The sequence below is a fragment of the Sinohyriopsis cumingii genome, chromosome 18 (assembly GCF_028554795.1).
Source record: "Sinohyriopsis cumingii isolate HCF-2022 chromosome 18, ASM2855479v2, whole genome shotgun sequence".
NCBI classification, from domain to species: domain Eukaryota; kingdom Metazoa; phylum Mollusca; class Bivalvia; order Unionida; family Unionidae; genus Sinohyriopsis; species Sinohyriopsis cumingii.
In genome coordinates this window covers 84,769,159-85,013,719 of record NC_142978.1, presented here as the reverse complement: position 1 = coordinate 85,013,719, position 244,561 = coordinate 84,769,159, and the positions used below count along the sequence as shown (strand labels likewise).

General features: G+C 36.9%; 4 protein-coding genes and 1 long non-coding RNA gene across 6 annotated transcripts; 3 read left to right on the top strand and 2 right to left on the bottom strand.

Moving 5' to 3' along the window:
• Positions 1 to 20,610: 20,610 nt before the first annotated feature.
• Positions 20,611 to 50,987, bottom strand: LOC149777200 (thioredoxin-related transmembrane protein 2-like). Of its 2 annotated transcripts, none has more exons than XM_089941904.1 (8): positions 50,912 to 50,987; positions 46,103 to 46,163; positions 44,057 to 44,170; positions 42,533 to 42,609; positions 38,614 to 38,720; positions 32,137 to 32,202; positions 30,734 to 30,863; positions 20,611 to 25,423 (listed from the first exon to the last, which is right to left on the bottom strand). In XM_089941904.1, exons 2-8 carry the CDS (start codon positions 46,119 to 46,121, stop codon positions 25,322 to 25,324), a joined length of 615 nt encoding a protein of 204 aa, XP_089798030.1. In that variant the 5' UTR covers positions 46,122 to 46,163; positions 50,912 to 50,987; the 3' UTR covers positions 20,611 to 25,321. The 2 variants fall into 2 exon arrangements, with proteins under 2 accessions (XP_089798030.1, XP_089798029.1); XM_089941903.1 differs by lacking the exon at positions 50,912 to 50,987 and adding an exon at positions 49,611 to 49,836.
• LOC149777199 (uncharacterized) lies at positions 50,386 to 88,340 on the top strand. Its single transcript, XR_016416164.1, has 3 exons — positions 50,386 to 50,588; positions 85,920 to 86,001; positions 87,967 to 88,340. It is a non-coding gene; the product is annotated as an uncharacterized LOC149777199 (long non-coding RNA).
• On the bottom strand, positions 85,998 to 107,803 carry LOC149777198 (alpha-(1,3)-fucosyltransferase fut-5-like). The gene is made up of 3 exons (XM_089941902.1): positions 107,105 to 107,803; positions 97,537 to 98,268; positions 85,998 to 87,627 (listed from the first exon to the last, which is right to left on the bottom strand). Exons 1-3 carry the CDS (start codon positions 107,540 to 107,542, stop codon positions 87,571 to 87,573), a joined length of 1,227 nt encoding a protein of 408 aa, XP_089798028.1. The 5' UTR covers positions 107,543 to 107,803; the 3' UTR covers positions 85,998 to 87,570.
• A 30,336-nt stretch (positions 107,804 to 138,139) lies between these two features.
• Positions 138,140 to 148,459, top strand: LOC149777197 (uncharacterized). Its single transcript, XM_089942814.1, has 2 exons — positions 138,140 to 138,368; positions 146,113 to 148,459. The coding sequence occupies exon 2, from the start codon at positions 146,905 to 146,907 to the stop codon at positions 148,300 to 148,302; it is 1,398 nt and encodes a 465-aa protein (XP_089798940.1). The 5' UTR covers positions 138,140 to 138,368; positions 146,113 to 146,904; the 3' UTR covers positions 148,303 to 148,459.
• Positions 148,460 to 197,617: 49,158 nt separating this feature from the next.
• Positions 197,618 to 233,362, top strand: LOC149777196 (phosphoenolpyruvate phosphomutase). The gene is made up of 9 exons (XM_089941898.1): positions 197,618 to 197,856; positions 198,518 to 198,579; positions 202,412 to 202,508; positions 204,924 to 205,136; positions 210,381 to 210,481; positions 211,006 to 211,123; positions 215,569 to 215,648; positions 220,696 to 220,872; positions 228,432 to 233,362. The coding sequence occupies exons 1-9, from the start codon at positions 197,772 to 197,774 to the stop codon at positions 228,513 to 228,515; spliced, it is 1,017 nt and encodes a 338-aa protein (XP_089798024.1). The 5' UTR covers positions 197,618 to 197,771; the 3' UTR covers positions 228,516 to 233,362.
• Positions 233,363 to 244,561: the final 11,199 nt, after the last annotated feature.

Sequence of the window (244,561 nt, the reverse complement as noted above, 5' to 3'; positions counted from 1 at the left end):
AGACGCTGCTGATCCAGGTATTCCTACTTTCCTGACGCCACAGCAAGGACAAAGCAGAAAGAGACGACAAAGACACCCCTCCAGAGGACTTGACGCACTTAGAGCTAGAAAGCCCAGAAAAAGAAGAACGGTCGGAGAATTAGACGTATTTGATTATTAAATCACATAGAGAAAAAATGATAAACCGAGAATCTTGCAAATGTTCCTAGTCAAAACTGGATCTGTTTGCAATGCCACCCACCATGATGACGATGCAAGAATCCCAAGTGGTATAATTTCATCCCGTCTCCTCTTTGACGACCTCAGCTTCCATCGAATTTGAAATCAAAGGACAGTCCGAAGATTACATCGATCTGAATAGCAGTTACTTGTACCTGAAAGTCAAAGTGATCAAAACGGACGGCACCGCTCCGGGAGCCGATGCTAGAGTAGTTCCCGTCAACAATTTCATGCATTCCTTGTTCAGCGAAGTGGATCTGAACTTGAATAACAAACTAGTCAACAGCAGCATGGATACTTACTCTTACCGAGCGTACCTCGAAAATCTCTTGACCTACCGAAAAGTGGCCAAGAACACTCATCTGGAGTGTTGCTTGATATGGAAACCTGACACAGCAGGCTTGGACAAGTTTAACAACCCAGTCCTGACAGCAGATGACTATCGTCATAATGTGGGTTTTAACGACCGTCGAAAGAAAATCATGCAAGGACGTAGTTTAGAACTGATGGGTCGTTTGCATTTGGACATGTGGTTGCAAGAAAAGTATTTGCTGAACGGAGGGGATATACCCCTGAGACTGAATCTCAGCAGTACCCTTTTATATTTGATAGTTCATGCCAACGAGTACAAAACCATCATACAAGAAGCCAGACTCTACATGCGACGCGTGGAAGTGTTACCTAAAGTGGGAAACGGTATTAGCCATACTTTGAGCAGAACGACCTCCAAGTATCCGGTACGACGTGTGGAAGTGAAAACCTTCACCGTTGCCGCTGGATACAAAATTGAAGATCGTCTGTTCCAACGTTTACTCGTTGGTATCGTCAGCAACGAAGCCCCTCAACGGAGCGGTCACTGCAAATTCTTTCTTGTTTAAGCACTACAGAATCTCCATGATCGAAATCCGTTGAGACTGCAAAACCTTGTGTACCAGATGGTTCGAAACAAAGTTTGCCGAGAAAAATCACTTGAGATCGTACTTATTCTTGTAGGAAGCCAAGGGACTGTTAGGGACCAACACTAGCCACTGCATTTCACACGACGATTATGCAGGAGACTACACTTTGTGGGCCTTCGATTTCACCCCAGGCCAAGGAAGCGACGAGGGACATTTCCAATCTATAAAATCTGGCCAACTGCGTGTGGAACTTCAGTTAGCAGAAGCTCTATCCAACACGGTGAAAGTCATCTTGTATGCCGAATTCGACAACACTCATGAAGTCAACAGTTTGAGAGAAGTCATTCTTGACTATTAGAAGTTATGGAAGACTCCTATCCCGCTTGAATGGTGAATGGGATTATGCCTCTTGCATTTAGCTAGAAAACGTAGTGTACATCAAGGGTCAAATGGCCTCTATCAGTTGAAGTCTGACTTGACTTCACAACTTTGTCAATCTTGTCAAAAATGTGATATTTGATATTGCATAGATTGTTATATTATGTGTTGGTTAATGGTTGGTTGAATAAAAATGTTATATTCTTTAAAAAGTGTTAGTGTTTTTTTGTAATTGTTATAACTACACATGCTCTTTGATTTCTCTCTCTATCCCTCACCATGAGATAATCTATACCGTTCCTACCCAAAATATATCGTATGGATGTTTTCTATCACATCTGCACTTGAGCCATATAAACGGAGCGGTCTCCAGTCTAGCCAAGTCCTCAGCGAACAGAGTAGCGAGCAACACAGCAATAATGGAGCTAGCGACGGAAATTATACCAGCTCAGGAGTTGAATGCACAAAGGGGCCTTGGCCTCTTAGTAGCCTCCGGATGGAGCTTAAGAGCACAGGAGAAATGCACAACCTTGCTCTTAATATGGGAAAATAACGACAAAGATAGGAAGAAAAGGCCCAGGAGTCGAAAGAGGAGATACCAGCAGAAACAGGCGGAGCTTACGCAAACCATTATCTTGCAGTTCTAGCTCATCGACCTACAAAGAAAACAACCTTCAGCAGTCGACCTCCCCAAATATTCCAAAAGGGGGCCAGGACAAAGGGACAGGCTGCCCCAGAAAAACCGGACCACGTTCTGAGAAAACATCAGTATCAACAGACTACACAGGAGACGTTCGCAAGTAGCTATTCTCCTGTGAGTCAAATGACATCACAAAGGCAGGTAGTTACCCGTGTGGACGCTTCGACGTTGGTGGCAGATTTGGAAATGTCCTCCTCTAGTGAAGAAGATGTAGAGGAAGAGGAAATAGAAGAGGGAGAGGAAACTGACTGAGAACAGAAACATTACTGGGAAATGGGGCTAGGACCAGCGATGGACGATGTTGAAAAGACGGGACATTAGATCAACACAGTAAAATATCTAGCTTATAGGTCCCTGGACTTTTATAAACCCCGTCCTCCCCAATGGTACTATGAAGTCAGGATCCTCTCTCAATTCTACGATCAATCCTACAAGAAATATCGACTCTACCAGCTAATGGGAGCAGCCAGCTACTTGTCTTCGGTACACGGCTATCATTGTCCTGAAATAAACAGACAAGATAAACGGAGTAAATGTAAAGAGGCAGAAGACAACCGTGGCACTTTTACTTAACCTGCCAAAAAGCCTTTCTGAGGGTTACCAATATTGCCTCTTTTTATAGGAACCATATTGGCTTGGTATCCCAGTTCGATAAAACCGCTAAACTGACTTGATCTTTTCATCCACTGCTTCAAAATTGAAACTTCATTTAACGTGATATCGGCCAAACCTTTTTTATGTCGCTTAGACATATTAGTAATTAGAAAATTGTAGGTCACTTACAACTTACACTATGTACTAGAATTATTAGATTTGTTAGGACGTAGGAAACATTTTAGTTTGATATGGTCTAATTGCACAGGTGGCTTATTGACATTTTTATTGTCCATTAAAATAATTGATTAAGTACGGACTGGCGTTTCAGGGCTCTGTGCGTCTACGCCTGCTGCCGGGTACCTTTCCTCTCTTGCCTCTCCAGGACCTTCTGTACCGTGACAGAGATGTGGAACCATTTCCACCAGTCAAATCCAGGTGTCCCGATGTGACGTCATAGTGGCGACTAATCGCAACTGGCGTCACATAATGCTTTAGTAAACACCTGGACCAGTCGATAGCAGACCAAAATTCATCTATTTTAACATGAGTGTGTGTTGGGTCCATTCCCACTCATGAACGCCCTGTCGGAAAGCCTGCTGCCAGTCGGGGACGTAATCCCAGACGTTAAGAGAGATTGCCAAAACTCTTAACAAAACAGCCCTTTTCAGGGCTACCCGAACAATCTAGAAAAGACATATTAATCAATTGCCAAAATATTAGTCTGTTTTGATGTGTTGGTAGGTTAACAAAATAGAAGTGTGACTATAAGCACTTCGTTTCTCTGACTTTGTGAAATAGTGTGTGTGTGTGTATGTGTATTTGTGTGCTCGCGTACGTGTGTGAGTGTGTGCATTTTGTTTGTGTGCGCGCGTACGTTTGTATGTGTTTGTGTGTTCGTTTCTTTCCCTTAACAAAAAGCTTATCCCTTAACAAAAATGTGTTTCTTTTTGTGTGTATGTGTGAGCGCATACGCTTCTGTGTGTATGTGTTTGTTTTTGTGTTAATGTGCGCGTACGTGTGTGTTTTTTTATCTTAACTAAAAAACCTAGTCCCTGCACAAGCGTTTGTATGCATGCGATCGTTTGTGTTTGTATTTTGTTTGTTTGTGTGTATCTTGTGTTTGTATGCGTTCGCGTACGTTTGTTTGTGTGTTTGTTTATGTGTTGCTGTGCGCGCGTACTTTTGTGTGTGTGTGTGAATGTGCACTCGTACGTTTGTGTGTATGTGTGTTTGTTCTTCCCTTAAAAAAGACCCTTGTCCCTATACTATGTGGATAGTATATAATAGGTGTTTTCTTGTATGAAATAGTAGATATTGGGGTTAATTTCTTTCCTTTTTTTTTGGATAGTAGATATTGGGGTTATTTTCTTTCCTTCTGTGTGGATAGTAGATAATGGGTTGTTTTTTCCCTTCTGTGTGGATAGTAGATACTGCATTTTTTTTTCTTTTTCTTCTTTGCTTCTGTGTTGATAGTAGATATTGGTGTGGATAGTATATAATGGGTTATTTTCTTCCTTCTATGTGGATAGTAGTTATTGGGGTTATTTTCTTCCCTTCTGTGTAGATAGTAGATATTGGTTTTTTTCTTCCCTTTGGTGTGGATAGTAGATAAAATATGTGAAGTTATTGTAAGGGATGTTTTCCCTCACTTGTTTGTTTGTGTATTTGTTTGTTTATGTCTATCCAGTGACATGTCCTGCCCCGCCAGGCGATGTTTGTGTTTGTTGGTGAGTCCCGTGCGGAAGTTCGTTCCCGCCCCGCCAAGCGTTCTATCCAGTTCTATGTCCCGCCCCGCCAAGCATTGTTTTATTCGTATAGTTTCACTACTGAACTAGCTGATCTTACCCGCTTGGCCGGGCGGGACATAACGTTATTTTTCCCCCACTATCGCTGTTTGGCCCAACTGAGGTTAGCCAGTTGCCATATTGTTGCAACATTGTTGGCAATGTCCAGTAAAGTGACGTCACCCCACCTGTTCCATTTCCCTTATCGTTATACCACCGTGAAAGGCTATAACACTTGGCGGGGCGGGACATATCACTTTATATAATGCCTGGCGGACATTGTTGCCTATGTCCAGTGCCGTGACGCCACCCTACCTGTTCCGTTCCTATTGTCCTTATACAAACCCACTATGTTTGTCCCTATACAGACCCAATATTTCCATGTTCAATTCCCCTTGTCGCTAAATAGCCCTAAGGACTTTGTCCACGTTAAATTCCTATTGTCGCTAAACAACCCCCAAGGATTTTGTCCATGTTAAATTTCCCTCGTCGCTAAACAGCCCCAGGGGATATTGTCCATGTTAAATTCCCATTGAGGCTAAATAGCCCCAGCAATATTATTTATGTTAAATTTCCCTTGAGGCTAAACAGTCCCAGCGATATTCCCCATGTTAAATTCTCCTTGTCCGTCTATAGTCCCACCCATTTTAAATTTTCCCATGTTAAATTTCCATTGTCCCTTGGGTACACACCGTCCCCCTCCCTAGTTTAACATAGAAGTCCCATTGTCCATAGGGTGCCATACTTCACTACTTAGAAGGTAAATAAGAAAAAGGCAAGCAAGAAAAAGGCAAAATGAAAACAAAGTTGGTACAGTGTCTTACGAGGTAAGACCGTAAATGAAAACACTTACAGTTGAATTTTGTGGATAACTGGGAAGAAAGTTCACATAACTTTAAACGAGCCAAAGTTGAATGAGTAAAGAAGGAACTAGACCATGGAGCAGTAACTGTAATACCATTACGTATTATGTGAGAGAAATGAAAAGATTTAAAACAATGCAATCTAATACTTTACATTTTCATTTGGCCAAAACTTAAAATTGCTTCACGGTGTCTTCGTAGCCTACGTCGATGTCTCCCGAAGGCAAAATAGCACACATTGTCAGATGTCATAGCCAGTAAGAAGTACAATAACTTACTCCAACCATGGTAGTGTCATACAATGCCGGTGTCCCTATTGGACAGCAGCTGTCGTCGTCCCGAAAGCGGTGAGCCTTATTGCTGATCAACAATGCTGAAGTTTGGACTTCGTCCAATCCAATACCAAAGGTACTTTAAAAGAACGTTCAAGTCTACTATCGTTTCCTGGTAATAAATACCAACGTATCAACTGAGGCAAAACAGTTTTTGCTCTGTTTACATACTGCACTTGAATTTGTTCTAACAGTGATATGCAGAATGTTTTTAAGAAGCTGACTAATATGGCAATTGTTCCACCATCAAATACAGACATCGAAGACATTTCCAAGCTATTTATCCTACTTACGCTTAGCCATTTTACATATCAATACCTGGTACAGTCAACTTTTACCTGATAAAACTGTCAACACTGTACAAATGAATATAAAATCATTCTAGCTTTTCCCTGTAACAAAACCAACACGTCAAATGAAACAAGAAAGATTATCAACACAATTTACCAAGCAATATTAAGTTGTGACTTTGCTGTTGCTTACAGCCTGCTTTTGAACAGATATTTTACAATATGTCTGCCATCAATAGTATGCATTGAAGAAGTTTTCAAGCTCATCGTTATACTGTCTCATGTCAAATTCGCAATCCACAATGTGGTAGAGAGTGCACGTTTACCTGATAAAATGGTCACAGAATAAACATTGTATGAGATGAGTGTAACGGTAAACAGTATGTTCTACCAGAAAATTCATTGGATGAAAGAGACAACGCTACAGAGGTATGAGAAAAATACAAAACAGTATACAGCGTACTGACATGGTTAGAGGAAATTTAGAAACGGTTAGAGGAAATCTAGAAACGGTTAGAGGAAATTTTGAAATGGTTAGAAGAAATTTTGAAATGGTTAGAGGAAATTGAAATGGTTAGAGGACATTTTGAAATGGTTAAGAGGAAATTTTGAAATGGATAGAGGAAATTTTGAAACGGTTAATGGAAATTTTGAAATGGTTAGAGGAAATTTTGAAAAGGTTAGAGGAAATTTTGAAATGGTTAATGGAAATTTTGAAATGGTTAGAGGAAATTTTGAAAAGGTTAGGGGAAAATTTGTTAGAGGAAATTTTGAAATGTATTAGAGGAAATTTTGAAACGGTTAGAGGAAATTTTGAAATGGCTAGAGGAAAGTATGGCAACAGTTTCTGCTGGTGTAGGAGATTCAGTAGCTGGATTATTTTTTAACTAAAACAGCTCCTGGTATAATTCTTCTATTAACAATTGCATGATTTAACACAGCACTAGTGTTGCTCATCATCCAGTTGGGATTGGTGCTGCTTATATCATTGAAAACAATCCGCAAATCTGCGTCTTATATGAACATTGTAGTACACGTTTTTGAGTTGTAACATTGAAGCTTTAATAAACTCAGCCAATTGGATGCAAGGCAGGCTAATTTACAAATGTAGACACTGCTCAACTTAAGTCATCCGTAATCGTTATAATTGGGGATTGATGACGGAGAATTCATCAAAATATGTACAATACATGCTCTGAATAGATATAGCAAGATCATCTTGATGGACCTGTAATGTAAAACAGAAAACGCACGAAAGATGCTGAGTCATATCATATTTTTACTTATCCTTTGACATGGTTAGGTAATATTGATCCAGCGCTTGTGCAGACATGTCAGCTGTTCAATTATTCATCTACTGACAGTACACAATACTGTGATTAACGTCTGATTAAGATCACTGAATAATCCTAAAGTCTATAATGCGAACATATCCATGTTAAAGTCCAATCAGTTGAGCAGCTGAGTTAAATTAGCTCAAAATTTCACCTGTTTTGGACGAACATATTCGATGTCAGTTTTGTAAGAATTTATATTTTTGGATGCAATGATTTATAATATATCCTTGAGATAAAAACGGTTCAAGCAAGCAAATTCAGGGATTTGATTTTCCACTCGTATAGTTGAAAGAAGGGGATAGGAGATAAGGTGATATGGTTTGGGTACATTTGCAAGGAAAGATACTTACTGATGACTTAGTACAGTGACAATCGAAATTAGGATTGGCTTCTAAAGCTGTATTCAACATTTTCCTGAAATAAAACATGCTTAAGAGAGTTAATTTACTGCAACAGACCGTGTGTCCAATATTCATAACTCCAATAAGTGATGACACAGAAATTTGATATCAAATTTCGCAGATGTTATGCCAGTATAAAGCTGCATATAAAATGTGCGTGCAATTCAATGATAAGAAACTTATGGTGGAGAAACAAACGTTGCTGGGTCCAACAAGTATGGTACATACTTCTGCTAAATAATAATCTGAACTCTAAATGTCAATTTTAGTCACGGTGTCATTAGAATAATGTGGCATACCTAATTTGGTTGATATAAGGGAATTATTGTGTAGAAACGAAAGTGGGCAAATCAGTGGCCCATAGCTCACTAAAAGACCATGTAACAAGCTGAAAAGCGAACTCAGCAACACTGGCGATGAAACTCTCCTTAACGAGGAAATAAAGATTGATTGATTGATAATCAGGGATGTAACTTGCACACTCAACCGAGGTCTTGTCAGTCAGGCAGATCAAGTCATGAATCTTATTTAAATGATATGGACATGCACCTAACATACACACATACATACGTACATACATACATACATACATACATATATACATACATACATATATACGTACATACATATATACATACATACATACATACGTACATACATATATACATACATACATATATACGTACATACATATATACATACATACATACATACGTACATACATATATACATACATACATACGTACATACATATATACATACATACATACGTACATACGTACACACATATATACGTACATACATACATACATACATACATACGTACACACATATATACGTACATACATACATACGTACATACATACATACGTACATACATACATACGTACACACATATATACGTACATACATACATACATACGTACACACATATATACGTACATACATACATACGTACATACATACGTACATACATACATACGTACATATATACGTACATACATATATACATACATACATACATACATACGTACATATATACGTACATACATATATACATACATATATACATACATACATACATACATACATACATACGTACATACGTACATATATACGTACATACATATATACATACATACATACATACATACGTACATACATACGTACATACATACATACGTACATATATACGTACATACATACATACATACATATATACGTACATACATATATACATACATACATACATACGTACATACATACATACATACATGCATACATACATACGTACATATATATATACGTACATACATATATACATACATACATACATACATGTATACATACATACATACATACATACATACATACGTACATACATACATACATGCATGCATACATACATACATACATACATACATACATACATACGTACATACATACATACATACATACATACATACATACGTACATACATACATACATACATACATACATGCATACATACATACATACATACATACATACATACGTACATACATATATACATACATATATACATACATACATACATACATACATATATACGTACATACATATATACGTACATACATATATACATACATACATACATACATACATACGTACATACATACATACATACATACATACATACATACATACATACATATATACGTACATACATATATACGTACATACATATATACATACATACATACATACATACATACGTACATACATACATACATACATACATACATACATACATACATATATACATCACACACACGCAAACATACATACATACACACATACATACCTGCCTACATACATACATACATACATATACCTACCTACCTACCTACCTACATACATACATACATACATACATACATACATACATACATACATACATACATGCATGCATGCATACATAACTAGTATATTGTTGCACTATCGTGATATATGGCACTAAGCTGGCTTTGGGAATCTAACAATACAATGCAGTTTTGAAAGTGTTGTGTTACATTTGAAAGAAATACAAAACAAACACAAATAAATAATACAATAATTTGACAATGATTGAGTAGTATCATCCAGATTTGGATGGCAAACACAAGATGATGAGTTTAAACAACCCATGATGATGCTTTTAAACAACACATGATGATGCTTTTAAACAACACATGATGCGTCTCAACACAAGATTATGAATTTAAACATGACACGATGATATGTTTAAACAACACATGATGATGAGTTCAAACAACACATGGTGATGTGTTTAAACAACCCATGATGATGCCTTTAAACAACCCATGATGATGCTTTTAAACATCACATGATGATGAGTTTAAACAACCCATGATGATGCTTTTAAACAACACATGATGATGAGTTTAAACAACACATGGTGATGAGTTTAAACAACACATGGTGATGAGTTTAAACAACCCATGATGATGCTTTTAAACCACCCATGATGATGCTTTTAAACAACACATGATGATGAGTATAAACAACACACGATGATGTGTTTAAACAACCCATGATGATGCCTTTAAACAACACAGGATGATGCTTTTAAAAAACCCATGATGATGCTTTTAAACAACACATGGTGATGAGTTTAAACAACACATTGTGATATGTTTAAACAACCCATGATGATGCTTTTAAACAACACATGATGATAAGTTCAAACAACACATGATGATGTGTTTAAACAACACATGATGATAAGTTCAAACAACACATGGTGATGTGTTTAAACAACACATGGTGATGTGTTTAAACAACACATGGTGATGTGTTTAAACAACCCATGATGATGCCTTTAAACAACCCATGATGATGCTTTTAAACAACACATGATGATGAGTTTAAACAACCCATGATGATGCTTTTAAACAACACATGATGATGAGTTTAAACAACACATGGTGATGAGTTTAAACAACACATGGTGATGTGTTTAAACAAGCCATGATGATGCTTTTAAACCACCCATGATGATGCTTTTAAACAACACATGATGATGAGTTTAAACAACACACGATGATGTGTTTAAACAACCCATGATGATGCCTTTAAACAACACAGGATGATGCTTTTAAAAAACCCATGATGATGCTTTTAAACAACACATGGTGATGAGTTTAAACAACACATGGTGATGTGTTTAAACAACCCATGATGATGCTTTTAAACAACACATGATGATAAGTTCAAACAACACATGATGATGTGTTTAAACAATACATGATGATGAGTTTAAACAACACATGATGATAAGTTCAAACAACACATGGTGATGTGTTTAAACAACACATGATGATGCCTTTAAACAACCCATGATGATGCTTTTAAACAACCCATGATGATGCTTTTAAACAACACATGATGATGAGTTTAAACAACACATGGTGATGTGTTTAAACAAGCCATGATTATGCTTTTAAACAACACATGATGATAAGTTCAAACAACACACGATGATGTGTATAAACAACACATGATGATGAGTTTAAACAACACATGGTGATGTGTTTAAACAACCCGTGATGATGCCTTTAAACAACCCATGATGATGCTTTTAAACAACCCATGATGATGCTTTTAACCTCCCACAGGGGGCACTGAGCATCTCTTGTCCATCCGCCTCACCACTGCTTCAGGTCCTGTCAACATCATCAGTGTCTACGCCCCAACCCTCACGTCATCAGAAGACGTGAAGGATCAGTTCTATGGGCAGCTGGACGAACAGATCAAAGGATGCCCCAAACATGAACCACTATTCCTCCTCGGCTACTTTAATGCCAGAGTAGGTGCGGACCACGAGTCATGGTCTACCAGCCTTGGATATCATGGCACTGGAAAGACCAACGAAAACGGCCAGAGACTGCTGGAGCTATGCACCTACCATGGCCTGTGCATCACAAACACCTTCTTCAAGTGTAAGCCACAACACAAAGTGTCATGGAAACACCCCAGATCTCATCACTGGCACCAACTCGACTTGGTCATCACCAGGCGCTCTGCCCTTAACAGCGTCCTCTCCACCAGAACCTACCACAGTGCAGACTGTGACTCCGAACATGCCCTTGTGAGCAGCAGAGTGCGACTACAGCCACACACACTATACCGCTCAAAACCAAAAGGACGTCCTCGCATAAACACTGCGCAGATGTCAGTCCCTGCCAAGGTGGAGGAATATGTGTCTGCCCTGAACAAGGCTCTCCAGGACCTGCCTGAGTACGACGCTACAGTCAAGTGGAACGCCATGAAGGGTGCCATCTACAGTACAGCTATGTCAACGTTTGGCAAGAAGGAACGACCCAGCCAGGACTGGTTCAATGCACACCTATCAAGGATGGAACCACAAATCGAGGAGAAACGAAAAGCCTTCATAGCTTACAAAAAATGCCCTAATGAACGGACGCTTGCTGCTCTCAGAAGTGCCCGAAGTAACACCCAACGCATTGCTAGACAGTGTGCGAACGAGTACTGGCAACAACTGTGTGAAGGGGTCCAGTGCAGTGCCGAGTCCGGACACATCCAAGGTATGTATAGTGACATCAAGAAGGCTCTAGGCCCTACAGTGAAAGGGGTCGCTCCCCTGAAATCCCTGACGGGAGAGAAGATCACAGACCGTGGGCAACAGATGGCCAGATGGGTGGAGCACTACTCAGAACTATACTCCCGAGAAACGTCAGTCACTGATGCAGCCCTCAGCAGCATAAAGAATCTGCCCACCATGGAAGAGCTCGACAAAGTGCCAACCTAAGAGGAGCTCAGCAAAGCAATCGACTGGCTTTCAAACGACAAAGCACCAGGTAGTGACAGCATCCCGCCCGAAGCTATCAAATGTGGAAAACCAGCATTGATTAAACCACTGCACGAGCTACTTTGCCGCTGCTGGGAGGAAGGAGTAGTCCCCCAAGACATGCGTGATGCCACAATTGTGACCCTTTACAAAAACAAGGGCGACCGCAGTGACTGTAATAATTACAGAGGGAGCTCGCTCTTGAGTAGTGTTGGTAAAGTGTACGCCCGCATCATACTCAACAGGCTGCAGTTGCTGGCAGACCGTGTGTACCCGGAATCACAGTGCGGCTTCAGAGCAGGCAGGTCGACAACAGACATGATCTTCTCCCTACGACAACTCCAAGAGAAGAGCAGAGAGCAAGGTCAACCACTCTACATGATGTTCATCGACCTCACCAAGGCCTTCGACTTGGTCAGCAGGAAGGGCCTTTTTGAACTTCTGAGTAAGATCGGTTGCCCCCCAAAACTCCTCAGCATGATAATCTCTTTCCATGCAGATATGAAGGGAACAGTCCTGTATGATGGATCCTCCTCAACCTCCTTCCCAATTAACAGTGGTGTGAAGCAGGGCTGCGTGCTGACACCAACACTTTTTGGGATCTTCTTCTCCCTGCTCCTGTCCTACGCCTTCGACACGTCCACGGATGGCATATATCTACACACCAGGTCCGATGCGGAGGCTGTTCAACCTGGCACGACTGCGCTCAAAGACAAAAGTGAGAGCTGTTCTCATCAGGGAGATACTTTTTGCAGATGACGCAGCTCTTGTGGCCCACACCGAGGAAGCCCTCCAGAGACTGGGAGACCGTTTTGCTGTTGCCTGCACGCAGTTTGGTCTCACCATCAGCTTGGAAAAAACAAATGTCAGCGTGCAAGATACCACCATTGCCCCTTCAATCAAAATCAATGGTGTCACCCTGGAAGCAGTCAACAACTTTACCTACCTAGGGTCAACCATCAGTAACACTCTCTCGATTGATATGGAGCTGGACAGAAGGCTTGGAAAGGCAAATACCATCATGGCTCAATTAACGAAGAGGGTGTGGGAAAACAACGCGCTGACAGAGCACACCAAGGTCCGAGTCTACCAGGCCTGCGTTCTCAGCACCCTTCTATATGGAAGTGAGACCTGGAGTACCTACATGAGGCAAGAACGCCGGCTCAACTCCTTCCATATACGGTGCCTAAAACGCATCCTGAAAATCAGCTGGCAAGACCGTGTTCCACACAGCGAGATCCTGCAGCGTGCAAGTACCCCCAGCATGTACTCCCTGCTAATTAAACGCCGCCTTCGATGGCTGGGTCACGTCCGACGCATGGAGGATGGAAGGCTGCCAAAGGACATCTTATATGGACAGCTGGCCACTGGCATGAGAAGAGTCGGACGCCCCTCACTCCGTTTCAAAGATGTGTGCAAGAGGGACATGAAGGCATGCAACATTTCACCCGATGGCTGGGAAGAGCTGGCCGAGGACCGAGGCACCTGGAGACTGATGGTAAACAATGGCATATCAGTCGCTGATGCGAGGAGAGGCCAGTTGGCGGCAGAGAAACGTAAGAGAAAGAAGAACGCAGCAGCAACCACAGTAACGCAGACTTCCCAGTATGTCTGCACCAACTGCAGTAGGGACTGTCACTCACGTATAGGCCTGCACAGCCACAGCAGACGATGCCAACAGAGACAGACAACACCCCAAGGGCGCTATTCGCATGGTCTTTCGAGACCGAGTCGCCAATGATGATGATGATGATGATGCTTTTAAACAACACATGATGATGAGTTTAAACAACACATGGTGATGTGTTTAAACAACACATGGTGATGTGTTTAAACAAGCCATGATGATGCTTTTAAACAACACATGATGATAAGTTCAAACAACACACGATGACGTGTTTAAACAATACATGATGATGAGTTTAAACAACACATGATGATGTCTTTAAACAAAACATGATGCTTTTAAACAACCCACGATGATGATTTTAAACTACACATGAGGATGAGTTTAAACACCACAAGATGATGAATAGAAACAAAATAGAATAATGAGTTTATACAACAAATAAATTAGTTTAAATAAGTTTAAATTCTTAGTCAATTATACAAAGCTTGGTTAGCATGAATTAAAACTGAAACAAATGCTATTTTTTCACTTTATATATATATATATATATATATATATATATATATATATATATATATATATATATATATATATATATATATATATATATCCAATTATATGATTGCCAATTACTAAATTTGGCCGAAATCTAATAAATTCAAGGGAGATAATATTCAGAAATCAAAATGAATAGTCCTACAACCTGTGGCTATAACTCTTGTTAAAAATGTGGTATAGTGCTCATAATCACATTCTGCCAAGGTCATATATATATATATATATATATATATATATATATATATATATATATATATATATATATATATATATATAAAGTGGCATACAAAATTTGGTAGAAATCCAATAATAAAAGACTTGGTGCTACAATATCGTGCGTGTAAACGTACCATATAGGTGCAGTTCATGATGGGATTGAAAGGTGTGTAAGTGCATTCACATGCATAAAAACACATACACACACACACTAACTTGGTGGAAAAGACAATAAAGGTCAATCGATTCCTCGGCTGACAGTTTTATTAAAGCTTGCAAAAATAACTAAGTATAACCATGAATACTATTTTCCTAATACTTTCAATGCTTTACAGACTGAAGAAGTTAATAAAACTTGTATTGGCTTTGCTGGAACTTGCTGAAAATGAAAATAAGTATAAAGGAAAGGTCTTGGTATACATATAATAAACTGGGTGTTAATCACACATTTTGTTGGTATACATATAATAAACTGGGTGTTAGTCACACATTTTGGGTATTTTCATCTAGGAAATTTACTAAATAAACATTTTGCTGGAACTTGCTAAAAAGGAAAATATGTATAAAGTTGAAGGTTTTGGCAGACATAGATTATACTAGATGTTAGTTCCATGTTTTGAGTAGTTACATGTAGGTTATTTACTAAGAAACCATTTTACTTTATAAAAATTTATTATGGTGGTAGGGATTGGTGGGTAATTTACAGCTGCATGAATAAAATATAAATTGCCAGAAAATAATCAGGATATATATATATATATATATATATATATATATATATATATATATATATATATATATATATATATATATATATATATATAAAACCTTTAAGTCAGGTCCAACCATGGGTTGGTGGTTCTTTCCATGGTTTTCCCGGGTTCTTCCTCCACCATTAATACTGGCCGCCATGTATAGCCTATTGTGTGCTGAAAAATGGCGTTAAACCATACAACAACAACAAGGTCCAACCACACTCTGCACCATAGTCGCTAAATCAGCTACTCCACTATCTGGCAATCCAAATTTGGATATTATCCCTATGCCGATCAACTCTGAGGTCACTTCTATAAGTTAAGAGCAACAGATTAGTTCCAAACATGTGGCCCCATTACTTTGTTAATTTTCATGGACTGCTGAAGTCAATCTAAAACATCTCTTAGAAGTAGTTTTAAACTAAGCACAATTCTCTCTCCAAAAGGTGTCTTAATAGGTTTTTTTTGCAAAGTGTAAAATTGCCAATGCTTATTGGATCACTTCTAAAGCTTCATTTTCAGAGGTGAATAGTTTTGCGTGTGGTAAAACTCTTCAATATCGGAGGTAAGTAAACCTGGTTTGTAGTTCGCAATCACATAGTGCCTAAATAGAATTGATCAGTTTTCAAAATAAACTGGGATTTGTGAAGTTTGGTCCAATTGTAAACAACACAGACATTGATCAGACATAGCATAATGTTATGGAAGATCAGGGTCTATGTTGTTTGTAAATTTATTATTCCTAACAACATGCAATGACTCAGATCTGCTGGCACAAGATGCAATGGCAGATATGGATCCATGCAGTTTGCAGTTGTATCCAACTTATAAGCAAGTACAAACGGTATGCTGTATAATTACATATTTGGTATTAAAAGCAATATTTATTTACTTTATCATTTATCTTAAAGGGGCCATGGGTGGTCACATGATCAAAAGACCTTGCCAGCTCACCTCTGTCCACATAGGTTGATGGTTCTTACTGGGGTTTTCCTCCACCAATTATATTGGCCACCACTGATAGCCATCCTGCTCTGAGAAATGTCATTAAACCCAAAACAACATCAGTTATCTTACAATACATACATCATCATGTGATAACTAGATGCAGAAAAAAGAGGTATAGACTTTCAGGCAATTATAATTTTTGGTAAAATTAATGTGCTGAATTCATATGAAGACAAAGAAACTTATAAAACCAACTGTCAGTATTTTCTAGGTTACTTGAATCCATGTACAAGTGATAAATTCTGCTGGTCAAGTGATTTTTCAAAAGTCACTTGTCCTGGACAAGTGGTCACAAGAAATTATTTGCTCAGTCCTATGTTTGTGCAAACTAGAAAGCCTATTGCCAAGATGCTTTCTGGGAAGTCATTTAATAGTCTTGACTTTTTAGTAAAAGTATCCATATATTTTAGAGTGGATCCATATAATTTGTACAAAATTGTGAAGACTTCATTCAAACTTTGCTCAGTCTCTGTTCAGTGATCTTTTAACGATATTTAAGGCTTTTCTGTATTTTCAGTAATGGTTGTCCTAACGGATGGTAGATTGCCATTATTAGAAAAACAATTGAAAGGTCCTCATGTCAGAATTCTGTCAAATTTGTCCAAATTCTTTTCAGTAGCATTGGAAAAGTAGTTTGAAGATTTATATATTTTTTGTAACAATGGCCATATCTGATGGTGTATCTGCATTTAAAAATTTTTTTAAAAAGTCTTTCATACCATGATGCAGTTAAATTTGGTAAAACTGTCTTTAGTAGTTATTTGAGAATTTGATTGAAGGTTTTAGGTTTCATTCCTTGGGTTAAACCCTGTTACATTGCAATCATAACCTCAAGTTCATTGAATGAACAATGTGGTATCATAACTTCATATTGGTTAATGAACAGCACATTTATATATGGTCATATCAGTTCTGTATGATTTCATATATTCACATCTCTTATGTGAATAGAACAGTCATAATTTCATATATTCACATCTCTTATGTGAACAGAACAGAGTCATAATTTCATGTAAACTGGGTGGACTCATATTTTCATATTCATTAGGTGTTCACAGTTTCATATGTCAAAGTGAGCATAGCAATTCATATTATAATAATATTATAATCCATATTTGTTAATGAACACATTTATATGCATTGTTGAATCTGCAGTGTGTGGAAAACTTTGTACTACATCATTTGGAACTAAGTACATCATTCAAATAGCAGAATTAAGTGCATGTCAAACCATCTTTTGAAAGGATGTTTAATCTAGGCTGTGTATCTGATTAACATTTTACTGTGTAGCTATGTGGTGTCAGAACCAGTCATGTCAGATAATCAGTTTATCATTGTGGCAGACAGTGCATGACAGATGGGGACATGACCATACCATAAGCTTGCTTCAATTTTTGACATGAACATTTGGACAGCCCTATTTAAGGTCAGATTGGCATCAATTCATTCAGGTCCAATTAGACATCATAGTCTTTGATTTGACTTTCCATTTAGGAGTAGCAAGATGGCTGCCATTGTGGTCATACTTAATTGTCAGATTGCCACCATTTTAATTTAGTACCAACTGGACATCATGGAAGTCTTCTGGTGAAAACACCATGCAAATATGACTTCTGTTCAGGAGGAGAAGCAATGACAAGATTTGCAAGATGGCTGCTGCTGTAGCCATACTGGATGTCAGATTGGCATCATTTTCACTTAGGACCAACTAGATATTGTGTCACGTTTTTTTAGTGAAAACCCGTGTTCATACAATCTTCCAGTCTGGTGGAGTAGCAATAATAAGATTTTCTAGATGGCCACTGTAATAGCCGTATAGGACATTCAATAAGAAACATTTTCATGTAGGACCTACAAAGCATCATAAGAAGACTTCAGTGAAAACCACATGCCTTCTATTCAGGATGAGAAACAATAACAAAATTTCCAAGATGGCTGCCAGAGGCCATAGTGGACCTCAGATCAGCACCATTTTCCTGTAGAACCCAAAAGACATCATTATAAGTCTAGTAGTAGAACTCCCATTTTATATGACCATTCATTCAGGAGTTGAAGTGATCTGAAAGATTTTCAAGATGGCCAATGTGGCTGCCATATCAGATGTTCAAGCAGAATCATTTTCATTTAGGACCAACCAGATATCGTAAGAAGTCCTTCTGTGAAAACCCTACTTGATTATGACTTTTGCTTCAAGAGAATTAGCAATAACAAGATTTTTAGGATAGCTGCCAAGGTGCCCATACTGATCATTTGATTGGCACCATTTTCATTTAGGGTCCCCAAGTGGCCGAGTGGTCTAAAGCGCACTCTGATACGGATTACTGCCATCTCACCTCTGTCTACGTGGGTTCGAGTCTCAGATTTGGCTAATGTGGGTATGTGAGAAAGCTTGCCAGTAGCTTGTCATGGGTCGGTGGTTCTTTCCCGGGTTCTTCCTCCATCATTAATACTGGCCACCATGTATAGCATATTGTGTGCTGAAAAATGGCGTTAAACTCAACAATAACAACAACAACCATTTTCGTTTAGGCCCAATTAGACATCACAAGCAGTCATTTAGACAAACTGCCTTGTTTATATGACCATCCATTCATGAGGAATAGTGATAGCAAGATTTTTAAGATGGCTGCTGTGGCGATGTCTGGGCAGCACTTTCCATTTAGAATGATCTAAAACTTAGGCTGAATGTGTGTTAAGTTGCAAGGCAATCCTACAAGTAGATTATAAAGAAAAGCAATAACAAAACTGTGCAGAAATGTTTCCTTTTATCAAGATCATTGCATGCCACCATCTTAAACAGAATAAATCAAATATAAGGTTTAAACCTCCTAGTTGTATTGGTACAGGCAAATAAGCTCAGAGAATGGGCCTGTTTTCTCCAAAGATATAATGCTTAAAGACCATCCACTATATAGGCATCATACTTAGAGACCATCTACTATATAGGTATGATACTTAGAGGCCATTTACTACATACTTATGATACATAGAGACCATCTACTATATAGGTATGATACATAGAGACCATCTACTACATAGGTATGATACTTAGAGGCCAACTACTATATAGGTATGATACTAAAAGACCATCACCTTTGTAGGTATGATACTTAGAGACCATCTACTATATGGGTATGATACTTAGAAACCATCTACTATAAAGTTATGGTACTAACAGATCATCTACTGTATAGGTATGATACTAACAGACCATCTACTATACAGGTATGATACTTAGAGACCATCTTCTAATATATAGATATGATACTTAGAGACCATCTACTATATAGATATGATACTTAGAGACCATCTACTATAAAGTTATGATACTAACAGATCATCTACTGTATAGGTATGATATTTAGAGACCATCTACTATATAGATATGATACTAACAGACCATCTACTATATAGGTATGATATTTAGAGACCATCTACATATATAGGTATGATACTAACAGATCATCTACTGTATAGGTATGATACTAACAGATCATCTACTGTATAGGTATGATACTAACAGATCATCTACTATATAGGTTTTGATACTTAGAGACCATCTACTATATAGGTATGATACTAACAGACCATCTACTACATACTTAAAAACCATCTACTTTGTTGAAATTGGGCATGCTTGAAGAATCAGTAAAGGATATCCTCAAGCTCCGATTCTGACTATTTCCTTACCAATATTACAAATTTCTAGACTGAGCTCTAGTATTTTGACCACAGAAAAAGACTTATATGCATACATGTTGAACCATTTTTCAAAAACAAAAAAAAGACAAAAATGAGATTCAAACTTTCTTTATTAAAAAATTATGTAAGTAAAAACACTTCTACCATTCATTCCACATGTAATCTGATACGATGTACAAAATGTATGAATCACTGTCTCCAACATTATATTGTGTTTTCAAAAGTAACATGAAAAGGTTTCACATAAACTCTTACACACACTGTTACATTAATACGATTTTCCTGTCTAGCCAAGAAAGTTACCAACCATCGCCATAAATATAATACAAAATTTCTGTTTATTTTAAGAATAAGAATCCATAGTACAATTCTTGATTAAATACTCTATTCCAACATTTGCTCTGTAGAACACAATAATCCAATACATATTTCTGTGTAAACACACCATATAACTACTGTGTTACTTATGAAATATACACAATTTTATATACATAATACATGTATACATAACATATGTAATAACAACTCATGATATCACAAATGATGTCATACATCGTGCAAAGGAAAAGTATGGTGACCAAAGCATGTGAACGTATTTCAAAGACATGTCACTACATTATTCTACTGTGAATGAAATGAAATCAGTATTCTTCATCCAGCAATCGATAGAATCTTAAAATCTGTAATCATATCAAATTAAATTTATGAAACTTTTGCTCACCAAACATTGAAATTGGTAAACTAATTCACAAATTTCATTTTCAAATGAGCACACGTGCATGAATCCTTAAAAACACACAAAAAGTTAACTGTTCATAAAACATAAAACACTTTAATGATGTACTTAAACTATTTCAACACCTAAAGGTCAAGGACACCAGTTAAAACCCACTAAAAATTGCAGGTATTTTTTTTATCATGTATAAGGTTACCTCCGCCATTAAGTGATCATTATGGCATAACCTGATGTTACAAACAGGAATTATTCTGCCAGCAATGGAATGGTTGGCGTTTGTCTGAATTATCCCAAACTGAAACTACTAAACGACAGGACTTGAAAGGAGAATTAACTCAGTCCTGTCATTTCTCCCAAGCCGTGGTCATGAACAGATAGGTTCCTAATTGATCAATTATGTCTCTGTTTTGATGGTCAGAATTTGTCTTACCTCTACATTCAGGAACAGCCACCTGGTTTCAGACACCAATCTTTAAGAGGGCCTACTGTATGTACTCTCTTATAAGTGGAGTCCAACTGCAAACTGCACAGACTCTTATCTGCCATTGCATAATGTGGGTCTGTCTAGTTTGATAGGAGTAAGCAATAGAACAAACAAAATCGGTCCTTATCTACATGTGCATTATGCTATGACAGATCAGGATCAGTGATGTTTGCAGTTTGATTCAACTTACAATAGAGTACATACAGTACTTGTAAATCCTTGGAACAGAACAAGCTCATAGACACTTGCATTCACAAGGCAACGGCTTCTACCATTCCATCCTAAGGCAGCACAGTCCTGGAAATCTACACACTGTCTCTACTTAGTATATTATATTATTTTCTATCAATAGTAATTATTAAACACTGGTTATAAATGAAAGTAGCATACACTGAACAATATCTCTGATTATAGCTGCTATCCTGGGTCAATCATTGCTATGCAAATGAAAGGGAACTAGAGCCAGGTGAAAAAATTAAGTGAAAAGAAAACTAGACAAGATGATTCTGTTAACATACTTAACTAAATAAAAAATAATAAAAACAAAGCGAAGTAAAATCAATCATAAATAATGTACCTTAATGAATTTAGTTGTATGTTAGCCAAACATCCTTTCTTACATCATACACATTATGACATCACAAACCAAATGATGTGAATACCTGATGAACAATCAAAATGTATCTGTTTGATGTAAATGACTAAAATGTATCAATTTGATGTAAACAATCAAAATTGTATCCATCTGATGTTAACAATCAAAATGTATCCATCTGATGTAAACTATCTGCTAGGAGAAGCATTTTAATGTATTTTCCACTGATCTGAAAATTTTATAAGCAGATACATTTTGAGCTGGCTAAGACTAGACAGTTGTAATAGACTAAGATTATAAAGCACCACTTTATTAATTCTGAGATAAGTTACACACTGCCATGCATCTCATGTCGATAATAACTGAGCTATTTATAGCATACAACCGTAAAAGGTTATAAATTATTAACAGCTTGAGGAATACATAGTTTTGTATAATTTCAAATCCAACATAAACTGAATACAGCCAGTATCTTGCACAGATCACTGAGAAGGGTATTGATGCAACAGTTTAAAAGGGGGAGTGACAGAAGACCAAACAGAATGGTATTGTTGTAACAGATTCAAGGGGGGGGGGACCAGACCAAACAGAAGGATATTGCTGCATCATATTCAAATGGTGGGAGAAAAAATGAGCAAGTGCCCTTTACACACAAATAACTACTGAATAACATCTGATTAGAAGACTTGTCACTTTCTGTCATCTAACTTACTTTCTTTCAACACTTGTTTACAACAATCTGGAGTCGCCATATCATCCAAGTACACTGCTGATACAAAGGACCAAACTGAATATACCCAATCATCAAGAACTTCCAATTTTTATACCACACCACTTATGATGGCATCATTTGGTGCAGCAATCTCAGTGTATATAATAATTCTGCTACATTTTGTTTCCATGGGTAACACTAAACAAACTATTCAATGTAGAAATTTTGAAGTTTCAAAAGGCAACTCAGTCCAACTTACTTGACATTTATATCCAGTTTGGCTTAAATATCTTGAACAGGAATGTTTGTGAACAATCAGACAAATGAATTGCTATATCACCCTGGATTACAAACTATGGATATAAAAAAACTAGATGAAGTCCTCTACATTTCAAGTATTGAAACTTTAGAGTTATCAAAAGCAAAAGGCACATCCACACCATCCAGAGCACAAGTTTAATATATGTACTAAGTAGGGATGGATGGGTACCAGGCCTGGCCAGGTTTTGTACTAAATGGAAATACCTGGCCCAATAGGGTGTTAAGATAAAAATTGTCACTGAATCTGGCCCCTCCCCTGGGCAGACAAAATAGTAAAGACATAAAAATAAAACAATTTAAAAAAAAAATTAAAATGGTGGTGAGAGAGAGGGATGAGGAATCCAAACATAATGGGATTGGAGAAAAGCGACCCTGTACAAATCTACCTGGAGCAGGTACCTGGGAAAATTTCCTTACCTGTTCATCCATAGTACTAAGATTCATAGTTCTATTTTTAATGGTTACTGCTGAATAAACGTGGAAATGATTGATGGATGGATCTACATATAAATGAAAAGAAAATGATAAAAATAAAGAAACTTAAGAATTCTTAATAGCAAAAGGCACATCTAAGTGAACTAAATTTCATAGAGATATCTTAATAGGTTTTGGAGTCTGGTCCTAACAACAAAAGCACCAATAAAGGTTGGTTGGTCAAACAAATGGATAAAAATATTAAAAATATCGAATCTGAATAAACAGAAATAGCAAAAGTCAAAAATAATGAATCTGAAGAAACAGAAATAGCAAAAGACAATCTTCACCACTAGTATTATATGTGTACAAAATTTCAAATTGTAGTTTTGCCCCAAAAATCAAAGTTGATAATGGATAGTTGGCTGGTTGGTTTTTAAATGGTACTTTTAACATTACTGGCCATGTTATGCTGAGGAAATGGGAGCAAAATGTCTTTCTCAAGGACACAAAGGGGCAACAAACCAGGCCAGGTTGGAAGGGTATCAAACTCACATCCCTTGGAGCTATTGTGACTCCCTTGATAACAAATGGATGGACAGAAAAACAGACAAAAACATTAAAAGTATTGAAAATGAAGAATTGTAAATAGCAAATCTGCAACACTATTATAATAACACAAGATATATTGAACAGTTTTGGAATAATGCTCTGATCTAAAAAATGTGAATGATGGCAGGATAAACTCACAAATGATGACTGTTGGTTGGTTGGATCATTTATAATGGCATATTTAACACATTATTGTCCACATCATGTAGAAATGGGAGCTAAGCATTTTCCCCAATACACATTGAGGCAGCATACCCAGGTGGATATCAAACCTGCAATCCTTGTATTGCATGTCTGATGCTCTACCAATGGAGCAAAGTGCCTTTTGCTTTAGAAATTATTTTGACCTCTGACATTCTGAACTCAAATAAATAGTCTTTGTAAAGAATTAGTCAGAATTATTACATTTTGATTTTTGAATTATTAGATGCCTGCAAAGATTGAAAAACACTGATAAATATCTACAGTTTACTTTATCACTGAGACAAGCTGGAAAAACAGGCTTGCTTGTTGTGGCCAAGATCTTCTTGGAGTTTAATATCTGAATCCATACAAAGAACCATATATGCAAATGGGCAAAACAGAAATCATGTGCAGTAAGTTCATTTTAATATTTTTTTAAACATAAGAAACTGGAGATGAGGGAACAACAGATAAATTAATATCTGAAGTAAACTGAACTAAACTACATCTTTTCTGAATCTCATACAAATCATTTTCTTTGAATGACATGTCTGAATGGTAAAAATGAAAGGAAAAAAAAATGACCAAACAAACATGCAGAACCAAAATCACCCAGTGAAAATATTGCACATATTGTTCAGAACCAGAACTCCGAATGAGAAAACTTCAGCTGTTTTGATCTATGGTCCAGTGATATGCATCATATACTTTGGGCTTTCTTGTGAAGAAACACTTAAAAACCAGGGTCACTCTTGCTTCTCAGTCTTGGTCTGGTCCTTCTTCCCTTTTAATTGCTGCTTACACTGGGCATACAAGTTATTCAGGTCAAATTCTTGGATGATGCCCTCCTGAAATTTAGGTGATTAAAGCTCACATACCAAGAAGAAAAAAATGCATACAAATGCAAGCCATGCAATATCTATACAGTTCTATGCTAGTTCTTAAAATCATATCAGCTTATGCTTTGTGAAAATCTTCTTGTTTATGTGCAATAACAATAGCAATATTTTACAGAACAACTGTTTATTGACAAGTCACTAAAAATAGTACACATAGTACATAAGAATAACAAATAGGGTCTCATTTGGACTGGACTTGGCCTTTTTTAAACGTAGCTTTAACAATTTTTCAGTCATATCGCTACGATGTCTGCAGTGTGGCAGTTTATAGTGATGTCTAGCACTGGGGCATCATGTCGCAGACATGTAGCACGATGTCCCACCCAGTCACATTATCCTGATACCAGGCTGACCAGTCCTAACACTAACCTCTTAATGCAATTGTTTCTTTTCCTTCTCAATGACAGCGTTTTTCCTTTCAAGCTGGTGCTTGGCGATAGGCAGTGCGCATATTCTGACAGAGGGCTACATCTGTTCTATCATGCAAGAAATCTTTCTTCTTATAGTAATTAACTGCACTTTTTCCAGATGCTTTCTGAGCTTCAATTTTTCAGTATGCAGCATCTTTTGTAGGTGCTGTTCCAAACTCTTTTGTAGGCGCTGTTCCAAACACAAAATGCCAGTCCTCTAACATTCAGTTTTATTATAAACTAAATAATTCCCGTCAACCTTTTGCTCCAGCCATTCCCATTTCCATACGTTTTTTAAACCTTTATCCAAACTTTTTATGTCATGATCTCTCTCAACAACTCCGGATGCCATGTTTTGCAAGCATGCTTCCTCTTTCCATTGCTATCAATTTCCATTACACGAAGGTTGATTGGATGAATTGAAACATTTGACCAATCAGAATATTCTTTATGAGAGTTGTGTGCTAACTAATATATGGAATGAATAATTTACATGGGTCATTGAGGAATGGGAGTGGACAGACCATTTTAAAAAAGACGGATCAGAGATGATACAAAAAAAAGACAATATAAAGAAAAATCTGATTCAAGTCAGAAGAAAAGCAGAATTCCACTTTAAAATTGAGAAGAATCATGTCTGCATAAAAATGTGATTGGGTAAGTATTTTTGAACCATGTGGCAGCTAATAGTGATGTCTAGTGCTAGGGAATCATACCACAGACATGTAGCATGATGTCCCACACAGTCCCATTATCCTGACACCAGGTTGACAAGTCATAAAAATAACTTCTTAATGCTGAGCGCCTAGTGAGGCAGCTGTCCATACCACTTTTGGGTATGACTTGACCCTCAACCTCCTGTATCCGATGTGGACACTCTAACTACTAGGCCACCGGAGCGGTCGACATTCCTTACTATGGTTAAATAAAACTTGGGCAAATCCAGCAAAAACGCTAAACCACACCCAGGAGGTTGTTGGAACCTCAGCTGGGTCTGGTGGTCATCTGAGCCACAGTAACTGGACCAACCAGATTCAATTCTTGTCTCTGTGACACAAGATATCAGAGATAAAAATTGCAGAAGGCTGACAGTTCATGCCAGTCAAAAGCTTATATTGTATCAAAAATCAATATTATAATTGCAAGTTTAAGTGTCAATATTATAATTGCAAGTTCAAATGTCACTGTTAGAACTGCAAGTTAAATTATTATATTATAAAGTCTTCACTGCAAATTTATATATGCTCTTTTGACTACTGTTTCCACTGAGAAAAAGTAGTCACATGAAGTTGTATGGTGTATCGAAATCGTGACCCTCAGAGTTTGAATTTGTGGCAGGTAGTCTTATAAGCCTAAAGAGTCAGACTTCAATTGGGATTCCCCTATGATGGATTCTGTTAGTCTAAAGCAGACATGAATCAAATCCTCAAGATTTGCTTCTCCACTTCTGTTTAACAGAAAATATCTTGGACCAGCCATTCTTTATTTGTCTTGTCTTGATTCAGTTGTCTCAGATTTGATGTATTCAATTAATTTTTATGTAATGGCTTTGAAGATGTCATAACACTGAAAGGCACATTTTTAGCAACATCACAATATTCAACATGACGTAAAGTTTCTAATTAAAGTTAATCAATTAAATGACTGAATAAAGATTGTATACATTATTCACTGAAACTCTTGAGAAAAATAATAAAAGGGGGAGGAAATTGGCTAGGATGTGCATTGGGTAGGGTGGCACCAAGAAAAGGAAATTCCAATTTTATAGGTACTATATTCATCTTGTTCAAAGAACCATGCATATGGCTCTTCACAACCCTTCAACCAAGATTTCCTGGTCTCCCAAACTGACTCCATTATTCTCATTTATTATTTGTTGGGATACTGAAGTATGTGGTTATTTTTCTTGTGGCACTCCAATTATATCTACCTATTGTTATGCATATTTAATTTGTATCCCTTAGTTTTTTTCTCCATGATTATATATTATATTTAATTGTATTTTGTCCAACATCAATTTCATTGTATATCTGACCTGTAACTTTTCTTTTGTAAACAAATAACAGTTAATTTTTCTCTGACTGGAACATTTTTGGATTATAGTACTGTGATACATCAAAAGACTGTTATCACATCATCACACTACAAGACACTAGCACATTAGCATATTTGAGACTACAGGCATATCAACACATTCAATATTTGAATTTAATTGGAATACCACTGGAATTCAGTTGGAAACATTATACACTGGATTTGTGATACAACTTTTAGGACTATTGGACATTTAATTTTAAATACAGTAAGTTCTTTTTAAATGTTCACTATTCTAGGAAAGAAATTATGTTGAATTTTACAAACCTCAGTTTCTGTTGCTCATTGCATTTACCATATATATTGGGACACCATAAAATAAATTTTTTTCCTGTCCCAGAACATATGGTGGAATCTTTTTCACCTAGGTCATATGTCCAAAGACTTAAGAAACTAAATAAATTTGTATTGAATTGTGCCCTCCTCCCACTGCATGCTGTGATAAAATAGATAAACAAAACATTTATCTGATAATAAAAAGAAAGAAATTAACCTTGTATTGTTATCATTTATTCCTTTTTTTTTCATCATAAGCAAGAAAGAATAAAATATATCGATGAACTCCATATATGTAGCGTGGGCATCCATTTTGTAGTGTGTATCACTTATGTTCTATAACACATGACATGCTATTGATACGAACACTGTGAAACAAATCGTGCTCAAAGGTTTGAATATGTTATCCAACTGAAAACTGGGTCCAACAAAATTGTAAATGAGAGGGAAATAATCAACCAATATCCTGAAGACAACTGTCATTCATGCGTGACATGGTATTAGGTGCAAAATAACCAAGACTGAATTATATCCAGGTCAACTATATGACAGTATCTCACAACAAAAATCATTATTCATTTGAGTGCAAGTGACAATCTTTTCGCTAGCATGAGTTACAAAAGTATCATTAAAGCAAGTTATTGCTGTATATACTATTTACCTGCAGACATAAATGCCCATTTGTATCAATTATAACTACTGATGCCAAGCACATAGAAGCCCGGGTGGAGAATAAACACAACTAATTCTTTGAACTTACTAGCAGGACATCAAAGACAAATTTCATTTTTATTACAAAGCAAGCCAACCTCAAAACCCAATTTTGAATACTCTGAAGCTATTTTTTAAAAATGGATATCAATACAAACAGTTATTTTATTACATTCTTTTAAATTTGCTGATTTTTTAAAAAATTTTCGAAACATACAAAGATGGCCAAGATATGGAAGCTAACTTTAGTTCATTTTCACCAGTATTCATGGGACTTTTGAAAATAAATTGAAACAATGGAGAAAATTTTAAAACGACATAATAAAGTGCTTCATGCACGAATAATGATGATCCAGCGTCACCCAAAAGACTTTAAGAAAACACAATCATTTGAAGAATTCGTGAAGTCCAAAAGAGAAGCAGATGATTTCAGAAATGAGAGGAAAAATCAACCGATATCTTGAAGACAACTGTCATTCACACGACATGGTGTTAGGTGCAAAATAACCAAGACTGAATTATACCCAGGTCAATGATGTGACAGCATCTCGCAAATAAAAATGATTATTTTAAAACGTATTCACTAGAGTGCAAGTGACAATCTTTTCGTTAGCATGGGTTACAAAAAGTATCATTAAAGCAAATTATTGCTGTGTGTACTATTTACCTGCAGACACCAAGCACATAGAAGCCCGGGTAGTGAATAAACACAAATGACAGCAAGTTGAACTTACAAACTGGACATCAAAGACAAACTTTAGATATCTTAAAGCCGGTTTTGGTGTTTTTGTTTCTTTTTTAACAAATATCATTTCTAAGTTATTTTATTGCAAAACAAGCTGACCTGAGATGCTGACTTTGTAATCTTATAAGTGCAATATTTTTGTACTAAAAAAATTTATATATACAAAGACGGGTGAGATATGGAAGCAAACATTGGTTCCTTTTTACAGTATTCACAGTAATTTCGAAAATAAACTGAAACAATGGAACAATTTTTAAAGTCACACAATATTGTGCTTTGTGCATAGACATTGATGACCCAGCGTTGCCCAGAAGAATGGGAGAAAATAAAATCATTTGATGAATTCGTGAAGGCCAGAAGAGAAGATGATTTCGCCAACAATATGATCATTAACATGGATAAAATTCTAGTGTATTTTGATCTCATTCCTGGATGGACTGATGATAAGATGGGGGTCAAAGGTGAGAAAGTTAGCACGAGTAGTGCAGATTTGAAGAAGAAAAAACAGACTTTAATCCCTGCAGTTTCTGATTCAGGTGATGTGTTGGCTCTAACGATAATTTTTCATGGTATGAGAAAGCAAAAAATTAGTCATGCACTGAAAGAATGGATTGTACGTGTGCCGGAGAAGGGATGTGTTCATGAAATGATGCTGCAGTTGATTAAAGAGTTTTATCTCAGTATAGTTTCATATTTTTTAAAATAAGATTTCAGTTGGAGTGCATTTTCCAACATGTAATTTTTGAATGATTTTGAAAGGTGTCCCTCAACTTACAACACATATAAAAAAATTGTGTCTCAGAACATACAGTGCACAAAAATATTACTTTCAAAATTAGTTTATGGTGTCCCAATAAATGCAGTGTCCCAACAAATACGGTAAATACGGCAGTTTAAGACCAAACAGTTGTAAAACTATATACACCCTAAATAGAAGGCAACTGCACAGACTGCAAAGTAACAACAGAATTTCAAATAAGTACTAAACCATATACAGTATTATGATATTCCATGAAAACTCACTTTGGTGAACTTGAATCTGACAACAGTCCCTTTGGCAGATATAAAAGGTCTTCTTTCTTTCTCTTTTCCATTTTGAAACAAAATTAATGTTGGAAGTTGCTTGGAGAGAGAGCCAGAGTTAATATTAAATCTGAAATGAAACAGACACAAAATGTATTACATCTGGTCCAAACGAAATTGGTAGAAACTAGCAAAGGAATCAAGCAGGTACTGATTTTTACAACAATATGGAATTCATCTACTATTCATATTTGCAAGTGTGTCTATGTGTGTGATTTGGATTTTTAAAGTAGCTTTAACAAATTTTCAGTCATATCGCTATGATGTCTGCAGTGTGGCAGTTTAAAGTGATGTCTAGCACTGGGGTATCATGTCGCAAACATGTAGCATGTGTCCCACCCAGTCACATTATCCTCACACCAGGCCAATCAGTCCTAACACTAACCTCTTAATGCTGAGTGCCAAGTGAGGCAGCTGTTAGTACCATTTTTATAAGTCTTTGGCATGACTCGGCCGGGAATTGAACCCATGACCTCCCACATCCAAGGTGGACACTCTAACCACTAAGCCACTGGAGCGGTTCCATTTGCAAGTGTAAAATGATAATATTATGCAATTCAGAAACATACAACTTTATATTCTGACATCTTTTCAGGAAATGCTTTCTGAATATAGAATGCTAAAGAAAAATGGTACTATTGGGGGAAAGGGAGCTTAAAATGAGCTCTAAAAATTATCTGTAAATTATAAAGAAAAGTCTTTATCTTCTGTTATGCATCTGACCTACATGACTAAATGGAAAATCTGAATTGTTTGCAAAAAAATTATTAAATTGACAAAATTGCAGTTCACATTTTAGTAAATCACACCAAACTTCTCTATTCTTTCTGAGTTGGAATATTTTCTACATAGAATGATCTATTTCCATGATAAACAAAATACCATTATTGGTGGCGCTCTACATTTTCGTATTTTGCATAGTGTTAGAATTTTAAAGAAAAAGAATTTCCTTGGCTTTCCTCACTGGTTATGCTGGCTATTTAAAAAAGACCTTGTATATCTTAGGTATAATTCAAAGAACCTTCAATTCCCTTTATTTTGATGTATGATTGATGGGTGTAATATGGGTTATAGAATATACAGCTTGGCCTTGCTATGATACTGAACAAACCACACAGCATCAGACCGGTTGCTATGATACTGAATAAACTTCATAACATCTGACTGGATGCTATGATACAGAATAAACCACATAACATTATACTGGTTGCTATGATAATGAATAAACCACATAACAGACTGGTTGCTATAGTACTACTTAGCCACATAACATCAGATTAGTTGCTATAATACTGAATAAGCCATAAAGTATTTGATTGGTTTTTATGTTAACAAGTACTTACTTTTCTCCCACTTTTGAATATTTGCTGACATCTAATTTTCCAAATCTGAGATTGTCTAACTGATATCTGCAAAGAAATTAAAAAACTATTGGAATATAAGAAATCAAAATATTTTAAGCAAGTAATTTACAAAACTGAAAAAGCACACTTTTAATAATTCAGAGTGGAAAGCCTAATGTTTTCAACAATTACTCCCCAAGTTTCTCCAATTACATACTGTCCATGCATAATACATAACTGTACAAGCAACAGGGTTGAACAAATTTACCTGAACATCAAGGATGTACATAATGAAGTGTTAGCAATATGTCACAATGACCTACTTCTGACATGCTCGTGTAGTACTTATAATGCATGCACATACCAAGTATTATGTGTAGCAGCAACAGTATTTGTGTAACTTGCCTTAATCATAAAAAGTATACAAGATCGCTGGAGAATGGAAAAGAGGTGACAGTGATCTGCATTTGGTAAGGGGTGTAGTACTCATTATGGTCCATGCAAAGTCTTTTTTATGACTGTAAAGGCAATGGTTTCCCAGAATGTGACAAATATAAAATGTACATGATGGCTGTAGCATGAAAAGGAAGTCACAATGACCTTTTGTTATAATTATCTTTGCTCCTCTGGATGCATGTACATATAAAGCAATGGTGTCCAAGAAAATGATCTAAACATAAAGTGTACATGATTACTGGACCATAAACATTAGGTCACAGTGACTTACTTATGGTACTGTGGTGTAATACTCATTGGGATGTATAAAATACAAGGTTTTGTGACTGTACAAACAATAGTATATGAGAAAATGACCTAAACAGAAAGTGTACATGATTTCTGGACCATAAACATCAGGTCACAGTGACTTACTTATGGTATTGTGGTGTAGTACTTATTAGGATGAATACACATATAAGGTGTCTGAGAAACTGACATAAATATGAAGTGCATATTGTTAATGGAGATGTAGAATTACAACACCAGGGGTATTGCATAAGCTTTCCCGCATTTAGTGCAAACTCAGAATGAATCAATATCAGATTCAAAGCTGCACATACTCAGCTGTAACTTGTTGACTCGTTCTCTTTCACTATCCCCACCCCTTTTGGTGTCCTGAAGGTTAGAAATATGTTTAATGACCAAACCATCCCACATTATACCAAAGTTTTTGATGTATAAATTGCCATACTTGTATCCCACATGACCAGTGATAAATAGCTTAAATTAAATCTGCTTTCCCATAATATGCTAGTAGATCAGTGACAACAATCAAGTATAGACAGATATATTTACCCCTGTATAACATACCAAACTGTGTTTGTGATTTTTGTATTTTTAATGTAGCTTGAACATTCCAAGTCATATCGTTACAATGTCGGCAGTATGACAGTTTATAGTGATGTCTAGCACTGAGGCATCATGCTGGAGACAAGTAACATCATGTCCCACCCAGTCACATTATCCTGACCCCAGGCCGACCAGTCCTAACACTAACTTCTTAATGCTGAGCACCAAAAGGAGACAGCTGCTAGTATCATTTTTATAAGTCTTTGGTATGACTCAACCAAGATTCAAACCAATCACCTCCTGCATCTGAGGTGGATGCTCCAACCACCAGAGTGGTCAGACCAAACTGTAAAAAAAATGTTAAATCTAAATCTGCCATCCCATAATGTGCTGGAACATCTGTGTCTACACTGACAAATAAACTACTGTGTTTAAACACAGACCTAAATCTGCCATCCCATAATGTGCTGGAACATCTGTGTCTACACTGACAAATAAACTACTATGTTTAAACACAGACCTAAATCTGACATCCAATAATGTGCTGTAACATTTGGTTCTACAATGACAAATATACTAATATGTTTAAATACAGATCTAACATCCCATAATGTGCTGGAACATCTGGGTCTACACTGACAAATAAACTACTACGTTTAAACACCGACCTAAATCTGACATCCAATAATGTGCTGTAACATTTGGGTCTACAATGACAAATATACTAATATGTTTAAATACAGATCTAACATCCCATAATGTGCTGGAACATCTGGGTCTACACTGACAAATAAACTACTATGTTTAAACACAGGGCTAAATCTGACATCCCATAATGTGCTTGCAAATAAGGGTCAACAAAAACAACAATAATTCTTTATCTAAAGAGATCTCAGTTTGAATACAGATATATCCAGTCTGCTACTTTCTAACAGTATATGTATGAGACTGCTCCATTCAGTCTATTGTTGCTGTTGTTGTAGGGTTTAATGTCATTTTTCAGCACACGATAGGTTATACATGGCAGCCAGTATAAATGGTGGCAGAAGAACCCGGGAAAAAAAACAGGAAGAACCGCCAACCCACAAGAAGCTACTGGCAAGCTTTCTCACATACCCACATTGGCTGAACCCAAGACTTGAACCCATGCAGACAGAGGTGAGATGGCAGTGATCCAACATCACTGCTGCTTGAGTGCTTAGATCCAGTATTGCCTTCACTAACCGATGTTATTAACACTTCTCTCTCATCCGAGGAATTCCCATCATTTTTCAAAACTGCCATAGTAAAGCCTCTGCTGAAGAAACCAACACTCGACCATAACGATTTAAAGAACTACTACCCAGTTTCTAATCTCCCATTCATATAAAAAATCTTTGAAACGTTTGTTCTATCCCAGCTTGTATCTCATCTGAATTCAAACAGTCTTTTCAGCAATGTACAATCTGCATATCGCCCTTGCCACAGTATTGAAACTAATCTTCTAAAAGTAGTAAATGACATTCTCTCTGCTTTGGATAGTGGAAAGATTACAGTCCTCACCCTCCTTGATTTGTCTGCAGCATTTGACACAACAGACCTTGTTATATTACTTCACTATCTCCAGTATGTATTTGGCATTCACGATACAGCCTTAATGTGGTTCAAGTCCAATTTGGTCAACAGGACAAAAATTGTGTCTGCAAATGGAAAACACTCCAACCCAGTTAATCTATGTTGTGGTGTTCCACAGAGGTCTGTTCTTGGACCTGTTCTCTTCATTCTATACACTCTGCCGCTCTCAAGTGTCATAGATCATCATCCAGTGTCTCACCAATTGTGCGCTGATGACACCCAAATATACAAATCTAGCCACCCAACTGAAGTTGATGCTACCATCCAAGGTGTAGAGAGGTGCATTTCTGATGTGAAATCATGGATGACATGTAACAAGCTGCAGATGAATGATGATAAAACTGAGGCCATTCTGATCACAACATAAAGACTTTCTCATTTACATCCCTTACCTCAAACAATAAATTTCATCAACACCAACACATTAAATTCAGTCAGTACTAAACTTAGGTGTTATTCTGGACAGTACTCACACTGCACCAACATGTCATGAACATATGCAAGGCTGCATATCTTCAGCCTCTTCTGACAATCGTATACTCATTATTCCCACTATGAAAACAAAGTCATATGGACAACGTTCTTTTGCATACCAGGGCCAGCAACGTGGAATGAATTGCCCACTGAACTTAGACACAAAGACACAGTGATCCCATTCAAGAGTGCTCTTAAAACTCACTTATTTCGACTGCAAGAACAAACTTAAAGACCTAATAATGTTTCCCACCTTAAATATTTTCAGCATGTTTTTTATGTTTTTTAATTTCATGGTGTTTGTTTTTTGTAATCATATCATTATATATGTTTTGTATGTTATAAATGTTGTCTAATGTTGTAAAGCACTTAGAACTTCTATTAGGCACTATACAAAGTCCTCATTATTATTATTATCCATAATGGTGAGCACTTTGGACCACTCGGCCACCCCACGCTCAGTCTATGTGTATTAATTCACTATCACCTATCACTTGTAAAAAAGTTACTTATATTTCTTATATTGGAGTGTAGTACAGCTTCTACAGTAACTAAAGTAGTATCTACAGCTGTTACAGTAGCATCATCTAGGGAATACATTTGATTATTTCCACTGAGCTACACTAAACATTTCTCATGATGATATTTGTGTCCTGTCACACAGAAGAGATAAGAACCAGTTGAAAATATCAAATTTATCACATTTTAGCTTAGATAACGTAATACCGATTGACTCTATTGAAAGCTTGAAACCTTGAAATGACAGGCATGTTAGAGTCACCACTGTTGGCTTCTTGCAGTCAACAGTCTGTGAGTTCTGTTAAAACAACCCTAGCAAAAACTTGATTTTTCTTTGTGAAAGAGAATGTTTTTAAGTAATCATACACTTTTGTTTAGCAATCAGTTTATCAAAGATATCAGATAATTTCTCCCAAATGATTTCTGAATTACTGCAAAGTTAAACTGCTGAAGTAAATAAGAATTTGATTTCTTAATCTGGTGTGATGTTTTGTGTAATTTAAGACAAAAGTTTGTCTTTCTTTAAATAAATAAGGATGTAAAGGTTTCTGTGAATGTTTGTTTCAAATACGCTAACTGTACATCACTGTACTTCATTTATAGCTTGTTACTTTTAAAAAAGATGTCAGTTCTTTCAAAATGCGATAATTGTTTATCAAATCTGCATTGAATCATCAACAATAATGCTAATAATTTTTATCTTCATCGCACTGTTTAAACTGTTGTTCAATTTTAAGCAAACAATAGACCCTAATGCATGCTCTATCAGCTCCTTGCCATCATTTAATTTTGTTTGGCAAAGTTCACTATTTACACATGAAACAGAATGAGGTCACACTGTGCTATATGTATTTACAGATAATCTGAGGAAATTTTGCTATTTTAATCTACATTACATTATGGGGTAAAGTATTCACCTATGGGTTTCAATTAATTCATTTTGATTCATCTTAATATAAGTTCCTCATTTTGAAAATCATAGTGCCCATTTTTGGCATTTTTATTGCTGGTAACAAAATTTGTTCCATCAGGAACATCTTGTATGGATAAAAAGATACTCCGTAACATTTTATCCAGTTAACTGACTCGTCTTGATACAGGATGTTACATAAGATTTTATCCAGTTAACTGATTCATCTAGATACTGCATGTTACATAAGATTTTATCCAGTTAACTGACTCATCTTGATATTGCATGTTACATAAGATTTTATCCAGTTAACTGACTCGTCTAGATACTGTACATAACAAAACATTTTATCCAGTTTATTGACTTGTCTAGATACTGCATGTAACAAAATATTTTATCCAGATTACTGACCTGTCTTGACGCTGCATGTTACATAAGATTTTATCCAGTTTACTGACTTGTCCTGACACTGCATGTTACATAAGATTTTATCCAGATTACTGACTTGTCTTGACAATGCGCATTACATAATATGATGGAACTTTGTGGACCCAAGCCAGTGTGGTATTATAGGGGTTCACTGTGTTTATATTTCAAAAATATTTTATTGATGTCATCATTCAATTTTACAATATTTTAAAATCAATAAAATAAAATAAAAACCACAATCACTGCCTTTTGTCAAAATGTTGATGAAATCACTGTAATCTGGAGTACACATGTATCTTAAAAACTTGCATCTGAAATAGGTTTTTAGTATTGCCCATCATGGGATTTAAGCCAGTGACTACTATCAATTGTCTAAGTTTCTGTCCAAATCAAGCTAAGAAATTGCTTTGAAATATGATCAGATTATATGAATATGGGTGGTGGGGTGGAATACATGTATTAGATTTCTGGAATGCTGTTATTAAAAAAAAAAAATCTCACCTGACTGGGCCAGTGTTGTTATTAAAGAATCATAAATTGAGCCATCCCTTGTTTATAATCAGATTATCTTACCATGCATTTATCTACACCAACGAATAAAATAGAGTGAGGCAGTTTGTTAGAGAGCATTTTCCTAAATAGGCAATTAGTACCTGCTGAGTTTTGTATAGGACCGGGCCAATCCTTCTTCATGTTTATAAAAATCATAGCACTGCAGCATAGGCCAGAAAGGCACAAAGGGAAGTGTATCAGAGTAATATTGGTACTGTGGCCCTGCAGTGCCTTATTCGGATGGGGTAACGCATCATACTCTGGCCTGCTTGCACATTATATTGTAGCTTATCAGGGTCAATGATGTTTGCAGTGGGCATTACATGTTGACAAATAAAGTGATCTGGGTAGCAGCTGTGCATCATTACATCTAAACACAATAATGCACACAACCTCATGCACATGGACAGACAGCACTACGGTCCACATATTATCTTCAGCAGCATGGGAGGAAAGATAGGCACAAATACAATATGTCCCTTACCGAAACTTACCAGTGCAAGGCATCAAGAAGACATGTTATCAAAATCTGTTTTTACAAAAAATCATCTACTGAGTTGTCAAAGAACCAACCCAATATCAAGCTCCTCTGTAACTGCTATATTAATCTGATGAAATTCTGTCAACCATACTTTTGAGATTGGAGGATTTTTAGTGTCTTGCCAGCAAAGTGTTGAACATGTGAAACTTACTCAGCTGATATCTCTGAGAAACTTGGTGCCAGGGCAACACAAGCTGGGGACCAGGCAGCATAAAAAGCTATTAGCCATGTGATTCTTTTATCCCTCTCCAGCTCTTCCTGAAATATTGTGGCAATATTCATTATATTTTTAACTATCAAATAATCATTAAAGCAGATTAGCTTGTCATCGCTTACATCATTTTGAAAAAAAATTCGCAAATATTTTGGGGAGATTGGGGACAATTTTTAGTGTCTTACTACAACAACTGTTCCACAGACTGCATCAAGATGCACTCAAAACATGCCCCATACAAGCAATGCATAATGTTTCAACAATATACCTGGTCCAGTGCTCCATACTTTCTCAATCAAGACCAAACAAATTGCCTCATCTACCTATCCCTTAAGGGTTAAAAGTGTCAACAACCCATTTGGCATCTTTTCTTTAGTCATAGTTTTGCATTTCAAACACAAGTAGTTGCTTCTGTATCAAGCCATTCACTAACAACTTAATCCCACATTGAAATGTTTCACATTTCCTAAACTCCTTTTCTAACTGTGGATATAGTACAATTTCCTAACATATGAAATACATTGGAATTATTGGCTGGAATACAATCATTGTTTTTTCTCATTTACAGCAAATTTAAAGAAATGATGAAAATAAATATCCTCATTTTCATCAATACGAACAAGCATTATCAGCTACATGCATGTTCCACTGTAAACATTATAGTTTTTCCCCTATATTGGCGAAACGACCCAAGTTTAGCAATTCATGATGTACGATATCCAAGTGAAAAGGTACCCTTTAACTGACAGAATACTGGCAATTCAGACACAAGGCCATTATTTACGACGAGACGAGCTTGGGCTCCAAAAAAATGATACTTCGATCATAGTCTCTTAAAAGATCACCACAACTGAACAGGTGTCAGTTGTGTGGCATGATCTAAGAGAGTTGAAATAAGTTCCTCCAGTTAACTACATATAAGACTGTACCTGGCAATGAACATGTATCAAATTCTCAGCTCAATCAAAGGACTGTCCACTGGGAAAACAAAAGCAAGTTCTACCTTTATAAGTTACGAATTTAAGTTCACAATTATCTAATTCATGGTTGAATGAAAAGATTGCAAAATGGGAAAACAAAGCAGATGCCATCTTTACAAGCTAGGGATATAAGATATCTAAAATATTTTTTATGCGGCACGTAAAACAATCATTGACTTATAAGAAAGTATGAATGGTACTCAATAAATTCATTTACAGCCAAAATCCAAAATCATACCTGCCAGTGTTAAAGAGGTTTTGAGACGAAATGTGTTCTTGAGGTTACATGGGATGTCAGTTCACATGACCCAAATAAGTAATGTCATACAATTGATAATAATTTATTAACTCATAAGTACTGAAAAAATGATTAGAAATTCAAATCTGAATAAAAGGAAACAAAATATATGTTTTCTCTGAGGCAATTAATAGTTTTAAACAAAGAGTCTGTAGAAGAGACCAATGCTCTACTGACTGAAAAGAAATTCCAGGTATTCACGATAAAACCATTTCATTATTTTTAATTGCAGAGCTTTGAAACCATATGCTATATGGAGCAAATCACAAGATTTTCAAATCAGCTAGCATGGGACCATTACTGAAAAGTTAACACCAATAACTATTCCAGAATATATAGGAACTAAGATAAGATCATTTATTCTTTATAACTAACAAGAGCAACTAACTGATCATTGCTGTAAAATATGTCAATATTCAAAAAGTCTTATACATAGTGTAGTTTTACTAGATACTTATAAACTAAATCCATGTAACCCTATCAAAATATGTTGCATCTCAGGGACTTATGGGGGTCAAAACAGCTGTTTGCTGCATCAGAAACCTGGGCCCTCAGTCAAAAGAAAGTTTTAAAACTTCCATCTATTTATGACTATCAATTCTGGAAAAGATTTTTGAGATGGCCACCATGGCATGGTAGTCTGACTAATAAACAGCAAGACTTATAAACAGCAAGACTTATAAACAGCAAGACAGCTTAAAGTCTTTTAGTGAAAACCTCATATCAATATGACAATCTTTTCAGGTTGAGTAGCAAAAATATTTTATCATACTGGATGGTAAAGCAGCACCATTTACAGTTCATACCAACTAGCCATTGGGATAAAAATGTGTGTGTGTGTGTGTGTGTGTAGTGTTCCAGAGCAATTCTTGAAGTAATTTATTAATAGATTAAAAAAACTTATTGGACAACAGATGGACAGTCAGAATATAGACAACAGACCATAATATATAAACGTTTCTGGTCTATGAACAGTACAACAAAATCAAGAGTCCCTCGATGTAACTTAAGTGCTACAGGCAAAAAAGGATTCCCAAGATAAGACCATTTTGCTCCTTTTAACTGCTGTGTGTTGAAACCATCTTTGATATTCTTCAGCAATAACAATATTTTCAAATTAGCTGACGTGGATGTCAGATTGATATCAGTTTCATTTAGGGGTCACACAACATCACTGAGGACCAACAATACATCACAAAAAGACCTCTGATGGAAATCCCATGATAATACGACTTTCCATTTTGGAGCAGTACTAATAACAGGATTTTTTTTATGGCTGCCATGGTGGCCATATTGGATATCAGATTGGCACCATTTCCACTTAGGACCAACTAGACATTATAAGAAGTCTTCTTCTGAAAGCACAGTATCAATATGAAAGCACAGTACCAATATGAAAGCAGAGTATCAATATGACCAGCCATCCAAGCTATGTAGCTATAACGAGATCTTCAAGATGGCCAATGTAGTAGTCATACTGAAGTCAGATTGGAACCATTTTCATTTACAATCAAGTAGACATCATAAAGAAGTTGTTTATTCAGCAGTGATAATAAGATTTTCAAGATAGCCACAATAGTTGTTATGTTGGGTATCTGAGCAGTACCATTTTCATTTAGGACAAATCAGACATTATAAGAAGTAATTTAGTAAAAGTCCCCACCACCCCCATATTGTTGCAATCATCCATTTAGGATGCATAGCAATAACATGATATTCACAATGGCTACTTGGGTGGCCATATTAGACATCAGATCAGTACCATTTTCATTGAGGACCAACCAGACATTGTACAAGGTCTCTTTGTAAAAAAAACTCCATGTTGATATGACCTTCTCTTGAGGAAGAGTAGTGAAAACAAGGTTTTCAAGATGGATGTTGTGGTGGCCATATTGGCTGACCTAGTGTCACCATTTTCATTTAGGACTAACCAGATTTTGGGATCCATATGTGTGTAAAGTCTCATGGCAATTCTGCAAGTAGCATAACAGTAGCGATAACAAACTTGTGCTAACAGACTGAGATGACAGACACTCCCATAATCTCTTCTGGTCTGTGACCAACAGAGCTAAATATTATGACTGAAATTTTAAAAAGAAGAAAAAAGTCATAAGCACGTCATAATCAGTATGAAATATGATATGTTTCTTGTTCTTTTTATTTCCATTGGCAGAGACCTTTAAAAACGAAATGGAATAAACAAGGTGTATTTAATAATAATAATAATAATAATAATAATAATAAAATGAATTAGGCTCCTTTTATCATTCTATGTCTGATTTTCTTAATTTCTTTCTTTAATTTCAAAAATTTTCTTTGTCAAACAATAATTTTATTAAAAATTACCATCGTATCTATATATGAAGCACACAGGAACATCATTATTAAACCCAGATCTGTCATTACATCATGATCAGGAGAATGGGGTGTATTCTGCTTATTCTTCTGATCATTGCAAGAAAACAGTGGCCTCGATCTGCCAGCACATCATGTAATGCAGATCTGGGTTTACATCATTCACAGTTGGGTGTCAATTATTCACAGATAAGTAGGGTGTGCATGTATTGCTATTTCTCACCTCTAAATGTGGTCCACGGAAATAGGTAACATATTCTGGACCTCTATACACCGGCTCAGGAATAAACACTAGATGAACTGAAATAAGAAGATTTCAAAGATTTATTTTGGACTGTATTTCACTTCAAACCAATCCAAAAGGCTAAATAATTTTGTAGCGTTACCCTAGTCTTGAAGATACTTGTTTTTAAGATACAAGTTTTCTTGTAGATAAACGCTCTTCAATTCTGACAAATGTTAGGCTGTTCAAGTACCGGGAAACTGAGTGCATAAGTTCCTTTGTACTGCACATAAAACATTTCTTGAACAAAAACCAAATTTATATTAATTGACCATTAATACAGACAAAATCACTGTCAAAATTTTGTCTACATCATTAATAAATACTATGTATGAATGTTTGGCATGGAACTGATAAAAAATGTTTCATTTCTTAGAATTAAAATTGGCACTCAAGTCATAAGTATTGGCACATATCAATAAAAACAATTAGACTACTGTTCTACTTATGACAGCTATTGGCTAGGATAAGGGAAATAACTTTAAAAAAGTAATTACAGTATCTCAAAAGCAGCATACTGACAAACACCTACACTGGGAGTCTGACTCAGGTTGTTGTTGTTGTTGTTGTAGGGTTTAACACCATTTTTCAGCACACAATAGGCTATACATGGCGGCCAGTATTAATGGTGGAGGAAGAACCCAGGAAAACCCCGGAAAGAACCACCGACTCACGAGAAGCTACTGGCAAGCTTTCTCACATACCCACATTGGCTGAATCCGAGACTCGAACCCATGCAGACAGAGGTAAGGTGGCAGTGATCCGTAACGGACAGCGCTTTAGACCACTTGGCCACTTGGGGCCCCCTGACTCAGGTGAACATGTTCTTATATTTGAGTTCTAATGTAAATCATATGGGATACTAAACATCTGAGAGAAAAAAACAGCTTACATTCTTGACAAAAAAATTATCTCTTCATCAAAACTGAAAAAATTTGTATTCCTTGTCTGGAGGGTTGCATTATTCTGTGTAAACATCACTTTTTCAGGCATTTTTGTGGTGTGTGTCGCCTAAATGTTCGGGTGTCTGGTAATAATACTGAAATCTGATCTTTCTTTTAAAGTTTAAAGACAGACTTGTTACGCTAATTCCTACTAAGAAACTAATTCATGCAACCCCTGCTCACAAAGATTTCACAAAATAGATATACTCATACAGATACTGGCTCTAACAGATCACAGCACAATCAATTTCATTTTTTTAAAAATGCACATGCATATTAGAACCAGTCAGATTGCATCTTTCCTAGGTAAATATATGTGAAAACATTTATATATACTCATTCAGCTTCTTGAATGTTTTAGCAGAGAAAGAGATAATAAAAATATTTACCTGCCAACCCATACCAGTGACTTGATCAATTCATGATATTTATATAACCTAATAAGACACTAATATTTCAGGTAATTTCAAGAATCGGTAATTAATGAAGTAAAGTAAATATACAGGTAAATATCACTTACGTAGACATAAAACACCATACACCATTCCATACACAGCATTTAGCTTGAAGAACAATACCAAGTTCAACACTTTGCTAAACATGCATGCTGTACTGATGTATTCTTTTAATCCAACTGAAATATAAAAAAAAATCATGAAATATATTACTGTATCTCGAGATAAAGTTCATAGGGAAGAGTTGTAATTTTAAATCCTGACTTCTTATGGATTAAAATTCAAAATAAAATGCCAAGGCAAGGTATGTGTACAAAACTTAAAACTTCAAAGCTCACGTTAAAGAAATTTGTGTACATATAGATGTGATTTAGCTAGCTGCCGGACAAATTTTAATTCATTGAAATATCAACAAAAATCATACCAAAGGAGCTATCATCTTTACATTTGTTCATATCTTTAAGCATATTAATAATTTGTATCTAGTAACTTCAATTCTTTGTCAGCTTAGGTGTACACAAAACTGACATTCAATCATCATACACATACCTCGCATTCTCGTTACTATTACAACATAAACTGATGGACAAACCAGATATGTTATTGTTTCCAAGCAGCAGTCTAGATTTGGGTAATTTTCTGTTCAATTTTATTAGTGAATACAAGAGCAGGGAAACTTATTCAATGGCAAATTCATTTGACCAAGAAAGAAGTACCATATATACTAAGTTATAAGTCACTTCCATACAAACTGCACAGACTCAAAGTTGCCATCACACATGTGAGCAAATCTGGGTCTATGCAGGAGTTATCAGGAGAACAAACAACACAGCCCTCATATGCCAGTGTGATGGCAGGTTGTCTGTAGTCAGCCTATGCTTGTGTATGTATAGTAGATACCAGTGTCCAATTGACATCCTGACCAATTTCATACCTGTCCCTTTTTCACTTCATAACTATCTTTATATTCTGATGTCTAAATCTCTGTAATGTAATGGGCAGATTTGTGTAGCCTGAGTTTGTTATGGGCCGAGAATCTAGTTACAAATAATTATCAATTTTATTACAAATAATTTATTATATGATTTTAATTTACTTATCATAATCTGCCTAAATTAATTGTGCAGCTAAATCCTGGGCCAAGTCTTTTACTAGCTCTGTGTCATGTTACCCAATTTGTACAACCTGGTCATAGTCTGCAATCTTGGGCCCAGTCCTTTACTAGCTCTGTGTCATGTTACCCAATTTGTACAACCCTGGTCACAGCCTGCATTCTTGGGCCCAGTCCTTTACAAGCTCTGTGTCAGGTTACCCAATTTGTACAACCCTGGTCACAGACTGCAATCTTGGGCCCAGTCCTTTACTAGCTCTGTGTCAGGTTACCCAATTTGTACAACCCTGGTCACAGCCTGCAATCTTGGGCCCAGTCCTTTACTAGCTCTGTGTCATGTTACCCAATTTGTACAACCCTGGTCACAGCCTGCATTCTTGGGCCCAGTCCTTTACTAGCTCTGTGTCAGGCTATCCAATCTGTACAACCCTGGTCACAGCCTGCATTCTGTTTGCATATGATATATGTAATAACCCAGTTGATCCTGACTGTTCAATCTACAGGTCACTGCAGGTCACTGAATTATCATTCCAGCAGCAATTTGTGAATAAATGGTTTTGATGAAAAGTATGCACCTAAATCATAACTGACCTGCATATAAATATTCTAAATTGTCACATGGGGAAAACATTAGACTAAAAAAATGTTGTAAATAATTACACATAGAGCAGCACTGTAAGACTGCCTAAATTCTGTATAACTTTTTTTCCACTTAAGTATTAAATGTCAAAAATATGATATACATGGACACCAATCAACCCTATACATTTTTTGTTATGATTACAGATCTAATATCCATAAACAAAGACGATAATTACTGCAATCGACTCTCATGAATCTCTGAATAAACTATCTACCTACAAAATACAATGTGAAAGATGTCTACTTTTAAGGTTAAGATATACCAACTGATTCAGAAACATTTGATTTATAAACGAATATATATGGTATTTCTATTCTTAAGCTGATTTTTAAGTCTTATCTCCAGCTAAATTTATACCTTGCTTGCGGTTTTTCATCACTATGACACATCCCAGGAATGTTAACCATTCTAATTCTCTCTGAAAAAAGATCAAAATTCTGATAAAATTTTATACATACACGAGTTTGTGTGTGTGTGTGTGTGTCTGTGTGTGTTCTGACTGAAAATCAAAGACCTGAAGGTACTGTAATATTAATTGCATTTGAAAGTGGCAAGTTGTTTTTTCTTGTTATTGTTGGAAAATGGTGTCAAACTCACAATATCAAGCTGAATCTGAATAAACAGTGTGTGTATGTGTTTGTGTGTGTGTGTGTGTGTGTGTGTGTGTGTGTATCAACTCAACTAACCTAAAGCACCCTAAGCTTACGTCCATGTTAAAGTGGCAACATGGTTCAGTTTTGTTTTTTTCTTTTCTAATAATCATCCATAAAAAAATCAATATTTAAATTTTGGTTCCTATAAACAAAAACAAAACAGCTTATTGTAATGGTACTCACGACCACTCCTGTACAAGTCAGATCTAACTGTAAACTACACTGACCCAGATCTGCCACTGTATAATGCACGAACAGATTGGGATCTATGCACTTTATTAGGTGTAATCATTACAACAAAGCAGCACAGACCCTGATTTGCAAGCATAATTATACAACAGCAGATCATGGTTTTTTTCTTCACTTGGACTTATATACTAATCTTTATGGTCTAATTTGTAATTTAGATGCTGTAAAACTGCAGCTACTTGATGCAATTACGCAAAATATATTTATGAGAATCCTTTATTTCAATGATATGAAAATTAGGTCTTTCTCTTGGTTGCCAACAGGAGTGTGGTGAATATAACAGAAACAAATGAACCAAATATTTTCATATACAACTCCGAGAAAAAACATAAATAGTTTTTAATACTATTCTTAGCAAAAAAAAAATTAAGTTAATGAGTCTCCAAGTTTCACAAAAGACAAAAGAAAATAACAAGATTTTTGTATATTTGGTGTGGAGACATTTAACAGATCAAGATGAGAATCTAACAATTTTTTAAAACTCTGTCTCATATCTGTCACCAAAAATTACACACAAAGCCAAAACATTTACGTCATCATCTCTTCCATCTCCACCAACTTCCTCTGCATATTTTTTCTCCTTTTTTTAAGTTTTTGGTTTATCTTTGAAGATTTTAAGTAATGTTATTTCAAATGGGAATTACTATTTCATAGTTAAATGTCTGAGGGCAGGCTGGTAACAATGTCATGAATTCACTGATCATGTGATCTCTTTTTGTCTCTGATGTCATGATCTCTACCACCATCCCAGCATATAAATTTCCATAATTGAAACAAATATCCAGACATTCAGATCAGAATTTTGTGCAAATGTTCGAATAAGAGAGATTGTGGTATAAAGACAAAAAGAAAAATGAAAAAGCACATGATCATTATTCTAATAATACCAGAATTCAATTCTTGGCCATCACACTATAAGGAAACTATTTTTCAGTAAACAGAATGTTAAGTATAGACATTATACATGTAAATTTATATTTTTTTTACTGTTACAACAACGCTAAGACAAATATGAACCACAACAATGAAACTGTCAATGATTTCTTTCAATCCCAAGAATGATCACTTATAATGCTGTGTAGTTTTAGAACTGTCAATATATTCAATCCCAAGATTGATCACTTATAATGCTGTGTAGTTTTCTCAGCTGTCAATGATTTCTTTCAATCCCAAGATCGATCACTTATAATGCTATGTAGTTTTCTCAGCAGGTAGAACAGCATCTCCATTCCCACAAAAGTAACTAACACGAGTAAACAACATGGCAAAAAGAAGAATGACTCTTGGTACATGTACAGATTTTAATGTTTTCAACACACAAGCCTTAAGAACTGATACTCAGACATCACCAGTCAAATTGAACTTTCACCTACTGTTGTCTTTATACTCTTTTGCTGGCATTAGTGTCCTTTTCATCACAAAATCATGAAAATTAAATGAGATTTTGCCAACTTCTTGTTACAAGGCAACATTGCTTTGCACTCTTTTAAAATGTCTCTACTGATAATGTAGAGTAATGCACTTAACTAGCAGTCATTGTTATTATTATTATTATGGTACATCAATGATTTGATAATATTGTCCAAATCAAACTTACGGAAAAGCTTTGATTACAATCATGATTTATATTGGCATCATCACCAATTTAATTTAAACATGGTTGAAACAAAATAGGGCATCATTTATTTGCCAATCAATCAATCAAAGGTGCTTACATGCACTCAACAGAACATTGTTTCTTGCAAGCATGCTAGAGTAGCCTTCAAATGGGCAGTCCTTTTCATCAGATAATGACACAAATAAGGACTGTTAATTAGCCACACAGACTTCGTGCATGTTTACTCAAGTCTAGCCTTCTGTTATTCTGCAAATTGGCCAAGGCTAACCAGAATATGAAAGGGGGGGGGGGTGTACTGTGGTAAAATGAGGAGTGCCACGGGGAAGCTTTACTGGAAGAAACTGTGCAAACTTTAAGAATGTCACATGTATCTGACCCAGAAGCTCATATCCCTGACAGCCCTATCTTATATCAATATGTCAAGACCCTTATTGTGCAAGATATTTTTTGCAATGAATGTTATGTAAACAAGGTTAATTATATGACAATGCTTACAGCATTGTAAACCATAATCATCTTGATGACTACATTCAGCCAAGTGTGACAGGTTTCTCCTTTTGCTAGGAGATATATCTATATGGAAGATAAAATAAAACATTGAAAAATCATTTATATTTTTCATTTGTTTCCAAATTATTTCCAGAAACGGTGAACTTTTTTACAATATGATGAAACATTTCCTTAATAACACCGATATAAAATACTGGCAGATGGTACAATGGTCCATTTAAAACAAAAAGTAAATATAGTGAGATTAGGAATTTAAGGAACCTGCAAGAATAGAAACAGTGTGTGTTTGGGGATTTTTAATGTAGCTTTAACAATTTGAGTCACATCACTGTGATGTTTACAGTGTGGCAGTTTATAGTGATGTCTAGCATTGGGGAATCATCATGCTGCAGACATGTGGCTTCATGTCCCACCCAGTCACATTATCCCAACACTAGGACAACCAGTCCCATCATTAACCTCATAACCTGAGCACCAAGCGAAGCCGATGATATGTACCATTTTCATTTTTAGAAGTTTTTGGCATGACTCGGACAGGGTTCGACGCTCTTAAAACTTAGGCCACCGGAGTGGTCGAAAGCAGGGTGTACGTGATTTCAAGTGCAGTGTATATAAATTTTAAGTTTAAAAAATTTATGACAAAACACCTGAAAACAATTTTACAAACATGTCAGCACGTTTCACACAGAGACATAGCCTTACATGTAAGACCTTGACGCTGATATTTATGTTTTGGTCATCACTAAAACAAAATCAACATGTGCTACGTCTTAAATTGTAGGACTAACAGACAAAAACATGCTTCACACACGAGGGATGGACAAGGGAATTATACCAGTTCGAGTTTGCAGTTATCAAACAGGTAGTCACAAATGGGACTGCATGTTTTCACTAAAAAGTAAATTGCAGCAAGTGATATGTCCGTTATGAAGTGAAGAACAAAGAACGGCTTTAACGTCTTGTATAAATTTTTCAAACGTTCCAGCATTGTGTGGTCTGAAGTGAAGGACAAAATGGGCAGTAAGTAGAGTAACCGTTTCAACTGGTGGATAAAAAAGTGCATTGACACCGGTTGTCAAAAGCAGATGGACTGGCTCCCTAATTTTTAACTTCTCTCTTTGTGCAAAAGCTACGAAAGAGGTGGGAACCAGGCTGTGATAACAGTCTAAACTAATTTATGAACCAATAAATAGCAACTTAAAGTGAGTTACGGAATTTGCATCTGAATCTGAATGTATACTTTGCAAGGCACAATTGCACCGAAGAGAGAGCCACAAAAAGTAAGTAGATATTCAAGAGCTGTATTGATGCTCTCCACTGTTTGCGCGCGCACAACAGTCTTTAAGATGATTCCAGTCCACAATTATTTTCACTAAGAAAGAATTTCTAAATTGTTCTGTTCTACATTGCTCAACTAAAAACTCTACTGTTATTTGTTACTTGTTTTACTACAATGTTTATAGTTTCCAATTAAGGAAAAGATTTGTCTTTAAATTGGCGTTTTTGTCTTAATGGTTTAAAAATATATTTGGTGACAGAGCCGGTACTAACCCGTCTACTACTTTACAGAGGTATATGTAAGACGGATCCTACTACGCCGTTCTTTGGAGTGTTGGTCAGTTATCATTTTGGTGACGCATCCTGCTTCGCTTGTTTTGTAGTCACCAGATACAAATTGTGCTGCCTTGCGTTTGGACTTTCTCGATTCTATCTACATCCTTGGTATAGTATGGATATCATACCACACAACCATACTGTACCATGGATCCGACTAGTGCTAGATAGGCAGGCAGTATTTCTACATGTCTGGAACGTGAGGTTTCTTTTTAGAAATGCCAGTGTAGTGTTTGTGTTGGTATTCGTTTCTTTTCTTTAAACTCTCATTCTATATAGAAAATAGTGTGTCCATAACGATTAAAAAAATAATTTCTAAATAGTATCAAGGTGGTTCAAAAAAAAGGTTCAGCATTTTTTTTTTAGTTACACTTGGAGCAAAAACTGTTACTACATAGTCTGAATGCTACTCCCCGTTTGTTTGTTTCCCCCTAAAGATTTCAAAAAAGGAAATATTCAATGCGATTTTTAATAAAATGCACAGAACTTTGTCAATTCATTCGCTGATTTATAATTTCTAACCTGACGGTGACCAGATTGGCCCAAACACTAGCAGCCTTGCGCCTTTCTTGCTTAACGGACTTTCCATACCAACACGGCGCAATTGTGCACTATGGGAGAGTTGATTTCCTCAGACAATAGCGTGACGTAGTTCATCCTATTCGGTAACTGCCCAATAATTCCGTAAATTACCATAATGTTGAGAGTTTAGAATTATATCCCTTTGCACATACGGGCATAGAATTTACACCGCATGTTAAATCCATGTGAATGGCAAATTCATTATTTTCCTTTGCTTGATTCGACACTGTAAATATCGGAAGCCGACTACATAGTATTTTCCTTATATGTATAGGTGTATTCGTACTTCAGCCCTTCGCTGAAAATGGACTTGTCCAGGAACTGGAAATAACAGGGGAACAGGGTTGTCTTTTACACTGAAAACTTATGATAGGAATGAAACGACCATATGAAAACGGTGTTAGGGTCCCACCTGGGCATAATCAAATTATAATTCAATAAATTAATTATGTGCATCAGTAGTGAAGGGGGATATTATAGCGTCAATGGGACTTATCATTAAAAATACCCTTGGGAACATATAGCGTCAAGGGAAATTTAACATGGAGAAAAATCGTGGGAACATATAGCGTCAAGGGAAATTAACATGGAGAAAAATCGTGGGAACATATAGCGTCAAGGGGATTTGAACATGGGAATAGGGGACTGTATAGCGTCAAAGGAATTTAAACAGGGTGGGACTGTATAGCGTCAAGGGAAATGGAACATGGGATTTTTTTTTAAAAAAAATAAAAAAAATAAGAAAGGGGTAGGCAATTCAAAGGCTATCTCTTTTCGAGAAATATGGCTGGCCCTGAAAAGGGCCTTTGGGTTTATGTTAATGTATTCATTAACATAAAGGGCACCGTATTGGTCTTCTTCTTGTCCTTAGGCTGCGTCTCACTGTTGGCCCGTAAACCAGCACTCTTTTCAGGCATCCTTGTCTTTCAACGTAGATCCTACGTATCCACAGGCTGGTGTTTGTCCTGTGGACAACGGTCCACTTGGATCGGACATACATAAGCAAGTCTGTCCGAAACATCATGGAAGACACAAGGGTGGATGACTCAACTGTGGTCCACATCTCGAAGCGACGAGAACAGGTGAATCAATGCACTGAACTGCGCTTATTTATAGGTACAGGTAGGATTGAAACGGATTGAGTTCATTCACCAATCCGAACACGCGTTACAAAATTCAGTCAGCCCGCATCCAATCCGAAGAGAGCAGTCTGTGACGTCACGTAGTCTATATAGATTCGCTAGCGCTTGTGTGCAGTCAATCTATGCGACAGTGATTCAACATGACGGAAACTCAGAAAACGATCCAATGGGGTGCACCAGCAGGGGAGACCGCCCAAGGGAACCCGGACTTACTTTCAGAAGAGGTGAATTGGGATTTTGTGGATTTTCTCTCCTCGCAAGAATTTGTTCCGGAACCTTCGTTACCTTCTTCATTACCGCAAGTGGAGAATTTTAGACAGAGACAGAAAGAAGAATTGGAGAAATTTATACAACGACAAAAGGAAGCGGAACAGGCTTTTCTCCTACAGCAACAGCAACAAGAAGAAGAGGTAAGAAAAAAACAACAGGAACAACAGCAAGAAGAAGTAGCAGCAAAGAAACAAGAGGGTGAAAATCAAACGGTCACGGTACTGTTGGACATTTTAGCGGAGTTAAGAAGTCTGAAACAAATGTATCAGACTTCTTTATCACGACCGAAGAGAATACGACCTTCCCGAGCTAAACACGTCAACCCTGTGACTAAGCCTACCGTACCACCCTTAGTGATTTCAACCCAATCATCATCAACATTACGCAGTTCAGAAGTAGGCCTTGGCCGTGGCAAAGGCATAAGGCAGTTAAAGTTGATTGCTTAAACTCATCCCTACACCATAAAGAGAAAAAAAGGCCCTTTTCAGGGCCACCCATATTTCTCGAAAAGAAATACAATTTCAATTTGCCAATAACTCAAAAAAAAAAAAACCCACCCATTTTACCTTTATAGTACGTGTCTGTGTATGAGTGCGTGAGTGTACGTTCTTATTTTAAAATCAAAACTAAAAGACTCTTACCTTATATCATTCATTTATTCTTTTATCCATTTTTGTACAATCCAATTCACAATTCACAACACAACACTTTAATAAAAAAGTTCATTGACTTCTTCTTTCTCCTTGTTTAGTCTCTCTGTTTTTTGAATTTCTTCACCGTCTTTTCCTCATTTTCTTCCCTTCTTCTTTTCTTCTTCTCCTGTTTCTTTGCCTCTTGTAAATAGAATTGTCTTTTTTCTTCCTCTTCTTCTGAAGAATTCCTCTCTTCATCCGAAGAATCCCTCTCTTCTTCTGAAGAATCCCTCTTTTCTTCTGACTCCTCTTGTTTCTTTTTTGGGCAATCTGGAGACCAATGTCCTTTTTCTTTACAATAATAACAGGTATCTTGACTTTTGTCTTTTTTAGTCCCTGTTTTTGTTCTTTTTTGACGGTCTGGACACTCTGAAGACCAATGCCCTTTCTTCTGACAGATATAGCAAGTATCTTGACTTTTATCTCTAAAGGAAGGAGAGTAGTCCGTCGGCTGGTCTGAAGAGAATTTTCTAATGACCCCTCGCAAAGCTCTGACGAAACGTTCCATCTGGTTAGTCTCTTCCATCGTTGTGCTCGGCTTGATAGTGAAATGAATAGTGAAAGGACAAGACACACACCCTTTTATATACGCTGGTATGCTATGACTATAAAGTACTTCATGGTGTTTGAACTTGAGTCATTTGACTTTTTGCTTTCAAGATGAAACGATCTAATTCATTCGAGAAGAAAGAAGAAGAAAGAAGTAAGAGGCAGAAACGTGATCTATCGCCTCGTACCAGGGCTGAAATCTTGGCACAAATTCATGCCAGTGATTTTGAAGAGGACATGAGTGAACCAGAATCAGAACCCTCTAAAACAATTTCACCACCCTTAGTTAATCCTGAAAAGTACTATTCCATTCGAGAGACGGAAAAGCGCTCCTCTAGAAAATTTAGAACTACGGCTTACAAATACACGGTGAAGTTTAAAGATTTCAAGGCTGAAGTGCCGTTAGAGAAAGCAGAAGTGTTTATCACTGGGGTGTGGGATTCTTTGCTCACTGCACTCAAGCAACAATGTCAACCCAAAGAAGACGATCGCTTGAGACTTTCCATACAACACGACGGTTTGAAATCCCCTGTTTGGATCGAGTTTAGCACCCCTGCAGAATTGACCGCTTCCAAAGTCATGGACAAGATTCAACACGTGCAACAATCTAATGACCAGTTTGACATCACCGATGGAAAAGCCACATTGGACATGACCCACGTCTCTCCTCCTCAAGGGACCGGACGCAAAAAGATGTTATTGGTGAACGAACTTCGCAGCATTAAGCGTAGCCTTGTCCAAATTCACAACCCTCATGACCAGATGTGTTTAGCCCGTGCCATCGTGGTGGGACGAACCTATGCCAACAAGAACGACACGGTAGAATGGAAAAGAACCTGGAAAACTATTCAACAATCCGACCGAGCCAAACAACGAAACGAAGCAGAACTTCTGTTACAACAAGCCGGACTGTCCAAAGACACACCCTGTGGCATTCCTGAGATGCAAAAATTGCAAGATGCCCTAGCTCCACGTTACACCTTGAAAGTGCACCCTCAAGAAGTGCGCGGGTCTTTCTTGTTTCCAGGGCAAGACTTTAAGGACGGAAAATACATTCATGTTTATTATCACGATGACCATTTCGATACCATTACCACTATCACCGGATTCCTGGGATACGGTTATTACTGTGAGAAATGTGACCATGGTTATAATAATCGAGAACAACACAAGCATTGTGGATCGAAATGCTCAGGATGTTTGGCCTCTTCACCCTGTCTAAGCGAAGAACCAGTGCCTTGTTCAACTTGTCTGCGCACGTTTGTTAGCCCTACCTGTTACCAACAACATCTGAAGACGCAAGGTTCACAGAAGAAATGCGCTTGTCAACTTCTGAGATTGTGCCCTACGTGTGAACAAGTCATACGTACCAATAATACCAAGGCACACGTATGTTCAGGAAAGAAAAAATGTCACATTTGTCACCACATCGTGGACTTGGAACACCAATGTTACGTGCAAAAATACCAACCCCCACCAGAGAAAGAGGACGGTCACAAGAAGAAAGGCAATTTCATCTTTTTCGATTTCGAATGCATGCAAGAAACCGGCATTCACATTCCTAATTTCTGCGTGGCTCATCGAGCGTGCGAGAAGTGCATTCAAGAACCTATCTTCAGTCATTGCCCTCACTGCAGCAAGATTCCTGGAGGACGTGAAAAAATCTTTCGGGGACCGAACACGCTAGCCGATTTTGCCCAATGGGTCTTAGACCCCGTCGACAAGACGTGGAGCCAAGAGGACATCGAACGTTACGGAGATTGTCATCGTCATGCCACGGTGATGGCTCACAATTTCTCCGGATACGATGGACAGTTTCTTTTGAGGTACTATACGGAACAAGGCACCGAGCGTCCTAAAGTGACTTTGAACGGAGCCAAAATCATTTTCATGCAAGTGGGACAAGTGCAGTTTAAAGATTCGATGAGCTATTTGGCCATGCCTTTGAGTCGAATGCCTAAAACGTTTGGAATGACAGAAATGGCTAAAGGTTATTTTCCACACTTTTTCAATACGGAAGCCAATCAACATGCCGTTCTACCCCATTTACCCGAGGCTCACTATTACGACCCCGACAACATGCGTACCGAACAACGAGAAGCTTTCTACGCTTGGTACCAGGCTCACGCCTCGGACCCTTTCGACTTTCAGGAAGAAATGCTAAAGTATTGTCGTTCCGACGTGGACATTTTACGGCGTTGCTGTGGAAAATTTCGAGAACTGTTCATGGAACACGGAGGGGTCGATCCTTTGAAAGAAGCTTGCACCATTGCCAAAGCGTGTTCCTTAGTGTATCGACAACGATTCATGCCTGAAAACACCGTAGCTGTCATCAGTCCTCAAACGACCCACTATGTCAAACGTCAATACTCGGTCAAAGCCCTACGTTGGTTACATTACTTGTGCGACAAGGAAGACAAGTGGATTCAGCATGCCCGCAACGGAGGGGGCGAAAAGACCATCGGAACGTATTCGGTCGATGGCTGGGACTTAGAAAACCCCAAGATCGTGTACGAGTTTAACGGTTGCTTATTTCACGGATGTCCCGTTTGTTACCCTGACCGTGGCACTAAAAATCAGTTTTTGCAACGAACCATGGAAGACTTGTACCAGGACACTTGTCAGCGGCGCCTAAAGTTAGAACAGGAAGGATACCAAGTGGTGGAAATGTGGGAACACGAGTATGATCACCGTATGAAAACCGATCCCGAGTTTAAACGCCTCGTGGAAAGTTACCAGTTCATGGATCCGCTGAACCCGAGGGATAGTTTGTACGGAGGAAGGACCAATGCCACCTGTTTGCTGTACCAAGCCGACGAAGAGAAAGGAGAAGAAATCAAATACTTGGACGTGTGTTCGCTGTATCCCTACGTGTGCAAATATTGTCGCTTTCCTACAGGGTACCCGCAATTGTTGACGGAACACATCGACCTGGTCAACATTCGACAATACGAAGGCTTGATCAAGTGTAAAGTTTGCCTCCCACGAACCTATACCATCCCGTCTTACCTCACCATTGTCAAGGCAAACTGATGTTTCCATTGTGCCGTACTTGTGCCGAAACGTGCAACCAAGACCAACCTTGTCAGCATACCCAGGAAGAACGTGCCTTGACGGGAACCTGGGTCAGCGTAGAATTGTTCAAAGCTCTGGACATGGGATACCAACTGTTAGAAGTGTACGAAATTTGCCACTTTCCCAAGACACAACAGTACCACAAGGGTGACCCTACTCAGAAAGGCATTTTCGCCGACTACGTGGATGCCTTTTTGAAACTGAAGCAAGAAGCCAGCGGCTATCCTTCCTGGTGTCACACTCCCGAAGACCAAATAAAATTCAAAGAGAAATACTGCGAACAAGAAGGCATCACTTTAGACCACATCGAGAAAAACGAAGGCAGGCGATCGTTTGCCAAAGTGATGTTAAATTGCTTGTGGGGCAAAATGGCACAACGACCGTGTTTACCCAAGACGGAATATTTGACAGAACCTTCCCGCTACTTCCAGATGATTCACGACAAAACCAAATACATGAAACACGTGGACGTCGTTCGAGAGAATTTGATCTTGGTCAATTACGAAGAAGATCTGGACTTTGTACAAGACGACCCTTTTGGAAATGTCATCATTGCGGCTTACGTGACAGCCCATGCTCGCTTAAAATTGTACGAAGCTTTAGAACTGTTAGGGGAACGCGTCCTGTACTTTGACACGGACAGTTGCATTTACATCCATCACCCGATTCAACATCACCCTAACATCGAAGGAGACCGTTTAGGAGCCTGGACAGACGAACATCCTGACGACAAGATTCTAAGTTTCGTCAGTGGCGGTCCCAAAAATTACGGCTACGAATACCGGGACAAACAAGGAGAAGTGCACACGACGTGCAAAGTGAAAGGACTGACTCTGAATTATCGTACCAGTCGAGTGGTCAACTTTGGGGTATTGAAAGAAGCCTTGCAATCGGGAGAGGATGGAAACTTTAAAGTGACCACTCACCAACCGAACAAGATTGTACGTTTACCCACTCACCACATCGTCAGTCGACCCTTGGAAAAAGTCTATCAAATTGTATACCAGAAGCGAGTTCGACTTCCCAATCATTTCACCTTACCGTACGGTCACGTCGGTATTGGTCTGTATATAAAAAAGGAACCCTAGGCAAGATCGATAGTTCATTGTGACTACCAAGACCGAGCGAACAAGATGAATACTTTCAGAGAAACACAGAACAAGTTGTTTAGAAGGGCACAATTCAAGTGTGAGGCTTCGGAAGTGGAATGCGATTGTGAGCCTTGCGATGGGTACGATGCTGTACCTTGTGACCTGAGCGATGCCGTAAAGCATCATGGGAACTTTAGTGCCCCTACCCCTATCATGGAAAGTGATGCTGTGCGTGTCAAACCTGTGGGATGCGAAAGTGATGCCGCTCGTCCTCTTGGACATTTTACTGGGTTTCGTTTTAAAGGGGAATGTTCACCTTCACGTCTACCCCCCTACGGATGTCATCCAGCCCTGAGCAAACTCCTACCCATGTCACTCAACCCTCATCGAAACGAACCTGTGAAAGACGAATATTCGTTCCCTGTGCGTTTGTCGGAATACTGCGACTTTGAAAATCGTCTTCAATCGTTCAAAGGAAAATGGCCTAAGTATCTGGGAGGACCGACCCCCGAAGAATTAGCCAGAGCCGGATTTTTCTACTTGGGTGAAGGAGATAAAGTCAAGTGCTTCAGTTGCGGTGTGTCACTTCACCACTGGGAACCGCAAGATTCGGCCTACGTAGAACATGCTCGATGGTCACCGAATTGTCATTACTTACCCTTAGTGGGACCGAGACATTGAAGTAACTTCTTACCATAATAATCTGTTCATGGATACTTTACAAGAGAACATTTGTGCTTTGCCTGTGGAGTTGAGAGAACGCTTTTATCGAGAACTGGTCAAAATACAAGTGAAACCGGTGTTTGAACCACTGGTACCTGAAAGCTATACAAGGATTGATTCAATTGAAAGTGTTCCATCGAACAGACATTGATCAACGATCCTCTAGTTTTAAAAAGGATTGGTTTGGTATGGACGATTGTAGTTACATCATTGTAAACGTACTGCATCGAATTCCAGAGGAAGAGTTAACGAATTACCAACATCTTGAACACAATGTCAACTTAGTGAAAGAGGAAACTTCTGAACGAATTGTAATGTGTAGATTAGTGACTCAACGATTTAAATTCGACACTGAAGTGAAACCATGTTTGTGCAAAGAGTACATTTCTTGTGTCAGACCAAAGAGGATTTAGTATGACCTATTCATGGATACTTTACAAGAGAACATTCGTGCTTTGCCTGTGGAGTTGAGAGAACGCATTTACCGAGAGCTGGTCAAAATACAAGTGAAACGTAAGGAACAATTGCATCCGTTACGTCACCAGATCTTTAACCACTGGTACCTGAAGGGTATAAGAGAACTGATTCGTCAGAAATTGTTTCAGTGGTCAGACCTTGTTCAATACTTCCAGGCCCCCGATGATTCACGTGTTGATCATTTTGGTTACTTCGAGATTCACCTAGAGCAACCCATTGAGGAAGACGAGGTAAAGGATTACCAACATTTGTTACGTGGAATCTACTTAGCGGAAGAGGAAACTTCTAATCGAACTCTGACGTTTCGGTTACAGTATGCAAGATTTACATTCCCCACTGGAAAACGAACATCACTGGCTAGAAAGTACGTGTATTCTTTTCGAAACAAAGAGACTATAAAAACAGGCAGCTATGCCACGACTTATGTCGTATGTAATCCAACAGATTCCGTGGAAGGAACTCAATGACCATATTCAAACCGTGGATCATTACCATCGATTATTACAAGAACTTTATCCATTCAATTTGGGACGACAAGTGGTGTGTGTCTTAGTGACTTGTTTTCTGGGATTTCGTTTACCAGCCGATTCTTTGTGGACTCTTTACGATCAGTACTTACCACCTCCATGGCCTTAAATGGTCACGAAAAACTCCTTTTGCTCAAAGCCTTGCGGTTTCATCTGGATACTTCTCGACCTCAACAGGAAAAAAAGATTCGTCAACTTTTAGCTACCCAAGACGTGTATGACGATGTGTGTGTAGCTTGTGACTTACACCCTCATTGGACAGATGTTCGTGACTGGAAAAAGGGGGGTTTTGAGGCTTGGACCCAAGAAGTGGCCCAGTATGCACAAGAGTTGTTCAAGGAAAAAAGTTACTTTTCAACCTGTGTTAGTGACGGTGCCAGAAGAACCTGTCACCGAGAACAACCACTCGCTTCAGGACAGGACTGTCATGGACATTCCTGAAAGGTCATTCCGGGAGGACACTTGTGTGACAATACCTCATGTAGAGACTGTAAGAACATTACACACTGTCCCTAGGACATCTTGGTTACCCAAAACATGTTGTACAGACACTTGTTTATATTCCACTTTGATCGCTTTGCTGTGTTTTATATTCCTGTACATCACTATTTGGGTTGTATGTATTTTTGTCTTTCGTGTTCATATTTGAAACATTCAATAAACGTGTTCTGAAAAAAGTATATAAACTCTTGTCTTGTTTGTTTTTCGTGTCACAAGTGACATTTCTCACACCATGGCTACCTCTACTGTCTCTGCTCCCTCTTCCTCTACTGTTAAAGTCATCGACGAACACTTAGATCGTGCCAGTTGGGAGGCTTTGTATCTTCGCCATCCCTTTAACATGCTCATTGCTGGACCTAGCGGTTCAGGCAAAACCGAATTCGTCAAACGTTTGATCGAACATAAACATCATTTGATCGATCGACCACCTCAACGGATCGTGTGGTGTTACAAAGAGTGGCAATCGGCGTACAGCCTCTTGCGAGAAAGTCAAGGCGATTCCATCGTGTTTGTGGAAGGCATTCCTAAAGAAGACGACGGCATCGTCTCTGACTCCCGTCAAACCCATTTGGTCATTTTCGACGACATGTTAGGAGAAGACGAAGAAGAAATTAAATTGTGGTTCACGCGCAAAGGGCATCACCGTAATGCCAGTGTCGTTTACATCACCCAAAATTTGTTTCAACAAAGTAAAGCCCATCGCACCATCAGTCTCAATGCGCATTACGTGGTCTTGTTTAAAAGCCCTCGAGATAAATCGCAAGTGCAAGTCTTAGCCAAACAGTTAGGAACGCCTTGGCTGACTCAGGCGTACGACGATGCCACTCAAACGCCACACGCCTATTTACTCGTCGATTTGAAACCTACGACCCCCGAGGATTTGCGATTTCGTACCCACTTGTTTCACCACTGGTGCCAAGACGGAGGGCCTGTCCTGTACACGTCTCCGTCCTCGACTTCATTTCACTCCCCATAAAAAAATCTATAAAAACCTCAGACCCTTTTTCGTCTGTCTCACACAGTGTGAACATGACGTCCCTTCAGTCGCATCTTCCCCGTCAAATTGATTCGTGCCTTGTATGGCATCAGTCGAGAAAAAAATCCACAAACACGAGCTCGTGTCTTAGAAGCTAGTCTCAAAGAAGTCTTACGATGGTTCACGGTGACAGCACGTCAATTACTCCAAGGAATCATTCAGATTCCTCATCAAACCAAACGCTTTTTCGATCGAAACAAAGTCGCTTTGGTCCAACTGGCCGATCCCCGCATCGACACTCAAACCAAAAAACAAATCATTTTGAAACCTGGAGGGAGCGGTACTCTAGGAGGGGTCATCATTCGCTCACTCTTAAGATGGGATCCTAATGCCCCCAAAGTTATCCCCAAGACAAAAGTCCAACGAAGCCCCAAGAAGAAAAAGAAAAAGACCAGGTCCCCAAGAAGAATAACTTCTCCAGTGGCAGGACCCTCCTCTTACCAGACACCACCACCCCGGAAAAAGAAAAGAAGCCCCCAGAAAAAGAAACAGAGAAAAAGTCCTCAGAAAAAGAAAAGTCCACAGAAGAAGAAGAAAACTAGTCGCAAGAGAGGCACTTCGGCCAGGACGCAACCTTACACTCGCAAACCACGACCTGCCACAGCGGTGACTGCGTCTCCGGCAGCCTCACGTTTGTCCACTTCTCCGTTGATGTCACCAGGAACTGAAGAGTACTTGGAGACGTTGATCACACCAAGAACTTCTCCGTTGATGACCCCCAAAAGAACTTCCCCAGTGGCAGGACCTTCCAATTTAGCGGCAGTGGCTGCTGCTCACAAAGTACCTTCTCCCAAAATCAAAGTCCATGAAAGATCGGGCATGTTACAAAGTTTACTGGATTTGTCCAAGCAAGAACTGGCTCGATTTAGTCCGTTGCGTACCCCTGCACGACGTGTCATGCCTGTCCTCAAACTGATAAAACGTAAAGACAATCAGTGGCGACGCGTTCCAGTATAAAAAAGGCCTGTGACCGAGTAGGGTATCAGTGTTTTTTGGTGCTCCTGAAGACTCAAAGATGTCACCCTCCAGAAAACCCCAAGGAAAGAAAAGGAAAGGACTGCCACCACGTTTAGCCAAACATGGGGACATGTTATCTGTCCTGTCCAAAGCTTCTCCACCCCTACGAAAAAAACTCATTCAAACGGCCTCCAAAGAGGTCATCGATACCGTGTGCGAATGCTGTTTGAACGTTTTGAAAGGCACGATCCCTTTGTCCAAACACCAGAAACAATGCTTAGGCAAACATCGTCACGTTCTTCGGAAAATGGTTCAAAAGAAAATTCCCATTCGTCAAAAAAAGAAGATGTTGGTCCAACGTGGAGGCATTTTACCTCTCTTGTTAGGCCCCATACTGAAAGGAGTCTTGGGAACCATGTTGGGAGGACTGGTGGGAGCAAGATAAAAAGGCCCTCGGAAGTCCCAAGATCTCAGAATTCACCCCTGACAACCCCATGGAAGGACGAAAACTAGCTTTAGTGCCTTACAAACGATGGATGGAATACCATCGGTGGCAAGAACAACGCACCCTGCATTTACCTCCCAATCCCAATTTGAGCGAGATGTCCCAGTTACAACACGAATTGCAATCCTTGATGGATCGCCAAGATTTGTCCGAAACAGAAAAATCGCAAAAGTACGGTCAACTCTTGCAAAGACTGCAACTCTTTCACCAGAAAGCTTTAGACGAAACAGCTTTACCCACTCTAAAAGACTTTAAGACCTTGATGAAAAGTCCAGCACCATCATCATTACCACCACCACCACCACTTCCATCCCCAAGGGTCACCAGAGATGCTACCCCACAAAGACCTGAGGAAGAAGAGATGCACGAAGTGTTTCAAACACCGTCAGCAGCTCCCATTTCGAGTAAGATTGCAGCATCCTTGTTGACCCCGTCCCCCACACCCCAACGAGAAGAAATGAAAGCTTGGGTTAAAAAGATGATGTCCACGCCTCCTTCGACAGAAGTGAAAAAGAAAGAAGGGAAACCAGAAGCGAAAAAAGAAAAGAAAACCAAAGCCATTCCATTGCCACCTCCACCACCACCACCACCACTACCTTCGACTTCTACTCCCGTAGCCCATCGGACACGTAAATCCGTTTCCAAACCACCCTTTCGACCCACCCAAAGTAGCATCACCGAAGAGTGGGTGACTTATTAACACACCAACACAAAAAATGGAAAAAGTCTTAGCCAGCATTTACTACGATCCCTCGCATCCTGCAGGTTACGCAGGAGTTCAAAAATTGTATCGTGCTGCCAAAACGCGACTGAAAAGTCTCCGTTTACCTCAAGTGCAACGATGGTTACAAGAACAAGCTACCTACACTTTACACAAACCCATTCGACGCAAGTTTGCCAGAAGTCGCACCCGAGTGGAAGGCATCGATCATCAATGGCAAGCCGATTTAGCCGATGTCTCTCATTTGGCCAGCTACAATCGTGGTTACAAATATTTGTTTTGTGTCATCGACGTCTTTTCCAAATTTGCCTGGGTCGTGCCCTTGACTTCCAAATCGAGCAGCGAGTTAGTGCGAGCCCTGCAACGGGTGTTGAAACAAAGCGGTCGTCACCCTCTTCGATGGCAAACGGACAAAGGCACCGAATTTCTGAACCAAGCTTTCCAAAAAGAATTAAAGAAACGTGACATTCATTTTTTTACCACCGAGAATCCCGAAACCAAAGCCAGCATCGTGGAACGTTTTCAACGCACTTTGAAAGAACGCATGTGGAAATATTTTACGCATCACCACACTCTGAAGTACATCGACATCTTACCGCACCTGGTGCAAGCGTACAACCAATCTTACCATCGAAGCATCGGACGTGCCCCGCAAGACGTGACCCCCGAGAACGAAGTGTTGGTGTTTGAGCGCCTGTTTGGTACGTCCCCGACGAGGGCTGTCCCCAAGAAAAGTGGAGAGTTGACCGTAGGAGATTGGGTGCGCATTGGCAAAACCAAACGCACTTTCGACAAAGGTTACTTACCTAACTGGACGACCGAATTGTTTCGCGTCACTGGACGAGTGCATGGCCGTCATCCTGCCGTCTATAAATTAGAAGACATGAACGGAGAAGTGCTCAAAGGAACGTTTTATTTGCCCGAGTTACAACGTGTCACCAAAAAAGAAGACGACGTGTACGACATCGAAAGCATTCTCGAACGCAGAACCCGTAAAGTGGGCAAACGACGTGTCAAAGAAGTCAAAGTACGTTGGAAAGGATATCCACCCAGTTTCGATTCTTGGATCGACGCTTCGCAAGTCATCGACTATAAAAAGAAGAAGTGACCATCATGCCCTTTCACACATCAGACGCAGCTACGTCGACCACTCCTTCTTCCCCTAGTTCTTCTGTGCAAGATTTACAAAAACAACCCTTGTGGGTGTGGTGCGGAGAACGTGTGCCTAAAACGCAAATCGTCTTTTTCTGCCAAATCTTCGTGGTGTATTGTGTCATCGGGGCAGCCATTGCCAATTTGAGTTTGCAACAAGGAGACAAACAATTGTGGACCATTTTATTGAGCAGTTGCATCGGTTACCTGCTTCCCAATCCCTCCCTGAAATTCTCCTCGAACGGGAACGTTGTGTCCAGTGCCAGTGCCAGTCACCACTCCAACAACAACCACAACCAGAACCCCATTTTGGGCGGAGACACACCTCTGACATCCACTAATATTCCCTCGGACAGCCACAGAACTCTGGAATTATGAGTCACCAAAACCAATTTTACTTAACCTTACCCAGTGACAGTTCCATGGAGGTGTTTCCCAACAACACGTTGTGCTGTTACACGGCCAAATTACCTCAAGCCATCCTCTTAGATCACGAAGCCCATTGGGAAGTGGCTTTAGTGGAAATGATTCACCCAACCCAAGTCCACAATGTCATTCCCAATCAAAATTATTTTAAGGTAGAAGTTCATGACAAACAATTGCAAGATGAGTTGGATAAGATTGGCACATATAGCAATAGAACCTATGATGACAAAACTAAAACGTGGACCTACAACTTGTCCATTCTCCCAGGCTATTATTTCAGTGGTCATCATTTGGTCAGCGCCATAGCCTCCAAGTTTAATGGCGTGTTCCATAAAGCTTTGGGGAATGTCCAAAAAAGTGTCACCCTGGAATACCACAAAATAGCTCGTCGCTTTCTGATGAAATTTTCTGAGGGGTCCAAAAAATTCATGTCTTTCTTATTTTGTCCTGAATTGTTTGACATATTGGGCGGTGACACGGAGATGAGGAAGATAGGAGAACAAAAAAAACCCCCCGAATTACCAGTCATTTATGACAACGACTCTTTTGCCAAGTATTTTCGTTTCCCGGTAGAACTGAACCAAGGACTGAATTTGATCTTTGTGTATTCCGATGTGGTGGAATACAACGTGGTGGGACACACCTCCGTGCCGTTACTGCGTGTCATTCCTTTCAAAGTGGATTCTGCCACAAACGCTGACGAGGAAGGTGGAAACACTTATCACGTCCACCGCGAATTTGTCCATCCTCACTATTTACCCGTCAGCAAGTCGTATTTGGACACGGTCAACATTACTATAAAAGGAGATTTGGGACAAAATATTCCATTCACCAAAGGAAAAGTCACGGTGAAACTCCATTTTCGAAAACGGTTCTCTCACGATTCGTAAGTCATGTATTCAGTGTACCGAGGGGTGGCACGACAGCGAGGACACGGTTTAGGAGATATGTTAAAATCAGCCTTTCGTTCGGTGGCCCCTGTGTTGAAACCGATGGTGACACGCGGATTGCACGCCTTGAAAGATGCGGCACTGACGCAAGGCAAAGAATTTCTCCAAAATGTCATCATCGACAAACAAAACCCTAAAGAAGCCTTCATGAGGGCAGGCAAAAATGTCTTGCTGCAAACGGGTAAAGACATTTTAGGCCGACGAGACACACCTATAAATGCCCTGCACGCTACCGAATCAGGCATTCAGCAAGGACAAGGCAGAAAGAGACGACGCAGAAAACACCCTTTCACCAGACTTCAAGCTAGAAAGTCCAAGAAAAGAAGAACCGTTCGAGACTTAGACGTTTTCGATTATTGAGGAAGAACGAAAAAAATGATGCACCGAGAGTCTTGTGCTTGTTCCAAGACGGAACTGGATATGTTTGCCATGCCCCCCACCATGATGACGATGCAAGAATCCCAGTGGGTGGAATTTCACCCGGTCTCCTCATTGACCGATTCCGCTCCCATCGAGTTTGAAATCAAAGGACAGCCCGAAGATTACATCGATCTGAATAGCAGTTACCTATACTTAAAAGTGAAAGTGTTCGAACCACCCAACGCTGACCTAGCCGATGATGATGTAGTAGCTCCCGTCAATAATTTCATGCATTCCTTGTTCAGTGAAGTGGACTTGTACTTGAATAACAAACTGGTCAGCAGCAGCATGGATACTTACCCTTATCGAGCCTACCTGGAAAATCTCTTGACGTACGGAAAAGAAGCCAAGAACACTCATCTGGATGCTTGCGTGGTATGGAAACCTGACCAAGCGACTAGGTTCAACAGCATTACAGTTGCTGGGGATGCTCAAAACACAACGGGATTTGTAGAACGACGAAAGAAAATTCATCTAAGTCGTAGTTTAGAACTGATGGATCGCTTGCATTTGGACATGTGGTTACAAGAAAAGTATTTGCTGAACGGGGTGGATATCCGCTTGAGACTGAATCGTAGCAGTGCCGCTTTCCATTTGATGGCTGCAGAAAATTCCCCTTGCAAAACCAAAATCGAAGAAGCCAGACTCTACGTGCGTCGCGTAGAAGTGTTACCTAAAGTAGGTAACGACATCAGTCAGACATTGAGCAGAACGACCGCCAAGTATCCCATACGACGCGTGGAAGTGAAAACCTTCACCATTCCTGCTGGACAGCGATCCATGATCGAAGATCATCTGTTCCAAGGACAGTTACCCAAACGTTTGATTGTTGGTATCGTCAAGAATTCAGCCTTCAACGGAGCCTACCACGAAAATCCTTTCAACTTTCATCATTACAATGTGTCGAAGATTGAAGTCAGTCGCGATGGCAAGACCTTGTGTACCCGACCCTTTGAGCCTAACTTTGGAGCCGCGAAGAATTATTTGAGATCGTACTTGTCCCTGTACGAAGCTACCGGACAGTTAGGAACCAACACCAGTCATGGTATTTCGTACGACGATTATGCAGGAGGCTACGCTTTGTGGGCTTTCGAATTCACTCCAGACCAAGGCAGCGACGAGGGACATTTCCACCCTATAAAATCTGGCCAAATTCGTGTGGAAATTCAGTTTACAGAAGCTTTACGCGCAGAAAACACAGTGAACGTTATCCTGTATGCAGAATTCGACAATACGATAGAAATCAATAGTTTGAGAGAAGTCATTCTAGATTACTAGAAGTCATGGAAGACTGTTATCCCTCTTTACCTAGTGGAGAAACTTTGGACATGGAATGTGAGGAGACCGTGGAAAAAGAAGAAGTGATCATGATGAAGTCGAGATGGCCAGAACAAGAAGCCCATTTAGTCTCCTGTTTTGCCAAACACTTGGTCGACAAAATGACGGAATTGATCAAGAAAAATTGCTATGGATGTCAAAACGATCATCCCAGTCAAATTCAACACGATAAATGCCTGATGTTGAGTCAAGAAGAAAAATTGGACGAGTATCTGGACGAAACTTGGAGTCTCATCTCGAACAAAGACGTGTTGCACCAGTGGTATAAAGACTTGCGTGAACATTCTTGTCCACCATTAACCACTCAAGAGATCCATCGTATCGAAGCTCTCCTGAATCAGAGTGAGGAAACAGAACGAATAACCGTTTATTCGTCAGACATTTTCAAGCAAAAAGTCAGGATCGAATTGACAACGTATTATTACCTGTGAAGAAGAAAAAAAACACACACAAATCAATGGATACCTGGGAACTTTACTACCTTTTGAACCACAGTTCGTATACGGCTTCTTGGAATCCTGTCGTCTGTGCTAAAGATGAACTCCCTCATCGCAAACCTAAAGACCATCAAGCTTACGTGATCAACACGGACGACAGTCATCTCCCAGGAACCCACTGGGTAGCCGTTTACTTTCCTCAAGAAGGATGTGTGGAATATTTCGATTCGTACGGATTGCCCCCTTTGGAAGACGATATCATCGACTTTATGAGAAGAAATGCTCAAACCACCCGATTCAATAATGTGAAATTACAAGGCACAGATTCCTTGGTGTGTGGACAGTACTGTGTGTATTTTCTGCATCATCGCAGCCTGGGCTATTCCTTAGAACATTTAGTGACTCATTTTGATCCTCGTTCTTCTTCTAGAAACGATGTGAAAGTAGATCGATGGTTTTGTGACCATTATGCTTATCTTTTGTCTCAAGCTAGGAAACGTAGTGTCCATCAATGGCCTAATGATTTCCAACAGTGGAAATCACAATTTCATTCACAACGTTGTCAGCCCTGTTCAAAGTAGATTGTAGATTGAGAAAAAAATGTTTGTGATTTGAAAAAAAATGTTTGATGTTATAGTGTTGGATTATTGTTAAAAATGTTAGAGTTGTTGTTTAGTGTTAAGTGATTTTTGAATAAAAAAATGTTGTGTTTGGAAAAAAATGCCTTTGTGGTTTGTTTAGCTAGAAGAATGTTGGATTGATGCTCTTTCATTTCTTACTATCCCTCTCATGACACTCACTGAACGTTGCGACTCGAAAACCGTGTGGGGGATGTTTTCCTTCACGTCCGCGCTTTGACTTTAAGAACCGGGGTTGTTCCCAGTCTAAACATCCATTGTCGACTCATCCTCCTAAGAAGATGTGTTCCAAACTAGCTAAGCTCAACGAAGCCTACGTGAATTTGCATAGGGTCAGACACAGTTTGATACCGAAGCCAGAAGAAATAGAGAATGTGAGAATGTTAAAAATCACTGAAGACCTGATAGAAGAGCTCTTCAGAGAAGAAATGAACAGGGAAAAAGAAGAATGGACAGAGAAGTACAGACTTCAGAGACAGCAGCAACAGCAGCAGCAGCAACCTGAAGCTGACAGAGGCTTTGTCGATTGCCGTATCGACACCAAAGAGTTCTTCTTCTCTTTCCGAAGAAGCAGACCTATCGCCAGAAAGTCTATCCTCAGAGGACATCGCATTCTTAGAAACTAAAAAAGAATGCCATAGCAAACAAAAAAACAGCCCTTTTCAGGGCTACCCAATACTCTAGAAAAGAAATAACCATCAATTTGCCAATGTGTGTAGATAGAGTAGTGTGAAAATAAACACTAACTCTTTTTTAAAAAAATGTGAGGGTATGTGTTTGTGTATAGGATTGTGTGTTTGTGTGTTTGTAAGTGATAAAGTAGGTTGGTGTGGATAGTAGATTAAAATGATGTTTGTTTTTTTTGGCTGTTAGAGGTGTATATTTGGAGTTAGATTGGATTGCTTTGCGTATGTGGATAGTCTATTGAAGTGATTTATAAAAAAATTTACAATAGTGATGGGTAGCATAAAAAAGTGAGTGAGTGTTTCTTTTAGGTCCGCGCGTTGCTGTTTTTTTGGGTCACGATCTAGGTAAGATCAATTTTATGTTATTAGGGGATGTTTTCCTTCACGTCCGCGCTTTCAGTATAAATTGAAACTCGTTCGGCAGTCCAGCTACCCTTGTTGATTGATCAACACCAAAAATGAACACGAGACTGGAGAAACTGTTGGAACTTCATGTGCATCTGGAATATGCCAGGCGCATATTAAATGAACTGGCCGCGGAAGCCATTGTCGAGGAGGGAAGGATAAGAGAGGAGGAAAGAAGAAACAAAGAAGAGGAGGAGAGAAGATATAAAGAAGAAGAGGAAAGAAGATACAAAGAGGAGGAGAGAAGATACAAAGAAGAGGAGGAGGAGGAAAAGGAGAGAAGAAAAAATTTCAGAATCCCAGAGAGCGAAAATTGGGATTCTGAAGCGACATATCCTGCCTCTGCTCTCTCCCCCCAAAAGGTAAAAAGTAACTGGGGGATAAGATGTGTATGTGGCGCCAGGCCTGGAAGGTGCCACCATTAACCAGGTGTCCATGAAGTTCCAAACAAAACAGCCCTTTTCAGGGCTACCCAATACTCTAGAAAAGAAATAACGATCGATTTGCCAATGTGTGTAGGTAGAGTAGTGTGAATATAAACACTAACTCTTTTTAAAAGATGTGAGGATATGTGTTTGTGTGTTTGCGTGTTTGTAAGAGCTCAGGTATGTTTGTGTGAATAGTAGATTATGGGTTTCTTAGCGTATGTGGAGAGTATAGTTTGGGTTATATTATATGAAATGAAAAAGTAGGGGGATGTTTTCCTTCACGTCCGCGCGTTGTTGGGTCATGATCTAGGTAAGATCCATTTTATGTTTTTAGGGGGATGTTTTCCTTCACGTACGCGCTTTAAGTATAAGAACCCACAGTATTCGTCGTTCAAACCATTCTTCATAGAAGATGGCTTCAAACCACCTGGATAAATTTCAATCATTGCAAGACGTCCTTGACAATTTGAGAATGATAGAACAAATGCTCGTACGACTAGTTGAAGATCACTATTCTTATGGTCCGCATAGAGTAAAAATGGAAATTAATAATTTAAGAAAAGCAAAGGATATGATAAGTGGTGTGATGAAGGAAATAAAGGAGGAGAAGGAGGATGAAGAGGAAAGGACAAGGATGAGAGCATGGAATGAAAAAATTGAAAAAGAAGAAGAAAATGAGAAGAGGAAGAAAGAAGAAGAGGAGGAAGAGAAGAAAGAAGAGGAGGAGAAAAAAAAGAAGAAAAAGAGTGTAGGTGAGAAAATAAGAAGTTGGTGGAGGAAAAGAAGAAATTAGAAGCAGAAGAAGAAAACCCAAAGGCCCTTTTCAGGGCCAGCCATATTTCTCGAAAAGAGATAGCCTTTGAATTGCCTACCCCTTTCTTATTTTTTTTATTTTTTTTTAAAAAAAATCCCATGTTCCATTTCCCTTGACGCTATACAGTCCCCTATTCCCATGTTCAAATCCCCTTGACGCTATATGTTCCCACGATTTTTCTCCATGTTAATTTCCCTTGACGCTATATGTTCCCACGATTTTTCTCCATGTTAAATTTCCCTTGACGCTATATGTTCCCAAGGGTATTTTTAATGATAAGTCCCATTGACGCTATAATATCCCCCTTCACTACTTGCATCTTTTATCTCATTTGTTCTTTGCATTTTATGAATCGGTGGGGTGGGGGGTACAACCAAACTTGGAGGTATATTCAGACAATAGTATTCGCACCCCCTCGGGTTTGTTTGTACCCACTGCCGCTTTTTATCACAAAAGGCACCAAGGATATAAAAAAATATGCACAAAACTAACTAATTTCATACATCAATTTATAACTCCTAACCTGACTGACGCCAGGGAGTCCTAAATACTCTGTCAACATATTGGCGTTTCCAATCAAACGGGTCGACATATTTGTATGGACGAGTCGCTTTTCAAGGATCATATGTGATGTAATTCAGATAATCTCAGTTATTCCGTAAATTTTGGAGTTACATATCTTTAAACACGTATATACAGGAGTTACAACTTTTAATTTGTTCAATTGGTTTTTGAAACATTAAAAAAAAATATTGCAAATGTTGGGCGCAGACGACACTGCTTTTACTTAAATAGATTATTCTAGAAACCAGAAAAGGACAGTGAGCTGCCGATCTGCTTGTTTACACGGAGAGCGTAAAGCTAACCTGGAAATGAGACCATGTAACTTATCAAATGATTCTCACGTAATCAAATGCAAGTAAATCAAGAGAAAAAAAATCAGACGATCATGACTGAACAGAAGATAGTGAAAAGAAATCTTGCTTTTATTTTGGATGATACATCGACACAAACTGGTAGTATTATTAGGAGTCGATGTTTATATCTACCTATTTTTTTTATATATATATATATGTGAGCAATATATGCAAACAGGCCTCTGGACAAATTATAATGTTTTATAAATACTTACGCGAAATTCTCACTTTTGAAGGTAGAACGTCAATATATTATGTATTAATTATGGCGGTTTTCATTTTTTGACAGTTTGTATGGCATTTTTGTAATAAAATAAATACGGATACATTACAAGCACTCCACTTGTAGGTATCACGAATCTGTTTAAAAAGAAAGTAAATGCCTACTTTTTCGCTTACGCAGATTGTGTTAGATGACTCTTGAAACACAAAACTGTACGGGTGTCCATAAGAAAGGGGCCTTCAATTTGATGCCAATAGATTCAAGGAGAGAGGCAAGCTCCCACAGTCGGATTCCAGTGGTTTACTATATCTGGGATTTGTTTAAATATTATTGCAAGAATGCATATGGTTTAGGTTCAGCGCATATCAACGATTTGGTAAATATCAAACTGTTAAAATACTCTTTTTGATTAATAATAATAATAATAATAAATATGCCATGTACAGAGAATCCACACAACGAAGTATTTTACAAACTTAGTTCAGCAACAGCAGACAAGTGAAATTTCTCTAGTAGAGGAAGGCAGAACTGCCAGCAATTATAATAATGAATTCAAAAGTTAATTCTGCTTATCAGTTTGAATCCCTTTATCTTGTTTGTTTGACGATCGATTTTAATTGTTTTGGAGAGTTTGTTTGCTTTGTTGCCGCTGATCGAATCCGTCTAGCCTGTCTTTTATTGAAGGTATGAAAACTGTTACGTACTTTTTATCTAATAAAATAGTTCAAATTCTGGGTAATCTTCGACGCATGGTGTCGCATCAACCAGTCAAAAGCTAACAGTGTTTGACCGGCTGGGTATACAAGATGGTGATTCTAGAACATTATTTTCATTCCAGGGTTCGCTGAAAAAGAAGAAATATAAAAATGGAACTTGAAGCTAGATATGGTTTAGCAAAAATACTAAAGGGGTTTCCCGAAGAAGACTAACGCTTGGGATTCATGACTATTAATGAGTTCATGGTTGTCATTACACAGTTGTGTTTGCCTATATGCCCTATGGTATGAATCGCGGTTGATCCCAGATGAACTGTGGATTTTTCCCCCAATTTTCATTAACGGATTCGCATTTGCCCAGATAAGGCAGGGGATGCCCGGGCAAACATTGGGTAACTAGGATATGACAGGGGATCGCGGCAGGGCTGCAGACAGGGTAAGACAAAAAGTCAGGTGCCTCACAAATTCATACTGACTTACTGGAAAAATTTTCCTAGGGCCTACAAATACTGTCCACAGCTTTGGAATGCGATATCTCCAGGATAAACTACTTTCGGATTAGGTGTGTGTGTGTGTGTGCGCGCGCGAAGATAAGCTTACAGTAATTAGACTAAATATGCTCCAGACTGCAAAAGGATCAACTGAACCGGAGTTTCACGAACCCTGCATAAGAGCTGGGTGATTACTCCGAAGATTCAGCACATTTCAGCCCGTTTTCACAACTAGTTGAATTCTCGGTTGCTTGAGCCGATTTGCTGAACGATACAGAAGAGCCCCGGTAGAAGTATTTAAGTTTCTACGTTTGAACTTGATCATTTTAATCCCAGAATAACTAGATACGAACGTAAATAAAGACAGCCATTGACGCGTGTTATATTTAACCTTTTTAAACACTTTTGTAACGGTTTAAAAAAATATACTGATTTAGTGTAGGCAGCCGATGTATTCCCGTGGCTTATAAAGGCAATACAGTTGGCCTGATTTTATAGGGTGGAAATGCCCTCGTCGCTGCCTTTGTCTGGAGTGTATTAAAATTCTTACAAAGCAAAGCCTCCCTGCATACATGTAGCACGAAATATTTCTGGGCAAAGTTAGGTTTAAAAGGCTTGGTACGTAACATCTGGCCGTCATGGGTGACGTCTAATTTGGACATGTTGAAATGTTGTACTCGTCAGCATCGGTCATCAAATGGAACACGGTATTACTTTGATTCAGTCTCAGACGTACATCCACACCATTCAACAGCAACCAGACGTCCAAGTGCAAATGACCCACCATATTTAATTCTTAGTTTGTGGTCGTTAAATCCCGTGAGAATCTCCATGTTTTCTTAACTCTGTAGTTGAAGGCTCTAAGATGCCTGGCTTTCGCGGGAGCGATGCATGCAAATGTGCATTCTTAGCTTTTCGAAAATGTAATTTCAGGTTGACCTCTTTAGAGTACAGAATATTTGATCCAATATCTCCATTTACACTAATATTCCCACTGTTAAAGCACGATTTACGCACTGAAAGCAAACGAGGATGTATACATTCTTGATGAACATTATACTTTTTTTTTTCCTTCATCGTAAGAATTTATGGCAAAGTAAAATCCTCGGGAAGAACAAACTCTATGACCTCATTATAGTTCAATAAGGTAAAATCTTCATTTACGATGTCCACATGTTTGATGAGTTTTCCTTTATCTTCATTGACCTGGAAGTATTGACGTGGATCAACCAAGTATTTGGCCTTTGAATATATGGAACGTTGAACCATTTTCTGCCACAAACTATTCAGCATGACTTTAGAAAACGATCGTCTTCTGTCATTCTGTTCGACATGTTCCAACTCGCAGCCTTCAGTGCATTGGTACCGTTGTTTGAAACGTGTTTTTTTTTTTTTTTTTTTTTTTTTTTCATCATCTTCTATAGTGTGACACCAGGAAGGATAGCTGCTGGCTTCTGGTTTCCGTTTTATAATTCATTGAAGTAGCCAGAAAAACTCGATGGAGCCGATTCGTCGTCCTGATGGTATTGTTATGTGTTAGAAAAGTGTTAAGTTCATACACATTTAATAGTCGACGTCCACCATCTTGAACATGAAACAGTTCGACACTCTCGCACATCAAATTCCTATCAAAGCAAGTTCTTCGACATCATGATATGGTTGCTGTTAATTACGTGTTTTAGGTCACATACGACACCAAGAAAATACCAGTTTTTCGTGGCAATTATGAGATAATACTGTTATATATATATATATATATATATATATATATATATATATATATATATATATATATATATATTTGATTGAATTTATATTTGATTGAATTTAATTGTTTGTAAGTTTCAAAATCTTTTTTTTAATTTCATTACAAGTTAAGTAATGTAATTTTGTTTGCCGGAATTTGATACTTTCCAGAAATTAGTTTGACCTAATTGTTTTGTCGTAAACACCGAACTTTGTATTCAAAAGCTGACCTAGTTCCTGACCTTGATCGAGAATCAAGTAAACAACTTCTTTTTTTAATTTTTATTGTGGGATACATAGCGTGAGATCGAGGCTGTACTGGAATACGTGACCTTAGACATGTAAATAGCTTCTATCCTGTTCTAGAAAGTGAGCGTGACCCTCATACGGGTATCTATTTTACGTCTTTACTGTATAACCTCTGTCGATAGAGAAATTAGTCAGTTGGAATTTTTACCTTGAACACTGGAAAGTGTTTCGTTGTGACCAGATGAGTCTAAATTTTATTTTTTGCTCCTTTTTCCTGGAAATATTTGAGTGCTCATACAGAATTCTTGGACAAAGACATTGATTGAAATTTTATTCGGAAATTAGAACACCGGAATATTACTGTATGTGGAAAAACAAAGAACTGTAGACACAACAGCACAATACTAGGTATAGCATACATCATCTCCTTCCATTTCGGATTTTTCGTCGGGACTCGAACTCAAATTCATTAGAACATTTCATTACTAGAACTTCTAAAATTTGCTTTGTGGATTATTCTTCGATCATTTTTTCGTAATTTCTTTTTTTTACATTTTTTTCCCCAGGGAAATAAATAAATTGTTAAATTTTACAAAGCTTTTTGTTTTCACTTTTTCTTTGTTACTGTTTATTAGAGCCTAAACACGCAACATAAGAAATTGGGTTGCTCGTCCTCGGGATATTTGAATTTTGGCTAAAATATTTCAGAAAGCTTTGTTTTTTTAAATTCAAATTCCCCATGTTTTTTAAATCTTTTAAAAATCCCAAGTATTCTTTTACAATTTTGAAATCTTTAGTGAAATCGGCAAGCTTTTTCTAAAATGTCATCAAAAGTGGAAGTCTTTCTTTCAAGGCCTACCCAGGACCAATCAGACCTTTTGAAAAAGATAAATTGATTCAACTTGCCAGAAAATATGATCTTTAGAGGCAAAAACTACCCAAACGAAACAAAAAATAAAAATAGATTGGTCCCGTATTTGGTAGAAAAAATCTTTTGGATCAAAGTGCTTTGGTTTCGGTCAGTAAGTCTGTATCAGACTCTGACATAAAGTGAAGGAATTAGAATTAAAATACAAGATGGAATTGGAGTTAAGGAAGCTTGAACTTTAGAAAGAAGAAAAAGAGAAGGAAAGACAAATGCAGTTGCAAGAAAAACAAATGCAGTTACAATTTGAGAAAGAGAGGAGAGAGACAGGAAAGAGAGAAAGGAAAACATATGCAGATGCAGATAGATAAGGAAGAAAGAGAGAAAGAAAGACAAATGCAATTGCAAAAAGAACAAATGCAAAAGGAAGAAAGAGAGGGAATGTCAATTTAGAATAAAAGAAATGGAGCTGGCAAGTGAAAGTACATTCCCACTTCAAATATAAATTTAAGTTTTGATCTTGCAAAGAATATTAGGTTCGTGCCCCCTTTCAGAGAAAGAGAAGTAGTCAAATATTTTACTCGTTTTGAAAAAGTTGCTGAAAATTTGAAATGGCCAAGGGAGCATTGGACTCAGTTATTACAATGTGTACTTATTGGTAAAGCTAGTGATATTTACCATTCACTGTCAGTTCAACAAAGTGGTGAATATGACACGGTTAAGGAATGCATCTTAAAGGATTATGAGTTTGTCCCTGAAGCTTATCGGCAAACATTCAGAATCTATAAAAATGAAGCTGTACAAACTCATGTCGAATTCACAAGAGAAAAAGAGCAGTTATTTGATATATGGTGCTTAGGGGGCGCTCACCAGTTATTATGTACTTTTGAGAGAGCTACGTATGTAAGGTGAAGTTGTTCGCATTTAAAACATGCACAGTGGAGAGAATGTTGGCATACTTCTGTGCTACATTAATGTAATGTGGATGATATTTCGTTGAATATTGTGCTTTTGGAAATTGTACATGATTCAAGCACACTGCTAACTAAAATGACTGCTCCCTTGCGCTAAAAATCAGCCTGAATTAGTCTAAAGTACACTATCCATAACAGCTATTAAAACAGGGAAAATTAATTTTGCCAGACTAGACAATACCAGCTTCTGAAAGTGCAATGAATGAATTACCAAATATATAAAATGTAAAAAAAGTTATCGGCTCTTTTTATACAGTTTACCTCTGAAGTTCAGGAAGTGAAAATGACCAAGTAGAGCTAGCACGTTTTTTGAAAGGTGTACATCTGGAGTAAGGCCAAGCTGTATACTCTATAACCCATATTACACTCATCAATCATACATGAAAATAAAGACAACTAAAGGTTCTTTGAATTATACCTAAGATATACAAGGTCTTTTTTAAATAGCCAGCATAACCATTGAGGAAATCCGGGGAAATTCTTTTTCTTTAAAATTCTAACTATGCAAAATATGAAACTGTAGAGCGCCACCTTAGCCAAGAAAGTTGAACGAGATTATGAAAGTCTCAAACAACTTGTATTACTTGAAGAGTTCAAGAACTGTGTCCATAGTGATATTAAGACTTATCTTGACGAGAATAATATTGTAACATTGGAAAATGCTGCTCGTGCTGCTGATGAGTATTCTTTAACTCATTAAGTACCTTTTGTAAATAAGACTTCTAATCAACAGTCTTCTGGCAGAAAAGTATTTCAGCCTAATACAAGCCCTTCTAAATCTCAAACTGGCACAACTTTTAAAAAACAAACTTCAGATAAGCTTGATCAAAGATTATTGTCTCTTCCTGCGTGTACCTATTGTAAGAAGAAAGTACACGTTATTTCTGATTGCTGCAAATTGAAAATAAAGGCGTCAGAATTAAGACAGACTTATTCCAAATGGTCTTACTTCAAAGAGGTCAAGGTCACGGTCATGTGTTGAAAGCAATACATTTGTTGGGTCAAATAAACCCCAGTCTCATTTTATTATGGAGAATTATGAACTATTCATATCGATGGGTTCTATATCACTCTTGGGTGATTCGGCCAATCCTATCGCTATTAAAATTTTAAGGGACACATGAGCTTCTCAGAGACTTTTATTGTCAGGTACTTTGACGTTTTCTGAGATGTCTTCTTCTAATGAGAGTGTTCTTATTCAGAAAGTAGAGTGCGGTTTTGTAAATGTTCCTCTCCATTGTGTAAATTTGTCATCAGACTTAGTCTCAAAACCAGTGACAGTCGGAAAAGGTGTCTGTTTTACCCTTTGAGGGCATTTATTTATTACTAGGCAACGACCTCGCTGGAGACAAGGTTGTGGTTAATCCACTTGTAACTGACAAGCTTTGTTTGGATCAGAAAAAAGTCGATCAAATTGAAAAAGAATTCCCTGATTTATTCCCAGTTTGTGCAGTTACCAGAGCTATGGCAAAGAAAGCTCTTGAGAATGATGTTGATAAGGAAAGTATTCCATTAGCTAAGACATGTACTGCTCAGACTTTTGATGAGGTCACTTTCACTCCTTGTTTGGACCAAGCAAAAGGTATTGATCACAGTGATGCTCTTTTAACTACAAATTCTCTTTATTCTAATCAGGGTGACAAACGACAATCACTTGTCGTCGAACAGGAAAAAGATCCCGAGATCTCCTGTTTGTTTCAAATGGCCATTAGTGAAACCGAAGCCACTGAAGTTCCTGTCTGTTATTTCATTTAAAAAATGGAATTCTTATGAGAAAATGGAGACTTCCCGTGGTACCTGCTGAGGACAAGTGTTAGTAAACTATCAAATTGTAGTTCCAAAACCTTACAGATAGGAAATACTTAGTCTGGCCCATGAAACTCCTTTGGCTGGTCATTTAGGGGTTAATAAGACTGATCACAAGATCTTGACTTTCTTTTATTGGACAAAAATCAAAAATGATGTTGATAAATGCTATAGATCTTGTCATACTTGTTAAATGGTAAGAAAACCCAATCAGCAAATACACAAGGCTCATCTGCAACCTATTCCTGCATTTGACGAACCATTTAGTAGAATTATGGTAGACTGTGTTGGTCCCTTACCTAAGACCCAGTCAGTTAGCCATTACCTGTTGACCATTATGTGTGCGTCAACAAGGTTTCCAGAGGCAATTCCTTTGAGGAATATTAAAGCTAAAACAATAGTAAATGCTTTGATAAAGTTTTTAATATGTACCTAATTTGGCCTTCCCAAATCTGTCCAATCTGATCAAGACTCAGATTTCATATCTGCAATTTTCCAGCAAGTTATGTAAGGATTAGGCATCCAACAATTCAGATCTTCTGCCTATCACCCTGAGAGCCAAATGGGCATTAGAAAGATTTCATCAGACTTTGAAAAAGATAATTCGATCTTATTGTTTTGATACGGGTAAAGACTGGGATAAGGCATTCATTTACTGTTGTTTACTGTTAGGGAATCAGTTTAAGAATCTCTTGGCTTCAGTTCCTTTGAACTGGTTTTTGGGCACACTGTGCGTGGACCATCGAAGTTTTTGAAAGAGAAACTTCTTTCTAATGAAGATACTGAAATTAATCTTCTTGATTATGTTTCCAATTTTAAGTATAAGTTGTGAAAGGCTTGTGAGATTCCAAGGGAAAACATACACCCTACTCAATGAAAAATGAAGTCAGGATATGATAAGAACTCAAAGGAAATGAGTTTTCAGCCTGGTGATAGCTCTCTTGCCCATACCACAAAATCCTCTTCAGGCCAAGTATTATGGTCCCTACACAGTTGACAGGAAAGTAAATGATTTAAATTACATCATAAATACTACTGGGAGGCGAAAATAAAACAACTTTTCCACATAAGTATGCTAAAAAAAGTATATTGAAAGAGATAGCCAGGTTAAACATGCAATTAATTTAGTTGTACCTGTCCCACTCAGTGAAGTTTAAAGTGAAGGGATATCATCGGATTCTACTGATATTGAATTGACAAATCTTCAGAATTAAGAAAATATGAATGATCTTGACAAGAAACGTTCACATTTGCAAGAGCAAGAATGAAATGAACTTAAATAGTTATTAATTGAACATGAGCACTTATTTCCAGATGTTCCTGCAAGAACAAACAAAATTGTACATGACGTTGAAATTGTAAATTCCAAACCTGTGAAACAACACCCGTACAGGATGAACCCTCTCAAACAGAAATACTTGAAAAAAGAAATTCACTATTTGCTGGAGAATGATTTCATAGAACCCAATAAAAGTGACTGGAGTTCACCATGCATACTTGTTCCAAAACCAGATAAAACTTTCCGTATGTGTACCGATCATAGGAAGGCGAATAGTGTAACAAAGACAGATTCATCTCCATTACCAAGAATCGATGGCTGTATTGATAAGATGGTAAATGGCATGTATATCACCAAATTTGACCTTCTGAAAGGATTTTGGCAAATTCCACTAGCGGAAGGAGCAAAGAAAATTTCGACATTCGTGACTCCAGATGGACTTTACCAATATAAAGTGATGCTGTTTGGGATGAAAGGGTCACCGAGTACTTTTTAACGTCTCATGAATATGATCACTCTGGTTTAGTTTTGATGCTGACATCGATGATGTCATCATCTACAATGACACCCGGAAAGAATATTTAGCAACTATTTGGAAATTCTTTGACAATATTACAAATGCATGTTTGACAATTAATTTATCCAAAAGTGATTTCTGCCGTTCTAATGTAACTTTTCTAGGACGTATCTTGGGACATGGACAAGTTAAACCTATAGATGCTAAGGTCAAGGCTATCTCTGAATTCCCTGTGTCTGTTAATAAAAAGCAACTGATGCGATTTTTAGGTATGGCCGGATACAGTCGAAAATTTTGTTCCAATTTATCTATAATTACTGAACCCCTGACAAATTTATTGAGCAAGAAAAACAAGTTCCTTTGGACAGAACAAATGTCAGAAGGTTTTTGATAAGTTAAAAGCCATACTTAAAAGCGCACCAGTTCTTACAGCTCAAAATTTCAGTAAATCATTTAAACTGTCTGTTGATGCCAGTGATGTTGGGGTTGGAACAATATTGTTTCAAGAGGACGAAAATGGTATTGATCATCCAGTGTGCTATTTTTTCTAAGAAATTAAACAAGCACCAAAGAAATTATTGAAGAGAATCAAGTAAGCAACAACTTAAAAAAAATTTATTGCGGGATACATAGCGTGTGATCGAGGCTGTACTGAAATACGTGATCTTAGACATGTCAATAGCTTCTATCCTGTTCTAGAAAGTGATCACTTGACCCTCATACAGGTCTCTGTTTTGCGTCTTACTTGAATGTATAACCTTTGTCTATAGAGAAATTAGTCAGTTGGGCTTTTTACCTTAGACGCTCGAAAGTGTTTCGTTGTGACTAGATGAGTCTAAATTTTATTTTTTGGAATTATTGGTTCTTTTTCCTGGAAAAATTTGAATACTCATACAGAATTCTTGGACAAAGACATTCCTTGAAATTTTATTCGGAAATTCCAACACCGGAATAGTATTGTCTGTGGAACAACAAAGAAGTGTAGACACAACAGCACAATAATATCTATAGCATACGTCATCGCCTTCCATTCATTATAACATTTCATTACTAGATCTTCTAAAATTTAATTCGTGGATTATTCTTGGATCATATTTGGATTTGAGTCTTAAAAACCGTAAGTTATTTGTTTCCATTTTTACATTGTTTTTCCATGGAAATAAATTATTTGTTAAATTTTACAAAAACTTGTTATCACTTTTTCTTTGTTACTGTTTATTAGAGCAGAGACACGTAACATAATGATAGGGTTGGAACAACTTTGTCGGTGTGGAAGAAGTTGAAATTCGAAATTTGAAATGTTCATATCAGATCGATAATATTTCAACATCTGTTCTTGAAAATCAAAAGTATTTCGTGAGCGGGATTGGTACCAGGCGTAAATGTCTTCTCGCTATTATGTTCGCACACCGTCTGGATTGTAGTGATGAGTTGCACTAAAATGCTGAGATAAGACATGCTAAAAAAGTGGAAAATAGTTTTCAGTCATATCTGTCATTTCAAGCGTCCTAGACATTCTTTTCATAAATATAGTCAAAAGGAGTCGTTTAATTGTACGTTTCCCACTTTTATTTCAACGATTTTGGTTCATGGTGGCTTGTACACATTCGGTTCCTTGTTCTGAATAATATTCAATATTTATCCAGAGAAACTGTGAGAACTGTGGAGTATTAATGACAGTTCTCGTTACCATATCATCCGCCTTGCTCCAGGTGTCATCAGTGTCGTCTGCAACACACCTAGTGAAAGCAGAAAGAAAGTGAGAGCCACGAAATATCTTCCGAAGGCCCCTCCCGAATCACTCTGCATAACACAATGGTCCCGTTTCTTTTTCTTGCTCTGGTCATACAATAATTCTTCTGGGTCGTTACTGAATGTAATATCTATGATCCAACATGACGAATTGATCACAAATACAACACGGTTTTATTCCTGGAAGTGGTACTAATATGCTGCATACTTGCGTAAGTGATACAGTTACAGTAATTCGTAAGCACTTTTCATTTGTTAGCATTGTTTTATGCGATGTCCCTCGTAAGAAGCTGGGTTGAAGAATGTTCGTCTGCTCTGCAAGCAGAGCATCGAATCAGTTCTTGTCCTTCAGGAACACAACGTCTTGACGCTAAATAGCTGCCTCACTCTCGACATCAAATATTTGCTCTAATTTCTTAAATCCTTGATCATAGTTGACACAATAGTAATTTTATCCGAGAATTCCTATCGTAATATTAACTGCATCGAAATGATTTTGTTGATGATAGATGCGAATGTATCCGTCTGGAAAATTCGATCCTTGATGTCTCTACATTTCAGGAACTCCACACACAGTCTATTTCTAATTTCTGCATGTTCCAAAAGGATTTATGATTCTCTCCGAGATAAGTGTGCATCGGTTTTCCATGCTTGTGGTCGCGCCACACAGATGATGGAAGCTACCCACACCTGATCTTGGTGATTATTAATATGCACTATACTCATTTTGATAGTAGAGAGCTGTTCCATCATTAAAACTTTAAGTCTTCCGCCGCTTTAAGTTAATGCAGAATGGTTATGTACATATGAAGCGTGGCTTTTCCATCAATCATGTCAAATTCATCGTTTGATTGCTGTACATGTTTAATTTTGTCCAAGGCAGTGGTGTCACTCGTGTTGGTGTCACCCAGTGCGGTAGCTCATGGTGTCACCCCCATGGTCCTCCTTCCGTAACAGACCATACAGAATCCTTAGTAATGTCATTTTGGTGTCACCCCCTCTGATAGTGTCACCCGGTGCAGTCCGCATCCCCAGCATCCCCTTAGCGACGCCACTGCTGTGCCTGCTAGTCATGTATTTAACTATGATCGGTTATCCACTTATGAAATCCGACTAGACCGAGCAGTGTGTGCTCTGTAAAATTTGCAATATTTCATTTTGGTGTCACCCCTCTGAGATGGTGTCACCCGGGGTGCGGTCCGCACCCCACCCACCCCCCACCCACCCCCCCAGCGACGCCACTGGTCTAAGGTTTCAGAAGAGATTGATTCCGTAGGTGTACTAAATTCAATCCAAACAGGAGATTTGTGAGAGATCCACAGTCGTAAATGAGCTTTAAATTTTCTGGGGTGAAGTTCTGCAAACACTTCTTAGAGACTGTTGGGTGGCACAGAATTTTGTCGTAGCTTGGCTTCTGATTTCTCCTTGGTAAGGTGCGATCATTTTATGATGATTCGTATTTATTTAACTATCCAGCTACATAATGTCCACAACATCGAAGAAAATGACAGAGCCAAACAAATGTTAAGATAGCTGTTAGCATTGTCAACGAAAAGGACATTGGTTTTTAGAGTTTTCCCGAAAAACGAAAACGAACTCGTTGCCATTAATATTTAATTGAAGAAAATATGTATGTCTTTTGCGTTGTGCACTCAAATTCATTATGTTCAATTACAGTAACAACAGTCTGACAAATGTTTCAAATTTATAAGATCAAAACTACCACGATGCCAAAAATTTAAAATATGAGCCAGCCCCCATCCCACTCATTGTTTTCTTTTTTAAGGAAAAAATTCTTCTTCGCTACAGATTCAGACAGAGCTCAGCATGAAATAAGACGGCACTCAGAAACCTGATTCAGACTAACAACGCTAACCGGCTAAATCATTATCACAGTATCAACAACAGTTAAGAATGCTGAAGGAGGATAAATGGTCTTGTCAGGCAGCAGATGACTCTTTTTTTCTTGAAGAACTGCATCATAAAGGGTACGTCGAAGTTGAATGGAGTCAGGACTGGCTGTAAAATGCATACCCAATGGCCCTGTTACATGCAGAATTAAAAGCTCATTCCATTTGTTTTGTTGATTGACACTTTTTTCAGAGTGCATTGTTTGTATACCTTTAGATCATAAGTTGAAATAAGGCCAATGTGCAATTCTAAGTTTCTCCCTGACGTTTTCCTTACCTAACTGCATCGCCTAATAGTAATCAGACAGGAAGCGAGTTTAGCCTATGGGGCCTCGTAAATGGTCAGTCTAACGGGAGATCTGTTGAAAGTCTCATATCCAACCTCAAAATATTTTCAGGATTTGCTCAGTAGATACGCTTCCATATACCTTGTAAGTAATATACGTAATGACCAAATAAGACCACATCTTCAGTTTCATGTTTAATATAAAATGCCAACATTATTTGTCAAAGGATGCGGTTATGGAGTTATACCATCCTACATTGCATAAGAATGAAAAAGGATGTTCGCATCATGTTAATTCTCAGCATGTTGCATTACTTTCGGGGTTTGTCGCTCTATATTTGTTGGCAATATCGGACAGACGCTTCAGGAGATTGCTAAATATATCAGGTTTCTCTCTCTCTCTCTCTCTCTCTCTCTCTCAACCGCAATATGTTCAACATTCTGTACACCCACTACTACTAATCACATGTTAAAATTATCATCAATGACAAGAATTCAACAGCTTCTATACTCTGAAGTTTTGTTCGATGTCTTCAGTTAGGACTTGCAATGAGCACAAATGAACGATGCTGTTTAGTGTTTGTTATTTATTTTCATTTTTTTTCGGAGGGGGGGTAGTTTTGTTTTATGGGGGGGGGGGTATTTATCAGGCTAATAAGACTTCTGGTGTGCTTCATTGAATTTGTTTTTAAAAAATGAAACGTGCCCCCGCTGCTTAGTCATTACACTACTTCGGATCGTCAGGTCGCAAGCTATGAGATACGACGAGAAACTTACTTTACTAATAATTAGACGTTTGATGATATGTTGAGCAACACAGACACCGTGACATGTAGCCAACGCGAAACGTGGACTGCAGCTTGGTGCTCTTCTGCCCAGTGGAAGAAGAAAAAAATAAACGGTGACATTTTGGTAGGACCTACTAGCTTAGCAAGCCAATCGCAAATCGGTGTAATAACTGCAAAAACTAAAAAGGAAAACTTTTGAACGGCGCTGATCGTGTACGCGCCTATTCTTACAGTGTCTTATTTGAAGTTGATGGCGGCACCGGAGGCAAAGATGGTGCGAACAATGCACATATTTGATCTTATATATATATATATATATATATATATATATATATATATATATATATATATATATATATATATATATATATATATATGCATTTGTTTTGTCAGTGAAATTCTTTTTTTATCAGTTTAAAAAGATGTGTCCATCAAAAGATTGGTAAGCTGTGTTTCTCTATCATTTCAGTCTCACTCAGATAGATGGCTTCTATCAAAGTGCAGCACGATGATCAAATTTTTAAAACTAGAACGAAATGTAGACAACTAAGGTCAGTTCAATTTAATTCATTATTTTTTACAAGTGTCTTACAGGAGATATCGGAAATATTAATAATAAAAAAGCAAAACATAAAGAAACAAGAAGAACAATATAATGAAATCCATACATCTACAATATACGACCATACAAAATGCTACTAAAACTCAAGGATAATTAACCGTAAGAACAAAACCAATGAACAGTAGTAGATTTAAAATTATTCTATGAGTAGATATGGTTATCACACATTATACAAAGCTGGATCTGCTATCAAAACATTTGCATGGGCATATCATACCAATAGGAGTTATTTTGTAATCAAAGTCTCTAAGAAGAGAATTTTAAGTGATTATTTATATGAATAAACTTGTTTTCCATTAAGTAATCAGAACGTATTCAAATATGCCCTACAGACATTCGAAAAATTTAACGTAGCGTCAGTGTGTAAGGAGTATCCGTTTTAAATTTATTGTATGGAGAGCTCTGTCGATGTTTCTTCTATTCTAGCCCTTCTCGTGAGATTCCCATTGTGATGACTTGTACTCTTTGCACACGTCCCTTGAATATATGGAGTTACCATTGAAGGTTTTTTATTATAATCCTGACGTGGCAGGAGGTTTGTAACATATATCGATGAGAGTCCGTGGGTTTTCAGTTCATGTCAGTTTCATTATTTAGTAAAACATCTGAACTGCTTGATGACTGGTGTGAATATGATGACAGAATGAAAAATTATTTGCGAATTAAAAAGATAAAAATACAATGTTTCAGTTTTAGAATGAATAGTGTTTACTGCTACAGCCATTTGCAGTCAATGAAATTAAAAATAGATACCTTTCAGTAATATAATAGGTTATGTCTCCTTAGCATTCGACCTTATCACAATGCCTTTTTTAGAGGAATGATTTCTGGGGTGGAGTCAGGTGATCAGCTAAATGTTGACAACGTGACAAAACTCTTCTTCACAACGAAGGATGTTCCAGTCCGGAATAACGGCCCAACACTGCCTACCCCTCCATGATTTCAGTAGCTTTTCTTATTTTTCTCCTCAGGCCATTATTCTCTCTATCGAGTATTCTGATGTTATCCCAATATCGTCTTTGCAATGTTCACCAACTGCTGTCAGGGATTCTCTTTTGGTGTACAAGTGTAAATTAACTCTTGTTCTAGGCGTCTAGTAGTTTCCCCAGTATAGTCATTCCACAAAAATTACAGTTTATAGATGACTAAGCACTTCTTATTCAAGGGAGTTTGGTCAATGGACACACACACACACACACACACACACACACGACATAACAACTTGAAGGCATAGCTAGCTTTAGACAGAGCCTTATCAATGTAAATGGACTTGTGTGCGGGTCTTGCCATTAATTTCTATATGATAAAACTATCTCATAATGATAAAACTATCTCATACTCTATGTGTCTTTGAAATCTTCGGAATTCGTTGTTAGTCAGCGAATATATCCCTTCACCTTTGTCTTGCTTCAAGTTCCACCTGCAGGTTTAGGTACCATCATTAGACAGGGCTGGACCCATGTTGGCTACCAGTCAATAGTAATGCACAATCGATTTTTCATATTCGGCCATCAAACAGGAAACGATCAACTACTCGACTGACATACCCAGAAATCTGTAAATAATAATAATAATAATAATAATAATAATAATAATAATCACACACAGATATATATATATATATATATATATATATATATATATATATATATATATATATATATATATATATATATATATATATATATATATATATATATATATTACAAATGGACAGACAATAAACCCGCCTAAAAGTGCTATCTTTGATACTGCAGATTCTAGCACATATAGAATTTAACTTAACGAAAAGCTCTGGTTTACATGATTGTTAATAAACATATTGAACGTAAGTTTCTCTCCTCTAGAGGCATCAAATAAGTGCTGTTATTATTATTATTATTATTATTATCAGGGCAGATGATGGATTATGGAGGGTCAGGGACCGCAAAGTGTTCGTTGCTAAGTAACTGACTAAAGGAAAAAGCTGATGCTAATTACTGGTGACGACAATAATAATGAAACCAACCCCGGTGACGCCAATTCACCAGCCAAGACCAACCGGTGCATCCGGCCCCGGAGTGATGACAGGTGCAAAAATTGACAACATAAGATAGAGACATACATTTTGTAGCCCAGTGACCAGCGAAAAATTATACATACTTAGTCTAAACAAAACAGAACGTAATTTATCTCATCACGTTAGCCTTCGTCGTGTTGACAGACATGACTGGTTTAAATGAAGAAAACTATACTGGCACCCAGACGTAAATAAACATATAAAATAAGCATCTGTTTATAGTTTTTATTACTTTTTTAAATAATTGGTGTTCTGTTGGACTTCTTTCCCTTACTTATAATTAATATATTTATGGAGTTCTGTTTGATATAAATATCATTATTGTTGTGATTATTGTTAATAACCAGACAATGAATTATCTGGAATATAATGCACGGCTACGATAAGTTAGCTGAGAAATAGACGGTACTATTGCTCCTCCTTTTGTAAGTCAATACCAGCTAGATGGTCATGTTATTATCAAAGTCAAACTAATAACGTGCGATATCCAAATTTTCGAAACAATAATTTTTTTGGATATATAACTGATGTAATGTCTTTTAAATTTAACGTTTTCTTCCACGCTTTTTGTGTTTTTATTTGCCCTTTTATGATTTTGCCTCTAACACAGATTCAGAGAGATCAGAAAGCGCTTAGGCCAGTTATCTTACAAACTAGGTTTTCACTATTCTTTGACCGCTCCGGTGGCCTAGTGGTTAGAGCGTCGGTCTCGGATACGGGAGGTCGTGGGTTCGATCCCCGGTTGAGTCATACCAAAGACTTACATAAATGGTACTAACAGCTGCATCGCTTGGCGCTCAGCATTAAGAGGTTAGTGTTGGGACTGGTCGGCCTGGTATCAGGATAATGTGACTGGGTGGGACATCATGCTACATGTCTGCGACATGATGCCCCAGTGCTAGACATCACTATAAACTGTTACACTGCAGACATCGTAGCGACATGACTGAAAAATTGTTAAAGCTACGTTAAATTTTTTTTTTTAAAATCCAGATTTACTATTCTTTGCAGTTTTTCTTAAGACATTTGTATTAATCAATCCCAGACACACCACGTCCCTTGCTGGATTCAATGTATATGAGAGGGCTGCTATACGCCATTTTAATTTCTATTTTATATGTCAATTGCCTGTTTGTTTGTGTCATCCTTCTTCTTTGCTTTAATATTTAATGTTACTAGGATCCTACAGAGATCTTACATTATTTACGCAACGTGAAAAACATGTTACAGCATCTTGTTAAAGTCAGTAGTATAACCATCAGCCATTTTTATTTTTTATTTTATAAAAACAATATAGACAACCTCTGGCGCACTGAACTTTTATTACTCGGTTTTAACCAGTTTTGTCTGCTTCATAGATGTTATCACAAAGTTTATTCATTCACCCACAACTTTACGAAAAACTCTGGCTCACTAAGAACCACAAGTTTATGAAAAAAGCCCTTACTCAAAGACATTTCCATAGAAAGTGTAGCTGCTAACTAATTAACCATTGACTTTTATCCATAACCTTTGGCCTAAGCAAGCGACCTCCGACCTTCACATTCAGGAGTTGTGGTAGCTCGGTTGGTGAAGTGTCGGAATTGTGACCTAAGGGTTACGGGTGCTATGTCCGATCAGGCCAGCACGCTGCCTTGTTACGTCCTTGGGAAAGGCACTTAGTTCCCATTTCATGATGTCACTAATACTGTGTTAAAAGTGCCGTTAAAACAGAATTTGAATTTTTTTAACTTAGCTTTAACAATTTTCAGTCATATCGCTACGATGTCTGCAGTATGGCAATTTATAGTGATATCTAGCACTGGGGCATTGTGCCGCAGACATGTAGCACGATGTCCCACCAAGTCACATTATCCTGCCACCAGACCGACCAGTCCTAACACTGATCTCATAATGCTGAGCGGCTAGCTTGACAGCTGCTAGTACCATTTGTATAAGTCTTTGGTATGAATCAGCCCGGGTTAGAACCCGCGAGTTCCCGCATCGGAGATGGACGCTCTAACCACGAGGCTAACGGAGCGCTGCCGTTAAAACAAAAATCAAAACAAAGCACACAAAACTTCACCTTAAAGCACTGATCCTCAAAATTCTACTAAAACCTAGACCAAAATTAAAAAATTAAAAATTAAAATTAAAAAATTAAATCCAAACCTGGACCATAAAACTCAAAATATTTATGATTAAAAAAAACATGGGCACCCGACTCTGGATTAGTTTTTGCTCCAAATTTGTATAAAAAATGCTTTGGCCAGTCTTCACCAATTTTTTTAGGAAAACCTGAGCCACTAACGCCTTAAAGTTTATTTAGTAACCTCGGTAACCAACCCCGAAAAACACTGTTATAACAAAAGACCAGCGTCACTGGCCGTGGTAAACTTAGATATTGTAACCAGAAAATCCCACTGTCCAGTTTGTTTCAAACAAGTTATAATAACAGGCCCACCTGCCAAGGGCTACCTGAACAACAAAAAGTACTGAATAGTATGCCAGCCTTAAAAAAAAAAATCATATGATGAATCTTTTAATAGTGGGAGCCGAAAGAAAATGTTGTCTAATTAAAATAGGTCCAGATTAATAGCCCTAAAAATCATTATACTGATCATTTCTAAAACATTAAAACTAAATGGATTCTGTTGATCCAACTTAATGTTGCTTTTCTCCTTGTGACGGACTGGATTTCTTAGCTTAGTCAATTCCGTACGATGTACATGTGATTTGAACAAACAGTGAACTGTTATTGAAACAACTCCACCTCTGTTCCGTCATTGTTTGCTTGGAATCATAATGTGCGAAAAATATTAATTCATTAAATTAAAATTTTCAAAAGACGCTATGGAATATCACAATTCGTTTTTAGTGCAGTAAGGAGAATGTGATTTATGTTGAAAATGTAGTCGAAATTACAGTGCAATTTTGCAGTGTACACCAGGTTTTGGAATCCATGACATGGGCCATGCAATTCTGATTTGCAGAACTTAGTTATAAAATACATTTTGAAGAAATTCAATACGCAAACATTTAAGTATATTTTATTGCCATTCTTATTACCAGCTAAAGAAGACATGTTTATGCTGCCCTGTCATTTTCACGCAATCTGTTGGAGGGACCCCAGCTAAGTGCATGACCTGTATGGCTTCTAGCACTAGCTTACATACAAAACATTGTATCAAAACATTTAAACTGGGAAAATTGCAATATAACTATTGTGCGACAGATAGCGGAAATAAGACTTCATTGTCTTCTTCGCTTATTGGTTCTGTGGTTTTGGTTTTCTACCAAAACATTCAGTTCCATTTTTTTTTCTTCATATTTAGTATTTTGACTGACTTGTAAAATGGTATGTATCTGATAGATATGCGATAACCCTTGACCTCGGTATACTTCTGATCCTTTTGTTATAGATCCTGGTCATAGTCTGAACCATTCTATTTGCGAAAAGTTACGAACATAAATAACTCTTTAAATTATCTGAATGGTATTTTAGATTCTGCGTCTCTGGTTGGTTGTGAACTTTGCGAATAACACGTTCATTCGTTTTGTTTTTTGTTTTTTTTTTTTTTTTTTTTTTTTGTTTGTTTGAAAGTTTCATTTGTGGCTCAGTGAACTCTTCCACGTCTATTTTCAAATGGACGAAACAGCTTGTTTAGTTCATCCACAAACAAATATAATAAACTAAAAGCTAAACCCCTCTACTACATGAACGTACATAGCTTATTTATAAAGTAGTTCCTAATACACGATGCTATCTTTAAACACACATGTCGTGCAATATGAAATCGTGCAGTATGGAAAAAATACTGCACAATTCTAACAATGTAAAATTAACGGAGAATAAAATGAGCATAGAATAATGGCCTTTCTCTTTCTTCGACTGTGTATTGACTACACTCGTTGCTGTTACAGCATCGTGGCAGCAAGTATGACGATCGTGCATATACATATATACTTGAATCAAATAGTCGACTTAATATAAAAATTGAAGATTTTCACCAAAGGGAACGTAAAAATGGCGTTCACCTTCTTAGCTAAATTTTGCCTGCAAATCGTCTGACAAAATGTGAAAGTACATCCGTTTTAAACATTGCTAGCTCTACTGCTCCATCCGAATGAGCTTATGGGATGGACCGTACATCCGTTAACACGACTGTGTTATCACTACTCCTCTTAAACTAACTGGAGGAATATCATGAAACTTTGCACACAGATTCGGCTAAAAGTATTTGGGTTAAGGTGAAAATGGTGCTGCTCGGGCACCTATATGGCTTCCACTGCGACCATCTTGAAACTCTTGTTTTGTCACTACTCATCCTAGTCACCTGGTCATATTGATATATGGTTTTCACTAAAAGGCTTATTATGATGTCGAGTTGATTCTAGAATGGTACCAGTCTAACATCAATGTGGCCACAATGGCGGCCGTCTTGAAAATAGTATCGCTACTTCTACTATCGATATGAAGTTTTCATCTAATGACTTATGTTTAGTTCGTCCCAAATAAAGATAGTGCTGATTTGACAACCAATGTGGTCATCATGGCAGCAGACTTGAAATTTAAAACAAAAATAATAACATCTATCTTTCACTTGCATTATATATTTATCACTCGTACAATTTTATCACTGTAGTTTCGTCCTCTTTATTGTAATTTTGCTGGTTAAAGAGCTTGTTATCTCGCACGTTGAATACAGTATAGAGGAACCGACTTTTATTTTGACCTGCTCAAGCATCCGTGTCACAAACATGCACCTAATTTACATTAGGCAGCAACGCCTAATAAAAATAGCATTTCTTTAACATTGCATTCGCTTTGAACGAGTTTTATTATTCCAAATTAGAATATTTTACGCTGACTGAGCACGGTTTGGCTTGAATTGTATAAGGTATGAAGGAATAAAGTACTCCTAGGCTTGAATATAATTGTACCAGGTAAATGATTTCGAAGACAAGTGGTGGTGTAGGCCTACGATTCATGCTTTTCACACTATAATTAGGAACATGACACCACCTTTCAGAAAGGGTAATGCTACCTTGTGGGAATAATCCGTGGCGTCATAATAACAAAGAAATGAAATTCAACTTAAACCATTAAGCAGATAAGTGTAAATACAATATGCTGACACAATGGACGTTAGATGTCAAATTGCGAAAAACGTTGTGTGTGTGTGCGTGTGTGTGTGTGTGTGTGTGTGTGTGTGTGATTTGGATTTTCACGTAGCTTTAAAAAAAAATCAGTATTATCGCTACGATATCTGCTACAACGTCTGCACTGTGGCAATTTATAGTGATGTCTAGCACTGGGGTATCATGCCGCAGACTAGTCTTACAACGTAAGACACATCACCCGATATTTTTCTTCTGGGGGTAGTCCTCCCTGTAAGACCTCGACGCTGATATTTATGTTGTGGGCGTTAAGGTCTTACAGCCTAACTAACGGCGCTGAGTAGCGTGTTTTGATGTCGACTAACATCGTTACGAAAGTCAACTTTTCAGGAATATTTCACACAATGACAATTAAAATAACGACGCTTTTCTACAAAGTAAAGTCATAACGTTTTAGTCAGACTTTATTTATTCTGATGTCTTTTCTCTAATAAAGTCAAATTCTCACAAAAGAAATGGACCTGTTTTACTTAAACTTACTTCGGCATACCTCGACTACCGTAGCATTGCAACAAATTCAAATATATGTCAACGCAACGTGAAAATGCGTCCATTTGCTGGTATCATATTTTCATTCCGCCAGGATAAAGACACCACAGTAAGTATATTAATTACACATAAATTAGTGAAAGAGTGTCGATATTGGCTGCCAAGTGTGTGAGATGTTCCTAAAACCTTGATTACTCATTCCGATGTCAACGACATCAAAACACGCTATACAAGGCCGTTACTTGGATAGTAAGACATAGCACTAAAACAAAAATAGCACGTGCTATGTCTTACATTGTAGGATTTCTTCTGGAGGGTGATGGGTCTTACGGCCTAAATAACGGCGCTGTGTAGCTTATTTTGATGTCGACTAACAGTATAACGAAAGTCAAATTTTCAGAAATATCCCACACAACTAGCAACCAATAGCGATGTTTTCCTACAAAGTAAAGTTATAATGTTTCTGTCAGACTTTACTTACCCTGATGTCTTTTCTCTAATGAATTCAAAAGCTCACAAAAGAAATGGACCTGTTTTCAAGTTTCGTTGGCCTACATTTTAGTTGGCTGGAAAGCGATGAAAACCGAGAATGCCGAAATCAGGTTAAGTTGAAATATTATTCTTTAACGAAACGAATAAAAATATATTATGAATTATGGAACTCTAAAGCAACGTTTCGTTTCGTTCAAGAAACATATCCGCCACATGAACTTACTTAAACATACCTCGACTACCGTCGCATTGCAACAAATTCAAACGTAAGTCAACCGAACATGAAAATGCGTCCATTTGCTTGTGTCATATTTTCATTCCGCCACGATAAAGACAGCACAGTAAGTATATTAATAACATATAAGTTAGTGGAAGAGTGCCAAATGTGTGAGATATTCCTGAAACTTTGACTGAAATATGTGAGATATTCCTGAAACTTTGACTTCTCGTTCCGATATCGGGACGCTATACAAGGCCGTTATTTGGATAGTAAGACATAGCACTAAAACAAAATGTGCTTTGTCCTACATTGTAGGACTAGCCGCAGACATGTAGGAAAAGAATGAAAATTACCAATTTGCATTTCACGTGGATTTAACAAGCGACGCAATTTCTATGTACATGTTTGCAAACGATATAACTCTAAACTCTCACATTATGGTAATTTACGAAATTATCCGGCAGTTACCGAACATAATGAATTATGTCATAATGTTGTCTGAGGAAATCATCTTGCCCATAGTGTACGCAACATGGCGCCGTGTTAGTATGGAAACTCCGTTAACGGGGCAAGGAAAACTTTTTGTGCACAAATTTTAATGTTGCATACACCACAGGTGCTCGACACGAGCTTGATGTTAAGAAAAAAATAATAACCTGAAGGAAAAAATCATGCAGAGTGACAAAAATACATCAGAGTACCCCCACGACCCGTTCTGATATAAGACCCTCTCTATCATACTATATAAGAGAGAAGGTACATAACTTCCAAATACTTGGTTCCACCCATGACCCTTGATTTACTTCTGCATACACCTGCCTAATATAAAAATTCATACAAAATAAAATACATAAGTGAGGTCAAAAAGGTCCATAGTTTTGGATAGGGATACTAAAACAACACATAAGAATATCATTCACTTGATCTGATAAGTTAATGGAAATTCATAGAATAAAAAGTTCATGCACCCCACCTCCAAATTTGTACATGCATTTTGCATGTCCGAAGGTCATTTTTGAGAACACGTGATGCTCACAGTGCAAACACTGGCCATTTCCCTGGGTGACAATTTTGAAAAACATTATGTACTTAATAGTTTGATGCTATTCGAAATAGTTGTCATCCAGTCAGTTTTTGAAATATTCTACCTGCCTAGTACCAACGTGTATATTGCTATAAGTAGCTGGTTCTGATTCCTAGCCGACTATTGGTATTTCACTGGCTACATACTGTGCAGTGACTACATGAGTTTTACATGCCTCACATCAGTGTCATGAACAACACACGACCAAATTCTCAAAAATGTCCATATCTTTAATTATTACACAATAATAACTATAAAAAGGTCACATCATATCCTTTAGGCAAGAAATTTGTCAGGAAACTGTCCCCTGCCACCTTAAGCATGAAAGGCGCCGATAATGTCAGTGTTAGGGCCACTCTGGTCACATTCAAGTTAGAAATTATAAATCAGTATATGAATTGACTAAATTTTGTGCACTTTTTCTCACATTAAAGAGTTCCGTTATTGAAATCGGTAAGGGGGGTGGGTACAAACAAACGGGGAGGTATAGTCAGACTATAGTACCATTTTTTATAAGTCTTTGGTATGACTCGGAGTTCGAACTCACGGCCTCTCGCATCCGAGGCGACTCTCTTACCACTTGGGTCACCGGAGCACTCTTAAAGGGTCATTCACAATAACTCTTCTAATTGCTTATGCCCTTGGACTCTGTGTTCGTACTGTATAGTTGACATCTATCTGATACTGGGGTTCAAACGTTTACACTCATTTTCGAATAATAATAATAATAATAATGTAACATGGGTTCGTGAGAAAGCTTGCCAGTAGCTTCTCGTGGGTCAGTGGTTCTTCCCGGAATTTTCCAGGGTTCTTCCTCCACCAGTTATACTGGCCGCCTTGTATAGCCTATCTTGTGCTGAAAATGGCGTTAAACCCTACAACAACAACAAGTGTACGTTTAGGACATTAAAATTAATTACCATTTCGATAAAAAAAAATTACGTTTGGGTTCTTAAAGTTTACGTTTGCATCATTAAAGTGTATGTCTGGGTCGTTCAAGTTTACGCCTGGGTCGTCCAAGTTTATGACGTAATAGGAAAAGTTGACTGTATTTGAAGGATTATGCCATGTTGTATATTTGACTGGTGCGCCTTTATGAGAGATTTTATAACATACTTTTCGGCTTTATCACGGTGCATATTTAATTTTGGTCAGATCTAGTTGTCATTTTTTCAAACTAGCTTTCTCTCTCACTGTATAGCCCGGATTCTCTGATGTATCGTCAAACCACATACATACATACATACATACATGTATTTTAGACCTTCCTTGTATCGAAGTAGAGTAGAAAGTTCAAATTTTACCTCATCAAAAAACCAGTAAAATAATGAAAACGCTAATTCCTAAGATAACGCTTTTCCTCATGTTGCATTATATTCATGTTGACATCCTACCTTCGGGGGCCCCGAGTGGCCGAGTGGTCTAAAGCGCTCACCTTTCCGGATCACTGCCATCTCACCTCTGTCTGCGTGGGTTCGAGTCCAAGGCTCGGCTAGCGTGGGTACGTGGGAAAGCCTACCAGTAGCTCCTCGTGGGTCGGTGGTTCTTCCCTGGGGTTTCCAGGGTTCTTCCTCCACCAGTTATACTGGCCGCCAAGTATAGCCTATCTTATGCTGAGAAATAGCGTTAAACCCTACAACAACAACAACAACATCCTACCTTCATAGCTAACCAAATATTTACGGATTTTCTTTGCAATATGGATCATTTTTAGATGCGTAAAATCAATATGTACGTGCTGGATATTTACTGCACTCTACTGTTTTTAGTCTGTTTGTAGGAAGAGGTGTGCCTATATGATCGGAATCATAAAGACGATTCCGCATAATAAGAGAGAGAGAGAGAGAGAGAGTTGTATTTTTATTCTTAGTTGATATTGGTGAATGGGGGATGACTAAATAAATATCAAGCATTTCATTTTCAAAATCATGAAAAGAAACATTGTTTGAAAAATTCTTACCGAAGCTGGGTGACATGTGTCGTTTTTCATCCACCCATCAAAGTCTGAGTACACCTGTGGAGGAATATGTTCTGAATGAAGGGTTTTGCATATTTTGCACATTGAACACTCAAACATATTGATGAAGTTGGCCTGCCAATCAAAATAGCTGTTAAATAAAGTTTCGTTCTTGCCGACTTGTATGATGTACCTTGCAGCAGCACCAAGGTCAGAGAAATCCAGCAGATTTATGAAGGAATTTGGCGGGACCAAACCATTCCAATGCATATCCCATGTCACGATTGGAATTTGATGAAACCTTTGCCGAAGCCAGAATTTTTCTGTCACATAATCTCTACAGTTAGAATTTTCAAATGATAAATAAAATTTGTAAGAATATTGAAGTTTGTCGCAAGAGTGGAAATCACCAGGACACTTCTTGCCGCAATTGCCATATATGTCAATGTCAATGTATTGACCTAAATCTTGTATTATTTTGTACCTTCTTGCGTCATCAGCGCAGTGACTAATCATAGCTACAGCTGTTTTTGTTTTGTTCCTGAACAAATTTGTAGCTCCGGAATTTGTAAGGAATTCGGTTTTTTCTGCTTCTGTCCTGTGCCGGAATTCAGCGTTGGGCAGGTATATATCAGATTCTCTTCGGTACATTGCGGTCCAGTTAAAAAGTCCATTGAAGGAGTCGAAATTTCCCCATAGATTGGACAGTGACTCTAAGTTGTAAACAACCCATACCTGCCAAATTTAAAAGAGTGAACATTAAAAAGAGCGAATGAATACTTGATCATTATGAACATATACATATTACAACCGAGTGGGACTAACCGAAGTCTTACTCTCTGCTGCGATGCCATCATGCCTGAAAAATTCAGACTGTTTACACCAGCTAAGAGTTTGCTCATATCCTATATATATATATATATATATATATATATATATATATATATATATATATATATATATATATATATATATCTTTGTTTTAAAATGTAGGTACAGTGAATACACCGCCCTGAAAATTTACGTCAGTTGCTTGAACGACCTATGGACTGTTCCGTCTGATTTCAGTCAAACTCGCGTCGTGAAATAAATAGTCCCGTATAGTTGACGTTTAGCAACAAATATCGATATTACATACATACTATCACGGAATTAATCACGGTGTTCGCTTGTTGTTGTATTATATACATCAATTTTCCATGCACATTTTCAGCCTTAGGTTACTGACAATATTTCTTTACCGCGAACAGCTTTGTGTTCATCTTCATTTTGTAAATTTTTGATCATCACTCAGTCTGCTCTACTCACAGTATTTGACACAGTTCTGTGTAATCCATTCAGCTCAACTCACTGTATTCAACTCAAATCTGTGTAGTGCATTTAGCCCTATCTACTGTATTCAACTCAAGTCTGTGTAATGCATTTAGCCCTACTCACTGTATTTGACACAGGTCTGTAATGCATTCAGCTCTACTCACTGTATTCGTCTCAAGTCATTGTAATGCATTCAGTCCTCATCACTGTATCAAACTCAAGTCTGTGTAATGCATTCAGCTCTACTCATTGTTTTTGACACAGGTCTGTGTAATGCAGTCACCCCTACTCACTGTCTTCAACTCAAGTCTGTGTAGTGCATTCAGCCCTACTCACTGTATTCAACCCAAGTATGTGTACTGCATTCAGACCTATTCACCGTATACAACCCAAGTCTGTGTACTGCATTCAACCCTACTCAATGTATTCAACTCAATCAAGTCTGTATAATGCATTCAGCTCAACTTGCTGTATTCAGCTCAAGTCTTTGTAATATATTCAGATATACTCAATGATTTCAACTCAAGTCTGTGTAATGCATTCAGCTATACTCGCTGTATTCAACTCGTCTGTGTAATGCGTTCAGCACTAGAGATTGTGTTCGACTCAAGTCTGTGTAATGCATTCAGATATACTCAGCGCATTCGATTCAATGCTGTGTACTGCATCCAGCCCTACTCACTGAATTTGACACGGGTCTGTGTAATTCAGCAAGCCCTACTCACTGTATTCAGCTCAAGTCTGCGTAATGCACCCAGCCCTACTCACTGTATTCAACTCAAGTCTATGTAACACAATCAGCCCTACTCACTATATTCAACCCAATTCTGTGTAATGCATTCGACCCTACCAACTTTATTCAACTAAAGTCTGTGTAATGCATTCGACCCTACCAACTGTATTCAACTAAAGTCTGTGTAATGCATTCGACCCTACCAACTGTATTCAACTAAAGTCTGTGTAATGCATTCGACCCTACCAACTGTATTCAACTAAAGTCTGTGTAATGCATTCAACCCTACCAACTGTATTCAACTAAAGTCTGTGAATGCATTCAGCCCTACTCATTGTATTCAATTCACGCCTATTTAATGCAGTCACCCTACTCAATATATTCGACTCAAGTATGTGTAATACATACAGCTCAACTCACTTTATTAAATTCAAGTCTGTATAATGCATTCAGCTCAACTTACTATATTCAACTCAAGTCTGTGTAATGCATTCTGCTCTACTCAATGTATTCAACTCATGTATGTGTAATTCATTCAGCTATACTCACTGTATTCAACTCATCTGTGTAATGCGTTCAGCACTACAGCTTGTATTCAACTCACGTTTATGTAATGCATTCAGCTATTGTTAGTGCATACGATTCAATGCTGTGTAATGCATCCAGCCCTACTCACTGTATTTGACACAGGTCTGTGTAATTCAGTCAGGTCTACTCACTGTATTCAACTCAAGGCAGTGTAATGTATTCAGGCCTTCTCACTGCATTCAACTCAAGTCTGTGTAATGCATTCAGCCCTACTGAATGTATTCAACTCAAGTCTGTGTAATGCAATCAGCCCTACTCACTGTATTCAACTCTAGTCTGTGTAATGCATTCCGGCCTTCTCACTGTATTCAACTCAAGGCTGTGTAATGTATTCAGGCTACTCACTGTATTCAACTCAAATCTTGTGTAGTGCATTCAGCTCTACTTAATGTATTCTAATAACGTCTGTGTAATGTATTTAGCTCTACTCACTGTATCCGACTCAAGTTTATCTAATGCATTCAACCCTACTCATTGTGTTCGACTCAAGTAGGGTTCAGTAAAACCTATTCTGATAGAGTCATTTATGATGGTATAAAAGGTCATATATTCTCTTGTTTTCGTTTTTTTTTAAGAAATTACATTGTTTGAAATCGGGCCTTTCTTTCTTATCCCACCTCGACTATGACTGTGACATATGCATGCGTACTCTTCAGATCTTTAAATTTAACATGGGAACTTTTCACTTGTTGTAATAAATCTAGAAAAAAATTGGGATTTTATGATATATTTTATCCTACCATCAGATTCACATTGGAGTTATCAGATAGGTCGAACATATTCCTGGATACCCGATTCATATTGCAAGATGGGAGCATAAACACTGGCTTGTATTGCAAATCAATCGACTCCCATTAATATCTCTTACCTATCAGCTATAAATCTAAACATTTAATAATAATTTTTTTTAAAAAACTTATGTGTGGTCCTTGTGTTCGCATAAAACGAATTTGCTCAAAGGATGAAATTCTCAACAGACTTGAGGAATTCAGAGGACAGGTAAAAGGAATGGGATATAGGAACAAGGTTAAAGATCCGGCAATAGATAGTGCAAAGACATTTGACCGAAACAGTCTTCTCATATAAAGATCTAAGACCTGCCAACAAGCATATCCTCTTCATATCAACATACCACTGCTCAGGTGGCCTAGTGGTAAAAGCGTCCGCCTCGGATGCGGAAGATCGTGGGTTCGATCCCCAGCCGAGTCATACCAAAGACTTACAAAAATGGTACTAACAGCTGCATCGCTTGGCGCTCAGCATTAAGAGGTCAGTGTTATGACTAGTTGGCCTGGTGTCAGGATAATGTGACTGGGTGGGACATCATGCTACATGTCTGCGGCATAATGCCCCAGTGCTAGACATCTCTATAAACTGTTACACTGCAGACATCGTAGCGATATGACTGAAAAATTGATAAAGCTACGTTAAAAACCAAATCACACACACACACACACTCACTCACTCACCACCGACATATCCCAAACACAGGGCAAATTGTCCAGAGACACCGCTAAATGAGGTTATTATATAACCACCTACGGTCGCTTGCCAACAACCAAACATCCGATGAAACAGTCAGTGACATACAGATGTAAAAACAGGCGTTGTCGAATCTGTAAGCAAATGCACGAGTCTACCACCTTCAGAAGTTCTTCACAAATAGTAACAATATCAACCCAATGTTGTGTCAGTTAAAATGTCATGCATGTCCTGATGTGCAGTTTCTTTGTCATTAAAAATGTCATATATGTCCTGACGTGCAGTTTCGGTGTCGGTAAAAATGTCATGTATGTCCTGTATTGCAGTTTCTGTGACAGAAAAAATGTCATGTATGTCCTGACGTGCTGTTTCGGTGTCAGTAAAAATGTCATGTATGTCCTGTTTTGCAGTTTCTGTAAAAATGTCATGTATATCCTGTATTGCAGTTTCTGTGACAGAAAAAAATGTCATGTATGTCCTGACGTGCAACTTCTGTGTCAGTAAAAATGTCATGTATGTCCTGTATTGCAGTTTTTGTGACAGTAAAAATATCATGTGTGTCATGACGTGCAATTTCTGTGTCAGTAAAAATGTCATGTATGTCCTGTATTGCAGTTTCTGTGACAGTAAAAATGCCATGTGTGTCATGACGTAAACTGCCATTCAGTTTATTGGCGAAATGGTAGACTGGAGAAAAGGAACGAACAATTATAAAGGCTACATCAGAAAGAGGTCCAACGCAAAACTCAAACTATTTCAACTCAGCTGGACACGCTGTCCAATACCTTGAATTACCGTGGAATAAAACCAGAAATGGACAGACAATGAACGTGGTCATCAAAGAAATATTGTTTTAAGCACACAAACAAACTCTTGTCCAAAAGTGTCATTATAATCCACGGTGAGTCCTTTCTTTCGCGTCCGTTTACTCAACCCCCTATAGTGTCAAATTAAACTGTTATTGATATTGATATTATTATTATTATTATTATTAATATTATTATTATTATTATTATTATTATTATTACTGCTACTACTACTACTACTACTACTACTATACCCGATCTTATCGCAGTGTTATGAATAACTTGGAAGCGCCAAGCAGTACAACGCGTTATAGATGGACAAGTCAGTTCCCATAACGGTGTTTGTTATAATTGCAACCTTCAAAATAAACAAATCGTTACGTGGATATATTTATCAGTCTGAACGATATATTGCTGGTAGCTTATATCCATTTCTTTTTTCTTACCCGTCATATGTGTGTGATTTAGAATTTTAACGTGGCTTTAAAAATTCTGTAGTCATATCGCTACGATGTCTGCAGTGTGGCAGTTTGTTATCGTGATGTCTAGCACTGGGGCATCATGCCGCAGACATGTAGCATAATGTCCCACCCAGTGACATTATCGTGACATCTGGCCGACCATTCCTAACATTAACCATAATGTCGATCACCAAGCGAAGCAGCTGCTAGTGCCATTGTTATAAGTCTTTGGTATGGCTCGGGCGAGGTTCGAACCCGCGACCGCTCGCATCCGAGGCGGACGCTCTAAACACTTAGGCCACCGGCGCAGTTTCTAGTCATGTGTGTGTGTGTGTGTGTGTGTGTGTATTTGGTGTAAAACCGAGGACATTAATGAGATTACACACCAACGTACCGAGGACACACCTCCTACCGAGGACGTCCTCGGTTGAAAAAATGGTAAAATCTTGCTTCTCCCAGCTATTTTAGCCTAGAATAACGTAAAATCATGATTTGTTGGAAGGTCCCCGTTTACACGCTTGGTACTTGTTCGCGATTTTGGAGTGTATCTTTCTTCCAAAGCTGGTGATACACACGCCCGAAACCATGTCCTCGATTACCCGGTGGAAAACTTGTAGAGAGATCTCCACTATCAAATTACACGTTGCAAAAACGTATTATCTCCCTTTCGATCCAAGCTTCAGATACCAACTACTAAACTAAACTATAAGAAGATAAGCTGATGCATATAACAGTCCTTGGTATTTTTATTAATATTTCATGCATGTGAGACAATAGTGTTGGAAACTCACGATACATTCATACCATACACGTCCAATCTACGACATGTACGAAAGAAATACATCAAAATGCTATTGGAAATACGCATGAATTCATTGTAGAGTTGGAATGAAATTGCTAATTATCTGTCCCATCTGTAAAGTTAAAACGTCCTGTTTGCGGTGAGCTTTTACACACGTAAAGATATTGAAAAGACATCCTTGATATGCAAAATGTACTTTATGATTACTAAATGAGCTATATCCGCCCATATTTCATCATTTGCCTATTTAGTATTCAAACAGGAAAGAACAGATGCGAATCAAGTGCAAAATCCCGTCAAGGTGAGATCGAATTATCACTAACCGAATTTGGAAGTTACATGCACAGAACTTCAGTAAATATATAGAAAGATAAATATATTATAAAGAGGTCAAACTTTTATCATCAAGATGATCAGTCCCAAAATGAAACATTTAATTACAGGAATATGTTTTTCATTATCACGCTCTCAAGACCTGCGACTAAACGTGCAAGCAATCATAAACTGTTGAATGCATTCAATGTTATTTTAAATGTATATATTTGCTTCAGTTGGTGATTGGATGACTTTGCTGAGCATATCATGAATTATCATTGTATCGATAGTTCTGTTGTAAACGAAGTCTTATTAAACCAATACACAACATGCAAAAACAAGGCATTAATCTATATTGCTTTCCGAAATTTAAAGAGGTTTTTAACAAAAGCCAAAACGCTCATAATGTTCTACTGGACCAACTTGTATTTATAACTTAACAGAACATTTATTTAGAGCTGCATTAGACTGTAATATTCTTACTCATTTAGTCTTTTTTAAAGTATGTTTAATACAGAAGGTGACGCGGAGAAAAACTGTTTAAAACTTCCAATCAGCGATACAAAACACCTTTACGTGGTACCTTGAATTAGCAAATGTATAAACTAAGTGATTTGGAAGGTGAACCAAGAGAGTGTTGTACCATTAAAGTAAATTCTTGTTCATTCATGGCTCCAAAACAATAAAACAGGATAAATTGTTTGTAAAAAGGTATTAGACAAGTATCCCCATCCACTAATCTATGCATACATCTACTCTCATAGAACTCTGTTCTTCGCTTCTGCAATTACTGAACTTTAAAGCTATTTAGTAGATTTCAATTCAGTTAACATAGAGAAGTTGTTGTTGTTGTTGTTATTGTTATTGATGTTTTAGTCTATCATTATTCTTTGTGTTGAGGTTGAGATAAAACACTATACAGATTGCAACAGAAATAATGTTGTATGCATTATCAATTTATTCAACCAAAGTAACTTGAAAAATAAAATGTCTCCGTGAATTACACAATATGGGTAACACAAACATTCGTTCTTATTTTCAACTTTACATCTGCACATGCCACAGAGAGAGAGAGAGAGAGAGAGAGAGAGAGAGAGAGAAGATTTGTACGCGTATTATGCAACGAAGATATTACTATATTTTGTCAAAAAGCGAATAGTCATTACCGATACGGCGAGTTTCCTGCCATAAATGCTCAAATCCAGCCAAATGGTATTGTTATAAGCCAGGGGTATTTGCTTGACCGAGCGGTGTCAAACCCTGGCACGATTCCACTAGAAGTCATAAGTTTACCCCAAATTTCAAAAGACTTTTCTACAACTTCGGTTATACATTAGAAAGCCCGACGTGTTCATTCTATACATAAATTTTTCGCTAATCAATGCAAGACCACATATCTCAAAATTTGCCAAATATCTATCAACCGCACTCCTCGTCAACTTTCCGTACCGTCAGCAGTTCACGCCGTAGAAACTATACAACTATCCTCTAACACAAGGAACTATTTTTCCTGCGCCACCTTAGGTCAGTCAATTCATGGTTTCAAGGCACATTTCGCCAGTACACCTGCGTCACATTTGCCACCATGGCGACATAAACAGCATCTGCCGAGTCCCTTCTTGTTTATTCCTTTGTGTAATTTAACGGTCTCCTACCGTAAATACTGCATTACAGTCACACATCCAATGTGTACCATTAGGTTTTAATAGGGACTATATTACTTCCAGGGACACCCATGTGGTCTTGACCTGAATTCACTAACACTTCACTCCGTGACATTTGCTCCTACTAAATGGCTAATTATTTCGGGCTAAGGAATATTTCCATTGCATCGAGTTCCAATAATCAAACAAGTAATCACACAAATCTGAGAATTCCTTAAAACGGGGCACTATAACCAAATGGACATACTCCAAATTTATTACGATATGATCTCCAAAGCGGTGAATTAGTCCGAAGCGTGTTAGGTTGTACCGAAGTCTAATTGCAGGACAATCAGTCAATCAATAAATTCATCAGTCAGTCAATAACAACAAGAGATATATTCAAAAATTAATGTAATTGCCCCAAAGACCAGCTGTAGACTAAACCCCTATAGAGGTTACAGTTACGTAATACTAGTATGTGATTTTGATTTGATCTTAGCGTAGCTTTAACAATCTTTCAGTCATATCGCTACGGTGTCTGCAGTGTGGCAGTTTATAGTGACGTCGATCATTGGGGCATTACGCCGCAGACATGTAGCATGATGTCCCACGCAGTCATATTATTTTTACACCAGGCCGACTAGTCATAACACTAACCTCCTAATGCTGAGTGCCTAGCGAGGCAGCTGTTAGTACCACTGTCATGTCTTTGTTTTGGCTCTGCCTTGGTTCGAACCCGCAACCTCCCTCATCCGAGGCGGACACTCTAACCACTAGGCCACCTGAGCCGTCGTACTGATTGTTAAGACTGGATTAGATGTGCAAATATATCATTGTTAGTCATAATGTACCAATGTCCACAGTCTCCGTGATTTTGTCAAATAGTGTGCGTCCTTAGTTTGTATGGATTATACAGAATACTTGTGTAAACGTGTGCGTCCTCGCTTCCATTGCTAAATTTCATATTCCTTAGAACTGATAATACAGTTCCCTCCTTGATACATCACCATTTGCTATTAATGTACTGTACTGCCTCAAACAGTATTTATTTTAGCTCTAACATCACCAGAACAAATGTCCTCGGTACGCGGTTCCATACGCAAGTCCTCGATATCCACCAAATACAAGAACGTGTGTGTGTGTGTGTGTGTGTGTGTGTGAATTGTTCTTTTCTATATTATTTTATATATGCCATGATTTATATGACTGGAATCATTAACACGCTGATACATATATGCACAGACAAATGGATGGATTGCTTTGTGCCTAGGTTGATAAGTCAGCAAATCTGTAATCAGGCAGGTGTGTCGTATATACTTGTTACGGCAATGCACAGTAAATACCACAGTGAGTTAATATCTTATAGTGTGTGTGTGTGTGTGTGAGAGAGAGAGAGAGAGAGAGAGAGAGAGTCATTAAGTCACCTGGTTTTTACGTCGATAGCTGGGGAATTTGAAGGTCCTGAAAGGGGCGTAAAGGTATCTATTGTAGATAATATCAGACAGGTGAAACAAGACGGCGTCGCTGGATGCTATTTCTTTTTTGTTGTCCGTCAGGGTACACTTCCATGGACAAGTCTTCATACAGTCAAGGGCTTCATGGTGCCAAACCATCGCTCCAAAAAATGGGGTCCAGTTTAGAATTTTAGGGGTCCCACTGAGCCGCTGTGTAGATTGCATAAAATAAGTTTTATATTCTTGATTAAAAGAATTTGAATGGGGTCCAATTATCGTGAACAAGGAAATGAATCTGAACACTGCTAGTGAAGCCAGCAGGCAAAGAACAATAACTTTGGAATTTCTTTTGCATTTCCGCTTTACAAGTGAGATTAGCAAGAAACAAATTTTAAATAAATTTGCCATTTTGTAAATAAAGCTATACTTTTGTCTGCCGAATGTCGAGTATCCTTCCAGTATAATATCCTGTGAATACGTTTGCCTTTCTTTAAATTGAACTGATCAATGAGAGTTGAATTGCACACCGGCTATCATCGTGTCTTCTTATTCCTAGGGAATAGATTTCACAGTCGGTTCATTCAATTACAGACTATGCGACTAATTATGCGTTCGTCAAAATAAAACATTTTAGTATGTTTTGTTTTGTCAATCATGTCCAATAGGTGAATAATAATGGATAACTAAGTGCAGGCTAACGCTAAACAGTCACGTGGTATTCAATTAAGATCCCTGCTTATTCACCGACCTGGGTTACCGTTGCTAAATTTCGTCACGTTTGAGTGGACACGTACATAAACTAGGCATATGGATGTTCCATACATATAGTTCATGTATATTCAACTACCAAGAAGTGTTTTTTTTTTTTCAGTCAAAGCACAGGGGGTGTGGGGGTGGGGTGGAGGGGAAAATGTCTTCCGTCAAAATGTGAATACGAGCATTGCAAATTAATTCAGATGATTCCCTTGTCAATTATAAGAAAGTGATTGTGAAGTATTTATAGTCCACAAGAGCGCACACGGTGAACTTCACAGTGGAGAGAGAGAGAGAGAGAGAGACAGAGACAGAGATTTTGCGGAAAATTCTTTTTTTTAAGAGTTTCCTCGAGGAGCGTCCGTGTGATCTTAAGGGTGCAAGAGACAGTTTTTGTGCACAATTTTAATGTTTCATACATCTGACAAATAAAAAAATTAAATACATGAACGAGGTCATAAAGGTCAGTATTCTTTGATACGTACAAATAAAGCAAAAGCTTAATATAGCGTTCACTTGACCTCGCAAGTCAGTGGAAAGTCGTAGAATAAAAAGTTGACGCACCCCACCCCCAAATTTATACATGCATTTTTCATGTAAGAAGGCCATTTTTGACAGCACGTGATCCTTAGAGTGCAAACACAAGCCCTTTCCCTAGGTAATAGTTTTGAAAAACGTTAAAAAAAAAATTGGGCCGGTAAAGCGTCAAAAAATGTTGGGTTTGTATAGGGACAATAGGAATAGAACAGGTGGGGTGACGTAATGGACAATGTCAATGGTCTGATTGATTCTGTCATCCTATCAGATTTACCACCGTTTTTCTCTCTCAACCTCTCAGTCTCTGTAGTGGATGTAGATGGTGTTGAATATGAGTTAATCATATCCTCTTCAAGATCAGTAGCACAAACTTCTATTAACACATTTGGAAAGTATTGTGTGACACGGATCGCTGTTGTCGCTTGGTGTCTGCTTTCTCCTTGAAAATGTGTCATCATTTCAGTTTGATTATAAACTTTAATTTGACAAGTTTTACACACTACTTGAACTCTTTACATTTCACAGTGTAGGTGTAAGCCTTCTTTTTCAATTTTCTGTAAGTTCGCTTAAGTTCGTTTTTGGGTCTCTCAAATGTGACAATACGTTTAGGGGGACGAACGAATTTCTTTGGGGCTGAATCGGGACTCTCATGGTTTTGTGACAAAAGTGGAGGACATTGATGCAGGCTCACTCATGTCGTCTTCTGTATCACTGACATAGATTTGAGCTAACAGTTCGACTCGCGTGTGGGATGTTGGATGATAGATGGTGTGATGAATATTATTTTTGTAATGTAAGGGATAGTACAATTTGTGAGATTTTATCTCCTTCTCTTACATTTTAAGCTAAAAGAGGACGTTTGGATAGTGAGTATGATATAATGGATGGAATAGTGGATTAATGGAGAGTATTTTATGGTGTAAGGGATAGTCTGTTTTGTGAAATTTCATCTTATTCATTTGCATTCAAAGCTTACACATGACATCTGGCTTGTGTGTGTATTTGTCATTGTTTATCCTTATAAAACCCCCTTTGTCTCAAACAAATTCATTTCACCGACCTACCTACCTACCTACAGTAACGCACATTCAGGTCAGCCACTTGCAACACTGTTTCCATTTTCCCCTAGTGTCCAGTATAGTGGCGTAATTGAAGCTAGAAATTTTGAGGCTATAAATATAGACTTGGTTTTTTCCATAGGACTTTCCATAGGTTGTAGCTAAAAATTGATAATAGGGTTTTAAACGGGATCTCCACACAAGGTGAGGCTATAAATATATACTGGGTTTTACCATAGGCATTTCCTACAAGTTGTGACGATAAATAGGCACTAGGGTTTTTCTACATAGTATTTCTGGATAGTGGAAGAGATAGTCTATTTTGTGAGATTTTATTTATTTCCTTCTCTTACATTTTAAGCTAACACTGGGCGTTTGGAAAGTGAGTATAATTTAATGGATGGTATAGTGAGTGTAATGAATAATATTTTGTGGCTTAAGGGATAGATATTTTCTGACATTTTATCTCCTTCTCTTACATTCTAAGCGAACACAAGGTATTTTGGATACTGAGTATGATATGTTGGACAGCATAGTGGTGTGATGGATAATATTTTTGTGGAGTAAGGGATACATTTGTTTGTGAGATTTACTCTTATTCGTTTCTATTCTGAGATGTAAAAAATAATTTTGGGATGGTGGGTTAAGGGGATGTTAAATGGTATAATTAATGTGATGGATATTATTTTTTGTGTGTTGTAATGGATAGTCTATTTTGTGAAATGTCATCTTCTTCGTTTACATTCGAAGCTAACACGTAACGTTTGGAGTGTGTGTGTGTTTGTGTTTGTGTGTGTGTATTGGTCTTCGTTTGTCCCTATAAAACTCCCTTTATCACTACGAAATTAATTTTACCTACATACATACCTACAGAAGCGCGCGTTCAGGTCAGCCACTTAGTTTCTAGCAAAAACTGACCATGAAATACAAAAACAGGGACATAGAAATGAGAACATAAAATTAGCATACTTAGCAACACTTTAGGGTCACTATAGAGACAAAAAAATAGACATACAAATCCAATGGATATAAAATGTAGCTAACTAACCAAATTTATAAATAACTCATCTATAAGTAACTACGAGATCTCATGCTCGGTTCGGCTAAATCTCGGAGCCTTTCGAACAGATCCATTCGTCTTACTTACTTACCGACACCGTAGCGCCACTATACAAACAAAAAAGGGACATAGAAAAGGAACATTATAGAGACACATTTAGGGACACTGTAGGGACATTAAAGCTATAGTTTTAATCCGCATACCTATAGCGTACCTAATCATATGTCCATAAATACACAAATATTCTAAAGCATAACGGACCACATAAACTAGTTCAGGTGACTATTCAGATCTTTGAAGAACTTACGTATAATTAGCTACGAGATCTCCGGTTCGGTCCAGCTGAAGCTCGGAGTATTTGTGTGTTTGTGTTTGTTTGTTTTTGTGTGTGTTTGTGTGCGCGAGTACGTTTGTGTGTATGTGTTTGTTGTTTTTCTTAACAAAATACACTTGCCCCTAAATACAAAAAATAGTATTTGTATGTATGTGTTTTGTATGCACACGTTCGTTTGTGTGTGTTTGTATTTTGTTTATGTATTTTTTGTGTGCACGCGTACGTTTATGTGTGTATGTACGTATCTGTTTGCTTTTTCCTTAAATACAAAAAATAGTGTTTGTGTGTGTGTGTCTGTTTTGTGTGTGTATGTATGCTCGTGTACGTTTGCGTGTTTGTTTTTTCCTTAACAAAAACACTTGTCCCTGAAAACAAAAAATAGTGTCTGTGTATGTATGTGTTTTTGTATGCATACGTTCGTTTGTGTGTATTTTGTTTGTGTGCACGCGTACGTTTGTATGTGTTTGTGTGTTTGTTTCTTTCCCTTAACAAAAACCATTGTCCCTGCTCAATGTGTTTGTTTTGTGTGAATGTGGAGTAGTGTGACTATAACCACTAACTCTTTTGTTGATGTGATTGTGTGTGTGTGTGTGTGTGTGTGTGTGATTTGGATTTTTAACCTAGCTTTATCAGTTTTTCAGTCATATCGCTACGATGTCTGCAGTGTGGCAGTTTAAAGTGATGTCTAGCACTGGGCCATCATGCCGAAGACGTGTAAGCATGATGTCCCACCCAGTCACATTATCCTGACACCAGGTCAACCAGTCCTAACACTAACCTCTTAATGCTGAGCGCCAAGCGAGGCAGCTGTTAGTATCATTTTTGTAAGTCTTTGGTATGACTCGGCGGGGATTGTGATTGTAGGTAATGGTGTGTTTTATAAATAATAAATTTCCTTTTTCACAATGTGTTGATAGTAAATAAACATGGATTTTGTTAGTATAAGCGTGTTGTTTTGTATACAGATTTATTTTAGATTAGCACTCTCATCACTGTGGATTGTTTGGTAGGCGATTCTCTGTCTACAAAGTTATATGTCCCGTCCCGCCAGGCGTTATATATTTTTTTTTCGCTGTCACTGTTTTGCCCACTTGCGGTCAGCCACTTGCAACAACGTCCATTACCGTGACGTAACCCCACCTATTCCATTCCTATTGTTCATATACAGTCCCAATCCATTGTCGCTATACACCCCTATGTTCAGTTCCCCTTGACGATAAACAGACCCAATATCTTTTGTCGCTATACAGGCCCAACCTTTTGTCTGTATAAATTTTGTCCATAAACGTTCCCAGTGGGTCTTGTCCATGTAATTCCCATTGTATGTAAAGTATTCCACACCTGTTCAATTTCCCCTTTTCCGTAGACAGTCCCAATCCATTGTCACAATACATTCCCTATGTTCAATTTCCCTTGTCCGTAGAGTATCCCACCCACGTTAAATTCCCTTTGTCCGTCTATAGTCCGACCCATGTTAAATTTCCCATTGTTGGAATATCGTCCCAGGGTGTTTTGTAATGGTAAATCCCATTGTTCGTATAGATCTTGTCTGTGAATCGTTCCATTTTTATATATTCTTTTTTGCAAAGGTAATTCCCATTGTCCATGAATCGCCGTAAAACGCTATACCGCTTGGCAGAGCGGGACATATAACTTGATACAGCGCCTGGCGGAGCGGGACATATAACTTTATATAACACATGGCGGACATTGTTGCCATTGTCCATGACGTAACCTCACCTGTTCCTTTCCTATCGTCCCTATACAAACCCAATATTTTTTGACGCTATACAGGCCCAAATGTTTTTTTTACGCTATTCAGTCCCAATATTCCCCGTGTTAAATTCCCCTTGACGCCAAAGTTGCCCACGACCTTTTTGACTGCGATTTCCACTGAGGTTAGACAGTTCCACAATTTCCGTTTCCCCTTGAGGCCAGACAATCCTAAAAGCCCATGTTCAATTCTCGTTTGAAGCTAGACAGTCCCACCATGTTAAATTTCCGTTTGAGGCTATATCGTCCCACACCTTTCTTCCTTATATAAATCCTTTGAGGCTATATCGCTTATATTGAGCCTCGAGGGGCCAAGTCCCCTGACGCTAAACAGTCCCAATTCCTTGAGCCGCTATTGTCCCATCCATGTTAAATTTCCCCATGTGAAATTCCCCTTGATGCTAAAGTGGCCCACGACTTTTTTGACTGGGATTTCCACTGAGGCGAAAGTGGCCCAATCCCTTGTCGCTATGTTCGATTCCCAATTCACTCCATGTTAAATTGCCCCCATGTTAAATTCCCCTTGCCACCAGGGTACAGCTTCCCTATTTTAACGAAGAAGACCCATTGAGGCTATAGTGGCCCAGTCCCTTATCGCTATGTTCAATTCCCCATTCACTCCATGTTAATCTTTCCCATGTTGAATTCCCCCTGAGGCTATAGTGTTCCACGACTTTTTTGACTGGGATTTCCATTGAGGCTAAATCGTCCCCATTCACTACTTTCCTAGCCGACTGCTGTTATATCACTGTCTACATATTGTGCAGTGTCTGCATGAGGTGCGCATACCTCGCATCAGTTTCATGAACAACACAAGCTGAAAAGAGCAAATTCACAAATATATCAATATTGTAATAAGCCAAATGGGTTTCTATACAGAGCGAGTTCAACCCTGGCGTGATTCCAGCTAGAAGTCACCTTTTTCGTCTGATTTTTCAAGGACATATCTACGACTGCTGCTGTAAACTGGAAATTCCAACGCGCACAGACTATACATTTTTTTTCTTCTAATTAATGCATGACCACAAATTTCTCAACTTCATAATTGTCTGCCAACAGCACAAATTCATGGTTTCTCCTTATTTCATTTCCGGAACGTATCGCCAGTATTTCACGCCGTGGAAACATACAACGCAGTCTCCAGATAAAGAGAACTTCTTTCCGTACGCTACCCTAGGTCAGTCAAATCATGATTCTAAGCCTCATTTTGCCTGTAACTTTACACAACGTTACCAACATGTAACAAGATGACGGAACAGTCCCTTCACAATTATTCAATTGTACGTACAATTTACCAGTTCCCAATCATAAATATTACACATAGAGTCACACAAGCAATCCACGTAATTAGATTTTAATAGCGACAGAGACACTTATGACCTGAACTCACAAAAACTAAACCATGCCATAATGAAATATCACCATCACGAACACTGAACTCTGTGACGTTTGCTCCAAGTAATTGGCTAATTATCCGGGCTAAGGACTATTTTCCCAGCACCGATTTTCCATAATAAAACATGTAATCACAAAAATGTAAGAAATTCTTAAAAGAGAAAGGTATATGCAAACAAATCCTTAAAAGAGAAAGGTATATACGAATGACGCATACCCCCAGTTTATTACAATATCATTATTTGTTATACAATAATACCTCAGAAAGTCAAATCATAGCCTTAAGTTAAGAAATTCGCCATTGACCAATTTTCAAAACTGTCCCCAGCCACGTAAACAAAGCAGCAGAAAGGAGCGAAATTCATCGAGTTTTTTTTTTTAAATTCAACAAACAATTTACTTCCCTAAAATACATTTGAAAATGTAACACAAAGTTACTTTCGGTATTGCGAATAAAATCCAAAATAATCCTTGAAATTCTAACACAAGTCCTAATGATTAAAGTTCTGAATAGACTGTAATTCTAAAAACAAAAAAAATAATGCTTGTTGTGTTAATGCGCATGTGATGACCTGAATACTAATGATGTACAACCATCTTTTGTTGAATCATAATGCTAATATCCAAGAATATATCCTTGTTTGAATTTCACTAAAAATCAAAGTCTCTATTTCCAAGAATATTATCTTAGATGAGCACTTTGTAGTTCCGGTGAATAAATTATTTAAACAAATATTTTTCAGCCCAAATGAAATACCGGACGCCACAATACAAGACTGATTTTTGCTTCAGATATTATTGCAGGAATAAATAATTTTTCCAGTAAACAAGATGTTACACTCCTTTTCCTGACCGAGGTCACAATTAGCATTTTCTAGAAACAAAAACGAAAAAAACTTATTACCTAATGAGAAATTTCATTCTAGAAGGTTCTAAATGTTTATTAGATAATATCGTAGTTATAATTAGAAGGTATGTTGCTAATATTGTAATAAAGAACGTAGTAGGCACAATGTCCTTGACTCAGACCAAGATAATATTCCAAATAGTTATCCTTCAGTCAGAAAAAGACAACGTTGTTTACAAAACTGACACTGAATTTGGACAAGGTCAGCTAGAAAAATACATGTATACATAACCCATATGTACCGTATATTTTAGGTTCTCAAATGTAAAACAGGACATCTATTACACATCATATTTCTATTGTACAAGGGCTGTAAAAAGCAAATTGTTTTGAAAGTTCGATTTTAGGTGAACAAGGATATTTTTCAAATGGAAATATTACAATAAGATTTCAGCAATGTTTTAGAATCCAAAGTTAGAGAAAACTATGTTATTGCTGGGAATTGAATGTTTTAGTTACTAGTAATATATATATATATATATATATATATATATATATATATATATATATATATATATATATATATATATATCGATGAAAACGTGAAACATTAGTGAGTGCAACAGTGGCTGATAGATGTATTTAGTCTATGAATAAATATTGTTACGAATACCGACGTGGTGAAGATTATTATAGCAACAGCTGATAAACAGCACGTGACAATTCGTCAAAAGTTTGAGAATGAGCTAAAAGAAGAGAACGTCAGTAAGAATTAGAAAAACAGAATTAACTTAAAGAAGTCAACGTTAGTAAGAATTAGAAGACACAAGGATGAAAATGGTTGGAGTGTGCTAATCACACATGATTTCAATTATGCATATCATAAGATAAACAAACAAGCGTTTACAAGTGTATTCTTGGTAGATAGAACTGGCGCAATTTACTCTTTTTAAATCAGATTTTATTGCAATTTTTATTTATAAAAAAAACTAATTTTTTAAATGATTAGCAAAATGACATCCTCAGCCAGTAAAATAAACCAACTTTTTCCGCAAATTTAAAACGCCAATATATTAGACTACAAATGATACCAAGCAATGATACTGTATTACATTACCAATGATGTTAGGCAATGCTGCTGTATTACATTGCCAATGATACCAGGCAATGCTCCTGTATTACATTACTAATGAGACCAGGCGATGTTGCTGTGTTATTTTACCAATGATACCAAACAATGCTACCGAATTACATTACCAATGATACAACACATTGCATCTTTATTACAATACTTATGATACCAAGCAATGCTGCTGCATTACAATACCAGTGATACCAAACAATGCTACTGTATTACATTACCAATGCTACAAGACAATGCTACGTTTATTACATTACCCCGATATCAGGCAATGATACTGTATCACATCACAATTGATACCAGGGATTGCTGCTGTTTTACATTACTAATTATACCAGGCAATACTACTTTATTACATTACCAATGATACCAGGCATGATTAATGAATTACATTAACAGTGATAGCTGGCAATGCTGCTGCATTTTGTTTTAGTTAACTAAAACAAATAATTAGTAATATTTTAATTTCATCTTTAAATTTATAAACAAATGAATACGTACTATTTTTATCCGCACTTGTTTTCCTCTACCTCGAATTCCTCCTTTATATACCTTTAAAATGTTGATATAGCTACTCTCATTTCTATAGCTGTAATAACAATAGCAACTTTGCTCTCATTTCCATAGCTGTAATAACAATAGCAAATTTGCTCTCATTTCTATAGCTGTAATAACAATACCAACTTTGCTCTCATTTCTATAGCTGTAATAACAATATCAAATTTGCTCTCATTTCTATAGCTGTAATAACAATAGCAACTGTTATACTTTCCTCTCTTACCTGGTGGTAACGTTTCTTGCTTTTTGAACAAATGTTATTAATATTTCATCTAAAAAAATCTAAATCTGTGAAATATCAAATTATTTGTGCCATTTTACTTTCATAAGTTTGATTCTTCAATATCTTAATCATCAAAACATGTATTAGCTTTTTTAGCCGTAGTTGCTGATTTGTTCCAAATGTATTCTCTAATATTCCCTAAGTTTAGTTTGTTGCTTCGTAGATTGTCGTAATAATGTAAGTTTGACATTTGATGATTTCCATTTATTTCCGTCTTTTGTTCAACTTACTGTGCTTACGAAAAAGCACCTCCACCTTTCTGCGTAGCTATTGACCCTGATAATAAAGTTATATTCGGGTTATTCTTTTCATATATTATTACTACTTTTACTTGTTCCACGACGCAATAAAATGGAATTGGATCATTTTGAATGGAAATTTCCATCAACTTGCAAACAATTCGCTTCTAAAACATTCTAAGTATTAAATAAAGCTACGCCTTAAACTCAACTCGAAGTAAACTTTTTTTAAAAAGATGACAAAAGTCAAGTAGACCAAAACTTTACCCTCATTCATGGACAGTGATCAAGAACACAATATAAATTAAATATAGATCACAGTTTGAATACCAATTTCTGCACCGAGTGCTAAGGTGATATCATTTAAACATATTGAATTAAAAATGAAGAGAAAAAAAACAGAACATCTAAAACTCTGATAAGCATCACAATGAGAATAATACGAAATATACAGGTTGCACATGGCATTGTGATAAAGATGTATCCTGGATATCTTGTAGTCAACGTCATTTGTTCCATTAACACTGGCTGTAACAACTGTTGTTATTACACGAGTGTCTGTTTACCACATAGTTAAATAAAGGAGATAGACAAAATAAGAATTATTAGTTATTTCTATCTTGACAACATCCTTTTGGTAATTTCAAAACCTGAAGGAAGAAAAATATGGAACATTGTAAGTCTGACAAAATATGATTCATCTGAAAAATGTAATGAGACGACCACAAAACAAGCAATAGCCACAACGATAATTAATTATATTCAAGATATAATGATAAGAGATTTTTTTTAAAAAAAGGACTTCAGTTCGAGTACATTTCTAACATTTTGAAAGTTAAAAATAACATACGACTTCAATTGGGAGACGAGTAAGAAATTTAATGAAATTTATAAAGCAATATAAAGAATTTTGTTGAAAAGTTATTAAAGTTATGTACTAATTCTGTTCAAATCAAAAACGGTGAACACAATATCAACCTTGCATTATTTTAAGACAAAATATTTTCCATGCTTTATTCAGAAAATTCTGTAAAACCATTTAACTCAAGAAAACATCATAAATGAAGGCACTACCAATTGCAATGAAAGCAATTGTAGGGGACGTTGAAGATAAATACCGATACCTCCGAAACGAGAGAGGGAGAGAGAGAGAGGGAGATGAACAGAGTTTTTATATTCACATGAAACTTGTATTCAACATTTAAACAGCGTTAGCACAGAGTTAGCTCGAAATGAATATATTTGAGAGAACCTTATAACATGATTCTGTGTGGTGTTACAAAGTGTGGAAAGTAAAATTTTCACCTATATTGGACTGAAATGACAAATTCAGACATTCTTTTATTTTGTTATCATAATTTATCAAACATTTGTGAAAAATAATACTTATTATAAGAAATGGCTTTTAGACGAAAATATAATAGTAATATATCCTGTGATAGATAAATGGCTGTACGAACTTATTGGTATTTACCATGGAACTTTGTGTATGTTATGTGATTAGCTAATTATGAGCATGCAAAGAAAAACTATCAGCCAACGTAGCCAGTTTAGAATTCAGTGTTAGGTACTACGGAATACATGCACCGGTGATATGCAAAAATATAATTCTGTCAGAAACAAGTGTTCATCAAATTATTACATTTATAATTTAATTTTAATCTAACAGTAAACAATGACGACCTGTGGTAAAGAGAGAAGACACAATGAAAATAATTTAAAAGAAAAAATAAAATTTTAAAAAGCTTGGAATAACTTTTAAATTATACTTTGGTACAGGAAGTTCCTTCAGGTCATATTGAATCCCTTAAGGTCATAGTGAATACCTTAAGGTCATGTTAAAATCGCTTTATCTTCTTTTGCACTAAATATGTCATTACATCATAGCAACTTCATGCAACCTTATTTTTTATAATATTGTATTGTGAGTGTGCACTGGTCCATGTTTTCCTTACCCTCAAGTAATTCTTGTTTAATCGAATATTAATTTATTTTTGTTAAGTTTGATTTATTTCCACAATTCATTGGTGCTTGTGTGAGCAACTGAGTTTTCAGGATTGAAATAAAAATGTCTTTAACACCTTTTCTCCATTCATTTATAGCTTTAAATCTCTTTTAAAATTATTGTTTCATTTTGAATGAGCTACATTGTAATTGAAAATATTTGAACAAGTGGTATTATATTTCTGACTTTTGTAACAAGGCCGTGATGTCTGTATCTGAAAATAATGCTTCCTTCCTCTCAATTCTGGATTTTGTCAAAGTATGGTCTAATATCATTGTCTCAAAATATCATGTGCTAAAAGCAACAAAAATTAATAAATAATGTATTACATCATAAAATACATTCTACCATGTTTTACAACAGCAGAAGAATTGCAAAGAATTTATAAATAACATGACCTTGAATTTATTAGCTCTCTTGAACAAAAGCAAAGATTATTTTATTAAAATATTGAAATATTATATAGGTATTCATTTCATATTCAATACAGATCAATATATAGATTCTTTTACAGCGGTCTTCCTATTACAGCTTGAAGACATTTTAACTTTCGTCAGATTTCTACCAAAACTCTGCTAGAAAAGAAAATGAATTTTCAAAATACACAGAATTTTTTTTAACGAAACTTACAATTTTGGAAACTTTATTATGCAAATCAATTATAGAGAAAGCAAAGTAAGAAATGTGAAGCATTTCAGTGGGTTAGAAGGACTTTAAACGGATGCAAACAATAATTGATGCAGTAATAATCGATTCTTTTATTGGGAGTGTATCATTACCTTAAGATGATTTGTTAAATATTAATATTCGTTTTATGTATTTATCTAATTTGCTTAATTCGACTTTACAAATTTGTACCTTAAGAAATAATCTCACCGTTTTTAAACTTTGACTCCTTTTGCTTTTCAATTTTATTTTGAAGATTCAGATTTTATTAAAATGTTTTCAGACGCCCATCTGCCCAGTCTCTTCTGACCATTTCAGGGACAACAAGAGTAATATTTACTGTGAAACTGGTTGTCCTCAGAGACAGGATTTGTTGCGTTCTTACGTAAAATTAGCCGCGATTGATTCACCTCCGCACATACGAAACCAAAGGCTTATATACCCTAAAGTAAGATAAGCTAGAGTGAATTGAACTATCCGTGTTTTTTTACGGTGCACAGGAACTTGGATTAACTAGTTATCTAATTAAATCTTCAACTCGTGCCCTTGGTACTAATACGATTTCATAATATCAAAGAACCGACGAGAGTGAACAGGGTTCTCAATTATTAGAAAAATATTTTTCGAACGCCAAAAGTGTAGCTCGAACATACGACTCCTGCGAGAATCTGATCTGAAAGTCAGACACATTACCACTAGGCCAATGACGCATTGATTGGATTAAGCCTTTGTCTCGCAGACCCGGATACTGTGGAATATATCATGCGTACTTCAGTGGCCTGACAGTTTCTCCATGATACGTCCACCTCTACTGGCCATGATAATTACAGGACCGTATGATGATGCTCTACAAACTCCTGTTACAGCAATGCTGATAGGAGCTGCGAGTGTTCTCTACCAAACTTCCTCTCTGATACACAAAATCCAGATGACTTAGACTCCACAGTAGGACCAGGAGGATATTTCTAAGACTTTTTATGAAGCGAATGTGCCATGTTCAGTGACGTAGACAAATTTGTTCTTTCTGTTTTACCCTTTTTCCATTAAAATACTCCTGGATGCTCTCATATTTTTGTGTCACAAGTTTGGCCTCTAACAACCAGGGTTTTCTACTCAGTTCTGTATATATTTGTTCCTTCATGAACTCAGTTATTGATTGTTCTGTCATGGTACCATAGAATTCGAATGAAATGAACTCTTTATTGTTTTGTGGGTTTGTTTTAAAAAACAGATCTTGCTATTCATTTTCATAACGGACGTTTTCCTTATAAATATATACTTAGATGCTTGTTTTAAATTTCCCTATTCATTTGCATTAATTGATGTTATATTTGTACATCATAACAGTTGCTTTTTTGAATCTCATCATTCTTTTGCATAAATGGACGTTATACTTGTACAAACTTACGTAGTTACTTTTTTTTAATCTCACTATTCTGATGAATAAATGGACATTATATTTGTGCATAATTACATTGTTGCCATTTTTTAATCTCACTATTCCTCTGCATAAACGAACGTTTTCCTTGGACATAATTACATAGTGTCTTTTCTATAATGCGATGCACGGCTATTTGTATCGTTTTTGAGATGATAGCAATATGGAAAGGCTAATTTTCCATATTTCTGTTATGACGATTGCAGCCGCAAGATATTCAATGTTTAACCGTAAGTTTGTTTACTATGTTATAAATGTATGGTCATGAACATAATTCGCTTCTAGTACAAAGTCACAAAAGTGGCTAGCATAAAAAACCTAGGATTTTTACGATTTAATTGTTCGAGAACCTTTTAGTGAATCAGATTATGTTGATTTGGTGCGTATTGTTACGATTCTATTTTCATAAACTAAGTAACAGATTGAATCAAAACCAACAAGTTTAATAAAACTTAACAAATAATTTAATATTAACGTTACAAATAAGAATGTGAGAGGAACTTAACAGTATTATGAAGTGAATCCAAACTAATCTTGAAAAATTATATTAAAGTCCAAAAGAATTAAAAGTTCCGTATTAATTTCAGAACTGGATATCTACTAGTCCGCCAAAACTCTTGACATTGTCAAAATAGCGTTATCCAGAACGTCTTTAAATAATTTACAAATTCTTTGAATCTTTTATAGTCCAATGAGCACTTTCTATTTCTACTGAATAATCCCAACAAATGTTTTCCTCTCAATTAAAATCTAAATGCAACATAAAATACGTCTACAGACTTGATGTTACAACAAGAACACAAGAAATAGCAATCAGAAAACTTCCCAGTCCGAGCTACTTATATATAGGCCAAAAAGCTAAAACACGCATTTTATCACTACTACTTATGTGACAAATCGCAAATTTCCAACATCGTAGAAGAACTGACTTGATTTAATCCATTCAATGGCAGTTAATTTAATTCTTCTAAAATAATACCTGGCTGACCTGTCCTTGGAAAAAAAAGGCCGAATCTTGTCAACATATTTACTAACAATTTTATTATTAGTAACTGTCAACATATATATAAACATCTATTAACAGATCCTATGAAATTTTAGATTTTACAATAAGACATATGCACGTACGAAATTTAAGTAAAGATAATCACTACAATTTACAGCCACAAATAAAAATTACAAAATTTAGACAAGAGCATTGTCAAGTCGTGAGAAAAATTTCCTGATGCTTCATGCTTCATGTATACACATATCTTCTTATAGTTAGTCCGTAGTTAAGAGCACCTGGGTTAATGTCAATACGTATTATGAAAGATTACGACTATAGACCCTATTCTGAACGCAACGAAACCGCATGTCTGTTGTTTAACCATTACGCAACGACCAATATGCGGTAAATTCAAACGAAATTCTACAACCTGGACGACGAGGTAGAGACTCCGCTGTTTGTTTTGCTATCAGTCAGTGATGTCACGTCCGGCTTGGAAACAATTTCGGGGTTGAGGAAACAGAAACCCGAGAGTGGCATGTAAGTTTTAAATTACCCAAGGCAGTTTTCAAAGAGACCAGACCGTTTCCAATCAAAACCGAAAGATTCCAATCTAGGGCGGAGTCTAAATAAGCAGCTGCTAATGTTCGGACTAAATCCATTTTTCAATCAACACATGTGTGAACATCACCAGGAGTGGATCGTAGAGATGTTGAGAAACATTAGACTGTACTCCGAGTTGTGCGCTCGTTAAAAGGCGGGAAGGAACCCCAGTGAAAATCTATGTTTGGATTTGCGAACAAAGGCTACTTGGGGTAACATATCTTCGCCCGAATATGTCGTACGTTTATAATTAGGTGGTGTAAGAATGATGCATTTTTCTGTACATCTAATGTATTAGAAATAGAATATTCCACGTGTAGCTGAATTATCAACACATCATAATGTAGAGTATTGCGAATTATTAACATGCAAGATTTTAACGTATGTAGATTTGTTAGACTGGAATCGAAGTGGATGGTTTAGTTTGCTACTATGTTGCATCGTAATGCATAGCTGAATTTATTAGAAAATTGTGTTAGAACTCATACTTGATTTATCAGTATTTGAATATATAGAATGTGAATTATGAAGAGTTATTCATTGTTGGACTTATCCACACATAACTAGGTATTTGTATATTTGTATGGGTCGTTTATAATTTGTAGGGTACGAAATTTATATGATTGCTATTGTTTTGATAGTTACTATATCGAGGAATTAACAATTAGGGATGTGCATGCACGTATTAGAACTCGCTGATAATATTATTATTATTGCACAATTATTATAGAACAAAGCGTGTATGGAATATTTAGATGTGAGTGTGTGAGTTGACCTGATAATTTATTCTGATGAAAGGTCTGTGAGAATGTGACAATTTCTCCTGAGATTAGAGCAAGGAGACAAGAATATACGTCCCTTCTAATTCCACAGGAAGCTTCCGGGTGGGTGTTAGTGTTGATATCCAAGGATCGGAGACGAGATAAGAGACGTGGAGAACACGTGGTAGGCGTTTATTGTGACATTAGGAGTTTGTGTGGAGACGCATTGTCGGAATGAGCACGTGATAGAGAGTACCGGAAGTGTCTGAAGGACGGATCCTGAAGTGCTGGGAGAGCACGTTGTCAAGGTTATCGAAAATACCAAAGAGGAACAAGAGGCGGAAAGGGATGGACAGATGAGTAACAGAGACAACACTGAAAGGAAACATTCTCACGTAAGACCTTTAATTTCGTATGAGGAAACAGTAACTGGCAGCTGAGAATAATTCATTGATTGTATTTGTTTGAAAGAAATTGCGATTGATCAGTTTGTCGATCAAGTTATTGAATACATTTAATATATTTTATTAAATGGTTATACCTTTCACCTTGAGTTATTTATACAACTAGACCGTCGGCATTGCTGACTGGGGGCTCGGAGCTATTTAAATTTGAATTGTCCACCTTCTCCGGTATTATAAATAATACCGTACGAGGCACGTGACAATCATATACCTGAGTTACAAAAAAGATAGATATACATAACAATTTATAGAGACTATATAATGAGAATACATGCACCACGTATTCTATTCCATTTTATTTAATTTAAATAAATTTGTATTTGGAAAATTGATAGCTTGTTGGCTTTACCTTGTCTTGCTACTCAAGTTTAACCCACCCACCACCCACCCCCGACATAATAGTCCATTCTACATCTATCTTGTTAGCTCCCCTGGTCAACAGGCCAAAGAAGATTATGACACAGTACTGTGTCCGCCATGTTGCGTGGTTTTGTCGTGCGTCCGTCCGTCAGTAATCGCTTATTACCACTCTTGAGTCCATATTTCTGCTCCAGTTTCAATCAGAGGTTTGGGTTCGAGTCTCGGATTCGGCCAATGTGGGTATGTGAGAAAGCTCGCCAGTAGCTTCTCGTGGGTCGGTGGTTCTTTCTGGGGTTTTCCAGGGTTCTTCCTCCACCATTAATTCTGGCTGCCATGTATAGCCTATCATGTGCTGAAAAATGTCGTTAAACCCAACAACAACAGCAACAACAATCAGAGGTTTAAAATAATGTTGTATGTCATCAATATTTCAGTCGACTTAGCTAACAAGCAAGATCCATGCATATTAATGAGAAGAGCCATGCATATTAATGAGAAGATCCATGCATATTAATGAGAAGAGCCATGCATATTAATAAGAAGATTCATGCATATTAATGAGTAGATCCATGCATATTAATGAGGGGCTCATGAACCTAATTGGCTAACGTTTTAGAACTCTGACAGACTTATTTTTTATCCGATTTTAATCAAGCTTGCACCATATACTTATTTCATTAATATCTCGGAGTTATATAATGAGCGAAATCGACGCATGCTACTTGTGTTCTATTGCATTGGATTAGCTGACTTTGCTACCAAGCTGGTAGTCCAATTATAATAGATTTCGCAATCCAAACTTTTATTATTTACGTTTTTATGCCAATATTTTTATTATTTTCAGGCGGAATGCGAAGTTCAATGGTTTATCGCCGTTTTATTTTCGTTTCGTATAGTGTAGATCGGCCTAAATTTTGTATGAAGCATGAAATAAACATTTAGTGCTCCTGTTTTGTTAATATCATCAAGCAACACCCAATCTAAATTATTGCATTATGCACGTGTGTTTTCTTTTTCAGGTTTTTAAAGTTTAATGGAAATGGATCAGCAAAAATGGAAAGTGTAGTTAGTACAATGGTAGCCTCGTTTTTAACGAAATCGTAGACTTCCCTATTTCACAGGAAACGCAAATACACACGTGCTTTCGGTTAAAAGGTTTTGAATGTTTCATTTTACAAACGTAAGTTTAAGTAAATATTCTGGTTCAGTATCGGTCACATCCGGATATATGACAATGTACTGGGTTTTCTCAGATTCTTAATACGATTTCACTCCTGACGAATATAGTTAAATTTAAAATCAGACAGTAAATGTTGATATAAGTGTGTAGTTCTATTTTATAAGACTACCACTCTGGAGTCTGTATTTCACATTTGATTTTGATCAAACTTGGGATATATATTTTTATAAATGTTTTACTCAAGAAAGAACAGACTTTGACCGTCATTTCCTACATGTTGGAAGTTGATACTTTCTTTTTCCGATCCCGTATCACCATCCTCTCAAACGAGGCTGGAACTACCTTTTCCTTGATGTTTCCCGGAAAACATGAACGACATGTAGCCTCAATTGGCATGTAAAAGGAATTACATTTCTGTAAGAAATCTGTATCATCAAGATCCAAGACTTTCTTCAATTCCATTGTAAATAAATTTCAAGATATTGTTATCATTCCGATGCCAAGTAAACATCTGAGCCTCCCTCGCCACTTTTCCATGGCCCCTGAGAGAAACTTTCAGAGACACGCGGCTATTTAAATTTTCTGTGATGCAACATTTTAATTCTTCGCAATAAGTGTAAATGACAGATATGGGTCTGCTGCTCCCCCCACCCACCCATGCGTCTAAGAATTCGTGTTACTAACATTGTTCATAGTAACATTGAGTGCGGTCTGTTTCAGGCACTTCATTCATAAACTGCCATGTTCGTATTAAAAGGGTAAACGTTGAGTAATTTATTTTCTTTTTCAGTAAAGTTATTAATATCATAGTAATTCAATCTCGATTGCTGGATGATGTCTTGTTGTCAGCATCAGAAAATTTGGAGCCTGATTCGAAGCTTTGCGCCTCTTGATGGTCCAAATGTTCTGATTCTGACAGTTGGAAGTGATCTACCATTCAAGATCGTGTTGCTGTGATAATATCATCAAGATCCCGGTTGAGATAGATTATGTTCGATATCCAAGCGCACTAATGATGTGATCTTGTAGCTGATTGACTTTGTTTTTTTTTCTCCTTTTTAATTCATATTTCTGTTACGATATTCATCCATCTTGCAATATAGGTTTATATCATCAAGCTCTTGGATCGATTCGATAATGAGAAAAACGCATCTTAACTAAATATTCTTGCATCCCATTTTCTGGGCTTGTCAACAATAAGGAGGCCGTATTTCTGATCTGATTTTGATCAAACTTTGAAAATATGCTTACCTTATGAAGATCTCAGACCAGTTAAATAATGAGCGAGATCCACGCTGCCTAATGGTATCTTGCTTCTGATTGGCTGAATGTATTACCCCTCTGGAAGCCATATTTCTCATTCTTTTTTGATCAAGTTTAAAGTGTCAACCTATATCACCATCATATGGTTCAATGGGCAGCTAGGTCAATGCATATTAATGAGATAATTTTGCATCTGACTGGCTGACCTTGTTACCAGTATAGAGGCTAGAATGTTATTTGATTTTGATCAAACTTGGTATATATCCTTATATCATCATGATCTCTCGGGGTTTGGATAATGAGTGCGATCCACACATATTAAGGAGGTGATCTTGCAATTGTTAAAACTCTGCAAGCCATATTCGTTATCTGATTTTGATTAAACTTGAATTATGTCTTTATATCATAATAAATATACATTCATCTTCAGAAATAATTTTTAAATAAGAAATATCAACATAATATAAAATTTGGAGATAATTTGCATAGCATTTATTCATGCACTGTTATATAGGCCTGCTTTGTGAAATGGTCAGCTGTTATGTATGTACGGTGAGCAATATAGTGTTTAAGTATGCTGCTAATATATTTCGTGTTTAAAGCTATGTGTCATTTTTTTAGCGCCTGACTGAGTATTTAGACTGAGTATTTAGAGAGATCGAAAGTAGAACTATTATAGAACTGAAACAAATGGAAGTCACATATTGCCCCCTTGTCATAAACAAAACTACATTACAATCTGGCTACCTTAATGTTTATCAGACGTTGGAAGTTTTCTAATTTAGCACACCTATTAGTACACATTATTATAGTGACGTTTGCTCATCAGAACATTGTTTTGCTGAAGTTAATTGTATAAAGCCAGTTGACATGGTGAGTACATAATGAACATTATAATAGACATAAAACTGAATGGCGGCTCACAAATCTAGAATTTTTGAACTGTTTAAATGTGAGGCGTACACATCGTTACAGACCTGAGGGTAAATTAACATGAGGCCGCAATTTATATCGCACTTAGAGAGGGGGTATGTAAAATTAACATGAGGCCGCAATTTATATCGCACTTAGAGAGGGGGTATGTAAAATTAACATGAGGCCGCAATTTGTATTGCACTTAGAGAGGGGGTATGTAAAATTAACATGAGGCCGCAATTTGTATCGCACTTAGAGAGGGGGTATGTAAAATTAACATGAGGCCGCAATTTATATCGCACTTGGAGAGGGGGTATGTAAAATTAACATGAGGCCGCAATTTATAACGCACTTGGAGAGGGGGTATGTAAAATTAACATCAGGCCGCCGTCTTTGTTGGTTTATATCGACAAAAAGGATTGTAATGTTAGCAGTGTCCGTAAATGGAATTTAACATCAGCCTCCGTGTTTGTGGGATGATGGGGACGAGGCGAAATCCTATGTTACAACGTCAATAGGTTTAACATTATGGGTCTGTTTAGTAGGAAATATAACATTGTAACATTATGGGGTCTTTTAGCCTCTGTTGTGAACTTAACACTGAAGCTATATTTGGTCACTCTAGCATAAGCAATGACGATCTAGACTCAAATGGAAACTTAACATGGAAAGGACACACTCTGTTTCTGACGGAAATTTAACATCGTGAAGCTCTCTGGTCTAACACACTCTGTTTCTGACGGAAATTTAATATCGTGAAGCTCTCTGGTCTAACAGGAAACGTAGATTTTAAACGTGCATCAGTTTAAAAATCGTTTTGACTTAAAAGCACCCAGCCGTGTACTTTCAATACTCCACATTTTCTAGTCAACACACCTTTATTCTATCCCATGTAATTTCCTTATAAACGAGTAAAGCCGCCATATGTCCTCCATAAAGTCCCTACGATCTGTATAGTAGCCCATGGGGGAGGGGTGTTAGAATTTTGGCTGTATAGTAGCCCATGGGGGAGGGGTGTTAGAATTTTGGCTGTATAGTAGCCCATGGGGGAGGGGTGTTAGAATTTTGGCTGTATATTAGCCCATGGGGGAGGGGTGTTAGAATTTTGGCTGTATTAGTTTAAGATTATCATTAGAACCCTGTACTTGTGTTACTGACAACAGCAACATAATTCAGATATAGTGAGTATTAAATCGGGTAAATTTTCTTTGATCATTTTGTTACAATTGTTAAATATTTGCCAGCCCTAGGGTTTGGGTTTTGGATAGGAGATTGTGAAAAATAGAATAGGAAGTGCCTTTCATGTTTTCGTTAATTTCCAATTTGGGTCTCAAGTGGCGTTCTACACTTGCACTGGCTTGTCTTAGAAGCAGTATCTTTAGAAACGATGCCAACATAAAATGGTGTTTTTGTACATTATTGCAAATTTCATTAGCACAGAAACGCGATATGATTTAACGTCCAGTTCTGTATAAACCTTGTAAACATGTTCATGTTTAGTATTTGTACATGAAAAATAAGTGACAGTTCTAATCCCGCTCTTTATTTATTTAGCTTTAGGTGAACCGGGCTTATATAAATAAAACTGAGTAAAACTTTGACAGTAGGTGGCGATTTTAGTGTCATCATCTAGAAAATGAAAATGAAAGGAATACAGTATTATAACTGAATCCATGCAATTCAGTAATGTGCCATTATAAGGATTCCAGTAGAGTGTGGACAACATTGTTTGTATTTTCTTCATGAACGGAATCTTGGATTCCTATTAGAATATTTACTGACGCAAACGAAGAACCCATTCTCCTAGAGAAATTCAAAAAGGAAAAAGAAAGACAGACGAAGAAAAAAATTGGCTGGTGATGTAATTTTGAAAATCGCATCGTGTCTATGCCTTAAGAGAATATCCCACAATTAACGTCAATATCGCTGCTTCTTCTCTTTTATGCATCTCTCTCTCTCTCTCTCTCTCTCTCTCAAATGTAGCAAACATAACTCTGATATCATCAGCTCCTGGTGAAATACTCATTTAGTGTACGATAAACAACGTTATTATCATTGGGAAAAGACCTTTCATAAACAGTTGGTCAGTACAAAAAAGATCGGTTTGGTGAATTTGTATCATTTGAAACAAAATGCCTAAATGAAGAAAACAGTTGTCTCTGTTAAAATGGCATCAAACGGTGGGTTTGGCAGGTTTGATTTATGCAAGTGAATTGGTAAGATCAAAATCTTTCTCGCCAAACAGCATAAGTTTCATTCATCCTAAGAAATGTAGGACGACCAATGTAACGTAAACCGAAGTCATTCAGTCATAGTCTTAGCAAATTCGTAAAATTTTAACAATCTATGAATGAAAATTTGCCTGGCTTAAAACTCGATACGTTTGAACTACCACTTGCTGTAAGTAGAGCAAGAATAGGGTTTTCGTGACACGTTTACTTTAGGGTGGCAAAAATTATACCCTCCCCCTTAGGCTATGGTACTTGTGAAAGGGATGTTTTAGAGGCGATAAAGATTCTACTTTGTCTATAAGGGGATCATTTGGTAGTAGGGGGATATGCTGACTAGTATATGCTAAACCAATGGACGTTTTGTATTTACACAAGATTACGTTTTTCGTTAGAAATCAGAGAGCCCCACTATGGTAAATTCCTATAAGATGCCAGAGTGGATTTCCACTTTTAAATCCGGTCAGTGTTCTGAGTGACATTTTTATGCTAGGGTGACATATTTGAAACCAAATATTATAGTATCAATGATCAATTCCGATTAGAGGCTAAGCAGACCATATAATATTGCAATGTTATTTCTATCCAAATAGACCCATAATTCTAAACGTAAGAACATTTTGTAACATAGGATTTCCCACATTCCTCAGAGTCCTTCAAAAATGGAGACCTAATGTTTAGTTCCCATTGTCCCTATAAATCCATCCACCATGTTAAAACAACGAATATTTTTAACATTACATTTCCTCTTGTCGCTATAAACGCAGTCTGATGTTAACTTCACATTGTTCCGCAAGTGTTATGTTAATTTCCACTTGTACACCGGATACAACAAACATGGCGGCCTTGTGTTAAATTCCCTTATGACCTATAATCCACATATCTTTTTTACATAGGATTGTCGTTTTAACCCAAAACAATGAGTTTTCTACTGATGATTTCCATCTGCATTATTCAACAGAGAGAAACCTTTAAATGCAAAATCCATTTAGTAAAGGACATTTTGCTGTTGTTGTTTGTTTTCAATTGTATTTTTTGTTTCATTTGGATGGTGTCTGGAGAGACATGTTTATATATATATATATATATATATATATATATATATATATATATATATATATATATAAAGTCATTTTTAAAGTATATAATCCAATGTAAACAAAATAAATATACAACATATTAGCGCTTTATTATATTAATTAGCATTTATAAAGTCAGACTTTAAAATAATTGCTCTATATACAAAATTACCCAGATTTGTGATAACATTACTGTTCCAAGAGTTGCCAAATTCTATGAAATTGCACATATGTCCTCCTCAGACGACGATCATTTTATTTAACACAAAACAGTCAGTAATATAGCTTTCAACCCTTGCATAGAAAATAGCTAACCTGGTAACAGTTGCTATTATATGCGGACGAATCAAATACAGCCACGTGTCATAATCTAACTGCTCTAACCTTTGCAATGATGCTGACGTTTGAGGGTTAGTGTCCAAGTTATAATTATGATTCCAGTCCTTACAGACCGTAAACGATGACGCTTTCGAATTAGCGCTACTTTTATCGATTTTACCTGTAAATTGTCGCTCGTATCTCCATAGTGATTGAGCATCTTAAAATCTCATTGGCTGGGGCTAAGCCATCACGTTAATATTATATCACACTGCAGCATCGACGACTTCGGTAAAACCATTTCTGTTTACAAATCATCAAGATCAAGGATTTATACCTTCTGGCAAGCAATATAACACGAACTTTTCTCGCATCACAGCATTGATACATAAACATGACATTAGCATCATAGGCAACATGTTATCAGCCTTGATCAGCTGGAACTGAAAGGTCTCTCTGAGCGTACGGTATGTATTTAGCAAAGCTAATTGTTATTTTTGTGTTAACATTATATACTGCTATCATACAACCATGACACTGAATTGGTCCAGCATACCTTCATGAACAAATTAACCTTTATAAACAAAAATTCTTTAGTTTAAACAAATGTCAATTCGTAACGTATATTCTTTGGTGGTAAAACATTAAATGTAGAGAACTATTTCGCATTTACTGAAACCAAAATGGGCACCTTATCCTGTGGATATGTTTAAATTTTCAATCTGACTACATCCTATCATCTTTTTCGTCATCATCTCTGACTGTTTCACTAAAATCAGAGGCGTAGCTGGGGGGGGGGGGGCAGGGGGGTACATATGTCCCCGGGCGCCAAGGTACAGGGGCACCAAAATGAGGCTTACAACGTTACATTATAATAAGTAAACAAGGGTAATATTCAAAAATGTGATTAAACGGGGAGGGGGCTGGGGCGCCAATTTTATAGTTCGTCCCCGGGCGCAAAATATCATAGCTACGCCTCTGACTAAAATATTACCGCAATCTGTTTGATTTTTTAAATGCTTCCTTTACTACCTTTATATAGAAAAATAAAAAACAGCATTTTCGTGTCTATTTGCCAACTGTCCTGACTTTACTGCTCAATCTCTTGGTTCAATATCCCATTTTTCACATAAACCTCATGTGATCTTCATTTATTCAATTGTTATAGAGACCTAGAAAAAGGTTGTTGTTTGGATTTTTTAAAGTGTATTTAGTGTTAAAATGTGTTATTGACATTGGCTGACTAATATTGAAAATTTTAACTTTGAGTTCAAAATCCATTTCATATTGCAGCTCGGATAGTAACCATAGAAACTAATCTAACACCACTGAACAAGCACACACCATTTAATTTGAAACCAGTTGCCTTATTCGGCCTTAACAGAAAAGTCAACACGATTTCTGTAATTGATAGAATCTGTGATTATTCTCTTGGGAGGAAGAACGTACTACGCATGACTTCAAATTTCTGGAGGCGGTTTCAAACAGAAATCTTACACGTGGGGAAACAAACTAAGAAAAAATAATGAGTTAAAAAGCATAAGATACCAATTAATGTAATTAACTTTAAGTGTTTATAACAAAATATTTAATAAATATGTTCTCGTGGTCCTATCAATCTGGGTTATATCTTAGAACAGGTAGTATTTAAAACTCCTTAGAGATAATGCCAATATTGATGGTGTAACTAGTCCCATAAATCTGACCCCAAACTTTTATATGTTGTTATTTAATATTATTATATCATCAACACGTGTTTCTTTGTTAAGTGATACAGTGTAACTTCTCTATGGACTCTAATAAGTTGTATACGATGGTACCTTTCTCATGGGTACTTCGCATTTTTATATCTGTTTTTGTGTTGGGTAAGTACATATTCACCACCAGCATGCTTTATTCTTACTGGTTTGTATCAAATCAATCATTCTACAGGTGACATTACCTTAATTTGTGATAGTTATTTTCACGTTTATTGTATCCCCTTTTTATGAGGTAAGACCGTATATACTAGTCATGGATTGATTTTTTTTCTTCAAATATACTGAGCTTCCACGTTTGCCATTGGATATTATCCATTCATTGATGTGTTCAAGTATATACTCTTGGATTATGTTTTTAATCAGTATAGTGGACCTATCTGAAGAACATCTATGACGAGTATGCCAAAGCGCTGGAATGAACAAAGCTTTGACCTATTACCCAAGTCGTGAGAAATTTAAACGAGGGTTGGCGGGGCAGGTTCTGTTCTTTGCGTGCGCAGGTGAAACTTTGTAACTCAAGTACAATATCAAACTCAAGCAAAGGAAGATGCATTCAGTTAAACCATCGAGTATAAAGCGTCCATTGACAATCTCTTAGAGCTTCCCAAAGCGGAGAAAATACGCAGACTCCTGATGGAAAAAGCCAACATAAAATTAAGAACTAGAAAATTTCACTAACACTAATTGAACACACATAAATTATGTATTGCAGGTGTATACAAAAATATAGAAAGAAATGATTTTATGACAGCTTTTAGTCGGGACTTTTAATTAGTCCGAGTCAGGTTTTAGTGTTTAAAGTGACTAATAAAATTAATAATATTATTAAAACTAATTATATTTATGACGGACGTAATATAAGATCAATAAAATAAAAACTTCATTATTTCCAGTGATTTTACAGACAAAGAATGAAGGAAAACAATTATAAAATTAAGAGAACAAATGAATTTACTTTGATGAAGTACACGCTTTTAAAAATTCAAAATCCCATTTCTTCACCATGATATCGTCATTTGCCCTTAAAACCAACAAAATAAAAAACAATAACAAAAAAAACACAAAAAAAACACAAACGAAAATCAACAATCTTTATAAGTGTAAAGAAGAAACGGAAACAATTAAAAGTAATTACAATATTTTGTTTTAATTCTAACTCTGTTAAAGAATAATCTCTAATAGATGGAAACATTTAAAACCGCTGTATTTACAAAACGCAGAGTTGCTCTACCAAATATAGCCAAGTTGCAACGAATAAATTGGTTTAAAAAACAATAATAGCCAAGTTACAGCAAATATATTGGTTACAAAAATATTAGATGTCAAGAAATAACAACAGCTTGATATTAAATAATTCTTTATCAAAGGTTATGAGCTTATTCTAACGACAATTAACAGGGGAGAAAATCAATGGTAATTTGAATATAATCAACGTCTGAAATCCGAGTTTTAAAAAACAACAACATTAAAACAATTTAATTTAATTATAACTAAAATTAAGAAGACAATGTTGCGAAGTCCGCCATGTTGCAGATCAAATCCAATACAATATGGCACACTTCTGGCCTGAATTTTTTAAATGATTTTTTTTGTGTGCATCAAACAGCATCCCATAGCTGCCGGTATAAATGATTATGAAATCTATTGCTATGCACATTTGCGACTCGTGATAGTCTTTACACAGAGAGATATTGTTAATCGTTCGCACTCCGGCAATTTGCAATGAGGAGCTAATAGACACACAAACAGGGGACATATCCATTCTGTTATACTACCACGAAGCACAATCAAAGGTACTGCCAAATCCACTTCGTCAGGTCATTTTTAAATTTATCATGTTTTCTCTCCACCTCGACACCATACCGTACAAGAAATGAGCTCAAGAATGGGTAATGCTGAATTTGGTTAGAATGTCCCAGTGATGACACTTCTCTGATCAAACGGATCTCATACATTAGGTAAGCTTGTTTTAGTCTAAATCTTAAAGCCACAAAAATATTTTGCAACATGCATGCAGTAAACAGGGACGAAATTCATCAAAAAACCTCGTTGATGATGATTCATCTACTGCAAACAAAATGACTTTTACTAGCTGGGAATTTATGTTTCTCTTGGTCATATCCGGTGTAGACGTATTTGTCTTGGCAGGAAACATTGGCTTGGTCATATCCGGTGTAGACGTATTTGTCTTGGCAGGAAACATTGGCTTGGTCATATCCGGTGTAGACGTATTTGTCTTGGCAGGAAACATTGGCTTTGTCATATCCGGTGTAGACATATTTGTCTTGGCAGGAAACATTGGCTTGGTAGCTAAACTTATGTCTGGCTTTTCCAACAGGCTCATTATGACATTTCATGGCGCTACTGCATATTTCTTTCACGCCGTACAAATATTTACATTTAATAGTTAGCGTGAAAAATCTTTCAGAGATTTGTTCCAAAGAAAAAGAACCGAACATTTTCAAACATTTATCTCCATCTATTTATGGTTAGCCTCCGTGTTTCGATTGTGTGGATTTTCATGATTCTTGCGTGGTTATGCTGAACAGACTGTTTGAAAGTTGACTGGATGCCCCATGTAACGAATATCGTTTCGAAAATCACTCGGAAGACCATGTAAAGAATATCGTTTTGAAAATTACTCGGAAGACCATGTAAAGAATATCGTTTCGAAAATTACTCGGAAGACCATGTAAAGAATATCGTTTCGAAAATTACTCGGAAGACCATGTAAAGAATATCGTTTTGAAAATTACTCGGAAGACCATGTAAAGAATATCGTTTCGAAAATTACTCGGAAGACTATGTAAAGAATATCGTTTCGAAAATTACTCGGAAGACCATGTAAAGAATATCGTTTTGAAAATTACTCGGAAGGCCATGTAAAGAATATCGTTTCGAAAATTACTCGGAAGACCATGTAAAGAATATCGTTTCGAAAATTACTCGGAAGACCATGTAAAGAATATCGTTTTGAAAATTACTCGGAAGACCATGTAAAGAATATCGTTTTGAAAATTACTCGGAAGACCATGTAAAGAATATCGTTTCGAAAATTACTCGGAAGACCATGTAAAGAATATCGTTTTGAAAATCACTTGGAAGACCATGTAAAGAATATCGTTTCGAAAATCACTCGGAAGACCATGTAAAGAATATCGTTTCGAAAATTACTCGGAAGACCATGTAAAGAATATCGTTTCGAAAATTACTCGGAAGACCATGTAAAGAATATCGTTTTGAAAATCACTTGGAAGACCATGTAAAGAATATCGTTTCGAAAATTACTCGGAAGACCATGTAAAGAATATCGTTTCGAAAATTACTCGGAAGACCATGTAAATAATATCGTTGAAAATTGTTTGGATGACCCGCAGTTTGTTTTGTTTTTTTCGGAATATTGCCGGTTTTATTTGCTTTCTTCTAAGTCAACTATAAAGTCGAGTTGTTTACTTTGTGCCATCTTTCCTTCAACAAAAATCAGCAGTTGAGTCATAAAGAAAAAAAGGCGGCATAGCAAATTCTGTACAACGGGTCAGGAAAAACTTGTGACATTTAAACTACCAGGAACACATTAGTATGTGACATTTAATCTTCCTGGAACACATTAGTGTGTGACATTTAAACTACCTGGAATACAGCAGTTCACTGAGACAAATTACTGAGTGCACATTCCGTTATATTTAAAATACAATTTCTTCAACAGATGATACCTAAATAGGTGTCATGACACTAATATGTTCTCAAAATATTTTACTTAATTTTTCAACATTTTTCGTTAAATCCATTACATTAATTAAAAGTTAAATACTCCTAGACTATCTTATTTATATCAGAGGCAATAACTCGAACACAACGTATCCAAATACACCTAGTCTATCAGATCCTAATTATGCTGGGACGGGGGGTGCTCGGCCAAATTGGGTATGTGAGAATACTGCCGTTATTTTCCCGTGGGTCGGTGGTACTTACCTGGCTTTTCCTGGGTTCTTCCTCCACCAATTACAATGGCCACCATATATAGCCTATCCTGCGCTGAGAAATGGCGTTAAACCCAAAACATGTCAGGGGCAACAATTCGGACACAAAGTATCCAAAAACAAGCATGGATTATGTAGCATATTCTGAAAATAGTTGTACTGAAAAAAGAGATACATTTTTTGTACAAGTGACCTTTCTGGACGGAATCACACATGTTTGCTTTCCCACATGAGGTTTAACTCACTTAAACTGAGTATTTATTGTTATTAACATTACTGTTCTTTTCCATTAAATGCAAGTAACATTATTTGCGGATTACCAAATCCCCAGGAAACGAGAGAGAAAATATGTTTTTGGAACTACAATAGGATGTAATAACAGCTAGATTCAATTACCATAGTGCTCCTAGAAAGAAGGATATGTTCTTACACACATACCATCGCTAATGTACACACCTGATCGATTCATGTGTTAAATCTCTGCTCGAAAACCATTTAGCCATTTCACGAGAAATCTGAATTATATGTTCACCGGATTTACCTGCGATCGTTTGGTTTCCATATCGACACTGAAAACGTGCACTCCATTGCCAACGATATTGTACATAAAATTTGATTGTATCCCTAATTACATTTTATTCCTCTGTGCACGCTGGTATAAATCGTTACCTTAATTGATGCCCTTTACATATCTTCATAAATCACTTCCCTAAAAACCTCTCAAATATGGGTAGAACACGCGAAACTGCACAGAAACACACTCACTTAATTTTAAATCACATTATTTTGTCTCGTGTTTAGGGAGTATTCCAGAAAACTGCGTGATAAATGTTAAGATTCTCACGTGATTACATGCTCCTAATTAGAGGCTTACATTATTACATTACTGATTTTCATATTTTCTCCTAGTAAACTAAGTATAGTATATCACAGCATATTTTAAGGAGACAGTCTGGCTCCTTATTTACTTTTGGCCGATTCTCATGTAGTCCTTTCCTTATATTTGCTGAATTTTCACGTAAAGTGCAGATATAATTAACAAAAGAGAAGCAAAGAAAACAACTCGAAAAGAGAATATCGAGCATAATCAGTGATATAAAATATTTCTTTTCTCAGCACTACAGGAAGCTGCCTTAAACGCGTTTGCGAATGCAGAGCTCAAGTTAGAAAGGATACCAGGCAACATGTTTATACAAATCAGGACCCCTCCCGTAACCATTTGAGCAGATTATTGAATCGTAGGTGGATGTAAGTAAGATAACAAGTGAGCGTACTGGCTTACTATAATATTTATAATAGTACGAACCCACTGCGTAACAAAATAAATACGTAGTGAAATTACGAGGACTCATTTTTACACTATTCTAAACCAGCAATATTCCCATATAAGCTATGAAAAATCGTATTAATTCATTTTATTTTTGATGATACATGTTACTTTCTATGACGATAAAATACATAACATCATGGATATGTAAGCATTATTTAACTTGGAATAATGTACCCAATACTATATTTTGTTATAATGGGACGTCACATTACAGTAATATCCATTATGACAAAAGAGGGCGCTATTATATCTACGACCTAATAGGATCACTGACCTGGGTCCCATATATTACAGATTCTTAGCTGGTAAATTTAACCACAAATTCTTGATTTCACCAACAAGCCTTGACTGACTTGCTGTATCTTGCTAGAGGAAACACAATCCTTATGAATTTCTCAACCGATCTCAGTCTTACTATACAGGAAAATTGGCTTCTGCATTCTTTCAAACTTGGTATATGTACGTATTCCTCGTAACAAGCTAATCATCGATCAGGGACTTTTCATTGATGATCTCTTATTAGATCGAACACTCATTCGATATACCTATATAAATGTACAATTATAATATCATTTTGAAAACACATTTCAGTGTCAGTGAATTAAATGATGTTCTATGTCTGTTCCTCCGCCAACCTGTATGTCCATTTGTCTCTAACAGTATCTCATCATAAATCATTGGAGGGAAATTCATCAATTTACTTCATGAGTTGTCGTATTGGTTCACCTTGGTAAGAGCGGTAAAAGATTTCCGTTTTCTCCCCATAGGATCCATGACAAGTCTAATAAAATTCGTAATCAATTTATATACATCTAAGTTTTTTATTCTTAAATGGGTTTTTTCCAAATAAATTTCTTGCTAAATATAACATTTAAAAGCCGGTAGAGTTATTACTTGGAAATGGGGAAGTGTTCATGTTCTTTTAAAAATAAAATACAAAAAAGGCTTCTTTATTTTCAGTTGTGCTAATAACTAATTTTCTACTTGACCGTCACTTTAAAAGATGGTAGCTGCACCAAATGAGAAAAAAAAACATGAACAGAAAATTCTTAGATCTAGTTACGCTGCAGTTACAAAAGAATGGTGAAGGTGAACAATCATTTCTTATTAAACTGTGCACATAAAATCACTAACATGAAGACACGAAATTGCAATATTCCTTGAACAGGCTCAACAGAAAGCAACATTGGCAGTGGTGGTAAAGATGCCAGTGAAACATGCTTCAAATATATGGAGAAAATACGATACATAACAATGTAAATAAATATATAACATAGACTAGAATTATGGCCCTTCATAGCTGTGAAGAAATGATAGAAGCAGTTTCATATGGGTTGTTCGGTAACCGTACTGCAGACAAGATTCCTTCATTAGCTGATAAGATGTCCCTTGATGCTTTCCGACCACTAGAGAATTATAACTAAATACTATTGATTATTGCGCCGCATTATTCGTTGATGACACGCCCAACCTTGTGTCAAACAATGGAACAATTTTGTACCAAACTACAAAGTAATTTTTTTGCAATCTGTTTCAACAACAATACCTTGTTGTTGTTTTTTTAAACTTCTTTGCGAGCGAAGTGAAGTCGGTACACTGTTCATCACCTAGTAATCAGTCTTTCCTTACACACCTGCAGGTAACAGTTTGTACTGAAATTTTAAATTACATACCTCTGGTTCGATGAATTCGTTACATTTTTATATCTGCCCAGTAAATTCAAAACTGATACTGGTTCGAGCTCTGTGTAAAAGCGGTTCGCCATTTCTAATTATTGTATGCCAATTTCATATAGAAATAATGCAAAATGTTTGATGTATTCTCCGTTTTAAATTATGAACTTTCTTTCTTATTATAGGATTCAATGATCATGGTTGGATATTTATCGATGTGTAAATTTTACCTAATCATTCACAAAATAAATAAAGTCCTAAGAATTATCAGATGTACTTGCTATTCTTGTGTCTGGTCATTCTAAAATGCTGAAGATATATTTGCTCGATGTGTATTTGTTTATGCCCCAGGAATATTAACTGGCAGATAAATGTATTGCAAGCCTTAAAGCGAAAACACTTAAAAGACCAATTAAGGTAGTCTGCACGTAATGTTATCATTTCATGTTTGCTTTTTTCCATTGTTAAGTTGTATTTGTTAACTAATTTCTCTCTTGTAAAATAATTACCTCAAAAAAAATCTTGTTTCTAAATCCAGGAAGTAAAAACAAAATCCATCGAGCTTTTCCAAAAAAACAATCTGGTTTTATATTTGCCAGTTCGATCTTATAAAGAGCGAAAACAATGTCTTCTGTGTTGAAACCCAGATTACCTACAATGGCTATTGTAAGTAAGTTAGCATGGTTGCCCATTTAAAGGTAAATATTTAATCTTTACACCGTACATTTGCAACTAAATTCGCTTAAAGAAAAGCCCGGATAACAAAGCTAGTTGTTTCACTGTGTTCTATTTCTAACTCTTCTTCCGATTGTTTTTTTCTAAATCGCTTGAAGATGGTGTCTCCTCAGAGACTATTTAAAGTCTTTGTTCTCGAACCTTCTGCTCCCACCGGGTAATTAAGGTTATCTGAGCCTGTTTAGAGGCTGTTATCTATGGTATTATCTAATGGTAACCAAAAACCATAACTTGAAGATATTGGTTTGCATTTTCATATTTTAATGTCGCCATTGTCGATTTACATTCTATCTACTTCTAATTTTGTTTCAATTTATCTCGGAAGTACAATTTATAAGTTCATTTTCTTCGGCTATCGTACATAAAAGATATGGTCTTTGAAAGAGTAATATAACCATTTTAATATAATTTTATTTCGCAATAACTAATTGATTCTCTAGCTAAGTTATTTTTAGAAATATATATCTGGCTTACAATCAAGTTTTATATCTGCCATTTCGATTCTCTAGCTTACTTTTTTTTAAAATATGTATTTATTTATTTTCTGTTTGGTTTGAAATGTCCAAATATTTGAAATTAAGCTCTTCCCTTTAATTGAAATGGTTAAAAATAGCGTTTAAAGAAGGTCAACATCCAACACACGTAGAATTTCCTCGTCTAAAAATAAATCATGACTACGAATACAACGGATACGCAACGCATCAAAATGGTTTTCAAAGGCGTAAATGTCTGTTATAATAAATTGCCATTTTCTGCTATCCCCGACGGAAAGAATATTTTAAAACATAACATAGTAGTCTCTTATTAGTACGGCAGCTATGATGCTCTGTTTTCATAGCAATAGATAAAATATTTGTTATAACATGTGATCGGTGAAGGCATCTCGAGATATTACCAAGTATAGGTTGAGATTTGACGTTTGTTATTCGTATCATTGTAAATTAAGAAGAGTAAATAGTACGAGATCCGTTAGAATTGTTCTTAATTTGCCAAGAATATTTCTTGGAAATTCTAACTAATCCATTTAAACAGGTTTGGAAATACAATATGTTAAGTGAATGTATGTCAACTTAGGTAATATTTTTTAATCTCTAAAATCAAAACATTAAATGAATTAATATTTGAAGTGAATTGTGTCAGCAATTGACTATGGACAGTTTACATTCATTCATCGTGTTAGTTTTGATCTTCAAATTTTTGTCTAGCATTTGCAAATTAAATTAGATGAAATTGCACAGATGTGATTGTAACTGTCCTGTCCATTTTCATGTCTGACTCTTAAAAACTGGAAATGCTAGCAAACTAGAGTTGCTAGCGAACTATATCTGTAAATGAGCTTGAGTTGTTAGCTAACTATATCTGTGAATCAGCTTGAGTTGTTAGTGAACTATATCTGTAAATGAGCTTGAGTTGTTAGTGAACTATATCTGTAAATGAGCTTGAGTTGTTAGCGAACTATATATGTAAATGGGCTTGAGTTGTTAGCGAACTATATCTGTAAATGAGTTTGAGTTGTTAGCGAACTATATCTGTGAATGAGCTTGAGTTGTTAGCGAACTATATCTGTAAATGGGCTTGAGTTGTTAGGGAACTATATCTGTAAATGGGCTTGAGTTGTTAGCGAACTATATCTGTAAATGGGCTTGAGTTGTTAGCGAACTATATCTGTGAATGAGCTTGAGTTGTTAGCGAACTATATCTGTAAATGAGCTTGAGTTGTTAGTGAACTATATATGTAAATGAGCTTGAGTTGTTAGTGAACTATATCTGTAAATGAGCTTGAGTTGTTAGTGAACTATATCTGTAAATGAGCTTGAGTTGTTAGTGAACTATATCTGTAAATGAGCTTGAGTTGTTAGTGAACTATATCTGTAAATGAGCTCTGTAAACGGGCTTGAGTTGTTAGCGAACTATATCTGTAAATGGGCTTGAGTTGTTAGCGAACTATATCTGTGAATGAGCTTGAGTTGTTAGCGAACTATATCTGCAAATGAGCTTGAGTTGTTAGTGAACTATATCTGTAAATGAGCTTGAGTTATTAGTGAACTATATCTGTAAATGAGCTTGAGTTGTTAGTGAACTATATATGTAAATGAGCTTGAGTTGTTAGTGAACTATATCTGTAAATGAGCTCTGTAAACGGGCTTGAGTTGTTAGCGAACTATATCTGTAAATGGTCTTGAGTTGTTAGCGAACTATATCTGTAAATGGGCTTGAGTTGTTAGCGAACTATATCTGTGAATGAGCTTGAGTTGTTAGCGAACTATATATCTAAATGAGCTGGAGTTGTTAGTGAACTATATCTGCAAATGAGCTTGAGTTGTTAGTGAACTATATCTGTAAATGAGCTTGAGTTGTTAGTGAACTATATCTGTAAATGGGCTTGAGTTGTTAGTGAACTATATCTGTAAATGGGCTTGAGTTGTTAGCGAACTATATCTGTAAATGGGCTTGAGTTGTTAGCGAACTATATCTGTAAATGAGCTTGAGTTGTTAGCGAACTATATCTGTGAATGAGCTTGAGTTGTTAGTGAACTATATCTGTAAATGGGCTTGAGTTGTTAGCGAACTATATATGTAAATGGGCTTGAGTTGTTAGCGAACTATATCTGTAAATGGGCTTGAGTTGTTAGCGAACTATATCTGTAAATGGGCTTGAGTTGTTAGCGAACTATATCTGTAAATGAGCTTGAGTTGTTAGCGAACTATATCTGTGAATGAGCTTGAGTTGTTAGTGAACTATATCTGTAAATGGGCTTGAGTTGTTAGCGAACTATATCTGTAAATGAGCTTGAGTTGTTAGTGAACTATATCTGTAAATGAGCTTGAGTTGTTAGCGAACTATATCTGTAAATGGGCTTGAGTTGTTAGCGAACTATATCTGTAAATGAGCTTGAGTTGTTAGCGAGCTATATCTGTGAATGAGCTTGAGTTGTTAGTGAACTATATCTGTAAATGGGATTGAGTTGTTAGCGAACTATATATGTAAATGGGCTTGAGTTGTTAGCGAACTATATCTGTAAATGGGCTTGAGTTGTTAGCGAACTATATCTGTAAATGGGCTTGAGTTGTTAGCGAACTATATCTGTAAATGAGCTTGAGTTGTTAGCGAACTATATCTGTGAATGAGCTTGAGTTGTTAGTGAACTATATCTGTAAATGGGCTTGAGTTGTTAGCGAACTATATCTGTAAATGAGCTTGAGTTGTTAGTGAACTATATCTGTAAATGAGCTTGAGTTGTTAGTGAACTATATCTGTAAATGGGCTTGAGTTGTTAGTGAACTATATCTGTAAATGGGCTTGAGTTGTTAGTGAACTATATCTGTAAATGGGCTTGAGCTTTTAGCGAACTATATCTGTAAATGAGCTTGAGTTGTTAGTGAACTATATCTGTAAATGGGCTTGAGTTGTTAGCGAACTATATATGTAAATGGGCTTGAGTTGTTAGCGAACTATATCTGTAAATGAGCTTGAGTTGTTAGTGAACTATATCTGTAAATGAGCTTGAGTTGTTAGCGAATAGGAGCTCAGAAGACATCATCAACTCCTGTTACATCACTCCTCAGCGTAGTCTACAATGCTACACGAAATGTAACGTAGGACATTGATCATGTTATACGATAGTGAAAGCAACAAAATGCAATTAAGCAGAGAGAGAAACTAACTGTATAAACTGTTGCATCAGCAAAATGAATAAGGAAGTCAACTGTCATAAATACGTCTCTTAATGAAACTAAATTAACCTCGAAAAGGTCTGAGCTTTGACATGCGTTTATCGTTGGAGATAATAAAAGAGTGCCCTTGCAGTATTCTCCAGAATAGCTTTATTGAACAGATTTCATATATATATATATATATATATATATATATATATATATATATATATATATATATATATATATATAACCTTTGTTTAATTAACGATGCACCATATTGCGGAATTTCAATGCTTCTAATCTTAATCGGAGAATTAAACTCCAAAAAACGAGCCGGTATAATAATTACAAGAAAAGACCCTTAGTCCTCTCATTTATTCATTAATTGACAATGATTACCTTTTGATTATAGAGCAAAATACTTTAAAGCTATTTTGATATACAAATCTTGTCATAACAAGCCGCTCCAACATATCAATGATCTAACTCAAGCTTTCATTTTCCATTCCCACAATATGCAGTCTTAGAAGGCATCTCAGTTTTCTGTCAATATATACGTTGGTCTAATGAGTGCAGCTCAAACAGTGAGCATTGACACATTTTTTAATAGTAATTTTAAAACAAAACCTGAAAATTACCAGCTTTGGTAGTACGAGAGGAAAAGGTGATGGACGCAATTGGCAACTTAATACTTGTTACGAATGGTGTTTCATCATACTAGCATAATTTGGACCTGCGGTCCCCTTTGTCAATTTATGTCGCTGTATTGTGCCATTATTTATGATGTGCAACAGGTTAAAAAGTATTAATTTATGCTTGCTAATTGTCTTCATAACCTGATTGATCAGCTAATTTTAATTTATGAAATGATACTTCTGCCCGGTTGAGTAATTTTACTTCAGCTGGTAAACTGAGAGTTTTGGATTTTGAATGTCTGAAAATTTATCAATATATTTATGAACTTTCACGGGGGTGAAATACACGTGAGAAATAGTCGTATTAATTTAAATTTCTCCATGGTCCAGAAGTATTGTCTAACACTCAATTCACATGCGGTTTTGTTATAAGGCTAACATTATACCATACTTGCAAATATAAAATAATAGGAATAGGAATTACTTTGTAACGTCCTATTTAATGACTTTTATATGAATAACGCACACATGGAAGAACTCTTTTGACGATGTAAATTGAAGACCAAATCATCATTGTCTAAAGAGAAAGAAAAATTATCAAACTCCTGTCATAAGTTCTAAATACTACTCGGTCTCTTTACTGTTGAGTGTTCTGAGCCATATTGTCTGTGCCTCTACACTAATTCAAATTTGCTGTATTAATGGATTCTGCTCTAAATATTCACCAACGTTTAAAATGTGAAACGCTTTCCATTATTGACCATGCCCTTAGGTTATTCTTTTAAGAAGGATAAAATTATGCAGTTTTTTGTGGTTCAAGATTACTGACAATGCTATTGTTGTTGTTCTTGTTAATTTCTTGCTACCCGTAATCGGACTATACCATACTTGTCCTTGAGAGAATCATGTGTTCGACCAGTTGCTTCTGGAAATGTATAATGCTTTCTTTCTCTTTTTTCCAGATTGATTGATCATCTTCGAATGTAACATTCCGAAGAGACGTCTCGAATAGTTATTAAACATGTTAAACATTCGTTCCAAAGGATAAAGCACGACACAATATACAACCTTTAATATGACGAAAAGAATATTTGTTTTTCCTTTCTTTAAAAGCAAATAACTTTGAGATGACAGCCGATTCTTGCATAAATACTGTGTTGAAGAAACGAAACATAGTATCAAATTTTTCCAGCCACCAATATATTTTAACGAAACGTGACTAAAAATCGTATACAAAATGTGCTTCAACACTGTTTAGTTTGGCGAACTGAGCACTGTAGTCATTACGAATGTATATAGAGAATTTAGTCCAAAACACTAAGGAAATTGTGGACTCGAGTTATCGAAAGCAATCAGAGATCATTCAGGAAAACATTTTGTTTGTAAAAAGAAATTAATATTTCGGAAAAAATATAATATCTGTCTTGTCTTTTGGACAACACGTACTAGTGTCACTTTTCCAGCTAAAGCGACATATGTTTATGAACCAGGAAAGTATTGGTTCTTGAGACTTAGTCTGAGAATGGACACAATGCAACACTTGCAATACAATATGCTCTCTGTGGATCAGAAGTGTGAGGAAAATTCGAATTGAAGATGGACATAATTTGTGTTCAAATTTACATAATTCTGGCATATGTGTGAAATAATTAGGTCAATGATAAATATATGCCAGCTGATTCTATGGATTCCTCAAATGAATGAAAATAATGACTTCTGGACAAGATTATCACTAGAAAACCCATACGGCGGACATGAATTGGAGTACTACCGTGCCACCAGGAGTTAACTCAACGCAATGTACACAAGATACGAACACAGCCGAAATCGCTTTATTGTGGAAGCCGCCGAAAAGTTTGATGATCTTTACAACAGTACTTTTGTCTTTGATTTTTTCTGTGGGTGGAATTGCCAGTTCTCTACTCATTTCTATCATTCAGAATTCACCAAATTTCAAAACGCCACCAAACAATCATCTGGTAAACATCTGCTTTAATAACCTGGCCCTATCTCTGTGCATGGTGCTTTCCATAGCCTCCATTTATGTCGAAGCGGAGGCTGACACTCTGGCTGGGCTTCAGAATTTTCTTTTGACTAATTGTTTCCTCCAATACTGGGGAACATTCGCGGCCATTGGATATTACCGCCAGAGAACGTTGCACAACCCGTCTATGTCGCTTAGTGCAAGGAGAAGTATTATTCTCAAGAGTATCATATGCAGTTGGATTATATCATTAATTACGAGCCTTATGATCAGTCTGTCCTTTATAGAGGAAAATGTTAATGCTTGCTTTACTCTCGTGCCATTTCGTAGAAGTTTCCAAATGTGTCTTGAACGAAAAGAAACCTCTCCAGAACGGCTGTGTGTTTCTCTTATATTGGTCACCGTGTTTATAGTTTACCTCAGCATTATTGTCAAGTCGTACTTCAGTGTTTTCAGGGTGATAAACTTTCCTGTAAATTTCGGGAAAAATCAAGTTGCTCCATTACCACGCTCTTTCAGCCTGCCTTCCGATTTAACAGATGACCATCTGTCCCCAAGATGTTCCTACTCCATCGACGAAAGCAAACAAGAGTATAACAAATTATACATATCCACACTGTCAGGGGAGACAACAATGGTGGTCCATTATCAGAAAAGTGAGCATATCCTTACTTTCGAAGATATCCTTGCCCTAGAAAACCCAATTTTAGCGAGCAACACGCGCAAACAAAATATTCAAAAACAGCCACTCCAACTGACTCGAAGTACAGCAAGTAACTCCTCTATAAAATCGAAATGCCCCGAATTCGCAGACATTTCACTTGGAGCAGACTTGCAACGATACCAAAATGTTCGAAACAATTTCGCTCTGCGGAACTATTCTTTACGACGTGATCGCATTAGCTTGAGTAGCGCAACCCGAAATAGCCTAGTAATGCTGATATTTTTCATGATCTGTTCTTTCCCAGTGTTCATCTGTACTATCCCAGGCTCCCTTGCTTACGTGACTCCTGACACTCGCGTATTTGTCCTCCTGTTCTGTAGGATCTTGTTCTATTTGAACGCACCGATATACTCTCTGTGGTATCTTATGTTTAACAAGAGAGTTAGGAAGTGTCTTCTTAAAGTTCTTGACCATTTATTATTAAAAATGAATTTGAGAGTATAACATACATAAATTCATACATACATACATACATACATCTCGCTGCAAATGAAATAAATGCATTGATTTACAAATTCATGTTAACAATTCATCTTGAAAACATTATTTTTGGCAACGGTTCTATTGTGGTTGTAAAATAAAATAATAACTTTGAAGTTTACTTTGGTTTGGCTTCTTGTTTTCCGTCAGGGCAGCACAAATATGATATTTGTTGCCGAGGAAATTGAAGAAACGTGCTTTACCCAACGACTCAACAGAGTAGTTGGCCTGATCTGATGAAATGTTAGAATTATAGCCCAATCGGTTGTATGTGCGTGTCTGGCACGCTAACCAAGGTGCTACCATGACTCCAGCCTCCATAACTCGTTTCTTATTCCATGCGCAATACCTATTCTACATCCCCGAGTTCGCAGATAGATAAAATGGATGTACAACGTCTTATTAAGTTACAGGATTAAAATGTGTGAGCTAATGGATTCCATGAACTGTCTAAATTACCAATTTATACTTTACTGTATTTAAGTTTATTTTTCATGGATGTTCTACAAGTTATTCGAAATGTAATTTGGTCCGTTGGATGAAAGCAACTGCTGTAAAACCGAAGATAAAAAATATCGCCTATTAAGAAAAATTACTTGACGCAACATTTCATAAACCCATATCATTTTGTTACTACTATACATGTGTAATGCGTGTGTTACATCAAGTCGTCAGAAAAGGCATTCGCATAGAATGCGAGGCGTCTGACATATTTCAGTAAAAATGCGCTGTCTGAAGATGTTTCAGCTATTTCTTTACACAATGCATGCAATAATTTAACATGACAATTAGAATCGTATGCTTATTCCTCATGACATTCCCAAACATTGTCAAATAATTGCATTGTTTTCTCGCATATGCTTACATAATAATATTTCGTTTTTATTAATTTCATAAAATTCACATGGAACAATCATATAATATCTTGCGTTGAAGTCCCAGTTTCATGATTATCTCCATATATTATATAAATGTGTTGAATATGAGACTGTTTTGCCACGTGATTCTTATTTTTATTTGCTTTGTCCTTCAAATTTTTCGTATTGTAGGTCTAAAGCTTTGTCCTTGAAAAAGCATTAATTAGAGTAATGACAGGTAAATAGCTAAATGAGAAATGATTCGTTAATTTATGAGTGTGCAAATTAAAAATGTTTTGGCAAAAGATAGCAAAGTGTTTACATTCTAGTTTAATTCATGATATTACTTTTGGATACCAACACTGCAAGGTATAATAGACTCATTAACTTTTATACTGTGCGATATTTATAGGTTACTGCATTTGTATAGGAAAATATGAACTAGTTTTATTCGTCTCTTCTGAGTAATATTGCACGACCATGAGAGTACAATATTAGTCCGAAAAAACGCGTTCATATTTTACCAATGCAAATGCAGAAACCTTTTTATTATATACTCATTTCGTTTCCTACCTAATAATATAAAGGAATACACTATATTAAACTAAGCCATTGAATTTATGCTGTATTTCAAAATAAATATACAACCGTAGATTCATCAATACACAATAATAAAATTAATGCGCGCATTGCACCGCCCAGCGACCTTTGAACTTCGTTTTAAAAATTATCTTGTTTTAGTCTACTTAAATTTGAAGCGCGCATTGAAACAACTTTTGCAGTTGGTCTGGAATGAATGGGTTTTGTTTTCTGTTGATCCAACTCGATTCTGCTTTTCTGCTTATGATAGACTGGATTTATTGGGTCAGTTTGGTGCAGTAAGGAAAACGTGAGTTCATTTGGAAATATAGTCGAAATGTAAAGGACGAGTTCGGTGTGCATCAGGTTTTCCATGACATGGGTGGGTGATGTCATTCGGATTTGTAAAACTAAGAAAGTAAATTTTGAGGAAATTCAAGATGCATAAATGTAAGTATGGTGGCGCTCTACAGTTTTATATTTTGCATAGGGTTGGAATTTTAAAGAAAAAGAATTTCCCCGGCGTTCCTCACTGGTTGTACTGGTTATTTACAAAAGACGTTGTATATCTTAGATATAGTTCAAAGAACCTTTAATTCCCTTTATTTTGGTGTATGATTGATGGGTATAATATGGGTTAAAGAGTATACAACGTTTCCTTACTCCAGATGTGCACCTTTCAAAAAAGTACTAGCTCCACTTGGTCATTTTCACTTCCTGAACTTCAGAGATAAATTGTAGAAAAAAGAGCCGATAACATTTTTTAATTCATTGCACTTGCAGAAGCTGGTATTGTCTAGTCTGGCAAAATTCGTTTTCCCTATTTTAATAGCTGCTACGGATAGCGTACTTAGGACTAATTCAGGCTGATTTTTTTTACACAAGGGAGCAGTCATTTTAGTTAGCAGTGTGCTTAGATCATGTACAGTTCCAAAAAGTACAATATCCAAAGAAATTTTAGTCACATGACATTAAAGTAGCATAGAGATATGCCAACATTCTCTCCAATGTGCATGTTTTAAATGCAAACAACTTCACGTTACATACCTCACTCCTCAAAAGTACATAATAACTGGTGAGCGCCCCCTATATGAATTACCATTCTTATTACCAGCTAGAGAAGACATAAGTTTATGCCCTGTCACTTGCATGCTCGCTATTGCAGGGACCCAGCTACGACCCGTATCATAGTGTATGCCTTTTATCGCTAGCCTAACTGTGTATCGAAATAGTTAAACGGGGAAAATTGCAAAGCTTTTGTGTGACGGTCCATTTAGACAGAGAAAATAATAATTTTTCGTCGTCTTGGCTTATTGGCCCTGAAGCTCTTAGTTTCCTACCTAAACCTTCAGTTGCATTTTTATCGAATTTAGAGTTTTGACTGACTAGTAAAATGGTACGTCTCTGATAGATATGCAATTGCACTTGGCCTCAATATCCTCGGGAGCACTGGTCATAGTCTGAACCATTCTATTTGCGAAAAGTAACGAATATTTCTCCTGAATAACTGTTTTAAATTATCAGAATGGTATTTTCAATTACTGCGTCTCTCACTTTTGTTGTTGACATTGGGAATATGACGTTCATCCATTTCCTTGTTAGAAAGTTTCATTGTTGACCCTGTTAACTCGTCCACGTCGTTAGCTTTATCAGCTCTACTCTCAAATGGATGAAGAAAAAAAACTTGTTTAGTTCATCCACAAATAAATCTAATAAACCGAATGTTACATCGTTTTTTAAAAGAGCGTACATTATTTTTTTTACCACGTAGATCCTAATGCACTATACTATTTTTAGACACACGTGTAGTGCAATATGAAAAAATATGGAAACATATTGCACGATTACATATAATAATTCACCCAATCGACCTGGCAGTGCGTTACACTAATACAGTTTTCAAGTCATTTGTTTGTGCGTGCTTGTGTATATGTCATTGTATTCCAAGGTTAATTTAAATATGTTGTATGGTTCATACTTCATAGATGAGTGTATACATGTTTACTTTTCCAATAAGAAATATATTTTGAGTAACCAAATGAAAATATTGTCGATAATTCAGAGGGGACTTTCAAAGCTCAATTTTTAAAAGAAAATATATTTTACATTGGGTTAAAACAAACTTGTATCCATCAAAAATTTACAAGAAACACATAGTACTGCTTGGATTGAAAAATACTGGAGATATTAACGTATTTTATTTATAAATCTTGTAATAGTGCTGCTGGTGTTGCTACTCTTTGGTGGTTTAGTTATGGAGCTTTTGAATTTTGGCTATTGATCTGTGATCAAATCCTTCTATACTCCATGACTGGCTATTGATCTGGATCAAATCCTTCTATACTCCATGACTGACTATTGATCTGGGTCAAATCCTTATATACTCCATGACTGACTATTGATCTGTGATCAAATCCTTCTATACTCCATGACTGGCTATTGATCTGGATTAAATCCTTCTATACTCCATGAGTGGTTATTGATCTGGATCAAATCCTTCTATACTCCATGACTTTACCCTAGCATTACAAACGAGTGTGTTTTTTACGCGCGCGAGCCCGTAATTATAACACGCTGACGCCAGCAAGCTAAGTTACCACGAGATGCCTCAATAAGACCAATACACTACTAAAATTACAGCTACTGCACTACTCTTATTATTCATCGCGGGTACACTACATTTAATATATTCTGCGGAGAATTACCTTCGTGAGAATATGTTATATTAGATCAAAACACTACTACATGAATATTATTATTGAAGGTGGCTATATTTCATATCCTTTTACGTGAGAATATATTATATTAGAGAATGACCGCTGTATATATGATAATGGCGAAAACTTCACCGATTGATGCGTTTAGTATTTTGGAATGATTTATGAGCGTACTTAATGCTGGAATCACAATGCCCAATCAATATCCTATTTATATCGTCATAGAAAAAAATTAAATCTCTGTTTCGCCTAAATGAGTCAGACAGACTTGTTAAGAGGTATGATGTCTAAAATACGTATCCGGTAGGTCTCAATAAATTGAGTTACGGATTGTCATGGAACAAAAAAGATGTAAACACGATGAAGCAAATAGCAATAAGCCAGAAAAGTCGTTGGATGATATTGTGCAAGAAAATTTCAAGTCGCTGACGCTGACAAAACTACCTAAGGAAGACACACAAACGAATAGACAAGACATTGACAGTAGCGAAGATGAACAAGGATAAATCAGTTAAAAAGTTGTTTCAGTATAATATACAAAAACACAAATGGCACCCATGCATATGCATAACATCGAATAATTTGCGCAGAAATGATACAAAACCAGGTGAAATAGAATCATTTCTATGAAGAAAAAAATTCTTGAGAGCAGAGACACATAACCCATTAAGTCAATACTCAGAGACGGCACGGTAATCTTATTGAATTTTAGTTCGATGACGAGTTGAAATTCTTGGATGTGAGCGTAAATTTGATCGTTTGTTTCGTGTTGTTGTATTGCACTATTGTGGTATTAAGTGTACAGTGATTGCACCAAATACCCTCTTGAAGGAAGTTTAATTTTTAGAAAAAGAGTGGCTTGATATCATGCTGCGGAGACTTCAGCATGAAAAAAGTACCCAATGAATTTTTACATCTGTTTGTAGCATCACTGGATACCATTTAGTGCACTACGATCTGATAAAGCGCCAGTCTGAGATAACAAATATCATTAATTGAGAGAAAATATAAACATCATTTGGTATTAAAGATTACAATCTGCATGTATCAGTGGCATTGGGAGGCAATGAATGCAAAGGCGTATGCCTTTGACAGAACAAGCAATTATGAATAATGTAAATGGCATTTCCTCGCGTTACGTATTGGCCTCGGTGTTTGACTATGCCTTAAATATCGTACTGGGCTAAGATTGCCTAATTAGCTGCATTACGCGCGACATCGTGGAATAAAAATGCCAAGCGGTATGAGAAAGCAGAGATACTTACCTTATTAGGACTCGCTGTCCGGTTCACGACCGGCTGTCCGGTTCGACAACAACTTCCCCCGATTTTAACAGCAACATCAATTGTGAATCAGCGCAAACAAACAAAGAATCCGCCTCAGATCGTGAAATCAAAATGCCGAGAGGTGTTATTAGGACTCACGGTCGAATTGCGTCAGACTCTTACGCAGCTTCGTGCAATGACAACGTGTGGGTGAGACGGTACTACAGTCCGGTTTCGAGGTCGACATTGTTCTTAATGTTGAATTTACCATGTCAAGTGATTTAACCAAAGACGGCTCCTCATTTTCTGCAACACGAAAAAGCTATGGTTTAATAGTGGTACATGTTTAATCTTGAACGATAAAGATAACGATGCCATCACTAATTAAAATGATATAAGTTACGCACAAATCCTTGAGAAGTTTGAAAAATACACCAGAGGAGGTTCAGCGTGGACATGTTCTATATGCATAGAAGTTCAGCTTCATATTTCCCCGAGCACCGCGCGATTGTGGATCGATTTGCTATTTTACAATAAATCGTGGCAGTAATTGTATATTCACTGAAACGACTTGCAAGTACTCTTGCACGAATGTTACACTTAGAGGCTATTCCTTCTGTAGTAGGACCACATACCAGTCTCTCGCTCGTTCACTAGCAGGTGCTAAATGGTGGCTCGATGGTTGCTCCGGAATATCGATTCAGTCCAAGATTGTAAATGAATCGAGAGACCATCCCGGGCTAGTAGCTCGACGTTGTTCGCCTTCAAACTTCCCTAGTGCACGTTGATTCCGGTCCAAATTGTTTCCGAGTGGGTCTAACCGAGTCTTCTTTAAGCTGGTTTTAACTCAGTCTTGCGGGTGGTTTCATTGCCTGATGAACTTCTTTGATGGTCCTCATGTCAAGTCATTCACGGGAAGTCTTCATTGGCGCTGGTAAGTACATCTGCCACAACGCTTGTTTGCCTTCCATACTCGAACGAACCAGTGGGTGACTTTTGAACGGCTGCTTCACCTTTCCAATAATAGGGACTGCAGTCCCTCTCGGACATAGTCTGCAAGTCAGTTATGCTTTCTTCATTCATGCGTTTTATATTATGGTTTTATATGCAGTCCGAATCAAGGTGGTTCGCTAGCGACCAGCAAGAGCAATCTTAATCTTTATACCTCATTTGATGGTCCTCACGTCAAGTCTTAATATTGATGGTCCTCACGTCAAGTCTTAATCTTTAGACCTCATTTGATGATCCGTCTGTTGATTCTTTCTCTGACATCTGTCGCTGTGATCGTGTTTAACTCTTGGATGAGATCCACACTATCACGTTGAGTCGCACGGATATGACTTGGTGCTTTGTACGCGAGATCATGTCGTTAACCTAATGAATCGACGCGATATATAAGTTCTGCTCCACTGTTGATAGCAAACCACACGGAGCTTGTGCGCCATTAACTTGAACTTCTCCGCGAAATCAAAGATCCGCGCAACGAGTCAAGACAAGTTGCAGTCGCGACAATCCGCACGGGAAGACCACACAGCGGAAACCACTGCTAAGATGACGATAACAGAAGATGAGCTTAGTCCGAATGTTCAGACCTCAGCGGATATCGTACACTTGCCAGAACAGATTATAGATACTCAAAAAAGAATTGCACATCTTGAACAACTACCATCCGAGTCGAGAAAAGCACCAAGCATATTTAAAGGGGTCTGCCTTAAAGAGACTGTCAAAGATGCTGTAGTATTTTTTGCTGTTTTCCCGTCAGCTGGAAAAGTTATGAATAGGAATAATACAAGTGTGTATTTCGTGAAACATTTGATCAGGAACCATCTGGCAAATACTGGAATAAATTTAAATTTGACCTTGAAAGCTATAAATATCACCCTGGTATACCAACAAAGCAAGGTGAGGGTATCAGTAAGGTGCAACGTTACCCCATTGTTGATTGTGAACAGGCCTCACCCACGAAAACAGGACTTGCAGGACGGCGAGGGCCGCCGACGTGCTACAACTGCAAGCTCCCGGGGAATTTTGCAAGGGACTGTCCCAAGGGCAGGCAGACCCAGGTGAATGCCTTCGCTAGGAAGGAGTGTTAGCCGGAGGCAAGCTGTAAACCAGCTAACCTCGCGTCCGCAACTGTCAATGGAGAAGGTGCCACCCTCCTGTACGACACTGGGTGTAGCGTTTCCGCCCTTGTCGACAAGAAGTATGTTAAGTCTGAGGACTACACAGGGAAGTTAATTCAGGTCCAGTACGTGAACAGCGCGCGTGACCCTTTGCCAATGGTTGTCGTTCACCTAGATTCACCGTACGTTAAGGGGAAAATTGAAGCTGCGTGCTCGGATGGACGATAACATGACGTCATACTTGGATGTTGTTATGTGTTGCCACAACCGAACTCCGAAACCTGCACACCGACATCGATGAGTGCTGTGGAAACCAGGACCAAGAGTCGACAGACGAAACCGACGCCGATGGAAGTTACGTCGACACCGGTCAGTAACGTACTTCCGGCCGAAATGAGGAAGCTTCAGCAGGAAGATGCAACTCTGGAGCAGTTGCATAAATACGTTACAGAAGGAATGGAGAAAGAAATTCCGAATGGCGCGGTGAAGTTCGTATACAAGAAGGAAATATTATATCGCCACGCCAGGAAAAGACACGACCACTTCAAGCAAGTCTGGAGGTTGTCGTGTCGCGTATAACAGTCGGAAACGGTCTGCTGCCGAGAAGAACTACTCCGCATCGGAGAGGAAATGCCTCGGAATTGTGGTCGGGATATCACGATTCGAGCGGTACTTATACTGGAGAAAGTTCATATTGGAGACCGACCACCGACCCCTCGCCTATCTCACGCAAGCGAAATTGTCGAATGAACGCTTGTTGCGATGGTCGCTGTTCTTACAACAGTACCAAATGCAGATCAGATACGTGTAAGGAACCGAAAACGTAGACGCCGATTTCATGAGCAGGAGTGCTCAAATGGCATAGATCGCTTTGTATATAACCACATGTTGTATGCATATTCGTGTCCGTACTCATTGTGTAGCGTCGTTAAGATTTTGTTTCTTTTCTTGCGTGTAGTAACGCACATTTGCATTTGGAGCAATTTTGGGGGAATAAAATTCCGATTTTATTCTCAAGCGTGGTGGTATCACGTTTGCTCATCCCCAGTTAGTAAGTCGTGTATAAACTAAGGTACTATTACAAGCTATGGTTTAATGTCTAAACATTTCCGCAGACTAGAGTTAATCTCTTACGGAAGGTCACCATGACCAGAGAGAAAACCTGGCATATTGAATCGGCACAGGCGTTGGATCGCGTAACTTCCCACCTATGTGTCACAGCTTAGTCCTAAGATCAGAGGAACCCGCGAGGGACCGGGGCGTGTTCTAAATTCGTTCCCACGTGGACAGACAGCGAGAAAAACTTTGTCCGCTAAGTTTGATTGGATCGGGTCAAAGAGATACCCAATCGGAAATGTGATAACAATTTTGATCCGAATTATAACTTTTAATTAGCAGGCGAAAAATTAGTCTAGATAGTTTAGATAAGTCTCGAGTATCTAAGAGTGGAGACGGAAGGGAGACTAGCAGAGTAGTCGAAGTCGACAAGTCTAGTCGTTGGAAAGAGTCGAGGAGGAGGAACATGAGGCGACGAGTAAAAAGTGGAGAAGGAGGAGTATAGAGAAATCGATGAGGAGAAGGAATTTGAAGAAAGTCGGGAGGAAGAAGGGAAGGAGTTGCAGGAATAGGAGAGAAGAACATACAGATGAGCGGAATACAAGGACACGTGGAAAACTATCTCACACTACTAACCAAGTGATGCAATAGGCTATCGCAGGGTTGAGCGAAAGGAGAGTACTTGGGACATTTTAATCATTTGACTATTGAATTGTCATTAAATTGTTATTCGTTGAATTTCACTTTTTTGTATATTCAATCATTTAACCGTCGGCATTGCTGACTGGGGGCTCGGAGCTTTACATCTATATATCACTAATTTAAATTCCAACCAAAATCAAGCCTGGGTGGAACTTCTATAATAATCTAAATAAAATACTGGGAACACCACCCCCACCACCCAACCATAACACACCTACCACAGTGGCGGCATAACAACCCGTCACGTCACAATGGGTCTTGAGGCGAATAATTTGTTTGTGTTCTCGCCGGACGGTGGCTGAACTTGGTTCATTGCAGAATTTCCCACAGGATATTGCTTCATTCAATGAAGCTCCACATCACATCATGATTAACATTAGCCAGTTATCTCGATCGCCCAATGATAATTCTGAACATAAACAAATTCCTTCGCGCAGTATACAACATTGCGCTAGACATTGTCACGATTTCCTCAGGATGATATAATGTTCGATTTCTCCCCGAATTCAGAACCGGGTGATTTGTTGTCAATTATTATGACAACGCCCGTTTATCTTCCATGCAATAATATCCGGTTTCACACCTGGACCAGAACAGACACATGCTAGACCTAAGTGGGGAGACCTTGGCAATAGTAAAATACATTAGAGTTCGACCTGATATTTAATAAATGACAGTCGCAGGTGGACTTATGATACCAGTTATTTTTGTCAACTCGTTTATGTGACTTATTACGGAAATGGTCTCTGTGGTGTTGGCATGGCTTTGTTTACATGACTCTCAAAGGTACCCTGAACTCGCACAATGCACCAATCGCTAAATAAATCGTTGATAGCATTAAAAATATTGCTGAAGGTCGGTTAAAAATCATGAGATTGCAAGGGGTATTATCGATTCCAGATCGATTACACCGAGATTCGGTCACGATATAAAACGGTTACCTTTACAGAAGCATTTACACTTAATCGACGGAAACAATACAAAACCGAATAGAATTACAAGTGCATGGTACACATCGGTATTTTCTTCAGTGTGAGACCGTTCTGGAAATCTATTGAAAACTTGTACATATTGTCGATTTCGCTACAAATTATAACGCCTGTACCAAGATTTGATTTGTCAACAGTATTATCATGGATTTTTTTCAGCAGCACACGATATCTCATCGTCGGAAAGGAAATCCATTCATGTTTGAACAACGTTGACATTTTTACGTCGATTCTCAGTCTCGCCAGATACAGCGACGATTAGTAATTTTGGTTCGTCTATGAAGTTTCATTAAAACGGAGTAAATCATGCTAATCAAGTATAACACGACAGACTGTTGTTAATCGTGCAAACCCTACCCCCATCCTTATAACTTTATGATTTAGCATGTTTTCAAATCCAAATTCAAACACTAGATTTACTCAGCGTCGACGACAAGTTCTTTAACCATTATTATCGCTTTCGTGCGCGTTTCCTCTCAGTTCAAATTTTGGGTCATGCAGAAATGGTGGGAAGACTATTTTCGGACCCTAACACAGTCATATTAAAGTTATAGCACGAGAGCTTTGATGAAATTTGGAGTGCTGCAGCCTGCTGGTGTTGTTGGCAATCTGCAGTCGACATGCATTTTCATGGACCTGTAGCTGAGGTATAGCTGTGACTCTCTCTGATAAGGTGAAATTGTTCGATGGTATAGTTAGTTGCTCCAATGATAACCTGTAATTATCGCTGTTGTTGTAGTTGAACGGCTTAATTTAAAAACATGTCATATCAGGAAGTTGAGGTTGATCTTAGTGACAACCAGCTTGCGAAAGTAAAAAAAAAAAAACGAAAATTATTTGATTGCAGCCTATCTCTAGCAAAGTTAACTGGAAATGTCTGCGTCTGATTGACTCAAACGCAACTTGGTCAGCTCTATGCGTCCAAACAAAAGAACACTTCAGTGACATTAAAGTTTTTGAAGCCTGAATTGACAAGAAATATTAGGATTTTGTTCCATATTTGGAGACACGGATTGCAGGGAGGTGAGTAGTTTTTCTGTATTTCTATTTCTGTAAATGTTAATATTTTCTTTGTAACATTATATTTTTCTCATCGTAGATTAAGTTTTAAATTCAGTTTAAGTCTGTTATGGATATTTCATCCATGTTGGATCACTTTAAATTGCCACTCTTGATTTATGTGCTATTGATCACTTCGGAGCGTGGAGAGGTTTCCTTTAAGCAAATAGCTGTTTAAAAAATGCAATTATCAATATTTTGTATGTTGTTTAAATGATAGGTGATCTTAAAATCTACGTCATGTGTTTGTGTAGTACAATAGTGGTAGCGGAGAAAATGTCTTTGCTTTTATATACTTAATCACTCTTTGTATATACACTCCCTTACGTTGTAAAAGTACTTGTATTATATTGAACACACTATATTTTATGGCAATAATGATTTTCATTTCATTCCAATCACAAATGAGAGTTTGGGGATTTTGTTTTAAGAAGTTATAAGAAATGTGACCGTTGTCCCTTATGATGACCTAGGTTACTTAGATTTATATGGTAATATAGATTGTTTGATATATATCAGTTTTTATGTACTCTGTACATTTCTCTCTGAAATGTACTTGATAGACTGTTCATATTCTCCATTGCAACTACTGTACGCTGTTCAGCTTTGAGTACACTTAATAGATTATCTGTCAGCTTGTTCTTCACTGGGCCGACCATGCTGCCCCATGTGCATGTATGTTTGTCTGATTTCTCTATTGTGCTGTACAACAATGAATACATTTACACCTGTAACTTGTACCCTTGCGTTTAGATTTATTTAGTTCCCTGTCTCTCTATACGGATAATTAATACATATAAGAGGTAACAAGTAATTCTTGCTGAATATACCGGCAAATGAATTGATATGTATATTCAAATATTAGTAATGCGCTGATGACGGTATTGTTATGTATACCTGTATTAAAGTATTCTATTTGTATTTGCTTGGTAGAAAACAAGAAGAGAAATAAAAGAATATCATGAACCTTCTGCACCATAAACTTAATTTTAAAACAAACACTGAACTTATCCTCCTGTTCTAGGAGTAGTAGGTACAAGCCATGAACAATTGCATCTCCACCTCTTTTGTATTTTGACTTGTACGGGTTTGCACCGCCACGTGTTGTTCTTGATTATGTATATGTTCATGGAAGTGGAGCTTCTATGTGGACATCTTGTTGTTGAAGCACTGCGTGAACTCGAGCGTACACCAACGCCACCGCTTGTTGAATTTACATCACTTAGAAACTATAGTTAAGATTATACAAATTGCCGTTTAACATTTACGAATGCGAAACCCGATTCAGCGCTGCTGATGATCTAACCAGGTTTGCTACTGAAGCAGATTTGACTGCAAGGTTGTTGTTGATGTCGACTCGGGCCAGCATGTGATTTCCAAAATGAAAATGGAAAATTGCAAATATACAACGTGGACATTCAAGATGTTTTTTTTTTCTTTTTTCTGGATGCTGTGATGCGCCATCTCGAAGAACTTGACGGAATTAACTGAAAACCAGATACTTAAAGACTCTGGTGTGTCTGTTATGTTTATCAAAGACTGTGTTGATACTGTCAGTACTATGTGTATGTAATTATCGCCCTGGCGCCCTCACCACTAGGCATAATACCTTCATTTGCAACATACATACACTAGCGACTGAGAAAAAAAAAAAACTGAAGGCATAATAAATGGTCGACTTGTTTTTTATTTATACTGAAGTGGACAATTTTTAAAAACCTAAACCACGCATCTTAACAGTGCACAAAACTGTATCAAATTTTCTGCCATATCCGGTTATTTTGGTATTTGGAGTGAATTGACAGCCTTTATAAATAATCAAACTGGTGAACGAGTAGTGATACGTAACGAACCGACGCTGGTGCACAAAAATATTTCATATATAATATATCATTGATGGCAAGAGATGAAATTCAGTTTGAAGCATTCCACGTCACTGCAGCCCGGTAGTTCACCGTTTTTATTTTGTGTGTGTGTTTTTGTTTTTTGTTTGTTTTGATTTGCTGTTGGTTTTTTTTTTGTTTTTTTGATATTTGTGTTTAAGATTTGTTATTTTATATATGTTAATTATATGAAACCATCAACATTTGCTTAACTAAGAAGAGATTAATCTCGAATGTCATTACAAAACAAACTTCTTCGCATAATTTTTACTTCAGGAAAACAGAACCATTTGAAACAAACAGCAATGGTGTAATCCGTGTCTTTTAGGTGAACACGGTGACAAACTTGCGGGACGCACAATCGCTGGAGATAAAATATTTCCCATGTATATATTTTCTATGATTGCATGGCAGTCTTACAAATGAAGAATGATAATTCGCTAGAAGTGAGTGTAGGTCTACCTGTTGTGTGATTATGCTAAACAGTGACAATCCTAAAAGAAGAATTATTATAGACCCTAAAAGTTAAAGACGCGAGCAAATAATTGAAGCGGAACATCAATTTCAATATGAAACCGCGGTACCCGCGAAATAGAAATGTGTTGTCGCCGATGCAATTTGTGGAATCGTCCCAGCAACCCACCTTGGTGTAATGGGAATCGAGTACGTGTTTGTTAGAAACTTCTCGCCTCCTCCACACCGGTCGAAAAACAGCTAGTAAACTGTACTCTGCAGCCCTCAGGATAAATCATTCGAGGCCGCACTGGCGGAAACAGAAAACCACCGGCGACTTTGTGCACAGATACAGAGCATGAGGGCTAGCGACCAAAACAGGCATCTGATTTACAGCCAGTAAAAATCAGGTGAACAGCTACCTGAAAACTCTGAGCAGTGTATTGGTCTTATCAAGGCACCTCGTGGTAACTTTGCTTGTTAGTGCCGGCGGATTATAATCGCGCGAAACTCGCCTGAGTAATACACTCGCGTGTTATGTTAGGGTAAAGTCACTGCGCATTGAAGGCTTTGACCCAGATCAATAATCTAATTCCCTAAAACGATACTTCTGTTTTAAACATTCACAGAGAGAGAGAGAGAGAGAGAGAGAGAGAGAGAGAGAGAGATATGAAAAAATATATATCTATACATTAGTAAATTTACATAGTTACAATAATAACAACGTTTTATTTAAAGCCCAAATCTATCCGTTTATCATATATTTCACCATTCTTCCAGTCTAACTTAAGTTTGGAGGGATGGAAATGATTTGTTATAAAGCTATTTGACATAAACTGTTCTTTGAAATAACCAAGATGTTAGGTTTAGAAGATGTTCAAATATTCAGTTAACAATTAAGAGGTACCACCATTTGAATCAGTCAAGAAAGTCGCTCGTAATTCCGTTCTCTTTCGGGGTTAATCCAAAAGTAGTGAATTAAAACATGCCACAAATTTCGTTAGTTACTAATCTAAAAGCATCAACATTCGCACTTGGCACAAATTCAGAGGCGTAGCTGGGGGGGGGGGGGGGGGGGCAGGGGGGTACATATGTCCCCGGGCGCCAAGGTACAGGGGCGCCAAAATGAGGCTTACAACGTTACATTATAATAAGTAAACAAGGGTAATATTCAAAAATGTGATTAAACGGGGAGGGGGCTGGGGCGCCAATTTTATAGTTCGTCCCCGGGCGCAAAATATCATAGCTACGCCTCTGCACAAATTGATTAGAGAGGGAATGAAGAGACCCAATCTCGTTTTTAAACGGATCTGAGAAGAAAAGAGTAGAGTGCATAAAATAAAAATAAGAGCAGAGTTGTGATCAGCTGGGGTGCTGGAGCTCTTGGAATTGCAAACTTTGGCTAAAGACAAGCCGACATAGTGTGGGTTTGACTTCTTATATTGACAACGGTGACGTCATCAAATCTTGGGTTCCAGCTTTTGACTGAATCGGTTGACTCACGGATGTTGCCGATCAACACTGGATTAATTCGTACACATGTGAAACAAATGTTTGGTTTGTCAGTTCGAGAAAGAAATTACATGGCTTATAATATAATGAAACGTAAATATTTTCTGTTTTTAATGGAATCCAACGGTGTTTAGGATCAATATCTTTCAAGATTCCGTATTATTCGGATGTTTTGGCATACACGATGTTTTGTGCGTAACGGCAGCATTTGGGGTTTTAAGTAGAATTTGAAACAAAATATTGTACATTTTTTAATTTTTTATGTCAGTATACTGGTCTAAAGCCAAATACTTCCAAAATAAATGTAGTCAAACGTTACTAATTTTATCTCACTGAGAACGAAAATGATGCTTAAAATTGGTGATTGGTTCTAGTTTTAGAGATATGGTACTGGGTCAGTATATACAACCCTTGCCTTTGGAATGGCTGATGATAAGTGAGTTATAAAGGAAAAGTAACTCAGTTTAAACCAGATATTACTAAAATACTTTGACTGGATCTATGAATAAATCTATAACTAGGTTTAGACAGTACTTGCTTTTATGGCAAAATATTGAATGATGCAATCTGAAACTGTTATTGCATCATACACGATATGAATTGCATCATGTTATTCCTAGAAGTCATGGATGATGCAATCATAACTAAGTTTACGTCATTATGCTGAAAAAAATTGCCCTAGCTCTAGAAATCACACAGTGTCGTGCTCTCTTATTTGCCAGTGTTTGATTTTGCAAAGGAACACATTTCTCTTTAGCCAAAGTGAGAATAGGTGCCTCGTACTTGTGTGAAACATGCAGATAACTTCTGCTATGTTTGTGGTGAAGTGACTTTTGCATCATAAATGCGCAGTATAACCGCTAAAGTGAAGAAACCCTATCGCCTTTATTTTGGCTGAGAAATTGGAGATCAGGACAATTGGTGGGCCCCAAATGTGCTGCAACACTTGTGCAACAAATCTTCAACAGTGGATGAACAGAAAAAGGAAATCTATGCCTTTTGCAGTGCCAATGATTTAAAGAGAGCCAACAGAACATATCAGCAATTGTTACTTCTGCATGGTGCCTCCAGTTGGGAAACGTGTCAAAGAAGAAAAAGTGGACTGTGCATTATCCAAACATTCCATCAGCTATATGCCTAGTATCCTACGGAGAAAGACTACCGGTTCCTGGTGTACAAGAATCATCCTCATTTGAGTCAGACGAGGAAGAGGATGAATCTTCTAGTCCTAAGCCATCACTGTCACACGAGACATATTGTCTCCCATACTCCTCCTCTGAACCATAACTCATAACACAAGGTGAACTAAATAACCTTGTCAGGGATTTGGAACTATCCAAGAGTAAGGAAGAAATGTTGGGCGCCAGACTACAGCAGTGGAATCTTCTGGCAGGTGATGTTAGGGTTTCCATGTTCCGTGACCGTCAAAAGGATCTTGTCTCATTCTTCCTCATGGAAGGTGATCTTGTGACCTGCAGCAATATATGTCGTGTGATTACAGCCCTCAACATCGTTCATGATCCAGATGAGTGGAGAATGTTCATCGATTCATCAAAGCCGAGTCTTAAATCTGTTTTGCTGCATAATGGCAATGTTGTGCCTTCAATAATTCCAGTTGGTCATGAAGTCCATTGAAGGAAACCTATAAAAACACGAAACAACTTTTGAGATGACTAAATTATGACTATATGTGGCGATTTGAAGGTTCTCGCTCTCTTGTTTTGTCTGCAGATTGGATACACAAAGTACTGCTGTTTTCTCTGCGAATGGGATAGTCGTGCGATAGAGAGACTGACCATTCCGACAGTTATTGGAGCCTGGGAGAAAAGATGTTCAGCATCCAACACTTGTTGAATCAAGGAAGATTTTGTTACCATCCTTGCACTTAAAGCAGGGTCTGATGAAGAACTTTGTCAAGGCATGGACAAAACACAAGCAGCTTTCAAGTACATCCGTGTAAACTTTCCAAGGTTAAGTGAAGCTAAAATAAAGGAAGTGTCTTTGTTGGTCTTCAGATTCGTGAACTTCTTCGAAATGATGCATTTGACCGCACACTGCATGACGAGGAAAAGACGGTATTTAAATCCTTCCAGTAAGTGGCAACAAATTTTGTCGGAAACAGCAAGGCAGACAACTACAGGGAGTTGGCGGAAAACCTCCTCAAGGCATACAAAAGTCTTGGTTGCAACATGTCACTCAAGATCCATTGTATGCATACTCATCTGGATTTTCTTCCACCGAACTGCGGAACAGTGAGCGACAAGCATGGCGAGCGATTTCACCGTGACATTACAACAATGGAGACACGTTATCAGGTCAAATGGGGCTTAACAATGCTTGTAGACTATTGCTGGACAGTGACAAGAGATGCTTCATTTAATGAATACAAGAGACAAGTCAAGAAGCGCCTAGTAAATACTGAATAAGGACTAAACTATGTACTTATATATATACATAATAACATTTTCTTTTCGTTTCATAATACATTTTATTTATATAACCATGTAGCTGTTATTTAAAGTGCTACATAAACAGGACAGATGAAATGTTATCATGTAAAGCAACCATAAACACAAGAAAAGACCTAGGTTTACAATTTACAATTAAAACTCTACTATCTAAAAATTTGCAAAGACGTAAAATCTAAAAACTTAAACATCTTGGAAACAACCAGTTGTTTTAATTGTCATATTTGAATTCAGCCCATCAAAATGCATAATCAATATCACATTGTATCTCTGAAGCAGACAACTACTAAATTTGTGTGGACCATTGTTATTTGTGGTGAGTATTGTAAGGCCCTTTTTGGTCCCTAAGGGTGCTACATATTTTTGCACATAGGAACTGATAGTGTTATGAAAGAAAAGATCAAAAACTTGGGGTTGGGGCGATGGAAGAGGGGCTATATCATCAACATAAAATCGAGAACAATTTGACAATGTTTAATGAATTGTGAAAATAAATAAATAATAAATAAGAGCTATAGTTACTGTGTACAACCAGATTATTTTAATTCTAATATAACAAACTGGAAGGGGGGGGGCTGTCAGGTGTGGTGGGAGGCAACTGTTACAATCTATTTTTGTTGGAATAAATATATTATTCTTGTTTACTCGATATTGTAAAACGTGCTATTTATAAAGATCCAAAATGTACTAACTTGACACTTTGCTGTTTCTTTTTGTCACTTTGGATTTTGGCGCCGACTGTACTCGTCAGTTGTCTGACCAACAATGACAGCGCTCCCCTATTTATAACCTTCCCCCAGACACCACATGACACAATTCAACCAATTGATGAATGCGCGGCAACCCATGCAACCAATCAGTGTCTTGTATGGTATGCCGTGCATTGCATTGTAAACAATACAGTTTTGCATGGTATACCATGTCAACATTACAAATACATAAATTACATAACAAGAAGTATTTCAATACTGTATGACTTATCTATGAAATGAATAAGAACATTTTATGAGATCAAGTTTATGTGAAATTAAACTTTATGATGTTAACTTAAGTCTTGAATAATTGAATCGATTCATGTAGACGCGGGTTCTGCACTTGATGCAGACGACCGATACTGTCACATCAAAACATGAATTACATACATCAGTACAACTGTACTGCAATGATGTTATCACTAAAACATACAAATTACCTTCTTACAGTACCCTACTATCATTAGAGAGAATAACTGCGAATGCGAAAGTATAGAATCTCTAAATACGAAACACTCATGCTAATCCAAAATGGCGGACATTGTGATACAAGGATATACATGGACTTTTCTAGTCATGATTTTGCAGGTATTTTACATAGATTACAAATAGTAATAGTATAAGAGCATACTATTTGTAGCAGATAAGCTAAACAGTACACTCTGAAAACTTTATGACAGACTTTCAAAGATGTTTTACCGAAAGAACGTCTACCTCGAAAATAGGTTACACATGTTAAGATCGGTTGCCAGGATTGGCTGCTAGTTTGACAGTCGATAGACATTAGAGATAAATATAATTGCTGTGCTTTATAAGTGAGCATTCTAATTCATATTTATATTCACCATATTTATGGAAACAAACTTAATATAAGCAAAGACTGAAAATATTATCCAAGTCATTGTGACTCTAGCCATGGTCATTACAGTATAATGCCGTTCAGGACATTGAACCTGCACTATATTAAATGATAGACATTCTATGCCACGAACAAGAGGACATTAAGAATTAAGAATTAATTAGATTCGCTTTATCTATGGGGAGCAGTTAATAAAGATAGTAGATTTTATTTCTTGAAGGCAGCCAAATTCCTTTAAACATCGCTGATAGATTAGTTCTCTTTTAATAAGGACATATTTTGAAATTGTATAGATCCATCTGTTGTTCCTAGTTATAAAACAGATCACTCAGTTAGCATTCTGTTCTTGTATCTTACATGGATGCCCTGGTTATTGGAAATTCAATGCAAAACTTTTAGCGCAAAATGAATATATTGATTTAGACAGGAAATTCATAGCTAATTCAGCTGAAGAGTCGATCCATTTCAGGTGAAGCTAACATGTACTTGGGTGTGGGGGCGAAATTCTTAAAAGGAACATTAAATTTGATGTGATGTGATTGGAAGTTTTAAAGTAGCTTGAACAATTTTTTCAGTCATATCGCTACGAGGTCCGCAATGTGGCAGTTTATAGCGATGTCAAGCACTGGGGCATAATGCCACAGAAATGTAGTCACATTATCCTGACATCAGGCCAACCAGTCATTACACTAACATCTTAATGCTGAACGCCAGCGAGGCCGCTGTTAGTACCATTTTATAAGTCCTTGGTATGACTTGATCGGGGATCGAAACCACGACCTCTCGCATCCGAAGCGGCACGCTCTAACCACTAGGCCACCGGAGCGGTAACATTAGATTTGAAACTATTTGCAATAACAAAAGAAGAAAAACAACTTTTTTTGTTAAAAATTTAAAAATTAAGATGAAATTCTAACGTGACATAAAAGGGTAAACTAAAATTACACAATTTCAATGGAAACAACGACAAAATCAACCTGAAATTATAAAAACTTTATCGAGGGAACAGTAGTAAAATTCAAAGATACTTCGTTTGAATTTTGAGAAGAAAAATAATATCCAAATATATTTGATCAAAAAAAAGAGAAATTATATAAACAAAACTATCACTTCACGATACAGTATTTCCAATTCACTTGCGAAATATTTCAGTATATTTACTAACAACTTAGATATTCTTTATATCTCTCCTAATATGATAGATGACAGATTAAAAACGTTGTATCCTCTATTATTTATGCTGGTAACAAAGCTTTTATGAAATCATTATCTAATTTTGAAATTACTATAACTTTTATATATATGACTTACTGCAGTGATGGAAAATGAAACTGATCCTCTTATCACTGACAAATTTTGAGAAAACTTTTGACTGTTAAATGTGATCTATTTGTACAATGCTCTGAAATCCTTTAATTTTGGATATTCTGGTTGTCAGTGGTTCAGAGTATTTTGCAACCAATCCAACAAGCAGTGTTTTCAGTAATGGTCATCTATGTTGTGTATTTTTGGTTATCTTGGTTTTTGCTTTTGTTGTTTTTTGTTTTCGTTTTGTTTTTTGTTTTTTATTGGCGGGGATCCATTTGTTCTTGTTTTGTTTTAAATTTAGAGAGAAGACGTCGTTAGAAAGACACTTCTGTTCCTTACTTATTTTGAATAGGCACTGAACTTCGTATCATGAATCCTATAGAGAATTATATATCTTCTTAAAAAATGAAATGGAACTTAAAGCGATAAGCAGATGAAGCTTGCCTTTTACTGGATGGTTCGCCACAGTCTTTTAAGTACACAATTTTTGCATACTTTCGATGATGTTACCTTTATTTCAGATTTTCTCTCTAATATCTCCCAATTCAATTTCGTTTGGATAGGAAATATTTATAGGTTACTGCATTTGTATGGAGATTTTTGGATGGAATACTGCACGACTTTGGGAGTGCAGGATATCCATCCGACAAAACGAGTTCATATTTTCCCATACAAATGCAGTAACCTTTTTATTATATGCTCATTTTCTTATTCTACCTAAGGCTTATTTATATAAAAAAATACACTACAAGAAATAACGTAAATGAATGTATGCCGTATTCCAAACAAAATACACAAGCGCAGATTCATCATTACACAACAACAACATTATTAATGCGCACATAACTCCGCCCAGATAAATTTGAACTTGTCGCGCGCTAGACATAACTTTCTAAAGAAAATGGCGTGTCTAGTTAAAATTGAAATTTGGAGTCATATTGTGTATGAATGCACATTGCAACAAGTTTTCCATTTGATCCGGAATAAATAGATTTTGGTATTTTTGTCGATTCTTCGAAGTTTCGTGATTATGGACTAGATTCATCTGTGTAAATTGTACATGAAATGCATCGGATTTAAGCAGCGCGGGAGAAGCGTATTTACATCTGCAAGTGTGTTTGTTCTGTCATTGACTATCTGAAATCATAATGTGGGAAAAATATGAAGTGTTTCAACTGCAATTATCAAAAAGACGCTATTGGATTTAATGTTTATTTCATTTTGAGTGCAGTAAGGAGGATGTAATTGCACCTGGAATATAGTCAAAATTACAGTAAAATTTCGAAATATGTAATCAAGCTTGAGAACGCATGAACTGGCTCATGTTAATCGGATTTGCAGAACTAAGAAAGTACATTTTGAGGAAATTCATAATGTAAAACTGTTAGTATATTTTTCCATTCTTATTACCAACTAAAGGAGACAGATTATCCCTTTATAACTTGCATGTTATTGTGTATGTACCAAGCAATTTGATGAAATCTGGCGTCTATCGCCAAAATCCGAAACATTCTATCAAAAAAGGTTAACGCGGAATGTATCAAAGCAGCTGGTGTGTGGCAGTCCACGAAACATCTGCTTTAGTTCATTCAGAAACAAATTTAATCAACCTAAACGTAAAGCGTTTGCTACACGAGAGTACATGATTTGTTTACAAAATAGTTCCTAATACACTATTGGGCACACGTGTCCTGCGCGTGAGTGCAATATGAAGGTGTGCAATGTCGTAAAATACTGAACGATTCTGACAATGTAAAGTTAACGGAGAAAAAAAATGAGCATATAATAAAGTAACATATTCTCAACAGAGGAAAAATTTGATTGCGTTCATTATATAATGAAATGTGCCGTATGATGTGTTCAAAATGCCAGAAATGGGAAACAACCATGAAATACAGAAAACAAACGGAACCAGGAAGGGGCCCCGAGTGGCCGAGTGGTCTAAAGCGCTCTCCGTTACGGATTACTGCCATCTCACCTCTGTCTGCGTGGGTTCGAGTCTCGGATTCGGCTAATGTGGGTATGTGAGAAAGCTTGCCAGTAGCTTCTCGAGTGTCGGTGGTTCTTTCCGGGGATTTCTCGGGTTCTTCCTCCACCATTAATACTGCCCGCCATGTATAGTCTATCTTGTGCTGAAAAATGGCGTTAAACCCTACAACAACAACAACAACGGAACCAGGAAAAAATAAGAGTTGCAATCACAAGATGGTGAGGTCTTAGAACCAGATACGAACACAATGATGTCTATTGAAACCAAATTAGATAAACTATCTGCAAATCGGGAAAACTGACTTCAACATTAGCTTCAGTAGACTCTAGTTAAAAAACATAAATCAATTCTCTTATAACAAGTAGTGTACACAAGTTCACGCTGACCCATGGGCTTAAAGTATGTACCAGAAAGCAGCAAAACTAACATGCTCAACAAATAATTTCATTCTCTATGCTATAAAAAGAAATTTAAAGACGAACCTACAGTGTTGTGAATTAAATCCCGAATAATCAAACGAGTTCTATCACGCGCCTAAAAGTATAGCGTGTTTTGAATCAATTCCAATCTTGAATGTGCTGATGTACTAACAGTCATTATGTTTCACAACAATATAATCCAGAATGCCTTTGAAAAAATTCACAATAATCCCAGAATAGTGTTAATCCAGTAATTGTGCTCTTTAGTAATTCCAATTATTGTTTTGAATAATTTTTCTAGAAATAAATCAGAACACAATAAAAAGTGACTCCACATAGACTAATATTAAAATAGTCATGAATAATTGTGTTTATCAGAACCTTATATTAAAACCTAAGGCACACAATAACTACAACCTACAATGGTGAATAATAGTTAAGAACACATAGACATGACAATATATAGTGAGGTGCGAGTCAACGCATTAAAGTGTTAAGCATAGGCCTACATATCTATTCTCCAGCATGTTTCCCCAGGATATATCCTGGTCAGCAATACTGCTCGTTCAGGGGAAGTTTCACTGTACTAATAAATATGTTGATATGTCTATAATTATATTGCAAATGTACAGGCATCTACAAGGTGTATGTATGTATGTATGTATGTATGTATGTATGTATGTATGTATGTATGTATGTATGTATGTGTGTGTATGAGGATGTATGTGTATATGGATGGATGTAAATCCATTTAGGGCAAAAATGTAAGAATATGAAAATACAATAATAAATAGTTCTGAAAATTAGTTCGCTGTACAAAAAAGTTCTTTATTGGTGAACAGTACGTCAGTGCATCTTTCCCCATTCAACGTTGCACACATTCTTTCTGATTATCTAAACATTCAATGTACTTTTGTGCAGACGTTTTGTTATGCTGTTCATACACTGGAAAACTGCGCACCAAACAACATGGCGGCTATACATCTTCTGCCCCTCAGTGAATCGTTGAGAACCAGATTAAGCTAAAAAAATCAACCGGAGCTAACTCTTGACTGTTTTAGAGGTCGAGGCAAAGTTTGAATACATTGCTCCTTCATGAAGTCTGTCACGGCGGCGGATTTATGCTTTCCCATGGAAAAGATAGATACACCAATACCGATATGCAGTTCGGTAGTGTTCCACGGCTATTGGCAACACTTTCGAGGCATAAAAATATCAAGTGACACTAGCAGATCTATGCACATGTAATAATAGCCTTTTCTATGGAAAATATTGCGTGTCAAACTCTCTTCAAAAGTCCGACAACGTCTGCTTGTAATCTCCAATCCAAGTTTAACTGTTTTCTTGTGGGTAGAATTTTAAAAAATAAATCCATATTTCATCTCGTTTAATTGTCTCTGGTCATGCGTTTAATATTTGACGAGTATCTGTTTAAAATAAAAACGCAACATATTTCCCCTTAAAAATAGAATCTTCCACTGTGTACCGAACATCATCACTCCCACTCCCATCCCATTTACAGCAGCCACATAGGCTCACCAAACAACGGCCTTCCAGATGGTCCGCTTCCATAGATTTGCAGCCATCTTCAGAAAGAAGAAATCACCTCAAAATTGTAGAATACAACAGATAATTATTACAGCCGTAAACTTATTCAAGTCCGTCTTAATATAAGTCAAAGAGTACCCTCAGATTCAACGGTATGTTCTTACAGTGATGAATTGTTCTCTTTCTCTGACATTTTAGCAATACTGCAATTTACCTATGCTACGTCACATGTGTATATCTGCAGGTGATCGGAGTGCTGTACGTGCAGCTGCAGATTACTTTTAGAACTGTAATTGCCTGTTGATTTACATTAAATGTATTGACAGATTCATGGAAACAGAATTATCGTTAAATATTCAGAACTCTTCAAACACTCCTTGCATGCATACAAATTTTCTTACTATCTATCTATCTATCTATCTATCTATCTATATATATATATATATATATATATATATATATATATATATATATATATATATATATATATACACACACCACACACATTAAAAATAGCATGGCATATTGGTATATCAAGCTGTGATCCACCCATGGCGCAAAAATACGAATATATAAAATTCTTTCGACTGCAGGCCTATAAATCAACGATGAATTTCTACTCATTCATTAATCATAAATGACATGAAAATAACGATAACAAGTATTAGTCACTGTTTTCTAAATGAAATTAAAATGGTACACAATTTCATTGGAATCCTTTCTTCTTTTTCATTCCCCTCACGTGCATAAGGGACGAAATAAGCATTAATCTGGAGTGAGAGAGAAACCCATATTGCGCTGGACGAAAACATTAAAACTGAACCTATATCAAGTAACCTACTGTAATCTAGTTCGTCGTAACGGTATGTTTACGCTTTCCTTGGGATCTATCTACAGTGTTCATAATATCAATGATACATAGTTGCAATAGCCAGTCGACACTAAGCTTATGTTAAATTTGTTGGTTACAAGGCACACATACTGTAGCGTATTTAATGATTTGTAGTTGTTGTTTCTTAAACCTATTATACTGTTCTAAAAATCGATTATTAAATATTAAATATAAAAATGTCCAAATGGTCACCCCGCTCCGCCCCACCCCCTTTCTGGATTATCGTAGCTAGATACGGACGAAAATCCATGATAATATATAAATTAAGTTTCAGATTAAAGATCTTGTTATTGTTACAAATCTTATCCAAAGCTTTTGAAAAATTGCAAATAAACATTTTCATATTTTTAAATACTACCGTATGTGAAGATCGTGGTTTTATGTCAAAGCGTTTCCACAGCAACCAATTTAGTCAGATTTACTGATTTTATATATAAAAAAAAGATCTTGATAGCAAGTCACAAATTGATGAAATTTACATTTAGTTTTCCAAAAGCATTTGATCCGTGTCTCACAAATAAATTCACATAAACTACAACCCTGTAACGTGACTCTTAACATTTTTATATTGTTTTTGTTGTTGGTAATATTGATAACTGGTTTTCCTCGTGTGACAGACATCAAAGGTAATATTGTTAACTGGTTTTCCTTGTATTACAGATATCAAAGATAATATTGTTAAATGGTTTCCTTGTGTGGCAGACATCAAAGGTAAAAATGTTAACTGGTTTCCTTGTATGACAGAGATCAAAGATAGTATTGTTAACTGGTTTTTCTTGTGTGACAGATATCACCTCTGTCCGCGTGATTTTGAGTCTCGGCTCAACCAATTTGAGTATGTAAGAAAGTTTTGTAGTAGCTTCCCGGTGGTTCTTTCTGGAGGTTTCCCCGGTTTTTCCTACACCAAATATACTGGCCTCCACGTATAGCAGCACCAACAAAAAAATGTTTTAAAAAATAATCGTGTGTTGTTATCATTTCTGTCAATTGGCCTTGGGCCTGTACAATTTAATAACAAATACAGATTCCTTGGCTAGCGCGACATATATATGATGAAGATGGTCTGTTTTAAACCTTTTTCTAAACATATCTTTGTAAAATTTGAAGTACTAAGGTTTCAAAATTAGGAACAATTAAATTGATTGAAATGTGTACGTTTATCAGTACTACCTTTGGCATGATGTTTTATTTTATTTATTTGATCTATGTGAATTTTTTAAAACCATTTTCAGTTGCACAGTGTTTCAACGGAAGTTTTGAAGTTAGTTGACATTACAAGTTTTGAAGTTAGTTGACATCACAAGTTTTCAGATTTTGTTGAGATTTACTAGTTTTGAAGTTAGTTGACATTACGGGTTTTCCGATTTTGTTGGCATTGCTAGTTTTCAATCTTTTACCAGACCGCAATCTTTTGATGTAGAAAGATATTTATTAAGTTTAAGAGAAGTTAAATAAAGAATACATACTAAATGAAAGACTGTGAAGTAATTTTGCATTGTGTCTCGACATTAAATTTACCTCCTTGTAATACAAATGAATTTAAGATATCTAACAACAAATATTTACTAAAATCAAAGATATAAGAATCTCATGGAAAACGCGAGATGTGGTCAAGATAGTTAGTTTGCACAATTAATGACAGATCATAGAAATTATCTTTCATTTTGTCAAACATTGCTCCAAGAAAAACATCGCACTGGTACGTCTTAATTTTAGCTTTGTGACAATTCCCTTCACTGAAGATCGTGTGTGACGTTTTTTAGTGATGGAATAAAATAAAGATGTAAAGTTATTTTATGTATGCTCACTTGCTGAATTGTTCTGGAAGTCATCGATTACATGGGTCAGGTTAAAGATTCCAGCTAGTTTAATTTCTCTTACAGTTGTTTGTTTTTCTTGGAAATTTTTAGTTTTGTCCTCTTATTTGCAACATATCGTATTTACAAATCTCGCTTTGCATCAAAGAATACTAGCTTCATTAATCATAAGAGTTATGTTTCATTGTGCAAAAGATTAAAATTAGATAGCTATGTTGAACAATAAAGAAAATGTCTTTGAAAAAACGTGGAGCCATCTTTCAAGTTTCCATAGCTTATTAATACATTGTATTGCACATGCTTTTGTATCTTGTTGATGTTCTGTGACAATCTTGCAATTTTGGTAATTGCGTAAAGTGTGCGAATGCAAGTATGTACGAATCGTTTTCTTTTCATTTGTTTTAACCATTTGATTACATTTATTAATGTAATGGATGTCAAATTAATATGACAATATTTCAAATAAAATAATAATAATTTCCCATACACCAGGTCAGGTGATGTTGTATGGAATTATAAGCGTTTGACAAAAAAGTTAAAGACCAATATAAAGGTGATGCATACGTATGGGTTTGCAATTTGGAAAGCAATAGATGGATGTGTATTCTAAGTCGTTAACAGAATATCTACATAAAGGGAAATTCCATAGACATGCGTAAAGAATAATTAAAAATTCCACGACAAGATGTGAATCCTCGCATTTCTCCTGAAATGAATTTCCTATGATTGACTGCATACAAGTTGCAATCAACTGAAAATATATTAAAAACGGTGATAACATTTACTGATCTATACAGTATCGAAACGGTTAGAGGATAATCACGGTAAATCATAATGATATCTTCCTTCCAAGCACATTAACAAAAATATACGACTTGCAAATTAAGGATCATTTGTACAAAACCTTTGATGTGAAATTGTCATTTCATTTACTGCGAATTCATTAATTGATTGATGTTGCTTCTATTCGATCTAGCTTAGGTTTAATGTGCATATCAATTGCTACATTATACCCATCTTCTTGCTATTTGAGACGAAAACTATATTTAGTAGCTACAAAACGCAAGACATGACACTGATCTTGTAAGGTCTTTGAAAATTGATAACGATGATGCCACAAATCCTGGCGGAAGAGTGTTAATAAATCGCACGAGTATTTGCAGCAGTGTTACAATTCTTACTGTTTCTTTGAGTTTATATTGTTTTACAAAAAAAATATTTATGAAGTAAAATATACATACTTTTGATCTGTTTTCCACGTGTTCTACTTCAACAGGGATCTAGTCTATTGATTTGTGATCAGTTCTGTGTATTATCTGGTTTCATCTTGATAAAAATACATCCACATTCATCTTTAACGTTATAGTAAACACTTCTGCTGCATATGATTTGTGTTTGAGTAACTGTATCTTTCCTTTAAAACATTCTGGAAAAAATACAACAAAAATCCATTGCATGTCATCTTCTCTTTTTGTTTGAGTAACTGTATCTTTCCTTTTTCCGCTCCAAAATATGTAGTTCACTGTAAAAAATATATTGGTTTGTATTCTTGTACTTCTCTTATCACTGCATGACAAAAATGTCTGATCATCCTTGTGACTATCAGAGACCCTTCTAAATGGAAACATTTTCCTTACTTGGATGTTAAATGTGTAGGTTGACTGTTTAGTTAACCATTCTTTCAACTCAGTATCTTATTTTATTTGTATCCCGTTTAATATGTTCCCACATGGATTTATATTTGTGAAGCAACGTGAATTTTGTCTTAGTAGTACGGATGTCTTAAACGATGTTCTTTTTGCCTGTCATTTAAACAAAATGAAATATCCAGAGAATGGATTATACATGACAAAGAAGGCATATCCATCCCGTCATCGCCTTCCATCTTGGATTCTTCATCAGGACTCGAACTTGAGTTCATTAGAACATTTTATTATTAGGACTTCTAAAATTTTATTCGTGGATTATTCTTTGATTATTTTTGGGTTTGATTCTTGAAACCGTAAGTTCATATTTTTTCATTTTTACAGTATTTTCCAGGGAAATAAATTATTATATTTTTCAAAGCTTGTTGTTTTCACTCTTTCTTGTCTTACAGTTTATTCGAGCCTAAACACGTAACATAAGAATTGGGTAGCTCGTCTGGAATTTTTAATTTGGTTAGAATATTTCAGAAAACTTTGTTTTTTGAAATTTTAATTCCCATAGCTTTTGCAAGTTTTAGTGAAATCGGCAAGCTTTTTCTAAAATGTCATCAAAAGTAAAAAATCTTCCTTTCAAATCCTACCCAAGAACAGTTAGATCTTTTCAAAAAAAGATAAATTGATTCAACTTGCCAGAAATAAAACATCTTTCTGAGGTAAAGGCTTTCTTAACGAAACAAGAAATAAGAAATATTTTGAGTCAGTATTTGGTAGAAAAAAATGTTTTGTATAAAAGTCCTTTGGTTTCGATCAGTAAATCTGTATCAGACTCTGACATAAAAGCGAAGGAATTAGAATTAAAATACAAAATGGAATTGGGGTTGGAGGAAGTTGGAACTTCAGAAAGAAGAAAGAGAAAAACAAATGCAGTTGCAATTGGAAAAAGAAAAAGAACAAATGAAATTGGAGAAAGAAAAAGAACAAATGTTATTACAAAAAGAACAAATAAAGTTACAATCTGAGAAAGAGGAGAGAGAGACAGGAAAGAGGGAAGAAGAAAAACAAATGCATTTACAAGCGGAAGAAAAAGAGAAAGAAAGACAAATGCAGTTACAAGAAAAACAAATGCAATTAGATAAGGAAGAAAGAGAGAAAGACAGATGAAAAGCACATTCATACATCAAATCCAAATTTAAGTTTTGATCTTGCAAACAATATTAGATTAGTGCCCCCTTTTAGAGCAAAAGAAGTCGACAAATATTTTACTCGTTTTGAAAATATTGCTACAAGTTTGAAATGGTCAAGGGAGCATTGGACTCAGTTATTAAAATGTGTACTCACTGATAAGGCTAGTGATATTTATAATTCACTGTCAGTTAACCAAAGTGGTAACTATGATGTGGTTAAAGATTGCATCCTAAGGGGTTGTGAGTTAGTCCCTGAAGCCTATCGGCCAAAATTCAGAAACTATAGAAAAGAAGCTGGACAGACTCATGTCGACTTTGCTAGAGAAAAAGAGCAGTTATTTGATAAATGGTGCTTAGTCAAGAAAGTTGAACGAGATTATAAAAGTCTCAGAAAACTTGTATTACTTGAAGATTTCAAAAACTGTGTCCGTAGTGACATTAAGTCTTATCTCGACGAGCATCAGATTGAAACCTTGGAAAATTCTGCTCGAGCTGCTGATGAGTATTCTTTAACTGATAAAGTTCCTTTTGTAAATAAGACTTCTACTCAACAGCTTTCTGGCAAAAGAGTATTTCAGCCTAATACAAGCCTTCTGAAACTCAAACTAGCACAACTTTTAAAAAATCAAGCTTCTGATAAGCTTGATTCAAGATCCTTGTCTCTTCCTATGTGTACCTATTGCAAGAAAAAAGGACACGTTTTTCGGATTGCTATAAATTGAAAAATAGGCATCAGAATCAAGACAGACATATTCCATTTTACAGTATTTTCCATGGAAATAAATTATTTTATTTTTCAAAGCTTGTTGCTTTCATTCTATCTTGTGTTACTGTTTATTCGAGCCGAAACACTTAACATAAGAATATGCATAATTAGTGTTTAGGACCGGCTCTTGCTCATGCGTCCTGCGACCTTAAGCATTTTATGTTTTGGTCCCCAAGCCAAAACAGGATGAATGCCCCTATGATAAAGTGTTTTAAGTATTATCAACAAGTCAGAAGAATGACAGTCTACAACGAGTAATCTTAAATCAGCAATATGCATAACTTCTTCAAGCCTTTGAAACATTATCTTTGCAAGCCAAGGTTCCGATACGCCAACCATGTGTACGCCTTGGCGGATCGAACAGACATTTCAGTCCTTTGTCCTAGCAAAATCTATTGGATTTTATTAGTTGCCTCATTTAGTATGTAATGCCAACTAACCAATAGTGTGTGACAGCGGTGCCTTGTACATCGGCCGGAAATGGTAGAGGCAATTAACTTAAAAAGGATACTTTGTAAGATTAACATCGAAAGTATGACTACGTACCAGATGGAAGTCATTATAGGTGTATTTGAGTGAAAGGTATTTCTACAAACACGGACCGGCAATGGAAAATTGCATTTTTATCAGTCCATTCAAGTTGTGTTCTCCCCTTGTAACCATCATGTAGAAACATTGTTCAGATTTGAACAACTTAATTTTGATTGGTTGCGGTGGCTTGCCGCCTCATCCAATGAAATCAGCATACCCGAAACACAGAAATATCTGCTCGATACGCCAAGGTGTACATGGCAACCTTGACTAGCAAAGATGTTGAAACGTATGAAAATGGGTTATAATTTATGCTAAATGGTTTACATTCCTATGTTTGATTTTAAACATCCAATTCTAAATAATGAGTTACATTGTGCTGTTTTAAAGCGAACTATTCCCTTTAAATTACATCAGTGCTTTTGTTAAACTGTCATATAATAACCGTGTGAAGTTTACTCTATCTGGTACTGTACATAATTTATTCCATCTTCATGCTACACTGTTTCAACCATTTCTTTCATGGCCGATGCGGCGTAACTTGATGTTACCGTCATTAAATGCAATCTGTAGATATACATCTTTTTGTAACCTTGGAGTATAAAGTTTGTATATAACGGTATCAACTAATTATATATATATATATATATATATATATATATATATGCAGGGCCGGCGCTACCATATAGGCAAACTAGGCAGCCGCCTAGGGCGCTGATTTCAGGGGACGCATTTCTCCAAATCAACAACAGTTTTGAAAAATAAACAGATAAATTTCAGTTTTATTGAGGGTCGTTTTTTATCCTGGTTTATTTCATACAGGGACCAATAATCGGGTAGATCGAGTCTGACCGAAACACCAGGCTGACCGGAACAAGCAAAATGAGTGAGTGAAAATCGTGCGTATACGAAACTTTCAGAACGTAATTACGTTCGCGTGTTTTTATAGGTCACGAGGTTTTCCGTGGAATCACGCGTATTCGAAACCTTCGGTTTCAGTTTCATGAACTGGGCAATTTAACAGATTGGCCGTAACATATATATATATATATATATATATATATATATATATATATATATATATATGGAGCCCAGTACCACAAGCGAAAAGCAGAACAAATTAAGGGGCTAGCAAAGCAAGACGGGTTCTTCCTGAAATAACTTCGTGAAGAGAAAGCAAAACAAGAACACGATGAGTGTGCTCGTGCTGAAATTAGCACTGGGGGCACTGAATGTTGTGAACCTACTACACATCATGATCAAAGCTTTTCTTGCGGTGTCCGGACATTTGAGCACAGAGGGGTAAAAATTATCCTTGGTCTGTGCTCAAATGTTGAGAAAAAAATTTTTATTTTTTTTTATTGTTTATAAATTTTTAAACGGATATATTCCGGGGAGGGGAGGGGGGCGGCGCCAGAATCTAACCTTGCCTAGGGCGCCAGATAGTCTGGCGCCGGCCCTGTATGTGTGTGTGTGTGTGTGTGTGTGTGTGTGTGTGTGTGTGATTATTAGCCTTACTGAAATGGCTTTTCTATGTCATTTAACTTCTTATCCGTCTTTTCACTTCTGAATACAAGACATTCTTTCTCCTGCAAGAGTAAAATAATTTGGTTTAATATCTTCTTTGACTTAAGCTTTATTACCAGGCTTTTCTCTGTCAGTATGCAATCTGTTCGGTTTCAGTGTTCATTAGACAAGATAACGAGTACATACAACAAGAAACGACCTTTTCGAGTGGAAAGTGTAAATTAATTCATTACTGGTTTTTATCAGTAACATGACACGCAGAACAGACCTTTATTCCAGTTTCCATAGCAACAAGACTTTCATTGCTAAGTCAGTATTATACAGGTGAGATGAAACTGCATGCAAAACTGACTTTTGTATAAATTGTGAAATGTACGTGAGGCAACTTAATCACATCCACATTTTTTTTCTTCCTCGTGTAACAATAAACAACAATATGGTGCATTTTTTTGAAAATAGCTCTTGTTTAGTTGTTTAGCTTACAAAGCTTCACCAAAACTCAACACTGTTTTATAACCTAAAATCATTCTAGGAAGTTAGAGGTAAAAATGTTCATCAAAAATCAAAGAGTAGGCCTACAATAGTATTGTAAGTAAATAATGAACTTAATAAATAAATATAATAAATATGCGTGTTTGCGTGCATTGGTGTGTGTGTGTGTGTGTGTGTTTATAACGTGTATGGTAATACACATAGACACACACGCACACACACACCAATGCACGCAAAAACGCATATTTATTATATCTCCATTCTTGAATCGAGTTGATCATTTGCTGAAATTTAAGGATGTGACATTAGGCATATATTATGTATATCCGGAAATAAAATTCAGCCTCCACAGAGAGTCATGCCTTATTATCGACAAGTACCCGTGACGTCATCCTCGTATTACTCGCACATGCGTGCCATATTTATACTGTTTTTGGTTCACAAATACTCTAACCGCTCCGGTGGCCTAGTGTTAGAGCGTCCGCCTCGGGTGCGGGAGGTCGTGGGTTCGATCTCCGGCCGAGTCATACCAGAGACTTACAAAAATGGTACTAACAGCTGCCTCGCTTGGCGTTCAGCATTAAGAGGTTAGTGTTAGGACTGGTCGGCCTGGTGTCAGAATAATGTGACTAGGTGGGACATCATGCTACATGTCTGCGGCATGATGCCCCAATGCTAGACATCACTATAAACTGCCATACTGCAGACATTGTAGCGATATGACTGAAATTTGTTTAAAGCTACGTTAAAAATCAAAATCACATCACATCACAAATACTCTCGGTTTTTCCTTGCGATACGATTAACTCCGGTTGTAATGGTCCTGAAAGGTTTTTCAAGTTCAATAGTCTACACAACAGCATGTTATGTAACTTCTAAACAAGTGGTGGGTGTGTGTGTGGAGAGAGAGAGAGAGAGAGAGAGAGAGAGAGATGCATTAAACTTCTCTAAATAACTGATAAATAAGCAAAGTCTAAAGAACCACAGATCTTTCGATATTTCGGGATTATGTGATGTTTAGAAATAGTTTAATATGATAAAAACTAATTTAATTTAAAGAGTAATAAAAAAACTGGTCGGACCTAAATAAACTTCCTAAAATCGAACTTGATCTACATCATCTACACAAATTTAAATCAAACTGCAACTATCTCAGGAACTAAAATAATGACATTAAACACAAAGAAAATTGCTAGAGAAATCATTACGTCATACAGAGATACAGAGATTGAAACAAGAAATACCATACATCATGGACTTCTAGCAAAAACAATAAATATCCCGCAGGAGTAAACAAAGAGCACTGACAGGCACGAGAATATATGTCTTTGGAACAATTCCAACAGGTATTAACTTTTGTGAGGTCAAATATTGTTACAGTAATTGGAGTATATCATCAAGAGACCGATCTTATAACTGATTAGTGTTTCAAGCAATGTATTATTGTTAACAGAAAACCTTGATTTTAATAATGTTCTGTTAATTGGGTTTGTGATGCTCGTTTCCTAAGGCATGCAGATTATATAAATAATTATTATTCTTGGTCATGTACTTATTACATGATGCACACTCTAAGTTTAACTGTTTTGTAATTTGACTATTTCTCTGTAGTTTTACTTTCCTAAAGTAATATTTTAGCTTCATCTCTAGATGTTGAACGGTTTATTTCTATTTTTCTTCTATTGCTGTAATAGACGATATAAGAAATTTGGATTCAAACATCTTTTAAGGATGTTTACTTTTAACATGCTTCGAATATTGTACATATCTCCTGATGAGCGAATAAAATAAGACGTTGTTATAGTTTTTAACCTGATTGTCGCCGATGGGGTGGCGGTGGCGGTGGTGCTTACACTGTCATTTTCTTCACTTTTTTCAAAAATTACGAGAGCTCTTTACTACTATGATCATAAATTAGCTTGGGTAATTCTTTAATGTAGTTCGTCCTCAGAATAATTCCGTAAATTGTAGGAAATTCGGGAGTTACATCACTGGCGACAATCAGGTTAAATGCTATAAATTGATCAATGAAATTAATAAGTTTTATGCAATTTTTATTTTTGGCTTTTCAAATCGCTAGGGGGTACAAACTGATGGGAGTGTATGCGAATATAAAAGAATAAACTTGCTAATATCAAAGAAAAGAAAATCAATTATATAATTTTGGGAAGTGTAACCATCAGACAGAAGGAAAAGAAGACTGAAAAGGAGGTTGCTAAAAAGATGAAGACGAAGTGTTAAGTGGTGCTTTTGGTGCAAATATCAGAATGTATGGAGTTAATGGCGAGAGACTTTGTCTTGTACACTTTTTGCCAGAGAATCAAAGAAAGAATAATATAACCGATAACTACGAGAACGAAAATAGTAGCATTAATTTGAAATGCTTTTTTTTTTTGTGCTAAACGCCATATTGCTTAAACCTGTGATTACCCTGCTGTATGAAGACCTGGCTGTGGCGTTACTATTGGAGTCTTCCGCTGTTGTATTCAAACTAATGATGCTTTGAGACAAAGGAGATATATCGAAATGAAAGTTGACGACATGTTCAACAATAATTTTAAAACTTGAACAACAGACGGGTAAATCTGCATGGTCGCAGGTAGAAATCAAAATATTGTATTCAAGAACCTACATATTTATAACTGTGATTATGTGTGTGATTGTCGATTTGCATAAAAGACATATCTAAGTTTTAGCAGACGACAAAACCATTAGGGCGATTTGAAATTGCTATTTCAGCCACCACGTCGACTTTTTTCATTTTAAATATCGCAAAATATAAAGAAAAAATCAAGACTGAAGTAGAATATAACATGTTTCCTTTATTTGTCTCCTTGTCTGTCTGTCTTTCTTGTAAACAGTAACACCTTGTAATGCCGCTCATAAACATTACATTGAAAGTATAACTTGTAACATTATGTAGACAAAAATTGCGAATGGCTTATTGTAGAAATTCCTGAGGAATAAAATATGGCACTGACGTAAAAAAAAACAAATTGTGAAGTTCAGTGCGGTACTTGTCAGTCATTATATATCGTAGCGAAATGACCGAAAAACTGTTAAAGCTACGTTAAAAATCCAAATCACACACACACACACATATTATTTAGTGTACGACCGCTCCGGTGGCCTAGTGGTTAGAGCATCCGCCTCGTAAGCGGAAGGTCGTGGGTTCGAACCCGGGCCGAGTCATACCAAAGACTTAAAAAAATGGTACTAACAGTTACCTAGTTTGGTGCTCAGCATTAAGAGGTTAGTGTTAGGACTGGTCGGCCTGGTAAGATTAATCAGTCATTGGTATCATCTATAACGTAAGCTTAATCAATCCCTGGTATCATCTATAATGTAAGCTTAATCAATCCCTGGTATCATCTATAATGTAAGCTTAATCAGTCATTGGTATCATCTATAATGTAAGCTTAATCAGTCATTGGTATCATCTATAATGTAAGCTTAATCAATCCCTGGTATCATCTATAGTGTAAGCTTAATCAATCCCTGGTATCATCTATAGTGTAAGCTTAATCAGTTATTGGTATCATCTATAATGTAAGCTTAATCAGTCATTGGTATCATCTATAATGTAAGCTTAATCAGTCATTGGTATCATCTATAATGTAAGCTTAATCAATCATTGGTATCATCTATAATGTAAGCTTAATCAATCCCTGGTATCATCTATAATGTAAGCTTAATCAATCATTGGTATCATCTATAATGTAAGCTTAATCAGTCATTGGTATCATCTATAATGTAAGCTTAATCAATCATTGGTATCATCTATAATGTAAGCTTAATCAATCCCTGGTATCATCTATAGTGTAAGCTTAATCAGTCCCTGGTATCATCTATAATGTAAGCTTAATCAATCAGTGGTATCATCTATAATGTAAGCTTAGTCAATCATTGGTATCATCTATAATGTAAGCTTAATCAATCCCTGGTATCATCTATAATGTAAGCTTAATCAGTCATTGGTATCATCTATAAAGTAAGCTTAATCAATCACTGGTATCATCTATAATGTAAGCTTAATCAGTCATTGGTATCATCTATAATGTAAGCTTAATCAATCTCTGGTATCATCTATAATGTAAGCTTAATCAGTCATTGGTATCATCTATAGTGTAAGCTTAATCAATCCCTGGTATCATCTATAATGTAAGCTTAATCAATCATTGGTATCATCTATAAAGTAAGCTTAATCAATCATTGGTATCATCTATAACGTAAGCTTAATCAGTCATTGGTATCATCTATAATGTAAGCTTAATCAATCCCTGGTATCATCTATAATGTAAGCTTAATCAATCCCTGGTATCATCTATAATGTAAGCTTAATCAGTCATTGGTATCATCTATAATGTAAGCTTAATCAGTCATTGGTATCATCTATAATGTAAGCTTAATCAATCTCTGGTATCATCTATAATGTAAGCTTAATCAGTCCCTGGTATCATCTCCAATGTAAGCTTAATCAATCATTGGTATCATCTATAATGTAAGCTTAATCATCCCACTTCTGTTACAGCTGCTGGATTGCAACGTATTTTTAAAAAAGTAATACACACATAAATAATTCATCTACTATATATATTTCCAACTATTCACGCCTAGTGGTTAAACCGGCCCTGAATCCCACAATAGACGCCGCTCCCATCCTCCCCTCCCCCGATTAAAATGCTAAGGTTAACAGTAAGATCACGTCGTTGATCGAGCTCCTTGGCTGAATGCTCGTATATTGCGTGTTTGGTCTATTTATAACTCTGCTTGCTGAACTCTGGATCACGCGTACCCAATTATCAAGGCTATATATTACCAGCAACAAAACAACAGAAGAAGAAAAAAATGCCATATAACAAATATTTCCTCTTTATTCTGCAACGCTACCCAACTCATTCGGAAATGATAATAACGCAACGAACGACAATAACTCATATCTTGAGACCTCGGTGAAATTTTTCGATCGCTCTGCCCAGGGACGCATTTCAACTTTTTTCAGGGGGGTTGGAGGCAAAACTTGATGGGGGGGGGGCAGAACTTGATGGGGGGGGGGGCAAAACTTGATTATGGAGGGGGCAAAACTTGACGGGCTTGTTAATTTTCATATATAGGCTACAGCAATTTTACAGCACATGCAAATTCAGTGCGAGGGGGGGGGGCTGGGCCCCCCTCCCAATGACGACCCTGGTTTTGCCTATTGAGCTAATGTTAACACGAGGTTTGGGTGTGTGTGAAATTTTCAGACGACCACATTGCAACGTAAGTATGAATATCGCATGTTGATAAGGTTCACTAAAGGTATACTCTTCGTGGAAAGCACATTCGAGTACCTCCTTGATTTATTTTTAGAATGGTAACAGTTTGTGCGGCAGACCTGTCCCACGGCATTTTGTGATAGTTTGTCTCGTGCTTGAAGGGTGTTGATAACGAACCTAAAGGATTACAGCCTTGCCTGGCAGCAATGGCACGCGAAGAATACGGAGACACGTTATACTATATGCTGTTCTCCATATTCAAAGGGAAAATCCAGACTTCAAACTTGTTAACACTATCGTCATTAAATTCTAAGCATTTGTATCTAATTTCAATTGTATGGCTAATCAGATCATTAAACTATATGCCGAAATTTAATTATCATAGGACAGCCATATCCAAACTAAACAAACGAAATTAACTCCCTTTCCCTTCTAGTGACACGGCATCGAAACATCTATGCACTTCTTTAATAGTCAAGGGTCGTCGATCCATTTCGTTCATCGTCAACCTTGGCTAGTGAAGATGATCTCGTCGGTGATCATGGTTTAGATTTTTATATTTATTTAAAAAATGTACGGTGTATTTATTTAGATGGCTATTAATTCAAACAAATACGTACGTAATAGGATTGTATATTTTCAGTATCAGTGAATCAGATCTACTCACTACAAGATTTGTACAAAATGTATAGACGATCTGCATTTTCAATCGTGATCTTGTAGATATAGGCTACTGGTTTCACAAATAACATATTGATAAATGGCAGGATGTGTTAACTGACAACATCCTGCCATACATACTTCACAGCTAATTACTTATTTTTAATGTCTGTAGCAGAGGCGTAGCGGGGGGGGGGGGGGGGGCAGGGGGGTACATATGTCCCCGGGCGCCAAGGTACAGGGGCGCCAAAATGAGGCTTACAACGTTACATTATAATAAGTAAACAAGGGTAATATTCAAAAATGTGATTAAATTGGGAGGGGGCTGGGGCGCCAATTTTATAGTTCGTCCCCGGGCGCAAAATATCATAGCTACGCCTCTGGTCTGTAGGTATGATGGATTAGATGAAATTTGTGGAGAACAGATGATTCTCACTAATCACATCATGTTTGTTATTTCATAAAACAAACTATGCGATAATTTTCTACAGAAAATGCAGCACTCTCACTCCATCCAATCGTCTCCCTCCCTCCCCCTCCACACACTCGTGACGACCAGGTCGAATTCATTTGACTTAATAGCACTAACATGGCAAATATTAGTCTGGTTCCCTGACCTCTCTCCACTCAAGTGGAGAGAGGTCAGTGAACCAGACTAGGCAAATATCGTGTGTTTGAAAAGGTGGGAAAAATAAATAAAAGTCTAATTTCTCCTAAACTAGTGGACTATACAAATATAAAAACCCTAACTGTTGAGTGCACACTTAGCCAGGAATTTTTTTCCAGAACATTACACTTTTTTGTGTGCAATAATCGTGGTTGTTGACAAACTTGTTTTATATACAGAGCCCGCCCCCCCCCCCCCCCGCAAAGTCGTTTTTTCATTTTGTGTCTGGGATTATTTAGTCATACAGCTGGAGACTGATTTAAATTACGGATGTGCATTAACTGTATATATTATTTATTTTTTACTCATGGATATTTTGTGAGACAGTCAAGCTAAAGGGACAGCACGTCCAAACCTCTAGTATGTTTTGTTTATTGAGACAACTGCTCTTCTTTTCATAAAATGTTAAGTCCAGATATATTTTTTATTATGTACGTGTTTATCTTAAGAAAAATAATCGCAGTTTATCGTACCACATATGATTACTTTTTTTTCCCTTCATTATCCGTATTTCCTGTGGTCGCCACTAATCAGTCAAACAGCTGATGACAGTTAGATGGAGAACGTAATTTACGGTGATTATTGTGTTAACAACCTTCATGGTTAGATAAATGCCATGGTGTGTAATCATCTGTATGAAATCCATCTGGCTTATCGTGTATATTTTATTGGTGAGTGACACACTTGCTCCAGTTTTGACAACTGGCTGGCGGACGGAATGGAGAGCACCTGCTATCAGAGTGTATTCTTGTTTATTTATTAGATTATTTTAAAGAGCTCTCAAGTTTGAACTATTTATTTACTGACGTGAGCCATACCCCCTATCCCTCTCTTTCGATTAAAAAAATAATACGATAACCAGCGTTACTTTAATTACTCGTCGAATGAGAAGCTCGGATTTCCCAGATTTTCATAGGTAATGTTTTGAATAATATGGTAAACATTGTTGTTAAGATTGGGAAATCCCTATAAATACCCCCCCCCCCCAACAAAAAATTTAACTTGTATTTGTAGGTTCTTTCTGTGAATTTACGTGATATCAGTTTCACACTTTGAGGGTTTATAATTATAGAAAAAGAGTCAGTATGCGCCAAATAGATTACAAATTAGTTTAAAGTTTTTATTTTATTTTTTAACCCTTTCTCTTTATGGAGAAAAGCGCATAAAGGTGGAAGCGGCCTTTTAATGTATAACTGAATAATTAAATTTTCTTTAGCACGAAACTGTAGGAAACAGACCATTAATTAAAGGCAAGACAAAGCTTTATCGTGCCTAATTGCTAGTTTTGCTGTTAAGATTTACGATTTTTGTCTGCGATTAAAATGTGATGATAACGTGAACATAATCTTGGCCAATATGTTAAAAATACAGTTGTATCATAGTTACCATACAAAAGTCTTCGTAATTAAGAGTGTTAACTCAGCTAGATTTAATTCATTGTCTGATTTGGTACATTGTCTGATTTGGTAAGAAACAAACTATCAAAAGAAAAAAGACTGGGTGAGAGAGAGAGAGAATAAAACAGGTCAGGTAATTTATTTGAAGCAGGAATAATATTGTATGTTGGGATTACTTTGAAGGTCGGATATTTTTGGGGGGTCTTATTTTTGTTGAACGTAATCAGATTTCCAGCACTAAGAAATACATACATCGTGAAATACCAGTGCACCGATTGTACTCTGTACTCAGAAAATTTTGCAAAGTAGAGATAGCCGAAATACAGTCACGTGCATGCGCTTTGGGTATGGCACAACTAATGCGGTGTGATTTCCTGTTGCCCTCAAAGCAAGGCTGATAGAAAATAGTTCCTGCAATATTTTTTTTATATTTTTTTTTTGTTCTTCAAATTATTTTCAGCATGCCATATCATATAATATAGAATGATGATAAGTGCTTCTCAGTTATTTGTGGACTGTATTTGTATTGATTCTTGCCGTTTAATTCAGATTTATGTTGAGTTCTTTTATCACCCATTTGTTGATTTATAAATGTGTCACTAGTCTAACAGCAGTTTGTCACCCATTCGGTGTTAAATGCTGATTCTTATATGTGTCACTACTCCTACAGCATTTTGCAACCCATTTGCTGTTAATTGTTTATTCTTATATGTGTAAATAATCGCACAGCTCTCTATCACCCATATTCGCTAGCCACGGTTCCGATAACCCTATCGATACCTTGGCATATCCAGCAGATATTTCTGAGCTTCAGGTCTGTGAATTTCATTGGATCCGGCGGCAAGCAACCGTACCCAACCAAAATTAAGTTGTTCAAATTTGAACACTTTTCCTACGTGAGCGTAACAAGGGGAGCACACAACTTGAATAGACTGATAAATAAGCAATTTTCCAGTGCCGGTCCGAGTTTGCAAAAATAGCTTTCACTCAAATACACCTGTAATGGCTTCCCTCTGGTACATAGTCATACTTTCGATGAAAAACTTACAAAGTATCCTTTTTAGGTCCATTGCCACCACCGTTTTCGGCTGATGTATTGGTTGGCCGTTTTCGGCTGATGTATTGGTTGGCTGGCATTACATACCAAGGGAGGCAACACGTGAAATCCAATAGATGTCGCTAGGACAAAGCAAGCTGTTCGATCCGCCAAAGTGCAAATAGGGTTACCGGAACCTTGGCTAGCGAAGATGGCTATCACCCGTTTGGTGTTAAATGTTGAGTTTTGTATGTACAACTAGTCCAACGGTCTTTTATCATCCATTGCTGTTTATTTATTAACATTTTTGAGATACCTCTTACTTAAATAACACACATGCTAACGTAGACATTAGATTAAATAAATATATATAACTGATCTAGAAATCGTTATGTTCCAATGTAAACTCTTGTGTCGGCTGCTGTTTCATCTCATTAAGTCTTTCATGTCCAAAATGATGACCATGTTGATCCAAATATCTCTATATCTTTCTCATATCCATCCGCTATTGCGACACCGTTAAAAATTTGTACTTTCAATTAATCTGTTACATCTGTTGTTAGACCTGAGTTAACAATACAGTTAAGTTCTTTTCGTTCTGTTATTATACGTTATCTATTGTTCCTGTATTTTAACATCATATATGATTTAAGGCTGTGTAAAGGATACTATATTGCCCCAAAAATTCGTTGTTTAACGAGAGAGAGAGAGAGAGAGAGAGAGAGAGAGAGACTAGTGCAGTGCAGACGGAAACTACATGTGTGTGCATTATTCTGTTTGTATTTTCACTTGATAAATGTGTATATCACCAGTGTAATTTAATATTATCATCAATTAGACTTAATACTAAACGTGCTTATTGTAGTTTCTCAGTACGTGTCATTTCTGTAGGCTATGAACTGCTGAATACTTTTGCAAGTAATTATTTGAAAATTCGCAACTTGGCATACATTAAAACTGTAAGAAATTATAGATTATGTTTGCTGATTCAGCCACATACACTACACCAGTCAAAGTCAAAAGGACGCCATCGCGTCAACAATGAGCAGATGTCGGTCCCCTCCAAGGCGGAGGAGTATGTGTCCACCCTGGAAAAGGCTCTCCAGGACCTGCCAGAGTACAATGCCACAGCCAAGTGGAACGCATGAAGGGTGCCATCTACAGCACAGCCAGAAGAAATGGCTCAGCCAGGACTGGTTCAACGCACACCTTTCAAGGATGGAGCCAATAATAGAGGACAAACGAAAAGCCTTCACAGCTTGCAAAAAAATGCCCTAATGAACGGACGCTTGCTGCCCTCATAAGTGCCAGAAGCAACACCCAATTCATCGCTAGACAGTGAGCGAACGAGTACTGGTAGCAACTGTGTGAATGAATCCAGCACAGTGCCGAGTCTTTAAACATCCAAGGTATGTACAGTGGAATCAAGAAGGCTCCAGGCCCTACAATGAAGGCGTCGCCCCGCTGAAATCTCTGGTGGGAGAGAAGATCACAGACCGTGAGCAACAGATGGCCAGATGGGTGGAGCACTACTCAGAGCTATACTCCCAAGAAACGTCATTCACCCATGCGGCCCTTAGCAGTATAAAAACTTACCCACCATAGAGGAGCTCGACAAAGTGCCCACCTTACAGGAGCTCAGCACAGCAATCAACTCTCTCCCAAAACACAAAGCACCAGGTAGTGACAGCATCCCGCCCGAAGTTATCAAACGCGGAAAATTAACATTGCTTCATCCGCTGAACGAGTTACTCTACCTCTGTTAGAAGAAGGAGCAGTCCCTCAAGATATGCGCTACGCCACGATTGTGACCGTTTACAAAAACAAGGGCGACGGCAGCGACTGTAATAATTACAGAGGGATTTCGCTCCTGAGCATCGTTGGCAAAGTGTGCGACCTGATAATACTCAACAGGCTTCAGCTGCTGGATGACCAAGAGAAGAGCAGAGAGCACGGTCAGCCACTCTACACGATGTCCATCGACCTCACCAAGCCCTTCAACCTGGTCAGCAGGAATGACCTATTTGAATTTCTCAATATGACCAGTTTCCCACCAAAACTCCGCAGCATGATAATCTCTTTCCATGCCGATTTTAAGGGAACAGTCCTGTATGATGGATCCTCCTCAGACTCCGTCCCAGTCAACAGATGCGTGAAGCAGGGCTGGCGCCGACCCTTTTTAGGATCTTCTTCACCCTGCTCCTGTCCCAGGCCTTCAACTCGTCCACTGATGGGGTATATCTGCACACCAGCTCCGACAGGAGGCTGTTCAACCTGGCATGACTGCCCTCGAAGACCAAAGTGATGTCGGTGCTTGTAAAGGTCTCGTAGACTACCTTAGGCTGGGGTGGGGTGCTTTCAGCATTATCTTTAATTATTACAGAAGACTCCCCCCCCCGTCTCGTTTTTGTTAGAAATTGAAGTAGTGATAGAGATGCAAAGTTCCGAGCCCCCAGTCAGCAATGCCGACAGTTAAATTACTGAATACACAAAAGGTGGAATTCAAGTAAACAACAAATGTAATGCCATTAAATAATAGATAGTCCTTCCTCAAATGAAATTCAATATTCAGAACCCTATCACTCGTCTTTCACTTGACGAAGTGACGGCCTATTTCATCGTCTGACTTAGTGTGATAGATTTTCCTCCTGTCCTATGTTTCTACTCATCTGTAGTATTTCTTGACTGGTACCCAGTACCCCTTCAGTCCAACAACCACATTCTTCACCTTTCCACTTCCTCCACTTCCGTTCTCTCTTTTTCTTGTCTCCCAGAGACTCGGGACCAACTGTACCAGGGTATTTCCCTTCTCTGTCTCCTACAGCTCCTCCGGTCCCTAAAAGCTTCATGTCCGAAGCTCCTTTGTAATTCCCAGAAAAACAATGTTTCCCGCCAATTTCGAATGACGTCGGAGTAGCTTATAACTTCCTTATGTAATTTCCGCAAGATGGTTTAGCGACTACTGACGTTTAGTTTCAAGACACTAGATTTAAACTTGCGGTTCCAATGGTGGCCACGCCTTGCTCAATTCCGAGTGGATGTCGATTCACCCATGGTCTACATAATTAGCAGACATTACCCCCTCCCCGGCAGTCTGTCAAGGGTGGATTTATGACCCCCCCTTGATATTCCTTTGAGCCCAACACCGGCAATTCATGCCACTTACCTGTGAATCACACGCAGCCAAATAAGGCGCCAGTAACAAGTTCCTATGGCCATGTTATATACAACTGGCTTCCCACCCGTCCTTTTGATGTCGGCTTACACTATCGTAACATAAGCCGGCCGGCCAGCTGTGTACACCTCGCTTTGACACTCATTGTTCGCAAGGCTGACACTCGCAACATTTATGAAGCGAATAATTGGCCTCAGGGTCTAACATTCTGTAATAGACCTGGGGTTCTAAAGCTGTAATATGATGGATGGGAAAGGTGGTTTTTCTGTGTCATAAATTTAACATTTTGTTCATGTCAGTGAATATATAAACTGCTGAAAAAAATGAATTTAAACATTGTAAGGTATCAGAAGTGTATAGAACACGACTTACCTTAATATCTGTATTAAACCGTTCGTGTTAATGTCAAGTGTGATTGCCGGTCATGTGGTAACATGCGTCATCAAATTTAACCTCGCACATCGTTAAATACTCACAAAAATCTTCTGGAATCTTATTTCATATGAATTTGTCACACCAAGAAATATGTTTATAACCCTTAAATTCCCATGTCAACTCATCATTTGAATAGCACTAAACTCGATGACTCCAGCAGCTGACATCACGAAAATACGTCTGCAGGCAAGATGGCCGACACTAGATCACATAACCGGTTCCACACAGTAAATTTGTCAAGTTCACATTTTTTATTAAATTTCACTTGTTGAATGTCAATGCTGGCCTTCTTTTATACTAGAATAAGTATGTTTTGAATATTTAATGATATATTCTTCGTTTTTATGCTGGTCAATATATTTTCAATGTTATCAGCGTTCATTGTTAGTTGTGTACTCTTCACCCAAGCTTAACTGTCTTGGTTACGATTTCAAGTACGTTGACGTTTGACGGACACGACAAAATACGTAATGTTTATATATTTGCTAATGACAGAGAGTAAACGGACAAGTGATGATAGTTAAATTGTATATTAACCCTCAGTTTGTGTCGCTGGTTATAGAGTATCTGTTCGGCCCCATCAGACCTGTTCGGCGTCCCGGACAAGCAATGATTGGTTAAATTTACATCACATGACTACTTTCCGAAGAGTATAAATAGGAGTGAAATCCCGAATTCGGCAGATACCTGTCAACATTAGCGCTTCTATCAACATCTCTCCACTATATAAAAGAGCACTGCGTTTAGGTAGTTATAATTACAACTTTATTGGATGGCATTGAAAAGTTCATAGATACTTATAAAAATAAGACAAGTCTACAACTTTTAATTTCTTTATTCTCAAAATAGACTGGAATTATATATAGTACAACAATAGGAATCAATTCAATTCAAACAAATTAAATTCACTGCTATTGATTCAAGCTTAATATAAAAGTAATATGATGCCACATAAATAAGCAGCTATTCCCCCCCACACACACACACACTAAGAATTTAGGGTCAACTTTCAAATTACTCCTTGGGTCGTCCATTTCTCGCTGAATGATTATGTTAAGGTAATGAAGGCCAGCATATTATAGCATTTGTGTATTGCATACGTTACACGTAATCAAACACATACATTCATGTTTTAGTCATATTTCTTGTACTAAGCATCTTATCACAATTTCATAGTCAAAAATAAAAAGGTCCTGACTTTGAGCATTCTTGAAATTTATTATTACGTTTACACAAGTTATCCCATACCTACCCACCCCCCCATCTATTACAATATATATATATATATATATATATATATATATATATATATATATATATATATATATATATATATATATATATATATGTTGCAATCTGGCTATTGTTCCTTACTTATAACGTGACAGTGCTCATCAGGGAGATGCTCTTTGCATATGACACGGCTCTTGTGACCCACATCGAGGATGCCCTCCAGAGACTGGGAGACCGTTTCGCTGATGCCTGCAAGCAGTTTGGGCTCACCATCAGTCTGGAAAAGACAAAGGTCAGCGTGATAGATACCACCATTGCCCTTCCATCAAAATCGACGATGTCACCCTGAAAGCAGTCAACAACTTTACTTACCTGGGGTCAACCATCCGCAACACTCTCTCGCTTGATGTGGAGCTGGATAGAAGGCTTGGAAAGGCAAATACCATCATGGCACGACTAACGAAGAGGGTGTGGGAAAACAACACGTTGACAGAACACACCAAGAGTCAAGTCTACCAGGCCTGCGTTGTCAGCACCATTCTATATGGAAGTGAGACCTGGAGAACCTACACGAGGCAAGAGCGCCGGTTTAACTCCTTCCATATATAGTGCCTAAAAAGCATTCTGAAAATCAACTGGCAAGACCGCGTCCCACACAGCGAGATCCTGCAGCGAGCAAGTATCCTCAGCATGTACTCCCTGCTGAGCAAACTCAGCCTTCGATGTCCGGGACACGTCAGACGCATGGAGGATGGGAGGCTGCCAAAGGACATCCTATATGGACAGCTGGCCACTGGCACTAGAAGAGTCGGCCGCCCCTCACTCCGTTTGAAGGATGTGTGCAAGAGGGACACGAACGCATGCGACATTTCACCCGACGGATGGGAAGTGCTGACCGAGGACTGAGGAACCTGGAGACTGAAGAAAAGCAAGGGCACAGCAGTCTCTGATGCGAGGAGAGGCCAGCTGGTGGCAGAGAAACGTGAGAGAAAGAAGAGCGCGGCAGCAACCACAGTAACTCAGACTTCCCAGTATGTCAGCACCAACTGCAATAGGGACTGTCACTCGCGCATAGGCCTGCACAGCCACAGCAGACGATTCCAAAACCCCAGAGACAGACGACACTCCAGGGGCGCTATTCGCATGGTCTTTTGAGACTGAACCGCCAATGATGATAATGATGACTAGCACGTGAGGGGCTATTGACCTAACGGATGAGGACATTTTTAAAGTAGGGCGTTAAGAAAGGCACTTATAATACCGTACTTGCATACATGTATTCATGGGCTCCAACTTTATTGAAGTACATTGACCTACTTACTGTACAACATGCTTTGTTCGCATTGATATGTTGTGTCCATGAAAATCTTCAAACTGATTCCTAAAACATTTGATTAAAAATTACGTTGAAATGTTCTGTCTATCGCAATTAGCCTGCCGAAGACAGGTATTGAACGTTACATGCCTCATGACTCACAGTTAGTGTCAGAATTCCTCAATTCAGATTCCGCGGAATTAATCGCCTTAAGACTTAAGACATCAAGGAAAAAATGCTTTGCTTGCGTATATTTTAAATTATGTGCTCAGGGATTTATCACATTGTACTTATTTATTATGCTGTGTTGTTATGTCTTGCAAATGATGTTGATTTAGTGTCTAATTTTTAAATTTAAAAAAAAAATATCAGGTGAAAAGCTCTCTAGACCTTATGTTGAATTGTTATTTTAAATCGTTCAAACTATAAAACATATCGTATGTTACCTTATCAATATAATTGAACTGACACATACCACCATGTCGGCCTATTCTGCGCGTGTATTGTAAAAGGTGTGGATGAGAGAGAGAGAGAGAGAGAGAGAGAGAGAGAGAGAGAGATTTCATTGTCATGTTTTATTGTTGGATGAAAGACAATTAATAACCTTGTCTTGGCAAAATTTATTTAAAGTCAGAATTCACAACACTAATATAAGCTCAGCTGCGCTTTTATACGGACGATTTTAAAAGGCATTTGCATAAGATATACAGAAAATTAAATTGCGAAGCAAAATAGATAAAATTTTGATTTGTTAAGATATCCGGGAGACTATAGACAAAGGAGAAATTAGAGTTTACACCGCTTTGTCTTATCTCTGGGCAACTAATTAGGCCTACATTTTAGAACGATTACAGCCCACTGAGATGGAGACTACCGGCAGAATTTTGAGTCGATATTTAGCCTACACCCTACCAAACTTGACCAATGTAACCCACATAAATGATGCAGGTTTGTTTTTCCCCCAAAGGAGTTGCATAACACAATCGAAAATAGCATTATTATATTAACGAAAAGGGATTTGTGTAGGCCCTCACTACCCGTGTCTGTCATGTACACGTGTGCCAATGTTTTGGTTTTGTGGTGTACATGACTGCTTCTTGCGATTGCCACTGACGTGCTTTGTATTATCAGAAGACGTCCATGATTAAAATAATACCTCAGTAAGGACAACATAAAATTAATGAAACAAACTTGGATTTGGAATTATTTACTTTTCTGTCAGTACATTTATTTAACTTAATTTACCGAGACAATGTTAGTTTACATTAGCTACATGTTTTCCTTGGCTACTGATGCATAATTATGTCTACTGTCAATGGAGACATTGTATTGTGTGTCTGACAGGCTGAACATTTTAAAATTAAAAAATGAATTTAAATCGAAATTTTAATCGATTCATTTAATTATTTGGCTATAGTGCACATATTTGAATGATGCAAATGTTTGCATGAATGGCATATATCATTTGGGTCATTGACATTTCTGATGTAAATTTTATATGGTGTTTGTATATCTAAAATTATAAACCTAATTAATGTGTGACTGAACTTTAGTGTTTGCCATTATTACTTGAAAGACATCATGCATTGGGTCTTATTTCTTTTACCAGGGCTTCTTAAAATAGGGTTACGTCTGATGTCTTGTGGAGCTAGCAAGATGGACAAACCCAAGGTAAGTTTCAGCTTGAACTATTAATTGAAGATAATAACAATATTGACCCACAATTAAGATTGACCCCAAAATTATTTATAGAATTTCGACTTCAGATGTAAAATATTTTGTGGAATATGTAATACTGTATGACTTGGATTACAGCATAGATGTGTCTGATACTTTGTAGACTTGTATCCTTACTCATTCCGCTATCATCAATAGTGCCAGATAACCAAGATTTATTTAATTTTTTTTATTGGCTGTTTACCACTGGGATGTTTTTGTTAGTTTTTAGACTCGGCTCTTTGTTGGACAACATCATTGTGTCAACGTGGTACATTTTTGATTTTATGTTCTGGGAGCAGATATTCATTGACATCCAGGATGAAACAGCCTAGGGTTGAAGTCAGAGAACCAGCATAGGGTTGAAGTCAGAGAACCAGCATAGGGTTGAAGTCAAAGAACCAGCCTAGGGTTGAAGTCACATGAGTTGTTGGCTCATTCCCTTTCTCTACAGACGATAATACAGTGCATGGGTCAGGATACCAGTCTAAACCAAAGATAGCATCAGACATAAATCAGAAGTGCTTGTTTTAAGGGAACATCAATACACAAAAAATAAATTTTCAGTAGGCGATATTCAGCATCCATCATTCACAATGTTCGAAACATTTAAGTAAATGGAAGAAGAATTTCACAAGTTGCACATGTCCTAAAAGGCTTTCTTCAAAGCTGCTGTATTATTTCTTAATTACAAAATGTAAGTATTTTTGAGGAAATGAAAAATATTTTCTACCTGGACAGGTCAAAGTGTTACAAGTTATAAATTGTGGCCATCTCACATGATCATACTAATTACATGATGAATAGGTAGATGCAGTTTGTTTTAGTGTTAACTCAAGTGTTGTCTCCAGGACCTTATTAGGGCATGATAATAATCTTCCACAAAAGCACTTTAAATTAATGTCTTATTATAAAAACTATGATTCACTATCTTGTAGGACAGAATCTGTGTGTTTACTAGTTCACCATCTTTACCTGTTAAAAGAATTCCATAATCATAATTTGAAGGAGTACCAAATGATTGATTTCAGCGTATGAAAATTGAAAATCATTACATGTTTCTACTTGTTTGTGTGTCCATTGGTTTATGCATCTGTTTATCGATGGATCGATTGTTGTGAAAGAATAAAAAGTGGAAAAGTCATGCATTCTGACTCATGCGGTTGACATACACAACAGAATGTAATGTATTACGATATCCTTACGCTCAAAATGAGACATGCTTTCATAATTATGTGGGAAGAACAACGTTGTTATGTGCCAGTTTGCATGGCTGGGGGATCAAAGTGGTGGATATGGAAGTGCACGTGTTTTGTTATGTCACGTGAAAACAATGAATGACAGGACTGGAGCAGCTGTAAACAATCAAGAGGAAACTTAAGTTGGCATAGGGTGTGATATTGAGCAAGAAAAGTGTAAAAAGACAGACAAAATAACATTTAGATTAAGGAGTAAATGAAACTAAAACAAATATTTCATATTGACAGACAATAGGAAAGTTTAAATGAGGTGCTTCAATGCCATGGAGCCGTTGGCATAAAGGAGAATATCAAGGCAAAACAAAGGATTTGTAGAATTACAATGACGCATTCCTTGACCAGCCCCTTGTGTAACCCAACCTCCCCTGCATACTGGTCAAATAATTTGGCATAAGTTAGGGCTTTATAATGATAATGAAATCTGTATGTACTGGCTACCTCTTTACAGGTCAACATTTGTGGTCCCAGCAGTGTCCATTTTAATACTTTATTCACACTGAATGTCACTCAGTGCAAGACATGTACCATATGTACTCACATAAAAGTCGGATACAGCTGCATGAATCCAGATCTGTCATTGCATAATGTACCGACAGATCTGCATCTATGCAGGTTGTTAGAAGTAATCAGTACAGCCAACAACATAGACCCTGATCTGCTGGTGAATTATGTGATGGCAGATGTGGTCTACGCTATTTGCAGTTATACCTTACTTATTAATGAGTATATACAGTACTTAATTTGTCCTGATAGTTTTGGTCAAGTTAACTGATAACTCTACACAGTCCTCATGCATACAGTTATAAAGCTTGTTTGTCCTGGGAACACTGTCTTAGTGTATATAATTGTAAAATATGTCTATCCTTGGAACACTGCCTTGGTGTTTGTGATTGTAAAATATGTCTATCCTGGGAACACTGTCTTAGTGTATATAATTGTAAAATATGTCTATCCTTGGAACACTGCCTTGGTGTATGTGATTGTAAAATATGTCTATCCTGGGAACACTGTCTTAGTGTATATGATTGTAAAATATGTCTATCCTGGGAACACTGCCTTGGTGTATATGATTGTAAAATATGTCTATCCTGAGAACACTGTCTTAGTGTATATGATTGTAAAATATGTCTATCCTGGAAATACTGCCTTGGTGTATATGATTGTAAAATATATTTATCCTAGAAACAATTAGTCCATACACTTGTAAAATCTGTCTGTCTTGGCAACACTGCCTTATGCCGTACAATTGCAAAGTCTGGTTATCCTGGGGACACTTAGTCAATACAATTGTAAATTCTGGCTATTCTGAGAACACTTGTACAGTCTGGCTCTCCTGGTAACACTTAGTCCATACAGTTGTAAAGTCTGGCTATCCTGGGAACACTTAGTCGATACAATTGCAAAGTCTGGCTATCCTGGGAACACTTAGTCCATACAATTGCAAAGTCTGGCTATCCTGGGAACACTTAGCCCATACAGTTGCAAAGTCTGGCTATCCTGGGAACACTTAGTCCATACAATTGCAAAGTTTGGCTATTCTGGGAACACTTGTACAGTCTAGCTATCCTGGGAACATTTAGTCAGGTCTGGCTACCCTGGGAACATCTAGTCCATTCAGTTGTAAAGTCTGGCTCTCCTGGGAACATTTAGTCCATACAATTGTAAATTCTGGCTATCCTGGGAACATTTAGTAAATTCTGGCTATCCTGGGAACATTTAGTAAAGTCTGGCTGTCTTTGAATATAAAACTCTGATTCAAATTAGATCTCTCCTGTCCTATGTGAAGATCTGACAGTGACTGCTTAGGGATCATGTTCTGGCAACCTTTGAATTAGCCAATGGAAATGCAGCTTTCAGAAGTATGAAAGTGAATCAGATTGTTTGGCACACATTGATGATTTTAAGTCATCATACTTCTCAGTCTCCCAAATGTGAAGATATAAAGCTTTGTCTGATTGGCTAATCAAAATGTGAACACTTAGTTCATACACTTGTAAAGTCTAGCTGTCCTGGGAACACTTAGTCCATACACTTGTGAAGTCTAGCTATCCTGGGAACACTTAATCCATACATTTGGAAAGTCTGGCTATCCTGGGAACACTTAGTCCATACATTTGGAAAGTCTGGCTATCCTGGGAACACTTAGTCCATACACTTGTGAAGTCTAGCTATCCTGGGAACACTTAGTCCATACAATTGTAAATTCTGGCTATCCTGGGAACATTTAGTCCATACAATTGCAAAGTCTAGCTATCCTGGGAACACTTAGTCCATAGGATTACAGTGTCTGGCTATCCTGGGAACACTTAGTCCATACATTTGGAAAGTCTGGCTATCCTGGGAACACTTAGTCCATACATTTGGAAAGTTTGGCTATCCTAGAAACACTGTTCCGTATGATTGTAAAGTCTGAGTAGCTTATATCTGGATTGAACTGACATTTGATTTCAGAGATATGTGTTATGTGCCATTAAAGTACTGTAAATTTATGATGGAAAAAATTAAACTTCCACCACTTCATATTGCAGAAGACCACCATGCTGAAGAACATGCTGAACTCCAAAGAATTAGAATTCATTATGGAGGCTCACAATGGCCTTAGTGCCAGGATCGTCCAGGAGGCAGGTTGGTAAATGGATTTGGAATTCCTGATTTTCTATCACACAGTTCTGTATTGACAAACAGCATTGATTTCTTACTAACTGTTTATTACCACAATGTGCTTGCCATTTTAAAGTAGCCTGCTTTATTTACCATTTGAATAGTTCCAAAGATGTTGTGGGTTTGTCAGTATTTGTCATATTTAAATGACAACAAGGGACCAGTAAACTTTGTGATGAATCAATATGAATCTAAGATAATTAGTTTGCCTATATGCACTTGTATCTAAATGACCTTGGGATCAAGGTTACGTTCATAGAAAATTTGTGTTAAGATTTCCTTTGCAGGTTTTTAGTTCTACTGGTCATTGACCAGAAGAGCTTATGGGATGATCTAAAATCTTTCCTGCATCTGATGTCCACCATCCATCTATTAGCAAAAGTTTGTTATCACCTTTACTTGGAGGATTACCATGAAACTTTACAGACACATTCATCCTATTGTCTAGTTCAGGGGTCAGCAACCTACAGCACACGTGCCACAAGATGGCACGTCAAGAGGTTTCATGTGGCATGCGAAGTGCAGCCAAAAATCTTGATTTTAACAGTGGTACATGCTTACTGGTGGTATGTGCTTGTTCATTTTGTAATTATTCCAGAAAAAAGTGGCATTCTATGTAAAATAGGTTGCCGACCCCTGGTCTAGTTGGTCTGAAATGAAAATGACGCCTGATTTACAATATGGCCACCACAGCAGTCAAGTCTTGTTATTGTTACTTCTCCTGAATGGATGGTCATATCAAGAAAATGGTTTTCACAAAATTGACTTTTTTATGATGATTAGTTGGTCATAGATGAAAATGATGCCAATCAGACATCCAATATAGTTGCAACAGCAGCCTTCATTAAAATCTTATCTCTACTTCTGAATGGAAAGTCATTATTGAAACAAGGCTTTCATCAGATGACTTCTTATGATGTCTGTTTGGTCCTAAATGAAAATGGGGCCAGTCGGACATCCAGTAAAGCTGCAACAGCTACCATCTTAAAAAATGTTATCACTACTCCTCCTGATTATAAAGTCATATTGACATGAGGTTTTCACCAGATGATGTTTTATAAAGTTTAGTTGGTCATAATTGAAATTGGTGCTGATATGATGTCCAATATGACTGCTATGGTGGCCATCTTGAAATCTTGCTTCTTGTCCTACACAGATGGTCATATCAACATGGGGTTTTCACTTAAGCATTTCTTACAATGTCTAGTTGGTCCAAAATGAAAATGGTGCCTGTCTAATATATAGTATTTCCCCCACAGCAGCTAATTTGAAAATCTTGTTTTTGCTGAAGAATAGAAAAAATGGTCTTATCTTGAATTCCTTGATATTCTTTTTGACCAGTAGTGCGTCTATCCATTTGAGGTTACTCTTGTTTATTGCTTGTATTTCTAAACCCTTTGATGTATTTTCTTCATACTTAGGATAAATCATTATAGCGTGGGTATGTGGGAAAGCCTGCCAGTAGCTTCTCGTGGGTCGGTGGTTCTTCCCTGAGTTTTCCAGGGTTCTTCCTCCACCATTTATACTGGCCGCCATGTATAGCCCATCTTGTGCTGAAAAATGGCATTAAACCCTACAACAACAACAACAATAACACAGTCATAAAATAATGTTGTATTGAGATTTCTTTAAAGGTTTTTTTTATTTGCTTATAGTTCCTAAACATGGATTTTTTTAAATACTTGGGATGAATCATTATCAAGCTAAAACAATTATTCAGGGACACAGTTGTTTACCCCATTGACGTTGGGCTCATGGTTACAATCAGAGAAAATTTGCAGTATGGTCTTGTTCATGTTTTTATTTTCTTAATTTCTTTAACCATTTGATGAAGCTTCTTAATATTTTGGATGAATCATTATAGAACTACGTCAATTCTGCAACATGCTTCCTGAAACTTTTGACTTGGAGTCCTTGTCATGTGTTTTAACAGCAATGCCTTGATTATTGGCTAGACGTAGAGATCCTGGCCTTCCTGTTTATTCTAGTCCATTTCCCTCTGTTGTCAAAAGCTAAATTAATGATGTATTCATATTATGATTTCTTATTTATGCTATTGCCTTGTGAATGAAAGAAAGTAGCTCAAAATGAAAATATTTGAGTACCATATATATATGTTTATAAGATGAGTCTAACTGCAAATTGCAAAGCTCCAGATCTGCTGGCACATAATGCATCAGCAGATCTGGATCTGTGCAGTTATTAGGAGTAAACAGTAGAACAAGCAACATAGGCTAAATCTGCAGGTGCATTATGCTATGGCAGATCAGGGTCTTTGTTGTTTGCAGTTTGACTCTACTTGTAAGCAAGTATATATGATAACATTATTGCATATTGAATTATTGCATATAGAAAAATCTATCTTTACATTAATATCAGGTTTTAAGGGAATTTGGGGCAGTGGGCTTTCAATCTCTGCATCGATGTGTGTGCGTGACAGCAACGAGGCCTCATGGACACAAGTTCTTGAGGTTACGGAGTTTATGAGTGACGCTACTGATATTCCCATCTTACTTGATGCTGATACTGGCTATGGAAATTTCAACAATGCCAGACGTCTGGTCAGAAAGCTGGAGGACAGGGGAATAGCAGGTTAGTTAAGCAAATCATCTCCTGTATTTTACATATTATGCTCAACACGTCTTTACCTGTGCATGGAAATAAAGAACTAGAAGTTGAAACCATTAAATGTTATATGTACATTTTTTTATTTGCCTACCTTTTGGTGTCCATTACCTTTTCTTTTTTTTGCACATAACTTTTGTTCTACAGAATGCACCTTTACCAAACACTGTAGATAGCTTGCACTTGTGGTAAGGATGAAGCCTGTCAATTCAGGTGTCAACAGGTCAAAGGTCAAGATCACATACAGAAAGAAGAAATATGGCTTCTGCACAATAGCAGTTAATTCTGTATCACATACATGGACCAGACATTGTGGTTAGCTTGCACATAGGGTAAATAAGAAACATATCAGTTTGGGCGGTCAAATTTCAAAGGTCAAGATCAGCATAACTGAAATAAGAGAAATGGTTTCTTCATAATGACATTAGTTATACAACACATACCTAGACCAATCAGATTAAAGATCAAGGTCATTATCTTAAAGAAAATGGTTTCTGCCCAATAACATCAGTTTTGCATCACAGTCCTGGGCTCAGCCAATGTGGCTATGTGAGAAAGCTTGCCGGTAGCTTCTCATGGGTCGGTGGTTCTTTCTGGGGTTTTCCCGGGTTCTTCCTCCACCATTAATACTTGCTGCCATGTATAGCCTGTCTTGTGCTGAAAACTGGCATTAAACCCCATAACAACAACAACAACTGCATCACAGACCTGAACCAGACATTGTGAATAGCTTGCACTAGGGGTATGTCAGATGTGAATTTTCGCTTGCCTGCTTTAGCAGAGGCAAGATACATGTATCATTTATTCTGGGTGTGTCATAAGCATTATAAAATTTGATTAAGGTTGTTCTTAAAGCTTATCCCATTGATCATAAGTACCAAAACCCTAGTAAGGATGGCTGTCATACTGCCTTTGATTCCATATATTCCTGCTATCCCTATGACACTGAAGTAAGGTCAAGGTTATTTGCATTTTCATATGTCCCAAGTGGAATAGTTATCACAGAGTGCCCTGAATCTTCATGCAATCCTATTTTTATTCTGGTCCTCAGACTTGGGTAAAGAATATTGAAAAGGAAAACATATCCATAGCTGAGACACCATATTCTTTGGAATTGATTGTTGTTGGAACTATTACTCTTTTTGACCTACAGTTGGATGCAAAATATGAAAAAATCTTATAATTGCAATGGCAGTAGCTGGTACAAGAAAGTAACATTTCCATTGGTCAGAACGTTACCACATGATCAAAATGAATTGCGTTCATTTCTGTATGAACTGGAAGGAGAACTACTTTTCCACTTCTATAAATAGAGTCACGTGTACAGCAAAAGATAAACACTGCCAGTGAAGGCAGACACGAAGTAAGCATTAAAGGAAAACAACATTCTTACATTTTTTAAAAAAAAATAATTGAATAAATTTGGCTTCCATTGGTTGAAGGACTGGTATTATGATGACCATATTACGATCAAGCAGGACAATCCCAAGTGCTATATATAAGCTACATAACAGAAAAACCCCAAACATGTATTACTACGCTCAATTAAGGTTTCTATTTTGTTAATGATGCAAACAAAATAACATAACGAATAATTGAAATTTCAATTATTAGAGTTTAACATTGTTTTTTTTTAGTTTATCGTGGCACCTTCGGGCGTTATTTGCTGTGTGAATCAGCAACTGACAGTTTATATCACAATAAACTCAGAAAAATCGTTAAACTCTTACGCGACTGCAACTAATCTCACAGTTCTTGATTGGTTGCAGTGTACATATGGTCCTCATGATATGTGGATCTGAAGGTTTTTGTTGTTGCTCACCTGATCTTAAGGTTAAGTGAACTTGTATGGCCTGCCATGTGTTGTCCATTCACAATTATCATTTACAACAATTTCTCAAAAGCCTGAATTGGACCAAATTTGATAGATAGCATCCTGACTTGAAGTTTGTTCAAATTGTTTCCAGTGGTGCAGCTCTGCCATAAGAATGGCTGTGTTTGCTACAAATAGAAAACAAAACCTCTAGAAGACTTCTTCTCAAGAACCACTCTACAACTCTGACCAAACATGACAGAAAACATCCTGACAAAAAAAGCTTTCAATTTTGTTCCGGTTTTGTCAATCCACCATCAGATATGGTCACCAGTACTAAAAATAGCAAAACCTTTGAATGGCTTATCTCTAGAACACCTAATTAGAATTTGACCAAAATTGAAATATAGCATTTATGTATCAAGGTCTTTCAAATTTGTTTGACTAATGCTGAAATACCATTACTAAATATAGAAAAATGCCAATGAAACTGCTCAACAGAATTTGATCAAATGTAACAGAAAGCATCCTGGCATGAAGATCTTTCAAATTCGTTTAAATTCTGCAATCAGATGTAGCTGACATTACAAAAAATAAAGGATCTTTGAAAACCTTTTCTAAATTGGAAAGGATTTGTCTAGAAAGAAACCTGGCAGAAAGAACTTTCCAAAATGTTGCAACTGATCCCAATCCACCTTCAGATTCTAAAAATATTCCAACAAGAAGGGTTTTTGATACAAATAATTCTCAATAAAATTTTGCCACTGTTGCTAAATGTACAAAATCCACCACAATTAGACCAAATCTGGCAAAACATCTTGCAATAACAAGCTTTTAAGTTTATATAAATGATGCCAATCAATCCTCTGTTGCCATGAAAAAGAAAATCTTTTAAGAACTTCATCTAAAAGCCACTCCAGAATTCAACTGCATCGAACAGAAAGTAGTCTTTTAGATTTATTGAGATGAGGTCAAATATGGTTGCCATTACCAAAAATATAAGGGGCCTCAAGTGGCTGAGTGGTCTAAAGCGCTCTCCATTACGGATCACTGCCATCTCACCTCTGTCTGCGTGGGTTCGAGTCTCAGAATCAGCCAGTGTGGGTATGTAGAAAGCTTGCCAGTAGCTTCTCGTGGGTCGGTGGTTCTTTCCGGGCTTTTCCCGTGTCCTTCCTCCACCATTAATACTGGCTGCCATGTATAGCCTATTGTGTGCTGAAAAATGGCATTAAACCCTACAACAACAACAACTAAAAATATACATTTAAACATTTTTATCTAAGGTGGCGCTCTATAGTTTTGTATTTTGCATAGGGTTAGGATTTTAAAGAAAAAGATTTTCCCTGGCTTTCCTCACTGGTTATACTGGCTATTTAAAAAAGACCTTGTATATCTTAGGTATAATTCAAAAACCTTTAATTCCCTTTATTTTGGTGTATGATTGATGGGTGTACTATGGGTTATAGAGTATACAGCTTGGCCTTACTTCAGATGTGCACCTTTTAAAAAAGTGCTAGCTCTACTTGGTCATTTTCACTTCCTGAACTTCAGTGGTAAATTGTATAAAAAAAAGCCGATAACTTTTTTACATTTTATATATTTGGTAATTCATTCATTGCACTTTCAGAAGCTGGTATTGTCTAGTCTGGCAAAATTCATTTTCCCTATTTTAATAGCTGCTGTGTATAGTGTACTTCAGACTAATTCAGGCAGATTTTTTAACACAAGGGAGCAGTCATTTTAGTTAGCAGTGTGCTTAAATCATTTAAAAATTTCCAAAAGTTAAATATCCAAAGAAATATCATCCACATTACATTAATGTAGCATAGAGGTATGCCAATATTCTCTCCATTGTGGATGTTTTAAATGCAAACTACTTCACCTTACATACGTCACTCTCTCAACAGTACATATTAACTGGTGAGTGCCCCCTAAAACAACAATGAACTTTGGGAGAAAGAATTTGAAGAAATTCCTACATAAAGCATCCAGCTGATCAAGATCTTTGACCAGTATCTCATTGCATTTGGTTGTTGGGCAGATGTCAGCCAGGTCAGAAATCTCATGCACACTTGTACCGCATGTTGCAAGAGTTATCTCCCATTTTAGATAGCTGGTGGATGTAATTAATCCCAAAGTTGTATTGGATGGAAACGGTATTCCATTATGGGCATTTGGGCTGAATGCTGGAGAAGCAGAGATATATTTGCATGAGCAATTTAGCTCACTATTCATCTGGTTATCTTCTTTATTACACATGGGAAATATATAAATAGATCCATGTAATTTGTTTAGTACATTCATATCCAAGGTATAGTTTATAGCAGATAATAAAAAATTATGTTTGGTAGTTTTTGCTAGAAGTCCTAAACCATTCTCAATTACATCCCATGAAATCATTATTAGTCTTATGTGTCATCTTCCTTTTCAGTAAAATTCATCGTAGTATTATAATATGCCATATAATAAAAAGTTTAAATAGTTTCATTCCTTTAGGATTTGAAGAGGGTGAAATTATATTTACTCGGACTTTGAGGGTGCCTGTCAGTGTCTGAGTCTTGCATCAATTATCCATCAGTGTTTTAGATGTACTAAAATTGACTCTGACATGAGATAAACTATGAATGGGACACTGTCATGATGCATTTTTTGCTAATTCTGAGTGTTTGCATAACACGAATATAAATTTAGACTAGTAGTTATTCTTTTTCCCACATTCAAAAGATAGTTAAAGAACAGGTTTTATTACGAGATTTCTGAACATGAATTTGGCTGATAGACAGGTTTACAACATTAATTTGGCTGATAGACAGGTTTATAACATTAATTTGGCTGATAGACAGTTGTTTTTGTTGTAGGGTTTAATGCCATTTTTCAGCACACAATTGCCTATACATGGCGGCCAGTATTAATGGTGGAAGAAGAACCTGGAAAAACCCCAGAAAGAACCACTGACCCACGAGAAGCTACTGGCAAGCTTTTCACATACCCACATCAGCCAAATCTGAGACTCAAAACCACGCAGACAGAGTGAGATGGCAGTAATCCGTAATGGAGAGCGCTTTAGACCACTCTGCCACTCGGGGCCCTGGCTGATAGACAGGTTTATAACATTAATTTGACTGATGGATAGGTTTAATTTGGCTGTTCAATAGGTTTATAACATTAATTTGGTTGATAGGTTTATAACAGTAATTTGACTGATAGACAGGTTTATGAACAGTAATTTGGATGATATGTTTATGAACATTAAAGCTATGTTGGGATATCTACACTTTTTGTACACAACATTTTTTATGTCATTGTTTTTGTGTATTTATGCAGATGAACTGTTTATCTGAGGCTCTAAACTTTCCCATATTGGATGTTGTAAGATACATATTTCATGGCCATTGCAGGTGCCTGTTTGGAAGATAAACTGTTTCCCAAAACCAACTCCTTGCTAGATGACAGGAAGCAACCCCTGGCTGAGATAGAGGAGTTTGCTCTGAAAATAAAGGTACTCTTGTTATCCATATATTAATCAAAAGGTAAATTACAAGTTCTGAAAGGGGGTGTGGGCTGGAGGGGGGATTATGTAGACATAGACAGGCATCAAATTTACATTTGGAGGGGACTGCTTTGGGTACAACACTGATCTACAGTCTGTGGATAAAGAGGCAACTTACTTTTTGTGTAGGTTTTGTCAAATAGTTAAAGAAACTAGGTACATGAATTTTGATGCTGAAGAACTGAAAATTTCAATCTAGAAGCAAAACTGATTGATTTGTCTTGCATGCTATAGGAAAACAGGATATTTAATTGGACCTCAGTTCTGTCTTCTGTATGTCCTTTTAGCCATTCTGTCATTTAATCCTAAACAAGGTTGATATGTGTAGCTTAATATGTTACATCTTTATTGTGATTTTATTGACCTGGTTTTGGCGCCTTTAATGTGATGGTATGTCATGGATTTTGCACAAAGTTGCATGTCAGAAGTCTTCCAAAGTACTATGTCTAAGACAATATGTTCTTATATTTAAGGCTTGTAAGGACATGCAACGTGACCCAGATTTCTGCATTGTAGCCCGAGTGGAAGCTTTCATAGCTGGCTGGGGTCTGGATGAGGCCTTGAAGAGAGCTGAGGCCTACAGAAATGCTGGTGTGTAAATGTTATGTTGTAACTCAAAATCTTTTAAAAGCTCGGATTTCTCTATCATATACATTACCTGATCACATTAACATTTTTTAAACAAACTCCCAGACCTCCCAAATCAAGCCCTTCTGAAAAGACCCCCAAAATGTGTTCTTTATATATATATAGAGAGAGAGAGAGAGAGAGAGAGAGAGAGAGAGAGAGAGAAACAGAGAGAGAGACAGTAGAGAGAAGTAACTCCTACAAATTACCTTCCCTTGTCACCACTGGGTGGCCACTTCTATGACAACTATAGACTAATTAGCTAGTTACAGTGTCCATTCTGAATCCATTGCAATTTTTTTCAGGACATCGATCAAGTCTTTTGTAATTTTTCCAGTAATCATAGTCTTCTTCTTTGACCAGTAAGTAAGACCTTTTGAACCTACACATTCGCAGCCCCAAGTGGTCTAAAGCGCTCTCTGTTACGGATCACTGCCATCTCACCTCTGTCTGCATGGGTTAAAGTCTAGCATTTGACCAATATGGGTATGTGAGAAAGCTTGCCAGTAGCTTCTCATGGGTCGGTGGTTCTTCCCGGGGTTTTCCTGGGTTCTTCCTCTACCATTAATACTGGCTGCTATGCATATCCTATCATGTGCTGAAAAATCGAGTTAAACCCCACAACAACAACAACCTTCACATTCATTTGGATTCATTGGCAGACAGCATACCATGAAAGATGGCACGTACACTCAAACTGAGTGGTCTCGGGCATTTGTGTTTACAGATTGCTCACACATCTCACATCTGTCTGCATGAGTCTGGGTCTCAGCTAATATGGGTATGTGAGAAAGATTGCAAGTAGTTTCCTGTGAGTTGGTGGTTCTTCCTGTAGTCTTCCTGGGTTCCTGGGCTCTTCCTCCACCAGATATAAAAAATAGCCTATCATGTTCTGAAAAATGGCATTAAACCCCAGAAGAAAAGAAAAAAAACTGATGGCCATGGTCATATCCCATACTGCAGGTGCTGTTCAATGTACCCCATCCATGTGATATCAGAGTTGTCTTACCCAGCATGCTGCATGTGAGATGCTGGATTCTGGGGACATTGCTTGTTGGTTGTAGCCCCAACTTCTGTACAAGATATGGAAAATACACCTCTTATTAGCCCACTAGCCATAAGTTCCCACATCTAGCCATACATGGCCTTAGGGCCTGTAAGGCCAGGTGCATGGGGAACAGTTTTCAAGACCTGTAACAGCTGTCCTGTGCCATTATCAGCTGTTCACCAGTCCATCCAACCAACTATCTGACCTGGATATAGGTATATTGATCAGAGATATGGGACTATGAGACCAGTTTGTGGTTGAAAGTTTCATCTTTGGTGGTTGGTTACAGTTTTCTGACCATCTGGAAGTCCTGATGCAACACGACTTGCTGACCTTTCTCACTGTACCTGCTGTCCTGGCCATCAGAACCTCCATTATGGACATGGTGGGGCCAGCATTGATAACCTCTTCAGTTGGTAGGTTCCACTCTACTCAAGGTGATGACATTGTCATGCTTCCTTGTGGTACCTTGAACTGGAATTCATACATGATGAGGATGACCCTTCTGTTGAGGAAGGGGACAACCTTGATCTACCACTGCACTCCAGCCTGACTATGGAACATACAGAGGTTAGCTTCAAGGTGGCCATCAAAGAAATGTACAGCATTGTGTCATCTTGTGAGTGCTGTCCTCCCATTGGTTGTGAATTAGGAGTATCAAATCAAGGCTTCCTGTGATAATGAAGACCCATCATTCAGAATTCTTCTGCTGTCATTGGAGATGGCAGAAATTAGTGGCACCTATCTTATAAGATCCAAGACCCCAGTACTGAAAATCTTTTTTGGTGGATAAGCCAGCTGCCAACAGCATTCTCACTGGATTGGTACCAGTTTAACTCAGACATGTACCACTTGACCATAGTACATCTGGGTAAGGATATCATGAGGTAAATATGTCTAACCCTCTGTTTTCTAATATTGGTGGACAATTTTTTAACAGCATGTCTAAGCTGATGATTAACATTTTGGTATCTTCCTCACTGCTGCACTTGGCATTTTTGGCCATTTTCTGTCTAATGGAAAAAGCAGGTAACAGTCGCATATCAGAGTCAGTGTGCCATATATACAAAGTTGTTGACAAGGCTGAACATCATACAGTGGATATCATCATTTGAGCCTCCTGCAATTCGGATGGCCTTTTGTGCTTTTCATACTAATTACATGGTGTGGAGTTCTGCACCCTCTGCCTATGACTAATCCTGTCTGTTGGGGGGTGGGGGGGCACATTGAAGGAATTAGGATGCCTGACAACAGCGCTTTCTACCACTTGGTATAGGAGAGCAGGAGATGTGTGTGTGATTTGGGTTTGGATTTTTAATGTAGCTTTTACAATTTTTAAGTCAAATTGCTATGATGTCTGCAGTGTGGCAGTTTATAGTGATGTCTAGCACAGGGGCATCATGCTGCAAACATGTAGCATCATGTCCCACAGTCACATTATCCTGACACCAGGCCAACCAGTCCTAATACTAATCTCATAATGCTGAGCACCTAGTGAGGCAGCTGTTAGTACCATTGTTATAAGTCTGTGGTATGACTCGGCTGGGGTTCAAACTCATGACCCTGGTTAATGTGGAGATGAATGTAAACAGATTATTGCCTGAAATACACATTCCATGAACTGATCACTTTATTATTAAACTCTTACACCCATCATCCCATATGTGATCATCCTTTTAGTTATGTTTTAGATGGGGATGGCAGACAATTTTTTTTATCCTTTTGGGAGGTAGTGTGAATGTAAATATCATAATATGAGAATTTTCCCAAAAATTTAACTTATTGTATTTTTACAATTTGTTACATAACAATAGCTGAGAATGAAAATTAAAATTGCAGATGGGCTATGTATAACCTGTGAAGGTGAAGTTTAGATGTATTAATTAAATCTTTGTGATCTCCATTGGTTAATTAATGTAGTCACCTCTTTATGCTTTCAGATCTTACACTGTCAAAAGACGCAGTGCTTGATGGGGGTGGGGTATACCAGTATTATAAAAGATGCAAGTCCAGATACAAGACAAATTGTAAATGAAAATTTATTTAGAAATATTATAGTTGCAGTAGACATTAGAAATGTGCATAGGAGACTAACATACAGTCCTACCCATTTACCTTAGCATCCTTGATTTTAGGGTAATATTGTCGACATAAGCAGATGTTGATATAAGTTGGGGCGGATATTGACTGGAAAAGGCAAATTCCTCTTTGACCTGCATACAAGTGAAATTTGTCGTTAAGGGTTGACCTGTCATTAATGAGCAGGATTTACACTTTGAGAAAACAAACAGTGCAAATATTGATTAAATTAAGATAATCCGGTGTGAAATACACTTTGTATATTAACAGTCTACATTCTGTTCCCTATGTATCATAAAATCTATAATACATTCAGTACTGAACCATTATGTGAAAAGTAATTCAAATTTTGAGTATAGGTCACATGTTAGAAAATTGATTTATCAGTTACATCTTGTTAGAAAATGCATGTATAAAAAAATGGTAGTCCTTGTTTGATATGTATTGCATTATCAACCAACACCTGTGACTAAGCAATTCAGTACAGTTCTCATTGTTGCTGGTAGCATGTGGCTGTATGTATAGTTCTTAATTACTTGCTAATTAAATTGACGTATATTTTGGTCTTAGTGAGGTAACAGACATAATCATATTAATGAGGCAACCAAGGGGAAATGAAAACCTGTCAACAAATTATGAATTCTCTTGAAATTGCAGTAACAATGAAAATGAAAAATGCCTGACAGAAACAAGTCCCTATACAGAGTTGTCAGAAAGGGGATCGAATAATTGAGCTGGCTGAGTTTAAGGAAATGGGGGTATGGTGCAGATTCAAATTCACATTATGGGAGCCCCAGAGGCAAAACCCCCAAAAGTTCTTAAAATAGATAATTACAAGATATATTTTTCAAAATGAATTTAGCAGTGCATGATAAAACAAATGATGAGATTTTCCAAGCTGAATCGAGTTCAAGCATAGAGAGAAAATGATGCTCTTTGTACTTGTGTATTCACACACATTGCTACTGCTCTGGATCTGAAAAAATAGTACCTTGTTATCTGTATACAATTTCTTACATGTAAAAAATTTGATTCTTCTCTGCTCTGTGAATGGCACCATCTTAGCACTCCAAAACTGCTTTTAGTACAAAACACACATATGTCAGTATGAGACAGTTATTTAGTACCACTTCATAATGTCAGTGTGTCACTTCATCCAGTCAAGCATCCTTTTTTATGCAGATTTTGTGAGTGTATGTTTGTCTTAAATGTCTGCCAAAAATTAATATACTCCACACCATGATGAAAAGGAAAAATTCATTTTACCGTTTTTGTTGTATAGGAGCTGATGCCATTCTTATGCACAGTAAGAAGAGTGACCCCTCAGACATTGAAGCATTCATGAAGGCTTGGAACAATCAGGTACTGTTGTTCTCTAATTACCGGTTCAGCCTGGAACAATCAGGTAATGTAGCTCTCTAATTACCAGTCCAGCCTGGAACAGTCAGATACCATTGTTCCCTAATTACCAGTCCAGCCTGGAACAATCAGGTACTGTAGCTCTCTAATTACCAGTCCAGCCTGGAGCAATCAGGCACTGTAGTTCTTTAAGCATAAGTCCATTCTCAGAACAATAATCGGACTCCATACTTTAGAACATTTTACCTCATAGTTCCAAAAGTGAGCTCCATTTCCATTCTTTACCTAAACATATGCCAGTATCATATTTTAAAATTATGTATGATCAACATGCCTTGGTCAGTAATTTCAGCTTTTCAGATATTTCGAAGATGTCGGAAGAAGTTGGCAGAGTTCTATACCAATAACATCATCCATGCATTAGCAGTTTGGTTTCTGCAAGGTACCTTTGCTGGGAATTTTTGGATTTCAACCAAAGTTTGGTTTGCAGATTTATGTTGATGTGACCTTGAATGAGTTAATTTTGAGTCATTTGAGTAATTATTGAGAGGAGTTATGTCCTCAAATTACCATGCCTCCTAACAAGGTTTCTGAAGGATAACTTCACAGGGAATAGTTAGATTGTAAGCAAATTTGACCTGTAGCTTTATGTTATCAAGAGAATGAATGAAAATGAATTTGATTTATATCCTTCCAGCAGGAGGTCATGGGTTTGAAACCCAGCAGAATCATACCAAAGACTTTTAAAAATGGTACTAACAGCAGCCTCACTTGGTGCTCAGCATTAAGAGGTTAGTGTTAGGACTGGTCAGCCTGGTGTCAGGATAACGTGACTGTGTGGGACATGATGCTACATGTCTGCGGCATGATGCCCCAGTGCTAAACATCACTATAAACTGTTACACTGCAGACATTGTAGTGACATGACTGAAAAATTGTTAAAGCTATGTTAAAAATCTAAATCACACACACACACACTTCTAGCATTCCATGGCCTTATTTGCATGAGTATGCTCCCTTTGGTTTCTGCAGCCCAACTTTACTAAGAATTGCTGGATTTTAACCAAATATGGTAACAAGCTTTACATTGATGGGACCACAACTGAGTTCATTTTCTAACGTTCCAATACATCATTTACGTGTGATAGCCTGTTGTCTTAAAATTTGGTTTATGCAGCATAAATTTACCTGGGATTGTTGGATTTCATCCAAATTTGATGTAGTTTGTTTTATTTTTATTAGATCTCAAATGAATTTGATGTCCAAGATTCAGTAACATCATGCACAAGAGTTATGTCCCCTGTCCTTCTAAGTTGGGTGTCTGCAGCATGTATTTACCAAGGATTGTTTGGACTTCAACCAAATTTGACGTGAAGATTTATCTTAACCCTTTACCTCGTGAAAGCACCTTTGGACGCCTCTACCCGATTCACATGGAAGTGCCTTTGGATGCTTCTACACCATTCTCATGGAAGCGCCTTTGGATGCAGGCTGTAAACATCAGTCATTTTGAACTAGTTTTCATAGCATCACCTTTGGGGATAATCCCCTGTTAGGTACTACATTCATTGATTTGATTGACCATTGCATCAGATCATCCGGTCACTATTTAAACTCTTTTAGTAATCTGCTATTTAAAGTAATGGAGACAGATTCTCCACGCACCAAATTGGAGGCCGTGGATTTTGTTCATTACTTTTCAGGAGTTTGCATGATTAGAATCACTACTATGAAAGGTTCAGTAACTTAGGTAAAGGTTCTGATATTGATGTAGGCAACACTTCAGTTTTTATAATTTATCAAGTGCAGATGATTTAGTGATGTAGATGTAGACAAAGAACTGGTAAATTTCGAGTATGCAAAATGGCAGTGATGGTTGGTCACATGGCTTCACTGGCTTGACAGTGAATGAGTTCTCTAAAGATTTTAAAGCACATAAAAAAATCTTTCATGAAAAATAATTATACAGCGATAATGATCAGATTTTAATCCTAAATATTTCTAATCATAATTAATGTATACAATAAAATTAATGTTAAGTGGTTAAAATTGATTTCTTTTGTTTAATTAGTGGTTGTTTCAATGAAATCATTAAATTCATCAACAATTGCCACCTGAGTTATTGATCCCAAATGTGACAACGGTACAATATACTTTAATAATTTGTATTCTCTCAGCTTCATTTTTGTGCCGTTCCACATGTATCCTCAAGCTTGCATTTTTTATGGTGTCCTCCACTAGAGAAGTTTCAAACTGCTCATCACTACAAAGAAAATGTAGTGTTGCAATGGAAACACCAGTGCTTACTAAAACTTTGTGTAAAAGAAAAATCTTTATCTACCATAATTTGGTACCCTTGTTGTTACAAATCTAAAAGCCCAGACAGCTTTTTGATCTCCACATCACTTGTACAAAAGTGGCAGCACCTTGTGGATATATCCATATCAATCTTTCCACTTGTTGTTACTTTTGTAGTAGAAAAAACCAAGCACTAAATATGAGGATCTTGTAAATATTTCAGTCAATGATAATTCTGGTTTCAGGGTAGGATAGTTTCTGGAGAGGACAGTTTGAGGGTAGGATAGTTTCAGGGTAGGACAGTTTCTGGGTTGGACAGTTTCTGGATAGGACAGTTTCAGGGTAGGACAGTTTTTGGATAGGACAGTTTCAGGGTAGGACAGTTTCTGGGTAGGATAGATGAAAATCACAAGGCATATTTACTTGAACCTGCTTATGACTTTGCCAATTATTTACTCCTCCCAGAAATACAATTAATTTGTTGATGCTTTACATTGATTCTATGCAATTCTCTCTCTCTCAGATAAACACATGCTTGGAAATAAATGTGGAAGACAAAGGTTATGCAGCTACAGTTTGGTTGTATATCAGCATACATAAATTTGTTTACATCTAGGAGGATAACAGCAAACAAAAATATTAGAAAATCAAGGTCTTTTCATAATAATAAAAAATTATGCTGTGATATGTATCTCTTGCTTTGCTAAAAACGGTAGAGGTATCCTTCATGAAAAGATCTACAAATGTATACTGACAACAGCTGTTAATTACTCATCTCAAGTCATTGGTGATGGGTTTTCATGCATTGACAGATGAAACTCATTGTAAATGTCAAAGTGTGGAATCTCAAATTCTTCCAAAATGTTATACACCTTCCCTGGAAAAGGTTGTCTCTCTGTATGTTGCTTTCTTGCTTTCCCTTAAGATTTCCATGGAAGAAAAATGGAATAGCATCAGGTTTTAAGTCATATTTATTAGGTTCCATCCATAGTCCTGTTTGTTGTCTTGAAGAGACAACTGTATTTGTGACAGTCTGACAAAAGAAAACTGTACCATGAAATAATTACAATAATCAGTTGAAAGTCCATGGAAATTTTGTCAGTGATGAAAAAAATGTCAGAAAATCTGAGAAAAAAAGAAAAGAAAATAAAATCATATCTATTCAATGGCCTGTGTGCGTTTTCCATTACTTTTAAACTGATCAGTATAATTTTTGTCCGGAGCTTAATTCATTGCTATTCAGCCACATTCTCTGTCTCTCTTTTCGTGGTAATTTTCATTTCCGCTCTCATCATTTTCATTCTACTTGTGCAGTACTTCTTTCTTGGTCATCATTTTCATTCAACTCTTTCTGTCTCTCTGTAATGAGAGAATTAACTTTTATTCTGTACTTACTTCTTCTGCATCATAATATCTATATGATATAAATGCAGCAAGTGAAGGTATGTCCATTTTTTGATGACCCTGTTTTGGGGAAAAGGACTGGTGATTAAATTTTGAGAAATCTGCCATTATAAAACATGCTTTCATGCACTCATTTGCATCATCAACAGAACCATTTTTTAGAATTTTTCTTTATTACATGTTTGGTTGCAAGAAAATAGGAGCACACCAAAAACCATCCAGTTCCTTGCCTTAATCATCATCCCCTCATCATGATGTATTGCAGTCTTGTATTTTTTGATGGTTTAATCTTCACAGATGGAATATGTTGGAAGCTTAAACCTATATGAATTCTAGCATTGCCATTGTACACTGGAACACAGCGATATTTTGGTCATGATTTTTTTCCATGACAGTATCAATTCTAGTTACCATAGTAGTGAGGTAGAACTAGAATGATGCTGGTGCCTAGCTTAGCCTCATTTTAAATTGTTGATCGAGGGTCTAACGAATACTTGAATAAATGCCGATAATGGTCTGTTGCTGTACCAGAGTTTAGCATGCAGCTTGATATTAATGACACTTCGAGTGGATTGGATTTAATGAATTGCAGCTTATTGTATACAGGAGGTATGACCCATTATTCACATTTTCCTTACTTTCATTTCCAAATATAACTTGAGTTAGCTTTGTTTCATTATAAGTGAGTTTGGCATGCAGTTTTGTATTAATGATATCTTGAACAAGTTCAGTTTCCAGAGATCTGCATTATCATCTACAGGAGTTATGGTCCCGATTTTCCATTCTCCTAAACTCTGCTTTCTTTAGCAAATTATTACTCATCCCAAATTTTGGGTGACACTTTGTATCGATGCAATTTTAGCTAAGTTTCATTACAGATTTCTTCCTATGAGATTCAATGAAAGGTTACAATATAATTGAATGTTTGCATATTTTTTCCAACTTTGTTTTCAAGATTATCCAGGATTTCAGTTAAATTCTATTGATAGCTTAGTATTGTTAAACTTTTGCATAAGTTTGAATGCCAGCATTTTTATCTCATTTTTGAAGAGTTATAACCTATTGTTGTTGGTTACTTCCCTTCTTTTTTTCTTCAAAGTTCTGCCGTTTGAGGTCCAGCAGAACAAGTGTCAAGGTGAAACCCTTTGCAATGCAACCATTGCTAACAGATAGTTGTTTATATCAAGAAACTATTTTAATATGCTTCTTAGCACAGGAAAACAGCTCCATGATGACAAATTTAGCTTCCAACATTATTATGATTATAATATATTAGTGTATTAAATCAGATGTAAATATGGTAATATTCTTGGATTTCCTTTAAATGTTTGAAATATTCTGGTTTCAGGGTCCAGTGGTAATTGTGCCAACAAAGTACTATACAACCCCAACACAACATTTCAAGGATATGGGGGTTTCCATGGTGATATGGGCCAATCATAACCTAAGAGCTTCCATTAAAACCATGCAAGAGACGACTAAACAGATTTTTAACGACATGTCCCTGGTTAATGTGGAGAAGAAGGTAAACATATTATTGCCTGAAATACACATTATGATTATGGCAGTATATATTTTGTAATTCTGTTAATGGAAGCCAGAAAAATGGACTGGATCAGGTTGCTTTGGTGGCGCTATACAGTTTCGCATTTTGCATAGGGTTAGGAATTTAAAGAAAAAGAATGTCCCCGGCTTTCCTCACTGGTTATACTGACTATTTAAAAAAGACCTTGTATATCTTAGGTATAATGCAAAGAACCTTTAATTCCCTTTATTTTGGTGTATGATTGATGGGTGTACTATGGGTTATAGAGTATACAGCTTGGCCTTACTTCAAATGTGCACCTTTCAAAAAAGTGCTAGCTCTACTTAGTCATTTTCACTTCCTGAACTTCAGAGGTAAATTGTATAAAAAAGAGCTGATAACTTTTTTTACATTTTATATATTTGGTAATTCATTCATTGCACTTTCAGAAGCTGGTATTGTCTAGTCTGGCAAAATTCATTTTCCCTATTTTAATAGCTGCTATGTATAGTGTACTTTAGACTAATTCAGACTGATTTTTTAACACAAGGGAGCAGTCATTTTAGTTATCAGTGTGCTTAAATCATGTAAAATTTCCAAAAGTACAATATCCAAAAGAAATATCATCCACATTACATTAATGTAGCATAGAGGTATGCCAACATTCTCTCTACTGTGCATGTTTTAAATGCGAACTACTTCACCTTACATACGTCACTCTCTCAAAAGTACATATTATCTGGTGAGCGCCACCTTTATAGTCAGGGTATATTCTAGGAGGTCAGGTTGCTGTAGTCAGGGTGAATTCAAAGATGCTTTATAGACCAGGTTGCTATATAGACACGGTGTATTCTAGGATGCTTAATAGGTCAGGTTGTTTTATAGTCAGGTTGCTGTAGTCAGGGTGAATTCTAAGATGCTTTATAGACCAGGTTGCTATATAGACAGGGTGTATTCTAGGATGCTTAATAGGTCAGGTTGTTTTATAGTCAGGCTGCTATATAGTCAGGGTGTATTCTAGGATGCTTTATAGGTCAGGCTGCTATATAGCCAGGGTGTATTCTAGGATGCTTTATAGGTCAGGTTGTTTTATAGTCAGGCTGCTATATAGTCAGGGTGTATTCTAGGATGCTTTATAGGTCAGGTTGTTTTATAGTCAGGCTGCTATATAGTCAGGGTGTATTCTAGGGTGCTTTATAGGTCAGGTTGTTTTATAGTCAGTGTGTATTCTAGGGTGCTTTATAGGTCAGGTTGTTTTAAAATCAGGTTACTGTATAGTGATGGTATATTCTAGAATGCTCTATAGGTCAGGTTGTTTTATGGTCAGGCTGCTATAAAGTCAGCATACATACTATTTGCAAGTTCATTTTTACTTCCTCATCATAAATCCCACCTATATTTAAAAAAATTCCCACCTTTTTTTATAAATGGAGGGTGAAAAATACCCTCCACCTCAATTTTCTGTTCTAGAACATACCCTGGATTAGGAGGTATTTTATGTTGCAAAGTATTAAATAATGACATGGAATCTATGAATATATCTGCTTTATTAAAGGGTCTGCCTTATACTGAAGTACCTCATAGTAAGGGAATGTCACTCAAACTATGTACAGTCATCACAATGTATACAGGCAGTTATGGAGACCAGTCTAATCTACATATGGCCCCACTGTGCTCTCCATTTATGATGCCGAGTCTAGTACTTCAGCTCCAACAGGTGCCACCATTCAATTCTCTCAACCCTTGGTAAAAATAGAAGGGACTCTTTCCTCAGTGACCAATTGGAAATCAGTGTTTCTGCTTCAGGAGTTTTGTCAGCAACAGATCTTGACACTCTTTGCCAGCTCCTTCAATCAGGCGACAGCCTCATCTCAAAGATGATGATGCTTGCTTTCAGGTTCCTTCTTTTACTTTTTGATTTAACTACTTTGTGCAGACTCAGCCATCCAAGATTCTATTAAAGAAATTTTCTGCCTTTTGCATTTGAATTATGCCTGCCTCCTCCTACCTTATCAACCACCTGGATCAGAGTGCCAGCATCTGTTGATCCATCACAAATTTGAAGAATCAGACTTAAATTACTTCCACAGTCTGGCTGATTCATAGACATTTTGAACTGTTTAACATCAGATAGATGAGACTGGGACATCCCCAGCATCAACCATCTCTTTTTTTCATGGAGCACCTTCCATCAAGTTTTTGCCAGTGGTTCTACTATGTCCATACATCAGCCTTTCATTTGGAAACCCCAACAGTTAACCAGGACATTGCAGCTTTGGGAATGACAAAACCATAATCTATTCCTAAGGATTGAACACTCACCAATTGGTCTGCAAATGTAGTAGCCATGGGTTCTATGTTGGACTTGGTATCAATGGCTATCTTCCATCAGGCAGAACAGAGCTCATCACCTCTTACTCTGAATTCCATGGTACATGTATGGGAGTCGGTCTCTAGAATGACCTGAGTCTTGAACAGAGCTGCTCAACATATTTTAACCATGCAAATTTACAATTGGCGGAATGAGATGCACTGATCTCTACATCCACATTCGTTAAGGATCATCAAACAGCCAAGTTTCAGTCACAACCATTATCCTCTAATTTCTTTTTTTTAATGCCCAGATTGATAGTGTAAGCCACTAAGGAGACACATTTTCCCACCCCTCTACTGCAACACTAATACAGGAATGTTTTGTTAAACTATTAAAGGGACACCAACCTCTGGCATGTTGTCCCATTGTAATTCCTAAGTTGAAAACCATGCTTTTTACAAGAACTAAGTATGGACAAAAGACAGGAGTGATCGCTTATGCCAAAGTTTCTCTATACAGCTGCCTCCATCTCTCAAAAATGACATTTCCACACTGCCCTTCCTAAAGATTCTGGTAGGAGGAAGGCTTCATTCTTTGCTGCTGAATGGAACAATAGTTGCCACAACAATCATTGGATATGAGTGGTTTTCAAGGGACTCTGCATCACTTTCAAAACCCTTCTGTCCAGAGACCCATCAGCTACAAACATTCCAACAGACCCATTCAAATCCACCACCTTGCAGCAAGAAATTAACAACTTTCAGAAAAAGTGGTGGGAATCATTTAAAATAATAAATTGCCAGGGAATTTATTCTTGACTTTTCTTGGTCCCAAAGGCAAATGGCACTCTGTGCCCTGTCATTAGCCAAAGTGCTTAGAATCAGTTCATTCATGCTCCTTGGTTCTCGATGGAAAAACTACAGTGCATTTCAAATGCTGCTCAGGAGGAAGACTTCACAATCAGTTTGGACTTAAACCATTACCTCATTTAAGCACATTTGGATGCCTGTACCCCATTCTTATGGAAGTACCTTTGGACACCACTACCTGAGTTGCATTGAAGCGAATTTTGGCGCCTCTACACCATTCTCATGGAAGCGCATTTGGATGCCCACTGTAAACATAAACCATTTTAAACTGGTTTTCATAGCACCACCTTCGGGGAAATCCCCCTATTAGATACTACATTCATTTATATGAATGACCATTACATCAAATCACAATTAGAATTATGACTATAAGGCTTCAATAACATGGGTAAAGGTTCTGATAATAATGTAGGCATGAGTTTTTATAATTTATCAAATTCAGGTGATTTAGTGATGAAAATGTAGACAAAGAACTGGTAAATTTCAAGTTTGAGAAATGGCAACTATGGTTGGTCACACGGTTTCACTGGCTTGATGCTGAATGAGTTGCCTCAAGATTTTAAAGCACGGAAAAATTCTTCCATGAAAATAATTATACAGCTATACTGATCAGATTTTACTCTTAATCCTTTCTATGCATAGAAGATGTGTACCAAAAATTTAAACTGGTTAAAAGTAATGTTGAATGTAACATGTACTACACTGCTGTAACCGTTAACTGGCAGGCCTTCATGTATGGAATCAAACAGGTGACAAGTGTGCACTGCACTGTGGCTCTTTGGAACATGTATATCAACTGACTACAAAGCCATACACTCTGAGATAAAGGGTTAAAAAATGCATATCTTCATGCCCCTGTTCAGAAGGTTTCCAGAAAGTTCCCATGATTTGCATACAACGACATCGCTCATCTTTTCCAAGCACTCCCATTTGGACTTGACATCAGTCCTTGGGTCTTCACTTGTCTAATGAACCATATTATGGCTCATGTCCAGACCATCTCCAAGGTGGCAACATAAAATTACCTGGACGACATCCTGCAAAAACATCAGATGAGTTACATAGTAGAATATGATGTTATAACCCTTGTTACACTGCTTACGATCTGGGTTTTCTCGTCAAAAAGGACAAATCGGACCTAGTACAATCTTGACAATTTGTTCACCTAGGCATGTAATTCAACACAACAGTTAAACAGAGTATATCTCTCTCAGGGATGGGCATTGAAAATCAGGACCATGGTGGCTTCGTTACTCGAGGGAATCTCTCTGTGCATGGGAATTACTTCGCCTTCTAGATTTGCTCAAGATGGCAGTGGACCTCATCAGCCTAAGGTTACCTTTGTGTGCACCCATTACAAATGATTCCTTTATCACAAGGAGATGCCGAAAGTTTGCAGTTCCACAAGATGGATCAGTTTCACTTCTGACAGTTCCCTCTTTGGCACCAAGTTTCCATCCATGGGTGACCAGATGTTGATACTGAAATCATTGCCTACTTCCACTCAAGGCCACCTACAGGATCCAGTACAAGACTTGAAGTGAAATCTTAAAATTACCAAGCTGTTGTGTTGAGAGAGAACACGCTTATTTTTTCCTGTCAAACAGGGACAGGATGATATGACTGTACAGGTCCGTTCATCCTGGATTAAGTGGGTTTATTTCGCTCAGATGATTTTTCTTATACATTTTGGCTGACATGGTTAGAGCAGTTGGCAGAAGCATTGCCTTTGACCAGAACTGTTCTCTTGATTGATACTATCGATGCCGTGAGATGGAGATCGGAGTCCACATTCTCCAGTTTACCCCAGAGAACTTTCGTCCCTAAGGGCTCAACTTGATCTGGTGGCACCCATAGCGACACACAACTGGTCACATTTCATGGTCATTTAACAGCATCATAAAATGCAGCTTAATGACTTCCACTGGATTTGTGGGATGGAAGATTTTTTGAAGCTGCTCCCAGACATATGGAGTCTTCTCCAGTCAGGTTACCTAGAAGTTGTCTTACATGCCTTTGGGGACTGGAGATGGAAACTCTTGGGTGAGGTATTCTCTTAAGGTATTATGATTGGATAACATATTTAAAGACGAAGCTAATTTTCTCTAGTAAAATGTTTCTTCGCAAATACTTACCCATTCATAATAAACATACACCCTCCCAGCCTTCCTGCAGTTACATCCATATAGAGAGCATGACTTATATTTCTGTAGTAACTAAGATATTCATGGGTTTTGCCACCAGTCCCCCTATATCAAGGGGTTATCACTCTGCCCAACCACCACCAAGATGGGCAGATAACTAAGCTATTTTTAGCTAATAGTTCTGTCTGACCTCCCACTTTGCCATACAAGTCTTACTACCTTCTTGGGGAAATTCCTTGCCATATGAATCTTACGAGGGTTAAAGACACTGACTGACAAGCACCATTTTCCTAGCTTGATCTGATGTTGTCCATGGATGACCCAGCCTTTTGTGCATCAATTAATGTAGTCTTCTGACCTTTATCTACTCCCACATTTACAAAACTCCTACAACCTGTAATCTCATGACATAACAAGAAAAGACAAAAAGACGCCTTCTTTCAGCAGCTTCTACAGCCTGGTTGAGTAGCTGTTATCTTGTAGTATTTTGAAAGACAGCTACAGGATCCAAGCATCAATGGACCCTTCCTTTTGTACTGAAGACTCTTATCAAACCTTAACCTGGCTTTTTTAAAAGACACACACACATCAGTGCTTGACACGGAAATTCCTGCTGTTTACAAAGATGTTACAGGTCTGAGAATATAGAAACCTTCTTCATTGCACATGGACTGGAAACTCGTTTTAGACCTGCAACAACTGGTTTGTAGCAATTACCTCTATCTTGACATGGTCTCAGTGATTATATTTTGCCGATTGTAACATAGCCTAGCTATTCCATCAAGAACACCACTGATATACACATCTGGGGTCAGTCTCATGTGTGGCTCATGTCCTTAATAGCATAGCTCAGTACTCACATTAAATGCCATAGCTGTGTCTGGTAATTACTAGCGCATGTAAAGAGATGCATTCCGATCTTCATCAGTTGAAAGACCAACACAAGAGCCACCTTCAGATCATAACTTTTGTCGTAAAGCTTGTTATTCCAGATTGAGGCAGGACTGTCCAGTTTTTACAGAGCCTTTCCCAGCAACCTCCCCAAGGAAATTGATGCTACGTCCATGCTGCAATTGTCAGATACTCTGATGCAGAAGTCTTCAACATTTTGCCATCGCATCAGATCTTGATGACCCACGGATCGCACTAGCTAAAAACTCTCCTTATGAACTGAGTCATCAAGTTTCTTCCCAGGACAACCCCACTGGGGTCTTGCTCAAGCCCCTTTTCCTGAACCATGCACTCTCAATCAGCACCTTTTGGCACAAAAATTCAGCATGGATACCCCAGGATCAGATTCCAAAACTGTTCAGATGCTGAGTGAACATCACTTTGTTGCAGTTTATGAAATCCCTTGTTTTGTTTTTGATTCATCTCACCTTCCTTGTCAACAAGAATAAATCAAATCTCATTCTGTGAAAGCTTTTCATTCATTTGGGCATGAGGCTAAACTTAAAATGTTTTCAGTTTGTCTCTCCTTAGAACATCCTTTGAGGAAGACCTCTGTGGTCCCCATCAGTTCTGAGAGTCGGATGTTCAGCCTTGATTAGGAATGTCTTTTCATTGTGGCCATAAACCGTCCTGCCATGTTCCACCAATTCATTAGATCTGTACGGATCTTCCTCATATCTCAGGGAAGCAAAAACTTTGCCTGCCAGACCCAGTTATCAAAGCTTTGGACTAAGGTCCCATCTCAACAAATGAGAGGACCTTCTCGATGTTTTACTGGGTATGTCACTGAAGGATAAACCTCTGGAAATAATAATCTGTACAGAGGCCAGCGTTACTGGTCACAATGCCTGCCTTCAAGTGAGTATGGTTTTGCCTTATTCACAGTGCAAGCCCCGAGTAGATGAAGGCTGTTGTAAATGCCCTTTAATTACATTTGGAGATATTATCTAGAACCGAGTTTTCCTTAAATCTGCAGGTAATGAAATCTTTCTGACTTCTGCTGCTCCATGTGGTCATTGGAGCAAATCAAGGATCTCGCCAGTTACAGTCCCCAACTTTTGATACCGTCGTTGCATCAGGCAGTATTGAGAAAGATATTTATCCACCAGTTTTAGATGTCCCTTTAAGATGGTTTCAATGTAGTCAATATGTTTGGAGAACACATATTGCAGACCTTTTCTGAAGTGTATGTGATACTCTTTATGTTTTAAGTTTTTTTTCTATTCTTATTTCACACAGTTTTGGAATGGTTACATTTTGCATTTTGTTTTCTTTCTGCAGATTGCCACTGTGAAGGAAGTTTTTCGACTACAGCGTGATGATGAGCTTGTTGAAGCTGAAAAACGATATCTTCCAAAGAATTAAAGCATGTGGAGTAAACACACTGAATATACTATATACAGTATATACAGCAGGGCTTCTGCTTATGTGGCAGGTTATTATATTTAAAAGTTAAGTAGGCTTTTTTTATTAAATTTTGTGTACTTTTTAACCGTGATATATTGAAAGATAGAGCATCCATGACTGATATTGTTGTCTCATATTTCAAACATACTTTATAATGTCCCAAACATTAGAAGAATTTAGACTATACCTTTTTTTGTATGGCTTTTGCTGAAATAGCTTTAATGCTTTATATTTCTTGTTCTTCATACATTATTTATTATACATTTTTATAATATTCTACAGTGTAGGGCACTGAAATACCATCTGCCATGTGATACTTCTTGAATTGAACTGCCTCAAAAGATGGGTGCATAATATTTTAGTGCTCTTAAAATATACAATTTGAATTTGGCGGTCTTGTATGCTTGTGAAGCCTTAAATATAGCTTTTTGCATGTTTGTTTTGATCCAAATGCACTATGTTCTGCTATGAAATTTCTGCAGGTTTGTTCACAGACATACAAGCAGTGCAGTTGTTTCACTGCATAATAGTTCACTAAACATTATTATTCATACATGCAACAACAAAAGAAATCCGAAATAAAAGTAGGGTAGATGTTATTATTAAATTTTGTGTGCTTAAAAATTATATATTGAAAGATATTGCAAATATACTGTAATATTTTAAATTTGCCATCTATAATTACCTTTGTTAGTTGACTTTGTTATTGGTTAAGATATTGTTGAAATCGGTCAAGTGTATTGTGCATAATAATAATAATGATGATGATGATGATGATGATGATGATGATAAAATCTTTATTTAATGATGAGAACATGTTCGATAATGAAAGACCATTTGACCATGTAGTCTTTACCATTTTGACAGGTAATAATATAATACAATCAGTTACACACATTCTAATATAATCACACATGCACTCACAAACATTTCAGATAGAAAATGTTCCTTCCTTGTAATGATTGTGTAATCATTGGCAGTACACACTCCAGTATGTCATACAAGTGTAATCATTGGCAATACACTCACCATTATGTCATATGAGTGTAATCATTGGCAGAACATACTCCATTATGTCATACAAGTGTAATCATTGGCAATACACTCACCATTATGTCATATGAGTGTAATCATTGGCAATATACTCACCATTATGTCATATGAGTGTAATCATTGTAGTTAATTTACTTAGTTTTAGTATGATGTGCACTTTTGCACTTAAATTTATGATGGTCATTATACTAATCTCCCAGATTTGGACCCAATTTCCTGGATTGTGAACAATGATCTCCCTGATTTGGTCCCAAAAAACTTGGCATGTATGTGAGTGTAATCGTTGGCATTACTACACACATCATTATTTCATATGAATTTAATCAATGACAGTACACACCATTATGTCATATGAGTATATTCATTGGCAGTACACACCATTATGTCATATGAGTATATTCATTGGCAGTACACATCATTGTCATATGAGTGTAATCATGGACAGTACACATCATTATGTCATATGAGTGTAATCATGGACAGTACACATCATTATGTCATATGAGTATATTCATTGGCAGTACACACCATTATGTCATATGAGTGTATTCATTGGCAGTACACACCATTATGTCATACGAGTATATTCATTGGCAGTACACACCATTATGTCATATGAGTATATTCATTGGCAGTACACAAATGAAAACTAGATGAATTATATGGGCTTTAGTAAATCATTTTGTTAAATGTATTGGCCTTTTGTGGTTTTCTTGTCATGTATATTTTGTAGCTAACTCACAAGGCCCTATCCATTTACAGGGCATGTGTTTTGTCTGTTTGCACTTTGTATTAGGCCTTAAATAGTTATGGTGCATGTGCTTTGCTTGATTGCACTTGTATTAAATAACTGTCATTTATGCATCATACATTTGACCAGTTTTAACAATATATATATTAGTTGGAATGTTAACATGCAACCCATTGAGAAAACGAAAATAATTTTGACAAGCAAATGTAAGCTACATTTTTGTGTTGGCAGATGTTACTCATCATTTTAATTCTTGAGTACCAGAAGTATTTTATGTGCTTTTTAAAAATGGTGGAGTTGGTTTCTTAGCTACAAATTGTTTGTTAAAAAGGGTCACATTAATTTTAAAAATCACGTATTGTGGATGATGGAAATTTCACAGGATCTAATTGAAGGTTAAGCAGCTAGTTCAATTAAGATCTAGTTGGACAAGGATGTAATGGGAATTGTGAAGCTAACAGGAAGATACAGTGGTCACACAATAGTGTTCACACAGCTTCCTGTTTGTTTGTTTGTACCTCCCTACCAATTTTATAAACAAAAGGCATCAAGGATATAAAAACTCCGCAAAATTTAGTAAATTCCTTCATTAATTTATAATTTATAACCTGATTGTCACCAGGGAGTCCCAAAAACTGTAAACTTGTTGGCATTTAGAATCAAACAGGAGTTTCTTTATTAATATGGTCACGATATTTGCATGGGTGAGTCTTTGTTTTCAAGCAACAAATGTGATGTAGCTCACCATCATTGATAATCTCTGACAGTAATTCCACAAATTTTGGAGTTACATTTCTTGAATACATGTATACAAGAGTTCCTCCCTTTTATTTATTCAATTTGTTTTAGAAATATTAAAAGTGGACATTGCAAATATTGCAAGAAGACAACATAGTTCTTACTGCAATGGACTGTTCATGAAACCAGAAAAGAACAGTGAGCAGTCTGCCTGCATTTTCACATTGAGAGCTTTTGTTTGGCTTAAAACACCATTATGTTGACAGTGTCTGAGACCTCTGGCAACAGTCATGCTAGAAATTAAAAATGAATGATTGAGATGACTAAGTTTTGTGCATTTGTTATATCCTTGATGCTTTTTGTTTTTAAAATGTGTAGGGTGGTACAGACAAATTGGAGGATGTGCAAATGCAATAGTTATTTTGGCCTGGGGAGAACAGTGGTGACATGTAGGTCATATTCAGTGCTAGTGCTGATGGATATGACTGAGATTATACCAGCAAAGCTGCCTTAGTAATGAGATTTTTATTTTAACGGTCATTTTCAAAATCTTGTTATCAGCATAGCTCATGGCTGAGATCAGAACAGACAAATTGTATTGTTTTTAGTACATGCTTTTAATATCAGCTATATTGAACACGCTATGCAACAATATTATCAACAATATTATGAACAGTAACATTTTCAGCTATTTGTAAAAGAAGTACTTCCTGCACAGAGTTTAATCTTATATTTGAACCAAGTTCAAAATCAGTACACAAATCCTGTTTTGAGTCTGTATGGATCAGCTTGAAAGTTTTTTTTCCCCATTTCTTTGTAGTCATCTTCTGTATGTATGGTGCACTTGATCATAAGTTAACTCTAGTGTTGTGTTGCCTATATGCAATGTCTCATTGCTTCTGTCACTCCCTTGAAATATTCAGTTAAATCTAGTCATGATTTTGTTGCCATTATGCAATGTCTCATTGCTTCTGTTACTCCCTTGTTATATTCAGTTTAATCTAGTTTTGATTTTGTTGCCATTACGCAGTGTCTCATTGCTTCTGTCACTCTTTTATCATACTGTATTAAATCTAGTCTTGATTTTGTTGCCATTACGCAGTGTCTTATTGCTTCTATCACTCCCTTGTTATATTGAATTAAATCTAGTCTTGATTTTGTTGTTACTATGCAATGTCTCATTGCTTCTGTCACTCCCTTGTTATAATCAGTTGAATCTAGTTGTGATTTTGTTGCCATTATGCAGTGTCTCATTGCTTCTGGCACTCTTTTATCATATTGAATTAAATCTAGTCTTTATTTTGTTGCCTTTATGCATTGTCTCATTGCTAGTACTCTCTTGTTATATTTAATTAAATCTAGTCTTGATTTTGTTGCCATTATGCATTCTCTCATTGCTTCTAGTGCTGTCTTGTTGTATTGCATTAAATCTAGTCTTGATTTTGTTCCCATTATGCAGTGTCACATTGCTTCTGGCACTCTCTTGTTGTATTGAAGTAAATCTAGTCTTGATTTTGTTACCATTATGCAATGTCACATTGCTTCTGGTGCTTCTTTCTTATAGTCAGTTAAATCTTGTTTATAAAGTATTTTGTCATTTCCATTTCATCTAGCCTTGCTTATAATCCTGTTGCAGTCTGTAATTTGTAGTGGTCCCTATGTGAGAAGGCATTTAATGTATGAGTTATACTGCATTGTTTGTAATTCTTAGTAGTCCTAATGTGAGATGGCCTGTATTGATTGATTTATACTGCATTGTCTGTAATTCTTAGTAGTCCCTATGTGAGAAGGCATGTATTGTATGATTATACTGCATTGTCTGTAATTCTTAGTAGTCCCTATGTGAGAAGGCATATATTGTATGATTTATACTGCATTGTCTGTAATTCTTAGTAGTCGCTATATGAGAAGGCATGTATTGTATGATTTATACTGCATTGTCTGTAATTCTTAGTAGTCCTAATGTGAGATGGCATGTATTGATTGATTTATACTGCATTCTCTGTAATTCTTAGTAGTCCCTACATGAGAAGGCATGTATTGTATGATTTATACTGCATTGTCTGTAATTCTTAGTAGTCCCTATGTGAGAAGGCATGTATTGTATGATTTATACTGCATTGTCTGTAATTCTTAGTAGTCCTTGTGTGAGAAGTCATATAATGTATGAGTTATACTGCATTGTCTGTAATTATTAGTAGTCCCTATGTGAGAAGGCATATATTGTATGATTTATACTGCATTGTCTGTAATTCTTAGTAGTCCCTATGTGAGAAGGCATATAATGTACGAGTTATACTGCCTTGTCTGTAATTCTTAGTAGTCCCTGTGTGAGAAGTCATATAATGTATGAGTTATACTGCATTGTCTGTAATTATTAGTAGTCCCTGTGTGAGAAGTCATATAATGTATGAGTTATACTGCATTGTCTGTAATTATTAGTAGTCCCTATGTGAGAAGGCATATATTGTATGATTATACTGCATTGTCTGTAATTCTTAGTAGTCCCTATGTGAGAAGGCATGTATTGTATGATTATACTGCATTGTCTGTAATTCTTAGTAGTCCCTATGTGAGAAGGCATGTAATGTATGAATTATACTGCATTGTCTGTAATTCTTAGTAGTCCCTGTGTGAGAAGTCATATAATGTACGAGTTATACTGCCTTGTCTGTAATTCTTAGTAGTCCCTGTGTGAGAAGTCATATAATGTATGAGTTATACTGCATTGTCTGTAATTATTAGTAGTCCCTATGTGAGAAGGCATATATTGTATGATTATACTGCATTGTCTGTAATTCTTAGTAGTCCCTATGTGAGAAGGCATGTATTGTATGATTATACTGCATTGTCTGTAATTCTTAGTAGTCCCTATGTGAGAAGGCATGTAATGTATGAATTATACTGCATTGTCTGTAATTCTTAGTAGTCCCTGTGTGAGAAGTCATATAATGTACGAGTTATACTGCCTTGTCTGTAATTCTTAGTAGTCCCTGTGTGAGAAGTCATATAATGTATGAGTTATACTGCATTGTCTGTAATTATTAGTAGTCCCTATGTGAGAAGGCATATATTGTATGATTATACTGCATTGTCTGTAATTCTTAGTAGTCCCTATGTGAGAAGGCATGTATTGTATGATTATACTGCATTGTCTGTAATTCTTAGTAGTCCCTATGTGAGAAGGCATGTAATGTATGAATTATACTGCATTGTCTGTAATTCTTAGTAGTCCCTATGTGAGAAGGCATATAATGTATGAGTTATACTGCATTGTCTGTAATTCTTAGTAGTCCCTATGTGAGAAGGCATGTATTGTATGATTTATACTGCATTGTCTGTAATTCTTAGTAGTCCTTGTGTGAGAAGTCATATAATGTATGAGTTATACTGCCTTGTCTGTAATTCTTAGTAGTCCCTGTGTGAGAAGTCATATAATGTATGAGTTATACTGCATTGTCTGTAATTATTAGTAGTCCCTATGTGAGAAGGCATATATTGTATGATTATACTGCATTGTCTGTAATTCTTAGTAGTCCCTATGTGAGAAGGCATGTATTGTATGATTATACTGCATTGTCTGTAATTCTTAGTAGTCCCTATGTGAGAAGGCATGTAATGTATGAATTATACTGCATTGTCTGTAATTCTTAGTAGTCCCTATGTGAGAAGGCATATAATGTATGAGTTATACTGCATTGTCTGTAATTCTTAGTAGTCCCTATGTGAGAAGGCATGTATTGTATGATTATATTGCATTGTCTGTAATTCTTAGTAGTCCCTGTGTGAGAAGTCATATAATGTATGAGTTACTACTGCATTGTCTATAATTCTTAGTAGTTGGCCCCAGAAGTTTTTGTTGTTTTCGCCTGAAATGCGCGTAGGAAAGACATTTGGGGGGGCTATTTCTGAATACATCGTAATACATTGGCTTTCAACAAATTTTCCATGAGACTAATATCTGGTTGTATTAGAAACATCATTTTCCATTGGTTATTTTGCTTGCGCATGAGCAGAAGGGTAAAAGTTGGATATATTTTTTTGTTTAATGGACCCATCATTTTTGTATGGAGACCGCTCTTTATTCCAAATGTTCACCTTATCCTAGTTTTTGCAAAGGTTCACCTGTCTGTGTGCAGTTCAGACTGGTCTGCCTTAGATCTGAGGCCAAAAGGTCTAAAATCCTGACACAAAATCGCATTCCGACCACAAATTTTGGGTGGAAAAAAAAATGGGTCCAAAAAATGAGGTTTTTCCCTCTGTATTTTGTAGTGCAACTAGAACTTCCAGATTATTTGGTATCAATTTAAAGCTATATCTGTCTGCTTTTTTTGTAATTACACCCACATCTTAAATGACCTTGATGCTGCAGAGCTTGGAAATAGGGTACAGCCCCTTCATGCCTACGGGTGGGATTGGGGCTGAATGAGTTAATCAAGTTTACGGAAATTTCTTAGAAATTGTCAAAGAATGGCTATTTTTGTAACTTATGTGCAATACTGATGTACAAATGATGAAATAAATAAGTAATATTCAGATTTGGTGATGTCACCAAAATTCTCCCATTAACTCATTCGGCCCCCAAGGTTTTCGTTGTTTTTGCCTGAAATGCGCATAGGAAAGACATTTGGGGGGCTATATCTGAATACATTGTAATACATTGGCTTTCAACAGATTTTCCATGAGGCTAATGCCTAGTTGTATTAGAAACATCATTTTCCATTGGTTATTTTGCTTGCGCATGAGCAGAAGGGTTTTCGTATGGAGACCACTCTTTATTCCAAATGCCCACCTTATCCTAGTTTTTGCAAAGGTTCACTTATTTGTGTGCAGTTCAGACTGGTCTGCCTTAGATCTGAGGCCAAAAGGTCTAAAATCCAGACACAAAATCGTATTCCGACCACAAGCACATTTTGGGTGGAAAAAAAACTAGTCCAAAAATGAGGTTTTTCCCACTGTATTTTGTAGTGCAACTAGAACTTCCAGATTATTTGTTATCAGTTTAGAGCTATATCTGTCTGCGTTTTTGTAATAACACCCACGCTGGTGTATCTTAAATGACCTTGATGCTGCAGAGCTCGGAAACAGGGTACAGCCTCATCACACCTACAGGCGGGATTGGGGCCGAATGAGTTAAAGCATCAATCTGACAAAATTATTTTTTTCCCTTAATTTCATTTTTAACTTGTATTTTGTACTTAATAATTATCCAAAATTAATATTTGCATTACCTGTCATTATTTGTTAATCCCACCTCTTCATTAAAAATGTACAATAATAAAATAGACAGTACAGATGGTCATCACATGTCAGTGGCCAAGCAAACTGGCCAACAACCAGCCATATCAGATGGTAACAGAATTCCCTTGTATGTCAATACACACACACACACACACACACACACACACACACACATATATATATCTGTGTGTGTGTGAGAAATTTCTTTTTCACTTTTCTTAGTTACCATCATATTTTTTTAATTTATTTTAATGCTGCTTTTTTAAAGAAAGTTTAGAATTTTTTCTATTCATTTTCCACAGTCTCAGGTTTAATGAAGAATTCTTTTTGCCAATCCAAATGAAGTTACAGAATGGGATGCATTTTTCTTCCCCCATTCTTTTGCCTGTCAGGTCTTGTATAAATGTTACATAATATGTATTGTGAAGCAGTCTCATTTAATTTATGGATTCAGGTGAAGTTAAAACTGTACTTTAGTAGTCACCCACTCAACACATGCAATCAGGGGTCATCCAGATACATAGGGTTTTAGGTACAAGTGTAAAAAAAAAAATATTTTTCGACTTTACATGAAACAAATTGCCCAATCTAAACTATCTCTTAATTGTGATAAATTTCAACCTCTCAGACTTTCTATCTTAATATGTCTTTTCATGAACAGCTGTCAAAGATTGAGTTTGCAATCCAGTCAAGGATTTTTATGAAACTCGAGTCCAGTTCCAAATACATATTGTTTCAGTATATAACATTCAGGTCCCAAATGTACATGGTTTCTGTAAATGACATATATGTTCAAATCCAGATTTCTATATAATATTCTGGTCCCAAATACATATGGTTTCTGTATGTGACATTCAGTTCCCAAATGCATATGGTTTTTGGGTCCTAAATGAAAATAAATTCAGTATATAAAATTCAGGTCCCCAGTAGATATGGTTTCTGTATATGACATTCCAGTCTCAAATGCATGTGGTTTTGGGGTACTAAATAAAAATGAATTCAGTATATAAAATTCAGGTCCCCAATACATATGGTTTCTGTATATGACATTTAGGTCCCAAATACACATGGTTTCTATATATGACATTTAAAGTCCCCAATACATATGGTTTCTGTATATGACATTCCAGTCTCAAATTCATAAAAAGTCTGTATGTGATGTTTAGATCCCAGTATTGTTTAGTCCCCAGGGTGACCACTACCTACAGGTTTGACTATATGAATTCAGATGTATCTTACTCTAAATCTATACCTGTGCACAAGTCTGCCATGATGTCTGTTTCCATTCTTCATTTTCTCTACATTTTTATATGTGCAGGTGCATTTTATTTTAACAGTTTTAAGAAACCAAATGTTTAGATGCGTTTTTAGCAGTCTAAACTGTAAAGCCAAAGGCAGTATGTTTGCTCCATAGTGTTGTTGTTGTTCTAGGGTTTAACGCCATTTTTCAGCACAAGATATAGAACCCTGGAAAACCCAGGGAAGAACCACCGACCCATGCTCCATAGTGTCTGATATTCATTACCATTAAGATTAATTTGGTTGGTGGATATATAATGTAATATCTATACTCTCTTACATGTAGAGTCCAGCTGCAAACTGCACAGACCCAGATCTGCCATCACATAATGAACTGGCAGATCCAGGTCTATGTAGTTTATTAGTAGTAATCAGTAGAACAAACAACATAACCCTAACCTGCCAGTGCTGACATTAGCTGAATGTGTTAAGACATTCTACATTTAATAATTATTAAAAATCATTTCAAATACTTTGAGAGTTTTAAATTATATCCTCATTAGTTGATCTTAAAAATGAAATAAAATAATCTGCAAACTTTTTTCAGTGTTTGAATTGTTAGAGATTGCCAAAATAGGTAGTCTGATTGTTAAACAGAGCCAAAATAGGTCATGTACTTGTTCGACAATCCCAAAATAGTTAGACAAACCTGTCAATAGCAGCCACCCACCCGAAAAGGCAAAACTGGCCTCTTTACAGTTTCACCATCCAAAATTCTTTTTTTTAACAGATACCATGCACTGAATATCATTATTATTATTATTATTATTGCATGATCAAGATTGTTTTATGTGCACTATTCAACAAATTCCTATGTTACACATGCAAATTTTTTTTTATTCCAAATTCATGTTCCATGTAAGATTACTGTTTCCTGCTCACTTTAATCTGTCCTATAAATTAAGTCATCACTAAATTAAAATAATCATTGACACCATGACAAAACAATAATTTCACTACTGACAGCTTACCTATGACTAAAAGAGAGGACTGACTCTTTCGTCGGACAACTTGTTTAAGTTTCAGTTGGAAACAGCTGTTCATGCTTTACAAATATCTTGATAAGCCAGTTGCTTAACTCACTGAGGTCGAAAGATAGTCTGCTTCTGCAAGAAGCTTGCAACAAATGGGGACTCAAAAGAACATGGTCTACTAATGTGAGAAGCTTGCAACAAATAGGGACTCAAAAGAAGATAGTCTGCTTATGTGAGAAGCTTGCAACAAATGGGGACTCAAAAGAACAGTCTGCTTATGTGAGAAGCTTGCAGCAAATAGGGACTCAAAAGAAGATAGTCTGCTTATGTGAGAAGCTTGCAACAAATAGGGACTCAAAATAAGCTGTATATAGCTATTCTTTGTTACCCATGAACCAAAATTTTGTCTGTCTTTAGAGACAAGTTTGAAATATTGAATGACCCCCAAATGAAATGGGATGCAACTCTTTTCAAAGACAAACTGCCTTGTTTTTTAATTGATATATTGACATTTGTGGGGGGGGAGGGTACACTGTTAACATGACTGGAATAACAAGTACAAATTACACTGTCAATGTGACTGGAGTATGGTGAGCACAAGCAACATAGAAATGTTTGCACATTGCTTCACATGATATTCTTTTATCTAAACAATAATTTCCTCATGAAGGAAAAGACTGAATAGTCTAAACAATAATTTCCTCATGAAGGAAAAATTCAGTTTGCATAGCCTGAGTACTGTTGATATGACCTCATAGGGCAGGGAGAAACCATTGTTTCATTAGGATTTTTAGTGGCCACTGACAACAGAAGGCAGGTGACCATTATATACAGTACATCTGTATAGGAAATGCATGGGGTGGAATTGCAATGGCCGTTGTGAACAGGTGACCACTGAGCAAAGGTGACCATTAGGACAGGTTGACTGTAATGTAGTTGTTAGACATTGGTAGATTTTCAGTTGGTATCATGATAATGTTTATAATCCTGAAATTCCTGCCACATAAACATCAAATCCTGAGCTTATTATGGGCTAAGACTGCATATCATTTTGGTACAAATGAGAAAAATGGCAGCATAGCAACCTGATATATCAGTGGTAATCTTGTAACTACAGAATACATGTTAAAAGTAAAATGTTTTGTTATTTGTTTTCATATATGGCAACAAAATTAGAATGTTGTAGAAGTATAAACCAATTTCATTTCTTAATTTTCCCTCAGTAACAGTTTATTTAAAAAGAACTGAATCATCTTCATATTTTCACATCAGAAACTTTAAGATAAGATACGGACATTTATAGGAATGTTTAAGTAAATTTAACCCAGGGAAAGCATAATCAAATTTGATTAGTGACCCCATAGGTGCAATTTAGCATTTGTATGACTTGTCATGATAACTACATGGTTTTTTTTTTTGCCTTCCTAAGGTACCATATATGTTTAAATGCAATATCCCTCATCAGAGTACCATGTTAGACCTTGTTCAAGAACTGCCTTCCCTGGGTACCATGTATGTTGAAATGAAATATCCATCAAAGTACCATGGTGGGCATATTAAAAACTGCCTTCCGTGGGTACCATATATATATTTAAAAGGAATATCCCTCATCAGAGTACCATGTTAGACCTTGTTTAAGAACTGCCTTCCCTGGGTACCATTTATATTGAAATGGAATATCCATCAAAGTACCATGGTGGGCATTTTAAAAACTGCCTTCTCTGGGTACCATCTATATTTAAATGGAATATCCCTCATCAGAGTACCATGGGAGATATTTTTAAAAACTGCCTTCCCTGGGTACCATTTTGTGTTTAAATGGAATATCCCTCATCAGAAAATGAGTTTTAGGATAAATATTTATTCATATGGCTGTTCTTTTCCAGCAGTATTTAATTTTTCATTTGAAGAATGCATTTTTCTATTTATGTAGCACACCCTCATTTTACTGATGTCTACTGGAACCATAGATTATACTGCTTTTTATTGAGAGCACCTTATAATGAAGTACATTATACATGTAACTTACTAATGAAATGGGATCCATGACCAGACTTGCCTTTGAACCATGTTGTAATAAAGGGATTTAAGCATGGGGGTGCTGTACACTGTACAATATGGTTACTTTTAGTATTATGCAATTTACTCACATTTTCCTGCGAACTTGTATTTGTTCTTTTACACACAATTAAAGAAAAGATAGGCTTGTTTGACTGTTATAATGTTTAAATTTACATGCTTGTATTCAGTGGTATAATTCATTTTCCTTGCATCAGTAGTGTTTTCTTTTTTTGTCCTAAATTTTATTTGGAAAGACAATCAGACAGGTTTATATATGACAAATAAATGTAGATCATTCTTGGGTAACCGTTTCTCAGTTATTTTTCTTCATGTAGCAGTACTGATTAATCTCTCTCTCTCTCTCTCTCTCTCTCTATATATATATATATATATATATATATTTATACTAAAAACAAGAAAATAAGACAACTTTAATTGTATGAATACAATGAAAAAGGTTTTTTCCTGTTTCATTTCACTCTTGGAAGATGTGAACATATGGTGAAACTTTGTTGTATTTACAGAATGAACATAAACTATAGTTAAGAATCTAATTGTAAAATTATGTACCAATTCTGGTCATCATAAAACCAGTGCATTCCTAAGTAATGCTGAATCAAAAAGTAGTTTTTTTTTAAAATCTTTTATATTTTTGTAGTTTATTATGTAATTTTAGATATTTCATTTTTGTATTATTTACATGTACATTACATGAAACTATACTTACTGCAAAAGTAACCCATCCTTGAAAAGGAACTGATAAAAATAAGCTAATTATCAACATGAGCTCATGCTTTTTTTCAACTTTTTAAGGTAAATCTGTAATTTATACACTTTCTGGCATACTGAGAAAAAAAAAACATGAAAATTTGCAATACCAGGTATGTAAGAAAAAAATGTTTCTCAGAAAAGCATGAAAAATTAAAAACTTGGTATCTAAAACTTGGTATCTCGGGCTTTCAATTTTAACCCTAAAGTAACCAAATTTATTGTATATGACACAAAAACACACAAAATTCAATGTGCCAAGTTTTATCTCTGTTTCAACAGTTCAGAGTTAAGACAGGGAAGGATAAGATTTACAGTCCAACAAATGTGTTTGCTAACATGGGTGTTGTAAAAGTATTTATTGGAATTCAGGTTGCATACAACATATAAAGTCTCATTAAGTCACAAACAACTCAGTTACATTATGGGCTGTTCATGCATACAACATCTAAACAATCTCACTAAGTCACACTTGGTTACATTAATGTCTGTTCATGCATACAACATCTAAACAATCTCACTAAGTCACACTTGGTTACATTAATGTCTGTTCATGCATACAACATATAAACAATCTCACTAAGTCACAAACAACTCAGTTACATTATGGGCTGTTCATGCACACAACATACATAAAATCTCATTAAGTCACAAACAACTGTGTTACATTATGGGCTGTTTATGCACACAACATTTAAACAATCTCGATAAGTCACAATCAACACAGTTACATTATAGACTGGATATCCACTCTGCAGCAGCTTTATCAATCAGTGTAGTCAACTTAATCTAGGTTCATAGCTCACTGATAGTATGTATATGTCAAGCTGACTGCCCTCTTTCTGGACCAGTCTGTTTTGTGTACATAAATGTTTATATCTAAGCAGGGCCCAAGTCTGCCATCAGATCTGTTATACATGTAACTTTTCAGCTGAGTGCTGTCCAAGGTTAGTTTTTTGTTCTTAGTTTTCAGAGACAACTTCATGCCAATATGTGAATCATCCAGAGTATGTGACAAGTTCATAAAATTTCTACTACAATCTGCATATTGTATTTAATATAAACTCTAAACTTTCAACCCTACCATCATACAACAGTCCCTCAGTGGGACTGACATTCAACTGGCCATAAAGAATTTCCAGGAATCCAATATAAGCCAGTTTCTTCTACTGCGTATTGAAACTGTATTTGATATTATTGAGACACTCAAACATAACAAATCTGGCAGATGAGCGATGGAAATTCAGTTGGTAGAGTGTCAGATTTGGAATCCAAGGGTTTCATGTTTAATACCCACCTAGGCCAGCCCAGGTTGGCTGCCTGTGTGTGTCCTTGGGAAGGCACCTGGCCCACCATGGTATAGTCAATAATGTATTGCAAGTGCCATTAAAACCAACAAACCAAACCAACTGACACTGGGAATAATCCTGTTTCCTTATGTTTTAATTAACATGTTCACAAGGTATCCCTAAGAGCAGTACAAATTCTTTGCCCTGACCTTTGACCTGATATCATGGATACAAGATCACTAAACCTGTCTCATACAATGTCCGGATTTAACAACATTGTAAAATTGAGTAAATCAAATTTTTAACAAATATATATTTTAGGAGGAAAAAAAATTCTGAAGTGATATTATTCAAGGTATTCTTTAGATATATCCACAAAATAGGTTAAATAATAAAAAAATCCAGTAAATAGTGTTAGAAAGATTTGGTGGCAATGACATTGGTGAGATAAGCTGTATTTTCTTTTAGTACCAAGTAGACATTACAAATCTTATAGTGAAAACTACATCTGGTGTAAATATCACTGGCATCCATTAAGAAGGAGTAGCAATCACAAAATCGTCAACATGAAATCTCAGGAACCATACTGATGACAGATGGGTACGTTTTCTATTTAAGACCAACTCTAATCTTTTATTGAAAATTGTGTCTATATGATCATCCATTCAGAATGAAAAGCAATAATATTTTCTAGCTGAACACCATGGCAGCCACACTGGGTGTCCCAGGAAATGTCTAACAGGCTGCATTTTCATTTAAGACCAACTTGATGTCACAAGAAGTCTTTCAGTGAAAATTCCCTTCAGGAGTAGCAGAGATAAGATTCTGAAGCTGGCTGCCTTTTAAGACCAAACTGGATGTCCATAGGCATATCTTATAGGGACCATTTTCATTTAGGATAAACCAAACAGTACAAGAAGCCAAGTAGTGAGAATTCCATGTACATACAACCATCTGTTCAGGAGATTAAACTAAAATAATGATTTTCAAAATGGCTGCCATAGCAGCCATATTGGAAGTTAGATTAGGGCTATTTTCATTCAGTACCAACTTAACATGATATTGAGTTTTTTGTTGCAAACCCCTTGTCAATGTGATCATCTATTCAGTAGAAGTAGTGATAGGATTTTCAAGTGCAGTCTAAAAGACACCATTTTCACTTAAGAACATCTAGGCCTTACAAGAAGTATTTTAGTGAAAACCCTACGTTGATATGACCATTCACTCAAGAGGAGCTGAGATAACAAGATTTTCAAGTTGACAACAATGCAGCCATAACACCTGTCAGACTGGTGTCATTTTCTTTAGGACGACATTGCAAGGGGTCTTTTAATAAAAAATCCCATATTAATCCATTCAGTAGAAATGATAAGATTTTAAAGATGGCTGCCATGTTGGTCATATTGGATGTCTGTTGTTGTTGTTGTAGGGTTTAACGCCATTTTTCAGCACACGATAGGCTATACATGGCGGCCAGTATTAATGGTGGAGGAAGAACCCGGGAAATCCCCGGAAAGAACCACCAACCCACGAGAAGCTACCGGCAAGCTTTCTCACATACCCACATTAGCCGAATCCGAGACTCGAACCCACGCAGACAGAGGTGAGATGGTAGTGATCCGTAACGGAAAGCGCTTTAGACCACTCGGCCACTCGGGGCCCCTTGGATGTCTGAGCGGCATCATTTACATTTAGGACCAACTAGACTTCAACATCAACATCTTTGTTCTGATTCATGGATGCCCTACTCTAGTTGAAGGAGAAGCTTCAATACAAAATCTGATGGGTAATAGGCCATTGCATAAGCTATTTGCGTTTAATACCATCACA

Coding starts and splice junctions, on each gene's coding strand:
- LOC149777200 (XM_089941903.1), bottom strand. CDS start 49,763: ATGCTGGAACGTTTGAAAAATTTATACAAGACGTTAAAGCCGTTCTTT. Junction 46,164..49,610: donor ATAACTGCAAACTCGAACTG/GTATAATTCCCT, acceptor ATCTTTTTTCAG/AGAGAATTAGAATGGTTAAC. Junction 44,171..46,102: donor GATGAAAAACCGCAAGCAAG/GTATAAATTTAG, acceptor TTTATATTTCAG/TTGGATTAAAAGAATACATC.
- LOC149777198 (XM_089941902.1), bottom strand. CDS start 107,542: ATGGCAAATTTATTTAAAATTTGTTTCTTGCTAATCTCACTTGTAAAG. Junction 98,269..107,104: donor GCTATCGACGTAAAAACCAG/GTGACTTAATGA, acceptor TAAATTTGGCAG/GTATGGGTTGTTTACAACTT. Junction 87,628..97,536: donor ACACATGTCACCCAGCTTCG/GTAAGAATTTTT, acceptor TATTATTTACAG/ATTTCTGGGTATGTCAGTCG.
- LOC149777197 (XM_089942814.1), top strand. CDS start 146,905: ATGAATTGGAGTACTACCGTGCCACCAGGAGTTAACTCAACGCAATGT.
- LOC149777196 (XM_089941898.1), top strand. CDS start 197,772: ATGGAGACTACCGGCAGAATTTTGAGTCGATATTTAGCCTACACCCTA. Junction 198,580..202,411: donor GCAAGATGGACAAACCCAAG/GTAAGTTTCAGC, acceptor TTCATATTGCAG/AAGACCACCATGCTGAAGAA. Junction 215,649..220,695: donor TGAAGGCTTGGAACAATCAG/GTACTGTTGTTC, acceptor TTCTGGTTTCAG/GGTCCAGTGGTAATTGTGCC.